General features: G+C 39.2%; 3 protein-coding genes across 3 annotated transcripts; 1 reads left to right on the forward strand and 2 right to left on the reverse strand.

The window, feature by feature from the left end:
- Window positions 1–3,840: 3,840 nt before the first annotated feature.
- Window positions 3,841–202,463, forward strand: LOC126471337 (Down syndrome cell adhesion molecule-like protein Dscam2). Its single transcript, XM_050099458.1, has 13 exons — window positions 3,841–3,933; window positions 12,763–13,000; window positions 29,284–29,430; window positions 46,312–46,467; window positions 77,534–77,673; window positions 78,795–79,063; window positions 86,334–86,485; window positions 117,010–117,108; window positions 135,505–135,690; window positions 168,459–168,752; window positions 179,964–180,140; window positions 191,115–191,395; window positions 202,311–202,463. Exons 1-13 carry the CDS (start codon window positions 3,841–3,843, stop codon window positions 202,422–202,424), a joined length of 2,346 nt encoding a protein of 781 aa, XP_049955415.1. The 3' UTR covers window positions 202,425–202,463.
- A 69,136-nt stretch (window positions 202,464–271,599) lies between these two features.
- LOC126471338 (uncharacterized) lies at window positions 271,600–272,664 on the reverse strand. Its single transcript, XM_050099459.1, has 4 exons — window positions 272,534–272,664; window positions 272,246–272,443; window positions 271,946–272,168; window positions 271,600–271,824 (listed from the first exon to the last, which is right to left on the reverse strand). Exons 1-4 carry the CDS (start codon window positions 272,662–272,664, stop codon window positions 271,600–271,602), a joined length of 777 nt encoding a protein of 258 aa, XP_049955416.1.
- A 75-nt stretch (window positions 272,665–272,739) lies between these two features.
- Window positions 272,740–273,810, reverse strand: LOC126469628 (uncharacterized). Its single transcript, XM_050096754.1, has 2 exons — window positions 273,031–273,810; window positions 272,740–272,945 (listed from the first exon to the last, which is right to left on the reverse strand). Exons 1-2 carry the CDS (start codon window positions 273,204–273,206, stop codon window positions 272,816–272,818), a joined length of 306 nt encoding a protein of 101 aa, XP_049952711.1. The 5' UTR covers window positions 273,207–273,810; the 3' UTR covers window positions 272,740–272,815.
- Between the last annotated feature and the right edge of the window lie 14,548 nt (window positions 273,811–288,358).

Here is a 288,358-nt window from a genome sequence, read left to right on the forward strand (position 1 = left end):
CAACAAAACGAGATCAGTACACTATATTCCTTATGATCTGTAGAACAATATCAGATAAAATTAGATGAATCTTAAACAGAAATGGGAATAAAATGATATTTCAGCTGCCTAAGAAAATCAGAGAACACATGTCTCCTGTGAAAGATACCCATGGCCTCAGTACAAGGTGTTTACAATGTCCCATGCAAATGTGGCAATAGCTATGTGAGACTGTCCATTTGAACTGTTTCTCAACCCCATATTGTCCATCAGAAATACATACAGTACAGAAATCTAGAAACATTTGCTATATCTGAACGCAGCATCATGAATAAGCACAAGATCTTATTTAAGGACAGACAGTTTCTAGCCTGCAGTTCAAGCTACCCTGCTCAAAGAGGCTTTGGAAATTGTGTGTGTCAAAAACTGGTTATGCACCCAGCACAGGGTGGAAGTGAGAACTTCCTTCCAACACACTGCATAGGAATGCATCCCTGCTGAAATGGAAAATTTTTCTCCCATTCATACCAAAATAGTCACAGATTACATCAGCAGGATGCTAAGAAGAGACAGCATTGATACAGTGTATAAACAAATAAGAAAGTTGTGTGAATATTTGAACACCACAAATTACCTGCACCAGCTACTTGCCACAGCAGGAGTATAGAAAAGTCCTTGCACATGTGATTACGTGTGCATAGGAGCTACTAAAAGAAGCTATAACACTCAGCTTAAAGAATTGTTGTCTGGGCAATACTGATAAATTGTCAATAGCAGATCATGCACTGGTAGGAGGCAACCACCAATGTTATTTCTCTGATAGTGTAGTTTTGTCAAGATCCAATCCTTATTATGCTAAGCTAACTATGCTAGGATGTACAGAAGCAAGGCCATAGAAACAACTTAAAACAACTTAAACAAGTGCCTTAGCGCTAAATAAAATAAATGCACCAACTTTTCTGCACTACAAGCTCCATAATACATGTCAGTGCAACTCTGCAATCTTAAGCAGCAGTCTAAAGATGTTATCACATGACTTTTATGTGGATACGTGTAATCATTTTGGCTTGGTGTGCTTATTTATGTTTGATACTACTATCTGAATCTTTATAGCTTCTGATGATGTCTTCAACATTAGGAGAGTAAACATTTGGCATAGAAAAATGCCCTAGATGATGGCATAGTGCCCATAAACAAAAATCATCAAGGATGTATGAGAGCTGATTGAAAAGTAATGCCTCCAATAACTCTTCAACAGTTGGCAGCATTAGCATGTGGCAGGTACTGACTTGTTCTGTAGCCTCTTCTATACAGCTCCAGTTGGCGGGAGGCCTTAGCATTGAACGGTTCTGATGTTACAGCGTAAAGTAGGGAACCCTGCACAGACGGTCAGTCAGTGCGATCTAAGCAACGTGCAGTCATTGAATTCTTGACAGCAGAAGTTGTTACCCCAAAGGATATTCATCAGAGAATGAAAGCAGTTTCTGGTGATTGTGTTGATGTGAGTACTGTGCATCATTGGGTGAGTAAGTTTCAAGATGCTGAGGTGGGAATATCTGACCTGCGTGACAAACAAAGAGTTGGACGTCCTGTGACAGCAACCACCAATAAAAGTTTCACAAGGAAAATGTTGACAGATTGACTCAGGATGATTGTTGTATCACTCAAAGAGAAATAGCAACCACAATCAGCATTTCACAAGAATGTGTGGGTCACATTATTGCTTTACTTGGCTATCAGAAGGTCTGTGCACGATAGGTACCCCAGATGGTAACTCCTGAAATAAAAGTGCACAGACTTGAAATTTGTGAGGAACTCCTCTCGCATTACGAGAATGAAGGTGATGCCTTTCTCCATTCAATTGTGAAAAGAGACAAAAAAAAGGTACACCATTATAACCAGGAGAGGAGACATCAGTCAATGGAATATCGACGCAAAGACTCACCCCAGAAAAATAAATTCAAGACGCAGCCCTCAGCTGGAAAAATCATGTCCGCAGTGTTCTGGGACACAGATGGTGTTATCCATGTTGATCTCCTTGATCATGGAACAACAATAAATTCAGAGCATTACATCACAATGCTGTAAACTCTGAAATGATGGCTAACAAGGGTCCAAAAGGAAAAGGGAAATGTTTTCCTGCAGCATGACAATGCCAAACCACACACTTCATGTGCCACCACAGCACAACTTCATAGATTGAATCTCACTAAGCTCCATACAGTCCAGATTTAGCACCATCTGACATCCATCTGTTCCTGATAATGAAAGATGATCTGCGGGGCCATCATTATGCTTCTGATGAAGACGTTGAGAGAACTGTGAGACTGTGGTTGTGGAAACAGTGTGTTGACTTCTTCTTTGATGGCTTCAGAAAACTTGTTCATCATTGGTAGGAATGTATCCAATTGGCTGGTGATTATGTGGAAAAGTGAATACTGGTAATTAAAGATCACATTCTAAGGATTATTTCCACATCTGATTTATTAAAATATTCCCATCCAAACCCAATTAATGAAGGTGGAGACATTACTTTTCATTCAACCCTTACAAATACTAACATTGATAGCCTGTATTGTAGTGTCAATTGCATTCCTGATGCACACAATGATTAATATTTTTGAAAGCACAGATATTATTAGGTAATTAATGTAACAAGTGCACTGAGAACATTTGGTAGCACATGTACACAAGTTCCTCACACACATCTAGAAACAGTCCTAATTAAATACTGTAAGAATAGTATTAATTTTTATTTTGTATTTGATAGTAAGAGCCATCATTTATAATTATTTATACATACTTTTTATATGGTGTCTCCATAAAATTTCCACCAAGAGGGTATGGTTGGAGGAGATAATAGCCGACAATCTGTTTCTTGATTCTACATACTACCATGAAGTAAAAACAAAATGTACACTGTGACAAATTTTCTGTCTGGTGGTGCTAATCAACCAAAAAAGTATGTAGAGTAGGTCTGCACAACGAGCAGTAGGAAACAGTTTATCATACACATATGGTGGATTAGAAATATCAGTCACTTTTAAATTCACTTTCTCAACACTCAAGTTGTCCTTCCTCAGAGATGCATCACAACAGATTAACCATGAATAAAATAAAATACTGACTGTATTTTGAAATTACACAAGGTTTACCTGGAAAGTAATGTCACTAATTGTATTCTGAAGCTCCTGCTGACTGGAACATGTTCTTGTCCTTTGGAGCTGTTAGGTTCCCTTAGTTACCAATATAGTTTCTTCTGAGCTCCTGGAGAGTCAGGAAGTGTCATTACATGAACCTCTGTTTGGTGACGGTGCTCGAGCTGCTTTGCAGCATCCACTTGAACAACAGAATGCAATCAAATTATGCATCAAACTTGGTAAGTACGCTATCAGAATATTTCAAATGATTCAGCAACATTTTGGAATGAATGTTTGTTAAAATGGCAGATATTTTGGTGGAATAAGATATTTTTCAATAAAGACTGGGATGATGATGAGGTCAAATCTCACTGTGGATAACCTTCAGCATTGAAAGACAAAGACAGTGTGGCTCGTGCATATAAACTTTTGAATACTGACAATAGAATGGCTGATAGCTCAGTCTCTTCATGTATCCAAAACCATTGTCCATGAGACAGTAATTGAACAATTGCAGATGAAGGAAACATGTTCAAAACAGGTCCCAAAAATTTTGAGTGCATTGGCTTCTTGATGAGGAATTATCTGGTCAAATATGATGTGGCAGTCCTGTCCCAGCCTCCTCCATTCCCCCTCTCCCTGTACAGACTCTATCTCACTTCAGCAGATTTTATTTTGTTTCCCCAGTTCAAGACACAGGAAAGTACTCTGTTTTGAGACCATGGACAATGCGAGAGCTGCTGTTACACATGCACTAAAAGACATTCCATCCCAGGCCTGCCAGGAATGCCTTCAATGGTTGGGTACCTTGCTGGTAAAAACATGATGCAGGATGGGTTCTATATTGAAGAAATTTTATGAATTCTACTAATCCGATCAATAAATTAGTTTTTATTGACTTAGGAAATTACCTTCCAGACAAACCTTCTAGTATCATGCACTAAAAAGAAAGAAATCTATGTACATCAGAGAATAAGTCAAAATCAAGCTTTCGAGTTGTGGTTAAGTGATATGTTAGATTGTAAACTGTGTGATTAGAAAGGGCAAAGGCAGGGATTGTGCACAGAAAATTGGCAGATGACACAGAGTAATGAGAACCATTTTTCTTCTTCTGTTAGTAGAAAAGACCAGAGATAAAAGTAACATTATGGTAACATTTATGAAGTGTATTTGTGTAAGTTTCTACTGTGCCTACTTAACAAACTCAGCTGGTATACAACACAGCTTCAGTGTGATGTAGTTATCAGCAGTAACCTGAAGAAGTGTCCACTATGTAGAATCTGGCCGGTGAATCTGGAATTATTCCACTTTTTCATATTAATTTTGCATGTAATATTTGTAAATCAGCAACCATAAAAATGTGGATCTCCCACAGTATTCACATATTTAGTTAAGCAGTTTTCATTGTACGAGGCCATCAGAAAGCAATAACTATCATCATCAAAGAGGATACAGTCTTAGTAAACAACTTTGATAAAGATTTTAGACATGAAGAGTGAGACTCAAAAGTTGAGTAAATATCATCTTTGACAGTGGAGTTGCAACATATTGCAAATATTTAAGCTAAACAGTAAACAAATGTTAATAGAACATATCTAAAACATTAAGACTAAATACTAGAGGGGAAAAATAATAGTGTGTGCATAAGACTAAACACTAGAGGGGAAAAAAGAAAATAATAGTATGTGCACAAGGATAGGGTGCAAAGGAAGATGTCAGTATGATTAAAAAGGAAATAATGCTACACCTGCATTGAAATTTATAACAGTTATAAGGACTATATTTATGTTAATATGAAGAATTGCACTCAACATAAGAATAGATGTACATGTGTTAAAACTACAGAATATATAGCAGTTTAAATGAAATTGACAGTTGTGATAAAATAATACAAAATATGTGCTCTAGAGTATGGGATAATAACTTGAAAATTGTGCAGAAACAGAGTAAAAGACATATTTGATAATTGTAACTTAGTTGGAAGTACACAAACTAACCTGTAGTCAGTAAGTATGAAATACCACACCTAGACTGAACTACTAGTCAGTAACTTTGAAGAAACAGATAATATCCAAAGATTTAATTTCCTATATTTCTGGACTACCTTTATTCACTGTGTGTCAGAGATGGATTCAATATTCCTTTATACACAAACATAAGTATTTTCTCCCATGACCTAACCTCCACAGTTAAAGCCACTGAAGTACATTTGTGCAGTGTCACTCATCTCTAAGATATCCAGTTTAAATCCTGGTAGTGGAAGAAATTTTATCTGCCAGTATTCAGCCACGAAGGTGACTGGGAAGGGGAGGGGGGGGGGGGGGGGTGAGATGGTAGCACAAAGTTTCTGATCACCATGCATTTTGCCAATGCTGTGCATTAAATTCCAAATCTGTATGCACTGCCTCAGTGATTCTGACCATGTGACAGTATTGATGATGATCTGTCTATTTGATGAGAATGTTCAACTTGATTGTCACCTTGGTGCTAGAGTAGACTATGCCCCAACACTTGGTATCATCTTCTCCTTTCTATTTTCTAAGCACAGTCAACCACATAAACATGGCACTACACTCCACACATATTTATCACAGTCACTTACATAAGCATGAATAGCATTGAGCAGTTTAGCAATACATTTTTGTTAATAGAGTGCGCAGATTAAGTTCTTACGATTTGCTTATGTTTTGTTGTTGTTTTTGTTAAAGTATACGTTGACTCATTTCATGTCCTGGAAAGTTCTCTGATTTGATGTGGTCTGTGGAATTAATTAATTAATTAATACACTTATGACACAACAGTCACACTTTACAAAAGAAATGTACCCCAGGGGTGTGAATAAAGAAACCCTTTATGATTTACTATTCTGCAGTTCTAGGGGATATCTCAACGAACGACACTATATGTCATTTACATTTTTCCTAACTGGCACACTAAGAGAGAATTTCATTTATGTATTTATTTTACAAGGGTTGGAGTTTTAACAGTGGCAACTATTTATTTACAGCTCGTACAAAATAGATATGTGTTTCAAGGTTTTACTGACCTTCAGAGAAGTCACCAGTATTGTGTATAACTCATTTCCAGCGATGTGGAAGTCATAGGATACTCTTAGCACTATCAGTTGTGTTAACAGTTCGAGCAGTGTGGCCTATTGCCTGACGAATTTGTAGCAGTTCTGAAGAAAATGCTGTGAAGTGTTTCCTTCACTTTAGAAATCAAGTTGAACTTAAAAATGCTTAAATCAGGGCAGTGCAGTTGGTGGTATAGCACTTAGCAGCACCATCAGTCAGACAAATCAGTAAGAGCTTGCACTGTATGTGCTTGAGCATTGTCCTGCAAGATGATGGTCAGGTCCTGCAGAAAGTGTCATCACTTCTGTCTCTATGCTGTTCATTTTTGGAACACAACCTATGACCAGCTTAGGGACAGAAGTGATGACACTTTCTGCAGAACCTGACCATCATTTTGCAGGTCAGTGCTCAAGCACATACATTGCAAGCTGTTACTGATTTGTTTGACTGATGGGGCTGCTAATTGCTATACCACCTACTGCACTACCCTGACTTAAGCCCTTAAAGTTCATGTGATTTCTAAACTGAAGGAAACACTTCATGGCATTCGCTTCAGAACTGCTAAAAAATCTTTGGGCAATAGACCATGATGCTCGAACTGTCAACGCAAGGTGGTGGTGGTTAGTGTTTAACGTCCCGTCAACAACGAGATCATTAGAGATGGAGCTCATGCTCGGGTTAGGGAAGGATTGGGCAGGAAATTGGCCGTGCCCTTTCAAAGGAACCATCCCGGCATTTGCCTGAAGTGATTTAGGGAAATCACGGAAAATCTAAATCAGGATGGCTGGACACGGGATTGAACCGTCGTCCTCTCGAATGCGAGTCCAGTGTGCTAACCACTGCGCCACCTCGCTCAGTGTCAACACAACTGACACTGCTAAGAGTATCCTACAACTTCCACATCACTAGCAACGGGTTATACACAGTGCTGGTGACTACTTTGAAGGTCAGTAAAACTATGAAACATGTATCCATTTTGTATGAGCTGTAAATAAATAGTTGTCACTATTAAAGTTCCAACCCTCATATTTATTTACATGTCAAGTTCCATAGGACCAAATTGAGGATCAAATCTCCAAGGTCATGGAATGTGTCAGTACATTAAATTACAACATAAAAGTAATAACAGATAAAAATAAAATGTTTGAGACTGAAAAACGTCAATCCATAAGTTTAAGTAAACGCAATCAACAAGACAACAAGAATCAGCTTAATATTTCAAGGAACTCCTCGACGGAATAGAGGGAGCGACACAGGAGGAAACTATTCAGTTTTGATGTAAAAGCACATGGATTACTGATAATATTTTTGAATTTGAGTGATAGCTCATTGAAAATGGATGCAGCAGTATATTGCACACCTTTCTGCACAAGAGTTAAGAGAGTCCGATCCAAATGCAGGTTTGATTTCTGACGAGTATTAACTGAGTGAAAAGCTGCTTATTCTTGGGAATCAGCTAATACTGTTAACAAGAAATTACAGTAAGGAATATATATATTGAGAGGCCAATGTCAAAATACCCAGACTCGTGAACAGGGGTTGACAAGAGGTTCGTGAACTTACACCACTTATCGCCCGAGCCACCCGTTTATGAGCCAAAAATGTCCTTTTAGAGTGGGAAGAGTTACCCCAAAATATAATACCCTACAACATAAGCAAATGAAAATAAACAAAGTAGACTAATTTTCGTGTCAAATGATCACTCACTTCAGATACCATTCAAATAGTAAAAATGGCAGCATTAAGTCTTTGAATAAGATCCTGAACATGGACTTTCCACGACAGTTAGAAATCTGAACTGTTCAGTTTCGCTAATCATATGCCCATTTTGTGAAATTAAAACATCGGGTTTTGTTCAATTGTGTGTTAGAAACTGTAAAAACTGAGTCTTACTGTGATTTAGCATTAGTTTATTTTCTACAAGCCATAAACTTAGATCATCAACTACACTATTTGAAATTGAGCCAATGTTGTGTACAACATCCTTTACTACCAAGCTAGTGTCATCAGCAAACAGAAATATTTTAGTGTTACCCATAATACTAGAGGGCAACACTGATCCCCCCCACCACTTGACTTTACCCCACTCACATCCCACATTACAGCCATTCTCAACACTGTGAATAATGACCTTTTGCTGTCTGTTACTAAAGTAAGAGGTGAACCAATACTTCAGACAATTGTGCACTATACAGCATAATGTACGAAGAATATGTGGTCACATATAGATGACAGCATGTTGCTGAAAAGAATCTTGCTAAACAATTTAGTTTAATAAAAGTGACTGAATCAAAAGGCATATGTGATTTTGAAGATGTCAGATTTTCTTGAGGGGAAGTTTATTTTATTATGACACTGTTGCTATTTATTAGGTCCAGTTCTATCACTTTCACATTTTTCGACTGGTTCATCTTTCTTGACCATCTCCTCTATTTTTCTGTTTCATATGTTCCCTGTTTTCACTCACTTCTGGGAGCTATAATTTTGGTATTTTACCCTCTGCCCACTACCTCCCCCCCCCCTTCCTCATCCTTGTTTTCCCTCTTGCCTTACTCCCTCCCTCACATCCTGCATTCTCAGTTTCCACAGGCTGGGCCACAACTCCCACCTGCATGTTGGAGAATCAAAGGTTTATGTCTCTGTAAAGCTTTCTCACCATCCTGATGATCTATATCTACATCTACATGACTACTCTGCAATTCACATTTAAGTGCTTGGCAGAGGGTTCATCAAACCACAATCATACTATCTCTCTACCATTCTACTCCCAAATAGCACGCGGGAAAAACGAACACTTAAACCTTTCTGTTCGAGCTCTGATTTCTCTTATTTTATTTTGATGATCATTCCTACCTATGTAGGTTGGGCTCAACAAAATATTTTCGCATTTGGAAGAGAAACTTGGTGACTGAAATTTCGTAAATAGATCTCGCCGTGACGAAAAACGTCTTTGCTTTAATGACTTCCATCCCAACTCACATATCAAAATGGTTCAAATTGCTCTGAGCACTATGGGACTTAACAGCTGTGGTTATCAGTCCCCTAGAACTTAGAACTACTTAAACCTAACTAACCTAAGGACATCACACACATCCATGCCCGAGGCAGGATTCGAACCTGCGACCGTAGCAGTCGTCGCATATCATATCTGCCACACTCTCTCCCCTATTACATGATAATACAAAATGAGCTGCCCTTTTTTGCACCCTTTCGATGTCCTCCGTCAATGCCACCTGGTAAGTATTCCACACTGCGCAGCAATATTCTAACAGAGGACGAACGAGTGTAGTGTAAGCTGCCTCTTTAGTGGACTTGTTGCATCTTCTAAGTGTCCTGCCAATGGACTTGCCTTCCCCACAATATTATCTATGTGGTCTTTCCAACTGAAGTTGTTCGTAATTTTAACACCCAGGTACTTAGTTGAATTGACAGCCTTAAGAATTGTCTATTTATCAAGTAATTGAATTCCAGCGGATTTCTTTTGTAACTCATGTGGATCACCTCACACTTTTCGTTATTTAGCGTCAACTGCCACCTGCCACACCATACAGCAATCTTTCCTAAATCGCTTTGCAACTGATACTGGTCTTCGGATGACCTTACTAGACGGTAAATTACAGCATCATCTGTGAACAACCTAAGAGAACTGCTCAGATTGTCACCCAGGTCATTTATATAGATCAGGAACAGCAGAGGTCCCAGGACGCTTCCCTGGGGAACACCTGATATCACTTCAGTTTTCATCGATGATTTGCTGTCTATTACTATGAAATGCGACCTTCCTGACAGGAAATCACAAATCCAGTCACACAACTGAGATGATACCCCATAGGCCCGCAGCTTGATTAGAAGTCGCTTGTGAGGAACGGTGTCAAAAGCTTTCCGGAAATCTAGAAATATGGAATCAACTTGAGATCCCCTGTCGATAGCAGCCATTACTTCATGCGAATAAAGAGCTAGCTGCGTTGCACAAGAATGATGTTTTCTGAAACCATGCTGATTACGTATCAATAGATCGTTCCCTTCAATGTGATTCATAATGTTTGAATACAGTATATGCTCCAAAACCCTACTGCAAACCAACGTCAATGATATAGGTCTATAGTTCGATGGATTACTCCTACTACCCTTCTTAAACACTGGTACTAACTGTGCAATTTTCCAATCTGTAGGTACAGATCTATCGGTGAGCGAGCAGTTGTATATAATTGCCAAGTAGGGAGCCATTGTATCAGCGTAATCCGAAAGGAACCTAATCGGTATACAGTCTGGACCTGAAGACTTGCCCTTATCAAGTGATTTTAGTTGCTCCACAACCCCTAAGGTATCTACTTCTAAGAAACTCATGCTAGCAGCTGTTTGTGTTTCAAATTCTGGAATATTCCATTCGTCTTCCCTGGTGAAGGAATTTGGGAAAACTGCGTTCGATAACTCCGCTTTAGCAGCACAGTCATCGGTAACAATACCATCAGCACTGCACAGCGAAGGTATTGACTGTGTCTTGCTGCTTGTGTACTTTACATATGACCAGAATTTCTTCAGATTTTCTACAAAATTTTGAGACAATGTTTGTTGTGGAACCTATTAAGGGCATCTTGCATTGAAGGGCATGCCAAATTTTGCGCATCTGTAAATTTTAGCCAATCTTCGGGATTTCGCGTTCTTCTGAATTTCGCATGCTTTTTCCATTGCCTCTGCAACAGCGTTCAGACCTATTTTGTGTACCATCGAGGATCAGTTCCATCTCTTACCAATTTATGAGGTATGAATCTCTCAATTGCTGTTGCTACTATGTCTTTGAATTTGAGCCACATCTCGTCTACATTGGCATAGTCAGTTTGTAAAGAATGGAGATTGTCTCTTAGGAAGGCTTCTAGTGACACTTTATCTGCTTTTTTAAATAAAATTATTTTCCGTTTGTTTCTGTTGGATTTGGAAGAAACGGCATTGAGCCTAGCTACAACGACCTCGTGATCATTAATCCCTGTATCAGTCATGATGCTCTCTATTAGGTCTGGATTGTTTGTGGCTAAGAGGTCAAGTGTGTTTTCGCAACCATTTACAATTTGCGTGGGTTCGTGGACTAACTGCTCAAAATAATTTTCGGGGAAAGCATTTAGGACAATCTCGGAAGATGTTTCCTGCCTACCATTGGTTTTGAACAAGTTATTTTTGCCAACATATCGAGGGAAGGCTGAAGTCCCCACCAACTATAACCAACTATAACCGTATGAGTGGGGTATTTGTTTGTTACGAGACTCAAATTTTCTCTGAACTCTTTCAGCAACTATATCATCAGAGTCTGGGGGTCTGTAGAAGGAGCCAATTATTAACTTAGTTCAGCTGTTAAGTATAACCTCCACCTATACCAATTCGCATGGAGTATCTACTTCGACTTCACTACAAGATAAACCACTACTGACAGACACAAGCACTCCACCACCAATTCTTCCTAATCTATCTTTCCTGAACACCGTCTGAGACTTCATAAAAATTTCTGCAGAACTTATTTCAGGCATTAGCCAGCTTTCTGTACCTATAACGATTCAGCTTCTGTGCTTTCTATTAGCACTTGAAGCTCAGGGACTTTCCCAGCACAACTACTACAATTTACAACTACAATTCCGACTGTTCCTTGATCCAAGAATGTCCTGTATTTGCCATGCACCCTTTGAGACTGCAGCCCACCCCATACTTTCCCGAGGCCTTCTAACCTAAAAAACTGCCCAGTCCATGCCACACAGCCTCCGCTACCCGTGTAGCCGCCAGCTGAGTGTAGTGAAGTCCTGACCTATTCAGCGGAACCCGAAACCCCACCACCCTATGGCCCAAGTCAAGGAATCAGCAGCCAACACGGTCGCAAAACCATCTGAGCCCCTGATTCAGTTGTATTGTAATGCATTCTATATTTTTTGTGTGTCCCCTATTTCACATTTTAATCAAAATGGGTTGCTGATGTATTAGCACATTAATTTCTCCTGTGAGATTATTATGAAACTGTTAAGTTGCATTTATTTTGTGGTTTGTAAAGTGTTTACATCAGTCTGGTATATGTACAAATATTTTTGAAATTTTTGAATTATACCAAACATTGTTTTCTGTAATGTTATTTTATACATGAATATGTTCACAGTCTGATAAATTACATTTATCATTTTAAATAAACAAACAAACCAACAAATCACCTAGTTTATTACATGATTTTAAAGGATGATTATTTAATTTTTCCATGATCCATTACTATTCACAATAAGACAACATATCACATTCAATAGACATAGAACAGAGATAAAAAACATGCCATAGCAGCATTGTCTAGAAGCTATTCAATCAACAGTTCTTAAAACAGACTGTCATAGATGATGATCTCAATTATATCAGTATTTTTTGTTTAAGTTCTGTTCACTGAATGTAACACTGCAAAAAATATAGTTTGTTTGCACTTGAATTTTTTGTTTACAAATGTAATACCATACATGAATTTATGCATTACTTATATTTGAAACATATATAAAGATGCTGTGTGAAAATGTATAGAGAAACTGAATAACTGTTTTTTTTAATTACAGCCACCTGATGAAAGCCTACAAAATGGAGAAATATTGGGATATTATATTGGGTATAAGATCAGCAATTCATCAGAGCCATTCCATTACAAAACTTTTGAAGTAACCCCTGGAATGGAACTGCAAAATACATTGAATGAATTGCAGAAATTTACAGAGTACAGTGTCTTAGTTCAAGCATACAACAGAGCTGGTGCTGGCCCACACAGTAAAGAAGTCACTGCTACAACAGAGGAAGATGGTAATATAATGCTAGGTGTTATTTTCATACATTAAGTGACCATACTTAGAGGTTTTGATAACAGAATGAAGAACTTGCCATGTATCTTTAAAAAAGTGAAATGCGTTTGTTCTTTTGAAAAAGAAATAAGCTATTCAGATCATTAACTAAACCACACAAACTACTTGTTTTTTTAAAGAATAGAACTTTTACTTCGTCTTTTTTTCATTTCTTTCATCTCTCTAGACATTTATGCATTATTAACAAAAAGTATTTGTAAGATATTTCATTCTAATCAGTACAACACAAAGCATAACCCTTGTGAGTGGCTAAGCTGAGTCTGTGGTTGTAACTTTCCAAAGTTTTGTATATGGAGAAGACATTATAACCAGTCACACTTGGTTAAATATAACATATGTAAGATAACAATAACTGTCTTCAAGAATTGCTTAATCAGTATTGTTCTTGTCAGATTAAAGTGCATCTACTGCTTGGTTTCATAGTAACAGCACCATCAGCTGAAAAACAATGCATGACAACACCACTGTGTGTGTGTTTGTGTGTGTTTCAAATACTGAGAATGTCAACACAAAACCAAACTGCAGACCTTATGTCACCCACACATGACAATGTCATCAGATTTCTGTTGTGTTAGCAGGTTCTTTGCATCTACATTGCCAGTGATCCATTGCTTTCCAGCCTTTTATAACAACGTAAACAGTTTTCTGCTTTGTTAGCAGATCCTTTGCATCTACATTTCTCACGGTCCATCATTTCCTTAACATTGCTGTATTTTCTATTGTCTAGCACACTAAGGCTGCTTTTATGAGCCACTCCTTCATTCTTAGCATATGTCTATCCAGTTTCTTTTCCTTATTATTGTTACATTCAGTAACTATCTGTGCTCTCCCACTCTTCTCAGTACCACCTCATTTGTTATGCTGTCCATCTAACTTATTCTCTCTATCCTCTGCCACATCCACATCTCAAAAGCCCCCAACTTTGCTCTGTCTTTCTTTTCAGCACCATACAGAGGATGCTCTGTACAAAATGCTTTATCAGTCATTTCCTCAAATGTTCATTAGTGGTACTGCAAAAAAGTCTCTTATTACAGAAAACCTATTTTGCCATTACTTTATGTTTTTAATTTCCATGCTACACTTCCAGTCACTTTCCATTCTGTTTGCTAGGTATTTAAAACTTTGCAAAAGTGCTAATAATTCTTCTTTCAGCTCTACATATATTCTTTTCTTCCTCCTAGTGCCATCACTTTCATTTTCTTCATATTGATTTTCATTTTGTAGGTATTTACTTTAGCTTCAATGACATCCACTGTTTCTTGCAGCTATTTCTCAGTTGTTTGGTAAAAGGCCCATGTCACCTGTGTACCACAGGCACCCATATTTTTCTTCCTGTAGTTGGTATCCCTGTGTCATCTGGTGGGCAGTGTTCAGTCATACACTCTAAATACAGACTGAAAAAAGTAGGAGACAGATAGTGGCCTTGTTAGTCCTTTTCCTAGTTCAGTGCAGTTTGCACTTCCTTCTGTCACTTTGATGTTTACAGTTTGTATATAATGAATTTATGTATTGTCTCATTCTCCAGTTCTCATTATAGTTGCAAGCTTATTCCAAGCCACATTGTCAAATGACTTTTCCAGCTCTATAAAATACATATGTAAATCTCTTTCATTCCTGATAAACCTTTTAGCCAAAGAGTCCTATTGCATACCTTGTGTCTGTATTCCTTCTCAAACCACACTACTTCTCAGCCCAATTTTCCTCCTTTTATCTTCTCCAATGTTTTATTTGTGATTATTAACATAAATTTGAGTATGTTTGAAGTCAGACTATTTGTCCAGTGTTCACATTACTTTTCTTCATTCCTTTTTTATTTGATACTGGAATCATTACCACTGTCAAAAATCCTCCTGTAATATATTTGTTACATAATCTGAGTATTTTTCATATTCCTTCTTGTTGCTTATACTTCAGCGAAACTTATTTTTCATTGCAGCTGTTCCACATGTGTCTTTTAGTATGGTTTGTCCTTTTTTCCTCATTAATTTGATCTATTTATTTATTATTTATTTAACTTGATCTCATTAGAGCCATCAGACAATCTCCTATATCAGACCAGGGTTTATCACATACAGTATGTCATATTTACCTAATATATAACAATTTTAATATGACAAATACTGCTGAAATGATTTGAATGTCTGTAGTGACAATGTGAATAAATAATACTGACTTTTAACTAATAAAGTTAAAACTGGCAGTGCTTCTTCTAGTGCTGCTGCTGCCATGAATGATGGTGATGGTGATGGTGATGATGATGATGATAGATGATAGATGATGATAATAATAATAATAATAATAATAATAATAATAGTGATGATGATGACTATAACAACAATAATGATAGTGGCATATATGAAAAGAATTTATTGGGGTGTAAAATAGATGTTTTCTGATATAGCAGGTTTTGAGGGAAGGAAATTTAATCCTTTCCAGTCCAGTTTTTCTGATCACTGCATTCTCCTCAACTGTTACTTATTTTATGCAGGTAAGGATGTAAGGCATTATAGGTTATAATGCTGCAGTTTAAAAAATAAAGTGCAATACAAGGTCACTTGACAACTTTATTTTCTCTTAGACTAGTTTAGAAACTATGTTGGTGTTTGTTTATAATTTTTTGTGTATGGTGCTTCTTAAAGCATTCTTCAGGTTGTAGTCAAGGCTTCCTCTTGCATGTTTCACAGTAGAAAATTGTTTCTCTGTTACCTCATTTCTCCTTGCATTTGCTGCAAAACATGCAAACCTCTGCTGATTTGGTTTTCATTTTGCATTATAACATGAATCTTCTCATTTAGTCTTTCCTTGGTGTCAGATGATGTTGGTCTTCTTCTTTCCTTTGAATTTGTATCTCTCACCTGACTGACTAGCTATCTGGTTAGATTTCTTCCATGGGAAAGGTGAGTCTGCAGTTGTTCTGCACATTCATTGTTGTCTATTGACTAAAGAATACAGCAGTTCACTCAGCAACTTCAGTCAGCCAGAAGGAGAATTTTTACCATCCCTTATATAATGACCTTTGTATTCCAAAATGACAGTTGGTTTTAGGAACTGCACAGACTCTTTCTTCCTGTAACCAGTTGGGTAGTAAGGACCAAAGAATGCACTCAACATGGTCACTAACCTCTTGTCATGGAATGGAAGGCACAATTTCCATCTCACTTTTATAGGCATGTAACTCATGTTAAGCAAGTTTCATCTTCTTCAAACAGAATCCTTCTGACAGATGAAATTTCATTTGTGCAGTTCCTGAGCAAGTTGAGGGCTTGTGCAAATACTGTCAGTAAAGATGTGATATGAATGACTACTTGGGTTGCTAAATGTAAATGAGAACAAATTAGACTTTTTGTAGTTGTCTTTACACACTATTGAATGTGAGAGAAGCATAACCATTTTCTGGATCACACAGACAGAAAATTCATAAATCACACTTCATAGGCTTCTTTGGATTGTAGCACTTGAATTGAATTCTTCCTTTGAATCCTACTTTGCTCTCATCTATTGCTTCCTTTCTTTTTGGTATGTAAAGTTCTTTGGGTTTACCATCAGTGTACTCATTAACATTCTTCACTGTGCTCTCTCTTATACATTAACACAATTGAGCTGTGACAGGAGGAACTAAATGCAGCATTCAAAATATTTAGGGGAAAAGAAGACAAGAAATGGAGACAAGAAGAAAACATCATTAAAATTGTGTTCTTTCTATTCAGTATTCTATAAAATATTCAACTAATTCTGTCTTTACATTCAAGGCCATGTTGAATATTACACCAAGATAAGCCTTCATTTCTTCTAATGAAATATCTCTCCATGAATACCACAATGAGTGTTTCGTAAGTGGAGTGATTCCTTGTATCTTTTCTGTAATATAAATATTTGTGGCACTCACAATTTCACTAATATCATCAGTGAAGAAGAGTTGGAAATATTCAAGTTCAGATTTTGGTTGAAAACCATGAGGAATGGTGAAACCTCACTGCATGAGAGAAAAGGAAACTTCATGAGATCACTCACCACTGCCATCATGATAAAACTTCCAAGCTACTTGCCAAACTGACAATAGCATTATCACTTACATGTTTTCTACCACCCATTATCATTCTAGAAATGTGTGAATACAATATTCTTTGGGTAGTCAGATCATACCAAGTGCTGCCATGTGCCTACTGAATTCCAACAATGGAAGTATAGAAATCACAATAATGGAAAGGCATCACACATCAGTCAACATCAGAGCCATAGCAGAAAATCGTAGTGTCAGACATAGTCTGATAGTGGATCAGAAAGGGCTAAGGAGACTGCACCAGCTAAGAATACTGGGAAATAAGGAAGGTCAGTGTGGAAATCCAGATGTACAGGGATAATGACTGCATAAATGGTAATCATCATTGTTGCTTTAGTAGATATTCCATTCACTGTCTTCTGAAGCTGAAGATGACATTCAGTCCTCTAAGATAATGTGGGAGGTCATTCCAGAGATGGATACTTACTGAGAAGGACTTTGAGAAAGCAGCTGAATGATGGAGTGCAACAGAAAGGATTTTGCTCTGAAGGAGAGATATGAGGGGCAGTGTACATTTATAAGACAGTAGAGAAGACAGATGGTATGGAAATCTCTGCTCTTGACTGCATACAGCCATGGTATCTGTGCATATGGCAGTAAAATGTGATCAAAGAGTCAAACATCACAAATGTAATGAAAAGAGGCAACCATCATCCACATAATTCAAAGATTCAAGTTCCAGAGTTCTCAGTTTGTGACCTTTGTCATATAGCACTTTCCAATAGTCTTCTCATCCTTGAAGATTTTTCTTTTGATCTTTGTATACTATGTTTTCCGTTTTACTGAGAATTTCCTTACTAGAACTTCTTGGTCTATTTTGATAGTGTTGGAAGGTGTCATTTATAATCAATCACCCTACTAGAAAATTCATCTTTGGTGTTGCTGCAATGGGCACTTTGTATGTATGTTTGTTTGCTTAATTTGGGTTTGTCATTGATCATGTACATTCATTCTAAGTAAAAAGAAAGTTTATTCTTCAGTTCCAAACCATAACTGCATTTTAATTTAGTGCTCAAATAAGAACAGGTTGTAGGTCCAGCTACCCATTCTGCCAGTATAACATAAAAACAGCAGCTTATTTGAAACAAACAAAAATGTGTGTGTCTCCATAATAACAAGAAAGTTCATTTCAACACATAAACATAGAATGCTGACATAATGAATTGTGGAACTGCTAACATGTTTCCATTAATCAAAAAACAAAAAAGAAGATAAAACTACAACAAATGGCAATTTGCAATGAAAACTTATTTGCAACAGGAACAATTGTGGCAGTGTGTAGTGGGAGAGATCAAAGATGAGATAAGATATGTACCGCAAGGGCTAAAATGAAATTATCAGTTCACTCCACTGTTTATGTGCATCTACAAAACACCCCCAACTACAAAAGAAGTATGGGAAAGACTAAAACAAATTTATGAGGACTCAGGACTTTACTGAAGAATGGGACTGTTGAGAAAATTTTTAACAACAAGGCTGGAGAACTGTTTGTCTGTGGAAGAATAAATGTCAATAATAATTTCACTATCAAACAAATTAAATGATCTTAACTTCTAAGTGCAAGATGAGTGGGTAGTATGTATTTAGTAAAATCCAGTGATAATGATTTTAGAGAACTCCAAAATGTTGATAATGGAAATTCCAATAAAAACAGATTTGTACTGGAAGTAAAGGATGATGAAACTGGCAGTTCATGTTTTAATGATGCAGCCCTTCAAGAAAATAAAAAGGGCAGCTGCAATAAACATTAGCATCAGCTAAAGCTATATGCAAAGAATGGTGATATGTGGATTCTGGTGCTTCTGGTGATTTCAGTTTCACAGTGTCAGTGCCCAATTCACAAATGGTTGTGACTAATAATGAGAACTTATCAATTAAAGGGACAAGCTGAACACACACATTGAAGCACTAGCAGGCAGAGAGACAACAGATGTTAGAGTGATAGATGAGCTCTATGTGCCTCAGTTTAGTACAAATTTACTTTCTGTAAGCACAACAGGGCTACCCTATCGTTTTTTATTATAGGATCTGTTGCATTCATGATGCAGAGAAGAAATTAATAGCCACAGCATCATCAATCAATGAAATGTATAGACTGGAGCAACCAAGTGATCACAGTTTTGAAATAAAGTGTGTATCCTTGTCTAATGATGCAAAATTATAGTATAACATATTAGGACACCTGCACTCACATGCAACAGAATAATTACAAAAAGGTTTGGCTAATGGCATTAGATACAAAGGAGGCATTGACATCCTCTGAACTGCATGCCTAGAAGGTAAGCAAACCAGATTTTCCTTCCCACATTACACTTCCAGAGATAAAGGATTCTACAGTTGGTTCATTCAGATTTGGGTGGTCCAATGCAATCCACATCAACTTGTAGAGCTAAATATTTCCTAACTGTAATTGATAATGTTTTGAGAATTTTTTGGTATAAGTACCAAGTATTGAGATTATTCACAATTAAAAAAACTTTAGAGAATAATACAGGTGAAAGACTTTGTGTCTTGTGAACTGATAATGCAGATGAATATGTAAGTGAAAGGGTGACAAAATTCTTAAGGGATGAAGGAGTTAGACATCCAACCATGGTTCCTTACACTCCAGAACAAAATAGTGTAGCAGAGAGATATAATGGAGTGATCATGGAGGAGGAAAGATGTGTGCTGTTCGATGTAAAATTATCTATGAAATTTGGGGAAGTTGCAACCTCCACCACAGTTTGTCTTATTAACAGATTCCTGATAAATGCTTTTAACAACATAATTCCAGAGAAAGCTTTCTTGGGGAAGAAACCTGACCTTCAACATCTGAGATTATTTGTCAGTAAGGCGTATGTTCATTTACCAAGAGTCAATAGGCACAAATGGTACAAGAAATGTGTTCAGTGTGTACTTGTCAGATACTGCAAAGACAGCAAGGCATACTGATTGTTCCATCCTGTTCATCGAAGAATTATAAAAGCAAGATGTGTAATCTTAAAAGAAAAAACAATTCATAAGATTAATGACAAGCCACGAACATCTGATCTTTTCTGGAACCAAACCAGGTATTCATTCCATCGACACAGGTAAGGTGGGAAAGCACTGAGGTGCAAGACGATTCGAGGGATGCCGCACTGGATAACAGAATTTCAGAAGAATCAGCCTCAGTCAAAATAAAAGAACATTCTGAAACATCTCAACAAGTGTTCAGAAGATATTCTAAATACCAGGGTCAAAGAAAATGGATGATAGCATGTCCTATCATACAAAGATTCAGAAGAGTCAGAACCATCAACACTGGAAGAAGGACTGCAATCTATTGAGTTGCAGAAATGGCTTCAAGCAAATCAGGAGGAATTAAAGTCTCACCCAGAAAATCAAACTTGGGAATCAGCAGTCTTGACTCCAGGCAAAAAACAATTGACACCAAGTGTTTCTTTAAGTTAAAAAGAGGCTTAAGAGGGCTAATAATTCACCATAAAGCTCATCTGTTGACTAACAGCTATGCACAAGTCAGAGGTTTCGACTACAAAGAAACATACACACCAATAATATGAGACAATTAACTCAGATATTTATTTAGTCTAGTTCCTAAATATCCCTTGCACATTGATCATTGCGATATAGTGAAAGCTTCTTTAGAAGGCAAGTTGAAAGAAGAAATTTATGTGAAAATTCCCATCGTTGGCTACATGACAAAAACATTCAAAAGTGAAATCATTAAAAGACTTAAGAAAACAAGTGTGGACTTTTATCACTGGACCACACTCGTTATATAAATAAGATTTTACAAAAATATAACCTGGAGGACTGCCAACTGGTTTCCACACTGTTAGATAGTAACCAAGTACTAGCTCATGAAATGAGTGCAAAGAAAGAATAAGAAAAAAATTCCATGAAGAATATCCTACACAGAGAAGCCATAGGTATCCTAATGTATGCACAACTAGGTGCTAGATCAGATCTAGCATATACAACTGGAGTGGTAAGTCTGCTTAATAATAAACTAGGATTACCCCCACTAGAAAGCTGTAAAAAGAATTCTGTGAAATCTAAAGGGAACTAAAGATTTTAAACCACAATTTTCAATAGATGAGGACCATGAAATAACAGGATACACTGATGCAGACAGGCCTGGGGCACTGGGAATAGAAAACTGAGCTTCAGTTTTTTTATTTATGTCACAGGGCGCAGCAAATTCATAAAACAGCAAAGAACAACCGACAGTAGCCCTCTCAATGACAAAAGCAGAGCACATCTGACAGTCAGGAAGTACATTGGCCGCAACAGCTACAATGAGAAATATCCCCTCCCCTCTCCTAGAAGAGGGTCTGATAAATTTTTTGCAGCAACATTGGTGATCTGTTGAAGACAAGTGGAAACAAAGATCACATTAAACACACTGTCAGCAGGCATCATTTGATCAGGGAAGTAACTGACTCAGGAGAAATCACAGTGGGACAAATTTCAATAAATGGAATTCTTTCAGACATGATGACAAAGTCACTATCAAGAACCAGATGTCATCAATTAACCCAAGAATTTGTACTATGAAGATGAAGTTCTGAGAGATCACTTCTAGTGTGTGTTTTGGAAGTTGTCACTTAGAATTAATGCCTCTTCTAGAAAACATCTTCAGTGTTGTTGGTATGGATGCATTTTTTATATATGTTCTTTTGCTTAATTCATGTTTTGTCACTGATTGTGTTACATTCATCCTGTGTAAGAGCAAAATTTATTATTCAGTATAAACCAAAGCACATTTTCATTTAGAGCTCAAATAACAACAAATGCCATGTTGTCAGTTTTCTCTGTTGTTGGTACAGAAAATCATATCTTCCCTTCCTCTCCAAGTCTTCAGTTGTGTCAGACTCTTCTTTTAGCCATTTTTCATAGCTTCTTCTGTTTTTGATACAATTCATTGTTCAACCTCTTGTACATCTTTCATTCAGTTTCATTGTTCTTGTTTTTGAATTCTCTTTTCTCTTCCATCTGCCAAATCATTTCCCCTTTTTTCCATATCACATATCCCATACTTTCCTGCCCAGATTTAGTGATTCCATCTTTAATATACTCCAGCCTCATGGACATTATTACACAATGTGTTGACAAGCTCAATTGATAGCATTTATCTGTACACATTATCTCATTTTCTTTAGATCCTACTTCTTCACTATTGCAGCCTTCTCCAATTTTTACATTTTTATTTATATTCCTTCCATAAGGAAATTGCACTTGCTATTAATATCTGCATCTAGTAGTGTGTGACACTTCTTGAGTCCATTCTTATATGTTTCTTCCATCAGTATAACATCAATTTGGTTTCTATATTTATCCCCTGGTGACTTCAAACTGTTGATCCGCATCTTGTGTTTGTAACTATTAGCTGTCTTTCCATGCAGAAATCAATAGGCTGCCAGTTAATGCCATTCCTCCTTCCAAGACTCTGACTGCCTACTGTTGTTCCCTCCTATCATTCCCCCACAACAGCATTCCAATAGCCCATTACTATTTTGCAGCATGTTTCATTGTTATTCATGATTTTCTCTATTGTGTTTTATGTCTCCTCGACAAGCTGGTCTTCATGTTCTGAAGTTAGCATATACAACTCGATAATCAATATAGATTTTTGTAGTCCTTCCAGTCTTACACCAATAACACTCACTTGCATAGTGTACATTTACCATGCACTTAACCATTTACTTCATCATGAACACTCTTGTTCCCTTCCTTAAAATTGTCTGATTTTACAGCAACAAAGGTGATCTGCCGAAGACAAGTGAATACAAAGATCATGTTAAACACATTGACAGCAGGCAACATTTCATCAGGGAAGTAACTGACTCAGGAGAAATCACAGTGGAGGAAATTTCAACAAATTGAATTATTTCAGACATGATAACAAAGTCACTATCAAGCACCAGATGTCATCAATTAACCCAATTAAATATTACATTACATATTCATTTGTCTGGGTTGATAGGGGGCCACTGAAACTCCTTTCTCTTTTGGAGGCTAGGATCAGTGTCCAGTGATACAACATTGAAAGGATACAAGCACAACGAGAAGCTCAGACAGACAGGTACTAAGGATGTTAAAATATCACAAGATTCTTAGAAAAGTACAGTAAAAAGTAATGTTAGTATACTGCATCAGAATATCAGGTGATTAAAAAACAAAGTAGATGAACTACTTGTTTGTTTGGAAGATTTAGAAACAGAGAATGTAATAGATGTACTATGCTTGTCTGAACATCATATACTCACAGATATGGAAGAGGTAAATGTAAGTGTATATAAGCTGAGACAATGTGGAAAAAGAAGTAGTTGCCAACTGTGTTAAAAGCTACCACAGTGTGAAACATGTAGGAACTAAAAAATTTTGAGTAGAGCAACATATAGAAGAATGGGCATGTGAGCTGAAACTATATAAATACAATTTTATAATTGTAACTGTATACAAGGGGGGGGGGGGGGGGGGAGAGTCAATTGATCGTGACTGGGCCAAATATCTCATGAAATAAGCATCAAACAAAAAAACTACAAAGAACGAAACTAGTCTAGCTTGAAGGGGGAAACCAGATGGTGCTATGGTTGGCCCACTAGATGGCACTGCCATAGGTCAAATGGATATCAACTGTGTTTTTATAAAATAGGAACCCCCATTTTTTATTACATATTTGTGTAGTATGTAAAGAAATATGAATGTTATAGTTGGATCACTTTTTTTGTTTTGTGACAGATGGTGCTGTGATAGTCACAAACATATGGCTCACAATTTTAGATGAACAGTTGGTAACAGGTAGGTTTTTTAAATTAAAATACAGAATGTAGGTACATTTGAACATTTTATTTTGGTTGTTCCAATGTGATACATATACCTTTGTGAACTTACCATTTCTGAGAACACATGCTGTTACAGCGTGATTACTTGTAAATACCACATTAATGCAATAAATGCTCAAAACGATGTCCGTCAACCTCAATGCATTTGGCAATACGTGTAACGACATTCCTCTCAACAGCGAGTAGTTCACCTACTGTAATGTTCACACATGCATTGACAGTGTGCTGACACATATTGTCAGCCATTGTTGGTGGATCACGATAGCAAATATACTTCAACTTTACCCACAGAAAGAAATCCGGGGACGTGAGATCCGGTGAACGTGCGGGCCATGGTATGGTGCTTCGATGACCAATCCACCTGTCATGAAATATGCTATTGAATACCACTTCAACTGCACATGAGCTATGTGCTGGACATCCATCATGTTGGAAGTACTTCGTCATTCTGTCACGCAGAGAAACATCTTGTAGTAACATTAGTAGAACATTACATAGGAAATCAGTATACATTGCACCATTTAGATTGCCATCAGTAAAACGGGGGCCAATTATCCTTCCTCCCATAATGCCGCACCATACATTAACCCACCAAGGTCACTGATGTTCCACTTGTCACAGCCATTGTGGATTTTCCGTTACCTAATACTGCATATTATGCTGGTTTACATTACCGCTGTTGGTGAGTGACACTTTGTCACTAAATAGAGAGAATGCAAAACATCTGTCATCGTCCTGTAATTTCTCTTATGCCCAGTGGCAGAACTGTACACGATGTTCAAAGTCGCTGCCATATAATTCCTGGTCCATAGAAATATGGTACGGGTGCAATCAATGTTGATGTAGCAACCTCAACACCGACATTTTTGAGATTCCCAATTCTCGCGCAATTTGTCTGCTATTGATGTGCAGATTAGCCACAACAGCAGCTAAAACACCTACTTGGCATCAACATTTGTTGCAGGTCATGGTCGATGTTTCACATGTTACTGAACACTTCCTTAAATAGCGTAACTATCTGGCGAAGGGTCCAGACACTTGGATGATGTCATCGAGGATACCGAGAAGCATACATAGCACACGCCCGTTGGGCATTTTGATCCCAATAGCCATACATCAACACAATATTGACCTTTTCTGTAATTGGTAAATGGTCCATTTTAACACAGGTAATGTATCACGAAGCAAATACCATCCGCACACGCGGAATGCTATGTGATACCATGTACTTATACGTTTATGACTTCCATAATTGGTAAATGGTCCATTTTAACACAGGTAATGTATCACGAAGCAAATACCGTCCACACGTGGAATGCTATGTGATACCACGTACTTATACGTTTGTGACTATTACAGCGCCATCTATCACAAAGCGTAAAAAGTGGTCCAAGTAAAACATTCATATTTATTTACATACTACATGAATATGTAATAAAAAATGGGGGTTCCTATTTAAAAAAATGCAGTTGATATCCATTTGATCTATGGCAGCCCATCTAGCGGGCCAACCATAACACCATCTGGTTTCCCCCTTTGAGCTAGACGAGTTTCGTTTTTTGTAGTTTTTTCATTTGATGCTTATTTCGTGAGATATTTGGCCCAGTCACTATCAATGGACCACCCTGTATAGCTCCCCACTGGGAAATTTTCAACACTTTCTGAAAAACTTGATTTTATTGTTGTGCTATCTCTCAGACAGAGAGAAGCAAATTAATATTTATGGGGCTTTCAATGTCGATTTTCTGAAAGAGTGTGATAGGAAGAATGGTCTTGAAGTACTACTTAGTTCTTTCAATTTGACATCAGTTATTGAATTTCCTACTTGGGTTGTACAGGAAAGCAGCACACTAATAGATAATATTTTCATAGACTAAGATAAATTTAATCAAATAAACATTTATCCTGTTAATCCTTTCTAATCAGGATGCACAGCTAGTTACATTATATGACAAAGCTCCATACAGTAATGCAAAACAGTCCTCCAAAATGATATGTCCAATTAACAATTTAATGACTACAAATTTTAGGAAAAGCTGGCAGCAGTTAGACAGGGATGAGGTGCACCAGGAAACTGATGCCAATTAAAAATATAACATGTTCCATGATATGTTTGTGAGTATTTTTGAAAACAGGTTATCCTAAGAAAAATTGAGATATACCCATAAGAAATCATGTAAAATACCATGTGTTACTAAAGGAATAAAAATATCTTGGAACTAGAAAAGGGAAATGTATCTAATAGCAAGAAAGAGTAATGACCCAAAATAAAAACTGTTGTACTACATTAAGCAAAGTTATTGCAAAGTCCTGAAGTAAGTGTATCATGTCTGAGGTTAGCAACTCTGATAACAAAATTAAAACAATTTGAATATTGTTGAAAGGGAAACAGGGCAACTAACAGCACAGGAAGACTAGATTACCATCAAACTGAATGAAAAGTTTATTAACAATAAGTCAGAGGTTGAAAATATTTTTAATAATCATTTTTTAAATGTTGTGGAGAAAATAGGATCCAGATGTTCATTAGAAAAGGCAAAGCTATGTATGGAAGAGGCAATACCTAGGCAGTTTGATAAAACTGAAATTCTACCCACCTCTCTTTCTGATGTTTGGAAAATAATAAACTCACTGAAAAGTAGTTGCTAACATGGAATTGATGGCATCTCCTGCAAAGTACTGAAAGCTTGTTCCCAACAGGTAACTAAGATTCTCAGCCACATATGTAATAGCCCACTGAAACTGGACATTTTTCTGATACACTGAAATATGCTATTGTTAAACCATTGCATAAAAAGGGGATAGGTCTGATGTCAACAACTACTGCCCAATCTCACCTTTGACAGCTTTGTCCAAAATTCTTTAAAGAGGAATGTATTCAAGAGTAGCTTTACATATTTGTAAAAGTAAAGTACTAACAAAATGCAAGTTTAGTTTTCAGAAAAGCTTTTCAATAGAAAATACTATATATGATTTCTCTAATCAAATATTATATGCACTGAATAACTGAACATCACCAACTGAGATTTTCTGTCATCTCTCAAAGGCTTTTGATTGTGTAAAGATGGAGTTCTTCTAGATGAGCTTAAGTATTGTGGTATGAGTAGGACACTGTGCAAATAGTTTAATTCATATTTAACTGGAAGAGGACAGAAGGTTGAAATGAACAGTTCACATAACATGCAAAAAACAGCAGATTCCTCAAACTGAGGAAATGCAAAGAATAGAGTCTCTTAATGTTCAGTTTTGGGTCTTTTATTGGTTTTAATATATATTAATGACTTACCAGTCTATATTCACAAAGATGCAAAGCTAGTTCTTTTTCCTGATGATACAAGCATGGGACTCACACCCAACAAACAAGCTGGGGAAATTGTAAATAATACCTTTCAGAAAATTATTAAGTGGTTCTCTGCAAATGGACTCTCTTTAATATCAGATAATTGGAATGCCATGTAAGAATATCAGCAATGTAGGAAAAGACAGAGTGCTACTTACCATTAAGAAGACACATTAAGTTGGAAACAGGCACCATTAAAAGACACTTACACAAAGCTTTTAGCCTCAGTCAGAGAGATACATGCACTGTTTGTACACATAAGCAAGCACACCTCACACACACATGACCACCAACTCCGGCAGCTCAAGCCAGAAAGCAATCCATCTTTTCCTACATTGTGGGACTCTCATTAAATTTTGATTAAACACTGCATATACAGTTTTGTACAATAAATGGCACAAGACCATTGATAAATATAGCGTTTGAATGGACATCTGCAGCTAAGGAAAAATATTTCAAATATTTGGACTTGTGCATTGATGAGAGATTGAATTGGAAGAAAGACATAATTTTTGAGTTCAGCTACTTATGCTATTAGGGTTATTGCAAATTTTGGCAATGTAGTAAATTAGCTTACTATGACTATTTTCATTCCCGACTTTTGTATGGAATCATATTTTGGGGTAATTCATCATTAAGGGTAAAATTATTCACTGCCCAAAAGCATGTAATCAGAATAATAGCTGGAGCCCAGCGAATGAGGCTTATCTTCACCACTTTGAGTTAAATCTAACTTTGGCACAGAAGGGGTTGAATTATACTGCCACGAAAATCTTTGATCACCTACAAAATAGCATCAAAAGTCTAAAAGCCAGCCAGCTAAAACTTAAAAACAAATCATAATCATGTCTGAATGACAACTCCTTGTACTTGGTAGATGAATGTTTAGCTATAAAATAGTAATCTTAAAAAAAACCTCTTAAATTACAGCATGTAAAGAAACCTTTTGTTAAATTGACATGTTACACATCATTATGAAAAGTCATATTCATGAACTATGGAAAAATTATTAATCTAATCTGCCTGCAACTCTCCACAGCCATACTATCTTATTTCAAAAACTCCTGCAAAGTTAGTGTTACTCCTCTCCATCTCCATTTTAAGGTTTCCTACACTTCCTGAATTTTAGCTGTGTTGTCACATTCGAGGTTCCGATATTCTGATATTTTGACCATGCCTGCAGTGAAGGTAACAACACTTCGACATATTTTATGATGTCCTCTGCTAGCATGTACTGGGGTGTCATTGAATAATTTAAATTCTTGCATTGTCAGTGATCTGCAGTGATGGATTCGCCACTATCCAAGATGTATCCGGTTTGGGCAGAGCATTTCCTTTCTCTGGAGTGAGTATGATAAACTGCTTCATTTGGTGGTTTTATACTGATTGTTTCACATGCAGGTTTGTCTATGTGTTGGTCCAAGTACATTGCCAATAACTCGGATGCCAGCCATAGATATTTCCCTATTCGAGTGCTGTTGAAAAAATCTATTGTACCACATAGGTGCTGGATTCTTTCCCTAAGTAGTAGATGTATTGCAAGTTTATAGAAGTTATTTGCTTTTATTGTTCTAAAGTGTGATGGCAGCAAAAGAAATTTTAGTATGATGTCATCTCATCAGAAAGATGAGATCCTCAAACAGTTTCTCCTTTGTCTTCCTCTGCTACTTCTACGTACACATATGAATATAAACTTCCTGCCCCTACAGATCACTAATATATGAGTAGGTGCATAGGTTTTGACATTCAGTGTACATTCAAATAAAATCCTGTTGGGTATTAAACCGAATCATAATGTTAAAAACAACAATGAGGCAAAATTGAAATTTTGACTATCTTTACAGTATTCCTCTTTAGGATGACAAAACTGCTGAATTTATTGATACTGATACTGGAGTACGCACTTTTAAGTGCATGAGACTATGTTTTGTACAGCTAATTTATTTTTTATTTTTTTTTTAATCTGAATTTTGTCTGGGCTTCTGTTTCAGTGCCAGGAGCACCACCTAGTGATGTTCAGTGCACAGCATTGTCCTCACAGAGAATTTTAGTGCTGTGGTCTAGTCCTCCAGAATCTGCTATCAATGGAATACTGAAGGGTTACAAAGTACTCTACCGCTCACTGGCAGACTTTGAAGGTAAAAAAAAAAGTTGTTTTATAAACTAGAGCTATTCTTTCTACACTCCTGGAAATTGAAATAAGAACACCGTGAATTCATTGTCCCAGGAAGGGGAAACTTTATTGACACATTCCTGGGGTCAGATACATCACATGATCACACTGACAGACCCACAGGCACATAGACACAGGCAACAGAGCATGCACAATGTCGGCACTAGTACAGTGTATATCCACCTTTCGCAGCAATGCAGGTTGCTATTCTCCCATGGAGACGATCGTAGAGATGCTGGATGTAGTCCTGTGGAACAGCTTGCCATGCCATTTCCACCTGGCGCCTCAGTTGGACCAGCGTTCGTGCTGGACGTGCAGACCGCATGAGACGACGCTTCATCCAGTCCCAAACATGCTCAATGGGGGACAGATCCGGAGATCTTGCTGGCCAGGGTAGTTGACTTACACCTTCAGAGCACGTTGGGTGGCACGGGATACATGCGGACGTGCATTGTCCTGTTGGAACAGCAAGTTCCCTTGCCGGTCTAGGAATGGTAGAACGATGGGTTCGATGATGGTTTGGATGTACCGTGCACTGTTCAGTGTCCCCTCGACAATCACCAGTGGTGTACGGCCAGTGTAGGAGATCGCTCCCCACACCATGATGCCGGGTGTTGGCCCTGTGTGCCTCGGTCGTATGCAGTCCTGATTGTGGCGCTCACCTGCACGGCGCCAAACACGCATACGACCATCATTGGCACCAAGGCAGAAGCGACTCTCATCGCTGAAGACGACACGTCTCCATTCGTCCCTCCATTCACGCCTGTCGCGACACCACTGAAGGCGGGCTGCACGATGTTGGGGCGTGAGCGGAAGACGGCCTAACGGTGTGCGGGACCGTAGCCCAGCTTCATGGAGACGGTTGCGAATGGTCCTCGCCGATACCCCAGGAGCAACAGTGTCCCTAATTTGCTGGGAAGTGGCGGTGCGGTCCCCTACGGCACTGCGTAGGATCCTACGGTCTTGGCGTGCATCCGTGCGTCGCTGCGGTCCGGTCCCAGGTCGACGGGCACGTGCACCTTCCGCCGACCACTGGCGACAACATCGATGTACTGTGGAGACCTCACGCCCCACGTGTTGAGCAATTCGGCGGTACGTCCACCCGACCTTCCGCATGCCCACTATACGCCCTCGCTCAAAGTCCGTCAACTGCACATACGGTTCACGTCCACGCTGTCGCGGCATGCTACCAGTGTTAAAGACTGCGATGGAGCTCCGTATGCCACGGCAAACTGGCTGACACTGACGGCGGCGGTGCACAAATGCTGCGCAGCTAGCGCCATTCAACGGCCAACACCGCGGTTCCTGGTGTGTCCGCTGTGCCGTGCGTGTGATCATTGCTTGTACAGCCCTCTCGCAGTGTCCGGAGCAAGTATGGTGGGTCTGACACACCGGTGTCAATGTGTTCTTTTTTCCATTTCCAGGAGTGTATAATTTTAACCCTCCTTTTAATGTGTATGCTAATTCCAACAGTATTGTGTAGTAATTAAACAACATAAAATATAATGCTTCTAAAGAACAAGATTCTTGGATTTCGTTCTGCTCATGTATATGAGTACTATTCTGAGGATCTTCTTTTTCTCTTATTTCTTCATTTTCCAATTTAGGTTGATAAAGAAATTTCCCCATGTGCTCTTTTACCCCCAATTACCCTATCCATCTGCAAATCTGTAACCATCTCTAGTTTGTACCTGTTCTGTAGACCTGTCCATTTGTGACATAGTAAACTGTGGAATTCTTGTAATTGTGTTTTTCGATGTGTTCCAAGTCACAACAAGTGCAAATGAGCAAATGCAGGAATATTTTCTTCTAGGAACTGTAGATAATGATGACCAAAGTTAAAGGAAAAGAATGATGGCAGACATGAGCAACTGTAACAGAGGTTAGGATATGATGGCAGTGTGTACGGTAAAAGCAGACTCCCTCATGCATGATTGATAACTGAATATTTTTGTTACTTGTCTTCTCAAAAATTTTCAGAAAGGCAGTGAATGATAAAGTGGTTGCTTATTTCTTGTAGCACAGGTTCTCGACTGATTCACAGTTTAGTTTTAGAAGTTTGTCTTCAGTCATTCTAGAATGAGGTAATGGATTGTGGCTTTGTCACATCTCTCTGTTGTTCTCTGTTTTGCCAGAGGGAGGAAATAAAGTTTTGTAGAGCTACTGATTGTGTTGCTTTCTTTTGATATTTTTCCATGTATCAAGCCAAGTAGTAAGTAAATGTGTTGTGACAGTGCCACGACATTCAAAAGTGCCGCTACGTTAGTACGCGAACACGGCGATATAGGCGCTCCGCAGCTCGGCCGAGCGCGGGAGCGCCACCTGGTTATGAACGGCGCCGGCCGCATGTCACGGCAGGGCAGTCGAATGACAGATACGGAGTTAGTAACATGTAACCCGCTAGTGTTTCTACTTTTGTATATCCACGCACTTTATTAGTGATTAAAGGTTATAACACTTTTTGGCGACGAGGATGGGATATTTTTTTTCCTGCGTTGTGGACTTGTGTGTTCGTGTCGGGGCAGACATGGAACAGCTTATGCAAGCGCTTATTGAACAACAAACACAGCTGACGGCTGCTATTCAGGCGTTGTCGACGTCGCTTACTCATCGTCTGTCTTCCTCTTCTCCGCCTCCGTTCCCTCCTTATGACGAGGCCGCTGAAGACTGGGAGGATTATGAGAAGCATTTGCGGCAACACTTCTTGGCTTTCGGCGTTGTCGACGCTCCTATGTGTAAGTCGTTATTTCTATCTTGGATTTCCCCACGGATCTATCAGCTGCTATCTCAGTTAGCCCCTCTGCGGGAACCTGCCTCTCTGTCCTTCCAAGAAATGTGTGACTTATTGTCTAACTATTACCGAAAAAACACCCATGTCGTTGCTGCCCGCGTGGCGTTCTACCGGTGTCGTAAACAGCCCCATCAATCTTACCGGGCTTGGGCGGCCGAACTACACGGTCTGAGTCGGAAATGTCAGTTTGTCACGGACACTCATCATGAGTCTTACGCTGATTCAATGGTTAGGGACGCTATTTTACGGCTTGCTCCTGATAAAGAAGTTCGGCAACGTGCCTTACAATTGCCAAACCCGTCGTTGTCGGAAGTTCTCAGCATCGCTCAATCGTTTGAAGTGTCTCACGCTGCTGGTGCGCAAATCGACGCGTGGTGTGATGTAGGCGCTGTACAAACCACTTTCGACGCAGACAATGTGCCTGTTTTGCAGGGAAACGACGATGTGGCGGCGGTGCACTCGCGTCAACAACGTCGCGTTGGGCCGCCACGCTCGCAGCGAAAACAGCAACCACAGAAGCAGGTTCGTTCCGCCCTTCCTTCTTGTCCACGCTGTTTCGTACAGCATGACAGAGCCGCGTGTCCAAAACGTTGGGCCACGTGTAATTCATGTAGGAAAAAAGACCACATTGCTTCTGTGTGTCAGTCCCCTAAAGTTCCTGTCGACGAGGACAAGGCATCGGACATGGATGTTAACTGTGTGCTTCCTCAAACAAATAAGTTGTTTGTTACTGTTCGTGTTCTGGATAAAGACGTTCGCATGCAAGTGGACACTGGCTCTGCAGTAACTCTCATTAATTCTCGCACGTATTTGGAGTTGGGCTCCCCTCCCTTGTCTCCAGTTACGCGAAATCTGCGAACTTATAATAAGCAGAAAATTCCTATAGTTGGCCAGTTTGATGTTTCCACTGCCTACAAGTCTGTTGTTCGGCCCCTCACATTTTATGTGGTGGATCATGCGGGCACGGAAAACCTGTTCGGTTATGACGCTTTCCAGTTGTTCGGGTTTTCCATTGATGATGATGTGCACCTCATATCTGAGGACATTCCTTATCAACAGCTGGATGGCTTGTGTTCTGAATTCTCGTCCGTGTTCTCTGCTGGTCTGGGTCGGGCCAAGGATTTTGAAGCCCACATTACTCTTAAACCTACGGCTCGCCCTAAGTTTTTCCGGGCACGCCCTATTCCGATGGCATTGCGTGCGCCTGTCAAAGCTGAGATAGACAGGTTAACAGCTTCGCGGATTCTCCTTCCTGTTACCTCCAGCGAGTGGGCATCGCCCATCGTGGTGGTTTCTAAACCTAACGGGAGTCTGCGATTGTGTGGTGATTTTAAAGCCACTGTCAACGCTCAAAGCCTCATTGACACTTATCCTCTTCCCCGTCCTGAGGAGTTATTTACCAAGCTCGCTGGGGGCCAGTTCTTTTCCAAACTTGACTTATCGGAGGCGTACCATCAGTTGCCGTTGGATGCATCTTCCAAGGAATTTCTCGTCATCAACACTCCTTGTGGGTTGTATCAGTACCAGCGGTTACCATTTGGCGTCGCTAGCGCGCCGGCCATTTTTCAGCGGTTTTTGGAACAGCTTACGGCTTCCGTTCCCGGCTGCATCAACTACCTGGATGACATTGTTGTCACGGGGGCCTCCACTGAGGAGCACCTTCGCAATTTGCGTTCACTGTTTCGGGTTCTGCATTCAGCAGGGTTGAAGTGCAATTGGCCAAGTCTCAGTTCTTCCAACCCTCCATTGTGTATCTTGGTTTCCACTTGTCCCGTGAGGGTATACGTCCTCTACGACAGCACGTTGCGGCCATTACCGCTCTACCCCAGCTGTCTACGGTCAAAGAACTTCAGGCGTTTCTAGGCAAGGTTGCTTATTATCACAAATTCATTCCCTCCGTGGCGGCGGTGGCTCATCCTCTGCATCAGCTGTTACGCAAAAACGTTCCTTTCTGTTGGTCCGCCGAGTGTGAGTGGGCTTTTGTCCGCCTGAAGGCTCATTTGCAGTCAGCACCTTGTCTTGCCACATTCCGTCCGGGTCAGCACTTGGTTCTGGCGACTGACGCGTCACAGTATGGCCTAGGGGCTGTTCTCGCCCATCGGTATGAGGATGGGTCGGAACGACCCATCGCCTACGCTTCCAAGACCCTCAACGATGCCCAACGGCGTTACTCTCAAATAGAAAAGGAGGCGCTCGCTATCATTTATGCTCTGAAAAAGTTCAGCGTTTTTTTGTATGGTTCTAAGTTTCACCTAATCACCAACCACAAGCCGCTGGTCTCTCTGTTCAGCCCCTCAGCGTCGCTTCCGGATAAGGCAGCTCACCGCCTGCAACGTTGGGCCTTATACTTGTCTCGTTTTTACTGTGAGATTCACTATCGCCCCACAGCCCAGCACGCCAACGCTGACGCGTTGTCGCGTTTGCCGATGGGCCCCGACCCGGTTTTCGATCGAGATGAACTCCTCTGTTTCCACATTGATGAGGAAGAACGTCGTTCGGTCAAGGGTTTCCCACTTACAGGTTCGCAGGTCGCGTCAGCTACTGCGCGGGACCCGGTCCTGCGTCAGGTGATCGGTTTTGTTCAGCGGGGTTGGCCGGACAGGACCAAGGGCTGGGCGTCGGATCCCCTTCACAACTACCATGCCTTGCGCCTTCGTCTGTCTGTTCGTGAGGGTGTTGTTCTTCTGGCCACGGATGGCGCATCTCCACGGGTTGTGGTGCCCGCCTCTCTTCGCAAAGATGTTCTCAAACTATTGCATGAGGGCCATTGGGGGATTTCTCGGACTAAGTCCCTGGCCCGCAGGCACGTTTATTGGCCCGGTATTGATTCGGACATCGCCCACATGGTCGCTGCGTGTGATCAGTGTGTTCAACAACTGGCTGCGCCTCGTACTCTGCCCTCTCCGTGGCCTGATCCGGCGCAGCCGTGGGAACGGATGCACGCTGACTTTGCCGGCCCCTTCCTCGGCACTTATTGGCTACTTTTGATTGACGCCTTCTCGAAGTTTCCGTTTGTTGTTCGATGTCCGTCGCCCACCACTGCGGCAACGACGCTGGCTTTGTCAAAAATCTTTGCGCTAGAAGGTCTTCCTTCCACTATTGTCACGGACAATGGCCCTCAGTTCTCTTCGCAGGCCTTCCGTGATTTTTGTACTGGACAAGAGATTCATCATGTTACAGCACCGCCCTTCCATCCGCAATCGAATGGGGAGGTCGAGCGCCTTGTCCGCACTTTCAAAAGCCAAATGAAAAAATTCCTTAGTGATTTTTCCACAGATGACGCTCTGTTGCAATTTCTGAGTTCTTATCACTTCACGCCTCTGGGTGATCGCAGCCCTGCGGAACTCTTGCATGGCCGCCAACCGTGCACCCTATTGCATCTGCTTCACCCTGTCAGGCCTTGTACTGTGTCCCCTAGTGCGGGAAAATACCCGGTGGGCGCCGACGTGTGGGCACGGGGGTATGGATCTCGCCCTAAATGGATTCCAGGGGTGGTCCAGGCTCTTCGCGGCCGCCGGCTTTGTGAAATACGTACGGACGACGGCATGGTTGTTCGCCATTACGACCAGATGCGCCCACGAGTGGTGGCCACGCCGGTACCACCGCCCCTTCTTTCGTCTCCACCAGCCCGAGAAGCCAGTCCTGTCGCTGCTGCTGATCTTCCGGGCGTGTTGCTGCCGCCGCCGTCGCTACCGCTTCCGAGTACGCCGGAACCGGCCCCAGTCGTGACGCCGCCTTCTCCGGGACCCATCTCGCTGGAGCACACCCCCAGGTCCACGACACCTATGGATGCTGCTCCGGAGTTTTAACCCATCATCTCGTCCAGGAGGCACGTTCCACGCGCAAGCTTCCGTCCTGGACATTTTCGACCATACTCTCGTGTTTCTCCGCGGGATCTTCTCGGGACCTCCCAAGAGGCCATGGATGTCTCCGCAATGTCCGTGTCCCCACGGAAGTGAGAGTTTTTTTTTTCAAGGGGGGAAAAGTGTTGTGACAGTGCCACGACATTCAAAAGTGCCGCTACGTTAGTACGCGAACACGGCGATAGAGGCGCTCCGCAGCTCGGCCGAGCGCGGGAGCGCCACCTGGTTATGAACGGCGCCGGCCGCATGTCACGGCAGGGCAGTCGAATGACAGATACGGAGTTAGTAACATGTAACCCGCTAGTGTTTCTACTTTTGTATATCCACGCACTTTATTAGTGATTAAAGGTTATAACAAAATGTTTCACTCTAAAGAGGATCTCAGCCATTGCTTCAGTTGATATTGCTAAAACATGGAAATTTCATCAGTGGTGGAAGGCTCAGTCAGACATTGTCCCAGAAAAACATGATTACATATTTTTTAACTAGTGGTCATTTTCTTCAATATCCTAATAATGATGTAATGTGGGGGGGAAAAAAAGAATAGAGTGCAGATCTAAGACTTACAGTGTTGGATCATCATTTCATGTAGTCCTGACATAACTTCTTCCAATTAGTCTCTTCTTAGTCTACTGAATAATAGTACAGAGTTATTAGCTCTTTGTGGACCAAAAGTTAAAAGGGAATAATGCATTCATAAATTTGGAATGAATTGATCAAACTTTTATTTGTTACTACAAATTTATTTTTGTTTCATATTGACCAACTGTGGCCATGTTCAAGCTTCAATTAATTTTCTTTTTTTGTTGTTACATGTTACAAGTTCTTCCAGTATTCCCCCCCCCCCCCCCCCCCCCCCCCCCTGCATATAACTTTCTTTCTTCTATCCATAACGATCTTGTGTTCTCTGCCTTAGAATATGGCTGTTTCATATCTTTTCCTAGTGAAATTTATTAATTTTATTTACGATTCTTGTATATTATTTCCTTTGAGAATTTTCTTGGCCAATTTAATCCAGATGATACATGTAGTGAAGCAGTAACTGGAGTAAGTTATCTTGTGGTCAAATGTATACTTTATCACTAAGTAACCAAATTTGCATTAGGCAACCTTTTAGCAGTGGCCATTCATATGTACTGAAAATAGCTGGTTGATCATCAGGCCCACATAAAAGCCATAAAATAATTGAAAACATATTGATATTTGACTAAAATCATTTTTGGTATCAAGCCACATCATTATGAAACACTACAAAAAATGGCAATTTATGAAAAGGATAGGTAGGGGAAATGAGTAGCAATTTATCTTTTTCACAATGTTGTCATTATTCCATCTTGGATTTTCCATTGTTTAAAATACTGATGTTTTGATCATACTTGCAATGGTCCTCTTCAGGATGAAATATTGATATTTCAGCTGTTTTTAGTGTTTCATAATGGTTTGGCCTTCCTCTTCTCTTCTGCGTCACTTCAAAGATGTTCAAAATGTTGGTATTTTCTTTGTTTTTAGTTTTTCATAACAAGGTGGCCTAATACACAAAATGATTTTTTTTTTTTTCAAATTGAAACTGACCATGGAAGTCTGTTGACTTATATAGTTGATAATAGTAATTGATTAGGCACCTTTCCATTGTAGCACTGCATTTAATAAGATGAAATATACTAGAGCAGGACATGTTGGGTGTATGCATGTGACAAGTATTTCATATCAAAGGGCTCAAAGAAGGAGCTGAACATGAATTGTCCAGAGTATTTCATAGGTTGAGTGGGCAGGAGGCTGCTACTTTGGGAGAGGTAGGAAGGGTTTTGGGAGGATATTGTTCATTTTAACACATGTTGAGAGACATAAAGCCTTAGTGGATGGACGATTTGGTGTAGAAGGTATGGTAGTTGTTGTTAGCACTAACTAATTTAATGTTCTGCCTTGTTTTCATTTTATTTTAATAGACTTTACAACTTGCATCAGACTATGGAAAAAAAGTGGTCAAGACAGAACATTATTTTAATTAGTGATACTGTGATTGTGGATTTGTGTAATGATTTTATGTTGTTTATTGAAAAAGCTATAGCCAGATATACTTTTGGTTATTATTTCTTGAGTCATAGTATGGAATAAGATGTTAATTCTAAGTAAGTTCTATTGGTGTTTTTCTGGAGGGCCCATTATCAGAACATAGCCCAAGTTCATAAGTATACAGTATCCCTTTTCCTGTGTCATTCTTTCTTTCATTGAGCTCTTTTATGATGAATTTGGTTTGAAGGTATTTAAAAGAAAAGAGGTCAATAAATTTGTCATTTGCTATGCTTTTGTGGTGAACTTCTCCCCATTGTCCCTTTTGTGGACTGCCCCTTTTTTATGTGCCTGATCTTTCTAACTGGTTTGTGACCAGCTAGTAACTTCCGTTCGCTAGTTTTGAATTCATCATTTGCATATTTTTGTAAGGCTGGAAAACTAGTATTGCCAAGAGTGTTATTTAATCTGAGCTCTGTATCTGTGTGTGTTCTGTATCTGTTTTCTGTAGTGCTTTAATGATTCTAAGAAAATACGTATTTTCTTTTTCTGTATTGCTGCCCAAAGAATTTATTGTATAAATTTTTATATAATTATGTACTCAAATTTCTGTATATGCTATAAGATTATCAGATTGTATTTGGAAAAAACTGACACGTTCTACGTCCTTGTGAATCCAACACAGTTGGACCTATGGAACACGAAATAAATCAAAGCAAATCAATCTCATATTGCTTACTTAGCTACCTTACGTGGAACCTAGAAAGAAACTGTCAAAGACTGTTTCATTGGAATCATCAGCATTTTCTTAAAGTGTCACTGTAAGAAGTAAGTTAAAGTCAAACATTAATGACACCAGTTCTTTGTGGATGTTGTTTTATGATAGAAAATTGATGCTGAAATCTCCATGAATAGTGGTACTGCTGTTCTTCGTAGAGAATTTTATTGGGCAGATTCTTCTTTTGCAGAGATATTTAAAAAGTATGATATCAGATCCAGGATGCATGGTATGTCTGTGGTGCTACACATCCTCCATTTAAATTTGCCATATAATGTTCCTTGCAGAAGTGTCCATTGTGTTGCATTGATTCTTGAAGACAAAGAGAGAGATGTTTTTTATTTTGATTACCATTAAATCCCCCCCAATGAACCATGGACCTTGCCGTTGGTGGGGATGCTTTCATGCCTCAGTGATACAGATAGCCGTACCGTAGGTGCAACCACAACGGAGGGGTATCTGTTGAGAGGCCAGACAAATGTGTGGTTCCTGAAGAGGGGCAGCAGCCTTTTCAGTAGTTGCAGGGGCAACAGTCTGGATGATTGACTGATCTGGCCTTGTAACACTAACCAAAACAGCCTTGCTGTGCTGGTACTGCGAATGGTTGAAAGCAAGGGGAAACTACAGCCGTAATTTTTCCCAAGGGCATGCAGCTTTACTGTATGGTTAATGATGATGGCGTCCGCTTGGGTAAAATATTCTGGAGGTAAAATAGTCCCCCATTCAGATCTCTGGGGAGGGACTACTCAGGAGGACGTCGTTATCAGGAGAAAGAAAACTGGCGTTCTATGGATCGGAGCGTGGAATGTCAGATCCCTTAATTGGGCAGGTAGGTTAGAAAATTTAAAAAGGGAAATGGACAGGTTAAAGTTAGATATAGTGGGAATTAGTGACGCTACTACAAACAGCATAGTGAATGCATTATTGTGGCCAAGATAGACCCAAAGCCCATGCCTACTACAGTAGCACAAGTTTGTATGCTAACTAGCTCTGCAGATGACGAAGAAATTGAAGAAATCTATGACAAAATAAAAGAAATTATTCAGATAGTGAAGGGAGATGAAAATTTAATAGTCATGGCTGACTGGAATTCGGTAGTAGGAAATGGGAGAGAATGAAACGTAGTAGGTGAATACTGATTTGGGGTAAGAAATGAAAGAGGAAGCCGCCTGGTAGAATTTTGCACAGAGCACAACTTAATCATAGCTAACACTTGGATCAAGAATCATAAAAGAAGGTTGTATACATGGAAGAATCCTGGAGATACTGACAGATTTCAGATAGATTATATAATGGTAAGACATCATTTAGGAACCAGGTTTTAAATTGTAAGACATTTCCAGGAGCAGATGTGGAGTCTGACCACAATCTATTGGCTATGAACTGTAGATTAAAACTGAAGAAACTGCAAAAAGGTGGGATTTAAGGAGATGGGATCTGGATAAACTGACTAAACCAGGGGTTGTACAGAGTTTCAGGGAGAGCATAAGGGAACAAATGGCAGGAATGGGGGAAAGAAATACAGTAGAAGAAGAATGGGTGGCTTTGAGGGATGAAGTAGTGGAGGCAGCAAAGGATCAAGTAGTTAAAAAGATGAGGGCTAGTAGATATCCTTGGGTAACAGAAGAAATAATGAATTTAATTTATGGATGGAGAAAATATAAAAATGCAGTAAATGAAGCAGGCAAAAAGGAATACAAACGTCTCAAAAATGAGATCAACAGGAAGTGCAAAATGGCTAAGCAGGGATGGCTAGAGGATAAATGTAAGGATGTAGAGGCTTATCTCACTAGGGGTAAGATAGATACCGCCTACAGGAAAATTAAAGAGAACTTTGGAGAAAAGAGAACCACTTGTATGAATATTAAGAACTCAGATGGAAACCCAGTTCTAAGCATAGAAGGGAAAGCAGAAAGGTGGAAGGAATATATAGAGGGTCTATACAAGGGCGATGTACTTGAGGACAATATTATGGAAATGGAAGAGGATGTAGATGAAGATGAAATGGGAGATATGATACTGCGTGAAGAGTTTGACAGAGCACTGAAAGACCTGAGTCGAAACAAGGCCCCTGGAGTAGACAACATTCCATTAGAACTACTGACGGCCTTGGGATAGCCAGTCCTGTCAAAACTCTACAATCTGGTGAGCAAGATGTATGAGACAGGCGAAATACCCTCAGACTTCAAGAAGAATATAATAATTCCAATCCCAAAGAAAGCAGGTGTTGACAGATGTGAAAATTACCGAACTATCAGTTTAATAAGTCACGGCTGCAAAATACTAATGCGAATTCTTTACAGACAAATGGGAAAACTAGTAGAAGCCGACCTAGGGGAAGATAAGTTTGGATTCCGTAGAAATATTGGAACACGTGAGGCAATACTGACCCTACGACTTATCTTAGAAGCTAGATTAAGGAAAGGCAAACCTACGTTTCTAGCATTTGTAGACTTACAGAAAGCTTTTGACAATGTTGACTGGAATACTCTCTTTCAAATTCTGAAGGTGGCAGGGTAAAATATAGGGAGCGAAAGGCTACTTACAATTTGTATAGAAACCAAATGGCAGTTATAAGAGTTGAGGGGCGTGAAAGGGAAGCAGTGGTTGGGAAGGGAGTGAGACAGGGTTGTAGCCTCTCCCTGATGTTATTCAATATGTATATTGAGCAAGCAGTGAAGGAAACAAAAGACAAATTTGGAGTAGGTATTAAAATCCATGGAGAAGAAATAAAAACTTTGAGGTTCGCCGATGACATTGTAATTCTGTCAGAGATAGCAAAGGACTTAGAAGAGCAGTTGAATGGAATGGATAGTGTCTTGAAAGGAGGATATAAGATGAACATCAACAAAAGCAAAACGAGGATAATGGAATGTAGTCGAATTAAGTCGAGTGATGCTGAGGCTATTAGAGTAGGAAATGAAACACTTAAAGTAGTAAAAGAGTTTTGCTATTTGGTGAACAAGATAACTGATGATGGTCGAAGTAGAGAGGATATAAAATGTAGATTGGCAATTGGAAGGAAAGCATTTCTGAAAAAGAGAAATTTGTTAACATCGAGTATAGATTTAAGTGTCAGGAAGTCGCTTCTGAAAGTATTTGTATGCACTGTAGCCATGTATGGAAGTGAAACGTGGATGATAAATAGTTTAGACAAGAAGAGAATAAAAGCTTTGAAAATGTGGTGCTACAGAAGAATGCTGAAGATTGGCTGGGTATATCACATAACTAATGAGGAGGTGTTGAAGAGGATTGGGGAGAAGAGAAGTTTGTGGCACAACTTGACTAGAAGAAGGAATTGGTTGGTAGGACATGTTCTGAGGCATCAAGGGATCACCGATTTAGTATTGGAGGGCAGCATGGAGGGTAAAAATCGTAGAGGGAGACCAAGAGATGAATACACCAAGCGGATTCAGATGGATGTAGGTTGCAGTAGGTACTGGGATATGAAGAAGCTCGCACAGGATAGAGTAGCATGGAGAGCTGCATCAAACCAGTCTCAGGACTGAAGACCACAACAACAACAACAACAACAACATACCATTAAATTATGGTGATATAATAATTACAGGCCATAGTCTCAATATTTGATGTCATGTAAAAGATACATTGGGAATTTTGTGAACTGTATGAAATATTTGATGGCTCAGTTGGTTGTAATAATTATTTTGGGTGGATCTGTGCAAATTGTTTGTCCCTGCAACACTGGAATGCATTTGTCAATCTTCTCTAGAAAAATGGCAGGGTTTACACTCAAATGCACAACACATCACAAATGAAACAGCACATTTATTTTAACATACATGCAGAACACCTTTTACAATACATCATTACAAGAAGACAACAATGGGGTCTCAACAATCTACACACTGATACCACTGCTAGTCCTTGACCCCATGAACCTCTAATGAGTTTTCCTTATCAGGTTGTCAATTGGCGTTGTCAGACAGTCAGCATATTCTTCTCACTTGCAGTATATTCCAAACCTACATTGTTGGATTCCATCTCCTCTTGTATGAAGAAAATGTTTGAATTGATTTGCTTGGTTCTTTCTGAAGCATCACAATTTTTGGCAAGTTTCTTTGCATCTTTATTATCAATGAAAATCTTTCTACGATGGGACATAAAACAATCTTGACCAATCTCACTGAGAAAATTGTTCATACGCTTTGTGTCTCTTACGGATTCACCCAGTGCAAAGAAACTCTTCTTCAGTGATGCAACACTTTGTTGTTTTCTGCTACTCCAGCTTATAGGCACACTTCCAAAATCTTTCAAGTAACCACTAAAGGATTTTTAGTGATATGGATCAACTCTCCAGTCTGCATTGGTATACAATCTTGTGGTAAGCAAGTGCATCATTTTCTGTACCTTGTAAATAATGTAGTGGGCATTTGATGTCAAGCCAGTGCTCCTCACTTGGATTGCTGCTGAACTTGCTCAAATAAGTCACTGGATATGTTACAAATAAGCCACAGGATATGCTACATCTGGTCTTGCACTAGTTGCCAAGTATAGAAGGCTTCCAGTTGTGATTCTGTATATTGATCCATCCTGTTCCTCAGGCTTATCTTCATCTGTCACATTTAGTAGCTTTACATTCATGATGAGAGGTGTTTTCACAGGTTTGCAGTTTTCCATTTGGAATTCTTTTAAGCTTTCTTTTGTATACTCTGTTTGGTCTAAAATCAATGTTCCACCTTCTCTCATGTCTCAAACTTACTGGACATCATGGTACCTTAAGAGCTCTTACCTCAGATTCAGTGCTTTCCTTTATTAGACTTTTCTTGCTATACAGCATTTCATCATCCACATACGTAGTTACTATGAGTACATACTCAAGGTCATAGTAAATACGTGAGTCAGTTACGTACTGCAGCATCCCTTGTTCACACAGGAACTTGTTGAGTATATCATTCCATCTGCTGAAAGACTGATGCAATCCATAGATTTACTTTTCAGACATGCAGATCCATTTTTCATTGTTCAGTTTCTTGTGATCTGATATTCCACTGAATTTTCTTCATAGTTTGCCAGTGACATCAGTGAAACCTATAGGTAATCTCACATAAACTTCATGTGTGGTGAAAATGTCCAGGTTTGGTTTTGCATTAGGTTTTCCAGTTCTTCTGACACTAATTTGTTTTTATCATCAACTGACATGGCTTCCTCTACACTTCATGGATCTTTTTCCTCTTGTTGTCTCCTTTTCAACTGCTCACACCTTCTTCTTTTCATTATGACTTGTGTATCAGCTGTTTCATTGGTTTGACTTGTCTCTCAGAATGTGTTCTGTAGATTTCATTTATTGTAGGTGCACTTAGTTTACTATTATTATCATGTGTTATAGAGTAATCATTCTCAGCTCTCTCATCCTCCCATTCAGTCACCTTTTCTACATCAATATGTTTGGAGCTCACACATGTTCCTAAATCTTCATTTTGTTTAATGTCAGATGCTTTTCCTGTTTCCACAACATCTACATTATGTGATGCTCCTTCATCATTTGCAGTGGTTATGGTCCTTGGATCAATTACTTTTGCAACACCTTTATTCAATTTTATGGGAAAGACATTTTCATGAAATACAACATCTCTGGTAATTGTTATATTTCCCGTTTCTGGATTTTCCACAGCCTGTAGGCTTTCATGAGTTCTGAATATCCAGCTATTACAAGAATTTGCCCTTTTGGTTCAAATTGGCCGTAGTAGGTTGTTCATTTTTGCCCATGCACAACATCTGAATAATTTCAGATGATTGATATTTGGTGCTGCTTGTCCATATCATTCTTTGAAGGGACATCCTTTGACATTTTCTGTTGTCAGGCATCTATTTTATAAGAATTGGTCATTGCTATTGCTTTTCTCCAGCAATTTTGTGAAATTTCACTCTCAAAAAGCGTGCATCACACAGTATATGAAAAGGTCTGATTAAACAATGCTGCTTCACCATAGTGTTGACATGTGCCAAGAATGGTCAGCTGCCTCTGAATTCATTCATTTTGCAGATATGCTTCTAATTCTTGACTCATACCTTTGCCTCTGTTGTCCATTGTATGAATGTAGAATTCCTGTTTTTTTTTTCTGTTGGAAATTTTCTGCATACACTTTGTATTCTTTGAATGACTGAAATACTTCCCTTTTGACTTTTAGCAAACATGTTACTGCATATCATGAACAATCATCAACTAATATGAAAACATATTTCACTCTACTGTGAGATTGTGGGCCAGAGACACTCATTATGTTGCTGTGTATCAAACATAGAGGTTCCTGTTGCTGAGGATCAGTGATCATGGGCCCATAACCTGTAACCTGCACATAAAAGCAGCAAACCATTGTGAAGTTTATGGCAGAGCATATCCCCCACTGTACCATTTATTAAGGCTTTTTCATGTTCCATTCACATACTCAGTGTTGGAACAATGATTGTTTACATGCCTCGGTGTTTGCTGTAATTAATCTAATCTTATCCTCATGATCCCAATGTGAGCAATACATAGGGGGCTGTACTACATTCCTAGAGTAATCAATGAAACCCAGTTTTTGAAACTTTGTAAGTTGGCTTTCCCAGTATAGATTATGTCTACCCTGAAGAGTCTGCCAGTTCTGTTTCTTCAGCATCTCTGTGACACTATCCCATTGATCACACAAACCTGTCAGCTTTTGTGCTCCCCTTCTCTGTGTATGTTCAGTGTCACCTGTTAGTACTATGTGGTATGGGTCCCACACACTTGAACAATATTTTAGAATGGGTCACATGAGTGATTTGTAAGTAAGCTCCTTTTTACACTTATTGAATTTCCGGAGTATTCTATGAATAAACCAAAGTCTGTCACCTACTTTACGCACGACTGAGCCTATGGTATCATTCCATTTCATGTCCCTACAAATAGTTACACCAGGTATTTGTATGAGGTGCCTGATTCTAATTGTAGTTCATTGCTGTTATGGGAATAAGATACTATTTATTTTTATTTTGTGAAGTGCATAATTTTTTGTGCTAAACATCAGCTTTCATAGGCAAAGCATGTACCTTCAGCTCATATTGACCTATGCAGAGTCATTAATCGATGTGCATCATTGTAAGCAGGAACCACAAGCTTCATTCTGTTTTGTGTGCTTATGAAAACTGATGTATCAGGCTTGTGCATAACCTCATTTGTCAGTGTATACTTTTGGAAATTTAAAGACCAGTAACATAAGTTTCACATTGAAGGACTGTCAGCTATCAATTCTTAAATCTTAATAAGTAACAGCATATGAAAATACCCATTCTTCTTTTAAAGTATGGCCTGATAGAGCATAATATCTGTAACTAGTTTTTTTACAAATCTGGACTTATTAACCTTAACTGTGAAATATTCCAGTAATTTTTAACATTTTGTTGAAATTTTATTTCCAGACTTCTCACATCCTGTGGAACAAATAACAAGAGACAATAAATTGGAATTAGCTAATCTTGATCGATTCTGTAACTACAGTATAGAAGTTTGTGCGTTTACCAACAAAGGTGATGGTGTTAAAAGCCGGCCAATATTTTGTAGGACGTTGGAGGATGGTATGGCATATGTTAGTTTTCACAACAGTTATACATTCACCAAGATATTTCTTTTTAAATTTTATAAACAATTCCTGATGCAAGTAAAACAATTTCCTGCATCAGTCATTTTTTATAAGACTAAGCATTTAGTTGGTTCACACCATCATCATCATCATCATCATCATCATCAGTGTAATATTACGCAGTTATATTCCTGATAGTACTCACTGATGAAACCTCATGCTCAGTGAAGAATGCATTCAGCACCTAGCAATGTGCAACATCTGTTTTAAATTTTCATTTAGCTAAAAAGAAGAAACATAACCTGTTGTCCACTTCATCTGCTGCTGCAAAAACATGTCTATGCTTCTCACTAATACTAGGGATATAACTGCGTAATCTTATAGTTATGGTGTTGACCATTCAGTGCTTAATGATATAATAAATAAATGATTGACATAAAAACTGTTTTATTTGTGTTTAAATATTAGCTACGGACCTCATGATGCTATGCTATTATTAGACAGCAATTCTTGCCGTAAATGGTAGATAACAAAGTGAAGCTTTCAAACCTGGTAGAGACTGAGCAAATGTCTGTCTGTTGTATGACAAGTGATCAGAATATTGTCAAGTTCACTTACATAATATAGAATTTCAGTAATATTTTGTTCAACAAGCTACTGTAATATGATGGGGGCACTAGCCACATCAGAAGGCAACCTATTATTTTTGATGAAGATAGAATGGTGTTTGCAAGACTAATACCTTCAGCAAATCTTCATCAAGAGCCAACTGTAAATATGTCTCTGCAACATTGATTTTGGAGAACAGTTTACCTCTTTAATGTTTGGAAAAGATTTAATCTGTAACAAGGCAAAGGTTATGAATCAATGTCCACTTGAGCACTAATGGTTTCCTTAAAGTCTCCACACAACTCTTGAGAGCTCCCAGGTTTCCTGACCACTACTAACAGTGAAGCCCACTGACTGTTGAAGTGGGTGGCAAGAACTTGTTGGTGTTCTAGTTCATTTAGTTCCATCTTAATCCCATCCTTAACAGTCAACAGACTTGAATGGGTATTATAAAGTCTAGGACTTGCTTCCCACTTTAAGACAATGTATATCTGATAGTTAACTACTTTGTCCAATCCAGGCCCAGGCAGTGGTGAAACTGAAGTGTATCAATGGCAGCACAGGGTAATGACAAGCTGAAGGAAAGCACTGCATGGAGTAATGAAAATTCAAAAGTGGGGTATGCATTGAGGCCAAATATGTTCTCACCTGAAGGATCTGCCACAACCAATGATGTCATTGTCTGCGATACATGATCATATGACACACACACACACACACACACACAAGTATTAAGACTGGTTTATAACTGAGACCAGAAAGAAAGATCACTAGACTGTCTTACACTGTTGCCAGTAATTATGAAATTTTAGGCGTTGGCTGGGGTGGTCTAGTGCCTGCTGTCCTGCAGCATACTTTTGCATTGTGGCCTCTACATAAACATTTATAGCACTTGTCCTCAAAATGCAGACATTCCAGAGAAAACCAGTTTGAGGAAATTGGAAACAAAGAGAATTGCTGCAAACAATACCTGGTATGAGCCTGGAATTGCGGAGAAAATGAAGAGATGGCTACTGGTGAAGAGAACTTGTTTACCACTTCAGAATCTGTGACTGAAATCTGCTGCACTGTATCACATAGCTCTTGGCCACCTGTGAAATATCAAGACTACCTGAAGATGGTGACAAGTCTGTTTGCTGAAATATCATGTAGTAATTAAAACATGAGGAAACCAGTCATCCAAGAATTCCACAAGTTATAAATATGCTGGGAAACCAGATCACATATCTGCCAAAATGTTTGTTGTAACACTTGTATTATTTTAAATGCATGCTCAACTCGCAACACTTCAGCCAGGGAGAAGACAGTCCTCCTTATCTAGGGCTAAACAAATCACTATATCATGATGTAAGCTTATTCCTGTATGGTTCACCACACTCACATGTGAATTTACATTTCTGACACAACATCTGCACATCCACAGTCCAAGATGCATAACTTACAGCAGCTGACTTGTGATGATGTAAGAATCCTAGCTTTTCTGCTACCACCTGTAATTTATTGTAAAGTGCTCAGATAATAAAGTGAATATATCAGATAACAGTAACACCAAAGAATCAGACAGTGAAACTAACTTTGGAACCAGTTAATGTAGCTGACGGTTCCTAGAAGGCAAAAAGTTCCCTCAGCAATCTGATATAGAGCAGTACCTCAGAGAGAACCACCATGATGGATCCTCAACAAAGAAAACTACATGCTGTACTCCCAACTGGCTGTTTTGAACACAAAGACATTGTCCTGAAGTGGGTAGATCACATTACATGTATGATCAGCAATGCTGTTGATGCATCTGTCACAAAGTCCTGAGGCTAGGTTTAGAGGCAGCATGTATTATGATGAAACAATGAGTGTCACTCCACAATTAGGCTCAGGTATGTGGCTTTGAAACAGTTCAATTGCAAACCATCTGCTGATAAGAGAATAATCAGACAAGCAATGTCAAATGCTGTTTTAATTTATTTCTCATTGTCAGTCAGCTTTTAAAAAAAATTTAAAATATTTATTCTAACAGTCTCAGTTGCAATTTGTCACACATGATAACTAGTTTCAATCACCTAAACATCATCTTCAGATCTGATTAATCACCAGTTGTGAAAAGTTAGATTTTTTAAAATAAATGAACAGTCAACAAACAACTGGGAGAATATCAGGGTGGCTTTTGGAAAGGAAAGATACTGTGCAGAACAGATTTTTAGCTTAAAGTCAATAATTCACCATAGAATGTTAACCAGCAAACCAATAATAGTGTCATTTATTGATTTCAAGAATGCATTTGATTGTATAGACAGAGAAACACTAGATAAGGTCATTAGAGAATTTGGCGTTAAATCAAAATTAGAAAACATAATTTGTGAAACACTAACAGGTACAACATCTGAAGTCAAATTTATGGGAAAAGTATCTCAGCCATTTGAAATAAAAACTGGTGTTAGACTAGGTGATGGTTTATCACCTTAACTGTTTAATTGTGTTCTAGAAAAAATTGTAAGGATCTGAAATTTGAAGCCAAAAAATCAGAAAATTGAAGCAATCACTCTGGGAAGGAAAACAAATGCTTGACTTTTGCAGATGATTTTGCAATACTTTCAGAAAACCTGACAGAAGCAATTATTCAAATAAACCTTCTGGAAAAAATAGCGAACAGAACTGGTCTCAAAATTTCAGCTGAAAACACAAAATTCATGACAAATATAAAATAATGCACCAAAATTCATGGAAACACAAATAGGTAAAATAGAGTGAGTAAATGAATTTAAATATCTTCGAGAAACTATACAACAGAATGGACTAGAAAAATCTGCAATAGATGTAAGAATTAACAAAATGGAAAGAGCATATGGTCTTGACCAAAAATATTTACAACAAGAAATGTATATCTAGAAAAACAAAACTAAAACACTACACCACAGTGGTACAACGAGAATGTTTATATTGATCTGAATGCCTAATAATGAACTATAAGATGGACAAACTCAAGGCACTGGAAAGATGGATTATTAGAAAAACAATGGGCACAATAAAAAATGCAGGTGGTTGGAAAATAAGAAGTAATGAGGAGATCTATAAAAATATAGAGAAAATATCTAAAGTAGTGGCCAAATGAAGATTAACCTTTTATGTGCACTTCTACTGAATGGATGGAAATAGACTAACAAAACAAATACTCCTATTATCTGGAAAAAGAAATCGACAGTAGTATGGATTACAGAAGTAAGGAAAGATGTAGAAAGAAACGACATCAAAGAATCAGAAATAGCAGAAAGAAACCATTTTAAAAATAAAATACTAAATTTGGAAGGCTTTAAAAGCAGAAGAAATAAAAAATTTGGAACAAAATGGACAGAAGAAAGGAAGAGACTTCATGGGGAGAAAATGAGGGAATACTGGGAAAATAGGAAACAATAACAAAGGAAGAAGAGGAACTGAAGTTGTCGACATGATCCTAGTTGGTCAATACGATTGTTGTTAAAAAAAATAGCAGATTTGTAACATGAGTCAGTGGGTCCATCATTTTATTTTACAGCTAATGACTGTGTTGTTTTATAAAAAAAATTGGCTTTTGACAACTCATTATTAATCACATCTAAAGATGATCATTATGTTATTAAAACTAGATATCTTGCATGACAGACTGCAACAGAGACTGTTCGAATAAATATTTTAAAAACTGTAGAGTGGTAACATCTGTCGTAACACATTACCAGAACTTTTAAAAATTCCTTATACTAAATTTTAGTTGCTAACATGAACTGAATTTTACCCAAAAAAATTTGAATTTTCACATTTTTTGCACTATTTCAGTGCTTGAAACTGTCTGGAGTACAGCCTTGATTTCTTGCATTTTATGAGCAGCGCTCTGTCACTGCTTCCATACATTTTTGAGACAAGGACTGAATCACAGATCATAAGTGAGTGAAACATGACTTAACCCTTTAACTGCTGTGGACATGTTAATGCACATGCCTTTGTACCTGTCCCTGTGTGCTCTGAACGTGTTTACACTCACCACCAGTCCTTCTACCTGGTACTCTGAATGTGTCTACACGTAGACACGTTCAGAGTACCAGGTAGAAGGACTAGTGGCACAGGTAAACACATCCAGAGCACACAGGGACAGGTACAAAGGCATGTGCTGCACACATTAACATGTCTAGAGCATTTAAAGGGTTAATATTTGAAGACTAATACAACTTACATTTTATTCATAACATTTTTTCCAAATACATAAAGACTAAATGCAAATAAATACAAGATTTTCAAGATACAAGTAACCATTGTGATACTGCTAAATACTGATAAATTGCCCCAAACATAAATTATCTGTGCACCATGAACATAAATTAAGGATGACATTTAGAGTGCTGTGAGTCACAGCAGACTTTTATCTTTCTTTTTTTGTCTTTTTTTAAGTGAAACTGAGCTGAAAATAGGAATGAGTGTGACCTAATATTGGTATATTTTGATGAGTGCCATATTTAATTAGTTTTTGAAATGGAGGAGAGGAAAACTGATAGTGAACTGGCAGTTGCAATTGTGACTTTAGAATGTTCTCGTACTGGTAGACTGAAAACTGCACTAACAAAAAATTTTTGGTCTAATGGTTGAAGTGGAATCTTTATTGCTTTGTCAGTGTGATTTCTAAATACAACCAACAGTGGTTCAGAATTCTCATGTAGAAAGAGAAGGGATATAACTATGCAGAATGGAAGATAAGAGTGACACATAATAACTGCAACATTTTGCTTTCCCTCATTTTTATTCTTCAGTGAGACTAATGCAAGATTTTCCTTGAGTAGTATTCATCTTTCCACAAGTGGTGTATTCTTGAAGAGAACCATATAGCAGAGATAACACTGAACAATACAGACTGATCATTGGAATTGTTGTGTTTAACCCTCCTTCAGGCATGCCAAAAAAGAGAAGAGATTAGGTACATGGACTATGGGAGTAGTCTAATTTCAGAAATAAATTTAAATTTTTGTTTTAGTTTTTTTTTCCTACCTCCCCGACAGGAATCTAGTATGTCTGAGACATACCTTATCCTGTCTGGAGTGGGATGAAATGTTATCTCCTGGACATGTTTATATTGATACTAGGTCAGTGGTCACAATGTTCTGGCTTTTGAGTGTCTGCAACATAGCTCTCCACTGCAGGTGTATAAGCATCAACATGTAGGCAAGGGATTAGTGTGGCACTCATGTCTTTCCATCATGTGTGTGTGGTAAATATGAAAATGTAAACTATGATGACATTGTTACCAAATGCGTCTGAACAGGTCTGCAGTGCTGTTATTCTTTTCTCGGCTGCTGAAGGAGAAACACTGTTAGACATTCATTGAGGAATGAAGAATGTGTATATGACAGCATAGCCGGCCAAAGTGGCTGTGCAGTTAAAGGCGCTGCAGTCTGGAACCGCAAGACCGCTACGGTCGCAGGTTTGAATCCTGCCTCGGGCATGGATGTTTGTGATGTCCTTAGGATAGTTAGGTTTAACTAGTTCTAACTTCTAGGGGACTAGTGACCTCAGCAGTTGAGTCCCATAGTGCCCAGAGCTATATTTTGACAGCATACCTGTCAGAAACCACCATTGTGAAATGATGTGCAAAGTTCCATGCTGGTCACAGTTTGACACAAGATGCTGGTCGATCTGGGAGGCCACCCTCATCCATTACGCACAACAACAATGAGTATATTGTTGTTGATGCAATTAGGGTAGCTGGCACACTTACCTCTACATCACTGTACATACTTTGCAAGCCACTCTATGGTGTGTGGTGGAAGTTACCCTATACCACTACTAGTCATTTCCTTTTATATTCCACTCACAAAAAGAATATGGGAAAAACAGCTGTCTGTATACCTCCATATGAGCCCTAATATCTCTAATTTTATCTTCATCATCCTTATGTGAAATGTACATTGGCATCAATAGAATTGTAATCATACATGCTGTAGCAAAAGGTCTCAACATCAGTCTCAATAATGTGCAACACACTTACCAGCAGGAGATAGGCTGCTGTAAGGTCTGCACCCAGTGGATACCTCAGGCATTGAATGCCTAACAAAAAGCAAACCAGATGGCTGTTTGCCTGACACGCCTGATGCATTTCAATGTTGAAGGCAACACATTCCTTTAGCATGTTGTTGCAGGTAATGAAAATTGGTCCCACCACTGGTAACTGGAATCTAAAGGCTTGACAGTGCAGTGGTTTCATCCATCATCCCCTTGTCCCAAGAAGTTCAAGAGCCAGCCATCTGCAGGAAAGGTGGTGCTCACCCTGGTCATTGATTGCCAGGTCGCACTGCTTATTGATTTCAAGGAACCTGGTTTCTCCATCACTGGAGAATGGTACTGCACAATGCTGGAGAAATTATGGTGTGCAAGTAACTTGAAATGTCCAGGAAAACTGTGTCAGTGTGTGGTGCTGCTTTATGATGATGCTTGTCCCAAACCACAGCCAACTCAAATGTGAGAGCACCCACTCTATAGTCTTGAACTCTCACCATGTGATTATTGTGCATTTCATACCTTAAAAAGGCCTTGAGCTGTTGACAATTCATGCTGGACAAGAATGTGCAGCAGGCAGTTACAGTCTTCTCCACATAGTAGGACATGGTGTTTTACAACCTGGTGCTTTGGTGGGAAGATTGCCTCAGTGATCATGGCAATTTTGCCTGATTTGCATGCTGACTCTGAACTGTACAGCTGTTGAATGGAAACTTTTTGATCACCTCGTATACTGACTGATTTTTGGGCCATGAATTTTACTCATAATGATGTGTTTCTAAACATTTACCAGGCTGACATGGCAGCTAGTTGCAGCATTAGAGCTGCGCTGAATGGGGCAAGCAGAGAAAGGGAAAAGACTGTGCAGGTGAGTTGGGGAGACAGAAGGTGTTCATGACACTGGAATGGGAGGAGGGAAGAGGATGGGGGCATGTGGGTGAGCAAGGGGCTAGCAAAGGTTGAGGTCAGGAGGTTTACTCGAATGAATGATATTTTGCAGGAAAAGTTCCAAACAGTGCAATTCTGAAAAGCTAAATGGTGATTATAAGACTTCAGGTGATACAGGCTGTGAGTCACTGAAGTCAAGTGCTCCACATCAATTGGCATGCTCAGTACCTGTGTGGTTCAGACAGGTGTTGGTCAGTTTTTCCATGGCTGTTCAAGCAGGTAGAGAGCTTGTTAGTGGGCAAGCCCCAAAGAAGTGTGATAGGACCACTATTATTTGCCATATACCTAAATGATTTGGTGGGTGGGTGGGTGGTTTGGAAGGTAGGAGACGAACTACTGGCAGAATTAAAGCTGTGAGGACAGGACGTGAGTCGTGATTGGGTAGCTCAGTTGGTAGAGCACTTGCCCGTGAAAGGCAAATTTCCCAAGTTCAAGTCTCGGTCTGGCACACAATTTTAATCTGCCAGGAAGTTTCAATCTGTGGTTGTTTGCTGAGAATGCTGAAGTGTACGGGAAGGTGTCAAAGGTGAGCAACTGTAGGATGATACAAGATGACTTTGACAAAATTTCTAGTTTGTGCAGTGAATAGCAGCTAGCTTTAAATGTAGAAAAATCCAAGTTATTGTGGCTGCTTAACAAAGTCACATCACTAAAATATTTTAGCATACTGTTGCATTGTGATATGAAATGTAATGAACATGTGAGAATTGTTGTAGGGAAGGCGAATGGTCGACTTCGGTTTATTGAGATAATTTTAGGAAAATGTTACTCATCTGTAAAAGAGACCACATATAGGATGCTAGTGTGACCTATCTATTCTTGAGTACTGTTTGGGTGTTTAGAATCCACACTAGGTCAGATTAAAGGAAGAGATTGCGGGCTGCTAGATTTGTTACTGCTAGGTTTAAGCAACACACAAGTGTTATGGAACTCAAATGGAAACCGCTGGAGGGAAGGCAATGTTCTTTCAGAGGAACACTATTGAGAAAATTTAGACAAGTGGCATTTGAAGCTGTCTGCAGAACAATACTACTGCTGCCAACATACATTTCATGTAAGGTCCATGAAGATAAGATATGAGAATTTAGGACTCATATGGGGGCACATAGACAGTTGTTTTTCCCTTGCTCTATCTGCAATTGGAACAGAAAAAGAAATGACTAGTAATGGTACTGGGTAACCTCTGCCACATGCCATAAGGTGGCTCTTGGAATATGTATGTAGATGTAGATGTAGACATGGAATACCATACAGTGTTTGCAGCTAAGTTGGCAGAATACATGACTGCTTTCACAGGTGGTCCTATCCTGCTATCCTTTTCCATCCCTGTGCCATGTCCCTTCCTTAACCTCACTACCCACCCCAATTGAAAGTGCTATTCACTGTATTCAGGCCTCAGTGCCAGGAGACAATGGTAACTATGAATGTGTTTGTGTTTTCTTGAACCGAAGAAGGACTTTGTCCAGTAGCTTAGTCTACTTTTAAATATGCCTGATGTTGCCATCCAGGTGAACAGCTGTTTGAAACATGCACGGCATTGAGCATGTATGCTTGTGTGGGCTGTATTATGCTATGGGGGAAATCACCTGGCCTTACATGGGACTTCTGGTAGTAATCAAAGACAACATGACAGGCATGGACTATGTGAATGTTATTCTGGATCACCTACATTCTTTTGTGCTTAACAGAGGAGGCCTATTATAGAAGGATAATTCTCCATGTTACAACACGAGAATCAACAATGGTCTGTGGATCATGATAATGAACTGGCATTGATGTCTAGGCCACCAAATTTGCCCAATATGATCCCAATTGAACACACCTGGGACACAGCTAGGTACCATCTCCATACACAAACTACACAGGAATTGCTGCTGCTGTCATTGTCATCTTTGTTTCTCTTTCATCCAATATCTACATTCATACTCTGCAAACCACCATGAAGTGCACAGCAGAGGGTTCATCACATTATACCAGTTACTAGAGTTTCTTCCCATTCCATTTAAGTATTTAGTGCAGGAAGAATGATTGCCTGAATGCCTCTGTGCTCATTCTCATGATCCCTCTATGTGGTGAGCAACAATCTATCATAATTAATATTACAGTTTCGTATTAAATACTTTTGGGTCAGAGGAGACCCTGTACCAAAAATAGAAACGTTGACTTGTAGACAGGTACACACAAAACAAAGAAACTTGCTGGCTTTTGGAGTTATCCTTTGATGAGCTAGACTAAAATGCACATGCATGCGCACACGCACGCACACACATGCACACACACACACACACACACACACACACACAAATATATTCCTATACCCCTATTTTGCTCTGTTTCATCAACAGATAACTCTGGCAGGTAAGTTTTCTTTCTTTTGTGTGTGCCTATCGATGACTCAGCACTCCTGCTTTTCGGTGAGTGATCTCCTTTAATACAAAAGTATTTTCATTCTATGTGAACTTTTCCACAACAAGTTTCATATTAAATATGTTTTAGTGTATGCAGCAAATAGGTGATAGTATTCTGTGCTAAGTTACATAAATCTTTTATATGAAGTATTAGATAAAAACAGTAACTGAGTAATGTGAGAGGAAGAGCAGTGTCTTTTGCAGAGTAGCTGTAGTTTTGCTGGTGTATATTTAAACAAAATAACCCAGAATTGGTTTTCTACTTCTTCTGTCATTGATTAGACCTTGCTTGACCTGTTGCAGCTACATTTGGCTTTTCCATCTCGTTGCTGGTCATCCAGTGCTTCTTTTTCTTTGCAGAATGTATTGCAAAAATGTTGCAGTAATCTTGACTTCTGCACTCACAACAGATGGGATATCCATTTTTGTCTGTTTCCTAAAACCCTTTCTACATACCTCATTAGCCTGATAATAAGACACGACTGCATATAAGCTGCACACATAAATTTTTAAGAAAAATAAAAAAGCATTTTGTACAAAAATAAGCAGCACACTGAGAAGAGGAACATTACTAGAAATTTACATAGATACGCACTGTAAATTTTTCACTGTATGAGGATCAAAGGAATTTAACTCCATTTTAGCTCCTTTACAGGAGAGATGAAAAAAAGTATTTTAAGATGTAAATTTCATGTTTCAGTGACGTAATACAAACATCATTGAAAAATTTCTACACTACTCAAAAATACGGTTAAAAACCTACTAGATGGTAATATACCTACAAAAATAATCCTTACTGATTTACTGTTAGTAATTGCTTAATATAGTGCTAAGGAGATACGTCATTATGATTCTAAGTGAATCAATCTACATAGAGATTTCACACTTTGGAGATATCCACTCAGTTTGCCAAAATATAATATAAAAAGTTAATTTACTCATTAAAAATGGATCAGTTGCAGTTCAAATAACAGCATATTAGTGGATTTTTGTACTAGCATCACCAGTAAATGTTCACTTTCTAGCTAACTTCATCACATCTGTTGCCACCACAGTCTGAATATCCAACTTTCTCTTTTTGTAGACTCTTGTAAAATGTGTGATACTGTTCCTTGATAATGCCAGTGCAGCACAGATCCAGAAGGTCTTTTACCTTCTATTCCTGAAGTTTTAGTGCTCCACAGTATTTTGGTCCCAACTGGATGATTGTATATTAATTTCAGGATTTTCTGGAAACTGTTAAACTTTTCAATTGTTGGTGATGGAAATGTGTGAAAAAGATATTAAAGTTGTGTCACTTTAAGCCATTGTACTTGATTTTCTTCACTGTCAATTTTAGTATTTTTCAACATTTCCTTCTGCATAGCACTAGAATCCAGGAGGTACTCCTGCTCCATTTGAGTGTCTTCATATAGTCTTCATTTTGCAGCAGTCTGAAAACGGTATACTGCCCTGAAGGGTTGTAGATATTAACATTTCTTGCAGCTCTTTCTATACATTCATGGACTGAATCATACTCCATTAAAGAATGGCCAAGCTCAAAGAAGCATTGCTGTATCATAGCAATGTTCAGTGTTTGTACAGCATGAAGGATCATGGTGCTCATGTTGACATTTCAATTCTGTCCTCTGCAGGTGTTGGAGAACAAAACAATTGGACAACCACCTTGCACTCTCCTTGAAATATATATGATACTTCTTCAATTAATCCTCATTTAGTCATACCTTCATACCCCATGTCATTTTTAGCTTTTCTGGTAACAGTATTGTACACTATGTGTTTGTATACAGCCAGTCTTCTTTCATAAAGAGAACAGTGAAAAATGCCAACAGAGATCTGCCTCTGAACCACACAAAATATGAAAGGCAAAATGAAACAATGGAAAATCCAGGATGGCATAAAGACAATATTATGAAAAGAATAGATTGCTAATCACCATATAATGGAGATGTTGACTCACAGATAGGCATGACAAAAAGAGTGTCAAACAAGTAAGCTTTCAGCCAAAAATGCCTTCTTCCAAATTAGATCTCTCTCTCTCTCTCTCTCTCTCTCTCACACACACACACACACACACACACACACACACACACAAACACACACACACACACACACAAACAAACAAACAAACATAACTTACACACACACAAACGTAACTTCCACACACACTCATGACCACTGTCTCTGGTTGGCATCTCCACACGATGGAGGTATACTTCCTCCTGATTGGCTGCATGTTACATTGGTGGATGCAGCAAAAGGTTCATGGCAGGAGTGACTTCTCTTGGTGATTTACACACTCACTTTACTTTGGTCTGGTGTACACAAAGCCCCTCTGCATGTCATGCTGTGGATGGTTGATCCAGAAAATTGTGTATTCACAGTGACTCAGCTGGCAACCAACCTGATGGCAGTGTGTTGCCATGTGGGGTTGATGCTTCACAGCTTTTGTCACATGCCAGTGAACAACAGAACAGGAGTGTTTTGAGTACAAAGGTTAATATAGTTATTAAACATAAATCTCAAAAACACTTCACTGATACAAAAGATGTCTAATACAGGGGATATTTACAGTCAGATGGTGGTGCTTGATTCTGAAATCTTGGCATTAAAAAGAAATAAATCATAAATTAAACAATGGAAAGCCCAAGACAGAATAACAACAATATGGAAAGGATAGATTGCTGTTTACCACAAATAGCTGGTGTCGAGTCTCAGATATGTGGGCACAATGAAAAATAATGTTAGAAATATTTTCAGCTTTCAGAGAAGGTCTTTCTTCAGAGCTAGAACACCCACACATTCACACAACAACAGCCTTCAAACACACATGACCATTGTCCCAAGGCACTAGGAGGACCACAAGTTGCTCATTTTCAGTCATCCACTATCCAGTGATGCTGCTTTTTACACTGACTCGAGTGAGACTCACCACTGGCTACAGAGATGCGTGGCTCCTGAGTAACTTACTAGTATCTCAATATTCATTGCTCAACCTTTGCAACCCATTCCTTTAAACTACCTATGTACAGTCATCGGTAGACTGATTCCTCCTTCTGATTTCATGCAATTTTTTATAACAACACTCCGCTATGCTCGATGACTCATGTCCATCAGCAGCTGTGATTATTCCTTCGCATTTTCAAGTCACAATCACATCACCAACAGCCAACTTGCAGAGCTTTAGAAGACTTGAAACATCCCTGATGGTTTTGTTAGGTGACATACAATGACTAGTCCTTGTCTGAACTCACTGAGCTGACTTGATCAACCCATTCTGCTATAACTGCTTCTCTACTGACAACAGAATATTCCCCACCTCCTTTCATACTGGCAGGTCTGCATCTTGTGACTTATAGTGGGCAGTTCTGCATTATATAAGGTGTCCACATACTTTTGATAGGTAGTGAACACTGAGAATTTTTTTTCTGCATCTCTGCAGACTACTGTCTGGTGCATGGCAGAGGTTATTCAGCTTTGTACCACATATTAGGGTTTCTTTCCATTATAGTTGGGTATGGAGTATGTGAGCAGTTAGTGCTTAAATGCCTCTGTAAGTTCTGTAATTAGTCTACTCTTATATCTGCAATGCCTACATGAGTGATATGTAAGGGTCTGATGCACATTTCTCACCTATTAGTGATACTTGAAACTCTGTGAGTAGGTCTTTGAGGGATAGTTGGCATCTATATTCAAGCATCTGACAGTTCAGGTCTTTCATCATTTCTGTGATGCTCTCCTAAGAGACAGCTAAACTTGTGACCATTAGTGCTGCTTGTCTTTAAATACATTAAAAATCCTGAGGTAATACTGTTTGATATTAGCCTTACACACCTGAGCACTATTCTAAAGTGAGATGCGCATGTGTAATATAAGCAATCTCCACTGTAGAGTGACTGTATTTTCTCGGTATCTACCAATGAACCAATGACAATGAAATTAAATTGTACTTTGCAACAAAAACTGCACACATGTAGTTTATTGTAAGCAGTCAAAGAAGATATAAAAGAATCTATAGGGAGTGGTATAATATGTGCTGGAAAACAGAACCTAAAATTATGAAGCAAATATAAACCACTGTAAAAAATCAAAAAAACAGTTACTTTATAAACTATATTACGAAAAGGATAGAGTGCTAATCACCATAAAGATTATATGTTGTGTTGCAGACAGCCAGAACTAAAATACTGTTATCCATTGAGCTTTTGCCAAAGCCTTCTTCAGAAAGTAAACACACACACTTTCACAAAAGCAAGTGCTCCTCAAGCACACATGGCCACTGTCTCTGGCTACTCTGACCAGAATGCAACTGCATTGAATGGAAGCAGCATTCTGGAGTGGGGTGGGAAATGAGGTGGATACACTAGGGTATTGGTGGAGGGTGGGGGGAAAGAAATCAGCACTGCATGGTGGAGTGAGCAGGGACTAGATGTTGGAAAGACAAGGCTGCTGTGTGTGACATGAAGAGGCAGTGAGGGATGGAGAGGGTGGGGAAATAGAGAGCAGAAAATAGGAGGAGCAGAGAAGGGGAAAAGACTGGTGGGTGCTTTGACAGAGAGTGACACACAATGAGAGTGAGGGGACATGACTTGGAAGGAGGTAATAGGACATTGTGGGCAGAAATTATTGGGTGGATTGTGTGGGGAGAGCAGGCTACCTTATGTTGAGGCCCAGATTATTTCAGGAGCAGGAAATATGATGTAAGGATAACTCTCATCTGTACAGTTCAGAAAAGGTTCTGGTGGAGGGGAGGATCTAGATAGCCTGGGCTGTGATTCAGCCATCATAATCAAGCATGCTGTGTTCAGCTGATGTTGTACAACAGGGTGGTCCACTTTGCTCTTGAGAACAGTTTGGCAGTGACTATTCATCCTGATGGACAGCTGGTTGGTATTCATATCAACATAAAAAATATGCATTGACTGCAGCAGAGACTGTATGTGATATGACTGCTTTCACCAGAGTCCTGGCCTCTGATGGGGTCAGAATTCATGGGGCTTGGAGAGACAGAGTCACAGAGGACCCATGCCAGTTTGAGCCTGTGCAAGGAGGCCACCGTTGTTTTCCCATTGAGCAAGATGTCGAAGGTATGAGCCTGCACTTCCTCTATCCACAGTGTGTGATGGCACATGAGCATAGTGTTCAAAGTGTGATGCCACTGCACTACAAGCCCATTACTCTGTGGGTGGTATGCCATTGTACAATTGCAGGAAATTCCACAGAGGTGGCAGAGTGCATTAAATAGAGAGGATTCGAATTGTCTCCCTTGGTCTATGGTAATTGTTTCCAGGCAACCAAAGTGAGATATCCATGCACTGATGAAAGCTCAAGCAGTGGGTTCCACTGTGATGTCTTTCAGAGGCATAGTTTCAAACCAGCATGAGATACAATCAGTTATTGACAGTAGGTATTTGTAGCCTACCGAATTTGGCAGGGGGCCAATGAGATTGAGTTGCACAAGCAGAAATCGTGCACATGGTATGTCAAAGCAACTGAGGGGAAGCTGTGTTGGTGACAGACCTTGCTAAGTTGGCACACCAAACAAGCCCATGACCATTCACATTTGATGTTCAGTCAAGCAAATCATTCAGTTACAAGCCGTACCATTGGTTGATCCCCCATTTGTCAAACACTAGGTTGTAAAGATGGCTGAAGATTGGGTGACACATGTGGACATGGGGATGAGAGGTCAGATTCTGTTTTGTAAGACTTCACAGAGGATGCAGGCATGAGTGTCAGGAATCACTTGCCAGTTTATTCAAACATTAGAGGCATCACTATGGAATAAGGCAGGTTTAGGCTGTATTTTTCAATGAAAATAAACATGAAGGGGCCAAAACATGTGTTACTAGCAGTCTTAGAAACATTGTTCCAATGCGTAGGTATTTGAAGGTAGGCCTTTCTACAGTCAAAAACACTAAAGCCAGTTGCACCTACAAGGGAATTTGTAAGGTCTTGAATGTTAGGGAGAGTTAACTGTCATGTATTGTTTGAGCATTGAGAGCTTGTGATTACCGCCAAGTCTAAAAGAGCAGTCCTTTTTTGGTTCTAGTTTGATAGGGGAGACCAAGGAGTTGTCAGAGGGGCAAACTATACTTGATTGCAGCAGTTCCCTGACTGCCACTTTCACTGCCCATAGAAGAGCCAGGGCAACATGGCATACTTTGTGGCAGATGGGTGAGCAAGAGGTCATGAGAATGCAGTGCATTATACTGTTGTGGATGTCTCATTACTGAGCATTTACTTGCAAGGTAGAGAGGGTGGGACACTCAGGCAATGCACTGGTTACCATGCAGAAAGTGTCATACTAATCTGAGTGTGATTGTGGTGTGGCCAAAAGCACCAGTAGTATAATTGCCTGAGATTGAGGCAATGTTGCAGGGCCATGGTTGGAGTCATAGACATAGAGGTCATGTCAGCTATAAATGAGAGCCTCTCATACAGCTCGTGCAAGTGCAGCAGATACGCCATGAATATGTTGGAACAGGCTTGCATTTTCAGTATGGAGCATGAACATCTCAGAAGCCTTATGTGCTTCCAGGTAAAGCTGGTATGTTGATATGATAGCATACACAGTCACCATGCACTCTTAACATGACTGAGTATGTGTCGTTATTGTGGCTAGGAAATAAGGAGGAATATCAGTGGTGTGTGCACTATGAGGTGGCATCAGACCAGAAAGCCACAAGATGAGACAATGGGTTTTGTGATGAAAAGTGCAGTGTGCTCCAATGTCAGTGAATGATGAAAATATTGGAGGAAGTGAATCCCCACCACAGGTTTGCTGATGTCCATAGCCACTGAAAATCCATGCTGCACTGTAAAACACGATGTGCTGTTCTGTACATGGAGATCTGAAAATTGTTGGTGCCATGGAGCTGTGACTCTGTTGTGTCAGGGAGCACTGGAAAGATGTCCTTCAGTACTGTGCTGACATTGCATCCTGTATCAACATGACTTGACATACAGCACGAGCAGAATGGCAGTTATACGTGGCAGCACCAAACTGAGCAGGATACCAGCAAAACTTAAGGTGACGGTGGCAGGCAGTGTGGTGTTATCAACTGAGAGAGTAGTGCTGCATGCAGGTCATAGGATGGCACGTGGGTTGGAGATGGCAACATCACCATCGTGGCTCAGGTTGGGGCTGTTCGGTAAGAGAGAGCTAACATTGTGCAGGGATATTGTGTCCTTGCAATTAATGTGCTGCCTATGTTGCAGTACAGTGAACATCCTATCGATGATGCACAGCTTCTTGGCAGGCAGTTCTGCTTCACATACAATCATAGCAAATTGCAGCTGAGGTAGAAGTTTAACAGTCCAAAGTGTCCATAATGCAGTGTCAGGGAACTGCAGCAATCAAGTATAGTTTGCCCAGTAATGTTCACAGCTGGCACTACAGCTGAGACAGTGTTTTATTGGTGAGTTGTTCATCATAGACTGCTTGTTGAAATTGTTATTCAGGGATGCAAGATAAGTGCTGAAGCAAGGCAGATTTGACCATTGCATATTTGATGTCAGTATGCTTAGCGTGTGGCTAATCAACACCACAAACTTAGAGTTGTTGCCCAAAATTCCTAGTGATCAAAATACACATTCAACTTTTGTAGACCAAAGGGCCAATTGTTCTGGTTGAAACAGTGATAGCTTGGGATGAGGAACAGTCTCTCAAAGTGACATACAGGTCAAATGTGGGCAAAACAAGCTGCAAAGCAATACAACAGAGGAGGTGTTATGAAGTACTCACAGCATGGTTACAGGCCCCATAATGGCACCTGAGTAGTGCACAGACTGGTGCTTTACATTATTCATGGTGGTTGCATTGTCAAATAGCAGTTACAGTACAGATGGCATGGATGTCGCAGTGGTCATGGGATTAGTCGTAATGAGTGCGAACCAAGCACCAGAATCTGAAACTAAACTGCATGGATCTGAATCTTGCACGAATTCCAGTAATAGCTCAATCAGTGGTGGCCATTGTTGTAGCATGCCAGGGTAAGTTACATTGTGTAAGTATGATACATGGTTTAGATTTCAGCACTGTTTGTCAGTTAAGGCATTGGAAACACTTGAGATACACATCACTTGATGGAATCCTTGAGGCACAGTCATGTGAGACAGTTGGTATAATAAATAGGCACAGTGCAAGATGTCTGCACTTTTAGTGCATAGCAACTTGGAACAGAATGAAAAGTATTCTTGCTGAGGTTGTCATGCTAATTGTGGGTCACAATGTGGTGGATTTCCCTAACTGGTATACTGGGATGTACCATTAATGTAGCTGACATGACGTAGTGTGACACACGTCTACACCTACATCCACATTGATACTCTGCAAATCACATTTAAGTACCTGGGTTTATCAAACCACACTCACAATAGTTCACTATTATTCCAGTCTCGAACAGCATGCAGAAAAAAAAAACGTCTACCATGCAAGCTCTGATTTCCCTTATTTTACTGCGATAATCATTTCTGCCTTTGTAGGTCAGTGTCTACAAAATATTGCACACACAACCACATTATACAAGGATTATACCAGATTATAAACCAAACTATCTTGCTAACACTGCTCAAAAATACTTCACACCACCATGGAAACCGTCTGGTGAGTGGTGTTGCTAATGTTAATGACCCTACACATGCAGGCAGATGTGTAATTTGATTTTCAAGACAATCAGTATAATTTGCTGTCAGAGTAATAATACACACTAAAGCTAGAGACTTCCAGTTCTCAGAAAATAGCTTCTTAGCTAAAGTAGTGTGATAGCACACAATAAAGGAAAAATGTGGATTTATGATTCATAGTAGGGTTTTGTGGATATTGTCACATATAATAACATTGAGAAAGAAAACTGGCGTTCTACGGATCGGAGCGTGGAATGTCAGATCCCTTAATCGGGCAGGTAGGTTAGAAAATTTAAAAAGGGAAATGGATAGGTTGAAGTTAGATATAGTGGGAATTAGTGAAGTTCGGTGGCAGGAGGAACAAGACTTCTGGTCAGGTGACTACAGGGTTATAAACACAAAATCAAATAGGGGGAATGCAGGAGTAGGTTTAATAATGAATAGGAAAATAGGAATGCGGGTAAGCTACTACAAACAGCATAGTGAACGCATTATTGTGGCCAAGATAGATACAAAGCCCACACCTACTACAGTAGTACAAGTTTATATGCCAACTAGCTCTGCAGATGACGAAGAAATTGAAGAAATGTATGATGAAATAAAAGAAATTATTCAGATTGTGAAGGGAGACGAAAATTTAATAGTCATGGGTGACTGGAATTCGAGTGTAGGAAAAGGGAGAGAAGGAAACATAGTAGGTGAATATGGATTGGGGGACAGAAATGAAAGAGGAAGCCGCCTGGTAGAATTTTGCACAGAGCACAACATAATCATAACTAACACTTGGTTTAAGAATCATGAAAGAAGGTTGTATACATGGAAGAACCCTGGAGATACTAAAAGGTATCAGATAGATTATATAATGGTAAGACAGAGATTTAGGAACCAGGTTTTAAATTGTAAGACATTTCCAGGGGCAGATGTGGACTCTGACCACAATCTATTGGTTATGACCTGTAGATTAAAACTGAAGAAACTGCAAAAAGGTGGGAATTTAAGGAGATGGGACCTGGATAAACTAAAAGAACCAGAGGTTGTACAGAGATTCAGGGAGAGCATAAGGGAGCAATTGACAGGAATGGGGGAAAGAAATACAGTAGAAGAAGAATGGGTAGCTTTGAGGGATGAAGTAGTGAAGGCAGCAGAGGATCAAGTAGGTAAAAAGACGAGGGCTAGTAGAAATCCTTGGGTAACAGAAGAGATACTGAATTTAATTGATGAAAGGAGAAAATATAAAAATGCAGTAAGTGAAACAGGCAAAAAGGAATACAAACGACTCAAAAATGAGATCGACAGGAAGTGCAAAATGGCTAAGCAGGGATGGCTAGGGGACAAATGTAAGGATGTAGAGGCCTATCTCACTAGGGGTAAGATAGATACCACCTACAGGAAAATTAAAGAGACCTTTGGAGATAAGAGAACGACTTGTATGAATATCAAGAGCTCAGATGGAAACCCAGTTCTAAGCAAAGAAGGGAAAGCAGAAAGGTGGAAGGAGTATATAGATGGTCTATACAAGGGCGATGTACTTGAGGACAATATTATGGAAATGGAAGAGGATGTAGATGAAGATGAAATGGGAGATATGATACTGCGTGAAGAGTTTGACAGAGCACTGAAAGACCTGAGTCGAAACAAGGCCCCCGGAGTAGACAATATTCCATTGGAACTACTGACGGCCGTGGGAGAGCCAGTCCTGACAAAACTCTACCATCTGGTGAGCAAGATGTATGAAACAGGCGAAATACCCTCAGACTTCAAGAAGAATATAATAATTCCAATCCCAAAGAAAGCAGGTGTTGACAGATGTGAAAATTACCGAACTATCAGCTTAATAAGTCACAGCTGCAAAATACTAACACGAATTCTTTACAGACGAATGGAAAAACTAGTAGAAGCCAACCTCGGGGAAGATCAGTTTGGATTCCGTAGAAACACTGGAACACGTGAGGCAATACTGACCTTACGACTTATCTTAGAAGAAAGATTAAGGAAAGGCAAACCTACGTTTCTAGCATTTGTAGACTGAGAGAAAGCTTTTGACAATGTTGACTGGAATACTCTCTTTCAAATTCTAAAGGTGGCAGGGGTAAAATACAGGGAGCGAAAGGCTATTTACAATTTGTACAGAAACCAGATGGCAGTTATAAGAGTCGAGGGACATGAAAGGGAGGCAGTGGCTGGGAAGGGAGTAAGACAGGGTTGTAGCCTCTCCCCGATGTTGTTCAATCTGTATATTGAGCAAGCAGTAAAGGAAACAAAAGAAAAATTTGGAGTAGGTATTAAAATTCATGGAGAAGAAATAAAAACTTTGAGGTTCGCCGATGACATTGTAATTCTGTCAGAGACAGCAAAGGACTTGGAAGAGCAGTTGAATGGAATGGACAGTGTCTTGAAAGGAGGATATAAGATGAACATCAACAAAAGCAAAACAAGGATAATGGAATGTAGTCTAATTAAGTCAGGTGATGCTGAGGGAATTAGATTAGGAAATGAGGCACTTAAAGCAGTAAAGGAGTTTTGCTATTTGGGGAGCAAAATAACTGATGATGGTCGAAGTAGAGGGGATATAAAATGTAGGCTGGCAATGGCAAGGAAAGCGTTTCTGAAGAAGAGAAATTTGTTAACATCCAGTATTGATTTAAGTGTCAGGAAGTCATTTCTGAAAGTATTCGTATGGAGTGTAGCCATGTATGGAAGTGAAACATGGACGATAAATAGTTTGGACAAGAAGAGAATAGAAGCTTTCGAAATGTGGTGCTACAGAAGAATGCTGAATATTAGATGGGTAGATCACATAACTAATGAGGAAGTATTGAATAGGACTGGGGAGAAGAGAAGTTTGTGGCACAACTTGACCAGAAGAAGGGATCGGTTGGTAGGACATGTTCTGAGGCATCAAGGGATCACCAATTTAGTATTGGAGGGCAGCGTGGAGGGTAAAAATCGTAGAGGGAGACCAAGAGATGAATACACTAAGCAGATTCAGAAGGATGTAGGTTGCAGTAGGTACTGGGAGATGAAGAAGCTTGCACAGGATAGAGTAGCATGGAGAGCTGCATCAAACCAGTCTCAGGACTGAAGACCACAACAACAACATAATAACATTAATAGCTTTCAGGAGCTGTTCCAGGATTGCAAATATTTATAAACTGAAGGTTCTATCATTAGATAATAATTGCAAAATTGAAGAAAACTTCAGATGATTAGCTGTTGGTGCAGACTAGCAGCTGACCAGCCATGTGGATTTAATTGTACTGAATAGGTGAGCAGACCCAACATTGTTTATTAAAGTTTCACTGGACCAACACAATTAAATCAGCTGCAAGCTTCAAATATCTATTTCTCATACTATGGAATATTAACAATGAGGAAAAGATAGATTGCTTATTACTGTAAAGATGACACATTAAGTTGCTGACAGGCAGAATCAAAAGACACTTACACATAATCTTTTGGCCACAGCCCTTATCAAAAAAAGAAAGAGAAACACATACCAGTTGGTGGTCATGTGTCCATGAGGTGTACTCGCTTGTGTGAATGAGTGGTGTGTGTTTCTCTTTCTTTTTTTGATGAGGGCTGTGGCCGAAAGCTTATGTGCAAGCATCTTTTAATTGTGCCTGTCTGCAACTTAATTTGGCATCTTTACTGTAAGTAGCAGTCTGTCTTTTCCTACATTGTAAGTACCTATGCATATTATTTCAGAATGAGTTAGGGTGAAACATGGGTATTGTTCATTAGTGTAGAAGCATCACCAGGAGGACTTACTAGAGGAGATAGGAATGGGTTGAAAAACTGCTATGCAGTTCATCAGAAGTTTATTTTCCTACAGTGATAGCACCACCAAAATGTTAAATAACATAATGTGGCAAACACTACAGGAAAAATGTTGTATTTGATATAAAAGTTTTTTTCTAACATTTTCCAAAATAAACCAAGAATCAAATAATTGATTGCCATACATATCTGGAAAAATTAGAACTTGTGCTGAGACATACCAATCATTTTTCCTTTTCACATACCACCTAAGGAGGGAACACTTCATAAATAGCTTGATACTGGTGCACTATCACCCCTCTGCAACACACTGTATGATAGCGTGTGGGTTTGCCTGTGGATCTAGATGTAGATTGACGGTCAGATGCTGAGACTAAATTCAGTGGGTAATAATAAGGATCAATGTTGTTGTGGTCTTCAGTCCTGAGACTGGTTTGGTGCAGCTCTCCATGCTACTCTATCCTGTGCAAGCTTTTTCATCTCCCAGTACCTACTGCAACCTACATCCTTCTGAATCTGCTTAGTGTATTCATCTCGTGGTCTCCCTCTACGATTTTTACCCTCCACGCTGCCCTCCAATACTAAATTGGTGATCCCTTGATGCCTCAGAACATGCCCTACCAACCGATCCCTTCTTCTGGTCAAGTTGTGCCACAAACTTCTCTTCTCCCCAATCCTATTCAATACTTCCTCATTAGTTACATGATCTACCCATCTAATCTTCAGCATTCTTCTGTAGCACCACATTTCGAAAGCTTCTATTCTCTTCTTGTCCAAACTAGTTATCGTCCATGTTTCACTTCCATACATGGCTACACTCCATACAAATACTTTCAGAAATGACTTCCTGACACTTAAATCAATACTGGATGTTAACAAATTCCTCTTCTTCAGAAACGCTTTCCTTGCCATTGCCAGCCTACATTTTATATCCTCTCTACTTCGACCATCATCAGTTATTTTGCTCCCCAAATAGCAAAACTCCTTTACTACTTTAAGTGCCTCATTTCCTAATCTAATTCCCTCAGCATCACCCGACTTAATTAGACTACATTCCATTATCCTTGTTTTGCTTTTGTTGATGTTCATCTTATATCCTCCTTTCAAGACACTGTCCATTCCATTCAACTGCTCTTCCAAGTCCTTTGCTGTCTCTGACAGAATTACAATGTCATCGGTGAACCTCAAAGTTTTTATTTCTTCTCCATGAATTTTAATACCTACTCCGAATTTTTCTTTTGTTTCCTTTACTGCTTGCTCAATATACAGATTGAACAACATCGGGGAGAGGCTACAACCCTGTCTTACTCCCTTCCCAACCACTGCTTCCCTTTCATGTCCCTCGACTCTTATAACTGCCATCTGATTTCTGTACAAATTGTAAATATCCTTTCGCTCCCTGTATTTTACCCCTGCCACCTTTAGAATTTGAAAGAGAGTATTCCAGTCAACATTGTCAAAAGCTTTCTCTAAGTCTACAAATGCTAGAAACGTAGGTTTGCCTTTCCTTAATCTTTCTTCTAAGATAAGTCGTAAGGTCAGTATTGCCTCACGTGTTCCAGTGTTTCTACGGAATCCAATCTGATCTTCCCCGAGGTTGGCTTCTACTAGTTTTTCCATTCGTCTGTAAAGAATTCGTGTTAGTATTTTGCAGCTGTGACTTATTAAGCTGATAGTTCGGTAATTTTCACATCTGTCAACACCTGCTTTCTTTGGGATTGGAATTATTATATTCTTCTTGAAGTCTGAGGGTATTTCGCCTGTTTCATACATCTTGCTCACCAGATGGTAGAGTTTTGTCAGGACTGGCTCTCCCACGGCCGTCAGTAGTTCTAATGGAATATTGTCTACTCCGGGGGCCTTGTTTCGACTCAGGTCTTTCAGTGCTCTGTCAAACTCTTCACGCAGTATCGTATCTCCCATTTCATCTTCATCTACATCCTCTTCCATTTCCATAATATTGTCCTCAAGTACATCGCCCTTGTATAGACCCTCTATATACTCCTTCCACCTTTCTGCTGTCGCTTCTTTGCTTACCACTGGGTTTCCATCTGAGCTCTTGATATTCATACAAGTCGTTCTCTTATCTCCAAAGGTCTCTTTAATTTTCCTGTAGGCGGTATCTATCTTACCCCTAGTGAGATAGGCCTCTACATCCTTACATTTGTTCTCTAGCCATCCCTGCTTAGCCATTTTGCACTTCCTGTCGATCTCATTTTTGAGACGTTTGTATTCCTTTTTGCCTGTTTCACTTACTGCATTTTTATATTTTCTCCTTTCATCAATTAAATTCAATATTTCTTCTGTTACCCAAGGATTTCTACTAGCCCTCGTCTTTTTACCTACTTGATCCTCTGCTGCCTTCACTACTTCATCCCTCAAAGCTACCCATTCTTCTTCTACTGTATTTCTTTCCCCCATTCCTGTCAATTGCTCCCTTATGCTCTCCCTGAATCTCTGTACAACCTCTGGTTCTTTTAGTTTATCCAGGTCCCATCTCCTTAAATTCCCACCTTTTTGCAGTTTCTTCAGTTTTAATCTACAGGTCATAACCAATAGATTGTGGTCAGAGTCCACATCTGCCCCTGGAAATGTCTTACAATTTAAAACCTGGTTCCTAAATCTCTGTCTTACCATTATATAATCTATCTGATACCTTTTAGTATCTCCAGGGTTCTTCCATGTATACAACCTTCTTTCATGATTCTTAAACCAAGTGTTAGTTATGATTATGTTGTGCTCTGTGCAAAATTCTACCAGGCGGCTTCCTCTTTCATTTCTGTCCCCCAATCCATATTCACCTACTATGTTTCCTTCTCTCCCTTTTCCTACACTCGAATTCCAGTCACCCATGACTATTAAATTTTCGTCTCCCTTCACAATCTGAATAATTTCTTTTATTTCATCATACATTTCTTCAATTTCTTCGTCATCTGCAGAGCTAGTTGGCATATAAACTTGTACTACTGTAGTAGGTGTGGGCTTTGTATCTATCTTGGCCACAATAATGCGTTCACTATGCTGTTTGTAGTAGCTTACCCGCATTCCTATTTTCCTATTCATTATTAAACCTACTCCTGCATTCCCCCTATTTGATTTTGTGTTTATAACCCTGTAGTCACCTGACCAGAAGTCTTGTTCCTCCTGCCACCGAACTTCACTAATTCCCACTATATCTAACTTCAACCTATCCATTTCCCTTTTTAAATTTTCTAACCTACCTGCCCGATTAAGGGATCTGACATTCCACGCTCCGATCCGTAGAACACCAGTTTTCTTTCTCCTGATAACGACATCCTCTTGAGTAGTCCCCGCCCGGAGATCCGAATGGGGGACTATTTTACCTCCGGAATATTTTACCCAAGAGGACGCCATCTTCATGTAATCATACAGTAAAGCTGCATGCCCTCGGGAAAAATTACGGCTGTAGTTTCCCCTTGCTTTCAGCCGTTCGCAGTACCAGCACAGCAAGGCCGTTTTGGTTATTGTTACAAGGCCAGATCAGTCAATCATCCAGACTGTTGCCCTTACAACTACTGAAAAGGCTGCTGCCCCTCTTCAGGAACCACACGTTTGTCTGGCCTCTCAACAGATACCCCACCGTTGTGGTTGCACCTACGGTACGGCTATCTGTATCGCTGAGGCACGCAAGCCTCCCCACCAACGGCAAGGTCCATGGTTCATGGGGGGGATAAGGATCAAATGGAGATGAAATAAAAGCAAATCTAGAAAGAAAGTAAGGAGAAAGAATAAGAGGCTGAGGTAAACAATATACACTATGTGATCAAAAGTATCCGGACCCCCCAAAAACATACGTTTTTGATATTAGGTGAATTGTGCTGCCACTTACCACCAGGTAATCCTCAGTAGTCATTTGCCATTGTGAGACAGCAGAATGGGGCGCTCCGCAGAACTCACGGACTTCGAATGTGGTCAGGTGATTGGGTGTCACTTGTGTCATACACCTGTACGCAAGATTTCCATGCTCCTGAACATCCCTAGGTCCACTGTTCCTCATGTGATAGTGATGTGGAAATGTGAAGGGACACATAAAACACAAAAGTGTACAGGCTGACCACATCTGTTGGCTGACAGAGACCGCCAACAGCTGAAGAGGGTTGTAAAGTGTAATAGGCAGACATCTATCCAGAACATCACACAGGAATTCCAAACTGCATCAGGAGCCACTGCAAGTCCTATGACAGTTAGGTGGGAGGTGAGAAAACTTGGATTTCATGGTCAAGCAGTTGCTCATAAGTCACACATTGTGCCAGTAAATGTCAAACAATGCCTTGCTGGTGTAAGCGGCATAAACATTGGATGATTGAACAATGGAAAAACATTGTGTGGAGTGACAGATCATGGTACACAATGTGGTGATCTGATGGCAGAGTGTGGTATGGCGAATGCCCAGTGAACATCATCTGCCAGTGTGTGTAGTGCCAACAGTAAAATTTGGAGGCAGTGGTGTTATGGTGTGGTTGTGTTTTTCATAGAGGGGGCTTGCACCCCTTGTTGTTTTGCATGGGACTATCACAACACAGGCCTGCAATGATGTTTTAAGCACCTTCTTGCTTCCCACTATTGAAGAGCAATTCGGGGATGGCGATTGCATCTTTCAACATAATCAAGCACCTGTTCATAATGCATGGCCTGTGGCAGAGGTATTAGATGACAATAACATCCCTGTAATGGACTGGCCTGCACAGAGTTCTGACCTGAATTCTATAGAACACCTTTGGGTTGTTTTGGAATGCCGACTTTGTACCAGACCTCACCAACAGAGATCAATACCTCTCCTTAGTGCAGTGGGCTGCCATTCCCCAAGAAACCTTCCAGCACATGATTGAATGTATGCCTGCAAGACTGGAAGAATGAAACTGTGTCATTATCAGCCATGTGTTCGGATACTTTTGATCACATAGTGTAAATAGGGAATAATGGAAATTGAGTTAGACTTTCTAGAAATACGGTTAGAGACACTGAAAACAATAATGGCAGAAATATGTAGTGAAATGAAAGACTCAGGAATGTGAAAGAGGCAGGAGAAACCTTGTTGGACCATTAAGACTAGGTGGATGCTCCATTGGAACACCTGTGTTTTCGACATCTTGAGATGGGAAATAAAATTATCAAAAATGCAAATAGCATTTGGAAAAAAGGTTTAAATGCTTTCCTCTCTCACTGAGTGTTATAAATAGTGATTTAGCTAAATATTATAAATGGATCACTGCTTCTTAGACATAGCAAGAAGTTGGAATTTACTATGGAAGTCATTGTCAGTGTCAGATGTAGAAGTAACTTCAGCAGTCTCCTTGGGGGACCCTTGCTGTTTATGTTGTGTATCAATGACCTTGCAAACAATATTAAAAGTAACCTCAAACTTTTTGTAGATGAGACAGTTATTTGTGATGAAGAAATGTCTGACAGAAGCTGCTTAAATATTCTGTCAGGTCTTGATAAGATTTGAAAGTGGTGGAAAGATTGGCATCTTGCTTTAAATTTTCAGAAATGTAAAATTGTGCACTTCACAAAATGAAAAAAAAAAACATAGTATCCTGTCACTGTTGGAATTGGCTAACTCATACAAATACCTGGGTGTAACACTTTGTACAGATAAGTTCAGTTGTAGTTAAAGCAGGTGGTAGACTTCGGTTTGTTGGTAGAACACCCTGGAAGTGCAGTTAGTCTACATAGGAGATTGTTTACAAATCACTCATGTGACCAGTTCTAGAATATTCCTCAAGTGTGTGGGACCCGTGCCAAATAGGACTAAAGGGATATTGAACATATACAGAGAAGGGCAGCACAGATGGTTACAGGTTTGTTTGATCTGTGGGAGAGTGTCACAGAGATACTGAAGGAACTGAACTGTAAGACTCTTGAAGATAGAACAAATTATCCTAAGAAAGTCTTTTAACAAGGTTTCAAGAACTAGCTTTAAACAATGACTGTAGGAATATACTGCAACCCCCTACATATCGCTGACATAGGAACCATGAGGATAAGATCTGAATAATTACTGCTCAGTCAGAGGCATTCAAACAATCATTCTTCCCATACTCTACATGCGAATGGAAAGGGAAGAAATCTAATAACTTGTACAATGGGATGTAAACACTGCCATGCACCTCACAGAGGTTTGCAGAGTATACATGTAGATGTAGATGTACAAGCATTCCTAAATTAAGTTGTGTGTGGTTGACAACAAGTTTGTGTGTGTGTGTGTGTGTGTGTGTGTGTGTGTGTGTGTGTGTGTTTCTGTTTCTGTGTGTAAGAGAAATCACACACATTGACCTCATCCTCTTTTTTTCCTTAGGGATACACCATAAATGTTTACGTTTACATGAATCTTTGAAAACCAGTAGATTTAGATGAGTTTGAAATGATGAAAATGCCAACAGTTGCTTCAAAAAGATTTATTAATCACAACTAGTATCATGAATTATAGTCACATCTTCAAGTAACAAACTGTTGACACAGAGGAATAACAAAAATTATAATTATCTTAGAACAGGAATTACCAAATTAATGTAATGTCAGTTAGGTCCACCCAGTTAGCCGTGCGGTCTAACGCACTGCTTTCCGGGCAGGAAGGAATGCCGGTCCCCGGCACGAATCTGCCTGGCAGATTAGTGTCAAAGTCCGGTGTGCCAGCCAGTCTGTGGATGGTTTTTAAGGTAGGCTTCCATCTGCCTCAGTGAATGTGTGCTGGTTCCCTATATTTCGCTTCAGTTACACTATGTTGACGATTGCTGTGCAAACAATTTCTCCATGTACATGTACACTATATGTACACTGTAATTACTCTACCACACAAACATTGGGGCTACACTCGACTGGTGTGAGACATTTTGGAGGGGGGGGGGGGGTGTCTACTGGGGGCGGAACCACACAATAACCCTGGGTTCAGTGTGGGGTGGCAGTGGGGTGAGTGGACTGCTGTAGCCTGTTGTGGGATTGTAAACCACTGAGGGCTACGGTGGGGATGAAGCCTCTCCCCCATTTCTACGTGCCCAGTTCCATACAATACAATGTCAGTTAGCAAGTGAGGTATATGGATCTTTCAATACGTAATGCCCTTAAAATCTCCATAAGGGTAAATGAGGGAAGTTCACTACCTTCCTTCACTACCAGGTGATTTGTAAGTTTGAAATCATTCTCCTTATACTTATTTTGTGTAAATAATTTGTCAGGATCCTTTCACTGTCATGTTGATGATCTCTGTAGATGTATTTGTATTGTTATGAAACAATACAAAAAATAAATAAACAAAAATAATCTGTCTTTGAAAATATAAAATAGAATGGATAATTTTAAAAATACACTTTCCATGTGGTGGTAGAAAACACACTTATAAAAGATATTGAAATGCACAAGTTTTCAGGGCTAGCGGCTCCTTCTGGCCAGAGGGTTGAAGGGAAAGGAAGAGGGATAAAAGAAGTAGTTAGCAACGTTTAGGAAATCGAGAGAGTTACAGTTGGGCTCACAATGTCAGGTCAAGGGAGACTTACTGGAAGGGATGAGAAGGAAATAGTGATTGTTGGTGCCTGCACCAGATAAGATTTGAAAACTTGGGAATTTAGAGGTGGAAGGTAGGATCATAAGCAAGACACAGATTACTGAAAAATCATTGGGCAAGAGTCAATAAGAGTGGAAAGCTAAGTACATTGTATATGGTAGACAGGTGAGGGAGATGAGGAAAATTAGATTGGTTGGAAAATAAGAGATATAGAAAAATAAAAAGGATTGAAGGAAAGGAATGCTGAGTCCATAGAAATTAATCTAAATTTATGCCAGGTCAGTGATGAAGAACAAATACATGTTGTAATGCCAGTTCTCACCTATGGAGTTCTGAGAAACTGCTGTCAGGAGAGAGAATCCAGATAGTATGTGAGGTAAAACAGGTATCAAGGTCATGACTGTTATGTTTTGTACCATTATACACCCTCTGTCCGTACCCATTCATCTTACCTGACAACTTCATGGTAGTCGTACCAGTATGTAAGGACAGTGTTTACATAATAGCTGGTACACAACATGTGTCAATTCACAGGTGACTCTCCCTTTGATAGTATTCATTTGCCAGTTATAGGGCTGCTACAGATGGTGGTAGGAGGCTGCATTTGGCAAGTCTTGTAGCAGGGATATCACATGGGTAGGGGCCAGTCAGCCTAGTTGAAAATCGAGTTTCCCAGGTCGTCACATCCAATACTGGTACCACTGATCCCTCTTAGAAAACAACATAGGATTTCACCTCTTGTCAGTCAGTACTATCCTGATCTTGAATGTGTTCATCAGCTGCTTTGACAAGGCTATGACTGCCTAAAACCATGCCCTGAAATGAGATCCATTCTGTTGACATTTTGCCCACCACACCTAGAATAGGTTACACAATGTTTTGCAGTAACCTGTGTCTTGCTTATTACCCTACATCCCACGATGAAGTACTCAAGTTTTCAAATCTTGTCTGGTGCAACCACCAACAATCAATCTTTCCTTCTGATCCTGTCCAGTAAGTCCTCCCAGCAGTTCTGAGCAACTTTTCTGTGACTCTCTCCATTTTCTAAACCTTGCCAGTCTTTCCCTTCATCTCTCCTCCTTTCCCTTCAACCTTTCAACCAATATGTAAAATAAATTTTACAAATGTGGCAGTACTGACCATCCTTGTCAAATATGTTACAGTACCCAGCGAACCTGCAGACATAAAGGCTCTTATAATGGATTCAAGAACAATTCTAGTCTCTTGGAGACCTCCAAACTACCCAAATGGTAGAATCCAGAAGTACAAAGTGTATGTGAGATCACTGGATGGAATAGGTTTGGTTAGTATGGTGCAATTTGATTTCACTAAAGTCTAAACATTTTTGCTGATGTAGCTTATACTATGAAGACAAGAAACTGACTATCAAACCTGCTCACATCAGTAACATAATGAAGTCAGTTTTGTGGCTTTCTGAGTGATGCTCAAAATTTTTCAGATTTAAATTCTGTATTTCTATTTGCTGCTACATTTGTAATTGCATTGTTATTTAATGCAAAGTTGAATTCTCTCTATGATTACTTACAGATTTCATTCTAGAACAACTTTTTTAACCAGTGGAAATTTTGCATCAGCATTTAACACTTGTAACACATTTTGTATTTGTTTTACAAGAGTCAATCAGAAGGTAAAGCCTTCTACTTTTCTGTTTTTATTTTACAAGAAAAGTATATACCATATACATAGGATGACAGCTACAACATTCGGATTTCATTTTTCACTTTTGAATATAATCACCATTTTTGCCAGTTTTTATCCAACTTGAAACAAGAGAATGTATATCTGAGTGGTCAAAATTGTGGCACTGGTTCCTGACCTAAAAGGTCATCATATTTCTCATAAAAATTTGCAATGTCCCCATTACTCTAAATAGCTCATGCTCAATTATTCCTTGTTGCATGAAAGGAATGTAGTAAATGGGCATGAAACTAAAATAACCTCAATTCATTAAATCTGTATCCATAATAACAAATATCACCCATTTATTCTTGAAATGTCAAGGCAAAAGCAACATCTTAATTACAAATATTTCCTTCTTATCATTTACATCCTTTGACTTTAAGGTCATTAACTGTACAGCAAGAATTGAAATAAATTGAAATATTATGAAAAAAAGAAAAGAGAGGCAAAAAGCTGCTGTAGGATTTAGAAAGAATCATTGTGATTTTAATTTGGAAATGTGGGAGCTGAAATGCTGCGGCAGGATTTGAACAGTATCCCCCTTATTACAAATTTATTGTTGTGTGCATCACTCATTACAAAGCACTTTAATTGTATTGCTATATTTATGGTATCAAGAGGAAACTTAGTTTCTCTCCTTTCTGTCTAGTTCTCTGAGTACCATTTGTCTTATGAATATGATATCTATCTGTTTATTGATTAATATGTAATCTTACACTCTAGGACAAGGACAGCTTTGACATCCCTGCTGAGCAGACCTTTTACACTATCACTCATTTAGAGTTGCATCATCGTTATGAATTCTGGGTGTCAGCATTTACAGCAGTTGGAGAAAGTGCTGGGTCCAGACATATCGTGCAGGCTCCAGCAAGTCATGTACCTGCACAAATAGCATCTTTCACACAACAGGTGATAGCTGTACTTCATGAAGACTTGCACCTCTCTTGTAACTATGTTGGAGAACCAGCACCACTTCGCCACTGGAGAAAGAAGTAAGTATTTGTTTTTGTGAGTAACATATGTTTCAGAATGTATTGAATCATTTGACAAACAAAAGAAATGAGAATACTTGTAATAATGGATGTCTGCAGACACTTATCCAAGAGAGGGCACGATTCTAAAACTATCAGTTTAGATATAACTCATTTGGTAAGTTTCATACATTTTGTGCTTCACAAACTAAATATAAATGGAAGTACACAATACTCACAGTATCTCAAATATTTGACAGTTACCCATTCAGTACTTGTTCAAAGATAGATTACTCTGATACTAAAAAAATAAGCATCTCTCATTGGTCTGTGCAAAGTACACGTTGTTATATTATTGGTGGGAATATAAAAGTCTAATTTAACCATCTGAAATTGAATTCTCATGTAATTAAATCAAGGGCATCCAACGAGTTTACTGAGAAAAGTGGTGCAGTGGTAATCCATTTCATGGTTGCTCAAACCCCATCCACCTATCCAGAGTTGGCTTTTCTGTAGGTTCTTTAAATCGACTGATGTGAATGATGGGACATTTCCTTTGAAAAGACATGGCCAATTTAACTCCCCATGCTTCCGCAACTGGAATTCGTACTCTATCTCTAATGAAACTGTCACTGACAAGATGATAAGCCCTGATGTTTCTCCCAGCAAATTAGGAAATAAAGCTAGAAAATATCCATGAATATTATTCATATACCAATATGTTTGACTGATACTTAAAATTAAACATCTGAAATAGACATAAAAATCAGATTCATTCAGAAAAACCTTTTGGAAATAAAAAAAAAAAAATTAGTAACAAATGCCACAGATTAATAGTCATTAAAGTGAAGAAAGAGAATAAATGTTTAAAAAAAAATGTTTGTTTAACTATGATGTCAAGAAAAACACTTTTATTGGTTATGAAATTTAATATCTGATGTTGATTAATTAAATGAATCATTTTAATGGCTTTTAATTTTTAATGCTGGAGCATATCACAAAAATTTGAACAAAATATGTTTTGGCAGCTATTTGCAAGGGTAACCCAAGGTTTAAATTTGACAACATGCACGTGCAACTCCTTCCAAATCAGCCATGAAATTATCCTTTAGAGCAGTCTCTTAACAGCTGTGACTGAACCAGTACTGTCAAATCTTACCAGGTTGGCAAAGTATTGTGCATCCTTGGAAACTGGACTGCAGAAATCATAGCTCAGTAGCTGCATGTTGCTTTGTGTTGATAGATGAAGCATAAATGAATGTACCAAAAATAAATAAACTGGCCATTTTCTTCAGAATCTTATACAAAGTAATCTGGGCAAGCTTTGGTTGTTGTCTTTGTCCTCAGACAAAAGTTAAGATACTTGATGACAGTGTTGTACACCATATGAAGGGGCTGCCCTTGTGGGAATTTGGGAAAGATGTCAGGCAGGTATACTGTAACCATATTTTACTTTGTGCTGGCTGACTCAATGATAATGGCTTTGTAAGGAAGGGACAGAGGACAGGTGGGGACTTAACCTTTAATTAACATGGTGCAGTCTATTTGACCTTGTGCTTTTGTCAATAATTGCAATTTAGCCAGTTCCCTAACCATTATTACGTCCATCAGCTTGTTAGCTTTTAGTTTAGTTGTGAGTGGTGTTATTCCAGAGCTTCTATAATGTGAGTGACATCCTTTTGAAAAATCGCTCACCATCATTTTGACTGTACTACGTTGTTTGTGTAATTTTTTCTGCAATTTCTTTCCTTACATATTCTCGATATTTTCCATTTCACAGCTTTTGAAATATGGCAGAACCTAGTATTTCTACAGGTAAAGGATCTGATGCAAGTAGCAGACAATGTGTGAACACTTCAGACTGAAACATTGAGGAAGCTGGGAGCAGATGGTTGGACAAATCAGACAATAGTGACTGTGACGATAATCCTGAAGAACCTGAACCCATTGTGAGTGAGCATGACACTCTGTCAGAACAAAGTACAACAGAAAATTACTCTGATGAAAGTAGTGATCGATGTTCTGAGCAACAGAGAAGCAATTACTTCTATGGCAAGAATCAGTACAAATGGGCCAAAGTGCCTCTGATCCGAGCTGTTAGAACCCCTCGCCATAACATCATCATGAAATTTCCATCCACCATGTTGACTACAGGAGATCCAAAAGACCCATTTTCATTATGACATCTCTATTTTGATGACAAAGTTCTCGATCACATCCTACTATGGACAAATGCTAAAATAGATTGCATCAGGCGGAAGTAATATGACAAAAGCGAAGCTGAACTTCAGTACCTGGATTTGGATGAACTCTTGACTTTGTTAGGACTTCTGATATGTTCTGTCTTTAAATACAATGACGAAAATGTAAATTATATATTTTCAACTGATGGTTCATGTCGGGAAATTTTCAGATGTGTCATGTCTAGGAACCATTTCCTAATGCTGCTGAACTGCTTATGGTTTGATGAATTTTGAACTAGAAAAGAGTGTCTCAAAGTTGACAAAATGGCAGCAGCCTCTTTTCTCTGTAGAAATATTGTAAAAAATTCCGAAAAATATTTCAATATAGGCACATGTGCTACTGTAAATGAGCAACTAGTTTCCTTCCATGGTAAATGCTCATTTGTGGACTACATGCCAAAAAAGTCTAGTAAATATCGTTTAAAAATAATGTTCTTGTGCGATGAAAGAACCAGTTACTTTTATAATGGGTATATGTACACTGAAAAAGGCTCTGATGGTGATACTTTGCCAGACAATGATAAGAAACTGATGGTACCAATGCAGTCTCTGTTGTGATTTTGTAAACCAGTCTATGGCAGTAATCCCAACATTACTGCTGACAATGTTTTCAGCTCAATACAGGCTATAGTCAGTTAAGGAAAAGACAATTGACTTTTTTTATAACTCTGAAAAAAAATAAGAGAGAGATTCCACAAGCCTTACAACCAAATAAGCATAGACTAGTTGGTTTGTCTTTGTACGGTTTTACGCAAGGTACCACTCTGTTGTCGCATGTGCCAAAGACAAACAAAGCAGTTCTTCTTGTCTCTTCCATGCATCATAGCCCCACTGAGGATTTGACTTCTCAGAAACCAGAAATGATACCATACTAAAATGCCACTAAAGGAGGTGTCGATGAACTGGACAAAAAGTGCCCCATAAACTCCTGCTCCTGCTGTCGAAGAACTCATCGTTGACCGATGTATTTATTCTACTGTTTATTGGACATCAGCACAGTAATTGCATTTGTTCTTCAGAAGAGTGGATCAGATGAAGCTCCTGTCAACAGAGGTATCTTCTTGAAATAGCTGGCATGTAGTCTTGTGCTGAAATACATGCAAAAACAAGCTCAGAACCCACAACTTCTGCAGGAGTTACAACTAATGACCCACCGGATTTTAGGCCCAATGCTCCAACAGAAGAAGTAGTGGAAGCAGAATTATGTTCTAGGAATAGGAACATGTACAGAATCTGCCCAACAGTAAGAAAAGGAAGATTTTGATGTTTGCTACATCTGCAAGAGACCAATATGCATGCAGTACTGTTCCCACGTCTGAAAGCACTGTTGTGAAAAATTGTGATTTGGAGGGCTCTGATTTTTCATGAGGTATTTTTTCAGGTTAAAAATGTTACATTTTTTGTTCCCTTAGTTCTTCAAGAAGAAATACAAAATCTATCGAAGCATTAATTTCGTTATTAGCTAATGAAAAACATATAAATGTATCATTTACAAGATGTGCAGTAAACATATCTGAATGCCAGTTTACCAATAATTATTTAATGTTAATGTTTTGTATTTTCATGTTTATTTGCATTGTATTAAAGGATCTGTCATATGCAATACAGAGAATTTCAAAGGGATTCAAATTGTTAACATTACATCCACCTATAATTAAGAGGTCAGATTGACTGCACCATGTTTGCCACTACATTAGTTAAAGGTTAATCTTGACAATGTTACCAACTGTGATGACTGCAAAACAGTGCCAAAATCTCTGCCACATGTAGGGTATGGCATGATCTCCCATGGAAAGACTGGCAATCAAGCAAAGTCCATTTTCTTAATATTTACTAAACTCACAATGTTTTCTGTTGCATTCACCAATGATGAATTTGCATATTTGACAGCTATTTTTGGAAAGGAATAAGAATTTTTTAATGAATAAAAGGTTGAGTTGAGTTGATTTGGGGGAGGAGACCAAACTGCGAGGTCATCGGTCTCATCAGATTAGGGATGGATTGGGAAGGAAGTCGGCCGTGCCCTTTCAAAGGAACCATCCCACCATTTGCCTGAAGCGATTTAGGGAAATCATGGAAAACCTAAATCAGGATGGTTGGATGCAGGATTGAACCATCGTCCTCCCGAGAATAAAAGGTCTGTATCCCAGAAACCGGAGGGAAAAGTACACCCTCTTTTTCCCTGCAGATGCTCATGGTTGTATTATAGTTTATTAACTGACTTTTAGAATAAAACTTTTGTTCTCAAGAATGCCCTGATATATTTCTGGACTTTCTGAATGAATATACTAATTATATTCTGCTAGTATGAAGAAATTCTTCACTGAGTGTGAATGTTATTAGTTTTAAATTCTTTGCAATTGTCCATAGTCAACACCACATATTGATTTCTTTAGTAGAAGAATTAATAAATGAATGCATAAAAGATCCAAGTGGTAGAGTGTGAGAGCAAAACTTGACTACCTAATTTGTCAGTTCTTTCAATGTTTGACTGTTTAACATAAGATTTATTATTTTGGTGGAGTACTGAAATCCCTTTATTTTACAGATCACATTTCTAGTTTTAAGTTATCATGTATACTTGTTTCTCAAGTACCTTTTTGCGGTTTTCACTGTTAATAGGTATGTGTAGAGTTCTCCTTCCATGTTTTTGTTCACATTTATACCTGTAGGGATCCAGATCATGTCAAATCCATCTATTCTTTGGAAAGAGCTACGTCAACTACAGAAATAAATGTGAACTCTTGTAGAAACAAAGAGTGATTAATTTATAAAACAATGGAAAATCCAGGATGGAATGTAACAATATTCCCATTCCAGCAATATACACTCCTGGAAATGGAAGAAAGAACACATTGACACCGGTGTGTCAGACCCACCATACTTGCTCCGGACACTGCGAGAGGGCTGTACAAGCAATGATCACACGCACGGCACAGCGGACACACCAGGAACCGCGGTGTTGGCCGTCGAATGGCGCTAGCTGCGCAGCATTTGTGCACCGCCGCCGTCAGTGTCAGCCAGTTTGCCGTGGCATACGAAGCTCCATCGCAGTCTTTAACACTGGTAGCATGCCGCGACAGCGTGGACGTGAACCGTATGTGCAGTTGACGGACTTTGAGCGAGGGCGTATAGTGGGCATGCGGGAGGCCGGGTGGACGTACCGCCGAATTGCTCAACACGTGGGGCGTGAGGTCTCCACAGTACATTGATGTTGTCGCCAGTGGTCGGTGGAAGGTGCACGTGCCCGTCGACCTGGGACCGGACCACAGCGACGCACGGATGCACACCAAGACCGTAGGATCCTACGCAATGCCGTAGGGGACCGCATCGCCACTTCCCAGCAAATTAGGGACACTGTTGCTCCTGGGGTATAGGCGAGGACAATTCGCAACCGTCTCCATGAAGCTGGGCTACGGTCCCGCACACCGTTACGCCGTCTTCCGCTCACGCCCCAACATCGTGCAGCCCGCCTCCAGTGGTGTCGCGACAGGCGTGAATGGAGGGACGAATGGAGACGTGTCGTCTTCAGCGATGAGAGTCGCTTCTGCCTTGGTGCCAATGATGGTCGTATGTGTGTTTGGTGCCGTGCAGGTGAGCGCCACAATCAGGACTGTATACGACCGAGGCACACAGGGCCAACATCCGGCATCATGGTGTGGGGAGCGATGTCCTACACTGGCCGTACACCACTGGTGATCGTCGAGGGGACACTGAATAGTGCACGGTACATCCAAACCGTCATCGAACTCATCGTTCTACCATTCCTAGACCGGCAAGGGAACTTGCTGTTCCAACAGGACAATGCACGTCCGCATGTATCCCATGCCACCCAACGTGCTCAAGAAGGTGTAAGTCAACTACCCTGGCCAGCAAGATCTCCGGATCTGTCCCCCATTGAGCATGTTTGGGACTGGATGAAGCGTCGTCTCACGCGGTCTGCACGTCCAGCATGAACGCTGGTCCAACTGAGGCGCCAGGTGGAAACGGCATGGCAAGCCGATCCACAGGACTACATCCAGCATCTCTACGATCGTCTCCATGGGAGAATAGCAGCCTGCATTGCTGCAAAAGGTGGATATACACTGTACTAGTGCCGACATTGTGCATTCTCTATTGCCTGTGTCTATGTGCCTGTGTTTCTGTCAGTGTGATCATGTGATGTATCTGACCCCAGGAATGTGTCAATAAAGTTTCCCCTTCCTGGGACAATGAATTCACGGTGTTCTTATTTCAATTTCCAGGAGTGTATATCCCTCTGTTCCAATAACACAGCCAGTCTTTTTACTTTTCTCCTTTCCCCCTACCCCCTCCCCCATCCTACCACTTCCCCACATACCGTCTAACCTCTCGACTGCACCTAACTGTCCTACCCTCTCTCCACCTTGTCCCTGCATGCTCCTCAGCAGCACTTCATCATCTCCCACTTCTACCCTGCTATCCCTCCCCCTCCCTGCCCCAGCCTCCTCCTAACCCCCACCCAGTTGCCTCTCCCATCATGCATTGCTGTTGCTGCTTATAGTGTGACTTCTACTGCCAGAGGCTATGGTCATGTGTGGGTGAGTTGCATTTGTGTGAGAGTGTGTGTATGTGTGTCTATTGTCTATTTGTGACAAAGGCTTTGTTGTCTGAAATCGTATTTTGTGACAGTCTTTTTGTTGTGCCTATCTGTGACTTTCATAATGATTAATTTATAATAGTCAACTATGTATTGGACCTCTCTTGCATGTGTTTTACCTGTTTCACTGCAATTTTTGTTAGTTTCTGTTGCTGTAAGTTGTCCTTATGTCTCAATAAGTTTTTGACAAAATGAGCTTATAATGAGGTGCTTCACAGACCATAAACTTCAAACGGAAAGAAGAACTTCAGGAACATGATTTGGCTATAGAATTACCATTCCAAACCTATTACAATCACCCAGTGTTATATTTTTTTAATTGCAAATTTGACACAATAGTTTATATTACCATGTAAGACAAAGTATATGACTTTGCATCAGTTGTAAGAACATTACCACTAACAATAAAATGTAACTCTCTGCCAATCAGTGAAAAACCAGTGCAAGACAGCAATGTGAAAATTAATGATGAATGGCAGCTTTACATCAGCCCAGTAAGAGCTTCACATGCTGGAAACTACACATGCTCTGTGGAAAACAAATTTGGGAAAGATGAGATAACATATTATGTGAAAGTTCAAGGTAAATTAAAAAACCATATTTTTATGTGTGTAGAAACTTAACACATTATTTTAAAATATCTTGGAGAATAGTAATTTCTTTTCTGTGTGCTTGAATAATGGTGCATCTTGGTCTCTTTTTTCACGCACATCAGAGAACAGAAATAAAGGAAGTAAGTATTTTTCTTTTCCCATGAACCTGCAGTTTTTTATTACTGCTGCTATTGACTATCAATTGTACAGCTTATCTGGCATCATTACTTATAAGTAATATCTCGTCTAAAATCTTCAGGGCTCACCGGTACTGTTAACTTAAGTGTAAAATGATCATTTGTTAGGCATTTGCACTGGCAACACAGTGGTTCTTAAGTTTCTCTTGGCATATTAGTTGGTTGCACAGTCCACAGGAGTACTGTTAGTTTATAGTGTCAATTGAACCTCAGTTTCTGGTTTTCAAATGACTAGGGCACACCAGATTCTGTGCCATTGGGGCAAGACATATGTTGAACAAACAGTGTGCATCATTGTTGCTGGTCTTCTTGACAGTGATTTTCACACTTGGCTGATGTATCTTGACAAGTCTGTAGTCACAAAACACTGTTTGTCTGGGACTCACATAACTACAGCACCAGAATTTTAGCACAAATGTTGAAATACTAATACAGCATCGTTACAGACACACACCAGGGGAGTTTCGCCAACTGGAACTGCAGCTGTAGTCCCACCAAGGCTCGATATCCAGCAGTGGGTCTAATTAAGAAGTCATCCAGCAAACATAACTAGCTGGTAGCCAGGGAAGATGAAGTGCCTACATCAATGTTTCTATAGCCACACTGGGTGTCACCAACAACAGCTGCCAACACAGTCACCTCGTTGGCCTCCAATGTGAGCCTTTGGATGTTGATTGCGTAGGGAGTGGCCAGTGAGGACTGAGTATGTAATGTAAGATGGCCATGCACACCCAAGTCAGTCTGTCAGCTTACCTAATTATATCAGCATGTCTTTTCATCAAAATAGTGTGCAGCACAATGGATCAGCAGTAAATCTGTGGACTTTTCGTTCAGATAGCAATGTTAGTTTCAACACATGATGTTCGCCTTTTTTGGGCACTCTAGATGAAATTTACGGACATTGCACAGCAGATGAGAACTAATGCAACTGGATAAAGTTATTTGTGAGGTTGTCAGGGTGATGTGAATGTCCAAAAACTCACTAGTGACCTTTTCTCCCAAGAAGATGAACTCCTAAACAGTTATGTATACTGTTTTCTGGATAATGAACATTCAGTAATCTTTTTTTTTTTTTTTTTTTTAATGATCTTCATAAGACACTGAATATAGTAAAGAACATTTACAGTCACACAGTTTTGACTGCAAGAATGATGTAGAAAAAGGTATTATGTAGCACAGCTTTATCATAGAGAAAGACAAGGCACACATTTAGGAGGAAAGAACTCCACAGTTGGTTAAATTTTGTTACTGGAAAGTGAAGTTACCCTAGGAAGAAGTGATTTACAAATCCACATCTACAGATTAAGGTTTAGGTTTCTTAGATTCCTTAAATTGAAGGCTGAAATTCCTATTGAGAAAAGACTAAGAGAAAATTCATGTCCTGAGTTTGTGTCCCACCCCTAATAACATCTTTATCGGTTGATCATTGTACCCTAATCTTTCTTCCTATCACCATTTTGAAACAGAAATAGTTATTGGATATTATAGATAAAAGCAATTGCTCACTACAACTATAATATACCACAAATAGTTCAACTTTTTACCTATTCCTTAAACCTATGGTATTTGACTGTGACAATGTCCATACAAAAACTTGAACGTAAACTGTTAATGTTTTAGGATGTTTGCTTGCTAGAAGATGGTCATTTGGCTGAAATCAGTCTGAGAATAGAAAGATTACCCTAACTGGTTTTTGGGGCAAAATGTCATTCATTGTGTGTATCAAGACTTCATAAAGACTGAAGATGGTCATTTGGCTGACATCAGTCTGAGAATAGAAAGATTACCCTAATTGGTTTTTGGGGCAAAATGTCATTCATTATGTGTATCAAGACTTTATAAGGACTGAAGGACTATTGGCCTAATAAGCCAGCTACTGCTGACCTTTTATGTTGGCAGACTGCTTCACAGTTTCAATCACCTCTCATGTTTTGCTCTTGATAGGAAATGGCTTTGTAGTTAGTATGCAAATTTCTCAGAAATGTATATTTTTCCTGCACTCATTATGATGTTTTTTCACTATTAACTTGCTGTTTTATCTGCCCACACTTGAAGCTGTCTTTGTAGACTCCAGGTGTGTGCAGCGTGCCAATAGCATCCTTTGTGTAGCTTGTCACATTTCTGATTTTGTTGCTGTTTCTGTTGGTTATATAACCCTTTGAACACACATTCCAGGTGCTAAATGGCAACCTGAAAAAATATGTCATTCTTAGCAGACACCCTTGATATGGAATTATTTGTATATTCAGCTTCATGAACAGAGAAATGATTGTTATCTAATATGAGAATACAGGATTTCTGATTGAATTTTAACTGCTGTCATTTTTCTGGTTTATCAACTGAATACAAAACATAAAGGTACAAGAAGCATAAGATATGCAGTGATAGCCCTGGGACTTGAAGGTCGACTATTACCATTTCTGCTGTCACAGTCTACATCTATGTATATACGCTACAAACCACAGTGAAATGCATGCCAGAGGGTACTTAACATTGTACCACGTGTTAGAATAGCATCCCAATCCAACTGTATATGGATCATGGAAAGAATCACTGCTTAAATGCTACTGTGTGCTAAATAATTGCTCTAATTTCATCTTTGTAGTCCTTAAGAGAATTATATGTAGGGAACTATAAAATTCTCTCAGTTCTTCATTAATAACAGCTATAATTTGCATAATTGCACTGCGAAATGGTGTGACCATTGATTGCACTAAAACAATATTATGTGTCTCAGCCACAGTATTTTTTGCTTTCACATTGTGGCTTTCACCATTTTCAAAAGGTACAAAAATACATAAATGGCTATCAGTGAAGGAACATTATGATAAAACCAAAGGATGAACATTACACAGTGAAATAAAGCTGTCATCAGAAATACATAATATCATTCATGTGTAATAAACCAAATAGATCTGTCCAGTTTGAATACAACCTTAAGCAAGCAAGTTCAAAGTGATTTTTATACTACAATGATAGTGTGAAGTGAAGAAAGCTGCTAGGTTGCATTGCAGTCACAGCAATTTTGAAACACCATAATTTTTTATGTAGAAAAATAATGTACAATTAATGAAAATACTAACCTTTAACAGACAATAATTTTCTTTGGTTCAGCTGTTACATAATAGAGCTAATTTTACGTTACATAAAACAATGTAGGAATTCAGTGCATATGATCAGAACTATGTGATGCTATTTTATAATTACATGTGACATAATGGACAATTATTACAAAACTATGAACTGTGAATGATATACAAACCAGTATCTAAAAGGAAGGTATCTGAGACTAAAAACATTGCTGAGAATATATAAGTAAATGTAAAACAAATTATGGTGTTATATGCAAGTCAGAAAGCATACATTTATTTGAAAAATGTGTAAAAATATAATAGGAACACGTGCAGTAAAACCTAATCAGCAACGTAAGGTAAAACAATGACGAAACAACAGAAAGTTCAAGTACAGAGACACAAAACTCTAGTAAATGTAAATATGTATTTCTGCTCACAATTTCTAATGAAACTAAGCTTGTATACCAAAATACTGAATTTTATAAAATTTCATTTCTTACATAATTAAAAAAATCCTTGAACATTTATTCATGATTAAAGACCAGAAAGATTATGTTTATTAAAAATTAAAAATATATTCAATAAAAATAAGCAATAAAAAACCAAGGAATGGTGGCCAGAATTGGCATGGATTTCTTGCGACAGACATTTCCCGGTAGAGTAATTTCCCATTTTGGTGACATTGCCTAGCCACCTTGCTCACCTGAACTTTCATGTGCAGACTTTTTCCTTTGGGGCTACCTGAAGCAAGAAGTGTTCCAAAAACATTGTGCCACCATTCTTGAGTTGAAGGATCACATCAGAACTACCATTGGCAATGTCCCAAGGAATACGTTATGCTGAGTTATGGAAAGCTTCCAACACTGATGAATGTGTTGTGCAGAGGGGGCATCATTTGACAGGAGTCATATTCAGAAAGTAACCCACACAATGGACAATGACTTACACATTAGTAAATGGCATACCTTTAACTATTAATGGACATAAGAAGTAATAAATTAATTACAGTTACTGCCTATTGGTATGTTTTTAATATCCTACTATGAACACCACCACACCCTGTATATTGAGAACAATAAGGGACCAAAGACTGAACCCTGTGGGACATTGTTCTTGCTACCTCCCCAGTTAGAGGACTCCGCTGGTTTTTGGAGACAACCTGTACTGTTAATTTCAACCTTCTGCATTCTTCCAGTTAAGTATGAATTAAACCATTTGTGCACTGTCACGCTCATACCCCAATACAGGTACTTAAGCTTATCTAGAAGAATTTCATGATTCACACAGTCAAAAGCCTATGAGAGATCACAAAATATCCCAATGGTTGATGTTTGGTTATTCAGTGCATTTAATATTTGATCAGTGAAAGCATATATAGCATTTTCTGTTGAAAAGCCTTTCTGAAAACAAAATTGACATTTTGTTAGTACTTCATTTTTACAAATATGTGTTGCTACTCTTGAATACATTACTTTTTCAAGAATTTTGAATAAAGCTGTCAGAAGTGAGATTGGGCAGTAGTTGTTAGTATCAGATCTATCCCCTTTTAACAAAAACATATTTCAGTATCTCTGGAAAATTGCCCTTTCAGTGAGCTACTGAATATATGGCTGAGAATCCTACTTATTTGTTGGGAACAAGCTTTTAGTACTCTGTTGGAAATGCCATCAATTCCATGTTTGCTTTTACTTTTGAGTGAATTTATTATTTTCCTAATTTCAGTAGGAGAGGTGGGTTGAATTTCGATTTTATCAAATTGCATAGGTACTGCCTCTTTCATATACTGCCTTGTATTATCTAATGAATAGCTGGATCCTATTTTCTCTACAACACTTAAAAATGATTATTAAAAATGTTTTCTACTTCTGACTTCTTGTTAACAGACTTTTCATTGTGTTTGATAGAAATGCAGTCTTCCTGTGCTCTCCGTTGCCCTGTTTCCCTTTTAACAATATTCCAAATTGTTTTAATTGTACTATCAGATGTGCTAATCTCAGACATAATGCACATACTTCTGGACTTTTTAATAACTTTTCTTAATACAGTGCAGTAGTTTTTATAATGTTTCACTGTTTCAGGATCATTATTCCTCCTAGCTATAAGATACATTTCCATTTTCTGTTTACAAGATATTTTTATCCCTTTAGTAAGCCATGGCTTTTTACAATTATATTTCACTGTTTTCTTGGGGAAACTGTTTTCAAATATATCATGAAATAGGTTAAGTCTTAAATTAGCATCATGTTCCCTACACACCTCATCCCAGTCTACCTGTTGCAAGTCTACCTGTTGCAAGCTTTCCCTAAAATTTTGAATTATTAAATCATTGATTGAATGCACTATTTTGGAGAATTGTTTTGCATTACTGTATGGAGCTATATCATATACCATAACTAGCTTTGCATCATGATCAGATAGACCATTCTTAACAGGAAAAGTTTTTGTCTGGTTAAATTTATCTTGGTCTATGAAAACATTATCTATCAGTGTGCTGCTTTCCTGTACCACCCGAGTAGGAAAATCAGTAACTGATGTCAAATTGAAAGAACAAGGTAATACTTCAAGGTCAAGCTTCCTATCGGACACTTTCAGAAAATCTTCATTGAAATCCCCACAAACAATAATTTACCTTCCTCTGTCTGACAGATAGCACAACAAAAACTCCAAGTTTTTCAAAAATAGTTGAAAATTTCCCAGTGGGGGTCTGTACTTGGCTACAGTTATAAAAGCGTCATTATTTAGTTTAAGCTCACATGCACATACTTCTGTATGTTGCTCAATGCAAAATTTTTTAATTTCCAAATTTTTCACACTATGACAGATTTTAACATACATGGCAACTCCTCCTCTCTCCATTGTGTCTCTTGTTACATGTGCTGAAAGCTTATATCCACCTACATTTACCATTTTCATACCTCTTACTATATGATGTTCATACAGGAATAGTATATCGATTCCTCCCTCACTTTCTAAATCTTCTACACAAACAAGAAGCTCATCTACTTTGTTTTTCAATCACCTGATATTCTGATGCAATATCCTAACATTATTTTTCACTGTGCTTTTATGTGAATCTTGTGACATACTAACATTATTTTTCACTGTACTGTTATGAGAATTTTGTGATATTTTCACATCTCTAGTCCCTGCTGTCTGAATTTCTCATTAAGCTTAATTTCAATCAATGTATGATGGTTGGACACTGATCTTAGCCTAAAAAAGTACTCCCTGAGTTTAAGTGGCCGACCCCCCCCCCCTCCCCCCACCCCCCCACCCCCTTAAAGATTTTGCTATCATCCCAGCCAGTTTACACTTCCCTTTCCTATTGAGATGCAGGCCATGTCTTGTGAAGTCCCACCTACCAATACCATCAACAGCAACCAAACCTATGCCTGACAAAGTAGCTGCCCAAATTGGCTGATCTATACAATGAAGGCTTTCACGACCGGATGGTACTGTTGTTGATAATTCTTCTGGGTTATAAGGCCATGGTCCATGGAATTCTTCTATTCCTTACGTGAAACTTCCAGAAGTCTAACTGATTTCAATACATTCTCCCCGTAGAGTCTTCTAATCTAAGAATGAAGGCTTTCACGACCAGATGGTACTGTTGTTGATAATTCTTCTGGGTTAGACTTCTGGAAGTTTCACGTAAGGAATAGAAGAATTCCATGGACTACGGCCATACAACCTGGAAGAATTATCAACAACAGTACCATCCGGTCGTGAAAGCCTTCATTGTATGATTAGAAGACTCTACGGGGATAATGTCTCAAAATCAGTTAGACTTCTGGAAGTTTAATGTAAGGAATAGGAGAATTCCATGGACCACGGCCATATAACCCGGAAGAATTATCAACATCAGCTGATCTAGCTCCACATTGATCCTCCTGATAGTGCTCTTCAATTGGGGCCGATCATACTGCATGAAAGCAGGGAACCAAGCCAACATTTGTATGGTTTGTTGCAGATGCCATTTTTACCAGGTCACAATATTGTAGCACTGATCCCTATCAATACTGTTTCCCACCCCACCCACAACCACAACATGATTCTGCTTTGTAAAACCCTTGCACAATGATCCTACATCCTCTATCACTTGGCTAAGACATGCATTGGACTTGAAAATACTTATGACCTGGTACCTGTCATGTAATTTTTCCTGCAAGATGTGGCCCACATCTCTTCCATGGCTACTAACTAACAAACGAACTTTCCTCCCACTTTCTACTTTTTTGCAACAGTTAGTTTCCTAGTGAAAGTCTGTTGAGTGCTAACTACACTTACATCTACTTGAGCCTCTTCCTTAGTTGACTGAGGTATCAAGGTAAATCTATTGTTTGTGCCAATGATGAAACTGTCAAATACTGTTCTCTTTCTGTGGCCCCTGTTCCTTGCTACCACTTCCCCCCTTAACCTCATCAGTTCCTCCCTAGCACTATGCAGTTCAGCCTGAAGAGCTCTAATCTTCTGCTATTTTCCTTTCCCTTGAACATAATCTGCAATACCATGGAAGAGACCCCTTTACTTCCCCCAATTCCCATGCCACTACATTCACCCCAACGTAACCATCTGCCACAACAACTGCACAGAACCCCAGAACTGACTTTCCTACAGTAGCTCAAACACTTCTTGCTCATGGTTGTTTACAATATTTTTACAAAATTTATCTGGGCAATAACAGTAATATTCTATTAACTACAGATCACAAGAGTCACTAAAGTTATGTGGAAGACTAATATATGTGTATATTATTAATATAGTAATGTAATGCAGTTAAACTAACGTCAAAAATCAAAATTTGTATACCCGAAAAATTAGGCCTAAGTTCGTGTATGCGTGATATATACTTTATGCATTTTGAAGGGAAATAAAAGATAGAACTTAAAACCTTCAATTCCTTGAGTAGCTACAGCACTACTAAATATATGTGTAATGGAAACAACCTAAATTCTTCATTTAATACTTAAAGAAATGTCTTAAATTTGTATGTAAACCAACGTCTAAAGTACGTGGGTAATGGCTCTTAGGTTATGTTTATGTTTTTTTCGAGAAATACTTTGAAACAAGTGATACCTTCAATAGATAATATAAAACAGACTCTAATTAACTTCTTTGTGGTGTAATGTTAATGTAATTGACAGATGAACAAATGGAAAATGTCTGTTAATGCTTAGTATTTCATTAATTATGCATTACTTTTCTGTTTCAAAAATTATGTTGTATCACAATTGCCATGACTGCAATGCAACCTAGCAGCTTTCTTCCCTTTACACCATCACTGTACTGTAAAATCAATTTGCAAGTGCTTGTTGTTTCTTAAGGTTGACTAGATACTTCATATTCACATTGGAGAAATCCATTCGAGTTACTATGCCTGAGTGATATTATATGTTTCTGGTGAGTGCTTTATTTTACTCTGTAATTTACATCTTATGGTACTACCACGATATTCCTTCACTAATACCAGTTTATGTATTTTTGTAGCCTTTGAAAATGGCAAAAGCCAAAATGTATAAGGTATAGTGAACAAATAAATACTGTGGCCAAGACTTACAAAAGTGTTCGAGTCGTCTCTTAATGCTGGTTCTTGAAACTTTGTAAGTAGGCTTTATGGGGTAATTGTCATATTTATATTCAGGCAACTGCCAGTTATGTTTCTCAACACTTCCAAGATGCTCTCCCTTAGGTCAGACAAACCTATGAGTTTTTGCAGCACCTCTATTTATATACATTCAATATAACCAGGTGGTTTCATTTATGTAACTTTTTTTTGGCCCCTCACACTTCCCAGTTTTCTGTGGGGGGATGCAAAGATGATTTTTATCTAGTCTCCTTTGTAGAATAATTGTATTTTCCAAGTCTCTTGCTAATGAAAAGAAAGTGTCCCACCTACCTTACCTCTGGTTGAGCCTATGTGATCATGCCTTTCCATATCCCTACAAAGTATTAAACCAAGGTATTTGTATGATTTCAGTTGTGACTCACTGATACAATACTCATAGGATACAACTACTTTTCTGCATACTGTGAAGTTGTTGTGACCTGAGCATGTTTTTTGCTTGGGACTGAGCAACAGGGATTGTTGCTACAGGGAATTCATTCAGTTTACCAAACTGAGAGGGAGGCTTGATTGTCTAACATAATTTCCTTGATGTGGGCATAGGAGATGGTAGGATGATGAGAAGAATAAGCACTCAAAACAAATAATTAATATTGAATCTTTGTACAAACTGACTTTCCTAGCTGAGGTGCTTCCCTGAAAAGTCCTGTCACTTTTCCATCTAGTAACTGAAACCCTTGTCTCTATATAGGATCAACAGAGCCTTGCAGCTATCTAATTCCAGCCCAGAAACATCAGCCTAACACTCTGGCTGCCTCTGTCCCCACCTGTCTTCACTGAAGCTGTTTGTTTCTCTCTGTTACTGCCTGCTATGAATCTCCACTGGACCCTCAGTCCTAGAATTTTGTTCACATTTCCCTATAGACCCCACCAGTCCCTGACATGACTTAGCATCTGAGGCTTCATTGGCTAAATCACTTTTTGTGGGGGAGTTAGGAAGCTTTTTGCTATAAGTCCACCAAGTTCATCCTAGGCCTTCCATTGAGTTCATATGGTGTATTGTTGCCTCCACCACAAAATTCGCTCTTTTTCTCTCACGGCTTAGTTCACACTCTTGCAATTATTGCCTTTGCTTCATTAATTCTACCATCTAATTTACTTTAACTGTCTAAGATTGTTGCCTCATTAATTCTGCCCTTATCTCTAAATGCCTCCTGTGTCACTATCCTGACCTCTATAGCCAGCCCAGGTGCATGTCTTTTTCACAGTAGGCTGCACAAGCCAGCTCCAGTTGCCCAACACATGCAGTCCTTGTGGCTTTTCATGCCGCACTCAAAGTTCCATCCATATTCTTACTAATTCTTAAGATTGTTCACAAGACATGTCTTTTTGGCTATGGACGTGACAATGAGCACAGTTATGCATTTTTCAACATTTAAAATTGGTTTCCAATCTTTACATACTTTCAAATCTTAACAAGATCTGATTGGATAACTCTGCAAATTTTTCCACACTGCACTCTATTATAGATAACTGCAGCAATTTCAAACTGTTAGGGTTACTATTAAAACTGTTTGCCAGATCATTACTATACAACATGAACAACAAGGGTACAATATAGTAAGAAATGCTTGAAATTACTACTGTTTATTATGATGACACGTTGTATCTCCTACCAAGAAATCATCAGTCCATTCACAAATTTTTTTTAGTAGCTCATATAATCTCACTTTTCTAAGTCATTAAATACCACATCCACATGAGTGTCTTGACCCATGCCTTTCAGGATGTCATGTGAGAAAAGTGAGACTTGAGTATCACTTGTAATTCATGCTGGCTGGCATGGATGTCATTCTGTTCAAGACACTTCATTTGTCTGATGTCACAATATATTCTGGGATTTATCAACACATGGGATTAGAAGGCAGTCTTGTGGATCACTTCTGCTATTCTTGTTGTTGACTGATGTGACCTATGTTTGCTTTCTATCACTGGGCACAGATTTTTGTTCAAAGAAAATATTGTATATTATAGTTAAAATGAATGCTAACTGACCTGAAAATTCTGTACAGGATTGGTTTCAGTCATTAACTGGGGCTTGTTTAATTTCAGAATTTTTTTAGCTAATTTGAAGCCACTAATATTAATATCTACATCATTCATATTTTCAATGGCATGAGTAGTAAACTGGGGCAGTAATACATAACTTACTTAATAAAGGAACACTGGAAAATGGAGTTCAGCATTTATACTTTTGCTTTGCTACTCTCAACTGTAGTTCCCATGTCAATCTGTGAGTGTCTGGACACCAACTGTGGCGCGACAGACAAGCTGGAGAGATGACCAGAGTTTCTTTAGATTTCATGAGATGTCTTTTGATAAGATTCTGCTAGTATAGTTATAAAAGCTTCACATATTTCCTTTTGAAGAACCAAAAGTGTTTCATCTAGCACTTCTCTTCCTGTAACTCTATTCTTTGTTTTATGCTTACTGTGCTGTAATCCCTGTTTCTTTACAGTGACTGTGTACCACAGTATGTCTCCCATGTCATGAACTGTTCTGCTACATCCATATCGGTCCAGTGCATCATCAGCTACTCTTATAAATTTGAGATTAATTCCTCTACATGCCCCTACCCTGAGGAAAATATTTTGACTTCTTCTTTAAGTTATGACTTGTATCTGGCCTACGAACAAGTAATTCTTCCTACTTTTTTTGCTGCCCTTTGTACTTTATAAATCATTGTTGCTACAGCTGCCTCTTGGTCACTGATGCCAGTTTCAGTATAGACATTTTGGAGAGATCAGATTTATTTTTGTTGCCTTTAGGCGTAAAATATTTCGGACATGAATGGGTTTCTGCCCGTCAATCTAGATAGCTTTTGCAGAATGCATTTAGTGGCATTCTGGAGGATATCTAGCCACAACCACCACTTACAGTACTGAAATTACACCAATCAATTATTGGATGATTAAAATTATCAATGATGACAGTATCATTGGGGAACACAAATACTAGCAAACTGAATTTTATTTCTAAAATTTACAGTAACATCTTGGGTGAGTCTGCTGGTTTATAGAAAGATCCGGTTACAAATGTTTACTCACCCTTGATACTAAGTCTTGCCCATACAATATCACGTGCAGCATCTGTTTCTACCCTTGTGAATCTCAGGTTTTTCTCTAATGCAACAAATACACCACCTCCATTTCCCATTAGAATGCTCTTTCCATATACACTTAGATTTACCCCAAATATCTAACTGCTGTCATTTTAGCCAGCTTTCTGTATCTCCTATTATAAGCCCTGCTGCTTTCTAGAGCACTTCAAACCTGTGCACTTCATTGAGAATTCTTCAGCAGTTAAATACTAAGATTTTCGTACTATTGCCTGTTGTGAGCATTACATTGGATCTTACACAGAAATCTCTGGGCCTTTTACAGCTATCTTTACCCGGAGTGATCAAAGAGTCAACTAACCTAAAAAGCCCTTGTGTGCACCCCACACACAATCAGCTACATGGGTAGCAACCACTCATGTGTAGCTCACCCCTGACCATTCACTGACACTACAGTTTTCAACCCTACAGTTTTCAGAGCTGCATCACAAGTCTATGAAGTGGCAGAGTAGTTTGTCATAGAACTTCTGAAGTCTCTGCTTCAAACTTTCCACTCTGCTCAGATCCAGGGACCCCTAATAAATTGTGGGGAAAATGCTGTGGATAATGAGTTGCTTTGAAATTCTCTGAGCGAGGCTTGTCTTCTCAATCTTCTCTGTCAGTTGCAGGAATGTTTAAAGTATTACTTCAAACAGTGGAAAATCTAGCTTGGAATATAAACAATATAAGGAAAAGGTAGATTACTGCTCACTATGAAGATGACATATTGAGTTGCAGACAGGAATAACAAAAAGACACTTACACATTAGCTTTTGGCGGAAGCCTTCTTCAGAAAAGGTAAAACACACACACACACACACACACACACACACACACACACACACACATTCATTCATTCACAAGAGGAAGCACAACTCATGCACTCCTGATCACCATCTTCGTCAGCTCAGAACAAAATGCAGCTGTCATGTAGAATGGAAGCAGCAGTCTGGAGAGGGCGGGGAAGGGGAAGGAATAGCAAGGTTTGGGGGGGGGGGGGGGGGGAGGGGGGAGAAGAGCACTACGTGCTGGAGTGTGCAGGGACTAGACCACCAACAAGAGCAGCATCTTGAGGCTGCGGGACAGGGACTGGGGGAGGGGAAAACAGGGATCAAAAAAGGAGAGGAGCAGGGAAGGGGAAAGACAGATGGGTGCACTGGCAGAGGGTAGCACACATAGAAGGTGAGAGGCAAGAATAGGGAGGAGGTGATGAGACCGGATGTGAAAACTGTTGGGTGGTAGGTGTGGGGACAGTAGGTTACTGTAGGTTGAGGCCGGGATAATTTTGGGAGCAGAGAATTTGCTGTAAGGATAACTCCCATCTGTGTTGTTCCGAAAAGCTGATGGTGGAGCCGAAGATCCAGATGGCTCAGGTAGCGAAGTAGCCACTGAAATCAAACATGTTGTGTTCACACCTTCTTTGTGTGCTACCCTCGTGAAACTGTTGGGCAGAGGAAATGGGGACAGCAGGTTACCATAGGTTGACGCTTGGATAATTTCAGGAGTGGAGAATGTGTTGTAAGGATGACTCCCACCTGTGCAGTTCAGAAAATCTGATGATGGAGGAGAGGGTCTAGATGGCTCAGGCAGTGAAGCAGCAATTGAAATTAAACATTTATGTTCACATCCTCTTTATGTGTCACCCTTGCCAATGAACCCCCCCCCCCCCTCCCCCCCCCCCCCCCCCCCCCCCCAAAAATCACCCCTCTGCCCTCTTTCATATTCCCTCGTGCTCTTCAGTTTTGCTATCCATTCCCCCTCCCCCCTCCCCATGGCCTCCTGACACTGTGCCTGTTGGCAGTCTAGTCCCTTCACACTTCACCAGACAGTGCTCTTCTTTCCCCCCACCTGTACCCTGTTATCACTTCCCCTTCCACATTGTTGCTTCCATTCTACATGTCAGTTGAATTCCTGTCCAAGCTGCTAGAGATGGTGGTCATGTCTGTGTGAGGTGTCCCTGCTTATGTGAATGAATGTGTGTGTCTTTCATTTCTAAAATAGGCTTTGGCTGAAAGCTAATGCATAAGTGTCTTCTCGTTGCGCCTCTCTGCAACTCAGTATGTCATCTTTATGGTGATTAGCAATCTAACTTTTCCTTATAGTGTTGAAGCATTACTTCAGAATCCAGATGATGGTCATCATTTATTCCAATGGAGAGTACAGACTGCAGTTGGTTGCATCCTGGTCCCTCAATGATGCTGGAACAGTCACTCCAACATATTCAATTTGGCTTCCATTCATACACAGCTAGTGCAAAAGGTGATCCTTCTGATCCCTTGCTTCAGTTTCCATAGGGCATATCATTAGTCACTATAAATTCTGATAGTTAACAGTCCTGTACACTTTTGTGCTTTCCTTTCTGTAGTACATGACACAGCAGGCTTCCCAATAGGTGAAGTGTGTTTCATTGGCTCATTTTAAGTTTCTGTGGCAGACAGTACCTTGAACTTGTTGGTTAGAGAGATGAATGTAACATCCTGGTCCCTGCCTCCTCTGTACAGTGCCCCTAGACCTGTCACCAAAGCATCACTCACAGTCAAATGGAAAAGCACTGATAGATGTTCCACATGCTGCAGAGGAAACAGCATCCATTGAAGAGGGAAGTATTTGAAGTACCTTTGGTATCTCTGTTGCATGATCCTGAGCAACTCGCCCAACACCTCTATTTGAAGCAGCAGCCACTTCATCGAGAGTAGTTGGAGGAATTTCCAGTTGCTTATGAAAAGGAACCAGCTCATCCGATGCCCAACAACAGCACTCAGAGTGTGGCTGGATTTTTACTAGTGCAGTTTGTATCTGAACACTAAATAAATAACTTTAAATTAGCCTCACTGGCATTATTTCAATTTCAGGATCTGTTGCACTAAAAGGATAGCAAATTCCTTTCAAGACCTGAGGCAAAGAACACCCAATGATATGGTTTGTGTAAATAACAAGAGAAAAATGAGGCATCAAATTTACACATATCTTAAAGATAACTGTATGCTGTACTTTTGTTGAGGTTACATTCAGTAACAGAGTTGTGTAACAATTGGTAACAATGTCGATAACAGTGAAAATGTATGACAAATGTTTTCAGTATGCACTACTGTTGAAGGGGAAACTAAATGTGACATTTCATGGCTACAATAAGCACAAAACACTGCAGCAGCTGAATTCGTACTGTAATCATAAAACTTCAAGCACTGACTGAGAGGAATCAGGAAATGAGCAGAAAAAGTGGAAATATTGTAGTAATCATGTAATTAAATAGACTGGTATAAGGTGAACTGATGTTTTGAAAATGCATTACTGACAAATTTTCTGAGTGCAAAACTATAGTTTTCAATATGCTATGAAATATGTTACACACAACACTCATAAGTGTCTGAAAATTCTCAAAAATGTATCTTTTTGCAACAAGGATACTGTTGCCAAATGTTTATAAGAATAGTTTACAATTGACAATGTAATATGGATATATAGACACACACAACACACATGCCTTGACACAGTCCATGAAAGACACAAACAATAACAATAACAATTGTTTCCAGATTTGAGAAATTCCAGAATCCATCTGGCACATGTGATCTCACATAAAGGAAAATCTAGAAACTGCCAAACATTGGTTCATATACATAAAAGAAATGTGTGGAGTCCACAGATTTTTACAAAAATGAATTTGCGACACCTTCTACACTAGCATGCCAAAGATGAAAACCATGGTGTCTTTTTACAACCCTCAAAATAGTGAAAATCTTGGAGCGCCAACAAAGCACAACCCCTACTTGGAGTGGCTAATAATGAAATTCCACTGCTTGAGACGAAGGTACACAATTTACTTGCCAGATGCTCTGATGCTCTGTTAGGAGGGAAGGGCACAGTCCAGAAATTTTAAAATATGGCTTCCTGCAGGATCTCGACTCTTTGCGAGAAAAAGTTTCTTACTAAACTTCTGAAATGTAACTTCAATGTGATACTACCATGCCCATGACAACAAAAGATGATTTTACCAGTCCATTTCACCTTGGATGTCCCTGCAGAATGTTAGCACTCATGACTTGAGGGCCATCATGTACTTTACACAGAAATCCCATTTCAGTCATACAGTGATAGCCACCTATGGCGTGATGCTGCTATGCTGAACACAACATGACAGCCTGATTTATTGGGTGACAAAATCTGGCAAATGCCTGTTGTAGTGATTTGTGGAAACATTATATGCAACATTTGTTTCAACCCTTATTTTCTGACAAACAATATGATTAGGAACCATTACATCTAGGAGGCTACATAACACAAGATATTGCAGCCACTGTGGCCAAGTGGTTCTAGGCATTTCATCTAGAACTGTGCTGCTGTTACGGTCGCAGGTTCGAACCCTGCCTTGGGCATGGATGTGTGTGATGTCCTTAGGTTAGTTAGGTTTAAGTAGTTCTAAGTCTAGGGGACTGATGACCTCAGATGTTAAGTCCTATAGTGCTTGGAGCCCTTTCAATCAGTTTTGAACATAACCCCAGATACTGCCACTCCTTCAAGCAAACCCACCTATCTCATGTCGAAACAGCAATTCCTGGACAAATGTGGGGAGAAATGTGTAAGTAAAATTGTAGAAAGGACCCACCTGCGTGTGTAAGTCCATTTTTTTCCTACATACAGTGGAGATGTTGCTCCTTAGATATGTGGGATATGATCGATCATCAACCTGTTTCCTTACAGTCCTCAAGCAAACATTGTTGATGATTTGTGGACTTCTATACAAATCATGTAGAGTGTTTGTCCCAGGTTTTTCTATTTTAACATCACTACATTGACAGGCTCTGATTGCAGTGCCTAAACTTGCAGTCAGATATCATGTAAGTGCTGTGTGCTATTCTGTATGTTATGTGGTACGAAGTTCAGTTCAGTCGTAGGAATCTTTCTCAGTTTTCCAATTAGTTTCTTTTCCAGACATAATGTAAGCTTAGTTTTTCAAACTCTGTTTGGTTTATCAAATGTTAGTGGTATATTAATTTCTTTTGCTGACCATCCCATCATGGTTTCCAATTACCCTAAGTACAAAAAACAAAAAAATCAACTCTTTCTATAATTTCATTGTTAATCTTGAAAAGGCACTCGGAAATCTCAACTGAAGTCAGCAAGAGCTCTCATGCTGTGTGTGAGGTCAGCACAACAGACTTCAAATTTGAGGGAAGAACCAAGTTTTATGGCTGCTCGGGCATGACAACCATAATTTGGATATGGAGTAGGACGTGACCAAGTTGTGACTAAAATCTGGTGGCAGGAAAACTTTTAGTGACAAATAAATGTCAGCTAGTATAAAACAGTTACTTAGCTTTATTGACAGTGAAGAGTGTACTATAGATACAGTTCCAGTTAGTGTCCAAAGAATATTCCTCATTTGTGGCCTAAGTCATTATACAATGCTGAATCACACAGCGAGCTAGCTAACCAGACAACTAACGACAGCACTGACGACTGCAACGAGCTGTCTGCAAGACTGCTGACTCGGGGCCAGTGCTTCTGTGTATCGTGTAGCCAGAGGCTGCTGTAGGCCCCAGCTCAGCAGTGGCGCGATGTCTTCAGTCGGCGGCAACGCCATGCGCCGCTGGATGTTGCGACGGGAAACTGTGGCAAGCAATGCGATGGCAGGGCACGCACACTATTCAGTTGGGTCCACGGATACAACATTCCTCCCCCCTTGAAAGGCTACCAAGACGTCAGGTGCTGCCAGGACCTGATGACAGAGGGGGGAATGTGGCTACTGTGAGGCGACGGGGAGCCAACGGAGCAAGGCTGGGTGGCGTCGACTCCCACGTCCCGGCATTCGCCCTGCACTGAAGCCGGAACCAGCTGAAATGACCCCAAGGACGCAACGCACAGCAGCCACGATGGACCCAACACTTAACGGGCCCAGACACTTGAGGATGATGACGAAGCCTCGGGCGGTGGCGAAGATGACCCAGGAGAAGAGGCAGAGATAGAGTCCCGGCTAGGAGGAGCCAGAGGGCAGGCTGGACCAGCCTGGACAACCGCATTGACTTCCATCGGGGAAGGCTCCTGCAGCGGCGATGGCTGCGAGGTGGGGTCGATGAGGGATGCCCATCATTCAGGAAACGGGGCGAGTCCACCTGTGGGTCTGCAACTGGGAAGCCTGTGGCAGTGTCACTAGCATGGCAAAGCCGCAGCTGATGGTGGTGGCAGTGCTGCAAGCCAACGGGATGGTAACAAGAAACATGTGGGAAACCAGCCGCCGGATGATGGTACCCTGCCCCCACCGGCGGCAGCCGGCAAACAACCTGCAATGCACAGGAGTGTTAGGCGCAAAGCAATTACGTGGCCACAGTGGTGCTGGCGCATGCAGTGGCAGGTGCAGCAGGGCGTGCAAAGTTCTGTGGCAACGGCCATGAAACAACTCTGCCGGCGACGGGCCGTCGCGAGGCTGTGAACGATAAGGTGAAAGGAATGCGAGCAAAGCTTGGTCTCTCGTGTGGGTGGCGTGAAGTTTGCTTACCTGTTGTTTAAAAGTACGGACAAACCACTCAGCCTCGCCATTGGACTGAGGGTGGAAAGGATCACTTGTGAGATGAGCAATCCCACTGGCTATGCAAAACTGTTCAAAGTCGAATGAAACAAAATTGGTACCATTGTCTGTTACAATCAGTTCAGGTAAACCTTCAAGGCAAAAGATGGACAAAAGGGCGTGGGTGGTGCTCGGAGTAGTGATATTGTTCATTGCAATGACAAAAGAAAACTTGCTAAAGGCATCCACAACTAAAAGCCAGAGAGTACCCCAGAATGGACCCGCAAAGTTGAGGTGTACAAGCTGCCAAGGTGCAGAAGGTGTGGGCCATGGAGCAAACGTCTGGGGCGGGGCCGACTGGTGTTCGATGCACGAACTGCACTGAGCGGTTAAATGTTCAATATCCTTGTCTATGCATGCAAGTTGCTTAGTGCGTACCATTCCCCAGGGGCCATAATGTAGCACCGTCAAAACTTCGTGCTGCAAAGACTGTGGAGTAACTACTCGAGTCTGTCCAGACTGAGAACGAAGCAGCAAACACCATGTTGCACTGAGAGGTCGTGGCGTTGAGCAAAATAATGGCGCATGATGGGATTTGCAATGTCCTTTGGCAAATGAGGCCAGGCGGTGCGCACCAAATGCAAATGTTCTCCCAAGTCCAAGTCCAAAGCTGCGGCCTGTGCAATCGTGCGGAAATCCAGAGGAAAACAAGTGACCATGTCACTGTCATGGGAATCGATGTGACAACATGCAATATTTGACTCATCAAAAGCATTGTCATGGGCTATTGGCAAACGAGACAACAGATCCGCATTGTAATGGCGAAAAGTGGGGCGATAGACAATTTGATACTGATAATTTGGCAATAACAAAGCCGTTGGAGCTTCTGAGTCGTTCTGGTATGGGGGGGACTGGCTTGGCAGGATGGAACAATGACTGTAGACTCTATGGTCCGTCACCAGAAAAATTTTTCGGCCATACAAAAAGTTGTGGAACTTTGTGACCCCATATATGATTGCGAAGGCTTTTACAATTTGCAAATAGTTTTGTTGTGCAATAGTAAGCAATTTAGAAGCAAAAGCTATCGGTCGATCAGCAGATCCAACACGATGCAACAACACAGCACCTATACCTTAGGATGAAGTGTCCACAGCAAGCACAACTGGTTTAGTGGGATCAAAATGGACTAGGCAACGAGCACTCAAGAGGGCGTTTTTCAGTTTCTGAAATGCCGCTTGGCATTCGCCCGACTACACAAACGGAACATTGTGCCGGTGTAATTGGTGCAACGGCACAGCTATTTGTGTAGCATTGGGGATGAACCGATGATAATAGGTAATCTTGCCCAACACAGATTGCAATTCGGACAAGTTTCTAGGTGAAGGAAGGTTGGCAATGGCACAAAGGTGCGACTGCAATAGATGGACACCTTGTGCGTTGATTACATGTCCCAAATATTCTATTTCTGTACGAAAAAACACACATTTGTCTTTGTTCACTTTGAGGCCTGCCTCTGACAACACTGAAAATAGGCGACACAAATTCTGCAAGTGTTCATCTTTAGTACGACCGGCAACTATGATGTCGTCCAGATAATTGGAGCAAAGAGGGACCTTGGCAATCAGTTGCGACAAGTAATGCTGAAAAATAGCAGGAGCTGATGAGCTGCCAAAGGGGAGGTGTAAATACTTAAAAAGACCCAAGTGCGTGTTGATCACAAAAATGTCTTGGGATGGTTCATCTAAAGGAATTTGCAAATACGCGTCCCGCAAGACAATCTTGAAATGCCTAATTTGTCCATCAAGTCCTCCGGGCGAGGGAGAGGATAGCTACCCACAATTGTTTGTTGATTCACTGTACTCTTGAAGTCCACACACAGATGCAAGGAACCATTGGGTTTCATCAGCACAACTAATGGGGAGGCCCACTGACTAGTACTAACGGGCGCAATCACCCCCTCATTTTGCAAGGAACAGAGTTTGGCTGCAACTTGATCAAGCAATGTGTGAGGCACTAATCGTGCTTTGCAAAAATGTGGCTGGGTGCTTGCCTTGAGCATGACATGTGCAACATAGTCACGGATGCAGCCCAAGCCACTGCTAAACAATTCTTGGAACTCGTCACAGAGGGGGACAACAGCATCAGTAGTAGGACAATCACTAATTGCTAACACATTGTTTTGGATGCTGAGTCCGAACAAATCGAAGCAGTCCAGTCCAAAAATGTTTTTGCATGAGTGTGCGGCTGCAACACGCAACTGAATTGTCCTGGTCACATTATGGTATTGTGCTGGAAAACTACATGTGCCAAGAACTGAAATACGCTCACCGCCGTATGCTGTAAGCGGAGAAGAGGGCTTTCCTGGCAGTTCATACACACGGCTATTAATCAGTGAAATTTCACATGATGCAAGTCAAAGTCCAATTTGTGAGCCCGTCGGTGCACAGAGGGCGGCAATGCACTACCACTATTAACGACATTGACACTACGGAACAAGTCACTAGCTAAAACACTGTTTTCAACACTGTCGACGATAGACCCAATAACATGGACTGAATGTGCATGTCCAGAAGCACAAGGAGCAAATGTATTCAGTTTATGCTGTTGGCACATGTCCAATCTTCCCACACACGTAGCAAGAATAGTTACGCAATGGACAATTTTCGCGTTTGTGACGCATATTACACTGCGGGCATGATTTCAAAGGCACCCGCGAGGAAGCAAATTGTTTGTTTTGATGCAAAGGCTGTTGGTGGGAATGCAAGCTACTGCCACCATGCCATTTGTGTACCCACAGTGTGCACGGCAACTTTTCCCTACGACGGTCGGAATGTTGTACACTAGTGTTGTTCGACACACGACAAATGGATGGCAAGTCAAAACTGTTTTGAGCATTTTCACACGCATCTCTACTTTTCAAGATAGTGACAACTTGGTTGAGGGAGGGATCAGGGATCCGCTATATCTACTCCCTAACATGTACGTCCTGCACATTCTGAGTGATGGTGTCGTGAATCATAGTGTCTGCAAAAAGTTTACCACAGTCACACGTAAATCGACAATCACAAGTTAATCCTTTAAGGTCAGTAATACACTCTTTGTAGGTTTTACCCGGCTGTCTAGGATAGCGAAAGAAAGTATTGTGACAAAGCCTGTATGCACTGTCCGTATTGCAAAAGTTCTGGGCGGGAGGCCGGAAACAACTTTTCTAGGAGTCGGTATACTTTAACACCCGTGTAGGCCAATAGAAAAGAAAGTTTTAGCTGCCCGGGGTGCTGGTGAGCCGTCATGTGTGCCTCAAATAGAGCTAGATATTCATTCCCTGTTTCTTCATCCTGATTGAGGGCTCTGATTGGTGGCGTGCAGGTTGATCAGTCTGTGGAGCCGACTGCTGCAGGCGTCGTTGATTGCTGCTGCACTGTTATTAGTTGCTGCACGCCAGACAAAAGTTGAGTCATCTACTGCATCTGCAAAAGCAAAATCTGTTCAAGAGTGTGGAGGTAGTAGATGCTTGCGCCGGATTGGGAGGAGCCTGGTGTGGATACGTGGGAGTAGCCATGTTAGTACAATGCAACTGTTCAGAGCAAGATACCAATAAACAAAACAAAGGTGCGAAGTGCTCCACACTGAAATCCGAAAATGTGCATAAGAAATTCAGTTAGTTTTGGTTAGGCGCAAGCAAGAAGCAATTAGCAAACGCTTCACAAACGATAGCAAACATTGAGGCAAGCAGGATTGACAACAGCGGCGGGAGGCAGAGTCCACCCGCTGCTCAGCAAAACCAAAATCCTCGTCGCCACTTTTATGACTGCCCGGGCATGGCAACCATAATTTGGATATGGAATAGGATGTGACCAGGTTGTGACTAAAATCTGGTTGCGGGAAAACGATTAGTGACAAATAAGCGCCAGTTAGTATAAAACAGTTACTTAGCTTTATTGACAGTGAAGAGTGTACCGTAGATACAGTTCCAATTAATGTCCAGAGACTATTCCTGATTCATGGCCTAAGTCATTATACAATACTGGATCACACAGTGAGCTAGCTAACCAGACAACGAATGACGGCACTGACGACTGCAACGATCTGTCTGTAAAACTGCTGACTTGAGGCCAGCACTCCTGTTATATTGTGTAGCCAGAGGGCGCTGTAGGCCCCAGATCAGCAATGATGCAACGTCTTCGGTTGGCGGCAACACCATGCACTGCCAGCGGTCGCAATGGCAAACTGTGGCAAGCGATGCGACGGCAGGGCACGCATGCTATTCGGTAGGGTTCGCAGATACAACACCAAGTGATTGCAAAACAATTTACATATCTTGAGTAACAGCACTCTCGTAGGTGTTGAAACTGTGTAGTTCATTGCTCCAGGATCATATTCTGTTTTGTGCAGTTGTATTGTATCAGGTTCATATGATGTTACACATAAAAATGATTACACGTAAAAACGATGGCAATATTTAATGATTAATATTTGATTTCACAAACATACTCAGTTTGACTCAATGTATCGATGCCTTTCACAACAGACACCCCAACTGCATAATTCCTTGACATAGACAAGTTCTGCAAAACTACATCTGTCTCTGCTAACATTAAGAAACCAACTCCCACTTAATGTCAAAGTATCCAATATGGAGGACTTACTCCCAAGATCAAATGAGTGACTACATTTTACTCTACTTATTCAGATAATAAATAGAAAACAGTATTTATGATAAAAGCAGAACATGTGTTGATGATTTTCATGTACTATTGTATATATTTATGTAATGATCATTAATTAGAAGTGGTGATCAAAAAGTTTGCCTTTTAGGGCTTTGCTGTAGTGTATACGTAACATAGCATGACTCCGGTGTGAGTATATCAGTACTAACATGTAGGCAAAGGATTAGTGTGCCTTTCTGACATGTGTGCTGTAGATGCAGAAATGTTAACTATGGCAACATTATTACCAAATATGTCCAAACAGAACCTATGTGCTGTTATTATTTCCTTGACTTAAAAAAAAAAAAAAAAAATTGTAGACGTCAATCAGAGAATGAAGGATGCATATGGGACAGCAAGTCTGTCAAATACTACCATTGTGGAATAGTGTGCCAAATTCCACAATGGTCGTGGTTCAATGCAAGACACAGGTCGATCTCAAAGGCCAGCCTCTCTATTGATCAAGTAGGGGATGCTTGAGCAACCACCTTATAGACCTGATCCCTCCCCATGTGATTTCACCCCTTCAGTTCCTTAAGAACAGCCTCAAAGGGTTGATTCCTGCCTGACAAGGATGTGCAGCAGGCAGGTATGGAATTCTTCATGTGGCATTCCACTTTGTTTTACCAAGCAGGTAGATTCAACCAGGTGTATCTGTGTGACGATTTTCGTAGTGCTGATGGAAATTTTGCCTGATTGGCATATCAATTATGGACTGTACAGACTTCAGACAGACACCTTTTGATCACCCCTTACATGTCAAATTTATGCTGTAAGTTTGTTTTTGTCTGAAAAGTGTTGCAGTTATAATAACAGCGTAAAAAATCCAACCAGAATTCTGATATCAACAATTTTATAAATTCTGAATTATGACACAATTTAAATATTTCATATTTCAGAAACAAAATAATCCAGCAAGTTTAATAAGATATAAAATGCATTCAGCATACTCCATCACCTAAACTTTCTGATGAGCTATAAATTCAAAGAAGGTAGTTGCTTTTTGTAAATAAGCGAATTTTTAAGTTATTTATTTCATTAAATTACATTTCATTAATATACTGGAACTGCTAATGTGGCTTTTTAGATTTCATTTTGAAGTTCTGGTCATTATCAAAGTGTATTGAATACTGTTCATATTTAAATTGCTTTGCAGTACACTGTATTAGTTTTGAACATTTGGATATGGCAAATGTGGTCGTAATCATGGTTTGCTAAAACCACTTCTTTTCTTTGCTAACAATAAAAATATAAACAAATATTATAATATTGTGCAAGTATAGATATCAATGAGGATATTCAAATTAAAAATTATATGTGCTGTCATCTGAGTATAAAAAACGATAGTAAACAACCCAATCCACAGTAACAGGCAGTGCATAGTGTGATACCTGACCAGTTTCCTCATTGAAACGATCAGTGCCCAGCCTAAAGTATTATAATCCATAAAATTTTGTTTTGATATGTTGGTATTTATTTATTTGTGTCAAAATCATCCAACTTCAGCATGTAAGGTACATAAAAATACATATACAACACTTGGTAAAGATAAATGATCATATTGGTTTATTGGCACAATGCTAGGTAAATGCAAACAGTCTACTAAGGAAATGACTTACAAATCACTCATGGGAATGGTAGAAAATAGGACTAAAGGGGGTACAGGACATATATAGAGAACAGAAACACAAATGGTCACAGGTTTCATAAACCAATGGGAGAGTGCCACAGAGATTCTGAAAAAACTAAACTTGCTGACACTTGAAGATAGATGAAATACTATCGAGAGAAAGCCTACTTCCAAAGTTTCAAGAAAGCCTACTTCCAAAGTTTGAAGAAGAAGCTTAAATGATTACTCTATGGATATGATATAATTCCCTATGTATCACTCCGGTAGGGGTCATGTGGACAAGATTAGATTCATTAAAGTTCTCAAAGGGGCATTTAAACAGTCATTGAGTCATTGGTCCCATGCTCCATGCATGAATGGAACAAGAAGACCTTATAACTAGTGCAATGGGACATACCCTCTGCTATGCTCCTCACAGTGTTTTGCAGAATATGGGTGTAGATGTAGAAATAGCACCTATAGAGTAAGTGCTAATTTAAAATTTGAAGACAGTAATTCGTTTTGCAGGATGTAGTCTTCACTGGTATAGTTTGTTGAACTCCAGTCACAGTCACTTATAAAGTAATACTACTATGGACTGTGAAGAATACATTAAATGAATGTTGACACAAAAGATGAAGGTGTTTGTGTAAGGAACTTTAGCTCATTGTTTGGCAATCACTATGTCTTAAAAGCTTGCAGACATCAAGTCAACAATGGAAATTCTTGCAGGACATAGTCTACATTGGCATAAGTGCTCCATAGTTTATTGAACTCCACAGTCACAAAGTGTGATTATGTGGAATAACCTCATTTCTGTAAATTTTTTTTGACCTTGCAACCCCTGTTCTTAGCTTGTTCAGTTTTCCACAAGGGCCATTATTCATAAAAACCAGCAGATAAATTTTCCAAAGGTGTAATCCAATGTTGTTCAGACTTCATATTCCTCATAGATAATTGATAACACATCTTTTGGCAAGGATTGTCTGTTGGCCTTATGAAACTTTCCCTGGATGTCAGTTTTGAAGGAGTACGATGGTGACTGTATAATGGGTTTTTATCAGAGGTGGATATTGTATACCTTTGTCTGCCTGCAGCTACTTCACATTAATGTCTGCAGTGAGTTCTAACTAAATGGCAGAGTTTATCTGATGGTGTAGGTTCAGACATCTGATAACGAGCCTAAATGACTCTTTAAGAATGATATCCTCTTGTTTAGCATGTTCAGGATTGTACCTTTAGTACCCCACCAGTGGACATCACAATGGAGTCAAATGAGTTGGTCTGAGTGGTGCTGTGGAATAGTGCAGAAGCCTGCCATGGGGTTGCACATAGTGCCTAGTATGGGCAGACCCACTGGTAGAGGTAGGTGACAGTAAGCCAAGCTGGCTAGAGCTGACACCGAGTTCAGCTACTGCAGATCCTACCTTGTGCATCATGTTGAGTGTTGTTACTGAGAGCTCAGTCAACAGCTGCCCACACTTGGTGTTTGCTGAGCTATTCCTGTGCCCATCTCTATGAGGGTTAAGACTTTCTGCTTCCGATAGACTGACTCACATGGTGAGTTGTTGTTTCCTGTCATGAGGTTTTGTTCCAAGCTGTCATTGGCCCGTGAAGTACCCATGATGAAAGTGTAGTGCAGCAGTGTTGCCACACCAGTACAGACCCTACAATACCCAATAGGACTAACATATTTACCTGCTGTGGGACGAAACGTAAAGCTTTAATCTTAACTGCTTTTGCTGCTGCACCCCAGGAGGTTCCCATAATTTTGTGCAGTTTATTGTTTCTTGCAGATACTTTTTGTTTTACATTCAAACACTGCTGCCTGAAAGTCAATGTACAGTCAATAGCGATGCCACTATATGTGTGTGAGAAACTGTGTTCCAGCTGCAGTGCTCTCTAAGCACTCAGAGATTTCGGAGGACATGTCTGTTACTCAGATGGAATGTTCACACTTATGCCTTGGTTGGATTTGTCTTTCACAGGTTCTTACATTGGCATTTATCTAACTTCTCCAACACAGTGTTTAGATTTGTTTCCACCTGTTTAAAGGTGTCACAGTGAGAAGGGAGGATGAGATTATCAACATAGATGAAAGTTCATTTGTTCTTATGCTGGGATTGATCATTGATATAAATATTAAAATAACAGATAAGCCAAAACATTGCCTTATGGTAATCCATTGACTGTGCAGACCTTTAAACTGTATGGTAAACCTTCTATTTTGAAACAGATCTTGAATCATTCATGTAAGGTGGTAATCTTTAGCTATTTCATGCACATTTTGCAGGAGCATTTGATGGTTGTTTGTGTTATAAGGTACTGTCAGATCAATAAATGCTACCCCAGTGACCTTTCTTGTCTCAAAGTCATTTTCAATATGCTGAATTAGATTTGATACCTGTGGTTTACAGTCATTACCCAGACTAAATCCAGCATGCTGTGGGATTAAGAAGGGTTCAGTTGCATCTAAGAGTCCATTATGGGTCATTATTTCAAAAATCTTGCAGATATGATGTAGAAGAGACATTAATCTGTAACTACTTGTTTCTTCAACATGATTGCCAAGTTTCAGAATGGCAACTACACAAAACTTTCGTAACTGAGACAAATGTTGAAGACACATAGGAGCTATAATATGTTTTTTAACCAACATGTTTTATTTGAAACTTCCTGGCAGATTAAAACTGTGTGCCCGACCGAGAGTCGAACTCGGGACCTTTGCCTTTCGCGGGCAAGTGCTCTACCAACTGAGCTACCGAAGCACGACTCACGCCCGGTACTCACAGCTTTACTTCTGCCAGTACCTCGTCTCCTACCTTCCAAACTTTACAGAAGCTCTCCTGCAGGTTCGCAGGAGAGCTTCTGTAAAGTTTGGAAGGTAGGAGACGAGGTACTGGCAGAAGTAAAGCTGTGAGTACCGGGCGTGAGTCGTGCTTCAGTAGCTCAGTTGGTAGAGCACTTGCCCACGAAAGGCAAAGGTCCCGAGTTCGAGTCTCGGTCGGGCACACAGTTTTAATCTGCCAGGAAGTTTCATATCAGCGCACAATCCGCTGCAGAGTGAAAATCTCATTCTGGAAACATCCCCCAGGCTGTAGCTAAGCCATGTCTCCGCAATATCCTTTCTTTCAGGAGTGCTAGTTCTGCAAGGTTCGCAGGAGAGCTTCTGTAAAGTTTGGAAGGTAGGAGACGAGGTACTGGCAGAAGTAAAGCTGTGAGTACCGGGCGTGAGTCGTGCTTCGGTAGCTCAGTTGATAGAGCACTTGCCCGCGAAAGGCAAAGGTCCCGAGTTCGAGTCTCGGTCGGGCACACAGTTTTAATCTGCCAGGAAGTTTCATATCAGCGCACACTCCGCTGCAGAGTGAAAATCTCATTCTGGAAACATGTTTTATTTGTTTGACTCTTGTGTCATCTAAGCCAGCAGCTTTACCACTTTTAGCACCTGATATTGCCCGCTTCAGTTCTTCTTGGGCAAATGATTGAGAAAGATCACTCAGTTCCTCTTCCAGAGATCTACATATATTAGTTGAAGACTTATGCATATGACTGTCTCATTTACCATTTTAAGCAAAGTAATAGCTATCTGATCCGCAGAAATGTTAGTGTGTACAGATTTCTTAGCTGGACCATTATTTAATCTCTTCACCAGTCCCTATGTTTTTTTACTGCTTCTGGGTATCTCCAGTTCTTCCATTAGTTCTATTCACTTCTCTAACTTGACCTTAGTGATTAAGTTTGTTAAGGTGTTAGTCACCTATAATTGTTTCCTTGAAAGGTTTAAGATACTCCAAGCACAAGGCAACAGCTTAAGAAATCCCTATATATAACAGATTTTGCAAACTCAAGAATACTCATGTGTGAGTATCTCTGTATTATTTCAACAAGTTAATCATGGGACTCAGGTGTAGGGTCTAGTTCAATTATCTTCTGATGCAATATGACTTTCAGTTTCTCCTAATTAGTCATTCTGAAGTTAAACCTTAGGTGGAATGGTGCTACCTGTGGTCTGTTTCCAATATACATGGACATATTATTGCCTGATGTTGGGTATTTGGGATGGGAGTGCATATGAACTTATCATATTATTCAGCAATGTTATCATCAACAAATTAAAGGTCAGGATTGTAGTCGCACCTCTGTCTGCTGCAAATTTAACAATGCAGGCCGTTTGTTGCCACGAATTAATGTTAATTAATAGGTGTCTGCCCAATGGCGAACATGTTCATAGTTTTCATTGTCATCATTATAATCCCATACAGTACTATGACTGTTGAAATTTTCATTTAAGGACCTATCTTTTCCTGTATGAAAGTGCTCGGGCTCATCAAAACCAAATATGTTACCTGGAGATTTTTATAAAGAGGAAATATCACAAAGTTCAACAGTGGTGATCTGTAAGTTGTTTCCTTCTCTGACATCAGTGAGTATAATCTTAATATCCAGTTGTGCAGATACTGAACTCCTGTATTGTCAATGGGAGCTCTCAGCAATCAGAGACAAACCAATGATCCCGGGGCATAGTTAACAGTTTCCTCTGTGTGTTTCTTGGATACACATGACATCACATTTCTGATCAAGGCATAGCTGCTTCAACAAACCTGCTTTGCTTGGAGGTGAGCCTTCTGTTGTGATTTTGACCCTGACAAAGACTGAAGTTTAACTGGAAGATTATCTTTCATTACAGTGGATGTTTTTGTATTGAAAGAGTCAGTTGGTAATTTTACAGAATTTTGACCATTGCACAGAGAATGCCCAGTTGCAAGTAAATATTGCAACCTTCTGGGAAATTCTATTTGTGCCCTCATCTATGGTGGTTATAAAGTGTTGTAGTATTGTTGTAATTGATTTTCAGGCCTACATTCAATCTTGATCTGTCAAACCCTTACATTCAGTTTTCACATTTATCTGCAATAGGAGCAGTCTTCAGCAAGATGAAGGTTCAGGAATATTCCATAACAACAGTTTGTCTTTTCAATTCCTCACTTCAGGGATCCAAAAACTACTTCTGGGGTTGCTGAGAATTTTTTTGGTGACATAGACTCTCTCTGACCAATTCCTTTTTCAATTCTGAATTTTGTACTATTTTATCCACATCCTCAACTGAGGATGACACGGCACTCGGATAGTCCTGATGGGCCACTTGTGGCCCGAAGGCGGTGTGCTCTTGATAAAGTGTGTTGGAAGTGGCAGTGATCAAATCTGCATTTTTTAGCATGCTAATGTAGGTTGAATCAGTATCCTTTTCCTTGAAAGGTGTTAGTACAGATTTTGTTGAACTTGAGTTTAAGGCTTTCTCATACTCTCTGCATCTCCAGAAAAACTGTTAATACTTGGTCTTTGTGCTAAATCTGACAAAAAAAGGGACCGTAATATACAGGAAAGCCCAGGAAAGGACCACTCTCTGAAAGGCTGTGAATGCAATCAAGATGTCAAGAGGTGGATTGCACACTGTGTGCAATAATGGAAATAATCAATTACCCGCTATCAAGCTATTAGCTTACAGGAAATGCATGTGTAATATGAAAAAATCTCAATTGTGAGACATTCACAAGCTACATGAATAATGAATAAACTATTTTTAATGAAATTAAAGATACAGTTGCCATAATACACTCATGCTTCATAATTACAATCTCTAATTTTTGTTGTAAGGATCTTTACATGCGAAGCTGTCAGTAAGCATGACATGTTTTTCTCAGTTCCGCCCACACCAAGTGATGTACGAGTTACTTCCAGAAGCATTTCAAGCATTCTGCTTCATTGGAACATTTCTTTGGAAATTAATAACATTATTCAAGGTAAGTAAAATCACACAGTTTTATTAAAATGTATCTAAACTAGAAGTACTTATAACTAGTTTTTGCAGTGAAGATTTCTCTCTGACACACAACTAAGAAACTTAAATCAGACTAAAAAAATGTTACATATTGCATTAGTTATGATAAGCATTATGATGCTCTTAACTTATGAAAACTAAGACTATTAATTATTTATAGTATTTATTAATCTTGTTCACTGGGGTTGTGGTATATTGATAGCATACATTAGAAGATGTGTTGTAACTACTTGCAGAATAAACAACACTTATTACAGTGCTGAGGACCTATAGCAAAAAATGTCTAAACAAAGTGGTAAATGAATACAAAGGGAGAGTGGTGGTGTGAGGTGTCAGAAGTTGCACCAAACTAGACCATACTTACAAATGTCGCTGCAGTTAAATTCAAATATCTGATGAAAGAAGTATTTATTCCTATAATTTACAAATAATGAGACAGGTTTTTACATGGTGGCCTACAGGAAGCAGACTTTTTTTGACTAGTACACTATTGTCAGTGATGGGATAGAGATGGCATGTATGTCATTCATGTTGAGACTGTACACCATTCCATTAGCAATAGAACAGTGAACTGTAGAATGTTGCATGTTCACATACAATTCCTTTGTCATAAATGCTTGTGCTCTTGAGCCAACATGGCAGATATTTCATCTTCACTTTAATCACACAGCTCACAACCACAATATGATACCATGATGGGCCACAGCTTTCAGACCAATAGGCAACATTCTTAAACAGAAGCTGGAATGTCCTGGTAAAGAAGTAGGGACTTAAAAGCATTGCCATTGTGACAGAGGCAATCATCAGATGTCTTAGGTGATCCACCATCAACATGCACACTGTGTACAGATGAACCACGAGTCTGTGAGAAACATGTCACATTAGGATATATACACTGAGATGACAGAAGTTGTGGGATACCTCCTAATGTTGTGTCAGACTCCTTTTGCCCAGTGTAGTGCAGTAACTCAATGTGCCATGGACTCAGTAAGTTGTTGGAAGTCTCCTGCAGAAATATTGAGCCATACCGCCTCTATAGCTGACCACTATTGTAAAAGTGTTGCCCGTGCAGGATTTTGTACACAAACTGACCTCTTTATTATGTTTCCAAAATGATGGAGCACAGCAATCAGTCATCCTTTTCTTTCAGCCCCCCCCCCCCCCCCCCCCCCTTGCAAGTTCAGAGATAAGAATAGGCCCGCAGTATTCCTACCTGTTGTAAGGTGTCACCTTGACACACATTTTGGCTTTTATGTGATGGTCCCCTCTCGAGTTTGACCTGCACCTTTCAAAATTCTTCCAAAGAGTGAGCCCACTGGGGAAGGGTGCCTTACGTGGTGCATTGTGTTCATCATGCATTGAGACCTTTAGCCAGCTTTCTCATCATCGCATTGCAGTCCTGCTCGTTCTCCATCCCCTGGGTGAGGATACATTCCTGTGTGTGATATCCACCATGCACTGTGCAGTGTTGCTTTCTGCGGAGACGACGACCATGGACTTCCTTGCACCTAATATCCAGCACGGTAGCCAGTCCATTGTGGTGGGGCCACCATGTACACTGGTGGCTGTAGCCCCCTGACAACACAGGGATCACCATGCTGATGCCTGTGCCATTAACTCCCCACATATGCCAAAAAGTAGATGCCTATCACCCTGGGGCATCAGGACTCCTGGCAGTGGCCATCCTGCCAGGTGGCTCTTGCTGAGGCTGGGTGGCACCTGTGGGGAGGGCACTTGGTTGGAGTGGGTGGCATCAGGGCGGATGACCTACAATGAAGTGTGGTACATCATTTCTTGCTGGTGGCCAGCCACCAGCAGTCTCTAAACATTCTCAAGCTCAATTCAACGCTCAGAAATATGATCCCAAATCATTCCCCTTTCTGGCCACACCGTGGGAGGAGTGAAAGGCTCAGGATGGCATCGACACTTATTCACCCTGTTTCCTAGTTTGTATGAGAGCTGATGGGGAGTCTTGCATGTCAACAAAGCCTCAGTTCTTTGTAGAGCATTTAGAGGACAATTTTGGGGAGGTGGAGGGCTTGTCCAAAATGCGCTCTAGGTCAGTATTGATAAAAATGACGTCCTCTGCCCAGTCACGAAGGTTACTTGCTTGTGACAATTTGGAGATGTTTCAGTCACCATCACACCCCATAAGAGTTTAAATATGGTCCAGGGTATTATTTTCCATAAGGACCTTCTTTTGCAGTCTGATGACGAGCTGCGCGCCAATTTAGAGTGTTGAGGTGTTCATTTTGTCTGGCACGTTAATCGGGGTCCGAAGGATACTCACATTGCTACCAGTGCCTTCATCTTGGACTTCAAGGGTGATACATATGGGAGAAGGTCAAGGTGATGGTCTGTCACTGTGATGTCAAGCCCTATATCCCTCCCCAGACGTGTGCTAGGATAATCACATTGCTACCAGTGCCTTCATCTTGGACTTCAAGGGTGATACATATGGGAGAAGGTCAAGGTGATGGTCTGTCACTGTGATGTCAAGCCCTATATCCCTCCCCAGACGTGGTGCTAGGATAATCACATTGCTACCAGTGCCTTCATCTTGGACTTCGAGGGTGATACATACCGGAGAAGGTCAAGGTAATGGTCTGCCGCTGTGATGTCAAGCCCTATATCCCTCCCCCGACATGGTGCTTTAAGTGTAAGTTTGGCCATATGTCTTCCCACTGTACTTCCAGCCTCACATGTTGAGATTGCAGACACCCATCACATCCCAATACTCCACGTGCCCCGCCTGCCATCTGTGTCAGTTGCTGAGAGCATCATTCACCTCGCTCGCCAGACTGCAGGATCTTACAGAAAGAGCGGAAAATCATGGAATATAAGACCCTGGACTGACTGACCTATACTGAGGCTATGAGGAAATACAAATGACTCAATACTGTGTGAATGACTTCCTCATATGCCGCCGCTACGACAACCATGGTAGCCCCATCAGTTCAGCGAATTCCAGTCAGCTCCCTGAGCTGTGTGACTCCACATGCCCCCTCAACCAGGGGGACACTACCCACCCTGTTACTCCTGCACCACCTACCTTGGGAGCAAACCCCCCCCCCCCCCCCTCCACCCACGTCCCATCGGGGATGTCTGTCCCCGCTTCTAAGCTGGAGAAGCATCCAACTTCTTCGGCTACTCTTGCTCACAAGGGGTCCTTTGGGCCCCTCCCCTCCCAGGATTCCACAAGTGGGAAGAATGACACCCAACAGTGGCATAAGTGCCCACAAGCAGTTGGTCGTAGGGCTTCGCAATCCTCCTCCTTCCTGGAGACTGAATCAGTGAAGCCCTCCTGGCCAGTGAAACCCGAGAAGCAGTGAGAAAAGTCCAAGGAGAAGACCTCTAAGACCAAGGATCTTGTGATGGCACCCACCCCACCACAACCTACAAGCTCTGCATCTGAGGACAAGGTAGCGATTCTGGCGTCCGTTGAGGACCTAGATTGTGGCAGACCCTCAGACACGATGGATGTCACTCGCACAGGTACTCAATCAGTGGCAGCAGGTGACCCAGCAGCGTAATCTGCGTCCTTGGTCCCTTCACACCTTTCTTGGCCATGAACAATGTCATCCTCCAGTGGAGCTGCAGCGGTTTTTTCCACCATCTTGCTGATCTCCGACTACTTCACTCTTTCCTCTGCATTGCTCTTCAGGAAACTTTGTTTCCGGCGATGCAAACCCCTGCCCTCCATGGCTATCGGGGTTACTATAAAAACTGGGCAGCATATGATAGAGTGTCTGGTGGCGTCTGCATCTATGTCCTTCACTCTCTTTACAGTGAGTGTGTCCCTCTACAAACACCCTTAGAGGCTGTCGCTGTTTGGGTGTGGATGCCTCAGGCTGTTACTGTCTGCAGTCTTTATCTTCCACTGGATGGTGATGCCCCACAGCATGTCTTGGCTGCACTGATAGCCCAACTGCCGCCACCTTTTCTGTTACTGGACGACTTCAACACCCATAACCCTCTGTGGGGTAGATCAGTGGCAACAGGCCGAGGCAGCATCATTGAACAAGTGTTGGCACAGCTCAATTCTCTTTTAAATAATGGTGCCTTCACATATTTCAGTGTGGCGCATGACACAAACTCAGCTATCGACCTTTCGATTTGCAGCCCTAGCCTATTACCATCTGTCCAATGGAGTATGCATGACAACTTGTGCGGTAGTGACCACTTTCTGATCTTTCTGTCACTGCCACAGCATCGCACTTCTGGGCGCCCCTGTCAATGGGCCATGAATAAGGCTGACTGGGACTTGTTCACCTCCATTGCCACTATTGGACCTCTTTCCACTGACACCATTGATGTGGTGGTTCACTCGGTCACCACAGGCATCGTTACTGCCGCAGAATCTTCCATTCCCTGTTCTTCTGTGTCCCCTCAGTGGCAGACTGTGCCTTGGTGGTCACCTGAGATTGCTGAGGCGATTTAAGATCGCAGGCGGGACCTCCAGCGTCACAAGCAGCATCCCTCATTGGAACACCTCACTGCCTTTAAACAGCTCCGTGTGCGAGCCCACTGCTTCATTCGCCAATGCAAGCAGGAGTGCTGGAAATGGTACGTCTCCACCATTGGCCTCTGTACCTCTCCATTGCAGGTTTGGGCAAAGATTAAGCGTCTCTATTGCTTTTGGACCCCATCAGCGTACCTGCGCTTTCACTGAATGGAGTGATCTGTACTGACTCTGACACAACTGCAAACCACTTAACAGAGCATTTTGCTCAGAGTTCTGCTTCTGCAAATTACCCACTGGCCTTCCGCTCCCTGAAAGAGCGGTTGAAATGTCAGAGCTTTTCATTTCACACGCGCCACCCTGAATCATACAATGCTCCATTCAGTGAGTGGGAATTCCAAAGTGCCCTAGCTGCTTGCCCTGATATGGATCCCTGGCCAGATCACATCCACTGTCAGATGCTCAAACACCTTTCGGTGGACTGCCAGTGATGCCTCCTAGACCTTTTCAACCATATCTGGGTTGAGGGTGAGTTCCCGTCACAGTGGTGGGAAAGCATCATAATCCCTGTGTTGAAACATGGCAAGAACCTCCTGGAGGTAGACAGCTACCATCCCATTAGCCTCAACAACGTTCTTTGCAAGTTGCTCAAACACATGGTGAGCTTGAGGTTGAGTTGGATACTTGAGTCTCAGGGCCTTCTGGCTCCCTCTCAGGGTGGGTTCTGTAAGGGCCACTGTGCTGTTGATAATCTGGTGTGCCTGAAGTCTGCCATCCATATGGCCTTTGTCCACCGTCAGCATCTGGTCGCCGTCTTTTTGACATGCGGAAGGCGTACGATATGACATGGCGACATCACATCCTCTCCACGCTTCATGGTTGGGGCTGGAGTCTGCCATCCATATGGCCTTTGCCCACCGTCAGCATCTAGTCACTGTCTTTCTGACATGTGGAATGTGTACGATATGACATGGCGACATCACATCCTCTCCACGCTTCATGGTTGGGAGTCTTCACGGTCCACTCCTGATTTTCATACAAAATTTTCTGTCACTTCGTCCCTTCTGCATGCAAGTTGTGACCTCCCATTGTTCCTCCCAAGTCCAGTAGAATGTTGTCCCACTAGGCTCTGTCTTGAGTGTCTGCCTCTTTTTAGTTGCTATCAATGGGCTCGCTGCAGCTGTGGGAACGTCTGTATCAGCTTCTTTGTATGCTGATGACTTTTGCCTGTACGATGGCTCCACTGGCATTGCAGTTGCTGAACAGTAGCTACAGGGCACTATCCGCAAGGCCCAGTCTTGGGCCGTATCATGTGCTTCCAGTTTATGGCCGCCAAGACTTGCGTCATGCATTTTTGCCAGCGTTGCACTGTTCTCCCTGAGCCATGGCTTTATCTTGATGGCATACCTCTTGCTGTGGAGGAGATGCTTCGGTTTTTGGGTTTGCATTTTGATGCCTGGTTGATTTGGCTCCTTCATATTTGGAAGCTTAAACAAACACGCTGGCGGCATCTTAACGCTCTATGTTGCTTGAGTCACACCAGCCTTGGGTGCCACTTGGTCTACCCTTCTATGGCAGTACCAGGTGTTAATTCAGTCCTGTCTTGATTGTGGTAGCCTGGCTTACAGTTTGGCATCACCTTCTATGTTGCAGTTGCTTTTTCACAGCAGGATTCGATTCTCCACTCGAGCTTTCCGGACAAGCCCTGTCAGCAGCATCCTTGAGGAGGCTGGTGTCCCTCCATTGCGGATGCGGCACCATCAAATGCTTGCCACTCATGCTGCACAAGTTTGCAGCTTGCCTGGACATTCCAATTAGTGTCTGCTGTTCCCCAACTCGGTCGTCCATCTTCTGGAATGGCGGTCCCGGCCAGGGTGTATGATCACGGTTTGCATCAGGGCACTTCTCTCTGGGCTTGAGGTTTCCCCTCTTCCACCTCTTTTCTGGGCTCCACTACATCTACCCCTGTGGTGTGTGCCCCACCCATGCCTTCGGCTCGATCTGGCACAGGGCCCGAAGGACTCAGCCCCTCCTGAGGCCCTCTGCCATCACCTTCTTTCAATAATTGTCGCGTTTCAAGGATCTGACGTGGTCTATACCAACGGTTCAATCGTTGCTGGTCGCATCGGTTATGCTCTTACTCTGGGGGATCACTATGAACAATGCTCATTGCCAGCTGACTGCAGTGTTTTCACTACAGAGCTGGTCGCTATCTCTCCCGCCAGAGAGCATATCTGCTCCTCCTCAGGTGAGTCCTGAGCAGTTTATGAGCTATCGACCAGTCTTTTCCTCACTCTCATCTGGTGATGGCTATCCAGGAGTCCATCCATACTCCTGCGGCCACTTTGTGGTCTTTGTGTGGACCCTAGGTCACGTCAGCATCCCGGGAAATGAACATGTTGACATGCTGTCCAAACAGGCTGTCGGTGCACCAGCCTTGGAGATTGTCCTTTTGGAGATTGACCTCAGGTCAGTTTTGTGGCAGAAGGTACTTGGCACCTGGGGTGAAGAATGGCGCACCCTGCCTTCACCCAAAAAACTTTGGGCCACCAAGGAGGCTACCTGTGCGTGGCACTCCTCCTTGCGGGTCTCTCGCAAGGACTCTGTTATCATCTGCCGGCTGCTTATTGGCCACACCTGGATGAGGCACCATTATTTATTGTGCCGTGAGGATCCACCTTTTTGTTGCTGTGGGTCAGCTTTGGCGGTCTTCCACATCTTGTTGGACTGCCTGCTTTTAACTCCACTCAGGCAGACATTTGCGCTCCCTGATACGCTTCCTGCACTTTTATCAGATGACGTTGCAATGGTAGACTTAGTTTTGAGTTTTATTCATGCAGGGGGTTTTTATCACTCGATTTAAGTGTTTGTCCTTTTTTGTGTTGAGTCTGACCTTTGACCTACGATTTTCAACTGGGCCTTGTAGCGCATTTCTTGGTAGTTGCCTTTACCTTTTTTGTTTCTGTGGTCAGCCAACCGCTGTCACACTCTGTGTGATTTTAATTCCTTGTGTCTGGTTTCTGTCTGTGTCTTTCTTGTCCTGTGTCATCTCTTCTCATCTCCATTGTTTGTTCTCATTCTTTGTGAGTGTTTAAAGTTCATGAAGAAAGGGGGAGTGGCCCTAGTAGTCTGGTCCCTTCAATCCCACAAACCAACCAATCAACCAACCTGCCAGGCCTTATTAAAGAAAATCTAGATTCTGGCTAGTGCCTAGGCATTGGCATTGCACTATTTCATATTTTCAACACATGTTCTAGGACATCAGTCCCCTGTTTTCAGGCTTCTGTCACAGTTCATTCAGTCTTGAATGAACTGTGACAGAAGGCCAAACAACAGGGGACTGATGTACTAGGAGACATATTGGAATTATGAAATAGAGCATTGATAATGGCTAGCCACTAGCCAAAATCTAGATTTCCTTTAATAAAGCCTGAAAGGAAAGGACAACTGATTGCTGTGCTCCATCATTTTGAAAGTCAAATCACATTCATCGAGTGCATTACACAGTCCTAATGGAAAGTAACTTAAACTTGATTATATCCCATAAATGTTCAGTGGGATTCATGTTGGGCAGTCTAGGTGGCCAAAAATTGTGCATGAACTATCCAAAATGTTTTTCAAACCAAACATGAACAATCATGACCCAGTGACATAGCACATTGTCACCCAAAAAGTTTTGTTATTGTTTGTGAACATGAAGTCCATGAATGGCTGAAGATGGTCTCCAAGTAACTGAACATAACCACTTCCAGTCAATGATCAGTTCAGTTGGACCAGAGGATCCAGTCCATTCCATGTAAATACAGCCCACACCATTATGAAGACACCACCAGCTTGCACCGTGCCTTGTTGACAGCTTGGGTCCATGGCTTCACCCCACTTGAACCCTACCATTAGCTCTTACCAATTGAAATTGCTGAAATTGGGACGCATCTGACCAGGCCACAGTTTTCCAATCATCTAGGGTACAACCAATATGGAGACGATCTCAATATAGGCACTGCAGGGGATGTCATGCTGTTAGCAAAAGTATTGTCATAGCCTCTTAACTACTGTCATAGCCTCTTAACACCAAATTTCACTGTGCTGTCCTAGAAGACACATTCATCATACTTCCCTCATCAATTTCTGTGCTTATTTCATGCAGGTTTGCTTGTCTGTTAGCACTTGCATCTTTACATAAACACATTGGCCCCTACGTTGTCCGTGGTGAGAGGTAAAGCCTGAAATTTGGTGTCCACAGCACACTCTTGACACTGTGGATCATGGAAAACTGAATTTCATAATGATTTTGAAGATAGAATGTCCCATGTATCTAACACCAACTACCACTTCACGTTCAAAGTCTGTTAATTTCTGTCATGCAGCCATAATCATGTCAGATACCTGTTCACATAAATCACCTGAGTACGAATGACAGCTTTTTCAATGCAATGGCCTTTTACACTTCATGTGTGCGATACTAGTCAAAGAGGATTTTACAACTTTGGAATGAAATAGAAATTTTTTGAGATAGCTTACAGAATTGGTAGATCTGCCATTCTGCAGCAAACAACTTCAAGTTTGATTCACATGGTGCATCAGTATCCCATTTTGCAACCAGGAGTGCCAGCTTAGTGCACAGTTATAAGGTTGCTTTCACTGGAGCAGAGCATGCTTGCTCTGTGTTTTGATTTCATAAAATGAACTTTTCAACAACTGTTGTAAATTTTGCACTGAATATGCTAAATAATCTCCAGGTAGGTGTATAATTTTTTCTTGGCACAAGAACTTTATTGACATGGGTTGTTCACTGTGACATGTAGGGTCAGAGCTGTGAAGGGCCAATTGTGTGGCCAACTCAGTCACAGCCACTTCACATCACTGGATTTCTTTCTAGGGGGTTTCATTGAAGACTGTGTGTATGTACCTCCAAAACCAAATAATTTAGCTAACCTAAAAAATCGAATCTACAGTGCTGTTGCACAAGTTACACCCAGTTTGCTGCAATGGGTATGGGAAGAAATTGACTACTGGTGGGATGTTTGGTGCATCACAAGTGGTGTAGTCACATCAGACCAAAATGACATTTGACATTTTTATGTGAAATTTGAGATTTTTTGCTCCAAAGTGACACATCTACCAATTCTGTAAGTTATCTCAATGACACATGTAGGTGTTGGAAACATGCAGCAGTCCTCAGGAGTTAGGCCTAAGTCATTTCAAAGTGTAACAGAAAGAAAAAGGTTCTGCTGCTAGGTAGTTCACATGGTAGAGGTGTGGACCAGCAGTTGCAGGAAGTGTTGGGGAGTGAATACCAGGTCGCCAGCATTGTGAAGCCTAGTGCAGGGTTGGCTCAGGTGACTGACAGCATAGCAGCATAGGAGAGTTACGTAGGAATTTTATGGAGGAGGATCAGGTAGTTATAGTGGGTGAATCAGGGAATAGTCTTAATATGGATGGGGAATATGATGTAGGTAGTGACCTGGTAAGGATAGTTACCCAAGCTGGTGACACTAATGTGCATTTCATGCAACTATTTCAGCATCATGATCTGTCTCATCTTAATGTGACTGTTAGGCATGTTAACATGGGGCTGGAGAAGGCACTGATGGTAGAGGACACGGGTCACATTGCAGTGGTGCCAGTTGAGTCTATCAGTAGATCAGATTTCACTTGGAATGGCCTGCACCTCAGTAGGTATGGGAAGGAGAGGATGGCAAAGCTTATAGGTGAAAATGTTGTGCGTGGTGGTGGGATCACTCACGGAAAAATTCCTGTAGTAGTTGGTGTTAGAGCTGCACCGTTTTTTAGATTGGAGTCAGTTGATAGGTTTACCTGCTTAAAGGCAGTCCCTCTAACTAAGGAATCACCTTCAGATGATTAGAAATAAAGTTAGTGAACTGCTTATAGATGTTGACTGAAATTATTGGTATATTGGAGCACCACTTAAATAATTTGACAATTCAGAGGCTTTCTTTACCAGAATACTGATTAGTTGTCTATTTTTCAAGGAGGTCCTTGTGGAGTGGGGGAGTGGTCATGTATGTAAAGAACAGTATTCTGTTTGAGTCCATCATGGCACTGCACTGAACAGATATTTGAATGTTGGCAGTTGAATTTAGTGAACCTAAACTTCTAATTGTTGTTGTTTATAGGTCCCCTAACTCTGACTTCAGAGCATTTCTGCTCAGGCTAGAGAGGGTTCTTGATTCACTTTATAGGAAGTACCAGAAATTAGTTACATTTTGTATATGATTGTGCAAGAAAAAGGATGATGGTAGATCTCGTAAATTCATATGATCTGATGCAGACTATGTCCTTTCCAACTAGAGTGCAGTGGGGAACAGTAGCACAGCCATAGACAATATTTTTATTCATTCTTCATTAGTAGATTGGCATTCTATTAGTAAAAGGGTGACAGTATTTTTATTCATTCTTCATTAGTAGATTGGCATTCTGTTAGTAAAAGGGTGAATGGCCTTTCAGACCATGATGCACAAATTTTAACACTAAAAGGCATTTGTACTCAAACAAATGCCACATATAATTACAAACTATGTAGGAAAGCTAATCCATTGGCAATAGAGAGTTTTTAAAACTCGTCAAGGAACAAGAGTGGCAGGATGTTTATAGTGCTGATAACATAGGTGTCAAATATAATGATTTCCTTAACACATTTATCACGTTCTTTGAGAGATGCTTTCCATTAGAAAGTTCTAAATAGGATACTAGCAGTAAAATGCAGCATGGGTGGCTGACTAGAGGGTAAGGATATCATGTAGAACAAAGAAGGAATTACATCAGAATGTTAAAAGTAGTCACAATCAAGCTATAGTAGCACATTACAAACAGTATTATGAGGTGCTTAAAATGTTATTAGGAAGGCAAAGAGTATGTGGTACACAAATATAATAGTTAATTCACAGGATAAAATTAAAACCATATGGTCAGTGGTGAAGGAAGTGTCTTGTCAGCAGCACAACCCCGACAATATAAAGTCAGTGCGTAGCAAAAATATTTCTGTTACTGATAAATCAGATATATGTACAGTATTTAACAATCATTTTCTGAGCATAGCTGGTGAATTAAACAAAAATTTAGTTTCCACAGGGAATCATATAACTCTCTTGGCAAATGCCTTTCCGAGATTGATGTCTCAAATCCTCCTCTGTGATACGGATAACGGGGGATTGAGCCAATAATTAAGTCACTGATGACTAAGGACTCTCATGGATATGATGGAGTGCCGAGCAGAATGTTAAAGTACTGTGCTGCACATGTTAGCCCTGTATTTAGCCATATTTGTAATTTTTCTTTTAGGGATTGTCAGTTTCCTGAAAGATTAAAGTACTCAGCAGTAAAACTGCTTTACAAAAAGGGAGAAAGCGATAATGTAGACAATTTTAGAACTATTTCTATGCCATCAGTGTTTGCTCAAGTTATAGAAAAGGCTGTGTATGTCGGGTTAATTGATCATTTTATATCACATGATTTGCTATCAAATGTGCAGTTTGGCTTTAGAAGTCATTTAACAACTGGAAACGCTATATTTTCTTTTCTCTGTGAGGTACTGGATGAGTTAAAGAAAACGTTTTGAATGCTAGGCATATTTTTTGATTGTGTCAATCACAAAATATTGCTCCAGAAGTTGGATCGCTATGGAATGCGGGGAGTAGCTCACAATTGGTGCATTTTCTTACCTTAACAACAGACAGCAAATGGTCATTATTTATAGTGTTGAGAATGGCTGTGATGTGGGGTCTGAGTGGGGTATGGGTCAACCGGGGGGGGGGGGGGGGGGGGTGCCCCAGGGATCAGTGTTCCTGTTCCTTATTTATGTAAATTATATGCCATCTAGTATTACAGGTAACTCTAAAATATTTATGTTTGCTGATGAGACTAGCTTGGTAGTAAAGGATGTTGTGTGCAGCATTAGCTCAGTGTAAAATAGTGCAGTTAATGACATAAGTTCATGGCTTGTAGAAAATAAACTAATGCTAAATCAGAGTAAGACTCATCTTTTACAGTTTCTAACACACAATTCAACAAAACCCGATGTTTGAATTTCACAGAATGGGTTTATGATTAGTGAAACTGAAGAGTTCAGATTTCTAGGTGTTCAGATAGACAGTAAACTGTCTTGGAAAATCCATGTTTAGGATCTTGTTCAAAGACTTAATGTTGCCGTTTTTACTATTCGAATGGTATCTGAAGTAAGTGATTGTTCAACACAAAAATTAGTATACTTTGCTTATTTTCATTTGCTTATGTCATATCAAATTATAGTTTTGGGTAACTCTTCCCATTCTAAAAGGATACTTTTGGCTCATAAATGGGTGGTTCAGGCAATAAGTGGTGTAAATTCGTGAACTTCTTGTCGACCCCTATTCACTACTCTGGGTATTTTGACATTTGCCCCTCAATACATATATTCTTTATTGTTATTTCTTGTTAACAATATTAGCTTATTCCAAACAATAAGCAGCTTTCAGTCAGTTAATACTCGGCAGAAATCCAACCTGCATTTTGACCGGACTTCCTTAACTCTTGTGCAGAAAGGTGTGCAGTATACTGCTGTATCCATTTTCAATAAGCTACCACAAGAATTCAAAAATATTGGCAGTAATCCATGCACTTTCAAATCTAAACTGAAGAGTTTTCTCGTGGGTCACTCCTTCTATTCTGTCTAGGAGTTCCTGGAAAAATTAAGATGATGTTATATTGTTGATTGCGCGTATTTAAACTTATGGCTTGACTTTTTTTGGGTTAATATAAATTTTATTTTTGTCTGTTATTACTTTTATGTTGTAATTTGATGTTCTGACACATTTCATAATCTTGGAGATTTGCTCTTCAATTTGGTCCTACAGAACTTGATGTGTGAATAAATAAAGAAATTTGTAAAGTCCTTTTTGATTCACACTGTATGTGCATATCACTATCCCATGGCTTTTGTCACATCACTTTGATTCTATCCATATAAAATACTGGTGGTTCGGTAAATTAAAGATAGAGATGTTGTAAGCTGCATGTCATATATACTGATAGTCCAATGTAAGCATTGCATTTGGTTCTCTAGTGCATTAGTGGTGGCAGTTGCTGTGCAAAGGCAGAAGGTTAATTATGTGGTAAAAGACAATTCTTGCTAGTGTGTGAACTTGTGTGCTGTGTAATAGTGCAGACAACATATTCAGTGCAAACATTAAGCTGATTGGTCCATGTTATAAATTGGTATTTGTATACATCTGTTGTGACACATTCACTGAACTGAGAACATTCTGATTATGCACAAAAATGAGCATTCAGTAGACTAGTGTGGTTTGACTGTGAAAGTGATTAATATTTATCTATGAGAACAGCTTTGAACAGTGTTGCTCAGCAAAGAACAAATTCCAGAAAAGATTGATCTTTACCAGGACTGTGTTATGTTAATTGGTATAATAGCAACCATTCATTCCCTCCATGTCAAACTTTCTATTGTACTAAAACATTTCATTATATCTACAAATACTGTTATTCCACCTGGGCTGTTCACAGTGTGTATTTATTTATGTAGAGTAGCCTAGGGAAACAGAGTTCCGCATTACTGAACAGTAGATACACACATGAAGACTGCAAATGTGAAATGTTCCAAGGGCCAAATCCCACATTAGTCAAGATAGTGAGAAAACAATCCATCCCTTTTCCTAAATAACTTATTTATTTCCAAAAAATTGAGATGATATTCTGATACCACAGAATTATGCTGCTCACCTCATCACTGCAAAAAGTAAAGAGGCAAATTAGAAAACAAATAATATATTAAGAGCAATCTAGATGCCATACCATGGAACTGTCTGGTTCTAAGTGCCAATAAGAAACTTTTTATTCCAAGTGCCATTAACACTAAGGCACTAAATTTTATTTGTGGTAATACAAGTACAGGAATATAGCAGTTATGTCTTAACAAGTAGAACTGTAGTCAGTAAAAGCCATTATCATATCTGTTAATTCTTTTACAAGAGGAAAACAAAATTAAATTCAATAAGAAAAATTTTTCAGTATTGTCTTTTACTTCTTACACATCTCCAGTCTCAGGATCAAATGTTGCAAAGTTTTTATGTAGAACTGTCCATACTGCTGAGGAAGAAATTACTTTGTGTCTTTACTTCTCTACTTTTTTACTGTTTCTGAAAATCACATTCTCTCTTTCCACTACAAATATGTTTTATTGATATAAAAAAAAGATTACATGTACTCTGATTAGCACACAAACTGCACATCAACTAAATGGATAAGAACTTGATACATGATGCTTGGAAGTCCAAACATAAGCACCGTCTGGCAAAAAGACCATGCACCATCTAGTAACAAATGTTTTACGTTTTCTCTCCCTGAGTTGACACTTGGAATAAGTCTAGGAATATGCAACAGAGAACCAAGAACACAACAACACTGAAAATACATTTTATGAAAAAATAGCACTGGAACATGTGACACTTCCACTCTTCATATGGCAAAAGAGCAGACTGTTCAGAAATTTGAAATATATGAAAAATTGAAAATTGTAAGGAAGTGGATTAATACAATGGAGCAGCGAGAGAAGCTTGAAGAAATAAGGAAATTTTGTGCAATAATGATAACAGTATCAGCTATGTGTATTAGTTTTTATTTATTTGTGACGTGTTTTGGTGGTACACTCCACCATATTCAAGTCCTTACATACAGCAAATATATCATTTATCATTATTGCTCATAAATATAACATATATTGTCCCAATGTCCACCAGAAGATGGATATTTGGTAATAAGAAGATTAGATGAAATTTAGATGAGGAGAAGTACTAAGTGAAGTTCAATTGTTTAAAATAAAATGAATACTGTGTATCTAGTGTTTATTGATCTCAAGGGCTTTCAAAAGAACTTTTATCCTTTATTTGTTCAGTGGAGAATATAGAACTATATCTGGCAGCTACAGCCTTCACTCAATAGTTGCTCGTCAAATGTGGAGTCATATTTTTGGAATCTGCAGCCATACCCAAGTTCAATCAATATACCTATGCTTGATAAACTATAAAACAGCAAAGATCAGACATCATTACTAGATAACAGTGGGGTCTATGCAGTTTCTCATTTCTGCGGTGATAATTATTGTATTAGTTTCCCATGCATAGCTGTAACTGATGGTTTGGCTAAACTGGAGCATAGCTGAGATGACAAATTATACAATAAAGGTAATGAAAAAACTATCTGCTCTTTAAATCTGGTAATATACTGACATGCAGCGTCTAAATCTTATAAATATTCTGTATTTGTATCTAATGTTGAAGTGTTTTACATGTAAGAGGCAGTAAAATGAAACCGAGAAAGATGGAAACAAGTATGTAAACAGTCTATTATTTCAAAAGTAATCATCATAACTGTTAATGCATTTATGCCACTGTGAGACAAATTATCAGTGCCTTCATGGAAAAATGTTTGTGGTTGCTGACATAAACAAGATTGTACCCAGATGTGCACCTTTTTGTCTGAAGCAAATTGATAACCATGAATGTCTTTCTTCATGCCTCCAAAAATATGGAAATCACATGGGAAGCGATTGGGACAGTGTGGAGGATGTGTAACTGCTTCCTAGTGAAATTTCACAGCATAGTGAAAATAATCTTAGCAACAGATGGGCAGGCACTATCCCACAACAGAATGATTCTGTCCATCAATGTCCTGGGCATTTGAAATAGATGGTGTGCTTTAAGGTTTGCAAAGTGTCCATGTACTGCTGTGTATTAATTGTGGCGCTATGTTTCAGAAACTCAACAAGCAGTGGGCTCTTGCAGTCAAAGAAAAAGGTTATCATGACTTTCTTGAAACTGGCATTCTTGTTGTTTCAACTACACTGCGTCAGTTCCTCTAGGAAGCCCTTGCACATCCTTCATATTGTCCCAATCTCACCCATGTGATACCCATATTTTTCAGCCCTGAAGAAAGACATTTGTAGGCATCCATTTGCTTTGAGTGAAGAGGTGGATGCCTATGTACAGTCAAGGTTCCTTGGCAACTGCAAAAATTTTTCCATGAAGGCATTTACCATCTTTTATTTATTTATTATCTGCTGGTAACACATAATTTTAAATGCATTATATTGTTAAAAATGTATAAACTTCTTACAATTGCAAATTACAAATATTTTACAATATTCTACAGTTACTAAACTTGTTTCTAATACAGTATCGTTTCTTATATTATTATTCATGTTAAATCCAAATCATACGGGCAATTTTTGTTAAGCCACTGCTATAGTCACTTTATGAAAGCATCCCTGTCAACATATTAGCTTCATTTGGTAATGAATTATGAAAGACAACTCCTTCATCATAGGGGCTTTTTGCTGTGAAAGTTAATCTTCTTTTAACCATATGAAAGTCTTTCTTGTGCCTTGTATCATGGTAGTGAATTTCATAATCATGGTAGTGAATTTCATTTTCCTCTTGGTGAACATAGTATCATCTTTCACTAGTGTAACGGTGTCTAGCATATACATGGCATTGTTGTTGTTGTGGTCTTTAATCCAAAGACTGGTTTGATGCAGCTCTTCATGCTACTTACTCTATCCTGTGCTAGCTTCATCATCTCCGAATAACTACTGCAACTTAAAGTCTTCTAAATCTGTTTATTGTATTCATCTATTGGTCTCCCTCTATAATTTGAAGCCTCTCCCCCTCGCCCCCTTCTTTCCATGTACATTTCCCTCCAGTACTAAATCAGTGATTCTTAATGTCTCAGAATGTATCCTATCAACTGATTCCTTCTTGTAGTCAAGTTGTGACACCAATTTCTTTTCTCCCCATTCAGTGTCTCCTCATCAGTTACATGGCATAAGCTGTTCAAATATTGAATCTACTGAATAAAACCAGGAAAAATCATGCATAAACCTACTTTTGCTATGATCTTCAAGGCCCTCTTCTGCAATATGAAAATCCTTTTTTTTGGTGTGGCAAGTGCCACCCCACTGTACTATTCCATAAGACAAGAAAGGGTATACTATTCTGAAATATTCAGTGCTTAGGTTTTCAGAGTTAAGGTATGGTAATAGTCTCTTAAACACCTATAGATTGGATTTTTTTTCAGACTGGTCAACCTGCTACTTTTGTGAAAATTGGTCCTCTATGTATAAACCCAAAAATTTGCATTCCAAACAGATTTTTGACCGATCTTCATCAATCAACATATTTTACCTATTGGGACCACTCGTTTTAAAGTAAATAATGTTTATTTTTTTCTGTGTCTACTTTTAAGTAGTCTCTTTCAAAGTGGGCTCCGGCTCTTTCAGCGAAGTTTTGGACCTCTTCTATTGGGCTCAGCTCACTGGTTGCACAACAGCCACCAGGTGTGTCATCAGCATACATACTGATCAAGTGCTTGTTATCTATAGAACTTGGAGAAATCTTTTGCATAACACATAAGTAGCAATGGACCTAAAGTAGAGCCCTGAGGAACACCAAAATGTATATCTCATATTCTTGACCATCTCCTTTCCAATATTTAACCATTATCCTATATAATTTCTGTACACTATTGTCTACCTTTTAAAAATGTTTCCGGTAATTGTGTGAGTTCTCCAGTGACACCACCATCGCTATTTTTGATAAGAGCATGTCTTGATTTACTCTATCAAAAGCTTTTGAGAGCTACAAGACCATGTCCCACAGTGGATTAAATATATTAATTACTTATGGCAATTACTTTTGAACTAATAAACAGTTTAATTACTTTTTTCCATTTGATTCATTTCATCTGATTGCTCCTTCTTTTATGAATGCTCTTAACATTTTGAAATGCTATATATTCATTTAAACATGTGTAGACAGTCTTAAAAATGTATTTACCTACATGCCTAAAAGTACCATTACCAAATGTATGTGAATTTTTCCTCTGTAGGGTTTTCTTTACATTTCAAAAGGGAATTTGGAGAATGGGAAAAAATAGTATTAACAGCAGATGATCTGAGTTATTTATTGAGTAATCTCCAATGTGGAACCAGATATTATTTGTATCTGCAGACCTTCAACCAACTGGGGCAAAGTTCACCTACACCCACAATCATGACACGCACTCAAGGCTCAGGTAAACTGTCATGCTGTGCTATTTATGTTTATTCTTGTAAAGTCATCATTTGAAACATTTCTCATTTTCTAAGGAGTGGAATATATGAATACATTGACAATACTTCCCTTGTGTTTATATCCTTGAGTATGATACTAAAAGCAGTGGCTGCTGCTGAGGCATTCCGCTGACAGTGCAAATAATAATAATAATAATAATAATAGTATGGTAGCGTTGAAAATATTAAAGAATTTTGGTAGTGATTCATATATTTCATAAGATATTGTATCAAACAAAATGTATAGGGAAACAGAAATACACACTTATTACAATAGCATCCTTCTTACGCACGGTAAGAGTTTGATATGTTCCTGGAGAACATGATAGCAAAGCTTTGTATAACAGAGATAGATAGATAGATAGAGAGAGAGAGAGAGAGAGAGAGAGGGGGGGGGGGGGGGCTGCTTTAGCCATCTTTTTTGCATGAGATATAAAACATAACACTAATGCTGAAAATCTCTCTAGCACACACAAATGGATGCGTGTGCACAGCACACTTTTTTACTGCTCACAGAGTATGTGCGGTGTCTTTTATGTGGCAGTCGTAAGTGGGAGGTGTTTTGATGTATGGTTGCTTATGGATACCACTGGAGATTGGGCCTGAACCACCACATTAATGACACTGCCAACCTCAGCTAATTATTGTGCTTTAGCCATTACCGAATGATTTATATGCTCCACTTTGCTCTGAGTTGTGCTTGCTGGTTGTTCCCATTTCTTATTTTGAAATGAGTGCAGAGGGCAATCTTGCTCTGTCAGAGAGTTTGAATACGACTCTCACAACACAAGACAGAATCAATGATCAATATGTCCATTATTACATTGGTTCTGCCTTCCCAGGAGCACAGAACATGGATGTAGGCTGCCATCTCTGTGAGAGGGAGACGAGGCTTGTGACCCCACTTTGCTCATCTCCCCTTTACATCCATCACTCCTTGTTCGTTTTGTGTTCACAGCCAACTGCCAGAAAAGTGTCTGCTACAACTTATAGTCTGAATTTTGGATATGAAATTTAATAAAATTACGAACATTTTAAACTAAAAGCATTGTCCTCACCAAAAGCAGCAACTCCATGACTTTGGGAAGATGGCTTCAAAATAATTAGCAAGAATGGTATTGGAAATCCATTCATCACTTCTTCATGTTAGCAAATAAATCTGTCACTCTAAAATTGAAATCTTCAATTTTACGCATGAATGACTTTTCACAGGATACCATCCCTAATGCACTCAGTTGTTCTTCTTTCATGGTGTTTCATAGGAATGTTTTAATTGTCTTGAGCATTGAAAAGCACCGCTCAGCTTCTGATATCAAGATAGGCATTGTGATTAGCAGTTTCAAAACTAGTCTCATCAAATGTGGCACAAAGTTTGTTCTCTAGAATCAGTGTAAGAAATGGAACTGCACCAGAAACTGCTCACAACTCAGGCCTAGCATAAAAGACTTGAAGCTCACCCTTCAACTTTCTTTTTTCCAGGTATGTATGTGTGTCTGTAATTTCAGGGTATTTGCCTGCAAAATTTGTGTTATATTTTTCAAACTGATTTACATGAAATAAGTTGGCTGCATTGAGGTATCCAGTGAACTTAAAATGAAAATGTAATTTTATTTCAGAAAGGATGGCATCAAACACTTCCAAACTATCTCTTTTTTTACGCCCATCAAGAATCTGTGGCTTCTTGGCAGGCATCGTTTTGTCATTTTCAAAACTAATGTCGTTAAGGATGGAGTAAATGTCATCTCTGATGTTTTGCATTATCGCTTGAAAGTTCTGGATGTCTTGTTTTGCTTTGGTCAGTTCGGTTATCTTCTTCTGAAGCTCATTAAAAACTATGTCTGCATGAGGCATTATCTTATAGAAAAATGATAGCCAGAAAATGAATTCATTATCTTGCAGTCTTCATTTGTATGAACCAGCTTTTTCAGTAGCAGAAGATAGTTTTATGCTCTCACTTGCTTCAGTGTCTTCCATAACAGTAATAAGATTTTCCCTGTTTTACTACTTGCAAATGGTAATTCCATCTCGTGACACACACATGGGGCAAGCTTATTTGAATAATGTGTGCAACACTTTTAGATGCCTGTGGTGGGTTAGAAATGAAAGAAGAAATACCTGAAAGATGTGCAAAAAAGATGTGGGCTTTGCGATTAACAGAAGCTGACATAGACATAATAGGGTTGAACTGATGTGCATTTGGGTATTTGTCTTAAATTAATTTCTGAATTCCATTTGACTTTCCACTCATAATGTTTGCACTGTCATAACTCTGAGCTATTAGTTTTGATTGATCATCACCTATTAATGGTTCCCTTTCTTTCAGACTACTCTCAGTTATAGTATGAGCATTCTGACTTTCTGGATTAACAATGTTCAAAAACCTTTCAACGGCTTTTCCCTCAAAAACATAACGCAAAACAATAACCATTTCAAATTCACAAGACACGTCTGTGGTTTCATCCACAATTATTGCAAACTAATTGGCATGTTTTATTTCCTTACAAACTTCATCATGGTACTCTTGTAAAATGCACTGCAGTAGTTTATTCAGAACAGTCTTGGAAATGCCTTTGAACACTGATGCGTGACTGAGACAAACTGGAGGTCTTTATCCAATTCTGTGCTGAACTGAATTAGCTCATAAAAACCCCCATTATTTTAAGAGGCATCAGATTCGTCGTGGGCCCTAGAGAGCTAGTTCCAAAGCACCACAGAACCACCCTCCTTGTGGGTCCGGGGGCTACAATAGGTCTGAGGTATTCCTGCCTGTCATATGAGGTGATTAAAAGGAGTTTCACACATTTTGGCCTTTATGCGATAGTCCCCTATAGGGTTTGACCTCCATTCTTCAAAATTTTCCTGAAGAGTGAGCCAATTGGGGAAGGGCACTGCAGAAGGTGCATCATGTCCATCGTGCATTGAGATCTTTAGTCCACTTTCTCGTCGTTGCATTGCAGTCCTGCCCATTCTCCTTCTCTTGGGCAAGGACACCTTCCTAGGTGTGTTTTCCACCATGCACTATGCAGTGTTGATTTCTGCATCAAAGATGACCATGGACATCTTTGCACCTGATATCCAGCATTGTAGCCAGTCCGTTGTGGTGGGGCCACCATGAACCCTTTTGGTTGTAGCCCCCTGACCACACAGGGATCGCTCTGCTGATGCCTGTGCCATTAACTCCCCACATATGCCAAGGAGTAGGTGCCTATCCCCCAGGAGCATCAGGACTCCTTGCAATGGCCATCCTGCCAGGTGGCCTTTGCTGCGGCTGGGTGGCGCCCGTGGGGAGGAACCCTGGTCGGAGTGGGTGGCATCAGGGTGGATGACACACGATAAAGTGTAGTCCATCATCTCTTGCTGGTGGTAAAACACCAGCGGTCTCTAAGCAATCTTGAGCTCAATTCAATGCACAAAAGTATGACCCCAAATTGTTCCCCTTCCTGGCCACACCATGGGAGGAACATCAGGCTAAGGATGGCAGTGGATCTTATTTGCCCCGGTACCTTGTATGTTGCTGAGCACTTCGCTCGAGCCTCTGTGTCGGTGAATTACCCCCCAGCCTTTCACACACTCAAACAGCTGCTGGAAGGAAACGTCCTCTCCTTCACTACACGCTGCAGTGAATCCTATAATGCCTCATTTACAGTGTGGGAGCTCCTCAGTGCCCTTGCATCCACAGCCAGATGATTAAACATCTCTCATGTGACTAAAAGCAACAGCTTCTCGTCATCTTCAACTTGATCTGGTGCAATGGCATCTTTCCATCGCAATGGTGGGAGAGCACCATCATTCAGGTGCTCAAACCCGGTAAAAACCCGCTTGAAGTGGATAGCTATCGGCCCATCAGCCTCACCAATGTTCTTTGTAAGCTGCTGGAACGTATAGTATGTCGGCGGTTGGGTTGGGTCCTGGAGTCACGTGGCTTGCCGGTTCCATCTCAGGGCAGCTTCCGCCAGGGTCGCTGCACCACTGATAATCTTGTGTCCATCGAGTCTGCCATCCGAACAGCCTTCTCCAGACGGCAACATCTGATTGCCGTCTTTTTCGACTTACGTAAAGCATACGACATGACTTGGCAACACCATATGCTTGCCACATTGTATGAGTGGGGTCTCCGGGGACCACTCCCGATTTTTATCCAAAACTTCCTGGTGCTCCGTACTTTCGGTGTCCAAGTTGGTGACTCCCATAGTTCCATCCATATCCAGGAGAATGGAGTCCCGCAGAGCTCTGTATTTAGTGTATCTCTATTTTTAGTGGCCATTAACGATCTAGCAGCAGCTGTTGAGCCCTCCGCCTCAGCTTCTCTGTATGCAGATGACTCCTGCATTTCATACTGCTGCTCCAGTACTGTTGTTGCTGAGTGGCATCTCCAGCGAGCCATCCACAAGGCGCAGTCACGGGCTCTAGCCCACGGCTTCCAGTTTTCAGCCACAAAGTCTACATCTACATCTACATCTACATCCATACTCCGCAAGCCACCTGACGGTGTGTGGCGGAGGGTACCCTGAGTACCTCTATCGGTTCTCCCTTCTATTCCAGTCTCGTATTGTTCGTGGAAAGAAGGATTGTCGGTATGCCTCTGTGTACGCTCTAATCTTTCTGATTTTATCCTCATGGTCTCTTCGCGAGATATACGTAGGAGGGAGCAATATACTGCTTGACTCTCCGGTGAAGGTATGTTCTCGAAACTTTAACAAAAGCCCGTACCGAGCTACTGAGCGTCTCTCCTGCAGAGTCTTCCACTGGAGTTTATCTATCATCTCCGTAACGCTTTCGCAATTACTAAATGATCCTGTAACGAAGCGCGCTGCTCTCCGTTGGATCTTCTCTATCTCTTCTATCAACCCTATCTGGTACGGATCCCACACTGCTGAGCAGTATTCAAGCAGTGGGCGAACAAGCGTACTGTAACCTACTTCCTTTGTTTTCGGATTGCATTTCCTTAGGATTCTTCCAATGAATCTCAGTCTGGCATCTGCTTTACCGACGATCAACTTTATATGATCATTCCATTTTAAATCACCCCTAATGCGTACTCCCAGATAATTTATGGAATTAACTGCTTCCAGTTGCTGACCTGCTATATTGTAGCTAAATGAGAAGGGATCTTTCTTTCTATGTATTCGCAGCAAATTACACTTGTCTACACTGAGATTAAATTGCCATACGCATGCGGCCGTGCGGCAACTAGTTCATTCAGATCGTCCTGCAACCACAGTAGATGCTCTGTGGACGCGCCTACAAACCGCGAGGCAGAGTATTCCAAACCAGCATGTTCAGGAGCTCTTTGATTCCGTGCCGCGGCATCTAGTGGCTCTCACTGCAGCACGCTACTCCATACTGAATTCCTATTCTCACAGTGCATGTACAATTTTTTAATACTAATCATTTGTGTAAAGCCATGTCCCTAATTGGAAGAATAAAGTTCAGTGTGATGACATCTCTCGGTCTCGGTGTTCCTCTTATTCCAAACAGTATTGTGTGTATATATATTCAGGATCTCGTCCGAAACCACTGGACCGACTTCTACTAAACTTGGTACACATATCACTTACTGTCTTAAATTTATTGCTTCTTTACTGCTTACTCTTTTCGCACACATTTAGCAGACAGTATGCACATATGCTGTCGAATGTACCTACAGAGTTGTATTACTGCAAGACACACAGTTCCGGAGGTACGGGGGAAGGACGAGATTGACAGTCGTGTGTCATGCACTTCTGTCAGAATCATACCATTCATCCAGAACCCACATTTTACCTTAATGGCGATCCACTCACTGTAGTGGAGACATATCAATTCCTAGGACTGGTTTTCGACACTCAATTGACTTGTCTCCCTCATCTTTGTCAGCTTAAGCAGAATTGCTGGCAGCACCTCAATGCCCCCTGTTGCTTGAGCAACACCAATTGGGGTGCAGATCGCTGCACGCTGCTGCAGCTCTACAGAGCCCTTGTCCAACCTGAATTGACTGTGGGAGTGTGGTTTCTGGTTCAGCAGCGCCTTCAGCATTGCATTTACTCGACCATGTGCACCACTGTGAGGTTCGATTAGCGACAGGAGCTTTTAGGATGAGTCCATTGATGAGCGTACTGGTGGAGGCTGGTGGCCCTCCACTACAGATCAGACATACGCAACTTCTCACCAGTTATGCAGCACACATTCATAGTTCCCCTGAGCATCCGAATAATCATCTCCTTTTCCTGCCCACAGCAGTCTACCTTCCGCATCAGTGGCCTGGATAAGTGCTAACGATTGTGGTTCGCATGCAGTCCCTTCTCTCTGAACTGGAGTCATTCCCTTGACCACCTCTAGTTGCAGTCCGTTCACGTATGCCTCCATGGTGTACACCTCTGGCGCAGCTATATCTGGACCTTATGCATGGCCCTAAGGACTCCGTTAACCCCACCACTCTCCACTGTCACTTCCTCTCGATTCTTGACGTGTTCCGGGGGCTCTGAAGTGGTTTACACTGACGGCTCAATGGCTGATGATCACTTAGGATTCGCATATGTTCATGGAGGGTATATTATGCAGCACTCCTAGCCAAATGGCTGCAGTGTTTTCACTGCAGAGCTGGCAGCCATATCTCGTGCTCTTGAGTACAATTGCTCATGCTCTGGCGAGTCACTTCTCCTCTGTACTGACTCATTGAGAAACCTACAAGCTATCGACCAGTGTTACCCTTGCCACCCTGGTAGCATCCATTAAGGAGTCCATCTATGCCCTTGGTGTTTTTGTGGACCCCAGGACATGTCAGAATCCTTGGCAACGAACTTGCTGACATGCTGACCAAACAGGAGACACGGAAACCATGCAGGCCTCTCGCAGGGAATCAGTTGTCCTCTGCCGGTGCCGCATTGGCCATATGTGGCTAATGCATGGTTACCTACTCCGTCGTGAGGACCCACCTCAGTGTCGCTGTGGCTCCCAAATGACAGTCGTCTACCTCTTGCTGGACTGCCCACTTTTAGCCACTCTGTGGCAGACTTTTAACTTTCCCAGCACCCTGCCTTCAGTGTTGGGTGAAAATGCCTCCACAGCAGCTTTAGTTGTCCGTTTTATCTGTGAGAGTGGGTTTTATACTTCTATGTAGGTTTTAGTGCACGTCCTTTGCCCCTCTGTTTCCTCCATCCTAGTGCTCTTAGGGTGGAGGTTTTAATGTGTTGCAGAGTGGCTGTCTTTCCCTTTTTGTTCTCATGGTTGGCCAGTCACTGTAATCTGCTTTCATTTTTATTCTCTTCTGTTTTCAGTGTCTCTCTGTTGTTTTCTTGTCCTATTTTGTTCCTTTTAGTGTTTGTTGCCTTCCCTTCATTCTTGTGGCTTTTCCTTTCTTTCCGTTTTGTGTTATGTGTTTCATCCATTTTATTCTCACACTTGTGGCATTGTTTTATTAGGAACAAGGGACCAATGACCTCGTAGTTTGGTCCCTTCTCCCACCTTTAAACCAACCAACCACTGCAGAACCATATACCATTTACAATTAAATTCAATGTATATATATTCTTTTCTACTCATTTGTCACAGCTGTCAATTGTTTGTCGATATTGCAAATCTAATTTCTGCTGAATGTTGGTTTTGCCTAGAAATGAAAGACTAAGCACAATATTCATGTAAGGCCTTGACATTTCATATACTTTCATTTTAGACCATATATGCCCAATATCAGTTATACTGGTCCTATGCCAATGAACATCTCCCCCAAATAACACACAAGGAAAACAAAGTGTTGCTTTCTTCACAGCCACAAATCCATTTGTTCTTTTGTAAAATTTCTGGATTGAACTTATGGCATTGATTTTTTTGTTTGCTGCTGCAGATTCAGATACGAGAGTGGCCTACATAGTGTTTTTTATCTGAATTTTTTCATTGTGAGTCCTGTCACTAAATGGCATTTTTAATAATTCATTTTTTTCGTCCATGTTTGTTAATTTCACAGTCAGCTGAATTTTCTCTTACAGATAACACCATGCACACAGCTATATATGGTCAATTACCTGACCTCACAATAACTACAATGTATTTGTACAGAACTGCATTACACAAACGAGTATAAACATAAATACAACAGTGTTGTTTGGAAAACAGATTCTCAACAGGTGGTGAATACGTTAGTTTTTTTGTTCTGTAGCAATACAACCACTATTGTGAAATATATCAATACTGAAATAATGCCTGTTAGTTTCAAAATCTAAGGGCATAATTATATTCAAATTATATGTAGCTATTTATGTGATATTTAAGTGTATTATTTCTGTATTCAATTTAATTAAGCATTAATTTGTGTTTAGGAATGCATTAGCATTAACTTGCAGAAAGATTGTGTACTGGCTTACAAGAAATTTGTGCCCTGATGTATTCTAATGTGACTGCTAGATGACAGATTGTGCTTCTATAGATTCTGCGCTTAACTGATTTCTGACAGAAGGAACATAAAGCTTTGAGTCAGACCAGCTGTGGTTCCATCTCCACCGTAAGAAGTGTGTAGAAACCGATGGCCAAGCCTTTCACACAGTGTTTATGAGGGCAGATGGTGCCAATCTGCTGTATGGTCCAAGCTTCAGAAGACTACCACGAGAGCACACGTGGCAAAACACACCTATTCAAATCAGAAAATAAAAACTCCGAAACAATGTTTTATGCACAGTTCATATAGATTTCTCTGTTTTTCATGCAAATGGTGCCACAGCACAGTGGCACCACCTCAAAAGCTGGCCCAACTAAAAGTTACAGAAGCAGTGTAATAAAGTGGAAGGGCTGAGTTATAATATAATCAGTGTGCTGTAATGGCTACACTGTGTTACATTGAAAGCAGTTGTATCACATCCACATCACTGTGAGCATTACTGATTGTAAGTTTTGGCATTTGCAATTTATTCAAGGCCATCCTAAAGTCATTTCTATTTGCTCTAAAAATGATTTTTAAAGTGAAAATTTATGTAATATAGACAAAGAAAATCTGCTCACCAAGCTTGACTAAAATTTGATGAATTGGTACAACAGAAAATTTATGCTGGCAAAATGCATTACTCTAATGCAAAGCATCTAGTGCAAGACACTAGTCATACCTTGGTGCTTATTTTGCCACAATGGTTGCCATGATTCTCCCTCTTAATATAACTTCCTCAAAATCTTGGCAATGAGAAATCATTCCATGGCATGCACTTGGTTCCCACTGTGCTCATAGCCTTGATGTATGCCAATTTTTTCGGTGTTCATATTCATTCTTTTATCATCTATTTCCATTTTTCTTTCTATTTATTTGGTTATTTTGTCTTCCTTCCTCATCTGTATTTTACCATATGCTTACTCCTCTCTTTCAGGCTTGTGTATGACATGTTTCTATTGATCTCTGACTGGTATTCTACCCTCTGAGCCACTTTCAAGTTCTTTGGTTTTTTAAATCGTATCTAATATGAGTAATGAATTTACTATTTTTCCTATCCAATTCTTACATGGATAGAAGTATTTTACACATGATTACTGTAATTATCATGAGAAATTGGTGATGATATGTGTGAGCCTTACTTCAGTCTCTAACTTTATATCAAAATTAGGCACAAAGTTCACTTCGCTTTTATCAGTACCTGTGTAAACTGTGTGTCAGTTTTCAGCACCTTTCACATTTTGGTGTTTAAACTTTTACCTCATGAATAAGACATACCTGGGATCAGTTAATTTAATAACAGAATGCATGCCGTGAGTGTGATACAGACTGATATGACTGCCTGCAGCAAGAATGCCTACATGAAGATTCTGCCCCATGATGTGAATGAGAGCTTACTGTAGCATATAACTTTTGAGGTACATGTTTATTTAAATAAAGGAGGCAAAAATTTACTTGAGAGATGAAGTTATAATGGGAGAAGCAAATCCAGATTAAAGACTGTGCACTATTTTTGATTCCTTTGTTTGTAAAATGGGAATAAGAGCATAAAATTACACAGGGTTAACATATTGGTGAAAATGTCTCTGTGACACTATATGAGGAAGAATCAAGACTGATGCTGTGACTGGTTATTACAAAAACTTTTACTCTGCATGTGATCAGTCACAGACTTCAGATTTCTTACACTTTAAAGCAAGCATACACAAAAACATAAGCTTGGACTATATTAATTGTTACATCATTGCAGTCCAAATTTATTGAACTCAATAAATGCACAGTGACAATAGCATAGGACTAGTCTCTGCTAGGAGAATAAACAAAATTAGACCATCCACTTGGGAGCACACAATAACTAGCAAACAAGTCAGCTGCTTGAAAACTAAGTCCAAATCGCAATCCAAAGCAGAAGTCCAAAATAACAGCATGTAAAAGTCCAAGATCGATGACTAAAGGCAGGCAAGATTGAAGGCATATAAGCATGACTGGGGCAGCCTGTTGTAGATTGCAGCATCATTAAGACTGGTAGTGACTCAATTGTGTCTGCACTTGCATTTTTCACAGAAGAGATATAGCAGACAACAGATCTAGTGGTATCGACACAGCAGACAGAATTGGGCAATTTTTTTCTGAATAACAAATACAGATAAAAATTAATATTCATTTTTCATAAATAACAAATAAAAATATTTATTCAGGTGAGTGTTAATTTGCTTGACTGAAAGTATTTGTTTGTTATTTGTGAATAAAAGGTAATTTTCAAATCCATGAATATTAATTGCTCTAGTTCTCTGTCATTTATAACACAGATGAACTTGATGCTTCTTTTATGTTACTTTTCAGAACAATTTGTTTTTCAAATATTTCATCAGGCAGTTTATTTGGCTTTGGATGATTTCCCATTGTGCCACATCAAGAAACATATTATACAGATGTTGAAGAAGGCAATGGCATGTTATATTTTCTAAAAAATCTCCTTCATTTCAGGATAACAATCTAAGACATTAAGATCACTATCTTCTCTTGAAAACTCATCAACACTGCTCTAGTTTTTGTAAAGAACTTTGTTATGGTTTCTTGTCAGTTTCACCTACAAAATCTAATTCAGAATAAAAAATGTACATTTTGTTTTCCTGTCACAACTTCGTTTTCAGACTCGACACACAATTTCTGTGACATTTTTGTGACTACTGTATACCTGTGATTTGTTGTTAAGTCTCCCTTGATCATAGAAAGCAATGCAGATGGACCATGCACATGCTGGTAAGGCAGTACTGCATTAGCTGCATGTTCTTCCCTTAGCGCATAAAGGCAAAACAATCTTCAAATTGTCTCTCAACACTTTCTCAGTAGGAAGTTGCCAATGTGCTGCAATATTTAAGGGACTATCTTCCAATTTTTGCATCATTTTTAGTACAGCTGTCAAGCATGTAACTAAAAGTCCATAATACTTTTTTCTCACCTTTTTGTATATCCAGTACTTCAGCAATAGCTGTCAAACAAGTTACAAACTCTTTCATGTATTTGAACTCAGTGTCTCTTATGAAATTTTTCAAACCTATGTAACTGGATCACTTATTCTATATCAAATAATTTTGTTTCACTGCATTCTAAAAAGTATTCTGCCATTCAACACCAGGCCTAATCAGAGTTAGTCCTACTTTCAGTTATTTTAAATAACTTTGGAGATCCAGCAGCATTCTATAAAGCATTATATTTGTGTATAGTTTTGTGACACACTCCAGATAATGCTATGTATTCTCCATTTTCATCAGGGTTCTGATAAAAGTGATTAGCTTTCGCTTGAGGTGCACAACTTTAGTGTATGTTCAGTGCTTCAAAAGTGTGCTGGGTATTGGATACTGTGACCTGTGATAATTACAGTGTCACTGTAGGGACATTTCTCTAACACTTACAATGAACATCAGTTAAGTATTTCTGAAACAGAAAGCTCACTGTTCCTCAGGAACAAACACTGGTTGTATATGAATCAGTGTTGATTGAGAAATAAACATAGAAAATATGTTTGCAATCTCTTGTTGTTCATTATTAAGCAATTATTAATGAATAACAAGTAATTACTCATATGCAAAGAGATCACAATGCCCCTTTATCTGTAAATAATTTATTTACAAATAAAAGTTTTTTTAATTATTTATGTATTCAAATAATGTCTGTATACAGGCAGTGTGATGTCAACCTTCACAAGTGCCCAAGAGTGATGATGCTTCTGGTGAGACGTGAGACAGCAGTGGCTGTGTAGAGGCTGTGAGTGGTCTTGGCCAGGACTTGTAACAGGCTAGCAGAGGTGGCTGCAGGACTGCTGATGATAAAGGTGACAGCTGCTGAAGCCCAAGAGTCAGCAGTGGATTCAGCATGCAAGTCCTGGTCATTTGGGGCCTGAGCTGATTTTGATCGTGTCTCCAAGTCCTATTCTGACTCAGCAGTGAAGAGGTGCTCCTCATGAATTTGTGAGATAATCTTTTCCTGCTAACCTGGGTCTTTTTAACCAAAGGTTTGGGTCAAGACTGGAGCTTCTCTACATATCCACCTGCTGTGTTGCTCAGCAGGCAGGTGGGATGCTGTTCTGAAGACATGCAGCAAGGTGTGTGGCTGTCAACCCTGAGTGCAGGCATGTTGGCAGGCTAATGGCATCATTCTGGCAACTCCCTAACGGCTTTGGTGAAGAAACTGAAGAATGTGGGGGTAGAGCAGTGGCAGCATGACCATTCCCTGACCTTTTTCTGCAAGTGGTGGCAGACAGTGAAGAATGCCAGCAACGTTGGATCAGTCATAATGCGCAGTTGTTCTGACCCCCGTTTAACATACAGCATTGTGGGGACTGAAGTGGATAATTCACTGTAAAAGTGGGGACCTATGATGCTATGACCAAGAAATCTTGCACCAATTGAATGAATTTTTTGTCAAATTGAAAGCAAGTGACTCCTTGATAGTCAAAATTGGGATTAACTCCAATGGCACCCTAGATAACATTTTAGCATTAACATGTTGGCTGGTACATTATTTGGTAATGGTACTGATTTAACAGTAATGTACATCACTGCAGTCTTTGAACTGTTATCTCAGGGAGCATGGCTTTTGGGCCAAAAGTGGAATTCAAGGTTAATGGTTGTGTAAGTAAGATGAATTTTGCGCCATAAAGATAAACATGGAACTTTTCATTGCTAAAAAGGTTGCTAGGGCTTCTATTTCAATGTAAGATTACATTTTAAACCTGTCTGCTGAACAATGGTGAAAAAAGTTCACAGGTTCGGAATGTGTTATTGAATGTTTGCTCCTAAAGCTCTGTCACCAGTGTAGATGGTGCAAAAAAGGATCCAGAAGAACTACCTGTTCAAGAAATGATGAAATATTGCCTGAACACAGGTAATTCCTAATGGCAATTGACTGTATTTGTATAAATGAAAAGGCACGTTAATCACAAATAAATTTGTGACTCATCATCAAGGGCAATTGCTGATAAGCATCTGATAAGTCTAAGTGAGAAAAGCTGGTATAAGCTTTCAGTCTGGCAAACAAGTCCTCTGGCTGTTGCAGTGGATAGGAGTCCACAACTAACTGTAAGTTCACTGTGGTCTTGAAATCATCTAAGAGGCCTAGTCTGCCATTACTTTTGTGAATTATGACTAGTGGTATGGCCCGTGGACTAGCAGCTACTTGTTCAATAACATCTAACTCCTTCAGTCGGTCTAGTTCACCCTTTGCTTCCTCCTTAAACAAGTGTGGCACTGGGCAAACTACCATAAAATAAATAAAGCATGGCCAAGCTGAGGGGAACAATTGTATATGCGCTTCAAATGAATGTACACTATGTGATCAAAAGTATCCAAACAACCGTCGGAAACATACGTTTGTCATATTAAGTCCATTGTGCTGCCACCTACTGCTATATATTCCATATCAGCGACCTCAGTAGTCATTAGACATTGTGAGACAGCAGAATGGGACACTCTGCGGAACTCACGGACTTTGAACATGGTCAGGTGATTGGGTGTCACTTGTGTCATATGTCTGTATGCGAGATTTCCACACTCCTAAAGATCCCTAGGTCCATTGTTTTTGAAGTGGTAGTGAAGTGGAAACGTGAAGGGACACATACAACACAAAAGCCTACAGGGAGACCTCGTCTGTTGACTGATAGAGACCGCCAACAGTTGAAGAAGTTCGTAATGTGTAATAGGCAGACATCTATCCAGACTATCACACAGGAATTCCAAACTGCATCAGGATCCACTGCAAGTGCTATGACAGTTAGGCGGGAGGTGAAAAAACTTGGATTTCATGGTCGAGCAGCTGCTCATAAGCTACACATCATGCCGGTAAATGCCTAATGATGCCTTGTTTGGTGTAAGGAGCGTAAACATGGGACAATTGAACAGTGGAAAAACATTGTGGGGAGTGACAAATCATGGTACATAATGTGGTGTTCCAATGGCAGAATGTGGGTATGGCGAAAGCCCGGTGAACATCATCTGTCAACGCGTTGAGTGCCAACAGTAAAATTCGGAGGTGGTGGTGTTATGGTGTGGTTGTGTTTCTCATGGAGGGGGCTTGCACCCCTTATTGTTTTGCATGGAACAATCACAGCACAGACCTACATTGATGTTTCAAGCACCTTCTTGCTTCCCACCATTGAAGAGCAATTTGGGGATAGAGATTGCATTTTTCAACACGATCGAGAACCTGTTCATAATGCATGGCCTTTACTGGCATGGTTACATCGATACCTCTCCTCAGTGCAACATTCCGTGAAGAATGGGCTACCATTCCCCAAGCAACCTTCCAGCACCAGATTGAACATACGCCTGTGAGAGTGGAAGCTGTCATCAAGGCTAAGGGTGGGCCAACACCGTATCGAATTCCAGCATTACCGATGGAGGGCACCATGAACTTGTAAGTCATTTTCAGCCAGATGTCCAGATCCTTTTGATCACATAGTGTACCTTCCCTAAGCCAGATGCAAATAACCCAAAAAATTCTCTGATTAAGTCATCCAGAGCTTTGAAAGTGTCTGATATCAGACTAACATTATCCAGCATTGAAAAACCAACTATGGTAAAGATATCCAGGCCATAAATATTTTGCGCACTGGGAGATGCTATTACCAGCAATGTTTTGTGCTACATAACTTTCCTGTGCTGACTGCACATGGAGAATAAATCTTTGAGGAAGACCTGGTTCATTGGTATGTTCAGTGAGTTGGGTCACATTTGTGCCTACCTGGATCGTCACAGGCATTGAACCTACCAAGAGTTCAGCCAAAAATGCATAAAAAGTTCTCAGTTTACTTGGCACATCAAATTTGGATAAAATCCTGAGCTTTCGATGACTACCTCCATCATTTTCGTCAGGGGTAAAACTGACTTTCGTGGACCAGTGAGGCTTCAGCTTTTATAAGCAGTGGACGACTTCTCATTGGCTGTTGATCATTTGAATGGTACACACCAGAACATAAGGTTTACAGTGGAGGTGGAGAAAGATTGGAAGCTACCCTTCTTAGATGTGCTAGTCGAGTGAAAATCAGATGGACGTCTCAGACATTATGTGTACAGAAAACCGATGCATACAGAGTTATATCTAAATGCATGTAGTTTTCACCACCCAGCTCAGAAGAGAGCTATGCTAAATATGCTGTTCAAATAGATCAAGAGGACCAACACATCGCGTGGCTACCACTCTATGGGGAGGATGTAGCGTGCAGCTTTCGTCGGCTGGAGAAGCTGCGCTTGAAGCAGTCACAGCTGCTGAGTAATTTGGCTTTTCTACAACATTGTCGTGACAAGGAGGTTGTACCAAATTTTGCAGTTGTCAAACATCACATCTGAGCTGCTGCAGTGAATAGAATTTTGTAGACAACAAATCATACGATCATCAGGGAGAGGATACACCATACGAGGTATGAACTGGATGCCTACGCTTGCTTCTTATATAGTAGCCATCTGTTTTTGTCTGCAGTTTTGTCACCTTGTGACTGAGAATGGATAGACATGACCTTGGCAGCACATCATCGAGCTAATTTAAGCAAGACTACAGCAAAACAGGCTGATAAATTTGTGTGCCTTAACCGGGGAAAAGGAATTTCTGGGTCCAGCGACACACATTGCACTGTTATCAACTTCTCTGACAAAGAAATTGGTGACGCCACCATGTCAGTTCTCAGTAAGGGACTGAACTTTTCTCCAGCTCCACAAAAGCTACCAGTGGCCAAGATTACCAGTGGAGTAGAACAAGCGGTTCGGCACCTTTCTGAAGAGGCAGCAGATGAGGCAAGGCTTGCCACTAGTCCGATTGTAGAAACAGCCAAGCCTCCTAAGTCCAATGTAAGCAGAGTGGAGAAACTGGCATTGAAATTGTTGAGGAAGGATGAAGAGTTAGTTGTGCTACCACTCGACAAAGGGAATGCCACAATTATCCTCAATGCTACCAATTATCATAAGAAAGTGGCCCTATTATTGGAAGATACTACGTACCAGATTCTTAAACGGGATCCCACAACAGCACTTAGCATGAAGACAGGGGAGGTACTGAAGAACTCTGACCTCCCAGAAGAACTAGTCAAGAATCTATGACCAAGAGCACCAAGGTCACCCAGGTTATACAGTCTACCCAAGGTCCATAAAGATGGTGTCCCATTGAGACCTATTGTTAGTGCTATTGGGTCTCCTACATATCCGTTGGCAAAATACTTAACCAAATTATTAGCACTTATATTCGGCCACTGTAGCCATCATAACTCAAAAATGTTTGTTGACATCATAAAGCAGATGAGAATAGGTCCGAATGACATCATGATCAGCCTAGATGTGGTCTCTTTGTTTACAGAGGTACCAGTGGAAGATACATTAAAACTGTTGGCTGCTCATTTCTATCCTGAAATACTGAAGTTATTTCGACACACTTTGACGACCACCTATTTTTTGTACAGTGGAAAATATTATGAAATGACTGATGGAACAGCCATGGGTTCGCCACTGTCACCAGCCATAGTTAACATTTTCATGGAGGATTTCAAAGAACGAGGATTGAACAGTGCTCCCTTACGTCCATCCTTCTTCTTCAGGTATGCTAAAGATACATTTTTAATCTGGCCATATGGCAATGAGGCACTGCAGAAGTTTGTTGATCATTTGAATGGTATACACCAGAACATAATATTTACAGTGGAGCTGGAGAAGGATGGGAAGTTACCCTTCTTAGATGTGCTGGTGGAGAAAAAATCAGATGGACGTCTCGGACATTCTGTGTACAGAAAACCAACACATACAGATTTATATCTAAATGCACATAGTTTTCACCACCTAGCTTAGAAGAGAGCTATGCTGAATACCTTGGTACACAGAGCAAGGACTATTTCAGACAAGGATCATCTTGGCTCTGAGATTAACCATCTGACGATGGTATTAAGAAAAAAATGGATATTCTGAACGTGATATCAGATCTACTTTGGTGAAGAAACCTAGGACGGATGCTGTTCAAACAGATCAAGAGGGCCAACACATTGCACAGCTACCATTTTGCGGTGCAATGACCAGCAAGTTCGGTAGAGTCTTGAGCCGGCAGTTAATCAGACCAGTCGTCTGGCCATCCAGGAAGATTAAGGAAATGTTGTCAACTGTGAAAGATAATCTCGGCCTGAGAGTGCCAGGAATTTACAACATTCCTTGCAAGTGAGGCAAAAATTACGTGGGCCAGTCTATAAGAACTGTTGCCGATCACTGTGTGGAACATCAGCGTCAGCTGAAATACAGGTATCTACAAAAATCAGTGGTGGATGAGCATAGTTTGTTAATGAAACAAGAATACTTACTCACGTTTCAAACTATTGGGACTCTGTCATCAGGGAAGCAGTTGAAATTATACTATGTGAAAATAATTTCAACAGATGCACTCAGCAATGCGTACAAGCGCACAGTTGATACAGAAAGAGTGCAGAGGTAGACTTCTTACATTCCTTGCAGTTCTTCACCTGTTGCAATGGATGGTACTGCAATCAACACTGGATAAAGGGCGCAAACAAAATCTATGGACATAGAGATTGCCACCTCCGTACGCGCTGTTTTCACCATGACGTCATCCAGCCAATGAGAAGCCGTCCACTGCTTATAAAAGTGGAAGCCTCACCGGTCCACAACAGTCAGTTTTACCCCTGATGAAGATGATGGAGGTAGTCATTGAAAGCTCGAGATTTTATCCAAATTTGACACAGCAAGTAAACCGAGAACTTTTTATGAAAGGACTCCGTCGTGAAAGTCTTCATAGCCATATCAGCCACAAATGTTTGTGATGCCCTTGTTAGTTTCAATGAATGAACTTTATCCATTGACCTCTTTCTAGCTCCACATTTTCACATGGTGTGCAGATATAATTTGCTATGGCTTCTCTGCCCTTTCAGAGGGTGCACGCGACTGTCATTTGGAGCACTGTTTGGAACACATGGCACCGCACGTAGCAGGTGTGTGCTGGGTGCAGAGATCACTGAACGAGAATCATCACACGCAATGAATGTTTTTCAACTAACCTGATGAGTGTCCACGCTGGTGTCTCCTGATGAAGGTAGATCAGATGAAGGAACTGTGGATTGCAGTGGCAGCAGCGAGGTACGAGCCACAATGAGCTCGTCGAAAGTGTGATCAATGCATTGTTTCAACTCATTGTTTTGCCAATGGAGTTGCACCGCTGTGTCATACTCTGACAGTAGATTATTGACACAGGTCACAATTTTGTCTGCGAGGGTGAAGCACTCGCAAGCCAAATCACATGTTGCGATAAACACGGAACAACGAGCACAAGTGCCTGAGCATGGTATCTGAGTGTCAGAAGGGTGGAGTAGCACTGAACCTTGGACTATGTTCAGGGAGAGTTTGTAATCCATACCAAGAATTGGTTCATCAACGTTGGTGATGTAAAAAGTCCATGGGAAACATAGTGAAAGAGATAGATGCACCATAACTGACAGTTTGTAATGTTGATTCGTTGACAGCACGTAGAAGTGGCTTTGTTGGTGAAAAAATGGGAGGAGCCAATGATGTAGGTATGATGGACATGTCAGTACCTGTGTCGACTAGGAAAACAACCTGCAACGAAATATTGGCCTCGTATAAATGACCACCAGAGGACAAGTGGACAGAGTGCAATGTGTGAGGACGCCTGTGAAGTTCCCCACAGTACTCGGCGTCTTTTAGATCCTGCAGTCGGCATTTGGGTGCTGGCAGTGTAATCTGCAGTTCTTGGCCTCATCCCCAAAAATCTTGTGGTACCTACATTATGGATGAGCTGGATGTGGCGGTGGTGGTGGTTGTGACAGCGGAGGAGGTTTGTCCTCGTTGATCTGTTCCAGAATGTAAACTGGGGCATATGGTGCGGAAAGAGGAGAAATTGAATGAGTACTGCTTGGTGGTTTAGATGGAATGGAGGCAGAATGAGCCCTACCTCTGCCCGCAGATGGCCAGTAAACAGGTAGCGTAGTGCCAACCAGCGATGAGAGGTGTGCTGGTTCTTTTTGTTGCAGTAGTGCATACAGCTGATCTGCGATGTGAAGGCGAGAGCTGATAGACTCGAAGGAGTGCAGTAGCAGGTGTATCTGCAGGTTGGTAGGTAACTTGGCAGACCATACCACCCACAGGGTAATGTCTGTCATCGTCTGTTCACTCACAAGTAGACGAAGGTGGTGCCAGAGGTGTGATGGAGTGCGGTCCTCCAGGTGTTCCTCGTGCAGGATCTTGATTATTAATTCCTGTGGCGAGCAGGTGATTCAGTCCAATATTGTCTTCTTGGTGAACCCGTATTTTGGCAGCTTCAGTGGTGAAAGGAGGAGGTCACAAATTAAATCTTGAGTGGTCGTGGAGGTGCGTGACGTGACATAGAAATTTAGAGTTGTCGTCGGTCACCTGATGTGACTCAAAAAGGTGCTTCACAGGCATGAACCATGAAATGGGGTTGTCCTTGTATAAAGGAGGTTGCTTCGGCAGATGACCATGGGGTGGGGACAAGGGTGGCTTTGGTGTATCTTGGAAGGCCTGCTGTCCAATGGTAGGATAGGCTGTCCTGTAACGCGGCACTACTGGTGTGGGCATGTTACTAGCAAACATGTCCTGAACAACAGCTGGTTGCCATGTCCCTGATGAGTCATGGAAGCACGATGCAGCAGGGTCTAAGGCGCTGCTGTCATGGACTGTGCGGCTGGTCCCGGCGGAGGTTCGAGTCCTCCCTCGGGCATGGGTGTGTGTGTTTGTCCTTAGGATAATTTAGGTTAAGTAGTGTGTAAGCTTAGGGACTGATGACCTTAGCAGTTAAGTCCCATAAGATATCACGCACATTTTTTTGATGCAGCATACATGGTCCGTACCGTGGCAATGAATGGGTGAACGGCGCATGAGGTAGGGCTGTATACTGGAACAGAGGTGAAAGGCATAATACTAAAATTGTCTACTTCGGGAATGAAAAGGAAGGCTGGCATGGCAGGTGCAGACAGTACTGTGGAAGGAGCGAGCAGCTGTATTATGGTGGGAATCGGGGCCCCCCGTGAATGAGGGGCGGTTAGGAGGGGCAGGGGGGTAGTTTGGTACTTGGTGTAGCAACAGCAAGAGTTTTCTGTGCACATCAGAGACGCACCCCATGTGGTAGGACAATAAATCACTGGTGAAACCTGCTGGTGGTCACATTATCGTGGTAGAACGTTCCTGGATGGCGAAGTGCCGTCGGGTGTGCTTGAACCCACGTTGTCAAGAAACTGGGCAACAGATCTGGTGGTTGAGCCTGGCAAATTTGATGTATAAAAATGTCTGTTATTAAATTGTGAGGAAGGCAAAACTGGCATAGCTTGATAGCAGTTGACCATGTGTGCATTTTGCAAGAATGGCGGCATTGCACATGGAACTATTATAACCGAAATTGCGGCGCATAGAGTGCAAATTTGGGTCCCTTTGAACACTACACAATCAATCATTACACAATTCTGGAAATCGTCCACTTTACCTTTCACATATTGGCGTGCAGAGTCCGGCGATGCAAAACCTGAGACAATTGTTTGAGGTAACCGCATAACACTCGGCCATTGTAGAGCTGCAAAGTTTGAGGTTAACTTCACTGGAGATCACGAATCACTGTCCGTTAATGGTGAAACAATCATTGGCAGCAGATTGGAGTCTCCTTGTAGTAGTAGCTGAGCCTTCAAATCTTCGTATAAAACATTGAGTAAGGCAACCATGGTGTCGAACATAAAACCTGTTGATTCCACACAGCTGGCACGGAAGTCACGGAAGACATAGAAAATTCGGGGCCACCAGTATGGGAAACGGCAATATGAATAACTGTATATGCAACAAACTGTTCCCATAAATGTCTATACATACATATATTTCAGCACAAAGAAAGATACACGTGTACACTGTACAAGGTACAAAGGCTGACTGGAACATTAATATGGTGGCTTGTCAGAGCAGTTAGAGTTCAAAGATCATGCTTTACGTGGTCGATGTGACCTATTGACACCACAAGTGTATCTACCAACTCAGCACCTGTTGCTGAATCTACATATACATCTACATACGTACTCCGCAATCTTCCATATGGTGTGTGGCGGAGGGTACCTCATACCACAACTAGCATCTTCTCTCCCTGTTCCACTCCCAAAGAGAACGAGGGAAAAATGACTGCCTATATGCCTCTGTATGAACCCTAATCTCTCTTATCTTATCTTTGTGGTCTTTCCACGAAATGTAAGTTGGCAGCAGTAAAATTGTACTGCAGTCAGCCTCAAATGCTGGTTCTCTAAATTTCCTCAGTAGCGATTCACGAAAAGAACGCCTCCTTTCGTCTAGAGACTCCCACCCGAGTTCCTGAAACATTTCCGTAACACTCACATGATGATCAAACCCACCAGTAACAAATCTAGCAGCCTGCCTCTGAATTGCTTCTATGTCCTCTCTCAATCTGACCTGATAGAGATCCCAAACACTCGAACAGTACTCAAGAATAGGTCGTATTAGTGTTTTATAAGCAGTCTCCTTTACAGATGAACCACATCTTCCCAAAATTCTACCAATGAACTGAAGACGACTATCCGCCTTCCCCACAACTGTCATTACATGCTTGTCCCACTTCATATCGCTCTGCAATGTTACTCCCAAATATTTAATCAACATGACTGTGTCAAGCGCTGCACTACTAATGGAGTATTCAAACATTACAGGATTCATCTGCATTAATTTACATTTATCTATGTTTAGAGTTAGCTGCCATTCTTTACACCAATCACAAATCCTGTCCAAGTCATCTTGTATCCTCCTACAGTCACTCAACGACAACACCTTCCCGAATACCACAGCATCATCAGCAAACAGCCGCACATTGCTATCCACCCTATCCAAAAGATCATTTATGTAGATAGAAAACAACAACAGACCTACCACACTTCCCTGGGGCACTCCAGATGATACCCTCACCTCCGATGAACATTCACCATCAAGGACAACATACTGGATTCTATTACTTAAGAAGTAATCTGCTGCAACTGAGGTTGCAAGCTATGGAATATTTTTGCAACCATGAGCTCACTGCATGTCCAGAAGTTCTCTTCACCAATATTATATTGGTACAAGCATAAATTATTGAACTCAATAAATGCACAAATACAGAGCACTCGAATATTCCCACTTGGAGAGTGAATGAAATTACATTTTTTGCTCAAGCACACACAATAATAAGCAAGAGCATCAACACCTGCCAAAAGTAGTCTAAATCACAGTATAAAGCAAAGTCTAAAATCACAAGGTGTGGTGACATCTGGGATTGATGGCTGAAGGTAGATGGAGTTGGTGGCTTATAGGCTGACTGGAACTACCTGTCAAAGGCTGCCAAAGCACAAATATTGGTGGCAGATTGTTGATATCTGGTTTGCAATGGGAGGCATGGAACCACTTGCAGCACCACACTCTTGGCATTGATAGTGCATGCAGCACCACTGTGCTGAGTTGACTATGGGCATTCCAGAGTAATCAGTGGATGTGCTGGATACAGCATTAATAACAAGTAAAAAGTCATACAATTATAAAGACAACAAAAATGTGATAATGGGGAGACAGTCTCAGGTCCATTAGAGCCAGAGAGGTTTAATGCTTGCAACTGGCTGCTTTTCAAAATCTGGGACTATTCAGTTATTAAAAATAGATGAGAAGTTAAAAACATATATATAAGTAGTCTGATATATGTACATCCTAGATTGATTTTTCCAACCATCTTTCATGCCATGAAAGAAGATTTCTGAAACCATCCTCATAAAATTCTTCTGCTTCTCCCATTTTTGCCCAAAAGGCTCAAAATGTTTAAATGTGATTGTGTTGGTTGTGATGGTAGCAGTGCACAGACAGCAGACCAAGACAGAAAATATCTGCTTCAGTGCTCTACATTCATTATTATTTTTTCTTTTCTTTTCTTTCTCCTTTCTTTCTATTTTAAAATGATGTCTCTTTGTCTCAAAGACAAAAATCATGATAGTTACAGGTAAAATTTTTATATAAATGCTGTTAACCACTGTATTGACTGTCTTAATGTGAGAGAAGACCAGTAGTTACATCTTCAGCACCTGTCTGACATAGTTTATTACTCTCCTTCACCTCAGTTACTACCTCGAACAATTTTATGTCCCTATCTTTCAAAGTTTTTAATATTCCACAAAAAGATGAATCATGGTAGAGTAAAATTTGTCTCCTACTTTTGCATTCACATGCTTAGGATCTTGGACGCAATACATATTTAAACTGAAGTTTTGCAGCATTACGTACTCTACAAATTTTGGCATTGACATGACCATACAACTAAATATTTTTTTATATCATCAAAACCTATCAATTTTTGAAAAAATATATGTAACTTGATAGATAAAAAAATCTACTCACCAAGTGACGATTGGAGTACATGCATGTAAAAGATATTAGAGTTTGTTATCTTTTGGAGCCAGTGGCTCCTTCTTCTGCCAGAAGGATTGAAGTAGAAGGAAGAATGGGAAGGAAATGGACTGGTGAGGTTTAGGACAAGGGGTAGAGTTCAGAAATGTCGTCCAGAACCCTGGGTCTGGGGAGACTTACTGGATAGGATGGAAGGAAAGACTGATAGTTGGGCACTGAATTGGATGTGATTTTAACACCTGAGAGTTGAAAGGTGGAATATGTGGCATATATTTATATTTTGTTAGTTTATTGAAGTCCTGATGTTACTAGAGGACAGATAGAGGGCATCTTGTGCTCCATTCACTGTATACATAGGAGGATAATGGAACCTTGCCTATCCATGGGGTGTTTATGTCTCATGTAATTTCTGTTTGAAAATCTTAGAACTGTCTCAGTGTTTCTCTACTTACACAATTTCCTTATGAAGAAAATTAGTAAAACACATCTATTTAAAATGGCAGTTAAAGCATACTTTATAAGTGATGCATACTACAAAATTAAAGATTTATTTTTGTTTGGCCATATGAGTAGCACTGACACCTTCCTGCAGTGCAGGCTCCATTACCCATGTTTTATGCTTATATGAAAGGAGACATGAAACATGCAAGCATACTGGCAGCATTCAGAGACAAATGAATATCTTCCTACTAGCGACAATTATTTTTTGAGCACAAAAACAACTTTGGTTGTACATGCCCATCTCAGAACCATAGAAGACAAAAAAGGAGTTAAGAGTGACTACAGGTTAAGCCCAATTGATGGATGGAAGACAGCTAAAAACAATTTTTTTTTCTCTTGGAGAAAGTGCCATAAATAATGCCATAAAGACAAATGAAGTCCTGAACAAAAGATTAAATGTCCTTCACCATATTTCTATGATGGATATAAAGTAAAAGGCTGTTGACAGCCTGGGTGATGTTAGCTAAAATGGCTGATAACTTAGATGGCACACATAAATTAGAACAAAAGTGTTTAAAAAAAGGGGCATTCAGTCAGGAAATGGTGAACCATCAAAGGTTGAGGACAGTGAGCACAAAGTGGTGGGGAATCACCACTTAACAGGTGGCGAGGGCTGAAAAGACAGTGCCCAATACACAACCTAGCTGAAATGATCTCCTTGTGGCAAGGGCCGAAGGAGGTCGGCCAAGCTGCTGGGAAAGGTTTAATTCCTTGGAGCTTGTTCCCATCAAGGAAAGACCAGTGGTTGTGTTAAAAGTGACACCACCTGCTGACAGGCAGCGAAACAGAGATCATCAGAGGGAATGGAAGAACTAGTGGGTTGAGGTAGGAGGATTGCAGCCTTGGCAGCAGAGCCAGTGACATCGTTTCCTGTCAGGCCAATGTGACCAGGGACCCACATAAACATCACAGTGGCTCTATCAAGAATGAGCAAGTGAAAGATTTTCTGGATCTGTTGCACTAAGGGATGGTTGGTATATAGCACACACAGGCTCTGAAAGGCACTGAGAGAGCCAGTACAAATGACACAGCTCAAAAGTCTGTGTCGCCAGATGTACTGCATGGCCTGATAGGGGGGAAAGCTCAACTGTAAATGTCCCGGAAGCCAGTACTGAAAATCATCGATGCCATTGATGAAGGCACACCTGACACCAAGGTCAGTCCAAGAGCCATCAGCATACACAATTGTACTATCGTGAAGTTCCATGGAAAGGTCAAGAAACTTACATCAATATAGCAAGTCAGGAGTAGTGTGCTTAGGAAGCGAATGAAGTCCAAGGTGAAAACAGGCCACTGCATGACGCCAAGGTGGTGAAGGATTCACACCCATTGGGAAAATGGCAGGTAGCATGAAGTTAAGCTGCCAGAGTAGTAGCTGAAAGTGAACTCGAGGAAGTAACAGAGAAGAGGGATGTGCCCCATCCTGGCAGTCAAAGGAGTCATCGAAGAAGGAGACATAGGATGAGTGACCAGGCACAGGAGGCAAATGGAATGTGCATCTGCTGAGGAGAACATCATGTTGGTATGACAGCGGTAGTTCAGCAGCTCCTGCATACAGACTCTCAACCAGGCTAGTGTAAAAGGCACCAGTGCTCAACAGATACCACAATAATGGATTGTAGTGTGAATGCATAAGATGGATGGATGTGGAGGTGCATAAATGAAACAGCCGTACTCTAGTTTTGAATGGACAAGGGACTGGTACAGACAGAGGAGGATGATCTGATCAACTCCCCAGGATGTACCACTGAGGATGTGTATGACACACGTACGGTGAGTGACCAGGGAAGACAAGTGGGAGGACCAAGAAAGTTTCCTATTGAGCATGAGCCCCAGGAATTTCATAGTTTCAATGAACAGAAGAGCAACAGTGGAAATGTGAAAGCCATTGTCGATGCTCCATGAATAAAGATGATTGAGACATCACTGAAGATGCCCTTCAGGGCGACAAGCCTATGGAGAACTGTAATAGATCACAAAATCATCAACAAAAAGGGAGCCAGTGATGCCCGATGGGAGACAGGACGGAATAAGGTTAATGGTGATAGCAAAGAAGATGACCCTCGGGATGGAGCCCTGAGGCACACCGTTTTCCTGGATAAAGGTGTCTGATAAGACAAAACCCACATGTACCTTGAAAACTCTGTCTTTTAAAAATTCTTGAAGGAAATGGAGCATGCAGCCTCGTAAGTACTACATGTAAAGAGTATGGAGGATACCAGTCCTCCAGCAGGTGTCGTAGACTTTCTCCAAATAGAAAACCACAACCACAGTCTGGAATTTCTGCAGAAAACTATAAACAAGTTGTTTGTTCTTACCGGGCTTAGGTATGGGTATGACCATGGCTTCACACCAACATCTGGGAAATATGCCATTTGTTGGGATGCCTTTGTACATATGAAGGAAAAAGTGCTTGCCCACAAGAGAAAGGTTCTGCAACATCTGAATTTGTACATCGTTCAGCCCTGGGGCAGAGGATCAGGATGAAGTAAGAACATTATCTTGTTCCCTCACTGTAAGAACGGCATTGTAGCACTAACAATTCTGAGATGAGAAGAGTATCACTCGAGTATCCTTCACTCATTTTCCATGGACGAAGACGGGGAGACAGTGGGTGGAGCTCGACATCTCCACAAAATAGCAGCCCAAGGTGCTGGAGATAGCAATAAGGTCCACTACGACATCATCTGCTACAGTCAGGCCGAAAATGGGAGAATGGACATTGGCCCCAGAGAATTGTCGATGGTTGGTCCACACAATGGAAGAGGGAGTAGAACTGTTAAAAGAACTAGTAAATGAAATCCAGCTAGCTTTTTGCTATCCTGAAGAATGTGACTATGCTAGGTACACAACTGTTTATAACAAATGCAGTTTGCCATCTTAGGATGACAGTTAAAAATGCAGGGAGCACTTTTCCATGCATGAACCGCATTGCAGCATGCCTCAGTCCACCAAGGGACTGGAACATGGCGCGGTATCATGAAGTGCAAGGAATGGAATGTCCTGTGATGGTAAGGATAATGTTGGTAAGGTATTCCATCTGGTCATCACAATTGGGGAAAGGTCATTCATTAAAGGTCGCAATGGAGAAGTAAAGGCACTAGTTGACCTTAGAAAGCAGCCATTTGAGTTTGCACATAGGTGGAGTTGGAGTCAGCAAATGGATAGCTCACAGGAAATGGTCACTCAAGTACGTGACAGAGAGAATGGACCACTCAAGGTGATGGGCAATCTGGTCAGTGCAGAATGAGTGGTCCAAATGTGAATCAGTGTGCATGGAGTCTGAAAGGAACGTAGGTGCTCCAGAGTTAAGGTAGATGAGGTTGAATTGATTGCGAAGGTCAGCCAAGAAGGCACCTCTCGGACAAATTCTGGAAGAGCCCCAAAAGGGATGGTGTGCATTAAAGTCACCGAGCAATGATAAAGGGGCGAGGGAGCTGCCCTTAAGCTGGAGGAAGTCTGCTCTGGTCACACTGAATGACGGAGAGATATAAATGGTACAAAGAGAACTGGTGTTGCCGCCAGGTGTTCAGGGAGATGGTGTGAGTATGAACATCATTCTGGATGAGCAGCAGGACTCCATCATTAGATGCAATGCCGTCCTCTGGGGATGGGGCAGGAGGGGGGTGGGAGATCAAAATGGACCAGATAGAAATGTAAGAGGTCAAAACAGTCATGAGGGTGGAATTTTGTTTCCTAGAGCAGAGAACAAGTGGGCGCAATGATTCCAAGAGCAGCCATAATTCCTCCTTGTTGAATCTAAGGCTGCAAATGTTCCATTGGAGGAGAGTCATGATGAGGAAAGTGGAGGCGGGAATAACTGAAGGGGTGTCACCTTGATGTGTGCTGAGTGCCAGTCTTCAAAGACTCTCTGCTACAGGATGCAGAGGCTGGAGGATCTTGCTCCTCGAGATGTACAGAGGCATCAGCATTATCCTTTGGTTGGTCTTCAGAGTACAGGGCATAAAAATGGTTGACAGTGCACACTGGCAACACGGAGGTCAGCCAGGTGAGGGTATGATGCAGTGATACTGTTGAAGAGGATCTCCAAGTCGGTGAATAAGTGCCTTTGTTTGATTTCTTGGAGCCTTTGTGGTTGTCAGATGATGATTCAGATGTTTGTTGGCTGGAGGGACGCAAAAAGTCTTCATGGGGGTATTCCTTCTGCCCTTTCTGGCCTGCTGATTGTGTAGCAGGTTGTTTCACCATGTGGGGTGAAAATTTAGTTGCTTTTTGTGCAGCCGGAGGAGGAGGAGATGGACATGCTACAATGACAATGAGCAATTTTACAACTGCAGTGCTGAATTTGAGACCACATTTCTGTGTGGCCATGTCCTTCACAGAGCAAGGCCTAGCAAGTATGGCACTGAAAGCGGCAGATGCTAAAAAGCAGGCTTTCTGATTGCCCAACAACTTGCAAGCAACAGGGTAAGGAACTTTCTCCTTCATCTGAGTCTCCTGGATGGCCAGCTCATCAAAATATATGGGACAATCTTGGGAGGAGGCTGCACGGCTGCTACTACAGCAGGGAGGAGGAGGTGGACAATCGCCCTAGTGAGCATTCCTACCACAAGCTACACATTTGATAGGGTGTTGACAGGACATTCAAGTATGATTGTAACAATGACACTGGTAGCAGCACATCAAGTTTGAATGGTATGGTTGGACTGTGATAACTTCATAGACTGCTTTCATCTTGGATGGAAGCACTACTCTATCAAATGTGAAAAAAAGAGTATGTGTGGACACAATGATATACTACCTTTCTCATCACCTTATGGATTGCAGTGAGAGAAGTAAGTTTGGATTTCTGACTCAATCAGACCATCAAGTAGCCTAGTGTAAATAATGCCATGCAAGGAATACAGTGTTCGATGGGCCTCGGCAAGAACATGATAGCCATGGAGGAGCAAAGTAGCAAGCAGTTGTTGTGCTTGAGAATCACAAATAGTCTCCAAAGGCAAAGTGCCATTGTGTAAACAAGAATGGGATTTCACAGGGCCGGCAATGACTTCAACACCTTTCTACATAATAAATGGATTAACCATAGCAAAGATCTGACCATCTTCAGTACACGAAACTACGAGGAACCAAGGTGCAGCTGGGAGGGTCTTTAATTTGTTAGCCTCATTCCGCTTATATTTACTAGACCTAGAATGAGAAGATGATGTTTTGCTCATTGTGAGAGAATCCACCATGATTGCCAGCATCTCTGATGGCATGTTCCATCCAAGAGGGGGTCCACTCAGAGTGGGTCTCACCTGTCTTAGATGACTGTTCATACCTCAGGTCTCACCTCCCAAACACCTGACAGAGGGACCAATTGGCAATTTGGGAAGGCAATCGCTCCTCCCTGGGCCTGGCCTGTACCAGGGGAACGTGCGAACCTAACCTGTTGACCTGGGGCTGGTAATCACTCATTACCCAGTCACCTGTTACATGTAAGACACTTGGTCCAGCCTTCAGGAGTTCATGGGGAGGAAGGAGAAAAGAAGAAACCTCAAACACCAGATCAGAGGAAGAGAGACAAAGAAAGAAAGAAAGAACAAAAAAACAGTCAAGGGACTGTTCTGATGTCATTCTACTGAAAATGCAGAATGCATTCCCAAAAACATCCCAGCTATGTTCCCAAAGGGAGGAGGAAAGCAGTAGCAAGAGGATAGACATGCAGCGTAGAAAGGAGAAGATTCTGCAAAGGCTAGGGCCTTGTGTCAGGCATGCATGAACTCACCAAAGATGGTGAGCCCCTCAGTGTGGTGTCAATTTTATCCACTACAGGCAGCACCAGTAAAAAGGCTCTTCCTATTGTGACCCAGTAGTAGATAACACTTAGAGTATGGGTTAACTGTGGAAGGGGCAGATACAACGCCCTGTCACATTAAAATTCTTGATCATATTGTAATTATTTTTACAAGAAAATCATGAATTCAAGATCCTTAGTGCATAGTATTAATGCCTTTTCATTCTCCTGATCTCAGCATCTGTATAGTAGCAAATTTATGGTCTTGGAGTCAGTTTTCTGGGCATACAGAAGAGAGTGCAAGAGGCATAACAGTATGTTTATGTTCCTGGAGTCATCAGTGTGCAGTGGTAGTGTAGAGAGATGTGAAGAAACAGTGCAAAACTTATATTGTAAGTTACTTTGTGCAAACCATATAGGAACAAAAGAACATTGTACAATATGGATCGACCACATGAGTCAGTGCAGTTGCTAAGACACTGACTTCATACTTGGGAGGACTGAAATTGCTCTGTCTGGCCACCCTGATTATGTTTTTATAAATCATTTCAAGCAAATGCTGGTATAGATCATAGTTCTCACAGGAAGGCCACAGCAGACTGCCCATCCTAGCCTCATAAAAGTAGCCTTATACAGGGTGAGTCACTAAATATTGCCACCAAAAATAACTCTGAAAGTATGATAGGAGCTGAAGAAAAGTTTGTGGCACAAAAGTTGCATGGCACAACAGGGTCCATAATATGACGTCGGTTTTTTGTTGCTAGGTGGGGTTGCTTCAGAGACATGAAGGTCAACTTTGCTTTTTAAAAATGCCCTGCTATGGTTGGGTATTTATTTTCTGATAGTGGCTATCAAAATGTATCCAGTGATGTGTAACAGTAAGGTCTTTGAAGGTCTATGAAGGTCACAAAGGTGGCACAAACGTCCATTTACAGAAGTTGTTCAAAGTGTTGACCATTGGTATCAATGCAGTGCTGCAATCTTCTTATCATGGATTGAGTGGTATTCCTTATCACATCAGCACTTATTGAAGCATGTGCTCTGACAATTCTCTCTCGCATATCTTCAGGTGTAGTTGGAACGTCTTTATAAACAATGTCTTTTACAAATCCCAACAAGAAAAAATCCAGAGGTGGCCATGACACATCTCCTCTGTGTCCAATCCAATGTTTTCAGAATTGTCTCTGCAACTCATTTCTATCCATCAATGAAAAATGTGCCAGACACCCATTGTGTTGATACCACATTCTGTCCCTTGTTCCTGAAGGTATTTCTTCCAATAACAGACCTAATGTTTCTTGCAGGATGTGGTGTACTTCCTACTATTAAGATTTCCTTCGATGAAATAGGGGCCTATAATTCTGTCCTCCAGAATCCCACACCATACATTCACCAACCACGGTTTCTGGTGTGCAACTTGCTGCAGCCAACATTGATTTTCAGTTGCCCGATAGTGCATGTTATGCAAATTAACCAGTTCCACAGTTCGTGAATGTAGCCTCATCAGTAAATAAAATCAAATTAATAAATGTGTCATCCCTCTGAAACTGAAGTTGAGCCCATTGGCAGAATTCAGTGTGACGCATACAATCCATACCTGTTAATTCTTGGTGGAGACTGATATGGTAAGGATGATATTTATGGTGATGCAGAACACGAACAACACTACTCTGGCTCATGCCAGATTCCCTTGCAATTTGACGTGAACTAACACAAGGATCTCGAACCACAGTGGTAAGAGTACCAATTTCCATTTCTTCGTTAGTAACTTTCCTTTGCCAGATATGTTTCTGATGCATTAAACATCGAGTTGTCCTCAATTTATCATACACACATTTAAATGTACGACATGTAGGGTGAGTATGTTGAGGATATCTTTCAATGTATATGTCTCTAGCTCTCACTGAATTTCGTTGGCATTCTCCATAAATGAGAAGCATATCAACTTATTCTTTGAAGAAATACATCATTCACATTCACTTGATTCAACAATACTAGTCTTACCGTTCCAATTAGTGTTGTATTGTGAAACTGTCGAATGATGATTACGTGTCAATGGCACATTAGATGGATACGCTGTATTTGGCAAATATTTACTATTTACATGTAATATGAGAGAGAATTGTCAGAGTATGTGCTTTGATAAGTGCCAAAGTGATAAGAAATGTCTCTCAATCCATGATAAGAAGATTGCAGCACTGCATTAATACCAATGGTCATCACTTCGAACGCCTTCTGTAAATGGATGTTCATGGCACCTTCTTGACCTTTGTGACCTTCAAAGACTTTACTGTTACACATCATTGGATTCGTTTCAATAGCCGCTAATAGAAAATAAGTACCAATCTATAGCATGGCATTTAAAAAAACAAAGTTGACCTTCATATCTCTGACACGACTCCACACAGCAACAAAAACCCAATGTCATAATATTTCCCCCCCCCCCCCCCCCCCCACCCCCACCCCCCACCGTTGTCTCATCTAACATTTGTCCCACAAACTTTTCAGATACTATCATACTTTCAGAGTTATTCTAGGTGGCAATAGGTAGTGACTCAGCCTGTATATTCAATGTGTTTGTGTGTTTCAACTATCTATTTTCATTGTTTTGTGTTGATAAATCCTGTATCATTATCAGATGATCTCTGGATTAGTAAATGAATAAATAAATTTCAGCTCCAGTGGCTCCAAGCAGTGCAGACTTGATAAAAGTGAACTCTACTTCGATATCTCTGAACTTGACTTCTTGGAATGATGGAGGATGTCCAATAACATCACTTGTTGTAGAGTATAAACAAAAGAAAGCAATAGCATGGACACTTGTTTCGAATAATATCAAAGTAGAAAAAGCGGAATTCTTAGTACTGGATCTGGATCCAGAAACCTGGTATACATTACGCATTACAGCTCATAATAGTGCTGGATCAACTGCAGAGGAATACAACTTCGTAACACTTACATATGGAGGAGGTATGTAGACATTAAGCTCTTGCGTACATGTTAGCTATATAGTAAGTGATCACATGAATTATAAATGGATGTGGCAGCAGTGTGTATTTAGATGTAATCAGCAGCATTAAAACATGCACTATTTGTTGAAAAACAAAGACTAAATTTACATTATGCTACTGCTACATTCACTTGTCACAAATTTTGCGTGAGAGTCATAAAATTTAGCAGTCAAGACCAAAGCTGCAGGAGGAAACACACACACATGTTATATGTGAACATAGCGTGAAAATATAGATATTGAATGCAAAGTTTTCCAACATAGAAATTCCATCTTTAATAGCCAAAATAAATTTTACTAAATTTGAAGTTCTTTCCCACTGGACTGTTCACGCTGAACATAAAGAAATTGACCAATTTACTTCAGATTTTTATGTGGTACTTTAATAAATGTTCAGATATAAAAGGCAATGTCCTGACTGACTGACTCACTCATCATCGCCCAGCCCAAACCACTAAGGAAACAAACCTGAAATTTGGAGAGGGTGTTAATCTTATACTGTAGGTATAATTTAAGAAGAGATTTTCAAAATTCCTTCCCTAAGTAGGTGAGTAGGAGATGAATATATGTTACTATTAAGGCAATTTTGAAGCAAGACCTACAAAAACTGGTATTTGGTTTCTTGGTCAGAAATAAGGAAATGCATGTTCATTCTGGGAGCTTTTACCTGTATGGGGGTGAAACAGTTGGTGAAAGTTTTATTTTATTTTTTAAAATAAATCATTATTAAAGAACAACTAAAGTATTTTAAAGCTACATTTATGAAAACTGGTGTTATAAATAAAAAAATACATATTTCAGGGTTTTTGAAAATTAATCCCTAAGGGGGTGAAATAGGGCCGGACTGATCCACTGACTCATCATCATCCAATTCAAAACACTAAGAACAGAAACTTGAAATTTGGAGAAGTTGATCTTATACTGTAAGCATTGTTTACAAAGGGTCTCTCTCTAGACCTGCCGTGTGACAGTGCTCGGTCTGCAATGACTGATAGTGGCGACACGCGGGTTCAATGTATACTAACAGACTGTGGCCGATTTAAAGGCTACCACTTAGCAAGTGTGGTGTCTGGCGGTCATACCACAGAATTTTTTTGAAAATAAATCATTATTAAATAACTACTAAAACATTTTATAGCTACATCTATGAAAATAGGTATTTGACTTCTTGGTTAGGAAAAAAAATCGTGTTTCAGTGTTTTTGGAAATTGAGCCCCATAGGGGAGTGAAATAGGCAATGAAAAGTTGTATGAAATTATTTCATTATGGAAGAATTTTCAGAGCTAAATAAATAAAAATTTGGTTAGAAATAAAAAAAAAATGTGTTTCAATGTTTCTGGAAAGTTAACCCCTATGGAAGTGGGATAGGGGATTAAAGTTTTTAAGAAAATATTTCTTTACATTAAAAAAAAATTTAAAGCTAAATCTATAAAAATTGGTATTTCAATTCTCAGTTGGATACAAAGAAATATGTGTCACCTCTAGTAGAGTTTCTATGGAAGTATCACCACAAGAATGCAAAAGGCATGCTTAACAAAAACCTTGGACTCCAGCCACGAGAATCACTTTTTGGTCAGAAATATATTCAGGATAGATCATGCTTCTATGGCCTTAATTACTGAGAAAAGCTTAGAAAGAGCTGCGATTTGCGAACAACATAGAAATATGAATGAAGAAAAACAAAACACTCTGTGCAGACCATACAATCTACACAAGTGAAGCAGTGGGCACTAAGCTAGTAATATACAATGGGAAAACTTTGTTAGCAAAAATTTCAGCAAGCTTGTGACTAATTTACTTCAAATTTTTAAATAATATTCTAATAAACATCCAGACAGACAGAGACTGTATATTTTTTAAATGAAAATGTACAGGTTTTCTGTTAAAACTGGCTGTAGTTTCAATGATAGTATTTCGCACAGTTTCACTCTGGATAGATGATTCATATACCATAGCAGTATACTAATCACGAGCTGATAATCCATAAATACAACTTTTGTGCTTTCTATTAAAGCTGACTGCAAGGATGAAAACAAAACAGCACATTCTTGTGTATACAATTTTTGCATAGAATGATATGTAAGGAGAAAATAATTGCAGAAACAGTTGGTCTAATAATTTAAATGCCCTGCAGTCATAAGTAAAACTGACTGAGAGAAAGAAAATGAACCCACATGTTTTCACAGCACAGCACAGCACAATATTTTTTCTTTAATAGTGTGGCTCAAAAGAACTAAGTTCCTACCAGGGCCTACAGTCTTTCTTTCTGGCAGGAGAAGGAAGAACAGTATAAAAAAGCAAACAAAATTACAAGAACTGAAAGGTGAGAGGCAAGCCATCACCATATCAATGGCAGACAAGTCATAGTCTGTGCATCCATTTCCTACAGCTTGGTGACTATAATGCTTGGCAGCACTACTCTGCACTACTATAGTGAGCATCCAAAATATCAAATAGAAGCCACCAAAATAACCTATTTTAAATGTAACATATTTCAAAAGTCAACAAGCAATATAAGAATGAATTAATAACATCATGCAGAATTAACTGGAAAGCCATAGTTTTCAGAAATATTGATATTGACTTTCTGTCAGTATTGATCAAGTATACCTAATGTTGCTTATTTCCTATACTTAAGTCTGTAGCTGTGGCAATGGTCATGAGCATATTTTTTTGCCTTCAGCAATGTATATATAAAGGTGATGTGATAATGAGTGGTCAAACATTTGTATCAATTGTTTTTGGAATACAGAAAACTATATTGTCTTATTGGCTTTTCCACAAACTTTTCAAGATTTTGATTTTTGTGGAGACAATTCTGCTAGGGAAACTAAAATATTATGTCATTAAGTCAACTACTTGTGTGTATGCAGCCTCCCCTAAAAACAGGATGCAATGGTCTCATAAAAAATCTGCACTATAGATCTGAAAAGGAACTCAGGTGTCTTAATACAAATGCTAACTCATGTTACATTATTTAATTTCCTGAAAAATCACAATGTGTGGTAAATATAGCTAAAGGTGGCATAGAATTTGTTATAGAAAAATGTAGAACATTGTATAAAAAGTAGACAACTGAATATCAGAGGTTCCTTAAAGACCTCTTTGTATCATTATTTGTGCCTCACAATAAAAATCTAGTACAATGAATAGCTAATTACAGTAAAAAATGACAATATATTCCATGTGCATATTGCTTTCTTAAATATCAAAGAATGTAAAGTTCAAGGTGGAATAACAACAATATGGAAAGCATAGATTGTTACTCACCATGCAGAGGAGATGTTGAGTCACAGATAAGGAACTCTGAAAATAATAGTAGAAACATTTAAGCTTTCAGATGAATTCGTTCCTCAGAAGTTGAATTCTCACACATTTACACAACAATATCTCACATACATGGCCCCAGGTACCAAGGACTGACTGTAGTACCTAGAGCCATGAGGTGTGTGTGTGTGTGTGTGTGTGTGTGTGTGTGTGTGTGTGTGTGTGTATGTGTGTGTGTCTGCACGCTTCTGAGGATAACTTAAATATTTCTAGTAGTATTTTCACTGTATAATCATAACAATTCAGAAAGGACAGATTGCTATTCACTAATATAAGAGACGTTGATTTGCAGACAGGTACAAAGATCCATATTTAAGAATAAGGAATCCCTTTCAGCAGTTTGATAAGTAACTCTGATGTCCCGTATGGATGCATGAAACTCTGAGGGTTCTTCTTGCTTGGATGTTAGCACTACTTTTACTGATCTGCTTGTTACTGTTCTTGCCAGTGAGTGTGCACGTGCTGTCTGTTACTGTGTAATGTGTTTGAGTGTACATAAACCTACTTCATTGGTGCAATCCTGTTTGTTTGCCAAGAATTTACCCTCCCTTCTCCTCTATGTTTGGGTTGTGCAACAAATTATGAGGCACAAATAATACTAAAGCCCTTTGTGGTAATAAAAAGTCGATGTGCATTTAAGAAGGCCTTGAAATCGAAGGCAGTCTGTCTTGAAGAATGAGACACTGGACTAGTCTCATCAACCAATGGGTCATCCCACTTGTTGTCATCAAAGAAACCAATGAGGAATTTATGCCTCTGTGGCAATTTCGAAGTCACACAGCTTATTTGGTCTCCCCCCTAGTGTGTCATGTATGCCACTAGGTCTATAGCATAGGAATATCTGGTTAATCTCCATACACTGTTCCACAAACTGCAGGAATGCAACCTTCAGTCTAAACTTTTCCAATTCAAGGTGTTGGAAATCTGGGGCTTATTCTAAGCAAGAAGTTACGCATATGACCCATCAGTATTTAGTATGCTTTGACAAATTGAGTGTGCCTAACACACTGAAATAACTTCAGTTGTTTTTCAGGAAATAATAATTCTCAGTTACGAATGATGTGGAAATTTTTCATCCCTCTCGCCCTCCTTCAAACAACTACAGAAGTAAAGCACCCTGTCTAAATTGGACTGTATATATAAAATTAAAGCAGCAGCTTTTGCAACATCATAGTTAGTGGAGAATATGTCTGACAGGCCACTGATATGGTAGTCCATTCGTCCTAGCATGGAGTCTTTCCAACATGTTGCTGTCCCAATGACATAGTCAGTTATGTTTGAAGTGGGCACAAGATCATTGTGACTGGCTGCTGAATCAATGGAAAGGTATTGCCTGGTTTGATGAATCAGGTTTTGTCTTGTACAGTATGCCATCATTAAGATGAACAGTTACTTGAAGCATGCATGATACAGCAGATGCAAGCTGATTATTACAGTATTATATCTTGGGAGAAATTCAACTGGTCTTAAATGGGGCCTGTCATTGTAATCAAAGGCACCATGGCAATTGTGAACCACATGAACATTACTGTAGACCACCTGTGTCCCTTCATATTTGATGTCCTCCATGATGACAGTTGCTTCTTCCAGCAGAATAGCTGTCCATGTCACAAGGTGAAATTGTGCTACAGTGGTTTGAGGAGCATCATAGTGAACTCACAGTGATGTCTTGGCCAGAAAATTCACCTGATCGAAACCCAATGGCACACATCTTAGATGCTATTGGGTGCCAGCCTCAAGCCTACAAACAAATGGCCCATAATTTACAGGGATTACATGTCCCATGTGCAGACATCTTGTGACACATAGTTCTGGAAACATACCAAGGTCTTTTTGAATCCATGCCACACGGAATTGCAGCTCTATTACATTCCAAAGGTGGACAAATGTGGTATTAAACAGGAGTCATAATGTTTTGGCATATCAGTGTAGATAGGGACATCAAAAGTGCGGCCCTTGGCTGAGGATGATATGCAAAAAATCAAGTAGTAACTCTTAATAATATTTTGGAAACCTGGCCTACACCATGAAACCATGGTACAGGTTCCACAGTGAATTTACAGATCTATTCCACATAATCATTGGTGGTGGATGTGATGTCCATCTGTCCCTTATGTTGTAAAAATGCATTTACTGCACCAGAGAACACTATCCAGGCACTGACAAAAATTTTAGACATTGAAGGTCTACCTCAAACTATTTTTGCAGACATTGGTGCTCAGTTCTCATCACCACTGTTCAAACAGTTCTATAAACATAGTGATATTCAGTATTTTTACACAGTCACCATTTCATCCTTAGTCAAATGGAGAGTTGTACAGGTGTTTTAGACCTATAAACATCGAGGGTGGGACAAAAAGTAGTACTTGTTATGTCTGTACAACAGAAATGGGCATACTGTTTTATAATGAAGCAGAAAGAAATTGCCAGTGTGGCTGATGATAGGAGGTGATAGTGCAGCACAGTAGCTGCCATCACAAATTATAATGTCTAAACCTGTAGACTTGTAAATACTTAATGTATTTGAAATCTTTAAATACATTAAGCTCAAAATAGCTCTTACATTCAATGTGCTGTTCTCCAAATTGATTGATCAGTTACTCTACTGCATATTACATGCATTCGTATTTGCAACAATCAATTTAATAAATCCATTTGTAATACATGATGTTAACTACCATGAAAATTTCCAGTTATTGACTTACATTATTTTAATTTTTTATGTCCAGAGATGAAAATTTTTCAAGCCAAAATAGGAACTGTGGCCAATGCTTCTTCACTTCTCTTCCTTAATTCATCAACTGGAACAGTTACAACAAATCCATATCCAGATATTCACCACAATCACATCTGTCATCATGTTCATTTGTTAGGCCCCACTTGCTCAGGTTTGCCTTCACTGGTGCTACACCCGTCCTGACATGATTGAGGCTCCTCTTAATCTTCCATCTCAAGTTCTCACCAGTAGGTATCCTCTGTAGTGGAGGATAGTCATTTGGGGGCTCAGTGAGTTCTCTGCTCAAGAATCTCTTGTGGAATTTCAGCCTTCCAGGCCCACAGGAAGCTCCAGACAAGGCATGGTGTAGTATTCATTGAAGATATGCTTAGACATTGGAGCAGGAGGGTCCTAATTTGGAATAATATGAGGGTTGGAACTTTAATAGCTTGTACAAAATAGATATATGTTTCAAAGTTTTACTGACCTTCAAAGAAGTCACCAGCATTGTGTATAACCCATTGCTAGCGATGTGGAAGTTGTGGGATACTCGTAGCAGTGCTAGTTGTGTTGACAGTTTGAGTGGCGTGATCCATTGCCCAACGAACCTGTAGCCGTTCTGAATCAAATGCCGTGAAGTGTTTCCTTCAGTTTAGTAACTGAGCTGAACTTACTAGGGCTTAAGTCAGGGGAGAGCAGTAGATGGTATAGCATTTAGCAGCCCCATCAGTCAAACAAATCGGTAACAGCTTGCACTGTATGTGCTTGAGCATTGTCCTGCAAACTGATGGTCAGGTCCTGCAGAAAGTGTCATCACTTCTGTCTCTAAGCTAGTCGTCGGTTGTGTTCAAAAAATGAAACTCACAAATAAAGTTATTACACTAACTTTTTATCGCCCTGTTATCTCCTAATGGTGAACATTTTACAGCTGTTTTTTTTCCCTAACAATTTGGTCAATTAACATAGGGTCGTATCCATTATTAATACCTATGGATTTTACTATAGATATTTCTTTTCCTAAACAGTCCTGTTCTAAAGGTCTGTTTACAGCATGATGGACTGCAGATTGAAATAAGACAATTTTCGTAAAAATACTTTTTCTGATAGTATTATCCGAGCAGATTCTTGTCATCCACAAACTCACAAAATTGCCTTTGTTCACTCTGCAGTCCATCGTGCCATGAACACACCTTTAGAACAGGATTGTTTAGAAAAAGAAATATATTTAGTAAAATCCATAGCTATTAACAATGGATAAGACCCTATATTGATTGACCACATTGTTAGGAAAAAAAAAAAAGCTGTAAAATGTTCACCCTTAGGAGATAACAGGGCAATAAAGAGTGAGGGTAATAACTTTATTTCTATTCCATTTTTGGGGAACGTATCATACAAGATAAGGAGACTTCTACAGAAGCAATATGGTTACAGAGTTGCCTTTCCATAAACAATAGCTTAAAACAAATAGTGCTTCATACTATTGGGGCACGGGAAGAACTTGGCAGTAAATCCAGGGTTTACAAAATTACTTGTAATGACTGCCCCAACTATTATGTTGAACAGACAGGTGGAAACATTAAAGTAAGATATAAAGAACACATGCTAGGTAAAAATGGGGAAAACATGTACAATTTCACTTTTGCTGGACATCTAATGCTCGTACAGCATACACCACATAAACTGGATGATGTAGAATTGCTTCATGAAGTGAGTAAGGTTTAAACCTGGACTTGTTCAAGGAATTAGAAATTTTCAAACATCTATCTCAAAAAGATGGATTTATTCTTAACAAACAGGTGCAGCTTGGAAACAAAAATTTTCTGGATTGTTTCAAACCCCTTCTTGCGCTAAAGAAATATATTCTGGCTGACTAGAAGCTAGTTTTCTTGTCTGCTGATGCTGGTGAAGTGCTCCTTTCCTGTCTTGTTGGGATTTGATGTATTTTTGATGATTGTTGTTCACAGTTTTCCACGTGTATGTGTGGTTTAAATGATCTGTTAGGTTTTTATTCATGACAACCAATGGTTTCAATTTACTACAATATTATATTTGCTTCTGCTAATATGTATCCTAGTCTTTAATTTACATGAGATTCTCGCACATAACACTAGTGCCCTCTCTTGTTGGATATGTTCCTTAGTGCAAGCTTCACCTGCTTGACATTAGGACATAGCAAATTGGTGTTCATATTTTTTATTGTACATAGGTGTTTTAATTGGTTATGATATGTTTTATTTATTGAAACAGAGGCTTTGAATTAGCACAACTTTTCAAATTTTTATGTGCATGTGTATGTATCCCGGGTTTTAATGTACGTGAATATCTCACACATACCACAAGTGCCCTCTTTTGGTGAACCTGTCTGCCCTAGTGCTTCCACACCCTCTTCACAGGCTAAGTACTGATAGTATGCCATGTTCGCATTGAGCATCTCTTCATAATTATGCTGCACAAATGAAGGTGATATTTTAATTTTAACTACTGATGATACCTTTTGCATGATTGTTTTATGCATCTCCATTGCAGGATGTGATTTTAGTAAGTGACTAAAAGTTTTTGTGCTCGTAATACTTTGGTAATTTTCATGGACACTTAAAGCTATAAGTGCTTGTTTTTGTTCTATCTCAGTTATGTTGCTAAGTTTTTTGCTAATGAAAGTGTCTTCCTGTTCAGGTGTATTTTTGATTCTGATGAAGGTATACTTAGATATACCGAAACTGTGGTCAAGGATTTCAACAAATCTTTATTCTGCAACTGTTTGGCTGTTATCATTTACCATGAAACTAAGTATATTTTAATTTATTATTTAAGTTTTCCATCTTGTATGCCAAGTGAAGTGATTTTGCCAAGGTGGGCTCTCACTAATTTTGAGGGTATGTTATCTAGTCCAGGGGCCCTGTTTTGACTTTAGTCTTTCATAGCTCTACCAGATTCTTCCTGCAGCATTGCTGTGTCCCCCTTCTCATCAAGTCAAATTCCTCTTCCCTTCCAATATTGTGTTACAGTTCATTTTCCCTTTGAATATTCTTTCCACCCCTAGATTCCTCATCCTTACTCAGTACTAACTTGCCACCAGAGCTGATGATATTCTTACAGACACTTCTGTTTTCTACATAGGACTATGTTATTTTACTATAAGGGGCATTCAAATTAAACCCGGTCACTAGTGTAAAGAAACATTAACAATTTTATTAACTTAAAAATGTAGTTATACACAGTACACATACTCAAAAAGAGTCACCAAATCTGTTGGCACATTTATCCCATTGTGACTCTAACCAGTCAATTCCATCCTTGAATAAGCTAGTAGGCTGTTGTCAGATCCAGGCCTGGGCCCAGTCACACACTTCATCGTCCATTGTGAATCAATATCTGTGAATAGCTTGTTTTAGAGGTCCATGGTGATTCTGCAGTTGTCCAAGACTAAATCATTCACTTCTGCAACCATTTCCGGTGTGGTGACATGATGAACCCATCCAGGATGAGCATCATCTTCCAGTGACTCACACCCCTCAAGGAATCGTTTGTGTGATTCCACTACAGTTGAAAGACTCAGACTGTACTCACCATACACAGCCTTCATCCGTCAATACATTTGATGGCCTCCAACTCCCTCCGCCACCAAAAATTGAATCACTCCTCATTGTTCCTGCTTATTTGCCTGCATGTTCGGTAGCGGACTATAACTTGTGTGACCACCTTCTCGTCAGTGTGAAACCACACTGGCGCCATGCAAAATCAAATGGTGGGCACACATCAGTCTCTGTACCAATAGATGGCACCACCATACCCGCAGTTATATGGTGCCACATTACGTGTAAGGCAAAGGTAGATACACTGACCAGATTTCATTTGAATGAACCTCATATATATGGCATATATCTTTTCCACAGTTATTCATGGCTCTGCAGCCTTGCATTTTTCCTCTAGCCATTCCTGCTTTGCCATTTTGCATTTCCTGTCAGTCTCATTTTCTACATGTCCTTATTGCCTCTTGACTGCTTAGCTTGTTACGTTTTTGTATTTTCTCTTTTTGTCAATTGCATTCAATGATGAGATAAAGAAATTATTCACATAGTTAAGGAAGAGACATACGTTGGTTTTAGTACAGTATACCTATTAGAAATAGCCTGCAGTGATTGTTTCTGGCTATTTATGTATAATATGGATTGTTCCACATTTCTGAAGGCTCTCTTTCAGGATGGGTTTTGCTGAACACAATGTGTGACAAAATAAATGAATGTATGAATGGAGAAGACAATTTTATTGTGATGGGGACTGTAATTTGATAGTAAGAAAAGGGAGAGAAAGAAAAAAATTGTAGGAATGCAAGAACTAGGGGAAAGGAATGAAGAAAAAGCAATATGGTTGAATTTTTTACATAGAATAATTTAATCATTGCTATCACTTGGATTAAGAATTATGAGTGAATATCATATATGCAGAAGAGTAATGGAGACATCAAAAGTTTTCAGAGAGATTATGTAATGGTAAGAGAGAGAGAGAGAGAGAGAGAGAGAGAGAGAGAGAGAGAGAGAGAGAGATTTCAAAACCAAATTTTAAACTGCAGAATATATCCAGGGGCAGATGTGGACTCTGACTTTACTTATGATTTGCTGGTTAAAACTGAAAAATTGTAGTCCAGCCGCTGTGGCTGAGTGGTTCTAGGTGCTTCAGTCCGGAACCACATTGCTGTTATGGTTGTAGGTTCAAATCCTGCCTCGGGCATGGTTGTGTGTGATGTCCTTAGATTGGTTAGGTTTAAGTAGTTCTAAGTCTAGGGGTCTGATGACCTCAGATGTTAAGTCCCATAGTGCTTAGAGCCATTTGAACCATTTTGTGAAAAACTGTAGAAAGGCAAGAAATTAAGGAGATGAATAAACTGAAAGAAACAGGGATTGTTAAGAGTTTCAAATGGTGTATTAGGAAATCATTGACTGAAATAGTGGAAATGAACCATTATGATGGCAGGTTAACATTAATGGTTACTTCTGTATTAGAGCTAATATTTCTGTTTACACAGTTTTAGTTTAGCCATGTTTCTAACTTGTGCAGAGTCTCCAGAAATAAGGTATTTTTACAGATCCAGTTTATATATTTTCTTAATTGTTGTCAAATTTACTTTCAGCCACAATTTCACCCGATACAGCAGAGCATTCAGTATCTGAGGACAAAACGTTTTATAGTGATCTTTTGATAATAGGACCAACAGCATCAGCAGTTATTGTTCTTATAGCAGCTGCCACTGGTCTTTTCATGTATCTCAGGAAAAATCAAGAGATGTTCTCATCAAACCCATTTGGAGGTACTGTTACCAAACAGCTACATATAAGTGTCAATTAATAATACCTGAGATGAAACTAACCATGCCAACAGCACTTCAGAATGTTTGGTATTTTGACTCCACGCCTGTGTACATTTATGAAATTATATTCCTTCTACTATGGAACAAAGACAGCTCTTTAACATTAAACAGTCTTTTCTTAATTATAAAATCAAGCATCATGTGGACCTACAAATCATTGATTGCAGAATAACCTTTTACAAGAAAAATGTTCTAAATGTTGGAATATGGGTGTAAAATAATTCATCAAATTAAATTTAAAAAAGCAAAAATGTCAAGTATTGTATGTGTAAATTGAAAATACTTCTATTGATGCAAAATTTTTACATAGCGAATAACATTCTTGGATTCTTATATTCTTATCTTATAAATAAAAAGAAACTTACATATTTATAGTTATATCTTGTCTTTCATGTGTTTAAATAGATGAAATCTGAAATGCTGTTGTCTTTATTCATGTTTCTGCACAAAATAAAATCCTATTGTGTTCATCATATCAGACATTATTTTCATCTTAATGATATGGAAGGAAAAATTCTTTGATAAATCTAATAAATTATAAGACAGACTTGCTGGCTGTTGGTTACCTTCATGCACTAAAAGGTTATGTACTGATGATGGAAACCTAAACATCTAAAAGTGATGACATTATCATAGCTTTCGGAACTATTAATACCTCCATCGAGGAGGAGAGAGGCATAGGTACAGGGTACCCTCTGCCACACACCATACAGTGGCTTGCAGATTATCTATGAAAATGTAGATTTGGAAGGCTAAAAAGTAAACACAAGTCACTGAGATCCTAGGTTGTGAAGGGCCCACCCATCAAAGGTAGGTATTTCTCATTCTTCAACAGTGTTGTCACTTTGACTGTTACATGTGTTTGTCACTAACACTAAGCATTTTGCCTTATGAAGATAATAACTGGCTAGCATTTCTCTCTTGTAATCATTATTTCCTTCTAATTTTTATTTTTAAAGTAATTTTGTATTCTTAATTTCATTTAACGATCTAATGCTTGCTACATTATTTGTGTTGTTGCTGGGATTTCCATGTAAGTGCTTGTCAGGAGTAAATACAGAAACAACAATATTGCCTAAGTAATTTGTACAAACTAGTATCTGGGCTGTTAACTGTTAAAAGTATCATTGAAAGATAGCAGGTGTGGAAGCACTGCAAAATGGCGAATGCAAAAATTTGAATAACCCTTGATGGTTCCTGATAGCAAGAATGCACTGGGACTGTTCATCAAGAGGTAACTGCACAAGTAAGCATCTTGCAGATCAGTCTTTGAATAAAAGTGACCATCACCCATTTTGTCCATTAATTCTTCAGGACATGGCAAAGGAAAGGAGTCACTCACAGTTTGTGGGTTCACTGTTGACTTAAAGTCCGTAGTTTTCCTGATGGCTTCTTTATGATGACCAATGGCGATGCTCATTGGCTGGCTGCAATGGATGCAACCGCTCCACTTTCATGCCAAGCTGATAGTTCTTGAGCAACTTGGTTCCAAATGGTGTGGAGAACATGGTGAGTGGGAACAAAGCAAGGCTGAGCATTGTCTTTCATATGGATATGGGCCTCAGAATTGTTAGCCCTGCCTAAAGCATCTTGAAATAAGCCATTAAATTTCTTGCAAAGTTCAGTTACTGGAGTGGCAGTCACAAAAAAGTTAACAAATGAAACATGTCTTGTACTTTAAAGCCAAACAAGTCAAAAGAATCCATTCCAAAAGTACATTCACAGTCACATGGACACAAAACTATAAATGAAACTGTTTTTGTGACATTGTGAAAAGTAGTGGGGAGGCTGCACACACCTAATACAAGAATGTCATTTTCATTGTTGGCAAACAACATAGACTGAGACTGACATAATTGTGGCTTGCCTAGCAGTTCATATGCCTTTTTATTGAGGAAAGTAACTGTAGCACCAGTGTACAATTGCAAGCAAATTTTGTGTTTGGCAATTTGCAATGTGACAAAAAGTTTGTGGTGATTTTGAATGGAAGAAGCATTTGAATTTTTCTGTGGTTCACTAGAATCTGACTGGGCTACTGGAGAATCACAACAAGGCTTTGAAGAAACTGTATTGACTGAATACAGTGAGTGTTTTTGCACTTCATTTCTTTGCAAGAAAACTACCTGTATGAGTACATGTTTTCCACAGTGGAAGCACTTAGTGTCATGGAATTGGCATGTATGTGCTTGTTGCACTGACTGAGACTTAGTGTGCTGTGGCTGGCTGTTAATGGGCACACACTGTTTACAAGTGTTCTGCACACCAAAAATTGGTGTGGAATCAAAACTAGCCACTGCAATGTAACATGAGTCCTGATGTTCAATCAAATCAAGCAGTTGTTTGGGGGTGGGGGTGGGGTAGTTTAAAATCTGATCATAAATGCGAGAGTCAGACACATTTTGTGTGACAGCATCTCTAATCATTTCATTTCTAAAGTACTGACCACACTCACACTTAAACTTACAGTGGGAGGTTAAGCCTTGCAGTTCTGCTACCCACTGCTTATAGGTCTGATATGGTTGTCAACAGAGGTGCAAAAGTTTATACCTCACCACAGCCACATCAACCCGAGAATTATCGTAGTTGTGTAGCACAGTTATTAGATCTTTATAGGCTACACTTTAAATGTGCATGGTGGGGAATAGTAAGACCATAAGTCAACACACCAACCATAGCCAGAAAGTAAGAAGGTTTCAATGTACCTTGCACCTGATGCGCTGCAAAATGCACATTGAGCTCAGTGTGACACTCAGTCCAGTCCTCCATGTTTCTGTAAAATGCTCAAGCACAAATTTTAGCTCTTGGAGTTGTTGTGGATGAGCTGTAGTTGGGGAGGTTGGTGCTGCTGCTGCTTGATTTGACAGGATCAGGGTCATTATTTATATTAATTGTTGCCTTTTCTGGGCCTGAAACTGGAAAACTTGAGTTAAAGGGGGTTCTTGGATTGTGTTTTGTAAATTGCTAGCCATCATTGCACAATAAAAAGAACAAAGAATGTGAAAGAAATTAGCTAAAAGAACAAGGTTAGCAGTGCGAGTGTGTGCAACCTGTAGAACAAGATAGTTGCAATAAGTGCAGCAGCAAAAGCAAGCACAAATACACACAAAAACAAATAGTAAATCAATGTAAGCAGTGAGAGCAAGCAAAAAGCAAAAGTGACACCTAAACGAGCAGAAATTTTGAATCCTGTTGTGTTGACACCAAGAAAGCAGCTAACCTTCAAAGATCCGTCATCACTTGATGTGTTGTGTCATCTCAGGAGTAAGTGACGAGCATGAGGTGGTACTTGAACACAAAAGGGTAGTGAGACAAACACCACTTAGTAAGCAACAGTATGATATTTCTTAACTTCATTAGATGCAGTGGCCATATACACAGCAGGCCACAATACAAGCAAAGTGTTCAGTAAAGCAACTCAAATCCAATCCACTCAGTTGGAGGTCACAGAAGTTCAAGTAATGACAACTGATTAGCAGGCCTCATTAACTGAAAGTAGGTGACCCCAAGACTGAACCAAGACTGCCTGCTATCTGGCCTGTCTACATCTTTTCAACTCTTCTGATGGGGTACTGCAGTCTCTACCTGCAAAGGCCCTCCATGCCATAGGATGTAGATTGGCAGCAGATCACATGGTTTAAGCTGGCAACCTCTGCAAGTGACCTGGCCAGTGGTGGAGTTGATAGTGAAGTACTTCACAGTGTTTGTAGACCAATAATAATTCAGACATTTTTGTTCTTTCATTTGCTGAACTCAGTGATTTAAGGATAACATTGCAATTGCAATTGATTTTTGGCAATGAAGTACGACTGTGTACACCACCTAATATGTTCAGTTGTCAACTATTTTCCTATAACATCCCAAACTTCACTGACTGCCATGAGTGGCACTAAATTAGAATAATGCAGCTATAATGAATGACATAATTATTCTGCAAAACTGGATTGCAGAAGTCTCATGCAATGTCAGTAAATCTGCGTTGTGCAAAGGCCTCTACAAATAATCTTACATTCTTACATCCCCTTCCCATTTATATTATCACAATAATGTTTTCTGTTAATTATACAGTACTAGAGACTAAAGTGAGACTTACTCCACATCCTTGATGATTCTTTCCCAAAGAAAAAGTGAATGGAAAAAAGATAGAAAATGAGTGGGAGCTAAATGTCTACATCCATTCTATCTGTCTATTTTGTAAACTCTCCATGCTCATGAGACGAGTGACATAATGACAAGTCACTATGCTAATCTGTAATATTTGTTTGTGTGGGTACCTAAGTTATTAGTAATACATTAATGATTTTTATGTTATATTGGTCTCTGCGCTACTGATAAATGTAATTTTGTGCTACCAGGCTCATTTTGCCTTACTTTAGCAAGGTGTCTTCAGTCATGTGAGATAATTTATATGTGTTCACTTAAATACAGTACTTCAACTTTATGTATTGTGCTATTTTGTTTATAAGCTACAAACACTATATAAATCAATATGTATGCTTATTACTTACAGTATGAGTTGTTGTCTTTCACATGTGTCTTCTGGTGAAGCTATTCTTACACTTTCAACGTTAAGAAATCTTATCAGCACAGACAAATCAGTAAAATGCCAGGACCAAGACTGTGTGTACAGCTTATCCACAATAACTGGATGATTTTTCTGGTGCTGCCAGAAACAGAGGACATTTGCACTAGTTGAAAGATATCCATTTGTCTCTGAGTGCTGCCAAATTTAAGCTGTCCCTAGACACGAAGAATTACTATACACACTGAAAGGCAATAAACACATGTAATAATGTCAGCACTGCTGCAAACAGCTGACACTGGCTTCTTCTCACTGTTCCTCTGCCCACGGCACTTGTAGTCTGGGAGCAAGGTACACTTCCTGCCATTCCTGACAGCCACCACATGAACTGTCAACTTAACATGGACAAGTTGTGGCTTATAAACACAATAGCATGATATGTAAATCGAAAGTGATGGATTTAAGTGAGAATCTATATCTGTTTCCACCCTGCGGGTTTGGGGGTAAGAATAGGCCCAAGGTATTCCTGCCTGTCGTAAGAGGTGACTAAAAGAAGTCTCACACGTTTCGGCCTTTCTGTGTTGACCACTGTAGGGTTTGACCTCCATTCTTCTAAATTTTTCTGAAGAGCAAGCCAATTGGGGAAGGGCGCCTTACATGGTGCACCATGTCCATAGTGCGTTAAGATCTTTAGCCCCCTTTCTCATTGTGACATTGCAGTCCCGTTCATTCTCCATCTCTTGTGTGAGGATACCTTCCTGGGTGTGGCTTCCTCCCATGCACTATGCCATCTTGCTTTCTGCACTGACGACGACCATGGACTTCTCTGCACCTGATATCCAGCATGGTAGCCAGCCCATTTTGGTGGGGCCGCCATGTACCCTGTTGGTTGTAGCCCCCTAACACAGGGATCGCTCTGCTGATGCCTGCGCTGTTAACTCCCCACATATGCCAAGGAGTAGATGCCTGTCTACCTGGGGCATCGAGACTCCCAGCAATGGCCATCCTGCCAAGTGGCTCTTGCTGTGGCTGGGTGGCGCCCATAGGGAGGGGCCCTTGTTTGGAGTTGGTGGCATCTGGGCGGATGACACACAGTGCTGCATGACACGTCTTCTCTTGCTGGTGGCCAGCTGCCAGCAGTCTCTAAGCAATCGAGATCTAACCTCAATGCAAGAAAATATGACATAAGATCATTCCCCTCTCTGGCCACACCATGGGAGGAACACAGGGCTAAGGATGACAGTGAAGCTTATTCCCCCCAGTACCTCATCTGCACACGAGTTGATGGGGAATCATTCATGTCCACGAAGCCTCAGTTTTTTGTGGAGCATTTAGAGGACAAGTTTGGGTGATGGAGGGCTTGTCCAAAATGCACTTTGGGTCAGTCTTCATCAAAACAGCATCCTCTGCCCAGTAATGGGTGCTCATCACCTGTGACAAGCTGGGGGATGTTTCTGTTTCCATCACACCCCATAAGAGCTTGAATACAGTTCAGGGTCTTATATTCCACAAGGACCTTCTTTTGGAGTCTGACGTTGAACTGTGCACCAACCTAGAATGACGAGGTATTCACTTCATCTGGCGCGTCAGTCGGGGTTCGAGGGATAATCAGGTTGCCATCAGTGCCTTCATCTTCGCCTTCGATGGTGACGCATTACTGGAAAAGGTTAAGGTGATGGTTTACTGCTGTGATATGAAGCCATGAATCCCCCCCGATGCAGTGTTTTAAATACTGGAAGTTTGGCCATACGCCCTCCCGGTGTACTTCCAACATCACGTGTGGAGATTATGGACATCCTTTGCATCCCAATACTCCATGTGCCCCGCTTCTCATCTGTGTTAACTGCGGAGAGTACCATTCCCCTTGCTCACTAGACTGTAGGATTCTACAGGAAGAACGGAAAATAACGGAATATAAGACCCTGGACTGCCTGACCTACACTGAGACTAAGCAAAAATATGAGAGGCTCCATCCTGTGCATATGACATCTACCTATGCCACTGCTGTGGCAACGGTTCTACCATCTCCCATTTCGTTGTGTGCAGTTGGCTCTCTGAGCCGTCAGACTCCACCTGCCGCCTTGATGGAGGGGGGCACTTCCCTCCCTGTTGCTTGTGCACTACTTACTTCAGGAGCAACACCTCCCTCCCATCCCCCCCCCCCCCCCAACCATCAGGGACACCAGTCCCCAATTCTCAGCCAGAGAAGCGTACGTCTTCTTCGGCTCCTGTCACCAGCCTTGGATCACTCCCTTCCCAGGTTCCGACTAGTGGAAAAGTGGACGCCTGCCGGTGGCTGAAGCAACAACAGGTAGCTGGTCGTAGGGCTTCACGGTCCTCCTCAGTCACTGAGACTGACCCAGTGAAGCCCTCCCAGTCGGAACCACTGAAAGAACAGTGGGAGAAACCAAAAATGAAGAAAGCACCGAAGAATCCCGACCTTGTGGTGGCGCCCATACCACCACTCCCTACAAGCTCTGCATCTGAGGATAAGGTGGAGATTCTGGCGTCCGCTGAGGACCTAGATCTCACCAGACCCTTAGACACAATGGATGTCACTCACACAGTTCCTCAATTGGTGGCAGCAGGTGACCCTGAGGTGTAACCTGCCTCATTGAGCACTTCATGGCTTTAGAGCCTAATAATAGTATCATCCTCCAGTGGAATTGCGGCAGTTTTTTCCATCACCTTGCTGAGCTCTGCCAACTTATCAGCCTTCACCATTTCTTCTGCATTGCTCTCTAGAAAACTTGGTTTCGGCAATGTGATCCCCCACCCTCTGTGGCTATCGGTGTTATTATAAGAATGAGGCAGCTTATGAGAGGGTATCTGGTGGAGTCTGCGTCTACGTCCTTAACTCTCGTTACAGCCTGTGTGTCCCTCTTCAAACACCTTTAGAGGCTGTCACTGTTTGGGAGTGGACGCCTCAGGCTGTTACTGTCTGCAGCCTCTATCTCCCACTGGATGGTGTTGTCCCACAGCACGTATTGGTTGCACTGATAGCCCAACTGCCACCATCTTTTCTGTTACTGGGCGACTTCAACGCCCATAACCCTTTTTGGGGTGGATTGGTGGCAACTGGCCGAGGCACTGCCATTGAGCAAGTGTTGGCACAGCTTGACCTTTCTCTCTTAAATAATGGCGCCTCCACACGTTACAGTGTGGCACATGGCATATACTCAGCCATCAACCTTTTGGTCTGCAGCCCTGGACTTCTATCATTCGTCCACTGGCATGTGCATGACGACTTGTGCGGTAGTGACCACTTTATGATCTTTCTGTCACTGCCGCAACATCACTCTTCTAGGTGCCTCCCCAGAAGGGCTTTGAATGAGCCTGATAGGGAGTCGTTCACCTCCATTGCCACTGTTGAGCCTCTTTGTCATAATGCCACTGATGTGGTGGTTCACACAGTCACCACCGGCATTGTTTTTGCAGCAGAATCTGCAATTACCTGTTCTTATGGGTTCCCATGGCAGAGGATTGTGCCTTGGTGGTCACGAGAGATCACTGAGGTGATTCGCGATCGCAGGCAAGCCCTCCAACGTCACAAGCGGCACCCGTCAGTGGAACACATCATTGCCTTTAAGCAGCTCCGTGCCTGAGCTCAGTGCCTTATTCGCCGGCAGAAGCAGGAGTCCTGGGAAAGGTATGTCTCCACCATTGGCATCCATACCTCTCCATTGCAGGTTTGGGCCAAGATTAGGTGTCTGTATGGCTATAGGACCCCCGTCAGTGTACCTGGTCTTTCCCTGAATCGAGCAGTCTGTACTGACTCTGACACGATTGCCGAACTCTTAGCAGAGAATTATGCTCAGAGTTCTGCTTTCAGAAATTACCCACTGGCGTCTCGCTCCCCGCAAGGGCAGTTGGAACATTGGAGCCTTTTATTCCATATGAGCCACCCCAAATCATACAATGCTTCATTCAGTGAATGGGAATTCCAAAGTGCCCTAGCCGCTTGTCCTGATACGGCTCCCGGGCCAGATTGCATCCACTATCAGATGCTGAAACACCTCTCGGTGAACTGCCAGCGACCCCTCCTCGACCTTTTCAACCGTAGCTGGGTTTGAGGGTGAGTTCCTATCGCAATGGCGGGAGAGCATCATCATCCCCATGTTGAAATCTGGCAAGAACCCACTGGAGGTGGACAGCTACCACCCCATTAGCCTCACCAACATTCTGTGCAAGTTGCTTGAATGCATGGTGAGCCAGAGGTTGAGTTGGCTACTTGAGTCTCGGGGCCATCTGGCTCTGTCCAACGGTGGGTTCCGTAAGGGCCGCTCTGCCACCGATAATCTGGACTGCCTGGAGTCCGCCATCTGTATGGCATTTTCCTTCCATCGGCATCTGGTTGCCATCTTTTTTGACATGCAGAATGCATATGATACAACATGGGGACATCATATCCTCACCACGCTTCATGGGTGGGGTCTTAGGGGCCTGCTCCCGGTTGACTTGGCTCCTTCATATTCAGCAGCTTAAACAAACATGCTGGTGGCATCTTAACGCTCTATGTTGCTTGAGTCACACCAGCTGGGGTGCCGATCGGTCTACCCTTTTATGACTCTCCCACCTCTTTCATAGGCCCATCTACATCTACCCCCATGGTGTGTGCCCCGTCCATGGCCCGAAAGACTCAGTCCTTCCTGAGGGCCTCTGCTGACGCTCTCTTTCCATCCTTGCCACGTTTCCTGGCTCTCCAGTAGTCTATACCGACGGTTCAATGGTTCCTGGTCGAGTTAAGTGTGCTTTTTTAGGGAACAATCTGAACAATGCACATTGCTGGATGACTGCAGTGTTTTCAGTGCAGTGCTCATCGCCATCTCTCACGCCCTAGAGTATATCCGCTCCTGCTCAGGTGATTCCTTTGTTATCTGTAGTGACTCCCTGAGCGGTTTATGAGCTATCAACCAGTGTTTTCCTCACTCTCATCTGGTGATGGCTATCCAGGAGTCCCTCAATACTCTTGCCCATTGTGGCCGCTCCATGGTCTTTGTGTGGACCCTGGGTCATGATGGTATCCCGGGTAATGAATGGGTTGACACGCTGGCCAAACAGGCTGTCGATGCACTGGCCCTGGCGATTGGTCTTTGGGAGTGTGATCTCCAGTCAGTTTTGTGGCAGAAGGTCATTGGTACCTGGAGTGATGAATGGTGCACCCTGCCTTCACACAACAAACTTTGGGACATCAATGAGACTACCAGTGTGCTGTGCTCCCCCTTGCAGGCCTCTCACAAGAACTCTGTTGTACTCTGCCAGCTAAGTATTGGCCACACGTGGCTGACCCAAAGCTATTTTTTGCACCGCAAGGACCCACCTATCTGTTGTTGTGGTTCAATGTTGACAGTGGTCCACATTTTGTTGGACTGTCCGCTTTTAACTGCGCTCAGGCAGACATTTGCACTGACTGATATGCTCGCTGCACTTGTAAAGGATGACACTGCAATGGCAGGCTGAGTTTTGAGTTTTATTCGAGCAGGGGCCTTTTTTCAACAATCTGAGGGCTTGTCTCTTTTGTGCATTGTGTATTGCCTTTGGCCTGCTGTTTTACATTGGGATTTTTAGTGTGTCTCTTGGTGGTTGGCTTTTCCATTTTTTGTTTCCTTGGTTGGCCAACCACTGTAACACACTGTGTGCTTTTAATTCCTTTTTTCTGGTCTTTTTCTGTGTATTTCATGTTCTGTGTCATCCCTTGTCATCTCTGTTGCTTGTTTTCCTTCCTTGTGGGTGTTTCATGATCATGGAAAAACGGACTGATGGCCTTTGTAGTCTGGTCACTTCAACCCCCCACAAACTAACCAACCTTCAGTTTCAGGCCACTGGAGATGCCTCAATAAAGCAAACTGGATCACATGTATCTAATTGAAAACTACATTTATCAACTGTGCACAGACAAACATAACCTAAAAATTATTAATATAATATAATAAACAACAGAAAATCTGGAGGTGAATAGCAACAATACGAATCTGATAGATTGCTACTCACCCTCATAGAGGCGCTGAATGGCAGACAGACACATTTTAAATGTACCTCTCAGCCCCTCGATGCCTCCTATATGTGCTGGGAAGCAGTCTATCCTAATTCATTTTGTTGTATATAAATATGGTGATATTTTCTCATTGGCAGTCTATAAATGTACAGTCCAACCTGTCATAAGGTCTTGTATGAAATTTTGTGATGGTTAACCGTAAAACATAAATCATAGCAATATGTCAAAATTAAAGAAAAATGGAAAACAAACATATTAACAACAATTAATATTATTTTTATTGTAATCATCATAATCAGAGTATAACTGGGCAATCCTTTACATATCAGTGAGAAAAATATGTCTACGATGTGTTGTTTTTAGGAACAGATTAATGACAATTATATTTCACGTCTTCCAGATAAACCACTGAAGAAGGATTTAATGTCAGAAGCAGATAAGAGGACTGTTGCACCCATTTATGACAGTGATGATGGACTGGTCGCACTAAGTACAACACCACAGGAGTCTGTGTACCTGCCTACACCACTGCAAGTTTCACATTCTCATAGAAAAGGCATAAGCCCCTATGCAACATTTCGAGTTCCTTTAGAAGGATCAATGAAAAATGCTGAAAATATTGAGTCACGTGTGTCATCTGGATCTGTTCAGTACACTGGAAATGTTAAGATCTCAGAAAAGGTAAGTATATTTTTGGACAATAGGAAATGAATGCGTTCTTTGTGAGTTTTTGTTGTTTGTTAAGGCATTATTTATTGAAGTAGCTATAATGTTTCTGTCTGAAAATTACTTAATGGTGCTGTAATGACAAGACCTCTTGTCCCCTCAATTGGTAGATCCCTCACATCCCAGGGTCAGAGAAACTTGCTCCTGTTACTGCCAAATGAATGGCTATCTCAACATTAGAATATGGAACAGTGAAATGCTAAGGATGGTACCTGTGTGGGAGTCTAATTGGAAAAGGAGGGGGGGGGGGGGTATATCAGTTCACTTGACCAATGTATATTACAATGTACAAGACATTTTTATAAAAATAGTGATTAGTTCAACATTAAAAACATATATTCTTAATAGTTTCAAATGTAATGCATTAACCATTTCTGTGACACCGAAACAGTATATCTTCCCATAGAAATCCCTTGTATTTGGTCTCGCTGAATGCACATATGCACATCAGTCACTGAAATCACACACACACATGTGTGTGTGTGTGTGTGTGTGTGTGTGTGTGTGTGTGTGTGTGTGTGTGTGTGCCCAGAACACTATAAATGCAGAAGGCAGATACCAGACTTGGATTTATTGGAAGAGTCCAAAGAAAGTGTAATTCATGCTAAAAGAGGTCTCTTACACAATACTTTTTTGATGATTTCCTGAGTAATGTGAGACCTGAGTTTCTTATGGTGTATACAGTGTTCAAATAACTTACAGGAATGCAGCCAGGTGACATTGTCAAAATATCAGTGGTTGTTGATGTCACCAAGCTTCTCGAGTATTGTTTGTCAGTCTGGGACCCTTACTAAGCTGGATTAACAGAGGCAATAGAAAGATTCAAAGCAGAGCCTTGCAGTTCATCATGGATTCATTTAGTCATCATGAGAGTATCACAAAAATGGTCAACAAACTGCTGTGGGTGACATTTCAAGAAATGTGCTGTTTGTCATAATGAGCGTTACTGACATGATTCCAAGAGCCCATATTCAGAAACAGTGCATGAAACATATTACTTCTCCAAGATCCTCTAATTATCATAATGACAAAATTACAGAGTTTGGGCTCATGCGAAGGAATTCCAGCAGTCTTTCTTCCTGTGTAATAGTAAGGGGAAATAAATAAATATAGCACAACAAATATTCTCTGGTACAAACACTATCACTGCTTTTTGAGTACAGATGTAGATGTAGATGGTTTTTGGGTCGGCAGTTCAGGTCCTGGTGATGAAGATTTTTTCACTGACTGTATCTGTACTCCATAAGTCACTTTATGGTGTATGGTGGAGGTAGCACTATTATTTCCTACTTTCTTCTTCCATTTGAGAATGGTGCATAGGAGGAATGATCATTGGTAAACCCCCATACAAGTTCTAATTTCACTGATTATCTCATTGTGGTCATTTTGTGGGACATATGTGGAAAGAAGTAATATGTTGGCTGACTCCTATTGAAACATCAGCTCTCAGACTCTCAACAGCAGACCTCTTCATGATTCACAATATCTCTCTTACAGCATTTTCCTCTGCAGTTTTCTGAGCATAATGCTCTTGTACTAAATGATGCCATAATGGAACATACTTCCCTTGTTTGAATCTTCCCTGTCTTTTTGTTAGTCCACCATGGTAAGGATCGCAGACTGATGTGCAGTACTAAAGAACTGGTCAAATGAATGTTTTGTAAGCAACTTCTTTCATAGATGAATTACTTTTGGTTGATATTCTCCCAGTGAATCTCTATATGGTATCTGATTTCCTGTAATTAGTTTTATGTGGTCATAACAGGTTGTTATGGATAGGTATTTTACAGATGGTAATGTTTCCATCTATTTATATGCAATACATTACTTTTGTTTATATACAAGGTCAACTGCCTGTCTCTGCACCAGTCATTGATCCTGTACAGGTCTTCCTGCATTTCACTACAGACTTCTGGTATTAAAGCCAGTGGTTCCTGACATTGCTGAGACCATTACCCCTTAACATTATCAGATGTCATGCAATATCCTAAACAAAGCCTGTACAGTATCCAGGAAATTGTACTTTGGCTCAAATTTCATTACCTGAAAATATTCCTTTATCCTCTGAAACTGATCTTAGAAGCCCAATACAGTTTTACAAATCTGAAAAAATAGTTGGTATTAAAATCTATTACTGATGGAAAGTGATTGCTGCTACTGGATGACTACCACAAGCTGTAAATACAAGAGTAAAACTGACCTTGGTAAAGTAAATAAATTTTGAAAATGAGACTTTTAATGTGAATGGAACTGAACATTAACAAACAGTTTGCGTAAGCAATTTTTTCTCGTGACAGTGAGATGCGACCATTCAACATATGGAGAGATACATGTAAAAAATTACTGGGAGAGACAGGATGGCAAATCAATGGATCAGGGAACAAATTAGCATGCGGAACATAATTATGACAGTGATAAAAGAAAAATAGAGGTTAGCTGGACAATTCTCATGAAGGTGGAAAGCAGAATTCCAAAGAAAACTATTTTCAGGATTCCAAGAAATAAGAAATGGCTGAGAAGATACACTCATGGAAGGTAGGTAGATGACATGAGAAGATATGCAGGTGCAACACTGATTCATATTGCTGAAGCTGATAGTGCATGCAAACATCTAGAGGAAGCTCTTGTCCAGCAGTGGATATCAGATGGCTGATGATGATGGTTATGATGATGACAATGATGATGATGGTGATGAAATGTTATGTGTTAGAGTGTAGTGAAGTTTTGATGATAGAGACTACTTTTAACAAATTAATTTAGAATGGTCACTAAATCTTCCCCACTTGGGGTATAGTTACGTTCAGGTTGGGAACTTCAAAACTTTTGTGCCATTAGATGAGTTATTATTCCAAATTGGGATCTCCCTGCCCCGAGTGCCAAATAGAATGGAATTGCTCATTACACAAAGTTCTACAAAGGCCTGCCCTCTCCTTTCTGGGAGGAAATGAAAGATGAGCGAAACAAGACTTTATAAGAATGAACAGTGAGAGGCGAGTCATCAGAACAATGGTGGCCCCCATGCAGGCTGTGGTCTGTGCTTCCCTGCTGTAGGCAGTAGTATGTTCCATGAAGAGTCTTACAGAGCTTCCAACACTCCCTCACAACTGTCCATTTAGCCCTGTTAAAAATTACATGTTGACTTCCATCTGCTGCAAAGTCCTAACACAAGTCATAAATCTGGAGCAATCCATGATAAGGTTGTATTTTGTTCACTAAATGACAATGGAGAATTGTGTCGAGTGTCTTGTGGAAATCAAGATGCATGCTGCTGTCTATGGCATTCTCAGGCCAGCTACTAATAGAGCAAAATGAATTTCACATTATCCCTGTTTGCTCAATCAGTGTTGATTTTTGTAGAAGAGACATAAAATAGCATAATGCATGAACATAATTCTACAACATATTGGTGTCAGTGGTACAGGCCTATAGTTTTGAGCATCTGTCTGATGACCCTTCTTAAAAATGTGAGTGACCTGTGATCTGTCCCATCACCTGGCATCATCCATTGCTATAGCTGTATACAATAAACGGCTACTATGAGAACAATTTCTTTCGCATAATGCAGAATCTTGCAGGTAGCTCATATGGTCCAGGTCATCTCCCACTGTTCAGTAATTTTAGTCAGTTTAGTTTTCTATGATCACTTATCTCAATATCCGCTATCTTGACATTTTTGTGATGGTTCATAGAAAAAAAAAAACAATATGACAGTCTTCCTTCGTGAGCCAATTTTGGAACAATGATTTCAGTATTTATGTCCTCTTTCTGTCATCTTCCATTTTCATGCCATTATAGTCACTGAGAGGCTCAATAGTTGATTTTGACCTGCTTAGTAATTTTAAATAAGATTGTAAATCCTTAGGAATTTTACACTGATTTTTCAGCAATATTTTACTTTAGAATTCATCACACACTACTCACTTTGCTCTTCTCACTCTCTTTTTGGCTTTCTTCAGGTTTCATTCATAAGCAAGTCTATGAATTCATGTAAATTGGTGATGAAGCTCTCTTTGCTTTTGCACCACCTTTCCGACAGGAGTTTTAAACCACTGCATGTGTTTGCCATCTATCACAAACTTGCCCAGCATATACAGGTCGAAGGTTTAATGTACAATACTTATTAATTTTAGCCATTTGTGACATGACTGTTGTAGTGCATTCCGATGGACTTGATAATTCCAGGAAAAGTGCCCAATGGGTGGAAATAAAGTCATTCTGATTTCAGTAGGCATTGGGATGTCCAAGCCATCAATTACATTTGACACAATTACTTTGCAACTGCAAGACCAGTACAGTAAATTCTGAAAGATGGTTCTTCACATCTGGAAAGGAAGTGATGGGTCAGTGAACTGTGTCCTATTCAAAGTCATGTTAAATGGATTTCATCAATTCTAACTGCCCAGAAGGAGATGGGCCATGGCTCACAGTCTCTTTTATTGATTGCAACTTCTTATCCGTCACGTCCAGCCACTCTTCCTCCCAAAGATGCATGATAGACCTACGCAGTAATGACAGTGCTGCACGCTGAGGGATAGGACAGTCTGTTATGTTGGGAAGGGTACATACCTCCTTGGTTGTGGTACTGGCTAAGTCATTCCAATGCATACCCATGTTTCCTGGTACCCAGCAGAATGATACCTCCTTTCTTTGTCCCTGTAAGTGCAGGATGGCATCATGGATGTTCTGAACAGTTCTATCTGCTAGGAACATATACTGGGTGGTCTGCAGGGCACTAAGTGAATCAGAGCAGATGAGAAATTTAGATCCATGATCACGTTTCATCTGGTCCACAGCTTGAAGAATCGCATAGAGCTCAGCATCAAAGGTAATAAAATCACTAGGCAGACAGAACCTGAAGACAGGCACGAAAAATGACAGAACAACTGATAGCATCCTACTGTTTAAACCATCTGCATATACACTGAAGAGCCAAAGAAACTGGTACACTTGCCTAATATCATGTAGGGACCCGCGAGCACACTGAAGTGCCACAACACAACCTGGCATGGGCATGACTAATGTCTGAAGTAGTGCTGGAGGGTATTGACACTATGAATCATTCAGGGCTGTCCATAAATCCATAAGAGTATGAGAGGGTGGATATCTCTTCCGGACAGAATGTCACAAGGCACCCCAGATATGCTCAATGATGTTCATGTCTGGGGAGTTTGGTTGTCAGCAAAAATGTTTAAACTTAGGAGAAGAGTGTTCCTGGAGCCACTCTATAGCAATTCTGGACATGCGGGGTGTCACATTGTCCTGCTGGAATTATCAAGTCCATCGGAATGCACAATGGACATGAATGTATTCAGGTGATCAGACAGGATGCTTATGTGCGTACCACCTGCCAGTGTCATATCTAGACGTATCAGGGGTTCCATATTACTCCAATTGCACATGCCCCACACCATTACAGAGCTTCCACCATCTTGAACAGTCCCCTGCTGACATCCAGGGTCCAGGGATTCATGAGGTTGTCTCCATATCAGTACATGTCCATCTGCCCAATACAATTTGAAACAAGACTCATCTGACTAGTCATCAACAGTCCAATGTCAGTGTTGATGGGCCCAATTGAGGTGTAAAGGTTTGTCTCATGCAGTCATCAAGGGTGCACAAGTGGACCTTCAGCCCCAAAGGCCCACACCAATGATTTTTCAGTGAATGGTTTGCACACTGATGGCCCAGCATTGAAATTTGCAGGAGGGTTGCACTTTTATCATATTGAACAATTCTCTTCAGTCATCATTGGTCCTGTTCTTGCAGGATCTTTTTCTGGCCTCAGAGATGATGGAGATTTGATGTTTTACCAGATTCTTGATATTCACAGTACACTTATGAAATGGTCGTATGGGAAAATCCCCACTTCATTGCTACCTCAGAGATGCTGTGTTCCATCGCTCGTGCATCGATTACAACACCACATTCAAACTCACTTAAATCTTGATAACATGCCATTTTAGCAACAGTAACTTATCTAACAGCTGTGCCAGATACTTGTTGTCTTATAAAGGTGTTGCCAACCACAGCATCGTATTCTGCTTGTTTACATATCTCTGTATTTGAATATGCATCCCTATACCAGTTTCTCTGTTGCTTCAGTGTATATTATGCTAGAGTCCTGGTACTCAGTTAAAATGTTAATAAATCTATTCTTAATAACATAGTCAGAAGTGAACAATTTGTTGTTTGTCAAATCTAAAATTGTTCTAGGCTTCAGTAACAACCAGGGCAGTACTTTGCACCAAACCTCCCTCTGTATGTCTGTCAGAAACATTCCTAGATCCAATAAATGCTGTTTTATCTACATACCCAAAGATTTCATCCCTCTTGGACAAGTGCTACAGAGTTGTCCTAGGTTTTGTGGATATTAATAGTTGCAAGGAAAGCAGTGATGTTGGAAACAATCACAGAGTTTGAGCACCTGTTTAGCCACCAGAAACAGCCACCAAGCAGCTAATGGCAGCTCACCTGCCTCTGCAGACAAGCTCAGTATGGGCTTATCCTATCGGCTCCTGTGACCAATCTGATGCCCTCATGGTGTATGGAGTCCAGCATCTTTAAATATGTTGGTCATGCTGAGCCATAGGCTGTTCAACCATACTGAAGAAGAGATCACATGAAACTGCAGGAAGCAGGATCTATCTGCACTCCAGTTCTTCCCATTCAAGCACTTTATGATATCCATCACTTTAAGGGCTCTTATTTTAAGCTTCTTCAGAAGTGACAGCCAAGTAAATTTGCTATCAAATAAGATACCTAAACACCACACCATCTCCTTAAAATGTAAAACAGTGTCCCACAACCTTAGTTCTGGGAGTGTAGAAAGGGAATGATCATGATTAAAATCAATACATGCTGCTTTTTATGGAGATAAATTAAAACCTGTTCAAGCAGACCATTCTTCTAGTCTCCTAACTGTAAACTGTAACTGACAAGAGGAAGATGTGGGATTAGAAATGGAACAGAATATGGAAAAATCCCCCAAAAACAATGAGCACTACACAGGACTTCTCACTGCAGACAATATGCCACTGATTGCAGTTGCAAACAGTTATGCTTAAAACACTCCCCTGTGGTATACCATGAACTTGAGAAAAATCTGTCAGAAAGTGTATTCCATATTCTATACTGAAAATAGTGTTCAACAATAAAAGACCACAGAAAATGGGGAGGTGGCCATGAAACCCCATTGAAGCAGCTGACAAAGTATATTGCATCTCCATGTAGTGTTGTATGACTTTTCAATGTCAGAAAAGATGGATATTACATGCTGCTTTCCTAGGAATGCTTCATGCATAGCTGCTTCCTGTAGGGTGAGGATGTCAAAAGTGGGAACAATAACTTTCAAATCCACACTGTAAATGACTGAGGAGATTTCTAGATTCCAGAGTCCAGACTAGTCAGGAGTTGATCATCTGCTCTAATGTCTTTCGTACACAGCTGGCTAGAGTGACACTCTGATAGCTGCTTGGGAGTCTGTGGTCATTCCTTGGATTAAGAATGGGGATTATTATTGACTCCCTCCAGGGGACAAGATATTCCCTATCTCTCCATATCTTATTAAAGAAAGTAAGAAAGATTTCTTTGGATTTAGGATTAAGGTGCCGCAGCATTACATAAGTAATTAACTGTGGCCCTGGGCTGGTCTTGCGAGCTGTGGTTAATGCTGTGTCCAATTCCCACATGGAGAACGGAAGGTTATATGCGTCTGCATTGTTTGAGGCAAAAGGAAGACATCTCCTCTCTTGAATTTCATGATAGGTGTGCAGACCTGCAACCAGACTCATGGGTGATGTGTCACTGGAAAAGTTCCATGCCATTGTCTGAGCAATATCTGCAAGTGCGACTTTCAGGACTCCTTTGTCCTATATGGGAGCTAATGGACATGACATCCTTTTCCCAGATATCTTCCTTGTAGATTCCCATACTGCAGTGGTGGAAGCTGACCGATTAATGAACTTCAGAAACTTGTGGCATGATTACTTCTTGCTCTCCTTCTCTGTTCATCTGGCTTTTGCTCTTGCTAACCAAAAGGCTTGAAGGTCCTCTGCTGTTGGATTATACTTGAATCTGCACAGTGCTGTCCACCTGTCCTGTATAGCACAATAACAGTGCTCTTTCCACCAAGGAACAGGTTGCCTTTTGTGATGGCCTGATGATTTAGATATACATGCATCAGCGGCAGAGTGGAATACATTGGTAACGTGACCTGCCGAGTCGTGGACACTGTCTCTGTGCTCAAGCAGAGCAAACTGGCTATAGAGCATCCAGTTTTCCTCGTATAGTATCAACTTGGGTGGTTTTCCCTCAGGCTTCATTCTTTGTTAAAGGTAGACATTAATAGGAATGTGGTCACTGGAGTGGAGGTTGTCTGCCGCCTCCCATTTGACATAGTCTGCGAGAGCAGGACAGCAAGCTGTTGAATCAATCTTCAACTTTTGTAGTCCTGTCTTTCTCAGTTATGTGTAATATTATGATATACTGTTAAGTTTTACTTGTTGACCATCTAACTACAACCGAATGAAACACAATTTTTGTGCCATATGCATTTCACTTTTATTCTCTGCAAGGCATCTTCAGTGGCCTGGATTATGTACATATTTTTACGATTTGGTTTACATTTTGGGACAATGTGTGTGTGTGTGTGTGTGTGTGTGTGTGTGTGTGTGTGTGTGTGTGTGTGTGTGTGTGTGTGTGTGTGTGTGTATGGGAGGCAGGGAGGCAGGGAGGGAGGGAGGGAGGGAGGGAGGCAACCAGAAAGCAGGAGGGAGAGAGAGAGAGAGGGGGGGGGGGGGGGGGGGGGGGAATGTAGTACTTGTTTTAATGTGGCTGGAGGTGCAAGAGGGATGATTTTCATCTTGTCACTTCTGTTATTAAATGTAGTAGGAAGTCTGTACTGATGTTTGTTTGCTAATTTATCACATGTTTGTTTTCAGCAATGGATTTCTGAATGTGGAAGTTTTCTTGCATTTGTATAAGGTATTTGTCATGGTTGTTTATTCTCATTTTATCTTTTTCCTTGTTTCTACATACAAATAGCAAGGAACAGAAGGTATGACATACATGCAGTACACAGACACAGCCAAAAAACAAAAACACAGATAAAAAACAAACACAATGTTTCCCGAATACAAGATAACTCACAAGCTGCAAACTCACAAACACACTTGACACACACACACACACACACACACACACACACACACACACACACACACACACACACACACACACAAAATGACATCACACAGAAAAGAAGCAGATGATACACTATTACTTACACACATAAATAAACACACAGAATGGCAAACATACTAAAGAAACAGGGCTTCCAAATAGCATATAAAACTGTGCATACCCTCCAGTCAAACTTAAGCCATCCAAGAACCAAGAGGGTAAATTCCAGGGATCAGAAATATATAAACTTGAATGTCAAAGTTGTGATACAATATCCATAAGCACGACATACAGGAATTTTAAAACAAGATACAGAGAACACATCAGCAGTGGCAGCTGCTGTGTAAGAGCACGAGAGTATGTGAACACCCTAACTTTTGTCGCCTTGCAGATTTATTGGCTATGTTTCTTTGAATGCAGTTAAACATAATGTAGATGTGGTAATCTGAAATACATGGCACTAAATCTACTACACTGTGCTACATGTTGCTCCTTGGTACCGAGGTTACAAGCACATCTTCAGTTGTGTACATTTTAGGGAGCTTCTGCGCATGTGCAACTGGTGTGACGTAATTGCCAAATACATACGGATTTGATAAATAATGTGCATGGTTCACTGTGTGCACTGCTAGCCCTTACCACTCAACTACAAGTTTACATCAATGCCAACAGGTGGTAGTACACTGCAGCATACTTTTATCAATGTTTTTCTTGAATAAATCCTGCTAGGCAGTAGCACACTCCACAGTTATGTGAATGCATTCTCTATATAGTGAAATTAGATCAGATGTCAGTGTATATTGTAGTTACACCGATGAAAAAACCTATTTTTTTGGGATTGTGAGTGAGATATAATACATTAAGTTTTGGATTTTATCCTAAAGTAAGTCATCTGAGGCACTGAAAACCATAAAGCACATCATTATTGATTCTGAGACATGCTTCTGACATCTGTTGATCTTATGGTGGGTCAGGTTTATCTGTACTGTAGGCCCACATTGCAGATATATCTGAACATTCACGAAAAGGTGTCTCACTGGTTTCTTTGATATTCACTTAAATATAGGGGGTTTAAGATGGTGTGGATTTGGCCCTTATGGCCCTCGGTGCCTCATTTGCATTCTAATGAAGTGAACTCATTGGTAGATAGTACTAGTTGAATTTAATCATTTCTGCAAACAGCAGTTTGTGTTTGGCGTTGGTTGTCTACTATGCAGGAATTAACTTTCCTGCAGAGTGTCAACATGAGCTCTACCAAACCTGTATTAAGTGCTAACATAAAAGAAAATTACCAGGAAAAGTTAGCCACAAAAAAATAGGGCATTCGAAACCAGATCCCTTGTCTGAGGAAGAGACGAAATCAAATAAGTGTGACTACAAGTGTGACAGTGAGTTGTCCTAAACAGCAAGACAAGTATGACAAAACAATCACACCAGCAAATATGAAAAACCTTGATGTGATGGAATTATTCCTGCCCTGAGGAGTGAGTAGTGGGAGCATGTAAAATCAGGTTGATTAAATATGTACAATAATTAAATATGTACCTTATCAGTTGTGTACCTGCAGTTACAGTGTTTCCAAGAGATTTGTGTTGCTTTTCTGAAGAGCAATAATTTAACCTGAATTTTCATTTTACAGGAAGATAATATGGCAGCCAAATTAACTCATCATTTATTTTATTTTTTTCAGCCTGACTGTTGTACAGAATTGACATATTCAAAAATCCAAGAGAATTCACAGTGTAGTAATGAAGGACCTGAGTGGATACCACTTCATAATTTGTACCAGGCTCATAGATACTAGTGGCCAACCTTCTCAGTATCATGGGGTGTTATGCATTATTGCCACTAAAGGAAATTTGTTATAAAATTTATTAAGTGCCTTTTCATGAATAATATTTTTAATGAGTTGTGTATTGTAATTAAGACATTGTATAATAGTGTTTTCCCATCTCAGGTACAATGAATATCTATGTAAACTGTGTTGTATATAATGTATTTGTATTTGACAATAATGTTTGTAACAAATCATGACTAAAACCTCTTGAGAGAATTGTCTTCTTTTTTGATTGATGTGTGTTTACTGTTCTTTTATATTTATTTTTTCTGTATGGTTCTGAATCCAAAACTTTGCCTTGTACCAAAATAGTAAGGAAGAGAGAATGGTTTCAGAACGACTTTGACACAGAGTATTTGGGAGAAAGGAAGAACTTTCAAGCACACATTTTTATACTTCTACATGACATATGATACAGTGTCAGTAACATTCAAAGCAGCACAGAAAGCTAATATTTCAGAAATTATACATAGACTGTTTGATAAATCTGATAAAAAAGCAAGGAAAAAAATGTTTGTTTTTTAAACAACTTGCCTTACTCCTTGACATAGTCTCCTCTGAGAGAAACACACTTGGTCCAGTGATCCTCCAGCTTTTTCATTGCATTCGAGAAATAGTTTCTGTTATACTCTGCAAAATACTTCTTGACTGCAACTAGCACTTCCTTATTTAATGAAAATTTCTTCCCAGAAAGCCAACGTTTCAAGTTAGGGAACAGGAAGAAGTCGTGTGGGGCTAAGCCTGGTGAACAGGGTTGGTGTGGAACCAGTTCAAAGCAGATCCATCCTGGTGAAAGAGTACCTTTTTTCAATCCAACCTTGGTCTTTTTTTCAGCCAACCAAGTTTCAGATGAGCAAACAATGAAGCATAATAGAGTCCAGTTGTGGTTCTGGTTTTTTTCCAAGTTATCTATTGGAGTTATTCCCTGGGGATCCCAAAACACAGTGGCGATCACATAACTAGCTGACAAAATAATCTTTGCTTCTTCAGTGCTCTTTTGCCACATTTGTCTGCTGTTTTGACTGCCATTTTCACTCTGACATGTAATAATGGATTGAGGTTTCATCAACTGCCACAAATCAGCACTGTCTCATGGATTGTGATTGAACATCATCAGACATTGTGTTGAAATGTTGTGCTGGATGTGCTTTTGGTTGACTGTGAGCAATTGTGGCACCCAGTTTGTACACGGCTTCTTCTCAGCCAATTCTCCTTGCAGGATATTATTATGCAGTCACCGATTGGAGATGCCTACAGTCTCAAAAATCTCATAAATTTTTATTCTGTTCTTGCATTAATGTATCATGGATTTTAATAGTGATTTCCTTTGTGGTGACTGGACCTAGATGACCTGAGCATATTTCGATTTCAGTGCTTGTTAACCACATTTAAATTCATTAATCCAAAAGCAAATGGTCTTCAATGATGGTGCAGAGTCTGTGTGAACTTTGTCTAGTTCTGTTTGGATTTGTGCAGCAGTCCAACTCTTCAATTGAAAATATTTAACAGAAACACAAAACTTGTTTTTCCTCCATTTTCAGTTGCATTCAACAAACTGACCTATTGAGACAGCTGTCAACAATAACTGTACACTGTACATTGTTGAAATTCTTTGTATGATCCTTGCAATACTCAAGCTTACCAAGCATGAAGGAGCAACAAAAATTTCAATTCTTTCATGGAAATTTACAAGACTTCTCAGACCAACCCCATAATGGCAAAAGGTCCACCCATAGATTTCATGGGCCCCTAGTCAAATTTTTGTGAGGGCCCCCAAGCCTTCTCAGCCAATAGGAGTCAACAATCACAAATACTGATTCTTTAGTATGTTGTTTCACACATCCCTGCTCAGTGCACTGTCAGTAATTTATTTATTGATTGAATGTACAATATTTGAAGAGATACAAATATTAGTACAAATAATAACAATAATAATAATTAGCTGCTAAAAGAACCAAACCTAACATTTAGTGCAAAACCTTTGCAGCATATATCTTTATCTTGATTTTAAAAATCTGCTTGAAACTGTCAGTATGTCAGCTGAACAGTTTTGGACAATGATAGTGCAGCTTATGAAGTTATCCACTACATTGTTGAAGCTCATTTTAGAAACAAGTTTATTTTCTATGATAACAGTGTAACAATGTTACATTCTTCTGTGGACTAAAGTTGACCTTAAATGACTTTCATAAATACTAATTTACTGAATCCTCTTTCACCTGAAGCAATAGTTATTTTTAGGATAATGAAAATCCTGAGTGCAATGCAAAGTACAGGAAACATACATTGTAACTTTAAATTATAAATTTACAACTTCAATTTATAAATTTATAACTTCAACTTATAAATTTTACAAGAAGAAATGGAAGTCCTTTGCTTTTTGCTGGCTTTGTCATATCTGGAAAAGTAACTGCACTCACTTCAGTCTTAGACAGATCTAGAGTAGAATTGCAAATAAATGGGAAAAAACCGATTTTTCCTTTCTTCTAAGTTTTTTTTAATGTATTGACCCCACAAAAAGATTCATTCTATGCTGTCCAAAATAAATAGTGCGCTATCTTTTCATGTTTCTCTTGACAGCTTCCAACATAAATTGTATGCAGTCTTAAAAATGGATCACATTTAGTCACTAACTCAATTAACCCCAAGAGGTTAACAGTATCTAGCTCTCTTAACTGGTGGCTACTTCCCCTAACTGGGGATAATTCATGGGACTACTAAGGTAATAACACCTAAAATTATGTTTAACAACTTACATAAAAATTTCTTTCCTCCTGTGATAGTTTCTGGAATGTGGAGTGCACACTGTGACATTCAGGATTTGTTCATAACATCTCCATGTTAAATAACAATTTTTATGCAACAAACTATTCTTGTGGTCAAGTAGAATAGAGTTAGCTCTTTCGAAGTTACTTTCATGTTGTCAAATCCATCATCTAGTTTCAATAACATAGGTCTAATAGGCTATATGGGATCACTCTGAAATAAAAGCATGGTCAAGAGCAGAGTTTTTTGTAGCTGTCAGTTCAGACTAACCAATCTCTTTTTACTTAAGATTTGTTGTTAGGGCATTTGGAGTAGAAATGATGCTTGACAAAATTTCTCCTTTGTTTGTCTACAGACCATTGAAGTGTTTGAAGGTCAACATTTGAAGCACCCTTTCTAACAGTTATGTCTCTGTCACTGTTCTTAAATGAATATGACAATTGCCCAGGGTCATGTGGACTACAGTGATAGTCACTACATCCATCAGACTCCAACTTTTGTTTGCTTATCTCTCCTTCATCAGATGGCAAAATACACTTGACACTGCATTATCTTTCAGCAAAAAGTAGCTACCTATCATTTTTTCTGTAGCTCTTTCACAAATTTTTCATTCCATTTACGTTTTTCTGATCACTTCTGAGCACCAGACTTATGTGCATAACCTGACACTATTCTGAAAATAAATAATTAAAATACCTACAAAAATATTTTTACACAAACAAGAAAAGCTTTAAACAACAGTGAAAAAGTAGTAGTATTAAGTTTTGTAACGTACCTCAGATTAAAAACAATATAAAGGAAATAGCTAGGCAGATACATAGATACTGCTAATACCTGCCCAAGCAAAGAAGCATAATTTTCATGGAAATGACAACTTCCACACTACCAACACTCCTAACGGTAATTTAATAAATGAAAATAAGAACAGTACTTTAATTTGAAACATACCACATGCAAAACACCAGTACACTGACAATGAGTCAAGTGTGATGACAGAGTGTTGCTGTCAATGCCATTTTTATGAAAATAGCAAAGTCATAAGGCTAGAGTCTCTAAATGCCTGTAGGCCTATTATCAATGGAATAAATGCTATTGTTGATGCCATATGGGCTTTAGAAAGTCACTCAATCCATATTTAAATATATTTAATCTCTCATATAGATATGACCATTAGTCACTGGCAAATGTGCCAATGCTGGATGTGAGAACTCGTCATTTTATTTTGGCAATATTGATGTTCAGTCACCCATGCAATTGGTTATCAATATGTGTTGTAAAATTGATTTTGATCAGTAGAAGGCTTTAGCTTGTCCAGCTTCTGATGAGTCATGTCTGTGGGCAGTATGGGGCACAAAGGGGAAATCTTTATGGTGGCTTCACTGTGAGGAATGTTGCACAAGAAATATCTCCAGGAGTGCTGACAACATTTGAAGCTCACACTACATTCTGATCACTTGTTGAAAGGAAATGATGGATGGAAGTAATGAGGTTTCATGAAAGTAAATTAAAGTGACATTAATGTGCACATGTGGTATTTATTTGTAGCTATGAAAGTGATATGAAGGTAAATTAAGGCCACAGCTCAAGTTCAAACAATAAGCGAAGTACTGCAGTGCCACTAAGGTTTAGCTTGATCAGCAGTGACAAGTGCAGGAGCAAGTATCACAAAAACTGAATTCTGTCAATGAAAGCAGTATTAGGTGTCATTGCCCCAAGAAAAGCCTGACAACCCATAAAAATCTCTTTGTTGTGTCAGTATATTAACTGTTATTTTAAATTTATAATCTAACAAAAGCATTGCTATTAACATTGGCCATTCATGCTTGTACGATAGTCCAATACAAATAGTTCAGCAAAATTTCAATCTTCAAGGAATCACAATGGAATAAAGAACAAACATACATATAGAGATATAACTTTTTGCACAGGTCACCCAAAAGCGCGGGCCCCCTGACATCTGACAAGGTTTACTAACCCTATAGATGGCCTTGATGGCCCTCACAAGTATTACACAAATGTTTGATATTAAGCACTTGTGTTTTAAAGTCATTCTCATTTAATTTTCAGTCTCAGTCACAAATTTTTAATTACATTATGTGTTTCAATCACTCTAGATCATCTTCAGATTTAAAATAAAGTAAAACTAGGTATGTACTGACTAATATTTTACAAGGAAGCAAGGAGGGGAAGTGGTAGAGTGGTCTTGCTAGAAATTATAGAAGTTAGATTGCCTACAAATTCTCATTAAAATGTTAAAGTGTAAACAGTGGATGTGTAAACTGCAAATGGAACGAAACAGTAAAATTATAAAATGGAGCAAGGGGGATTGAGAGCAGGGAGTGGAGGCGGGGTGGAGGGGTGAGAGGAGAGTGGGCACCAATGCAGGGGTGTATAGGTTTAATGTGGGAGAGAGTATTTTACTAAAACTGCAAAAAATAAATTACTGGTATGTAAAAATTTTCCATAAAAAGTGTAGTGCAATGGATGTAAAAAGGATACTGTGAAAAGGATAAAACAGTACATATAAGGTGAAAGTAAATTAACTAAAATTGAATTAGTGTCTTTAAATATCAAGTGTGAAACACTGAAAGTATAAAACCATAAAGTCTTGCTCTGAAAGTATAAAGAGTAAAATTGTATAAAACTGCTCATTAAAAAATTAAATTTATGGTACAATGGATGTATAAATAATAAAAGACATAAAAGGCATAATAATATAGAAGTGGAATTACATAGAGTACCAAGAACTGAATTAAGCGCCATTAAATAATGATTTTTTAACACAGTGATAGCATAACAACATGAAAAATATACAACAATAAATTATAAAAGTGAAACTACATGCAGCATAAAGTTATGGGGAACAGTATGTGACAGTTATAGTTAACTGCATTTGCTTCTGCTTGGTGGTGTCAAGCAATGTGCAGTTTTACAGTGTTTACAGAAGCCAGTCTGCATGCCAGCCTGCTGCAAGGAGAGTGTGTGAGCCAATGTGCTGCCACTGTCTCTTGTCAGAGTGATGCTGCTGGTCATATGTGCGCTGTGTAGAGGTGGACAATTGGAAGAGGCCTTCAATGTTTCTACAAAAATTCATGGTTAAGAATATCATTATGTTGATTCAATGTACTGCCAGGCTCTGAAAGAGTGTGTAAAAATCTCAATTTCTAAAAATCTCCATTTCTGACAACACTGAGGAGGTGTCCCATAGCTTCATTGTGCAACACTTCAAATTGCATATCAGTGGTATCAACAGCACACTTTTATGTGAGAAAATGTTCACTAAATATTGTTTTATTATTGTGAACTAAAGTGTGCTCTTTGAAGTGTATCTCTAACCTACTGTCTGTCTGACCTACATAAACTTTTGCACATTTTCCACACTTTTATACACAGTTCCTCCCATGAATTTCGAGGCTTTTTTTATACACACAGTTCCTCAGGCTGAAGCAAATATTGCTATTAGTCTTACATACTACATGCAAATTGGTAGTGTGAAACTGTCTAGCAATAATTTATGGAAACTTGTCCTTTATAACCACTAGGTATGTACATGATTTTCCTGTTTAGCTGTGACCATACTGCCACTGATTTTACTCTATTGTTTTTCAATTATCTGTAGTAACTTAGTTACTGTTGAGACTGGACAACTGTTGCTTACTGCAACTTGTTTTATAATAGCAATTTCTTTGTTCCTCTCATGCTAGTTTCATGCAGTTTTAGTAACTGTACACAATTACACTTTTTATAATTTTTAACAAGACCCATCTACCATTGCCTCTCCTTCCTTCCTTTTCCCTCTCCCATGCTATTCTCCCCTGCCACCAACAGATAATTATCGAAAACACTGACCACAGCTGCAAAACACAGTAATGTGATATGAGGTTTCTAGCAAACAAGATGAGTTGCTGACACAGCTACTTAGATAAATTCTGCTCGTATGTACAATATATTTTTTTTACTTATTGCAAGATATTAGTTAGTAAATATTTAGTTTTTCTTTGTGTTATATCTGAAGATGATCCAGAGTGATTGAAAAATATTCTGTAATTAGAAAATTGAAACTGAAAATAAAAAATAATGATAGTTATTTCAAATAGCAATATAATTGCTGATTCCCTTAGAATGAATATGTCAGCTGTACTGACTTATGTTCTAGATGAAAATTAATTGCAGAACGAGAAGAATATTTTGTGATAATCATGTAGGTTTAGTAGGAATGTAAAATTCATTCAGTTATGGGATATATTAAGAAATATTATTTGAAATAGACAACCAGTTACATTGTAAGTCAACCTGCCTGTTCCTGTTGTGACATCTACACTTATGTGCCACATGGCTACTCTACAAATCCCACTTAAGTACCTGCAGAGTGTTCATCAAACCACCTTCACAATTATTCTCTTATTCCAATCTCTCTCCTATTTCTCAATAATAAAAAACATGCTGCCCTTCTTTGTAATTTCTTGATGTACTCCATTAATCCTATCTCGTAAGGATCCCACACTGCACAGCAGTACTCCCAAAGAGGACAGACAAGTATAATGTAGGCAGTCTCTTTAGTAGGTCTGTTGCATCTTCTAAGTGTTCTGCCAATAAAACATAGTCTTTCATTCTCCTTCCCCACAACATTTTTAATGTGTTCTTTCCAGTTTTAAGTTGTTCATAATTGTAATTCCTAGGTATTTAGTCGAATTTAAAGCCTTTAGGTTTGATTGAGTTCTTGCGTAACCAAATTTTAATGGATTCCTTTTAGCACTCACTCGAATGACCTCAAACTTTTCATTATTTTGGGTCAGTTGCCAATTTTCACACCATACAAATTGTTGTTGTTGTTGTTGTTGTGGTCTTCAGTCCTGAGACTGGTTTGATGCAGCTCTCCATGCTACTCTATCCTGTGCAAGCTTCTTCATCTCCCAGTACCTACTGCAACCTACATCCTTCTGAATCTGTTTAGTGTATTCATCTCTTGGTCTCCCTCTACGATTTTTACCCTCCACGCTGCCCTCCAATGCTAAATTGGTTATCCCTTGATGCCTCAGAACATGTCCTACCAACCGATCACTTCTTCTGGTCAAGTTGTGCCACAAACTTCTCTTCTCCCCAATCCTATTCAATACTTCCTCATTACTTATTTGATCTACCCATCTAATCTTCAGCATTCTTCTGTAGCACCACATTTCGAAAGCTTCTATTCTCTTCTTGTCCAAACTATTTATCGTCCATGTTTCACTTCCATACATGGCTACACTCCATACAAATACTTTCAGAAATGACTTCCTGACACTTAAATCTATACTCGATGTGAACAAATTTCTCTTCTTCAGAAACTCTTTCCTTGCCATTGCCAGTCCAGTTTATATCCTCTCTACTTCGACCATCATCAGTTATTTTGCTCCCCAAAAAGCAAAACTCCTTTACTACTTTAAGTGTCTCATTTCCTAATCTAATTCCCTCAGCATCACCCGACTTAATTTGACTACATTCCATTATCCTCGTTTTGCTTTTGTTGATGTTCATCTTATATCCTCCTTTCAAGACACTGTCCATTCCATTCAACTGCTCTTCGAAGTCCTTTGCTGTCTCTGTCAGAATTACAATGTCATCGGCGAAATGTAGGTTTGCCTTTCCAAACCATACAAATATCTTATCTAAATCATTTTGCAACTGATTTTGATCTCCTGATGACTTAACTAGATGATAAATGACAGAATCAGCTGCAAACAGCCTAAGATGGCTGCTGACATTGTCTCCTAAATCATTTACATAGGTAGGGAACAAGAGATGTCCTATAACAAAATCCTGGGAAATGCCAGAAATCACTTTTGTTTTACTGTGTGACTTTACATCAGTTGCTACTAACTGTGACCTCTCTGACAGGAAATCATGAATCCAGTTACATAACTGAGACAAAATCCCATTTTATTTATTTACAAGTAAAGTTCCGTAGGACCAAATTGAGGAGCAAATCTCCAAGGCCATGGAATGTGTCAGTACATGAAATTACAACATAAAAGTAAAAACAGATAAAAATAAAATATTTATGAACACAGAAAAAGTCAAGTCATAAGTTTAAGTACACGCAACCAACTATGTAACATAAAAATCAGTACGCAATTTGATTACAAGCCACTTGTGAGGCACGATGTCAAAAGCCTTCTGGAAATCTAGAAATATGGAATCCATTTGGCATCCTTTGTTGATATCACTCAACACTTCATGTGAGTTAAGAGCTAGTTGTGTTTCACAAGAATTATGATTTCTAAATCCATGTTGACTATGTGTCATTAGACCATTCCCTTCGAGATAATTCACGATGTTCAAACACAATATATATTCCAGAATCATGCTACATGTTGATATTAACGATATGGACCTGTAATTTAGTGGATTACTCCCATTGCCTATCTTGAATATTGGTATATCCTGTGCAACTTTCCAGTCTTTGGGTACAGATCTTTCATTGAGCTAGTGGTTGTATATGATTGTTAAGTATGGAGAACTGCATCAGCATACTCTGAAAAAAACCTGACTGATATACAATCTGGAGCAGAAGACTTGCTTTTATTAAGTGAGTTAAGTTACTTCACTATTCTGAGGATATCTACAAGATCTGTTGAAAAAATCCTGGAACATCCGTAATTTCACACCAATAGTGTGTTGGAGCAAAATGCAGTTAGCATCCCTGTGCACGCCTGTGTTTCACGTGTAACAGCTGGAAGATTCATGTGTGTCAGTTAGTTATTGTTCAGTGTTGTATTGAGTAGAATGTTGTGTCACACAGTTTGTGGATTTCAAGATGGCAGCATTACAGGAGCAATGCATCTGCATCAAATTTTGCATGAAACTCAAGAAAACCTTCACAGAGGCACACAAAATGATGCAGGGAGCCTACAGTGATGAGTGCTTAAGCTGTACTTGGTGTTATAAATGGCTCACACAGTTTAAAAGTGGCTGGATGAAAGTTAAAGATGACCCTCATTAAGGACACCCTTCAATGTCTACCGATCACGCTCATGTCAGGAATATCAGTGAGATTGTGTGTGCCAATTAAGTACTAACTGTCCAAGAGATTGCAGAAGAATGTAACATTTCAGTTGAATCATGTCATGAAATCCTGACTCAGCATATTGTAATGCATCATGTTGCTGCCAAGTTCACCGCATGATTCATGAGTCAAGATCAGAAATTCCTCCATCTCACAATCTGTGTAGATCTTTTCAATTGCACAAATGAGAACAAGATGTTCTTTAAGAGAATCATAACTGGTGATAAGAGGTGGATCTATGGTTATGATGTTGAGACCAAGATTCAGTCTTCAGAATTGATCAGGAGAGGTTCTCCAAGATCAAAACAGCTTGTCAGATCAGGTCACATATGAAAGCCATGCCAATAGTTTTAATTTACTTTCAAGTATTAGTTCATCATGAATTCATGCCACAGGGATGAACTGTTAATCAATGGTACTATCAGGATGTGTTGTGGTGCCTGCAAGAAAATGTGAGAAGGGAACAGCCTGAAATGTGGCAAGATAATTCGTGGCTCTTGCATCACGATAATGCTCCCCCACATTCATCCATGTTGGTGCATGGCTTTTGCACAAGAAACAAAATCATTGTGCTGCCGCATCCTCTGTACTCTCCAGGCATGGCACCTGCTGACTTTTTTTTATTTCCAAAGTTAAAAACTCCATTGAAAGGACAAAGATTTGCAATGATAGACGAGATAAAAGAAAATTCGCAGACCCAATTTTGGAATATTTACTTCATCTTCTTTGACAAAGGAATTTTGGAAGGATGTCTTTTTAACTCTGCTTTAGCAGAACTATCATTAATGGTATTTCTGTTGCTATTGCACAGAGAATGTGTTGATTTTGTCTTGCCACTAGCATATTTTACATACAACCAGAATCTCTTTGAATTTTCTGCCAGGTTTTGAGACAAAGTTCCATTGTGAAAACTGTTGCAATCACTTGAATTGAAGTCTGTGCTAAATTTTTAGTTTCAGTAAAAGATCACCAAAGTTGGTGATTTTGCAGTGCAGTGCAGTGGATTGTCTCTCAGAAAGGCATCAAGTAAATTATTATCTCCTTCTTTCAACTGATATATTTTTCGTTGATTTTTGGCAGATTTAGGAGCTACAGTATTCAGTTTTCCTATGACAACCTTGTGTTCACTTTGGCCTGTACCCGTTTTGAAGCTCAACATTAGTTTAGGATCAAATTGTTTACTATTTCAGTGGGCTCGCAAACTAATTGCTTGAAATAATTTTCCAAGGAGGCATTTAGCCTCCACCACAATTTTGGATGCTTATTTATGCATATCTCCCAATTTAAACATGTATTTTTGCCATCATATTGAGGGTAAACTGAAGTCACCACCGACTATAATTGTATGAGTCGGGTATGTGTTTGAAATCAGATACAAGTTTTTTTTAACCTTTCAGCAATTGTTTCATCTGAGTTGGGAGACTGGTAAAAGGATCCAATTATTATTTTATTCTAGTTGCCAAGAATGACCTCTGCCCATACAAAGTCACAAAAAGTACCTACTTCAGTTTCACTACAAGATAAACTACAAACACGCCACTGCCAACTGTATTTACCCTATCATTTCTGAACACTGTTAGGTCATTCACAAAAATTTCTGCTGAACTTATCTCTGGCTTTAGCCAGCTTTCAGTGCCTAGAATAATTTGAGCATCAGTGCTTTCTTTTAGCCCTTGTAGCTCTAGTACTTTTCCAACATAGCCACGACAATTTACAACTGTTATACCAATGGTACTTAGACCTATTTTCTTCCTGTGTTTGACCTGCACCCTTTGAGAATGAAGCCATTTTTGTGTTGCCCCAAGGTCCTCCAACATAAAAAGCCATCCAATCCATGCAGCACAGCCCCCAAAAGAAACTGGTATAGGCATGCATGTTCAAATACAGAGACATGTAAACAGCCAGAATATGGTACTGCTGTCAACAACACCTATATAAGACAACAAGTGTCTGGAACAGTTGTTAGATCAGTTACTGCTGCTACAATGGCAGGTTATCAAGCATTAAGTGAGTCTGAATGAGGTGTTATAGTCAAGGTAAGGATGGTAATTATAGTTTGTGAAGGCCTCAGTGAGAAACTTGGTGTATTTTGATAGGCACTGCTCATCAGTACAGATGTGACCACCATGAATGACTACACTGTATGGAATGAACTTCTTGGTATGGAATGGGTGGCAGCTGTCAAAGTGAAGATGTTGCAGGTGGTTGGTAGGTTTGACATAGACTGACGTATTGATGTAGATATCTTTGAGGTGGAGATTAACATTGATTAAGGTGGCATGTTGGGTTGAGGACAACTGGCTGAAGCAAATGGGGGAGAAGATATTGACGTTCTAGAGGAATGTGGATAGGGTATCCTCTCCCTCTGCCCAGATTACAAAGATGTCATCAATGAATGTGAACCAGGTGAGGGGTTTGGAATTCTGGGTGGTTAGGAAGGATTCCTCTAGATGGCACATGAATAGATTGGCATGGTGTGGTGACATGTTGGTGCCAATTGCTGTGCCCTGGATTTGTTTGAAGGTGATGCCTTCAAAGGAGAAGTAATTGTGGGTGAAGATGTGGTTTCTCATGGTGCCCAGGAATGAGGTTGTAGTTTTGGAATTTGTAGGGAATTGGGGAAGGTAGTGTTCAATAGCAGCTAGGCCATGGCCATTAGGAATGTTAGTGTAAAGGAGGTGGCATAAGTATGATGAGGAGAGCACTGTGTGATAAAGGAACAGGAACTGTGGAGAGTCGGTGGAGGAAATGGTTGGTATCTTTTATATATGTTATAAAATTGGAGGAAATGGTTGGTGTCTCTTATGTGGAAGAGTGAGAAGTGGATGATAGGCTTAATGTGTTGGTTTATGACAGCAGAGGTTCTGAAATTTCCTGGAAGATTAAAGCTGTGTCTTGGACTGAGACTCAAACTCTGGACCCTTGCATTTTGCGAGCAAGTGCTCTACTGACTGAGCTACCCGAGCATGAATCACGATCCATCCTCACAGCTCTTCTTCAAAAAGTACCTCGTGTCCTACCTTCCAAACCTTAGTTGTGCTTGGATAGCTCAGTCAGTAGAGCACTTGCCTGTGAAAGACAAAATTCCCGTGTTGGAGTCTCAGTCTGGCACCCAGTTTTAATCTGCAATGAAGTTTCATATTATCACATACTCCACTGCAGAGTGAATAGTTTGTTATGGAATCAGAGATTCTCTCAGTGGGGGCATAGTAAATGGCCACAATGTAACATCCTGGGTTTAGGCTTATGTATTTTAGGAAGCATGTAGAAGTTGGGAGTGCAGGGAGTTGTAGGTTTGAGGAGACAGCTAGACTCTGGGAACAGGTTCAGGGGTAGGGATACGGATTTGAGGAGAGACTGGAGATCATGCTGGATTTCTGAAATGGGGACACTGTGGCAGGATTTGTAGGTGGATGGATTTGACAGATAATGGAGTCCTGCCACATAATCCTTGTGGTTCAAAACAACAGTGGTGGAGCCTTCGTCAACAGGTAGGGCAATAAGTTTGGAATGAGATTTTAGGTGGTAGATTGTACACTACTGGCCATTAAAATTGCTACACTAAGAAGAAATGCAGATGATAAATGGTATTCATTGGACAACTATATTATACTAGAACTGACATGTGATTACATTTTCATGCAATTTGGGTGCATAGATCCTGAGAAATCAGTACCCAAAACAACCACCTCTGGCCGTAATAACGGTCTTGATACCCCTGGGCATTGAGTCAAACAGAGCTTGGCTAGCATGTACAGGTACAGCTGCCCACGCAGCTTCAACACGATACCACAGTTCGTCAAGAGTAGTGACTGGTGTATTGTGATGAGCCAGTTGCTCGCCAACCAGTGACCAGACGTTTTCAATTGGTGAGAGATCTGGAGAATGTGCTGGCCAGGGCAGCAGTCAAACATTTTCTATATCCAGAAAGGCCTGTACAGGACCTGCAACATGCGGCTGTACATTATCCTGCTGAAATGTAGGGTTTCGCATGGATCGAATGAAGGGTAGAGCAAAGGGCCGTAACGCATCTGAAATGTAACGTCCACTGTTCAAAGTGCCGGCAATGAGAACAAGAGGTACCAAGACGTGTAACCAATGGCACCCCATACCATCACACTGGGTGATACACCAGTATGGCGATGACAAATACATGCTTCCAATGTGTGTTCACCGCAATGTCGCCAAACACGGATGCAACCATCCTGATGTTGTAAACAGAACCTAGATTCATCCAAAAAAATGACGTTTTGCCATTCGTGCATCCAGGTTTGTCGTTGAGTACACCATCGCAGGTGATGCAGCTTCAAGGGTAACCACAGCCATGGTCTCCAAGCTGATAGGCCATGCTGCTGCAAACGTCATCGAACTGTTCATGCAGATGGTTGTTTTCTGGCAAACGTCCCCATTTGTTGACTCAGGGATTGAGACATGGCTGCACAGTCTGTTACAGCCATGCGGATAAGATGCCTGTCATCTCAACTGCTAGTGATACGACCACGGTGTTCCGTATTACCCTCCTGAACCCACCAATTCCATATCCTGCAAACAGTCATTGGATCCCGCCCAACGTGAGCAGCAGTGTCACAATACGATAAACTGCAATCGCGATAGGCTACAATCCGACCTTTATCAAAGTCAGAAACATGATGGCACGCATTTCTCCTCCTTAGACGAAGCATCACAACAACGTTTCACCAGGCAACACCAGTTAACTGCTGTTTGTGTATGAGAAATCAGTTGAAAACGTTCCTCATGTCAGCACGCTGTAGCTGTTGCTACCGGCGCCAACGTTGTGTGAATGCTCTGAAAAGCTAATCATTTGCATATCACAGCATCTTCTTCCTGTCAGCTAAATTTCGCGACTGTAGCATATCATCTTCATGGTATAGCAATTTTAATGGCCAGTAGTTTATTTATTTATTTATTTATTTATTTATTGTTCCGTGGGACCACATTTAGGAGAAGTCTCCATGGTCATGGAACGAGTCAATACATGAAATTATAACACGATTGTAGAAACAGATAAAATGAAACAAGTCGTTAGTTTAAATAAAGAAAATCAAGAATGTAACACTGGAATTTGCTTAATTTTTTATCTCTTCCAGGAGCTCCTCGACAGAATAGAAGGAGTGAGCCATGAGGAAACTCTTCAGTTTAGACTTAAAAGTGTTTGGACTACTGCTAAGATTTTTGAGTTCTTGTGGTAGCTTATTGAAAATGGATGCAGCAGAATACTGCACTCCTTTCTGCACAAGAGTCAAGGAAGTGCATTCCACATGCAGATTTGATTTCTGCCTAGTATTAACTGAGTGAAAGCTGCTAACTCTTGGGAATAAGCTAATATTGCTAACAACAAACGACATTAAAGAAAATACATACCGTGAAGGCAATGTCAAAATTCCCAGACTATTGAATAGGGGTCGACAAGAGGTTTTCGAACTTACACCATACATAGCTAGAACAGCCCGTTTTTGAGCCAAAAATACCCTTTTTGAATCAGAAGAATTACCCCAAAAAATAATACCATATGACATAAGCGTATGAAAATATGCGAAGTATACTACTTTTCGTGTTGAAATGTCACTTATTTCAGATACTGTTCTAATGGTAAATAAAGCGGCATTTAGTTTCTGAACAAGATCCTGAACATGGGCTTTCCACAACAGCTTACTATCTATCCGTACGCCTAGGAACTTGAACTGTTCCGTCTCGCTTATAACATGCCCATTCTGTCTGATTAAAATGTCAGTTCTTGTTGAATTGTGGGTTAGAAACTGTAAAAACTGAGTCTTACTGTGATTTAGCATCAAATTATTTTCCACAAGCCACAAACTTATATCATGAACTACATTATTTGATAATGTTTCAATATTACACACAAGATCCTTCACTACCAAGGTGGTGTCATCAGCAAACAGAAATATTTTTGAATCACCTGTAATACTAGAAGGCATGTCATTTACGTAAATAAGGAACAGCAGTGGCCCCAGAACCGACCCTTGGGGAATACCCCATTTAACAGTGCCCCATTGGGACTGAACATCATTACCACTCTCAATATTGCGGAGGATTACCTTCTGCTTTCTGTTCTTAAAGTAGGAGGCGAACCAATTGTAAGCTACTCCCCTTACTCCATAATGTTCCAACTTCTGCAGTAATATTTTGTGGTCAACACAGTCAAAAGCCTTCGTTAAATCAAAGAAAACACCTAACGTTCGCAACCTTTTATTTAATCCGTCCAAAACCTCACAGAGAAAAGAGACTATAGCATTTTCAGTTGTTAAGCCATTTCTAAAACCAAACTGTACATTTGACAGCAAATTATGTGAATGTAAATGCTGCAGTAACCTTGTATATACAACCCTCTCGATAACTTTAGCAAACACCGATGGCATAGAATAGGTCTATAATTGTCAACATTATCCCTGTCTCCCTTTTTATAAAGTGGCTTCACTACCGAGTACTTTAATCGGTCAGGAAACCGACCACTCCTAAAGGAAAAGTTACAGATATGGCTAAGTACTGAGCTAACATACGTTGAACAATACTTCAGTATTCTGCTAGATACCCCGTCATATCCATGAGAGTTCTTGGTCTTTAGTGATTTAATTATTAACTCAATCTCCCTCTTGTCAGTATCATGGAGGAGCATTTCAGGTAACAGTCTCGGAACACTTTTTTCTTAGAGCGCTATATGATTCCCTGTTGGGACTAGGTTTCTATTTAGTTCACCTGCTATATTCATAAAGTGATTATTAAGTACTGTACATATATGCGACTTATCAGTAACACGGACATCCCCACTACGCACTGATTCTATATTCTTGACCTGTCTCTGCAGACCAGCCACTTCCTTTACGACTGACCATATGGTTTTAATTTTATCCTGAGACTTAGCTATTCTATCTGCATACCACATACTTTTTGCCTTCCTAATAACTTTTTTAAGCACCTTACAATACTGTTTGTAATGGGCTGCTGCATTTAGATTTTGACTGTTTCTAACGTTTTGATATAATTGCCACTTTGTTCTACAAGATATTCTTATTCCTTTAGTCAGCCACCCAGGCTGCCTGTTTGTGCTAGTACCCTGTTTTGAACGTTCTAACGGAAAGCAACTTTCAAAGAGCACGAGAAAAGTCTTGAGGAAAGCATTATATTTATCGTCTACTGTATCAGCACTATAAACATCTTGCCACTCTTGTTCCTTGATAAGGTTTACAAAAGTCTGTACAGCAACTGGATCAGCTTTCCTAAAAAGTTGGTAACTATATTTAACATGTGTTGCAGCACAAAAATCTTTTAGACTTAAAATTTGTGCATCATGATCTGAAAGGCCATTCACCTTTTTGCTAACAGAATGCCCTTCTAATAATGACAAATGAACAAAAATATTGTCTATGGTTGTTCTACTGTTCCCTTGCACTCTCGTTGGAAAGAATACGGTTTGCATAAGATTATATGAATTATGGAGGTCTACCAGCATCCTTTTCCTTGCACAATCACTTATACAATTAATATTGAATTCACCACATATAACTAACTTTTTGTATTTCCTATAAAGTGAACCAAGAACCTCCTCTAGCTTTAGCAAAAATGTTGTGAAATCGGAGTCTGGGGATCTATAAATAACAACAGTAAGAAGTTTAGCTCCACTAAATTTAACCACACCTGCACAACATTCAAACACCTTTTCAGTGCAATACTTTGAAACATCAATTGACTCAAATGGGATACCGTTTTTCACATACATGGCCACTCCCCCACACCGCAAAGAGCTCCTAGAAAAGCTGCCAGCCAACCTGTATCCTGGTAAAGGAAGCCTCTGAATTATCTCCTTATTTAAGAAGTGTTCAGATATACCAATAATTTCAGAGTCAACATCTATAAGCAGTTCACTAACTTTACCTCTAATACCTTGTATATTTTGATGAAATATACTAATGCCCTCATTAATCGGATACCCAAGCTTTGTAGAAAGTGGTTTCTTTGTTAGAGAGACTTCCCTTAAGCAGGAATACCTATCAGCTGACTTCAATCTAAAAAAGGTACAGCTCTAACACCCACAACTACCGGAATTTTCCCATGAGTGATCCCACCACCCCCACCTATGCTGTCACCTATAAGTTTTGCCAACCTCCCCTTCCCATACCTGTTGAGGTGCAGGCCATGTCTAGTGAAACCCGTCCTACTGATAGACTCCACCGACACCACTGAAATGTGACTCATGCCTTCTGTCATCAGCGCACCGCCAAGTCTCATGTTATTACGCCTGACGGCTATATTAAGATGAGGCCGATCGTGACGCTGAAACAGTTCCACAAAATGCACATTCGTGTTGCCAGTCTGAGTGGCTATCTTTTCCAGGTCACCATCTATGTCATACTCCCCATCCCTATCAATACTATTACCAGCCCCACCCACAATCACTACCTGATCCTCTTTAGTAAAATCCCTACATAAACCCCCTATGTTAAAAGTCACCTGAGCCAATCCTGCATTAGGCTTCACAATGCTGGTGACCTGGTACTCACTCCCCAAAACTTCCTGCAACTGCTGGCCTACACCTCTACTATGAGAACTACCTAACAGCAGAACCTTCTTCTTTCTCTTAGACTTTGTAACTGTCCTAGCCACCGTAACTGCTGAGGTCTGCTGCATACTTCCTACATCTACAGCTACTAGAGATTCCTCTCCACTAGACTCTGACAGTTGGTCATATCTATTACAAACACCAATAGTAAAACTATCTGAAAATCTCCTTCTCCTAGCAGATCTCTTGCCAACAGCCAGCTCCCATTCCCCAACCCCCTTCTCCCTCCTCATCCTATCTAGCTCCTCCTGTGCGTTTTTCAACTGCACCTGAAGGGCACAGATCTTACGATCCTGCTCCTCTATCAACTTACTCTTGCTACATAACCTGCAGTTCCAGGAGAGGATCTCACCAGAATGCCCACTGGCTTCCCCACTGCATTCCCCCCAGTGAAAATACTTCGAACAAGTCTCACACCGCAATCCAATACTCACGAACCTACGGCAAAGCCCACACTTCTCACTCATGGTAAAATTTTACAATTATTGAAACAAGAAAACAACTTTATCTAAGTTCCGCTACTACAATAAGAAGATGTTAAAAACTGACTACAATTATCACAAACTTGCTCTACAAGGGAAGTAACTACTATTATTGACAGTATTAATCAACAACAAATGAGAATATAACAAAATACTAACACAGAAAGAAAATCAAACGTCTAATGACAGTAACGAAACTGAAAGCAGTTCCCAAAAATTTCTTCTGAAGTTATTTCACCGGAAAACACCAAGAACACCGGTTGAAGACTACTAAAGTTTCTAAATAAACTACTATACACAAACAATTAATTAGTACTTAGCTTTCGATGCGCCGCTACAGCTGCAACTGGTCAGCGCGGAATGTAAACACGGGTAAGAGGTTAAGTTGCTCGATACGAAACACTCACAAATATCAGGCCACAACACACGAAATGCAGAGGTGAATGAAGAAACCACTAATAAGTCACTTATATAGTAAATATTATCACAAAAACATTTAAAATATATATCTGAAACCTAAAAATAGATGAAAACTTAGAGAGCGATCTCACACGCAGTCACGTGCTTATGACGTCACACATGTAAGGTTAGCTTGCATATTGAGGTATTTGAGGCTTGTTTTGAGCTTAAGAAATTCTGGAAAGTTAACAGGGGTGATTTGGGGGCAGTGGGGATGGGTCACAGTTGGAAGGAGGAGTGAACTGAGTCAGGCAGGGTTCAACATTGGTCTTAGGTTGAATGTGATTGGTAGGGTTTTTGGCAAAAAAGTTTTTCCACAGTAGGAGCTGGGAGAAAGAGAGAAGATCTTTAGCAAGTCCATCATGATTGACTTTCAGAGTGAGGCAAAAGGTAAGGCCATTGGAAAAGAGTGATACTTCTGTCAATGAAAGGTTTATAGCTGTGCTTCAGGTCTGTTTAGGTTCTGGATTCAATATGGTTGTGGGAAGAAGTTTTTGAGTGTGGGGTAAATGTAGTTGGTCTGCGAGGCAGGGTTTGTCAGCTATGAGGGATTACCTAGCAGAAGGTCTCCACCAGTTGTCAGATTCATCCACCAACAAACCCCACCACAGGATCTCTAGTCTCTCCTCAAAGCCTTAGGCTCATCCCAGAACCTCTACTGCAGAGTCTCTCTCTCCTCAACCTTATCACTCCCAAACTCCTAAATTCTACATGCTTCCTGAAGTACATTAATTTAACCACCCAGGATGCCCCATTGTGGCCAGTTACTGTGCCCCCACAGAGAGAATCTCTGATCTCACAGACCAACACCTTCAGCCTATCACTCACAGCCTACCATCCTACACAAGGAACACCAACCATTTCCTTCACTGACCCTCCATAGTTCCTCTACCACATGGTGCCTTGATCTTCACTATTTATATCACCTAACTTTAACTAACATCCCTAATGCCAGCTGCTATTGAACACTAATTTTTACAATGCCCTACAACCTCCTTTCTGGTCACCATGAGCAATTACACCCTCACCCACAATTACTTCTCCTTTAAAGGCATCACTACAAACAAATCGGGGAACAGAAATTGGCACCCAGATGGTACCACCCTATGCTGATCTATTCATGTGCCATCTAGAGCAATCCTTCCTAACCATCCAGAAAGCCGATCCCCTCACCTCGTTCACATTCACTGATGACATCTTCGTAATCTGGAATGAGTGAAAGGATAAGCTACCCACATTCCTACAGAACCTCAACACCTCCCCCATTTGGTTCACCCAGTCCTCCTCATGATGGAGGTTGATATCCACCTCAAAGATAACTACATTAATACCTCCATCCATATCAAACCTACCAACTACCAGCAATACCTCCACTTTGACTGCTGCCTCCCATTCCATACCAGGAAGTCCCTTCCAGACAGCCAAGCTACCCATGGCCATTGCATCTGTCATGATGAGCAGTCTGTCTCAAAATATGCCAAGGTTCTCACTAAGGCCTTCACAGGCCCTTCTTACCTTGTATGATCTGTGCCTTATCTCTCCAGTCCCCCACCACCTCTCAAAGTTCCACAATCCAGCCACAGAGGAGCATACCCCTCATGACTCATTAGCTCCCAGGACTGGGGCAACTGAATTACATTTTTCACAAGGGTTTCAACTATCTCTCGTTGTGCCCTGAAATGAGGAATGTCCTGTCCACCATCCTCCCCACCTTTCCCACAGTGGTATTCTGCCTTCCACTAAACCTACAGAATATCCTTGTACATCCATATGCAACCATGCTCCCAAACCCTTGTCTCATGGCTCATACTCATGTAATAGACCCAGATGCAAAACCTGCCCCATACATCCTCTCACCACCTCCTACTCCAGTCCTGTCACAAGCATCACCTATCCGATCAAAAGCAGGGCTACCTCTGAAACCAGTCATATGATCTATAACCTAACCTGCAATCACTGTGCTTCATTCTACATGATAATGACAAGAAACAATCTGTCTGTCCACATGAGTGTCCACATGTGGCCAAGAAAGAGCTGGACTACTCAGTTGCTGAGCTTGCAGCCAACACAACAGTCTTCATTTTAATTACTGCTTCACAGCCTGCACCACTTGGATCCTTCCTGCCAACACCAGATTTTTTGAATTGCACAAGTGGGAACTGTCCCTGCAATATATCCTATATTCCCACAACTCTCCTGGCCTTAACCTTTGTTAGACCTCGTCCTTCACCCACCTATTTCCTTCCCTGTTCCTACTCCACAGCTTTGTATTCTACATGTGCATCCAGAGTCTGTTTTATTCCCTCCTTTTCTGCCCCCCCCCCCCCCCTTTCTGTCGTCTAATCTCCAAGCTTCACCTAACTGCCCTGCCATCTCTCCACCACATCCTTCTAGGCTCTCACAGATAGCACTTTACTGTCTTCCACCTGTACCCTGCTCTCCCTCCCCTTCCTGACCCAGTTACCTCCACCACTCAGATTGTTTCTCCATCATGCACAGTTGCTTGTAGTCTGGCACTGGCAGCCAGAGACAGTGTCAATGTTCGTGTGAATGTGTGTGTGTGTGTGTGTGTGTGTGTATGTAAGTATGTTTTCTATTTCAGAAGAAGGTCTCCTGGCTGAAAGCTTACTTGTTTAGTAATCTTTTTGTTCTGCCTTTCTGCAACTCAGTATCTCCACTATATGGTGAGTAGCAAATTATCCTTTTCGTAATATTGTGTACATATGTAAATAAAAAATTTACAAAATTGCACCTACAAATCTCTCCAAGGTATTACTCAACAGTCTAGAACCACGAGTTGATACAAAGATAGGTGAATACCAAGCACATTTCAGAAAAGGAAGATCCTGTATTGAACAAATTTGAAACCTGCAAACACTCCTGATGATCAGACAGATAAACAACACTGTAGTCACATTTGTGGACTTTAAGAAGGCCTACAACTCCATGGACAGGCAGACTCTGTTGGATACTCTAGAAGAATATGGAATAGACAGAAAAACTAGGGCACACATACAACAGACACTCACAGGTACAACATCCAAAATCCAAGTTTTGGGAGAAAATTCAGAACCATTCAAGATATATGCAAGTATCAGACAAGGAAATGGGCTCTCACTTCTTTTATTTAACATGATCTTGGACAAAATTATCAGCCGGCGGTGTGGCCGTGTGGTTCTAAGCGCGTCACTTTGGAACCACGTGACCGCTACAGTCGCAGGTTCAAATCCTGCCTCGGGCATGGATGTGTGTGATGTCCTTAGGTTAGTTAGGTTTAAGTAGTTCTGAGTTCTAGGGGACTGATGCCCTCAGTAGTTAAGTCCCATAGTGCTCAGAGCCATTTGAACAATTTGAACAAAATTATCAAACAGTGGGAAGAAAAAGTAAAATAGATTAAGTTAGGAAGAACACATGCAAATAGGACAATCATAAAATGTGTGGCAATAATCAGCAACAACAGATAAGAAGTGCAAGAAGCACTGGAATGCTTACATACAAGATTCAAGATGGCGGTGTGTGTAGATATCCGCGATTTTACTCCAAAAATAAGTTACAGTGAAGCCGTTAAAAATTCGTGTGTAAGTTGCAAAAGTGAATTATTAAAGTATAATGAGCGTCTTGCTAGTTTACAATGTGTAATCAGCAGTCTAAGAATAGAAATCGACAGCCTGAAGTCCGAAAATATGGAACTGAAGTCGAAGCGAAACATGGATCCATTGCTTCAAGACAGACAGAAGGACAAAAACTTTCGCGAGAACATGGCTACATTGGTGCAAAATGACGCTGATAAATCATCAGAATGGAAGGTAGTACACAACAAGCGTCAAACAATCGGCACTAAAAATTCGTGTACAGCAAATGTTTCGAGGTTCGAGAATGTAAACAATTTTGATGTACTTTGTTCTAGTAATAGTCTCACTGAAAGTGAAAACAATCGTAAGAAGAGTGTGCTGATAAACTATCGGAAAAAGGTTAGGTTTGATCTTCCAAAGCCACAACGTTCAGTTAACAGCAATGAAAGTGGCAGTGGTGTGATCCAGTCTGCTGTGAGTGAAACATCAACAAATCGTTTTCACATTTTCGCTGATAGTCATGGTAGAGGCATGGCTGATATAGTGAAAAGCAGTTTTAATGCTGCCGATGTTTGTGGAATTGTGAAGCCAGGTGCTAAACTTCAAGAAGTTGTAGCGGGGTGTGATCCTGAAAAAGTAAAAAACGAGTGTGTGATCTTAATAGGTGGCTCAAACAACGTTGCCTGCAACGAAGGGAATGATGCCATACAGTCGCTCAGGAAGAAAATATCGGCGCTTCATCAGTCTAAGGTATTTGTTGTGAACATTCCAAAGAGACATGACTTAATTCCACAGTCCTGTGTAAATGAGGCTATCTCACAAACGAACTCTAAGTTAGCAAAGTTGTGTAAGCATTTTAAAAATACTTGTGTTGTAGATGTAAGCAGTTTTGGACGAGCATTATTTACAAGACACGGTATGCACCTGAACAGATCAGGAAAAAAAGCATTAGGTACCCTCTTAAAAACAAAAATATTGGAAGAAGTCCACAAATGTACCCCAAAGTTGGAACCAATCGCACTTGAATGGCTCCAACCATCAAGTCAGACTCGGTTTCAAACTCAAATGTTTCAGGAAATTGTTAGTAATGAACGTACTGTGTCTGTAGCTACCGATAATTTTTTAGGCAAAAGTTTAGATCTGTCTCTAATTCCAAAGAAATGACGATTTTTCACCAAAATGTGGGAGGACTTGGTAATAAAGTAAATGACATTACTGTTCTGTTAGAGGAACCACAAGGAATAAAAGATACTGATGTATTATGTTTTAGTGAACATCATGTGAAGGATATTGAAAGGTTACAGCTAAGTGGTTACTGTCAGGCAACGCATTACTCTAGAACCATCATGGAAAAAGGTGGAGTGGTAATTTATGTAAAAAACAACATATCTTACAATGCATTAGATTTAAAGAGCCATTGTATAGAGCAACAAATTGAAGTATGTGGTGTTGAGATTACTGTAAATGACTTCATGGCTGTAGTGTTAGCACTGTATAGATCTCCCTCAGGGAATTTGAATGTATTTCTTAAGCACTTAGATTCTTTATTATCCATACTGTACTCAAAGTCCAAGAACTTGATAATTACTGGTGACTTTAATGTTGATTTCCTAAATGAGAGCAATAGTAAAGATGATTTAGTACATTTAAAGGAGTCTTATAATCTGATGGCAATAGTAGATTTCCCAACTAGGATTACTGTTAACAGTAAAAGTCTGATAGATAATATATTTATAGATAAGTCTAAATGCAATGAGATCACTGTACATCCAATCCTTGGCCTTTCTGATCATGGTGGTCAATTGCTTAGGCTCAATTGCATCAGTGTGTGCAACAGTTCCGAGCATTCTTGGAAATCTTTTAGGATAATAAATGAACAGGGCCTTAAAAAATTCAATGATAGCCTAAAAGAGATAGACTGGAGCCGAGTTTATAGGGAAACAGATGTAAACAAAAAGTACAATTCATTTTTAAATGAATTCATGTCTGTATTTGAGTCCATCTTTCCCAAAAAAGTAGTTAGAAATAGTCATATAGGCAATGCCAAGAAGTCTTGGATCACTACAGGGATAATAACATCTTGTAGAACAAAGAGGATGTTATACAGTTCTCTCAGGACTTGTAATGATCCAAAGAAACGACAACACTACAAACTTTACTGTAGCATTCTCAAGAAGGTTATAAATAAATCTAAAAGTATGTGCATAAAATCAGAAATTGAAAGCTCAGAAAATAAAATTAAAACTATATGGAATGTAATAAAGAGGGAAACTGGCAGGACAACAGGGAACATGTCTCAGGTAGAGATTAATACAGGGGACAGTATCATAAAGAAACCTGAGTTGGTTGCAGAAATATTTAATAACCACTTTTTGAGAGCAGCAGAGAAGACAGGCTGTAATGGTTCTATGGAAGAATCATTGTCCCTCCTACAGAAAGCTATTAGCAACAGAATCCCACAGTTATCCTTACCTCCAGTTATTGTAAGCGAAGTCATAAGAGTAATTAGATCATTAAAAAATAAAAATTCTGCTGGCATGGACAATATTTCTAGTAAAATACTGAAACACTGTTATAAATTTGTTAGTCCCATCTTATGCAACATATACAATGCATCCCTACAAGATGGGATTGTCCCTGACAGACTTAAGTTGGCTGTAGTGATTCCTCTCTTTAAAAAAGGGGATAAAAGCATTGTTACAAACTATCGCCCAATATCCCTATTAACTACCTTCTCGAAAATTCTAGAAAAACTCATGCACAGGAGGATTGAGACCATCTCAACTTCCACAGTATCTTAAGCAAAAATCAGTTTGGGTTTCGTGCTGGTCTTTGTACTGAACAGGCAATATTCTCTTTCAGCAACCAAGTTTTGGAAGCCATTAACAAAAAAATGTCTCCAGTGGGTATTTTTTGTGATCTTACGAAAGCCTTTGACTGTGTAAACCACCAAATTCTTTGGAAAAAGGCAGAATACTATGGTTTAGGTGGTACTGTTGGCTTGTGGCTACAGTCATATCTACAGGATCGGAAGCAGACTGTAATGCTAAATGGCTCTTCTGGAGAACCTGCGTCGTCTGAATGGGGCATGATAACGTGTGGTGTGCCTCAAGGCTCCGTTTTGGGCCCACTGCTTTTCCTCATCTTTATTAATGATCTTCCTCTTTGTTCTGAGACAAACAGCAAATTTACCATGTTTGCCGATGATACCACAATTCTAATTGACGATTAGATTGATCATGATCTTGAAAAAACTACAAATACTGTTTTTAATGACATCTCAAATTGGTTCTCCTCAAATGGTCTCTCGCTCAATGCAGATAAAACTCATTATATGAGGTTCCATATATCACAAAGTAATCCCGATGAAATTAACATTAAATGTAGAGATCAACCAATACAGAAAGTTGAAGACACAAAATTCCTGGGTGCTTACATAGACAGTAAATGTAATTGGTCAGTTCACATTCTTCATCTATGTAAAAAACTTAGCTCGGCAACATTTGCATTAAGGGTAATTTCTTCAGTGGCTGAAGTTGACACTATTAAGGTTGCCTACTTTGGCTACTTCCACTCATTGATGTCATATGCTATCATATCCTGGGGGAACCAACCACTTGCAAAAAAAGTTTTCACCATCCAAAAAAAAGCAATCAGAATAATGTGTGGGGTCCATCAAAGACACACTTGCAGGCACTTGTTTCAGAAGATAGGTATCCTAACAACTGCCTCACATTATATTTTTTCCTTGCTGACCTTTGTGTGCAAAAATTATTCCATCTACCAAGACAACAGTAAATTCCATGGTTATAACACCAGAAACAAAAACAATCTACATTTAGAAATGAAATGTCTCACTCTGGTACAAAAAGGAGTTTACTACTCCAGCATTAAGCTGTTCAATGCTCTACCACTACATATCAAATGTGTTCATACAGAACTGCCAAAATTTAAACAAGTTCTCAAAGATTACCTGACAGAGAAATCTTATTATACTGTGGATGAATACCTGAAAGAAAATGTATACCATCACTAAACTTATTGTGTCTAGAAGTAGTTCAATTGATTTTATTGTGCATTTGGGCATTAGCGCACTTTTTGTAACAACAGATTGGCTGTACATGTATTTACTCTTGTAGGCCTAATATCTGATTTAACTTTGTGCTCTTATCTTTAACCTTTATTTGAAACTCCTTCATCTGTCAAATGGTGGTTATGTTATCTAGCTGACATTGTATCTGTTACTGTATTTATAGTATGTCTTACTTAAACTATGTACAATTTGCCATTGAATTGCCCTTGTATTTATTGTAAGTTTAAATTGAAACCTGTACAATTTGACATGTTCCATATCCTTGTGATTGACTCACTAACTGGATCTATGGAACAAGAAAGAAAGAAATAAATAAATAACTACATGAAGTCTCTGTCAAAACAGGTCCACAGATGTCATATGAGAAAACACAATATATGGATAAAAAGGAACTGCAACACAAAAGCCATGCACACAAAATCACAAAATATGGAAGGTAAACAGATTTTAAAAATTCAGGTATGGAGGGAAACCTATACAAATAGGTGGAGCAAACAAGGCACCCAACATAGAACAAACAGAAAAACTTCAAAAAAGCATCCAAACCTCCACAGACGCACTACACTAACAGAAACACATAAAGACAGGCCAAACTCAGTCACTGCAATACAGTTATACTACCAGAAAAGCTCTAAGGAAGGAAACAGGAAGACAGTCAAAGAATGTAGAGATTTTGGGAAGAGCAAAAGAAGAAGAAAATACCAAAAAATTTAATAATCATGTAACATTTAAGTTCAAACACTTTCTTAAGGTGAAAAATGTTTAATAATAAATGGAAAGCACAATGTTGTCTATGTTCTGCAGGATTAATTTTTTTGTTAATGAATTTTTGGTTTTCAAGACTGTGAACTGGCTACAGCCAACTTATTTATTTATTAAAACAAAATTCAAATCAAAACCTGGTATTTAAAACTCAGTGGACCTTGTAAATAAGATAAAAGATCTGTTCATTTCACACAGTGCTAAATTAGTATTATTTGATACATGCCCCCACCCCCCCTTTTTTTTTTTGAAGCACAGCTGCAGGACGGTTTCAAAATGGCGTCTGTTGGGGATATACATTACAAGCAACATGCAATCATTGAATTTCTCACTGCAGAGAAAGAAACTGTGTGGGATATTCACAAATGCTTGTGTAAAGTCTATGGAACATCTGCTGTCAACAGAAGTACAGTTGGTCAATGGGCATGGAGGGTGAAGTCATCAGAAGGTGTTTCGGCAGAGCTCCACAATTTTCAGTGGTTGGAGAGACCATCCGCAACTATCACACCTGGCTTACCTGATCTAGCTCCCTCAGACTTCCACTTGTTTGGGCCATTAAAGGATGCCATTCATGGAAGACATTTTGAGGACAATGAGGAGGTGATTTACACAGTGAAGCACTGGCTCCACTACCAGGACAAGAATTGGTACCAATAGGCCATACACAGCCTTGTTTTACGCTGGAGGAAGGCCATAGAATGGGATGGATAAGTGAAAAAAATAGGGTGTGTAGATAAAACACCATTTTCTGAGTGTGTAGTTCTCATTATGTTCAATAAAGCGCTGTTGAAGAAGAAAATGTGGTGCATTACTTTCTGGGCAACACTCATATCAGTGTCGATATGCTGTCATAGTTAAAGTACAAGTCTAATGTTAATACTGTGGAATTGAATAATTTGTGACTGGCCACTTAGATATGCTTAGTACAAAACTATTTACAACCCCAAGAGATGCTGTATAAACAATTAGGTGTTTCAGCTGTGAGGCCCCATTTTCTCCTCATTTCACTGAAATACCCATGAACAATATGGACAACATTTTATGAATAAAGAACCTTTGAGTGCAAACATTAAATACTGCTTCAGATACATAGATGTACTGTGTATAGGGCAGGCACTACAAAACAACTAAACACATTTTTTCATAACATACGTTGTTGTTGTTGTTGTTGTGGTCTTCAGTCCTGAGACTGGTTTGATGCAGCTCTCCATGCTACTCTATCCTGTGCAAGCTTCTTCATCTCCCAGTACCTACTGCAACCTACATCCTTCTGAATCTGCTTAGTGTATTCATCTCTTGGTCTCCCTCTATGATTTTTACCCTCCACACTGCCCTTCAATACTAAATTGGTGATCCCTTGATGCCTCAGAACATGTCCTACCAACTGATCAGTTCTTCTGGTCAAGTTGTGCCACAAACTTCTCTTCTCCCCAATCCTATTCAATACTTCCTCATTAGTTATTTGATATACCCATCTAATCTTCAGCATTCTTCTGTAGCACCACATTTCGAAAGCTTCTATTCTCTTCTTGTCCAAACTATTTATCGTCCATGTTTCACTTCCATACATGGCTACACTCCATACAAATACTTTCAGAAATGACTTCCTGACACTTAAATCTATACTCGATGTGAACAAATTTCTCTTCTTCAGAAACGCTTTCCTTGCCATTGCCAGTTTACATTTTATATCCTCTCTACTTCGACCATCATCAGTTATTTTGCTCCCCAAATAGCAAAGCTCCTTTACTACTATAAGTGTCTCATTTCCTAATCTAATTCCCTCAGCATCACCCGACTTAATTCGACTACATTCCATTATCCTCGTTTTGCTATTGTTGATGTTCATCTTATATCCTCCTTTCAAGACACTGTCCATTCCATTCAACTGCTCTTCGAAGTCCTTTGCTGTCTCTGACAGAATTACAATGTCATCAGCGAACCTCAAAGTTTTTATTTCTTCTCCATGAATTTTAATACCTACTCCAAATTTTTCTTTTGTTTCCTTTACTGCTTGCTCAATATACAGATTGAATAACATTGGGGAGAGGCTACAACCCTGTCTTACTCCCTTCCCAACAACTGCTTCCCTTTCATGTCCCTCGACTCTTATAACTGCCATCTGGTTTCTGTACAAATTGTAAATAGCCTTTCGCTCCCTGTATTTTACCCCTGCCACCTTCAGAATCTGAAAGAGAGTATTCCAGTCAACATTGTCAAAAGCTTTCTTCTAAGATAAGTCGTAAGGTCAGTATTGCCTCACGTGTTCCAGTATTTCTACGGAATCCAAACTGATCTTCCCCGAGGTCGGCTTCTACTAGTTTTTCCATTCGTCTGTAAAGAATCCGCGTTAGTATTTTGCAGGCGTCACTTATTAAACTGACTGTTCAGTAATTTTCACATCTGTCAACACCTGCTTTCTTTGGGATTGGAATTATTATATTCGTCTTGAAGTCTGAGGGTATTTCGCCTGTTTTATACATCTTGCTCACCAGATGGTAGAGTTTTGTCAGGACTTGCTCTCCCAAGGCTGTCAGTAGTTCCAATGGAATGTTGTCTACTCCGCGGCCCTTATGTGGACTCAGGTCTTTCAGTGCTCTGTCAAACTCTTCATGCAGTATCGTATCTCCCATTTCATCTTCATCTACATCCTCTTCCATTTCCATAATATTGTCCTCAAGTACATCGCCCTTGTATAGTCCCTCTATATACTCCTTCCACCTTTCTACTTTCCCTTCTTTGCTTAGAACTAGGCTTCCATCTGAGCTCTTGATGTTCATACAAGTGGTTCTCTTATCCCCAAAGGTCTCTTTAATTTTCCTGTAGGCAGTATCTGTCTTACCCCTAGTGAGATAAGCCTCTACATCCTTACATTTGTCCTCTAGCCATCCTTGCTTAGCCATTTTGCACTGCCTGTCGATCTCATTTTTGAGATGTTTGTATTCCTTTTTGCCTGCTTCATTTACTGCATTTTTATATTTTCTCCTTTCATCAATTAAATTCAATATTTCTTCTGTTACCCAAGGATTTCTACTAGCCCTCGTCTTTTTACCTACTTGATCCTCTGCTGCCTTCACTACTTCATCCCTCAAAGCTACCCATTCTTCTTCTATTGTATTTCTTTCCCCCATTCCTGTCAATTGTTCCCTTATGCTCTCCCTGAAACTCTGTACAACCTCTGGTTCTTTCAGTTTATCCAGGTCCCATCTCCTTAAGTTCCCACCTTTTTGCAGTTTCTTCAGTTTTAATCTACAGGTCATAACCAATAGATTGTGGTCAGAGTCCACATCTGCCCCTGGAAATGTCTTACAATTTAAAACCTGGTTCCTAAATGTCTGTATTACCATTTTATAATCTATCTGATACCTTTTAGTATCTCCAGGGTTCTTCCATGTATACAACCTTCTTTCATGATTCTTAAGCCAAGTGTTAGCTGTGATTAAGTTATGCTCTGTGCAAAATTCTACCAGACGGCTTCCTCTTTCATTTCTCTCCCCCAATCCATATTCATCCACTACGTTTCCTTCTCTCCCCTTTCCTACTCTCGAATTCCAGTCACCCATGAGTATTAAATTTTCGTCACCCTTCACTATCTGAATAATTTCTTTTATCTCATCATACATTTCTTCAATTTCTTCGTCATCTGCAGAGCTAGTTGGCATATAAACTTGTACTTCTGTTCTTGATCTATGTAAATGATATTAAATACTGTACTATACATTCCAAAATTGTTCTGTATGCCGATGACACGTCCATTGTATGTAAAAAGGAATCATGTAATGAACTAGAGGCCGAGTGTAATAATGTGACAAAAGAAATTGTTCAATTTTTTAATAAAAACCACTTAAATGTAAACACCAGTAAAACATGTTTGATGGAGTTTAACAAAAGTAGTTTGAATAATGAAATTAAATTATATATGGGCAACGAATTGGTAAAGAAAGAGTCTAGTGTAAAATTCCTTGGCGTAACAATCCAAAGCAATGTAAAATGGGACACACATATTGACTCTCTAGCAACTAAGTTGTCAAAAAATATATTTGCAATCAGTACTATTAGCAAGTTCTGTAGAGACACTGTAGTCCTAAAGACTGCATACCATGCTCTTTTCTCCTCTCACTTGAACTATTATATTGAAATTTGGGGGGCAACAACCAAAGCTAATCTAGATAAGCTACTCATTCTTCAAAAATGGGGTGTGAGAATAATCTGTGGAGCAAAATATAGGGAATCTTGTCGCAACTTGTTTCCAAAAACAGAGGTGTTAACTGTTATAAACACAACATTCTAAAAGCCATATTGCTTATGAAAAGACTGCACCCAAACACTTATTCAGATTTCCACCAGTACAATACTAGAAATAAAGAAAGATTTTACATTGGCAACCACAGAACAGCACTTTACGAAAAGGGGCCTCAGTATGCAGGTATAAAATTAGCTAATGCACTGCCTAGAGCAGTCATGGCTCTTCCTACAATTAAACTGAAACATCAGCTTAAGAAATTTTTAGTAAAACACCCTTTCTACACATTATAAGAGTACCATACTTATATGAGGAACAACAAATGCTTTGTGAAACTATGTGAACAGAAATAAGTAAACACCTTATTGTAATTTTGTTGTAAATTAATGACGTATTCAGAAGAATGTGTCTTGTGTATTGTACAAATAACTTTAATCATTACTGTTTCTTTGTACATGTGCAGTGTACCATTCGATGTTGAATAAAGCTATTATTATTATTATTATTATTATTATTATTATTACTACTGTAGAAGGTGTGGGCTTCGTATCTATCTTGGCCACAATAATGCGTTCACTATGCTGTTTGTAGTAGCTTACCCGCATTCCTATTTTCCAATTCATTATTAAACCTACCCCTGCATTACCCCTATTTGATTTTGTGTTTATAACCCTGTAGTCATCTGACCAGAAGTCTTGTTCCTCCTGCCACAGAACTTCACTAATTCCCACTATATCTAACTTTAACCTATCCATTTCCCTTTTTACATTTTCTAACCTACCTGCCCGATTAAGTGATCTGACATTCCACGCATACATAGCCAACATAAAAGTATTCTGTTCATAATGGAGATTGGCAACAAATCTGTAAACTTCCTAGATCTAAAAATTAACATTAATACACAAGCATATTGTTTCAAAATTTATAGAACAGCTTCAGCTACAGACAGTAATACCTTCTTGCTCATAACACCCGGTAAAACACAAATGTGTAGCTTTACACTCAGTAGTGCACCATCACATGGCTGCTCCCACGTCCAAAGAATATTTCAAAGCAGACTCAAACATAATAAAATTTATTGCCTCAAACACCAGCTACAGATAGTTCCAGACTGACCACATCTTGCATAGGAAACAAAAACTGAAAATTATACTCCTCCTCTGTGCTTCCTTCACAGTTCCTTCCAGTGTCTACAGGAAGTGGTGTACAATTCCATACCCAAGATAGTGTAGTGTCACGGAATAGTAAAGAGTTGGAAACGTGAAATATTGTCAAAGTTTCGTTGCCTGTGCCGAGAGCCAGAGGCAGTAGGTTAGGCAAGAGCTAAGAGGATTGCATATGTATGGAATGTGTCGTCGCGCAGGGGCAATGGCCTGGTTACGCACAACAGGCGAGAGAGAATTGCCTAGCACGCGGGTTTGTGTTAGACGGAGACTCTCGTAGAGTGCAAGACAGAAGTATAGCGTCAGCTGTACTGCATTGCACAACTTCGCGTAAGTCTGCCGCAACAACACGTAACTCCGTCGCAAGAACACCTAAGGGGCGAGTACGACAGATGAATCAGCGGTATAAGTGGAACGAATGCGGTCATTACAAACGAGCATGACGTCAGGACGTCGCTCGTGCTTCCTTTAAACACGCCAGCTTTGATAGCAACAAGGCACTCGCACTCGCACTCGCAGTTAGACTTGCAGTTAGATGTGTATTGGGTCGCTGCGTAGCGCTCAGCTCAGTGATGGACATGTTAATCTTTATTAAGGAGATGTTGCAGTAAGGGCGGCCCGTCCAGCAGCAGACGTGATCCTCTCAGCTGCCACTGTCAATCATCAACCCAGGATTACCAGACATCACGGCAGACTCACTCGCCGCCAATGCTGACATCAGTGAGCGGTCGTCGAGATCGTGCGGGGTCTAGGCCCTGTGCATCCGCCGTCACAACCGGGTGAGCCGACGACGCTGGGGGACTGCAGCCCGTTCCGCCCATCCACCACGGACGAGCCACCAGGAGGAGCAGGGAAGAAGACGGGGTGGGATAGAGTACACTCCGCACTACGAGAACACTTCTGGTGCCGACAGCGCCGGGGACTCCAACCCAGAGTCATCCACGCGCAACAGTTTGCTGTCCGCAGCCGAGCCGCCGCCTAGCCGTGCGCCGCCAGCCACGCGCGGCTGAAGTAAGGACATTCCTCCGCTACGTCACAGCACACGGCGCTGCGCTAGCAAGACTGCGCGGCGCGGATCTGGTGTCATCGCTACGAGTCAGCGAGGACTCAGGAAAGGTCGTTGATATCGCCAAGCCACATTGTACTTGGCAGGAATAAAGTTGTTATGAATGAATAATGTTTCTTTGGCGTTTCTGACGCTTCTACAGCCATTTCCTAACATCCTGACAACTGGAGAGGTCACCGCTGGGCCATCCAGTCAACCGTAGGCGACCGGGACCACCGGGGTGCCTACAGATTTGGTGTCAGGAGTGGTCGCGCCCACTGGCTACAATAGGTATCACAGAGTGTAGCAAACACACTGAAATTCTGCAACTATAGGATTTCCTATTATGTCAGGAACACAGTAGATCAGTATATTTTCAGTAGCAAACATAAGACCCAATTACTAGCCAACAGTAGGGTAAACAAATTACTTACCCATGTTGTGGTAAGTTTTACACTGGCAGTCAGGCAAAGGCATAGCAGGTAGGTTGGCTAAACACGAACGCACCTGGAGGATGCAGAATTGTTTCACATTTGCTCAGTATGTACTGAGTCGGGGTCACAGCTATCAGCCACAGTCCAATACCCTCAACTTCGCAAGCAAAGGCCAAAAACTCAACCTTTTGGAAGCACTGGAAATCAACAAACATCTAGGCCCTAGTCCTGATTTCATATTAGATGACAAAACATAGCTCAAAACCTCCCCTGCTCTAAAATTCACTTAATACTCACAGTTTTCCCATGCTTCTCACATTGTCTGTTCCTTGCTATTCCTTCACTTTCCTGTATTTATTAATTTTATTATGGCTGCCTATGTACTCCTATATCCTATTGTTACAATTGACAGTTTTATCCTTTACTGTGTTTCTGTATCATTTTATGTGTATAATACCTTTTCAGACTGGTCATTAATACTTTAGCAAAGAAGTCATTTTATTTTATTTGAAGTTAATTTAATTTAAATTATTATATAGGTACTGTTTTTCAACTGCAGTGTTTTTCATGTTTGCTCTCCTTGTATTTATTTAAAGTTCAACTATTAACTTTTTAATTGCATTACCATTGCACTGTCAAAGATGACATTTACTTTGCGTTCATACCTCACTCTAGATGATTAAAATCTTTTCCGATGTTGTTCACAAATCTTGTAGCTTTTTTGATGAAACCAAATGAGGAGGCAGAGTGGTTAGTACACTGGACTTTATTCAGCAGGACAATGGTTCAAATCTCTGTCCAGCCATCCAATTCAGGTTTTTCATTGTTTCCCTAAACTACTCTAGGCAAATGGCAGGATGGTTCCCTTGAAAGGCTATGGCCAATTTCCTTGAAACTACCTGAGCTTGTGCACTGTCTCTAACAACTTCGTTATTGATAGTTTGTTAAACACTAATCTTCCTTCTTTCCTCCCTCCCTTCCTTCCTTGCTTTCCTTCTGTGATGATGATAGTCAGTTACAATCTGATGATGGCCTTGTAAGCTGAAAAACAGTTAACTAGATAAATTAATCCTGTAGAACAGACATAGTACTGTACTTTTCACTTATGATTGTACTGTTCTACAAAAAAGTGATGGACGAGTCAGCATATAAAAATTCTCCCTCATTTATCAGCACTGATGAGTTACCCAACAGAAAGGAAAAAGGAAGACAGAAGGATAAGCATTATTTGATACACAGGTTAGGATTAGTTTCAATTGTGCTACAACGTATATGCACCCTGTCAACACTAGGCAGAGAAGAAAATAACAGTGGCCTATGGTTATAGGATAGGGTGCAAGTGTTAGAGTAGACTGGCAGTGGTGCAACAGAAAAGAGCTACTTGACTCGCAGGAGAAGTTCCATACGATTACCGCAACTACTTTAGTCGCTTGGAGAGAAATCGGTATGGAGCCTGTACTATTCTAAAGCGACGCATCTTCTATGTTGCATCATCAATGTTAGGATATGTGCTTTACAGAAAACTGGCAGTGGTGCATCGGAAACAAGCTACTTGAATCCCAAGGAGAAGTTCCACATGGTTACTGCTGCTGTGTTAGTTGTTTGGAGAAAAGTCAGCTTGGAGCCTGTAGTATTACATCACGACGCCAGTTCTATGTTGCATCTTCAGTGTTAGCGTTCGAGCATTATAGTGAACTGGCAATGGTGCATCGGGAACAAGCTACTTGACTCCAAGGAGAAGTTCCATACAGTTACCAGATCCACGTTAGTCGCTTGGGGAGAAGTGGGCATCCCCTGTAGTATTTAGTCACTATACAATGTCTATGTTGCATCATCAATATTAGGCTGCGAGCGTTACAGTAACCTGGCAGTGGTGCATCGGAAACTAGATACTTGGCTCAAAGGAGAAGTTCCATATGGTTCCTGCAGCCAGGTTAGCCACTTGGAATGTAGTCGGCATGGAGCCTGTAGTATTCAATCGCGACACAGTTTCTATGTTGCATCGACAATATTAGGGATCGAGAATTACAGTAAACTGGCAGTGGTGCACGGGAAACACGCTATTCGACTTCCAGGAGAAGTTCCATACGGTTACCGCAGCAGTGTTAGTCGCTTGGAGAACAGTCGTCATAGAGACTTTAGTGTTCAATCGCGACGCAGTTTCCATTTTGCATCGTCAATGTTAGAGATGGAGCGTTACAGTAAATTGGCAGTGGTGCAACAGAAAGAAGCTAGTTGACTCCCAGGAGAGGTTATATATGGTTATCCCAGCCCCGTTACTCGAATGTAGAGAAGTCGGCATTTTGCGTGTAGTATCCATTCTCGACGAAATTCCAATGCTGCATCGTCAATGTTAGGGTGCGAGCGTTACAGTAAATTTGCAGTGGTGCATCAGAAACAGGATACTTGACTCCCAGGAGAAGTTCCATACGGTTACCGCAGACGCGTTAGTCGCTTTTAAGAGAAGTTGACATGGAACCTGTAGTAATCAATCACGACACAATTTCTATGTTGCATCATCATTGTGGAGGTGCGAGCGTTACAGTAAACTGGCAGCGGTGCATATGAAAAAAGCTACTTGACTACCATTAGTAGTTCCATACAGTTGCCGAAGAACTTTTGTCGCTTGGGGGAGAAGTCGGCATGGAGCCTATAGTATTCAATCACGATGCTATTCCTAAGTTGTATCGTCAATGTTAGGGTGCGAAATGGCAGTGGTGCAGCACAGGCAACCTACTTGCCTATCAGGAGAAGTTCCATACGGTTACCTCACCCACGTTCGTCATTTGCAAATAAGTCAACATGGAGCCTGTAGTACTCGATCACGACGCCATTTCTATGTTGCATCGTCAGTGTTAGGGTTCGAGCGTTACAGTAAACTGCCAGTGGTGCATCGCAAACAAACTACTTGGTCCCAGGAAATGTACCATTGGGTGACCACAGCCTCGTTTGTCACTTGGAGAGAAGTGGGCATGGAGCCTGTAGTATTCAGTTTACAGTAAATTGGCAGTGGTGTATCGGAAACAAGCTACTTGTCTCCCAGGAGAAGTTCCATATGGTTACCACAGCCGCGTTTCTTGCTTGGAGGGAAGTTGGCATGGAGCCTCTAGTATTCAATCGCGACGTAATTTCTATGTCTTATCGTCAATGATAGGCTGCGAGCGTTACAGTAAACTGCCAGTGGTGCATCAGAAACAAGCTACACAAATACCAGGAGAAGTTCCATACGGTTACCACAGCCAAGTTAGTCGCCTGGAGAATACTTGACTTGAAGCTTCTAGTATTCAAGTGCGACGCAATTTCTATGTTTCATCGTCAATGTTAGGGTGCAAGCATTACAGTAAATCGGCAGTGGAGCATCGGAAGCAAGCTACTTGTCTCCCATGAGAAGTTTCATGCAGTTACTGCAGACGCGTAGGTTTCATGGAGAGAAGTCGGTATGGAGCCTGCAGTAATCAGTCGCGAAACAATTTCTATGTTGCATCGTCAATGTTAGGGTGCGAGCGTTACAGTAAACTGACAGTGGTGCATCGGAAGAAACCTACTTGACACCCAGGACAAGTTCCATATGCTTACCGCAGCCGCATTATTCGCTTAGAGAAAAGTCGGCATGGAGCTGACGCAATATCAATGTTGCATCTTCAATGGTAGGATGCGAGCGTTGCAGTAAACAGGCTGTGGTGCAACGGAAACAAGCAACTAGACTGACAGGAGAAGTGCCACACGGATACCGCAGCTGAGTTAGTCACGTGGATAGAAGTCAGCATGGAGCCTGTATTATTCAATCATAAAAATTATCATAATGAAAAAGTAGGAATAATGCAAATGTTGAAAAATAAATTTAGTGATTTTGTCGTCAACAATCCAAAAGGAATTCCATACTTAATTGCAATTTTGAATAATCTTCTTCATGCATTTTGGAAGAGCGAAAAACATGATAAAGGATTAGTCAATTGGGGTTTAAATAATGTTCCAATGCCTGAGATGCATCTACCAGGATTTAATTATTGTGGACCATTTACTAAACTTGAAGAGTGACTAGCAAGGGGAGATAAAGGTATAAATCCATTAGATGATGCTTGTAAACAACATGACATTGCTTATCATGATCATAAAGATTTAGAAAAAAGTCATGAAGCAACTAACTTAAGTTCTTTATCAGCATGCAAGTGATTCTTCTTTAGGTGAAAAAGTTGCAGCAGCAGCAGTTAGAGGAATAGTGCATGGAAAACAGAAATTAGGAATGGGTTTAGGTGTGGATGACAATGGATGGGGAGTATAAAAATATTAATTTTTATTAAATTTTTTAATCTGTATAAATTAACAAGAATAATTAAATGCAGTTGAACCATTTTAACAGATGTTCAAAAAAGAAAAAAAGAAAAGGAAGTTGGTGGAAATTTACTTGTTACATTAGCTATTCCTGTTCTAAAAAAGTTATTGAATATCTAACAAAAAACAAAGATGGTGAAGGACTAACACAACATGAAGGTGCATTTCTTCCAGTTTTATTAGCTTCATTACCATATTTAGCAACAATCGGTTCACTAGCTGGAGGGTCTGCAGCAATCGCAAATGCAGTAATAAACAAGAAAATAGTGGATAAGGAATTAGAAGAACAGAAAAGACAGTTTGGAAATGGAAAAGAAAGCTGCTGGCGCTGGACTAAAGAAAGCAAAAAAATTTCCAAAAGGTAATTGATAAATATCCTAATGCATTAAGTAATTGCGATATAGAAAACTTGCTAAACAATTGAAAATTATACATGATTGTATACATGATTGATGAATTACCAAATCGTTCAAGAGACTATGAATGTGAAATAATTAATTTAGATACATCTGATCATGTTGGAACTCATTGGCGAAATATACAGCGAAAAATTTAAAAGTTGTTTTTCATTCATTTGGTGGTAAGATACCAAAACAGCTAGTTAACTATTTAGGAGAATATGAACTATACTACAAAACAGAAAGAATTCAAAATTTTTATGAAGTAATTTGTGGTCATTTGTGCCTATTTGTTTTAAAATTGTTATGTGAGAATTATAAGTTTAATGAAATTTTGGATTTAATAAATGGACATATTTGGAAATAAAATAGGTCAAACTGTAAGGCTTAGCAGAACTGCATTCAGTCTAGAAAATATGATTAAGCAATTTCTATCATTAATAAATCCAAAGATATCCACTGCAATGAAACAATTTCGGAAAGAATTTAATTCTATTTTTAAAATAAGTAAAGGTTATATTAATTTTAAAAATAGAAGACTTGTTAATGATAATGGTCCAATTGATGCGAAAGACGTACATTAACAAACATTATTTTGATAATGGACTATTAAATTTTGTTACAAAACCAGAATATACAAGCATTTTAACACAATTTAATAACTATGTTACCAATACGTAATTTAATGAAAAAATGAATAAGATTAATCAAAATAACGACTTAACTATTAAGAATTTCATGAAAGCAGAAGAAGCTTTTTCAGATTACTTCTCAAAAAAAAAAAAGAAAAAGAAAAAGCTTTTTCAGATTATTTCTCAAAAACATATTTAACTCCATACTGAGAACAGTTCAGTAACCTTAAAGATAAAGTATATGTTAAACAAATAATTGAATTTACTTTTACAACAGGAGGCGAGCAAAAAATGAAAAATTTTGAATATGATTTTATACTTAAAAGGATTATTATTGTTGGTAAAAATATAAATAGAGATTTAAACTTTGATGATTTTGATATAACAGTAAGTGTAGCTGATAACCTGTGCTGTCACCACCAGAAACCACACTTGCTAGGAGGTAGCCTTTAAATTGGTCACGGTCCATTAGTATATGTCAGGCCCGCATCTCACTCCTATCAGTGATTGCAGACCGACTGCCGCCACACGGCAGGTCTAGTCTGGAGAGAATCCCTAGCACTCGCCCCAGTTGTACAGCCGACTTTGCTAGCGATGGTTCACTGTCTACATATGCTCTCATTTGCAGAGATGACAGTTTAGCATAGCCTTCAGCTACATCATTTGCTATAACCTAGCAAGGGGCCATATTCAGTTACTATATGTCTTCTGAACAGATAATATTGTGAATCATGTACTGTTAAGAGCGACGTTCCTCATTAATAGATTAAAGTTAAGTATCAAACTAATGATGTCCGCTTTCTGAACTCTCATTCCTTGTGGTGTTCCAGACCTCACGTCAGTATAGTTCATCCCTCCCCACGCAAGCCTGTGTGAGCTAAAACACATGCATTTCGGCCTCCAGTTGTAGCACAGTCTTGGCTCTTCTGCCAACACAACATAAGCTATACCAAATAAATAATAATAATCAATCCATAAAGGTACACAAATCAAATTTTCTAACTGTAAGATTGAAAGATTCTGTAAAAATAGTTCCAGCTGATGTGAATATAATTGTATTTGGTGAAATAATTTAAAAGATTATTAAAATTTTGTTCTATATAAATGAACAACCTCACTTCACATGATTATTACATTTATTGCTTGAAGTGTAAAAAATTTACTGATACACATAATCCACACAGAGTAACAACAAAAAATGGAAGACAAAGAACTGAAGGTCTCTGTACAATTTGTAAAAAGAAGAAAAGTAAATTTATCAAAAAAAATTGTAGGATATGTCAACCTTTTTATTTGTGAAGAAATCATTAATGAGCTGCTTAAGCCAATGGGAAAATTTTTTTAAAAAAGACATGTAGTCTCTCTTGGTATAGATGATTTATGGCAAGCTGATTTAGTTGAAATGGATTTGGGCAAGTTAAAAGGAATTTCAAAAATTAACAATGGACATAAATATTTATTAACAATAATTGATGTTTTTTTTCAAAATATACATTTGCTGTTCCTATTAAAGATAAAACAGCTAAAAATATAGTTGATGCTTTTCAAAAAATTTTCGTACTTAGACGCCGAAATAATTTACAGACAGATAATGGTAAAGAATTCTATAACAAAGATTTTCGAGAATTGATGAACAAATCCAGCATTCATCATTATTCAACTTTTTCAGAATTAAAAGCATCTTTTGTTGAAGGATTTAACAGAACATGTAAAGAAAAATGTGGAAGAAATTTGCTCTTCAAGGAAGTTACAAATGGATCGATCTAGTTTCGAAATTAATGGCGAATACAATAACACAGTTCATCGAACTATAAAAATGAAACCAATAGAAGTTAATGAAAAGAACTATAAGATAGATGTCATTGAGGCTAACATTAAGGCTAAATTTACAAAAGGAGATTAGTATTAGTAAACTTAAAAATCTTTTTGAAAAATGTTATACAGCTAATTGGTCAACAGAAATATTCGAAATTGAAGTTGTTAATCATTCTAATCCAATAATGTATAAATTGAAAGGTATTGAAGGTAATTTTTATGAACAAGAGCTACTGGAAACGAAATATCCAGCTGTATACTTAGTTGAAAAAGTTTTGAGAAAGAAAGGAGATAAAGTTTATGTTAAAAGGTTAGGTTTCGATAATTCACACAACAGTTGGGCAAATAAAGATAAAGTAATAGTCAGTTGACCACAAATCTATTAAAAAAATTTTCTATATAAATGTACCAAATAGTTCCAATGCAGAAGGTGACACTTTCATTCTTTCTATCTGCATGTAATTGTGATGATGATGATGAAGATATAATTTCTACATTCCTAAATCAATTAACTGATGAAAGTGTGAATTATTTATATGATCTCAATGTACAGGGCTATTACAAATGATTGAAACGATTTCATAAATTCACTGTAGCTCCATTCATTGACATATGGTCACAACACACTACAGATACGTAGAAAAACTCATAAAGTTTTGTTCGGCTGAAGCCGCACTTCAGGTTTCTGCCGCCAGAGCGCTCGAGAGCGCAGTGAGACAAAATGGCGACAGGAGCCGAGAAAGCTTATGTTGTGCTTGAAATGCACTCACATCAGTCAGTCATAACCGTGCAACGACACTTCAGGACGAAGTTCAACAAAGATCCACCAACTGCTAACTCCATTCGGCGATGGTATGCGCAGTTTAAAGCTTCTGGATGCCTCTGTAGGGGGAAATCAACGGGTCGGCCTGCAGTGAGCGAAGAAACGGTTGAACGCGTGCGGGCAAGTTTCATGCGTAGCCCGCGGAAGTCGACGAATAAAGCAAGCAGGGAGCTAAACGCACCACAGCCGACGGTTTGGAAAATCTTATTGAAAAGGCTAAAGCAGAAGCCTTACCGTTTACAATTGCTACAAGCCCTGAGACCCGACGACAAAGTCAAACGCTTTGAATTTTCGGCGCGGTTGCAACAGCTCATGGAAGAGGATGCGTTCAGTGCGAAACTTGTTTTCAGTGATGAAGCAACATTTTTTCTTAATGGTGAAGTGAACAGACACGATGTGCGAATCTGGGCGGTAGAGAATCCTCACGCATTCGTGCAGCAAATTCGCAATTCACCAAAAGTTAACGTGTTTTGTGCAATCTCACGGTTTAAAGTTTACGGTCCCTTTTTCTTCTGCGAAAAAAACGTTACAGGACACGTGTATCTGGACATGCTGGAAAATTGGCTCATGCAACAACTGGAGACCGACAGCGCCGACTTCATCTTTCAACAGGATGGTACTCCACCGCACTTCCATCATGATGTTCGGCATTTCTTAAACAGGAGTTTGGAAAACCGATGGATCGGTCGTGGTGGAGATCATGATCACCAATTCATGTCATGGCCTCCACGCTCTCCCGACTTAGCCCCATGCGATTTCCTTCTTTGGGGTTATGTGAAAGATTCAGTGTTTAAACCTCCTCTACCAAGAAACGTACCAGAACTGCGAGCTCACATCAACGATGCTTTCGAACTCATTGTTGGGGACATGCTGCGCCGAGTGTGGGAGGACCTTGATTATCAGCTTGATGTCTGGCAAATCACTAAAGGGGCACATATCGAACATTTGTGAATGCCTAAAAAAAAGTTTTTGTATGTGTGTGCAAAGCAATGTGAAAATATCTCAAATAAAAAAGTTATTGTAGACCTGTGAAATCGCTTCAATCATTTGTAATAACCCTGTAGATGGAATTCGTATTGCTTATGAATACTTTTAAAAACAGCACCGACTTACATTAATTTACTTTGATGAAGAAGATTCAGTACAACATTAATCAATTCTTCTTGTGTATAGTTATCCCAAGTGTTAAAATAATTTCGATAGCAAACCATTCTCAAATTTTCTTTCATTCGTTGATATAAATTTATTGAATTTGGCACATAATCAATTTTTAAAATTTGTGCACTGGTTTGGTGCATATTGCCGTTTATATCCATTTGTCTTTTTACTTTTTTAATTGTGCTCAGATGACATAGTATTCATAATTAAAATTATATAATCTTAAAACAACAAAACCTGGTCTTATATATTCATTGTTTGTTTGAGGAACAGCATGTGGTAATAGAGTATCTACTTATCTGTTTGTTTTGTTTATTACACCAAACGCCATATTAACTGTTTCCCTCAAATTTTCGATTTGTTTTTCATCCAATTCATCTATTTCATGTAAATATTTTATTTGGTATTTATAAGCATCAATCATCTTATATTCACCATGTTCGTGAATTGCTGGTAAAACTTCTTGTGTAACCCATTTTCTGAATTCTTTTGCTTCTTCTTTTTTTGATTTTAATATTAGGCAATATAATCCTGATTCATTTATAAATGTAGTTTTTATATCAATATTTCGAATGCCTTGTTTTATGGCATCAGTAAAATCTTTAAATCTTTGTTCATCTACATCATCCACATGTTTTTTAATAGCATCCCCAGATTTTATATACTCTAATATTTCAGCAACATCTTCAGGTTTAAACTATGGTTTATTCTTTTCATCAATAATTACTAAAATATTATGGTTGTTATAAGCGAGCTTCTTCCAAAGGTGAGCTAAGTCTTTGCTCACAAAGACGATCAATAAGTGCCTCCATTTATATAGAATTAAAATGCATTAGTAAATTAAAACTCTATGTATGCACAGTTAAAATTTCATTATAAATATTTTTCCTATCATCATATACTTCATCAACAGTATTCTTGGACTCTTGGATTGTCACATAATTTCTCAACGAAGTAAGATAGAACGTTGAAGTGTATATTACATATTTCTCTTCTTTCATCTGCTCAGTGTACACCAAATATTAAGCATTTACTCTATTAATTTGTAATCAGTACATTTATATTTTCTAGCATAAAATAAATATCGTCTTTAGGTCTTCCGCTATTATAGCTAGATAATCTTTTTGAAAGATGATTTTCAGATAATACACCACCAACTTTAAAACAATTTTTCTTGGCATACTGCTCAGATGTGGCTATGCATATAATTTATTCTTTCGGCATCTCCACGACATCAGATATTACTTCTTTTAATTGTAGACATTCTTTTTCCTTTTCTTTTAATTCTGTTGCTTGCTGTTCAATACTTTTTTGAGACTGGATGGCTTTATATCCTTTTACATAGTCAGCATAATCACGAAATATTCCTTCAAGAGTAATATAGTAATCTTTAATTTCATTAGCTACTTTAGTTCTCTAACTCATTACAAGTTTTTAAAGTTTCTAACTGACAGTAAAATCCATGTTTTTTGCACTAAATTATGAAGAGCAAATATTTTTGATTCATTTTGAATGTGTTTATAGTCCAGCTTTATAGGATCATCATTTTTATTTCTTTGTGTTTGAGATTATAATTTTTCAAAGATTTAAGAAAATCTCCTTTTATCTGTTTAGTATTTTCAGGGTAGATGCTCGGCAACCCTGCAATACCATAATGAACAAAGTATATGTGGTGTCACCGCCAGACACCACACTTGCTAGGTGGTAGCGTAAATCGGCCGCGGTCCATTTAGTACATGTCGGACCCGCGTGTCGCCACTGTGTGATCGCAGACCGAGCGCCACCACAAGGCAGGTCTCGAGATACGGACTAGCACTCGCCCCAGTTGTACGATGACTTTGCTAGCGACTACACTGACGAAGCCTTTCCCTGATTTGCCAAGAGACAGTTAGAATAGCCTTCAGCTAAGTCCATGGCTACGACCTAGCAAGGCGCCCTTAGCCTTACATAGTTGATAGTTATCGTATGAAATGTCTCATCAAGAACATTGTAAACCAACAAGGATAGATAAAAGTTAAGTATTCGAGGAGCTGCATACTTTTCTTATTAGAATTCACTACTTATCCTGTCCCAGAATTCACGCCCGTCTGCGTTAAATAGCGTGCATTTCGGCCTCCTCTATCTACAAGGTGTTGGCACATTTGCCAACACATCAGTATAAAATGTCGTTTGTTATCAAAACATCTTGTTTACTAAGCAAAGGAATCCAAATGTTGTTGGACCAACTTCCTAAATTTAATTCATACTTCCTTTCTTGAAGAAATTTCAAACTATTAGCATAGATGATTCTGAACTAGCGACAACTGCCATTTATATAGAATGAAAATACGTTAGTAAATTAAAATTTATCTTTACCACTTAAGGTGAACAAATCATTCGCCTTTAAATTTTACTATCAGCAGGCATCATACTATGTTAATTATTCAGACATCTGCAATTCCTTTAAAAGCATGTCATTGAAGATAATAATTTCCTTTTCGTGAAATGTGTATTGTACTAAAAACTCATAAATGAAATAAAAAACACGCAGTAGAAATACTAGTTATAGAAGGAAAATTAGGAGTGTAAATACTTTATCTATACAGTTATCAAACCCACAACAACATGAAAGAGGATTTATTTATTAAGGAATAATTTTAATTATTAATTAAATTTTATTTGAATAAATGGAAGCACACACGAAGTGTAAAAAATGCGAGGCAGAGAAGAAATTGATAAATTTTATTCACACAAATACTCAAAGGATAAGCTTTCATATATGTGTAAAGAATGTCATAAAATGTTTAAATACGTGCATATAATAACAAAAAAGAATGTTTTGAACAGTTTTTATCTATTTACAAGAGTCCGTTGGCAATATTTAAGGACATGAAAGATTTTCTTTCTTTTTACAAACAACAACAACAGCAGTTAAATTTTTTTAAAAATTGTATTGGCTGTCAAGAAATAAAAGATCTTGGCTGTTTTTACTCAAGTCTTACATCTAGGGATAAACTTGCAAATAGATGTAAGATTTGTCAACAAGAATGTAAACAAAAAAGAAAAATAGTGTGTGAGTGTGGAAAGGAAATAGTTAAAAGCGATCTCGAAAAACATTTACAGACAAATAGACACATTAAAAATGAAAATTCTCATTTTTTAAATGCTAATGTTTTTTATTCCTTAATAAATGGAAACCTCTCTGAGAGATTTTCCCATCCCTCAATTTCGTGATTATTGCAGAAGGAATAATAATTTATGAGGATATAATGCACTTAGAAAGGATGAGCTTATCAACATAATTATTTCAAATAATTTCCCTCTTCCCAGAAGAACACTTGTAAAATTGAAAGTAAGTGAACTTAAAGCTAGAGCTAAAAATTGTGCTAATAAAGGACACAGTACATTAACAAAATCATCATTAATTAATGCCATTGTGTTACAAGAGTTGAAAATTTCATCCAGATGTATTTGAAAAAACTAGATTAAGACCAAAGAGTGTACCGATTATAAAAGTACAATGATTTTGTAGGTTCTGGCTCACTAGCTCAATTTTATAAAAAAACTTAACATAGGTTTTTTATATTAACATATGTTAACATACCTTTTTATATTTATTTTATGTTTATGTTAACTAATGTTAATATACGTTTTAATCTTTATTTTTATGTTTATGTTATAGTTTAGCTTAACACCCAAAATTAGTTTAAAGTTTGTTTAACATTTCTTTGTTTTACTATCATTTCGAATTTAATTGATCTTTGTTCTGAGATTAATTACTTTATATTAGTGTAAAGTTTAATTAATTTATTTTTGTTCCAAGCTTAATTAATTTATTCAGAAGATAAAGCAAATTTTGTTTTAGGACTACCTAAACTATAGTAAAATATCCATCATTTTGTGCTTTTACAACTTCTTTATATGGAAAATCGTCTTTATAATATTTATCGCTATCTTCTTCTTCACTTTCTTCGTTAGAATCCAAATCGTTTTCTTCCAAATAACATTTGTTAATTGCTTGTTTACATATTTTTTCATACTTCGTTTATTTAAATCTTTTAATTCTACAAAAGCATTTTTTTGTTTGTCATAAACTGTATTTTTTACACAACCATTTTTAAGTAACACTAAATATAAACTTTCTATTTGGTATTCTTCATCTAACAAACTTTTTTATTTTTCTCTTGTATTTTGGTAATGCATTTTATTCTTAAAAAATAAATGTATAATTATAGAATTTCTGTCTTCTTCCATTTACTATTATATATTTTAAATAAGATGGAGAATGATTGATTTTAAAATTAAAAAGTATAAACCAGATTCATTAATAACTATTGTGATTTTGCATTGCAATTTAAAACATCCAAATTGGATTGTTTTAAACTTTCTAATTATTTTTTATCATCTGTAACTACATTCTTTCTAATTTTATATGTTTATATAACTAAGGAAAATAATTATTGCTAAAGATGTATTGGTTTACATAACTAAGAAAACACATGTAATTGTTTACAAATATAGTACTTTTTTCATTATAAGTTAGAACTGGCAATTTACCAGGTTTAGATAAATATAGATTAAGCAACAAACCCAAGTATTTCTTTATTCTTTGTTGGTGTTGTTTTAATTTTATCTAGTTTAACTTTAATCTTGTAATTTAGGTTGATATTTTCATTTTCATTTTTAATTTTTTCTTCCAACCAATAACAATTTGGTATATTTCTGTATTTAATTTATTCTTGTTGTACACAATTATCTTTGTGTTTTACATAACTAAGGAAACAGATGTATTAGTTTATATAACTAAGTAAATTAATTACTTATTTATATAATTAAGAAAACAGATGTATTTGTTTACATAATTAAGGAAACAGATGTATTTATTTACAAATATAGTGCTTTTTTAATTGCATTTTAAAAATATTTAAATTCAACAGGTTTAAGTATTCTAATAATTTTTTATCATCTTCATCAATATGTTTAAAAGCTTTATGTGTTTGATTATAATCTAAAATCTCAACAACAAATTTCTTAAAATTTTCATTTTAATATCTTCACAATCGATTTGTTCATTTTCTGTTAGACAACTGGGATTTATACCACAACAAAAACCTAGATTTGGGTAATCTATTTTAGTTTTTTTATTTTCTGACCTTAATTTTCTACAATCTCTACAAATTGATTGTATCTTTCTACGATTTCTTGCAAAACAATCTAAATTTTTTTTAATATTACATAAATTGCATATTTTTAAACTGTTGTTGTCCATACAATCTTGTACATTTTGTTCTTTGTTGTCCATACAATTTTGTACATTTTGTTCTTTGTTGTCCATACTATTTTGTTCATTTTGTTGTTTTCTGTCCTGCATTTCTTCCATGCTGCATATTAGACATATTAATAGATTATCTCCTAATACGATAATTATTTAAACATTTTTACCAATTGATCGAGGTTTACCTAATTCTTTTCCATGTTCTGTTACACTTTTTACTGTTTCACATTTAGTATGTTTTTTTACATCATTTGTACTGTTCAATGTGTTATCGTTCTTAATTTTTTTGTTTGAATAATATCTATTGAGTTGATCATTATTTATCAAATCGATCTTGGTTTATCTAACTTTGTTCCATATTCTGTAATGCCTTAACTAAACAGCATTTAGCACATTTCTTTTGCTCTATGTTCCCCATTTAATGCATATAAAAATAATAGCACTGTCCACTTTTTGTTGTCCATTCAATTTTTAATATAATTTACTTTTTTTTACTAATACTTTAAAATTAATCTACTTACATCAACAATGTAAGCTTTTTAATATAATTTACCTTTGTTGACTAATTCATTTTCCTTATTTTCTAATTGTTGTTCATTTTTGTTGTCCATTTATATTTTACTAAAATTTACTTTTGTTAATTAATACATTTTTCTTACATTAGCAGTACAATTTATCTTTGTTAATTAATTCATTTTATTTATTTTAACATTGCTGTCCATTCTTTGTTGTCTATTTATATTTGACTAAAATTTACTTTCATTAGCTAATACATGTTATTGTTCTACAAATCATATTGTATTTTAGAAAAATCGATTGATTATTATAATTTGTTGTCCATTTTTTCTTGTCCATTTATGTTTTAATAAAATTTACTTTTGTTAACTAATACGTTTTAATTAATTGTTACTTTTAAATGTGGTAAAACTATAAACAAATCTTCCTTCAAAAAACATTTACAAACAACAACTCACATTAATCTTATGGGTGCCTAAAGCAGTTTTTCACAAAATTCAAAAATATGACAATTTTTAGGGCTACGAAATAGTGATTTTATGAACTTATTCTTTCATATAATATATTCTTTAATATATTTTTAAAAAACACGTTTTTTACAGAAGTCAAAAATACTACAATTTTTGAGGCTAAGAAATAGTTATCAAAATGATTTTCTAAAAAACTGTTTTGGAAATAATTTTAATAAACATGTTTTTCACAGAAGTAAAAAATAGGAGAATTTTTGGTACTAAGAAAACTATGTAAAAAATGCATTTTTAATAGTTTTTTTAAAAATAATAGTTAATTACCTAATTTATTTAATTACATTACATTCACCTATGTGAATTGTATGTAAAATAAATGATTTTTTGTTATAATTTTTACTATATTACATTACATTATTATTAGGTAAAAAGGAAAAGTAGAATCATTTTGTAGGTTCTGAGGGAATAGGACAATTTTATGAAAAATAGGAAAATCGTGAGTGATGCAGTCATGAGAGATTTTTTATTTTTTTATAAAATTGTCCTAGTGTCCCAGAACCTACAAAATGATTCTACTTATGAATTACGTTTACTAATTTGATGATGATATAATTGAAAAGACTCATCCACCAAGAGTGGAAAAAATAGTAAGGTTAGATGAAATTTACTCATTTAGAAGTAAAATATTGCATAAAGAAATGGAAGCTGGGCCATCTGAAAAGCTTTTATTTGAGATTAAAGAAATTAGATCTAGATTTAATGAAAAATTTAAAGGTTGGTCTCTTGACTATAAAGTTGTCTTTAATGATGCTAACATTGATAAACTCGATACTGTTAATGAGAAAACAGATTACATATATATATATATATATATATATATATATATATATATATATATATATATAACAACAAGGATGTGCACAGATATAAGATAGATAGAAAAGTGTACATATTATGCCAAAGTCCAGAACATGAAAGTGAAGAAAATAATGAAGAATATTTCAACAATCACCAACAAGTTTGTGATACAGTTTACAAGTGTGCAGGATGTAAAAAGATTTGTTTAAGATCTAAAGACCATAAATGTTTCTTTGAACTTTGTAGAAATTGTAAACAATTAGTGGAAATTGGAAATCATAAATGTTATATGCAACCTGTACTGGAAAAGGTGGTATCTGTGAAAGAAAATTTGGTGTTGAATTTATAGTGAAAGGTTGCCAAAATTGTAATACAGAAGGTTGTTATGTTAATGGAGAACACAAAGATGTTTATATTTACCAGTGCTTTGGGTGTAATAAAATAGTTGATGGTAAAGAAATTAAATGTTGTAAGAAAGGCTTTCCAAAGAAAGTGAATTGTACCTATACTGAAAGATTCATGTGCTTTGATTATGAAGCAACTCAAGAAAATTGAACAGACATTCCAAATCTTATGGTTATCCACAATTTTGAAGGTGATACTGTTTATAAATTTAAGACAAATGATGAATTCTGTAAGTGGATGATATCTGAAAAGAGCAGTTATCACACATTCATAGTTCACTATGCAAAAGGTTACAATTCCCAATTCATTTTGAAGTACTGTGTTGAAAATACAATAAGGCCATATACCATCTATATAGGAACTAAACTGATTTTGTTGGAGATCAAACAGTTGAGCATAAAAATTATAGATAGCATTAATTTTGTACAAGGTCCAATTAGTAGTTTACCAAAAACTATTGATTTGAAAGAACAGAAGAAAGGTTACTTCCCACATTTATTCAATACGCCAGAAAATGAAAATTATGTAGGACATACTCCTGATACTGAATATTACTATGTTAACAATATGAAGCCAAAAGATAGAGAAACATTTCTTAAATGGCACAGCTCCAGAGTACTGTAATTCTGATATAGATATATTAAGAAGAGGTTGGTTGGAATTAAGAAAACAATTTCTGGAAATTGCTAACATTGATCCATTCTGTTGTTTAACTACTGCTGGCGTTTGTATGGTAATTTACAGATCTAAATAGTGACTTAAAAATATAATTGCAGTATTGTATAATGAACAGAAAGAGAATTATAGTAAACAATCGATAGCTTGGTTGGATAGTTTATATAACACCAACATTCAACATGCTCTTAATGGTGGAGAAGTATGAGTTGCACGAGCAAAAGTAGATGGATTTGATAAAGAAACTAATACTGTTTATCAATACCAAGGTTGTTATAGGCATGGATGTAAAAATATTTCAAAAGTGAAACTATTAACAACAAAAATAGGAAAATGATGAATGATCTTTATGAAATGTTGGATACAATTTAGTGGAAATGTGGGAATGTGATTGCCTCAACTCAGCAGAGTATAAAACACTTAAGAAATTAAAGAAGTTACCAGTAGTTATTGAACCATTGAATCCAAAAGATGCTTTTTATGGTGGCCGAACAAATGCAAAAAATTAATAGCTAAGGCAGATGGTATTAGCTCAAAAATAAAATATATTGATGCATGTAGTCTTTATTCTACTGTGCAATATTATGTTTGCTATCCTGAGCAACATGAAAGATAAAAAATATAGACCAAGATATTATGCTAAAAATTGGAGTGGTTTAATAAAATTTAAAGTATTGGCTCCTAGAGGATTGTATCATCCTGTTTCAGTATGATAGAAGAGTTGTTCTAGAAAATTATGATACGGTACCTTATAGATATTAAAAATTATATAATTTATCTATGACTTCTAATGTAAATAAAAAATTCACACCACATTCCTAACACAAATAGAATAAATTAGATACTTGCATTTTGTTGTATTCTATCTTGTCTAACTTTTTTGTTTATAGAGTGATAAATTTAAAAATAATGAATAGGCTTTAATGGACTTTTGTAATTTTGTAGGTAAGTTATTAATTGGCAAATTAGAATTCACTATTTGCTTTACAGTTATAGAGAAGAGAGAACCCAAATTTTCTATTTCCTCCCACATTTCTATATCAGTTTCCTCATAGTTATCAGAGTACTTTTCATATTCTTCTCCATAAATTCTCTTTAATGCTCTAACGTGTGTAGTATGATCCTGACTTCTTAAGTGTTCTATAATTAATGATGTTTAAAATATGCTTTGCAAGTATTAAACTCAACTTCTTTCTCTCTTGGATTATTATTTCTTTCGACAAAGATGTCAAATTGAAATTCATCACTCACATTAGTCATATTTATAAAGATTAAAGATTATCAAAATTTTGTTCTATATAAATGGACACTCTATTGAAGAGGCTCTATAATGCAAGCAATTCTAATCTGTTTAAACAGATTAGTGAGCTTGATGTAAATGAGTGTTATTACATTACTGATTGTGAACATTTAAAAACTACATAGATATAGTGATAAAATTTCTCTTTACCTCAATAAAAAATTTAAAATTATTTAGCCAAATAGATTCAATAAAATAATACATAACTGAGACTTTCATTTTTTTAAAGATGTTTAAATTAAACTAAAATGTAAAGGAATGAAAAGAACTGAGAGTAATGATAACGAATCTCATGATTTGAAGTTTTTGTGTAGCTGTGGAATTTTAGTTGAAAATTTTTAGTTTTTATGGCTTGCATCCATTTATTAAAAAAAGTTAGTAAGTAAGTGACTTTTCTATGCAGCCTAGCTGTTTATAAGAAAATAACTAATTATAAGAAAAGGAAGAATATCATTAAATCATCTGCAACTGCACTCAACGTACCCACTCACTACTTGCATCGCCAATGTTAGTGAACCGGCGGTGGTGCATCAGAAACAAACTACTTGACTCCCAGGATATGTACCACTTGGTTACCACAGCGGCGTTAGTGGCTTGGAGTGTAGTCGGCATGGAGCCTGTAGTATTCAATCGCGACGCAATTTCTATGTTGCATCTTCAATGTTAAGGTACGAGCGTTACTGTAAACTGACAGTGGTGCATCGGAATCAACCTACTTGACTGCCAGGAGAAGTACCATATGGTTACCGCAGCCGAGTTAGTTGCTTGGAGAAAAGTCGGCATGGAGCCTGTAGTATTCAATGGCGACACAATTTTAATGATGCATCGTCAATCCTAGGGTGCGAGCGTTGCAGTAAACTGACAGTGGTGCATCGGAAACAAGCAACTAGACCAACAGGAGAAGTCGGCATGGAGACTGTAGTATTCAATCGCGACGTAATTTCTATGTTGCATCGTCAATGTTCGGGTGAGAGCGTTGCAGTTGACTGGCAGTAGTGCATCGGAAAAAAGCTACGCGGCTCCCACAGGAAGTTCCATACGGTTACCGTAACGATTTTAGTGGCTTGGAGAGAAGTATTAATGGAGCATGTAGTATTGAATCGCGAAGAAATTTCCATTTTTTCTCGTCAATGAGAGGGTGCAAGGGTTACAGTAAACTGGCAGTGGTGCATTGGAAACAAACTTCATGACACTCAGGAGAAGTCCCTTACAGTTACCGCAGCTGCGTGAGTCGCTTGGAGAGAAGTCAGCATGTAGCCTGTATTATTCAATCGAGACGCAAATTCTATGTTACATCGTCAATGTCAGAGAGCTGGAGCCACAGTAAACTGGCAGTGGTTTAAAGGACAACTTGACTCCCAGAAGTAGTTATATACGGTTACCGCAGCCGACTTAGTCCCATGGAGAGAAACAGGCATTTAGAATGTAGTATTCAAATGCGAAGAAATTTCTATGTTGCGTCCTCAATGTGAGGGTGTGAGGGTTGCAGTAAATGTGCAATGATGCATCGGAAACATCCTACTTGACTCCCAGCAGTATTTCCACACAGTTACCGCTGCTGCGTTAGTCGCTTGGAGAGAAATCAGCACAGAGCCTGTAGTATTCAGTCGCGGCGCATTTTCTATGATCCACCATCAATGTTAGGGCATTGGCAATACAGAATACTGTCAGTGGTACATGAGAAACAAGCTGCTTGACTCCCAGGAGAAGCTCCATATGGTCACCGCAGCCGCGTTAGTCGCTTGGAGAGAAGTCATTATGGAGCCTGTAGTATACAATCGCGAAGAAGTTTCTATGTTGCATAGTCAATGCTAGGGTGCGAACGTTACAGTAAACTGGCAGTGGTGCAACGAACAAAACCTGCTGGACTGCAAGAAGTAGTTATATACACTTACTGCACCCGAGTTGGTCCCTAGGGAAGAAACAGGCATTTAGAATGTAGTATTCAAACGCGAAGAAAATTCTATGTTGCGTCCTCAATGTGAGGGTGCGAGGGTTGCAGTAAACTAGCAGTGGTGCATTGGAAGCAAGCTACTTCAATCCCAGGAGTATTTCCATATCGTAACCGAAGCCGTGTAGGTCGCTTTAAGAGAGGTCGGCATGGAACCTGTAGTTTCCAATTGCGAAGAAATTGCTATGTTTAATCGTCAATGTTTGTGTTCAGAAGTTACAGTAAACTGGCAGTGGTGCATTGGAAACAAGCTACTAGTCTCCCAGGAGATGTTCCATACGGTAACAACAGACGGGTTGATCACATAGAGAGAAGTTGACATGGAACCTGAAGTATTCAGCAGTCACGCAATTTGTATGTTCCATCGTCAATGAGAGGGAGCGAGGGTTACACAAAAACTGGAAATGGTGCGTCGGAAAAAGCCACAGGACTCCAATGATAAGTTCCGTATGGTTACCGCAGCCATGTTAGTCACTTGGAGAGAATTCGGCATGGAATGTGTAGTATTCAATCGTGACGAAATTGCTATGTTTTATCGTCAATGAGAGAGTGCATGTGTTACAGTAAACTGGAAGTGGTGCATCAGAAACAAACTTCTTGAATCCCAGGAAAAGTTCCATACGGCTTCCGCATCCGCGTTACTCACTTTGAGAGAAGTCACCATGGAGCCTGTAGTATTCATGTGACAATATTTCTATGTTGCATCGTCAATGTTAGGGTGCGAGAGTTACAGTAAAATGGCAGTGGTTCATCGGAAACAAGCTACTTGACGCCCAGGAGAAGATCCATAAGGTTACCGCAGCCATGTTAGTTGCTTGTAGAGAAGTCAGCATGGAGCCTGTAGTATTCAGTCGCGACCCAAATTCTATGTTGTATCATGAATGTTATGGTGCGAGAGATACAGTAAACTGGCAGTTGTGTAACGGAAACAAGCTTCATAGTTGCTTATGGTTACTGGAGCCGAGCTAGTCACTTAGATAGAAGTCGGCATGGAGCCTGTAGTATTAAATTCCGATAAAATTTCTATGTTGCATCGTCAATGTTAAGGTGTGATAGTTACAGTAAACCGGCACTGTTGCAACGGAAAGTATTTAAATGACACCCAGGTGAAGTTACATACGGTTACCACAGCAGAGTGAGTCCCTTGGAGAAAAGTCGGCATTTAGCATGTAGTATTCAATCGTGAAGAAATGTCAATGTTGCATCGTGAATATGAGGGGGCAAGAGTTCCAGCAAACTATCAGTGGTGAATAGGAAACAAGTTACTTGACTCCAAGGAGAAGTTCAGTACAGTTACCACAGTGGCGTTATTCGCTTGGAGAGTAGTCGTCCATGAGTGTGTAATATTGAATCGTGACGCAATTTCTATGTTATATTTTCAATCTTAGGGTGTGAGCATTACAGTAAACTGGCAGTGGTGCATCGGAAACAAGTTACTTAACTCCCAGGAGAAGTTCCATGCAGTTACTGCAGCCGCATTAGTCGCTTGGAGAGAAGTCGTCATGGAGGCCGTTTTAATCAATTTCGGCGCAATGTTGCATCGTCAATGTTTGGATGCGTGTGTTACAGTAAACTGGCGGTGTTTCATCGGAAACCAGCTACTTGACGCCCAGGCGGAGTTCCATAAGGTTACTGCACCCGAGTTAATAGCTTGGAGAGAAGTCAGCATGGAGCCTGTAGCATTCAATCGTGACGAAATAGCTATGTTGCAACGTCAATGTTTGGGGGCGAGCTTTGCTGTAAACTGGCAGTGGTTCATTGCAATGTAGCTACTTGATGTCCAGGAGAAGTTCCAGAAGGTAACCGCAGCTGCATTAGTCGCCTGGAGCGAAGTCGGCATGGAGCCGCTAGTACTCCATTGCGACCCAATTTGTATGTTACATCGTCGGTGTTAGGGCGCGACAGTTACGGTAAACTGACTGTGGTGCATCAGAATCAAACTTCTTGTCTCCCAGGAGAAGTTCCATATGGCTACCGCATCCGCGTTAGTCACTTCCAGAGAAGTCGGCATGGAGCCTGTAGTATTAAATTCCGACAAAATTTTTATGTTGCATCGTCAATGTTAGGGGGTTATGGTTACAGTAAACTGGCACTGCTGCAACGGAAATAATTTAATTGACTTCCAGGTGAAGTTACATACGGTTACCGCAGCAGAGGGAGTCCCCTGGAGAAAAGTCGGCATTTAGCATGTAGTATTCAATCGTGAAGAAATGTCAATGTTATTTCGTGAATAGGAGAGGGCAAGGGTCGCAGCAAACCAGCAGTGGTGAATAGGAAACAAGCTACTTGACACCTAGGAGAAGTTCAGTACAGTTACCGAAGCAGCGTTATTCGCTTGGATAGTAGTCGGTATGGAACGTGTAATATTGAATCGTGACGCAATTTCTATGTTATATTGTAAATCTGAGGGTGCGAGAATTGCGGTAAAGTGGCAGTGGTGCATCGGAAAAAAGCTACATGACTGTCAGGAGAAGTTCCATATGGTTATCGCATCTGTGTTAGTTCCTTGGACAGAATTCGGCATTGATGTATAGTATTCAATGGCGACAAAATTTCTGTTTTATCGTCAATGAGAAGGTGCGAGGTTTACAGTAAACTCGCAGTGGTGCATCGGAAACAAGCTACTTGACTCCCAGGAGAAGTTCCATACAGTTATCGCAGCGGTGTTATTCGCTTGGAGGCTATTGGGCATGGAGCCTGTAGTTGTGAATCGCGATGCAACTTCTATGTTGGATCGTCAATGTTTGTTTGCGACCGCTACAGTAAACTGGCAGTGGTTCATCGGAAACAAGCTACTTGACGCCCAGGAGAAGTTCTATAAGGTTACAGCACCCAAGTTAGTCGCTTGGAGAGAAGTCGCCATGGAACCTGTAGTATTCAATCGCGACCAAATTCTATTATGCATCGAGAATGTTAGGATGCCAGAGTTACAGTAACCTGGCAGTGGTATAACGGAAATAAGGTTGTTCTTTGACTCAATTTATGTCTTGCATCGTCAGTGTGAGGGCGTGACGGTTACAGTATACTGGCTGTGGTGCATCAGAAACAAGCTACTTGACTCTCAGCATAAGTTCCATACGATTACCGCAGCCACATAAGATGCTCGAAGAGAAATCGGAATGCAGTCTGTAGTATTCACTCGCAACGCAACTCCTATCTTGTATCGTCAATGTTAGGATGCGTTCGTTACAGTAAACTGACAATGGTGCATCAGAAAAAACCTAAGTGACTGCAAGGAGAAGTTCCATATGGTTACCACGTCTGTGTTAGTCACCTGGAGAGAATTCGTCATTGAGCGTGTAGTATTCAATGGCAACGAAATTTCTATGTTTTATCGCCAATGCGACGGTGCGTGGGATACAGTAAACTTTCTGTGGTGCATTGGAAACTTACTTTCTGACTCCCAGGAGAAGTTCCATATGGATACCACAGCCGCCAAATTTGCTTGGAGAGTAGTTGGCATGGAGCCTGTAGTATTCAATCGCGACGCAATTTCTATGTTGCATCGACAATGACAGGATGCGAGGGATACAGTAAACAGATACAACAGAAACAAGCTGCTTGGCGCCCAGGAGAAGTTCCATAAGGTTACCGCAGCTACGTTAGTCACTTCGAGAGAAGTCGGCATGGAGCCTGTAGTACTCAATCGCGACATAATTTATTCGTTGCATCGTCAGTGTGAATGTGTGAGGGTTACAGTAATCTGGCAGTGGTGCATTGGAAACGATCTTCTTGACTCCCAGGCTAAGTTCCAAGCAGTGACTGCATCCGTGTGACTTGTTTGGAAAGAAATCGTCATGGAGCCTGCAGTATTCTATCGAGACGCAATTCTATAAACAATCGTCAATGTTTGACCTCGAGGGTTACAGCAAACTCGCAGTGGTGCAATGGAAACAAGCTACTTGACTCCCATGAGAAGTTCCATACAATTACTGCATCTGAATTAAACGCTTGAAGAGAAGTCGGCATGCAGCCCGTAGTATTGAATCGCAATGCAATTTCTATGTTGCATCGTCAGTGTGAGGGTGCAAGGGTTACAGTTAACTGGCAGTGGTGCATCGGAAACAAACTACTTAAATCCTAGGAGCAGTTTCATACGGTTACTGCAGCAGCATTAGTCGCTTGGAGAGAAGTCGCCATGGAGCCTGTAGTATTCAATTGCGGCCCAATTGCTAAGTTACATCGTCAATGTAAGGGTTCGTGCGTTACAGCAAACTAGCAGTGGTGAATCGGAAACAAGTTACTTGACTCCCAGGAGAAGCTCCATGCAGTTATCACAGCCGCTTAAATTCCTTGGAGAGAAGTCGGCATTGACCCTGTAATATTCAATCGCAATGTAATTTCTATGTTGCATCATCAATGCTAGTGTGTGAGCGTTACAGTTAACTGGGAGTGATGCATCTGGAACAAGCTGCATGACTCCCAGGAGAAGTTCCAAAAGGTTACCGCTGCCACATTAGTCCCTTGGAGACTGGTCAGCATGTAATCTGTAATATCCAATCGCAACATAATTCCTCTGTTCCATCGTCATTGTTAGCGTTTGAGCGATACAGTAAACTAGCAATGGTGCATTGCAAACAAGCTACTTGGCTCCCAGAAGAAGCTGCATACGGCTACCACAGCTGCATTAGTCACTTTGAGAGAAGTCAGCATGGAGCCTGTAGTGTTCAATCAAAAAGCAATTTTTATGTTGCATCATCAATAGTGGTGTGTGAGTGTTACAGTAACCTGGCAATGGTGCATGTAAACAAGCTACTTGACTAGCAGGAGATATTCCATACATTCCATCCATTTGTCACTAGGAGAGAAGTCGGCTTGGAGCCTGAAGTATTCAGTCATGACGAAATTTCTATGTTGCAATGTCAATGTTAGGGTTCGATCATTGCAGTAAACTTCCATTGGTGCATCAGAAAGAAGCTACTTGACTCCTAGGAGAGTAGATACATTTCGCCAGCTCTAGCACACTATCTCAATTTTAAAATAAAATCTGTATTTTATACATATACAACAGATTTTTAAAAATTGAGTATATTTCTGCTAATTAAACTGATTTTATAACACTAACGAAATTCCTATTTATTAAAAGAAAACAACTAATTACAATAACCAACTGATATTTAAACTCATTATTTTTTAAAACACAATTTTTAAAATAATAATATGTATTAGTTAACAACAGTAATTTATTTTTAAAAATTTGAAACTGTGAATGTAAGTAAATTGATTAAGATGTTTTAGTTAACAAACTACATCATTTTAAAAATCGAATTGTGAGCATAAGTAAATTACTTAAAATATATTCGATAACAAAATACATTATTTAAAAAATCTCATTGTGAAGGTATTTAAATTATTAAAATGTATCACTTAAAAAAAGTAAATTATTGTAAAATATCACATTGTGATCATAAGTAAATAAATAAATTAAATTAATTAACAAAGTACATTATTTTAAAAAATCACATTGTGAACATAAGTAAATTAAGTAAAATGTATTAGTAACAATAGTAAAATATAGTAAAAATTTAACATTGTGAATGTGAGTGAATTAATTGAAATGCATTAGTTAACAAAAGTAAATTAGATAAAAAAATGACAATGTGAATGTAATGAGACAAATTAAAAAGATTTTAGTTAACATAGTACATTATTTTAAACATTTTACATTGTGAACTCTATATCATAGATTTCATTATTTCTATTTTTAAATTTCCTCATTCCTTTATATTTCAGTTTCATTTCTTTAGTTATTTAAAAAACAAAATCATCACTTAATTTAGAAAAACAATTTGATAAAATAACTTTAAAATTATTTTTGAGCTCTAGACAAAGTTGTTCTCAATATCTAGTATTTAAATAATCACAGTTCGTAATATTATATAAAACATTTATCTCTAGCTCGTTTACATTTTTAATTTCTTTACAGAGATCTATATTATTGAGCTTCTTCATTAAAGAAGTTTCCATTTATATAGAAAAAAATTCTATTAGTTTCACAAAACTAAATTTGTAGTTTGTATTCAACATATTTTTAAAAAATTGTAATTTTGAACTTATAGCAAAACAATTCATTGACAATTTTTTTTAATTTAGTAAAAAACTTTTTTATAAATGGAGAAGCTCAACGAAATGCAACTAAACTACAAGAAACTTATGAAATGATTGCATAATCTGAAAAAGATATTGATTGTCCTATTTGTTTAAATAATGAAAATAATAATCAGGTTTTTAAAACTAGCTGCAGATATATTTTTCATAAAGAATATATTGATAAATGGTTAAAGGAAAAAGATAATTGTCAATTTTGTACATCTTTTGTTAAAAATAAAGTACCAGAAATATTTGCAATAGTTGATATTTATGCTATATTTGATGCTCAAGATGATGCAGCATTTTATGGTGAACGAGCATGTTATTACGATTCTGATTAATTAAAATTGCCAAAAATACAAAAATTATAAAAATTTACTTTTTCACAATGTAATAAATTTTTTTATATATAAATGGAGGAAGTTCAACGAGAATCTTTTGTGAAATCTAAATTTTTTAAATATTGTAATACAGAGAAATCAATAGTAAATTATACTTTACAGGAATATACAACAAATGGTTATAGAAATATATGTAGGCCATGTATAAATAAACATCATATAAAACATTACAATTATGATCGAATTCCTTGTGTGTACTGAAAAACTGTTCCTAAATATTATTTCAAGGAACATTTACGACGAAATCCAAATGAAGAACACGAAAAAATATTATTATCAATGAATATTGAAGAAACATTTACATCCAGAATGAATAACGAAGAAGTTGTAACTGAAGAAACATCTTTATCTACAAGGAAATGTAAAACTTATCAATAAATTAAAGATTTAAATTGTTTATACATTAACCCTTGACATAAAGATAGAGATAATAATAAATTTAAGAAGTGTACTTTAGAATATATTAAGAACAAGAAAGCCTTAAATATATGATTTATTAATTATCAAAAAATAATCCCATGGTATTAATTAAATAAATTATTACTACTAATTGATTGTTAAACAAAATAACTAACTAATTCTTTTAAAAAACCAACTGTTTAAAAAGTAATTGATTGTTGAACTAAATAGTAAACTAATTCTTTTTAAAACAAATTCTTTAAAAACTAATTGATTGTTAAACTAGTTGAATGTTTAACTAAATAATAAACTAATTAACTTTTCGATTAATTATCTATTACATCATTAAATTATTAAATAATTATCATATTCTTAAAAAAATTATTAAACTGTAATGAATTTCTTTTAATAGATAAAAGAGCTAAATGAAATCAACCATTGCTTATCAACTACAACAATTTACTGTTGCTAGTCCTAGTGACTTTTGTAAAGTAATTAATTTGGGATGGTTTTCAAAATTATGTATAGCTGATTTACTTACAATTATTAGTAGAAATATTTCAATTATTGTTTGAAATTATAGACATGAAGTATATAATAACAATATAAATTTACTTAGAAATTGTACATCTGTAGTAAGTGATAATTTTTGGAAACAGTTACCAAATATTGTTAGAAATTATACAGTGGAAGTAGGCGAAAATAATACAATAATACAGAATTGTACATCTGTAGTAAGTGATAATTTTGGAAACAGTTACCAAATATTGTTTGAAATTATACTCTTGAAGTAATTGAAAATCATACAAATATTGTTAATAATTATACATACGAAGTATGTGATAATTTTTGGGAATAGTTACCAAATAGCGTTAGAAGTTATACACCTGAAGTAAGTAAAAATCATACAAATATTGTTTGAAGTTATACACCTGAAGTAAGTGTAAATCTTTTTAAAAAGTTACCATATTTTATTATTGATGTTGTTTCCCTAACTAAAGAAGATAAACCATTAAAAATAGTTCTATTTTCTACAAATGTATTTGTAAAACCGAAACCAAGAGACAGAATAAAATTAAAGATTACTTAGTTGAAAAAGCATTTGAAAACAGATTTGAAACTTTAAATTTTGAAAATAGTTTAGATATACTTGATCCTAATCAGTTCTTAATGGCATTAAAACAAAAATTATTTAAATTGTTAATGACTATTTTAAAGTACATCATAGTATAAAGATAAATTTGGATTTATATTGTGAATATAAACTAAAAAAATGAAATTAATGACAAAGTTCAAGAATTTGCTCAACAAACACGAAACTATACTATTTCGACAAAAAAGGCTATAGCAAAAAATTTAAACAAGATAAAAGAGATATTTTAGAAAAAATATCTCAATTTCAAGCACAAGGATCAGAGTGGTCATTAAATAGAATTGTTGGTTTGCAACTAGAAATTAATAAATATATTCCCCTAAAAGAATAATCTGAATTTGATTTACCTCAAATAATAAAAATCAAAAAGCTTGTATACAGGTAAAAAATAATGATGAAAAATGTTTTCTATGGTCTTGAAAAGCAGTTTTGTTTCCTGTAGATAAGATGATGAAAGAATGACAAAATATAAAAATGTTGGGCTTGATATTGATAAAAACTTGAAAATATTGTATTTCCTGTATATTATAGAAAATATAATAAATGTTAATTCATTTGACGATGAAAAATATTAAGTGTATCCTTTAAAAGTTACAAAATGTAAACAGGACAAACATGTAATTTTACTTTATTTCAAGAAGGACAATAATTCACACCATTGTTACATAAAAAAATTATCTTCACATGTATCAAGTCAAATCAATATATATGAAAAAGTGAAATTTATTTTTGATTTATGTTTACTACATTTCAATGGTAAAGAAAAATTAAATAATCATACACCAAACTGTATAACGAAAAAAAATAGTTGAAATGCCAATTGAAGGAGAATGTGAATATTTAAAAAAATGATCAATACACACAAAGAGTTCCCTTTGTTATTTATGCTTATTTTGAAAGTTTACTTTTAAATTTGGACAATTGTGAACAAAATCCAGAAAAACCATGTACAATGAAATATCAAAAACTTGAACCTAGTGAATTTTGTTTCTACATAAAATACATATATGAAAATAATAATGATCCTGTTGCTTATAGATGACCAAATTGTCATAAAAAATTTATTGAATGTATAAAAAACGAAGCTGCAAAAATTTAAAATTTTTTTTCTGAAATTGAAGAAGTGCAAACAGGTACATTTGAAAAAAAATTCTAAATGTGGTACATTGTGTAAATATAATTATACAAAAAGGTAATAAAAAAGTTCCTCATCACGATCAGCTAACTGGAAAGCATATTGTTCCATTGTGCAATAATAGTAATTTAAAACTACAACAACCAGATCTTGTAAATATTTTTTACATAATTTATCTGATTATGATTCACATCTTTTTGTAAAAGGACTTGGATATGATAATAAAGAAATAGAACTAATTCCAAACACTGATAATAAATACATTAGTTATGGTGAATGTACCAAAAATTTAAAAATCAGATTTGTAAATACTTTTAGATTTATGGCTTCTTCACTTGATAAACTTTCAACAAATTTAAAGAAAATCAATTGAAAAATATTAAGAAGTATTTTTCTCCACAATTATTTAATTTAGTAATTAGAAAAGGTGTTTATCCAAATGATTATACGGATTCTTGTGAAAAATTTGAAGAAACGCAATTACCACAAAAGAAAAATTTTACAATAAATTAAGCGATTGTCATATAACTGATGAAGATTATAAACATGCAAAATGAGTTTGGGAAAAATTCAATATGAAAAATCTTGGTGAATATCATGATTTGTATCTTAAAACTGATTTACTATTGATAACTGATAAAACAAACATATAATCTAGGTCCTTCTTGGTATTTTACATCACCAGGTTCATCTTGTGATTTTAAGGAACCATTTGCACTCGAGCACAGACGATAATTAATTTACTTAACTTAGCTTATATGTATCGATTTTTAAGACAAGAGAAAGCAATACAAAGTAATTAACTCCACTCTCTTGTCGCAGCGAGTAGGCATCTACGCTCTTATGTCATTTGTTGTCCGAGAAAGACAATATTTTGTGCAGCTCCACAGGTAGCCATATTGAAGAGCAGAATTAATAAGTCGCTCTCATTTGTGAATTATCTGCAATTATTTACCTATAATTTTACATGTCATTCATATAGTAATGTATTTGTTGTAATGAATATATGTTTTATTTAATCGTATGCTTTTCTCTGTTTTAGTAGTTTTAGTCACCCCATTGTCATGATTGAAGCTCAGGTCTACAAAAAATATATAATGAGCCCGGGCTATGTTCCGTACATCTTCGGACATGCGAAGTTCGATAAATCCACGGCGTAAATTTTAATCTCTCAATCAGTTATCCAACCAAACAAATAACAATTATTATTATTATTACATGTTATTATTATTATTTCATTTTACTTTTTTATTTGTTAAACTGGTGACTATGTGCCAGGATTCATTATTGTATCTGTACTACAACTAAATGTTCTTTCTCATCTACATCCTGACCGGCAACAACCTATGTGACGAGAATATTGAAGAAAACCAATAAAATCTGGAGACAATTTGGACTGGAAATGCAATCTTCACATCATGACATCATGTACGGTAAGACGCAGCACTCACGCATCCACAATTGATTCCAAGCACATTTTCATTAAAAATTATTTTTATCAGCATTAAATTCAATATTCAGTTTCCATTCAGTAATTTTTTCCAAGTTCCGCACAATCTCATTATTCAGACGATTACATTCAGATCCAACAATACGCAAGTTACATTGCACAATATGGCCGACATTGTACAAGATTCAAGAGACATGGCTAGTCACCATTAACACTTATGCTACTTTCTATCTTTTAAGTCATATCTCAATCATTCTCAATCATTTAAACATACATATAGGCAGTACATTTTCACACTACGCATTTAAACAATTTTTTTCTTGCACACGATATGGTAAAAACTCGACACCAGTACACTATGGAACAACAATCAAGTAACGCAAACATGGATACACAGACACATCCAGACACAGAAATTGATACAGACACACAAACACATCAAAATAACCTGCTACACACACACACACAAACGCCGAAAGGAGCAATTCAGATCTAAACCTGAGAGACCACATCACGTCTAATGGTGCGGCGGGGGCAAGCTCATTTTGCAATCAAAATTTTGCCCCTATACTGAATTCAATTTTGGAAGCCATATCCAATATTAAGCAAGATAATGACGAAAAGTTCACACAATTAATGACAGACAATCCAGCTTTCAGAAATGAGATAAAATCAGACTTCGTCACACTGAGTCAAAAGGTAGATGAAATTAATACACGTCTTTCCAAACAGGTCGAAGATCTTACGCAAAAATTAGAAAATTTAGAGTTATGACAAAGCGACAATGCCAATCACATCCATGATTTGACAAAAACCTGTGAAACTATTAATTGCAAATTAGAATCAAACATGCATGCATGTGACGAAATTAATTTAAAGGTGAATACAATGGAAACAAACGTAGCTGACATTCACAAACAGATTCACACAACAATACAGAGAGAGGCTGAACCCCATTTCTCTCGCATTAATTCACAATTTAAAGAATGGACAGCACACAAAGTCCAAATTTTTGAAGATTGTATACAAAACAAATTGCCACGTATTGTGCACGATTCTGTAGTGGAATAGATGAACAGCAATAGACAAGTAATCGATGAAGATATGCAAGCAGAGACAACTCAATGCTAAGCACAACAGAATAGTACACCCACTACACATTTTAATGCACACAGAAGAAAATCTAGATTCGGAAATGAACACGTACACACACGAATTTCAACACTCAAATACACAATACACTGACACGCATAGCAACAGATACCCATCACCTGAAATACAATACAATTATCATTTTGATGAAGAACCATGTACATACAGGGACGAATTCAATGATTACACGGAAAGAAACAGACAAACACGTAACAAGGAAGAAGAAAGTCTATTCAAGCACCATAAATTCCAATCCTTTATACCAGGTAAAAACGCTGTACACCCTGTCATCTTCTTAAAAGCTTTTAGGAACGCATTCTCACGTTAGTCGAGTGACCACAAACGCATTGCACATGTTGTGGATTACATTCAAGGGGACGCTACTGTCTGGGCTTACCACGAAAGCGACAGATGTGTAACATACGAGCAGTTTGAACGCGCCTTCTTCAATAAGTTTAGGTCACCCACTGTGCAGGAACGAATCCGCAAACAAGTCACTCAACCCGAACACTTCAATCCTAAAAACGGCAATTTGCGCCGATATTTCGAGAAGTACCTAAACATGATACACTTCCTTAATGAACCAGTGAAACCAAAAGATGTGATCCGATCACTTAAAGCATGACTTCCTTTTAATATTAAAGAGAAAATATTGTACTTACCGTACGACGATCCTGAATATAAGTTAGATGCTGTTGATTTACTGTATGAAGAACAAGAACCAACACACAACTCACGCAGTAGGAATCAACATGTCTACATTGCCACATTACCAAACACACAGCAAAATTCACAACAACACACAGTAAACATGCAAAACAATCACCAAAACTCACAGCTGCACACAAACAACAACTGTAACTATACACAGGGGGATAACCCATACAAAAAACGAAGAAACGACAATTTTAATTCAAGAAGGAATAACGGAAACAACAACGGACGCAAAGACAAACAGAAACACTGGCAAAGAAACAACAACACAGATTACACAAGAAATGGAACACCTACACAGCACACACTGATACCCTGAACACTTTACTATGCAGATTCACACAAGCTGGTATCACTGCCAATCTGTGTAAATCTAAATTTGCTTGTTCTGAGATCAAATACCTAGGACACATCATCAACACACAAGGCATTAAACCTGACCCTTCAAAATTAGATGCTATCAGACATTTCATCAGTCCCACTACAAAGAAACAGTTAAAATCATTTCTCAGTCTATGCTCATTTTTCAGACGATTCATACCTAAACAGTTACTCCATAGCAGATACTTATTACACTTATTAAAGAAGAATCAGATATGGATTTGGAACCAAGACTGTGAAAATGACTTCACTATGTAAGTAGGCTGTTTGGGTTTTTTTATTGGTAACGCCACCTCTGTATGAAAATCACTGGCTGTGCTGTGTGCAGTCTGTGGCTGCTTTGCATTGTTGTAATACTCGCCATTGTAGTGTTAGGCAGCTGGCTGTGAACAGCGTGTAACGTTGCGCAGTTGGAGGTGTGCCGCCAGCGGTGATGGATGTGGGGAGAGAGATGGCGGAGTTTTGTAATTTGTGATGAACTGCTATGTATCCTCCTGAGACCTGGCGACAATCGTCATGACTTTTTTGGGAAACAGATATTCTGTACCTGTTAAACAGAAGATCCACAAAAGATTTTCTTTTTTTCTTTTACATTCATGGTTTTCTGAAGTGTTCATTACAATGGACACTGGGTCTTGGAGACATATAAGTAAATATTAGAAAGGAAGTTGAAAATGTAAAAAAAAGTACTTTATTAGTAGTTTATTGAACAAAATACAGTCTTATTAGGCAGATGTTACTTGAATCATTCACTGATTATTAATTTAAAATAATAAATAAAAATTTAAAAAGTAAAATAAATGACAAATTTTGACAGTTTTATTTCTGATGATACTCAGAGAAACAGTTTTTCTGTGATGATAGACAGACGAAAACTGAACAACCTTTGCACTTTATTTTGGTTTTCTTCGTGCAGCCACTGTTCTTACACCTCGTGCTATTTTTCAACCCAGTCATTCCTGGCAAATGAGTTACAGCAGGTGAAGGTGATTGTGGTGGCAATAATCTTCGCCTTTTAGGAGTTTACTCCTCATCATCTTCATCAGAATGTTGTTCCTCTTGGCCCCTTAACAAATGCTCAGCAATTCCAATTTTGAAATCAAGGTACTGCAGGATATTCTTCTTTGGCTCGTCATTCTTAAGAAATTCTAATTTTGAAACCAAGGTACTGCAGAATATTCTTCTTTGGCTCATCGTTCTTAATTCGGTCACTTCTGTACTGAATCCAGCTATTTGCAATTCCCAGATCTATGAAATGAAAAATAGTTTTTACAGTCCACTTTCTGGTTCTGGTGCAGATCCTGTAAAAACTCATCATTCTGTCAATCAGGTCTATGCCACCCGTATTTTTATTGTAACAGCTGATTACTGCTGGACAGGGAACCTGAATGTATCTCCGATCTTTTTTTGACCACCTTTTACATTGATCCATAGGGTTCTTCCCAACCTTCGTCGATGCAGTTATGACTAGCTTTTGGACATACCATTTTACAATAGAAATGTGTTTGTCTTTTCTCACTGTCTGGTCAACAGATCCACATCCTTGATTTGCAAGAGTCTTGTCTGCTGTCAGATGGACTGCTCTGAGTATTCTTGACTTCACGACTGTTCCAGTGGCAGGCAAGTTTTTTCAGCCAATGATTTCAGTAAAGGAACAGAGGTAAAATACCTATCAAAGAACACCTGTGTTCCTTCTGGAAGACTCTGGCAAAGCCTGAGGACTGCCGAGGCTCCTATTCCTTGTTTTAATTGTTGACCAATAGCATCTGGGAATGTTCCTTTACCATGATAAATCTCAAAGTCAAGGACTAGTCCTGAAGGAGCAGCCAACACAAAATTTTTAAGCCCTTCAGGATTTGGCTTTCCCCTGACAAATTTTTTTATTGCACATGCTCCAGTAAATGGGATCATTTGTTCATCCACTGCCACTTCAGGAGTTCAAGGTAAACTGAGGCACGCTCTCTTTACACATTCTAAAAGTGGCCTTATTTTCCACAACTTATCTTTCCTTCTAGTTTCCTCTGTTACAGCATTATCGTCTGTCACCTTCAAATTACTTCTAATGGTGAGGTATTGGTCTCGAGTCATGATTTCAGTAATGTTAATAACTCTTGTTGTTTTACCCCAGTAATCCTAACTCTAGGGTATCTCAAACAAGGCATTAGTATTGTTGCTCCAATAAATACCTGCAATTCCTTGGCAGACAGCTTTAAAGACCTTCCAGTCTGCTGTAAATATCTCATATTGTCAAGTTCAGACGTATCCTAAAAAAGGCCAAGTCAAAGTATTGCTGAAAGTAGTCCATGATCTGCTTCTCATTATGTTCTGCAACTTCCGTGGGTGAGAAGGTAGCCTGGAGTCCCTCAAACCTGAAATTTAGAAACAAAGCATGAAGGAAAGATTGAAAATATCAGGAATAATAGAAAATTATTTACAAGAAGGTACCACACTTACCTTTCGCATTTCTCCCAAAACATCCTGCAATTCTGTGAAGAACTCTCGGCATCATCAGAATTATCAGTACTGCTGCTACTATGTTCATTTGGGGAAGGAACATTGCGTTGCTGCACAGCATCACCTGCCAGATCAAAATCACCATCCTCCTCCTCACTAATCTCAAGATCTGACATGTCTCCATTCAAGAGAAGTTCTAAAATTTCTTCTGAACTTAGCTTTGATCTGTATCCTTTAAGAAAATAATTGTTTTAACATAGTGTCTACTTTCCTTACAGAAAATAATTATAGTGGTGTATCAGATAATGTCACTGAGCAGCAGTCACAACACGAAATGTATTGGAAATTAGCGAAGGTAATCACCACTAATGCCTACGAAATAGTGCTCAGAAATGTGACTTCAAGTCCCAGCGTCCACTACAGTGGACATTACTGTTTTGCAAAGATAATTTATGGAAATACACAGTACTACCAAACCTTATTGCACAGAAAGGTTGTATAAGCACCACTTATAGATACTGTCTACAATAGGTCCTTTTTTTCATAAAATAAATTTCGAAAAATACACAATAATGATGGAGAACTCACCTGCTATTGTAACACATCAAAAACAAAGCTGCTACTTGGTGCCAAGTAATCGTAGTGACTGTTTCTCCCACCAGATGGCTACAGCATCCAGTCCATTCAAATGTGCCACAGGTATTACAACAGAAAATGCAGAATCTTTGACAGCAGGACAGGAAACTCGATGTCCATTATAATGGACATCAGGTCTCAGGAGGATATATTATGACTTTTGATGATATTAAGGTAAACACATTGTTTGTTCTCTATTAATATCTTTCATTTGCTAACTATCCCTATCAGTAGTTAGTGCCTTCAGTAGTTTGAATCTTTTATTTAGCTGGCAGTAGTGGCGCTCGCTGTATTGCAGTAGCTTGAGTAGCGAAGATTTTTGTGAGGTAAGTGATTTGTGAAAGGTATAGTTTAATGTTACTCAGGGCCATTCTTTTGCAGGGATTTTTGAAAGTCAGATTGCGTTGCGCTAAAAATATTGTATGTCAGTTTAAGGACAGTCATGTATAATTGTTCAAAGGGGACGTTTCATATGTCGACCCTGCCAGGATACCTCACTGGAATCTTCTCATTTTTTTCTTGTAGTTTGTGTAATTAGTGTAGCTATTGTTTATTGATAGCGCGTAATCATAGAGAGAATTTCCTTTGTAGTTGTAGTTTTTCATTGTTGTACAGTAAAACAGTTGTGGCATGCATGTAGATTTGCACCAAGTATTTCGCAGCTGCGCTGGCAATTAAGTAGACATTAATTCCATTGCTATGTTATTTTATTTTGCTATTCAAATTGCGCTTTTCTGTGTTATTGTGTGAAATATTGTGACAATTATGGCGTGTGAAAAACATAATACTAGGCTCCAAAGTAAACTGAGAAATGACAGTGAAGACGAAAGCAGTGTGTTAGCGCCGCAGAGTATTGAATTAACTAATGTTAAAAGTAGTAATTTGGTAATTGCGCATAGGGAAATGGAGCGGGCGGCAAACAGTGATGTAGACAGTGAAACAGGTAGTGAACAGGGAAGCGTTATCGATCGATTGGTCGGCAACAGCTCGCCTCAGGAATCGGGAATGACAGAACACAATATTACAAATACTGCAGACTCAGGTTTTGGGTTCTCACCGTTTTCTCAAATGAGTCAAGACACATTTTCCGCTTGTCAAAATGTGAATGTTGCAGGTGCAACTTCACTGCCGAAAAGCCCTGAGGAACATGTTTCAGACACCAGTGCATTGTTATTACAATTAATGCAACAAATGGGACAAAAGCTTGAAAAGTTAGACACAATGGAACAACACCAGAGACAAACACAGCAACAGTTAGACACAGTGGAACAATTATACATGACTGTGCTTAAACTGACACACAATATTTTGTTAGCGCAACGCAATCTGACTTTCAAAATTCCCTACAAAAGAATGGCCCTGACTAACATTAAACTATACCTTTCACAAATCACTTACCTCACAAAAATCTTCGCTGCTCAAGCTACTGCAATACAGCGAGCGCCACTACTGCCAGCTAAATAAAAGATTCAAACTATGGAAGACACTAACTACTGATAGGGATAGTTAGCAAATGAAAGATATTAATAGAGAACAAACAATGTATTTACCTTGATATCATCATATATAAATATAGCAGTTCATGACAAATTTCAAAACTCCGCCATCTCTCTCCCCATATCCACCACTGCTGAACACAACAACAGCTTCAAAAGTTAGACTCATTGGGACAAACTCTTGAACAAACGCGTGAAGATTTAACTACTGAGTTACATAACATTGAATCGAAATGTCAAAAAGTCTGTAATGACGTAAAAACTCAAATTTGTGATCATTTTCAACCTATTTTTTCGCGGCATGAAAATGCATTACAGAATCACGAAGCAGCCATAAAAGAACTGCAAATTATTGTTCATGAAAATCATGAGACCTTGCAAGCTAAATTTGACTCAGTTGCATCTACCGATTCGGTTACACAACTTGCAAAAACTCAGGAAAACTTAAAGGACACAGTAGATACTCTGAAACTTGGTTCAGAAAAACACACTGAGGAAATGAGTACACTATCGGAGAAAGTAGCCGAACTTTTGGATCAGTTCACTAATTTATCTACGAAGGTAGATAATAATCTGATTGACGCAAGACCGATAGTCTTTAATGACACAGAAGAGTACGAACAAATTAGGAAATTCAAACAAAATCAGAATCAAATTAATACACAACACCAAAGAGAAATCCGGGAAGTACAAGATCAGCTGACACAGGTAATACAAGAATTACATATTTCAGAGGACACTCGCGCTCCAACACGGGAAGAGGGACTTAGAAATACGGAAAAGCCGCAAAATAATAACACAGGGCATTTCGGAAGTTATGAAAGAAATTGGCAATGTGCACCGAATTTTGAGATGGAACGGCCGACACGACCTAACAATGACCGATATGCGACTCGCCGACATTATGATTTTGACTATAAGCTGTTCATTACTACACGTAAATTCAAAACATTTAAGAATTCTGGCAACGACATTCATCCACAAGCATGGCTCCATCAATTCTCTGATTGTTTTCCTCCCAACTGGTCGTTGGAACACAGATTAGAATTTATGTGTGGCTACTTAGAGAATGAACCAGCTGTAAGAATGCGATCGGTCATTCACGATTGCCACAGTGAAGGAGAATTTTACCATGCCTTCCTCTCAGCAAATTGGTCTCAAGCCACACAAGACCGAATAAAACATGGTATCATAATGATGAAACATTTCGAACAATCTGAATTCTCCAGTCTTGTGAAATATTTTGAAGACATGTTGCACAAGAATCAGTACCTGTAAAACCCATACAGCCCCTCAGAACTCATCCGCATTTGCTTAATCAAATTACCTGAACATTTACGACATATTATTTTGGCAGGACGTTGCAAAGACGACATTGAACCTTTTCAGGGACTGTTACAAGAACTGGAAAGTGACACTGACAATCGCGGAACGCAGGAGCCCAACAATTACAGATCACATCAGTCGCAATTCCGCGATGAAAGAAATAATAACTGGACGCGACAAGGCTATTCTCACAACACAAATCGTGACCGAAACAGACACCACCCGTATTACAACCGTTGGCAGAGTAGTAATAATTACAGGGAAAGATCACCTCTCCGCGGTAGTGACTATCACAGAGACAATCAGAGAAACAGACAATTTGGGAACCAAAATAATTATTATCAAGGGAGACAGAATAACTTTAGACGCAACGGTCCAGCGTGCAGTTACATTTCAGGGAGACATTCTCCACCACTTAACCGACAAGAAAGAAACTACAGGAACTACCTACATGACGACAGACGATGTGATCGTAACGACAGACCTGAATTGCATCAGAACTGGTGGGATTTAAACAGGGCAGGGCCCTCTCGTCCGGTGAATTTGTAGAAGTTAGGTCTCCAAATTCCAATAACGACGCTCGCCAACAAAGAGACAATAGGCAATGACTCACACCGCTGGCAGCCACAAAACGTTCTTATGACACTAACGACGCAGCTGCCGTAGCTAGTAATTACGTAAAAATGGAAGACATTATGGACATCTTACTCCAAGAACACGACGTAAAACATAACAACATTGCATATCCTGTGATTCACACTACAGTAAATGACATAAAATTTACGGCAGTACTTGACTCTGGCAGTCCCATTTCAGTAATCAGTGAAACAGCCTTTAGCAAATGCAACAAATCGAACGATTGCCCCACACTTCCGTTACGTAAGATTAAATTACAAGGTGCAATCTTTGGAAAAAGTGTAGATGTACGCCAACAAACCAATTTAGAATTCTTTTGTCAAAGCCACAGCTTCTCTATGAACTTTCTCATTGTTCCATTATTGTCGACGGAAATTATATTGGGAGTAGACTTTTTGAATGAATACAAAGCAATCTTAAACTTTCACGATGCTGAAATAAGTTTAGAGAAAGAAGGTAAGTCAATAGCTTTGAAATTTGAAGATTGGCTCTCAAACCATGACGAGGAAATTATTCGGCTTTACCTTCTGTTAGACAACATTTCGGACTTTTCTACGGAACTAGACACTAACAATCACTCTGCAAGTACTGACAGGGATGATATCGACGGCGCATTTGACACTAATAAGTTAATTCAGAATAAAATTCAAACAATTGAGAATTGTAATGACACTGATAGGCAGGACCTTTTTGAGATTTTACAAGCACATTCCACAGTTTTTACTCATAAAACAGGAACAATCAAGGGATTTCAATACCAATTTCGTGTTCGTGAGCATACTAAATTTTGTGTTAGACCATATGTAATTCCAGCACATTTTAGGGACCGTGTTAGAACAGAAATACAATCTATGCTCGACGAGGGCATTATTGAGCCTGCAGTAAGCTCATACAACAATCCATTACATGTTGTTGAGAAGGAAAATGGATCGATCAGGCTTGTCTTAGATTCGAGACAAATCAATATGATCATTATTCCTGACACAGACAGGCCGCAAACGTTAGAAGAACTTCTTCAAAATTTTAATGGTGTAAAAGTGTTGTCTTCCATTGATCTCAGATCCAGCTTTTATCAGATCGAACTTCATCCAGAATGTAGAAAATACACAGCTTTCCTTTGTTTCGGAGTTTGTTATCAGTTTCGGAAACTTCCCTTCGGTTTGAACATTTCTTCAGCAGCATTCATTCGCGGGCTAAATTCCATATTACCTGAGTTCTTAAAACGTCACATCACCTTATATGTGGACGATATTCTAATAGCAGAAGCTTCATGGGAACTACATAATCGCATCCTCAACAGTTTGTTACGTATTTTTGCAGAATCTGGAATTACAGTTAACTTGGAAAAGTCTGAATTCGGTAGGTCAAAGGTGAGGTTTTTGGGACATATTATTTCTTCTGAAGGCATTCAGCCGGATCCTGAAAAGTTAGAAGCAATCAGAGCCATTCCAGTTCCATCCACAAAAAGACAAGTCCGCAGTTTTCTAGGTCTTGTAAATTTTTACCGTCGTTTTCTGAATATGCAAATTCTTGTTACACCAAAACTTTGTTCTCTCACTGGAAAAAATACTATTTGGAACTGGGACGAACAAGCACAGTTGGAATTCAATTCTTTGAAAGAAGCGTTACTTCACGCGCCAATCTTAGCTCATCCAGATCTGTCACAAGATTTCTGCCTTAGCACGGATTCTTCTAAAGTCGGTCTTGGTGCCCATTTATTTCAAGAAGCCACAGAAAATGACACTACTGTTCAGAAAACCATTGCTTTTGCTAGCCGAGTGCTAACAAAATCTGAAAAAAATTATTCCGTTACTGAATTAGAAGCTTTAGCTATCGTTTGGGCATTTAACAAATTCCGTTTCTTTCTTTCTGGTAAGCACGTAAAAGTATACAGTGATCATCGTGCATTACAATTTCTTATGTCTTCAAAATTAAATCATGACAGGTTAAAACGTTGGGCATTGTTTCTGCAAGAATTCCGCTTCACAATACTCTACATTCCCGGTAAGTAGAACATTGTTGCGGACGCACTGTCACCCGCACCGGCTGGGCTTGAGAAAAGTAACACAGAAGGCAACCTCGAGAAAAATTTCAGTATTCTTTACATTCAGAAAGTCGCCTTTGAAAACTTCATCACCACATCTTTAAAGGACATTGCTCATGAACAAGATAAAGATCCGATTTGGAAAGACATCAAGAGCAAATGGCATGAAACGACACACACTCAGATTCGGCATTATTATCTGGTTAGAAACAACATACTTTTCAAACGCTGCACTGTTGATGACAAGCTATGGGTACTTTGCATTCCAGACGATTTTGTTAATAAGCTCATTTGGTACATTCATTTCAGCTATGCACATTTTGGCCCACGAAAATATTATCATATCCTTCGAACGACTTGTTATTTTAACAATATGGAAAAGCGAATTCGAAGTGTCTTGTCTATTTGTAAACTTTGTCAAAAGGCGAAACCATCTACTGTCTCACATTGTGCTCCGTTGTTTCCTATCATTCCTTCTAAATTAAAAGAATTTGCTGCTGTTGATCTCTTGGGACCGCTTGTCAGAACATCTAATGGATTTTCGTACGTTCTAGTCACTGTTGAACTTACTTCAAAATTTGTTTCTTTCACTCCATTACGTAAAGCCACTGGACGGTCTGTATCCAACGCCTTTGTTAAAAATTTCTTATGTGAAGTTGGACATGTTAGTAAAGTCATTTCAGATAACGGACCGCAATTCAGATCTGCTGTTTGGTCACGCATGCTTCGCAACCATAAAATCAAACCCGTTTTTATTTCATTGTACTCACCACATTGTAACCCGTCTGAACGGATTATGAAAGAAATCAATAAGCTTTGCAGACTTTATTGTCACAGAAAGCATCAGCATGGGACAGATATTTACACTTATTTCAAAACGTGCTGAATGAAATGCCTCACGACTCCACTGCTTTACCACCTACTCTTGTACTGAAGAATGAAGAACCACCGAACAGAATCAGAGAGCTTGTACCTTTCCCGAATACACGTAAACTTCGACACAAAGACATAATTGATTTGGCTCTTAAAAATATAAAATCTGCAGCAGACAAAAGGAGAAAACTACACGGTAAAGCAAATGCAAAGAAGTTGTATATTGGTCAGAAAGTTCTCATTAAAGCTCATTCATTGTCACATAAGAAGAAACACTTGACTCACAAATTCTTTCTAGTTTACAATGGACCATACAGAATCCGACGTATACCACATGATAATTGCGTTGAAGTTGAAACTCTGCGTACTAGGAAGAATAAAGGTTTACACCACATTTCACATGTAAAACCATTTATTGAGAGATAATCTGCTTTTTAACTTAGTCTTTGGTATAAAACTTTTCACTTCACATTTCTAGTATGCTTTGTCAGACTTAGAATCTGTTAACATACAACAATGTTTGAAGTTAAATATCCAATCAAGTACCAAGAGAACTTATTTAAACAGAAATGACGAATGCATTGTTATAGTGAACAGACGTCACAGTGTTATTGTGTGTGTACATTCTTGCTTGTTAGTTGCACAATTATGGAACGACTATAAGGCTTACATACTTAGAACATTTACCAGTACTGCTAATGAGATTTTAATGCAACATTTTGGTTGACTTGAAAATATATTCTGGATTTAAAGTACTTTCTGTGAGATACCAGATGACACAGTGTTAGTTTATGTGACAGCTACACGATTTTTATCACGACACTACTAATGAGTGACAATTTACAATGTTGCTTTTGCGGTGTATCTGTTTTATATCTGCACAGTTTTCTGAATTCTTCTGGAAACAAAAACATGTTTTAGTAGTAACTTTTGTGGTATAGCAACAATGAGACAGCCTTTTTCGTGGCACAACAATACGTTACTGTACAGTACTTTCTTCATCACGCCAATAAGCATAATAACTACAATATCTATACGCAAAGCATCTCACTTTTGTTTATCATGAGGTAAGTACATTGACTTCTGCAGAACTTAGCTTTTGGAGGACGATAACTACGACACTTCCACAGAGATTATGGTGCAACAAGACGCACATTTAGCGCTACAGGACACGTATTTGAGTGATTAATTTTGTACTTAAAACATTTATTTTTAAAGATATTTGAAGTACAATGATACAAAGGTTTTCAGTGATACATTTCATTTCATTGCTGTAATCTGTAACACCTGAGGGTATAATTACATTAATCCTCAGGGGGGTACACGCTTACTTTGTGTACCATGTGTTTGGCAAGCACAAGGAGCCCTAGCTAATATGGTATTTGCTTATACAACTTGACACATCGGTACCATATTTCTCTAACACACAAATTACACACCTATCTGATCATTTAACAGAGAAATAAACTTTTTTACTACATCAGTGACACATGTTTACGCAATTACACAGTTGGATAACTTCACACTTATGAAATTGTATTTTGTCTGCACTGTGTGAACTGTTCATATTTTTTCGGAACCATTGTGATACTATGAGAGCGTTGAATGTCGTATTTCGTAAGTGAGCATGATTTTTAAAGTACGTTTGAGGTAGATGACACTGTCATATTGACAAGATTTTGTTTCTACACATTTGCAATGCAAATTCTCGACCCGTGAAATTTTGTGTATGAGACTGTCACTGTAGCGGAAACTGCTGTCGTAAATATTTCCGTAAGAAAGTTAAGTGACCACCTGCACGTAATGCGTCGTGGGCACCCAGCTGTGTCAGACGCCGAGAGAACAAGTCATTAGTGAGTGCCTCATCAGAAGCACAGGTAGAAAAAAAGAAAGGGGAGGCCATTGTCCTCGCTATTGACATTTCCTTGTTGAAAGCATACTGTGGAGCTCGTAATTTATGATATTTACTAAAATGCCTAATGAAATGATTAGAAACATTTTACATCTATTGTCTTTGTAGTTAAGAGATTGCTCATTTTGTTTAATATCTGGTTTCCAGCTGTGCTGCAGCATTGGTTTTATAAAATAAACTTAAATGCATCTGCTAATGTGAACACTTTATGTCAACAGATTTATTTAATAATTATTTTCTGATCCACATTCTTCGAAAAAGGAGCTCTTGGAATGGAGAGAACAATAAGAAGGGACTAATAACAGTAACTGCATCTATAATTTTCTTTTCAAGTACTTGGTAATTTCTTTTGTAGAATAATTTGTGGTGCACCACTTTAATTACATAGACATTAAGGTGTGAATATACATTTCCCTTATCTGCATTCTTGTTTTTACTGTAATATTTTTTCTGCTTGAGCTATGTCATGTTTAGCTATAAGTTACTGCTGTTTGCCAGGCATAGTGTTACTGAATTTGACTTTGTGTTACTCTGCTAAGCCAGTTTTACTACTCATTTATTTTTCTTGTTGCTGCACATTGGCTCATATTAGTTGTAATGTTGCATTGCTTGGTAATTTAGATTTACTGTAGCTTGCTTTGCAATTTTCCATATTTTTGATCATTGCTGTTTGTGTTAATTGTTTTGTGCTGCTGCATTGCCTCGTCCCTTAGTTTAGCATCTGAGCTCAGTAGATTTAAGTTAGCTTAAGAGGGGGTAGACTACATAATAAACTGACTATGGACAATAGAAAAAAGAATGCATTGAGAAGTTATATGAAAAATATTTGGGCCAAAATGAGTATTGTACACTGAGAAATAATTATATTGAAAGAAATATGAATAGAATACAGAAAGCAGGTATAGATAGGACTTTTTGGGAATAATGATGAATGAAGGGAGATCTCCAAGAAGTAAAGAAAGTTTTGTTTGCAAAATACTGCAGTACAACAAGCCCTGTCCTTTCCTTTTGTATTATCCCACTATATGTTTGTGTACCCTTGTGTATTTGTTTTCTTCCTGTCTCTGTGTAGTTTCATAGGATTTTTTCTTCTTCTAATACTAAGCTACGTTCACTAAGATGAGGAATACTGTTATCCTCAAATATAATTGGCATTAATAATATGTTATTTACCTTGTAAATATGCTTAGACATTATTTATTCTGTTTTGTTTTAATGCTCATGTGTAAAGTTGATGTTCCAAAAGTTATTCTGATCTTTTATGTATCTACTTATCTCATAATTCCTGTAACATTGACGTATATGTTCATTTCTATTCTTTTGTAAAGCCTGTTTTACTACAAATGTTATCTGTATTGTTATGTTCTTTAATGATGTATTTTGTACCTTTGTTATTGTATTCTTATGTTATAAAATTGTACTTGACACCAGTTCATCATATTATTAACATGTAAGTTCCATTTCACTGCACACGTTTCTGTTGGTCATAGTATATGGACAATATGTGAGAAGTAGGGACTGTTAGTGTTTGCACGTGTGTTAATAATTCAGCAAGGGACTGGATAACAGCATTGCTGGTTCTAAGGACAATTCCAAAAACTTTGTGAGTGCACAAGTGGTGGTTATGGACTTGCTATATTATCCGCAAGACTCTTCAATGGTGATTGTGCACCTGCACAGTCACAACAGATGGCTGTTGGCTATCTCTACAAGGACTACAGTGGGTCTACATCTTTGATGATCCATCAATACCATTATTTCTACAAGGACTGCAGTGGGTCTGCACCTCTGGTGGCCCACCAATACCGTAATCTCTACCAGGACTACAGTGGGTCTGCTCTGTGATGACCTACCTACCAATACTCTTCAAAATTTCGACTGACTCTGCTGTGGGTTTGCTCTGTTGTGGCCCATTACCTGTATGCATGTCAAGAGTCAGCACTGTCTTTCCGTTGGAAGGACAACACTACTTCTTCAAGACTGCTTGGAAATCCACTACTTCCGTGTGCATTTTCTTCTACTGCTCAGACTTTGAGAAAAACACTACTATTTTACCGTAATGAAAGATCAGGACTGTCTTTATGGACTGTGAGAAAATTTGAGCTTTTGACCAACATTGTATCAATAAGTGTGTGCATTTGATTTCTTTGTTATTGTAATTATGAAAATTTTTTTTCAAATCTGTATTGGCCACTGCCCAAACCAATTTGTAAAATTTTTTGTGGGGAGCATGGGGGCTATGTAAGTAGGCTGTTTAGGTTTTTTTATTGGTAATGTCACCTCTGTATAAAATCACTGGCTGTGCTGTGTGCAGTCTGTGGCTGCTTTGCATCGTTGTAATACTCGCCATTGTAGTGTTAGGCAGCTGGCTGTGAACAGCGCGTAGCGTTGCGCAGTTGGAGGTGTGCCGCCAGCAGTGGTGGATGTGGGGAGAGAAATGGCGGAGTTTTGTAATTTGTGATGAACTGCTATATATATTATGACTTTTGATGATATTAAGGTAAATACATTGTTTGTTCTCTATTAATATCTTTCATTTGCTAACTATCCCTATCAGTAGTTAGTGCCTTCAGTAGTTTGAATCTTTTATTTAGCTGGCAGTAGTGGCGCTCGCTGTATTGCAGTAGCTTGAGTAGCGAAGATTTTTGTGAGGTAAGTGATTTGTGAAAGGTATAGTTTAATGTTACTCAGGGCCATTCTTTTGCAGGGATTTTTGAAAGTCAGATTGCATTGCGCTAAAAATATTGTATGTCAGTTTAAGGACAGTCATGTATAATTGTTCAAAGGGGACGTTTCATAACTAAAATCAAAGAAGCACTAGTAAATTCTAAGATGCTGGAACATCCAGACTTCAATTTGAACTTTTGTATTGCTTGTGATGCATCAAACATTGATTTGGAATGTTGCTTATTTCAACTTGTTAAAACAGAAACTTCAGAACATATTAAGATCATTGGTTTTTCCAGTGGGACTTTAATGGAATGTGAAAGATCTTGATCCAGCACAGAATTGGAAACAATATCTTTTATATGGGCATTTAAAAAGTTTAATTATTATCTGTATGGAAGACACACCACTATATACATTGACCATCAAGCACTTACCTTCCTTTTGTCATGTAAACTCATTCATCCTAGACTTACACGATGGGCACTTGCATTACAGAATTACTCTTTTGAAATCAAGCACATCAAGGGAAAAGGCAACACAACAGCTGACACACTTTCAAGGCTACCACAAGGATTACGCCATAACAATACAGACTTTGAGAACACACACGATTACAGAATACTACTCATGCAAGACAAACAGTTTACACAATACTACAAAGACCTATGCAAGAACATGGCAACACTACAAGATTTAAATCCACACTGGTACAAAATGAAACAAATCATAGCACAACAACACAGCAACACTTTACAAGACAGATACATGTTACACAACAACATACTTTTCTACAAAAGACACACAAATGCTACTAACTGGTGCATTTGCATACCACAAGATTCTGTACACAAACTCATTTCACACACTCACACAGTTTGGGGACACTACAGAACAAAGAAGTGTCTTAACAAGTTACATACATATTGCTATTTTCCAAACATGAGAAGAAAAATACATGATGTTATCAGCAAATGTCTCGTATATCAAAAATCCAAGCCACAAAATCAATCCACCAAAACAGATTTGCACTCTTATCTTACCCACTGGACCTGGAGAGATACTTTGTACAGATGTTAGCGGACCTCATCGAACTAGCATTGGTGGTTGTAAATACATTCTAGCATTTTATGACATATTTTCTAAGCATATCAAACTTTTTACCATTGAGTCACCCACAGCAAACACCATCATCAGAAGATTCACAAATGATTACATGACATACTGTGGAAAACCTAAAGCCATTCTATCGGATAACGCCACGTATTATGCAGGATTCACCTTGAGAAAATTTCTGAAGGACAATAACATTAAGACCATCTTTATTTCAAAGTTTCATGGATCAGCCAACCATTGTGAGAGAATTTTTAGAGAATTAAATAGATTCATGAGAACTTATACCTCAACACAGCACATAAACTGGATACATTATCTACCACTTTTTGAGGAAATACACAACAATTTAAATATGTTCAACACACCCTATACTCCCAGAGAAATCATATTTGAGACAAAGGAAACTAATGATTGGAGCAACCCACTACCAAAATTTTCTGACACCAAACCTTCACACGAGGAGAAGGTAAGGGAAGTACTCATTGCAATTACTGAACAAGCTGACATTAGAAATAACAACTACAGTGCTAATCTTAAATGAAGGCAAAACTTTACAATAGGCGTGCAAGTTTTACTTTAGACCCACTACAAATCGTCATCACCTCTAAAACGTAATGTTAAGTGGCGTCCATTATATGAAGGTCCTTACACAATTATTGATATATCACACCCTGGAGCATATCTGTTACAAAACCCTAAGAATAAGAGAATTTTAGGTTTGTAGCCTCACAAAGATTTGAAAACTTTTAGCCCTTAGCAGAGTATGCTGATACAGCAACAAGGTAAGTCACATCTGTTACTTCAAGCTGGAAGAAGAAGAAGATATAAGCTATAATCTTAAGTATCTACATTTTACAGCACCAGCAGTAACAGCAGCAGCAAGAAGATAAGACACAGGAAGAACTAACAATTTTCATGCAAAGCACAGCTACTGATTATATTTATTAATACCCTGCAGCCAAGCTGACAGACTAAATGACCAGAGACAATTTCTGCCCTGAACCTGATATATTAATTAGCATGATACACATTTGATTTGCTATTCACACTCACACAACAGTCCACATAAACACAACGTGCACAAAAACACTCTATAGGAAATGACAAATGAGATTAATTGAGCAAGGCTATATACTTTATTTTATTTGTAGATGATACTTTGTGCATGTGCTAGTTTGGAATTGATTGTGGATGTGACGTGTCGTGTCTTATTGTAATCATGACTTTTCAGGACAGATCATTTCCAAGATGTTTTCTAACCTACTACGAAAGTTTATGTTGCAGGAAACATTTAATATCGAAGAACACTTCTTGTGTAGTACTGATGTAAAGGAAAATATACTTAAAACGAAAACTTTACAAAAAAAAACTAGACCTATAAGATAATGTTTTCTATGTCTGACCCATATGTATTTGTAAATATCTAGTTTAATGCAACTGAAAAATGTAAAATATGTATATGTATTACCAAACAATGTAATGTCAATCAATAGGTTCATGTTTCACAAAAAAAATTGTGAAGTGATATTTGTTATGTTTTGTGCTCTCTGTTGTGAATGAACATTTTGTTTTGCAACGAACAATGTATGAACAAGTTGTGTGCAAATTTTTAAAAAACGGTTCACTGTGCTCATGATGGGACACTATAGGTGACGTGAGTCGCAAAACCATGGCACACTTTTCGACGAAATGACAAAACAATATCCAGGAGACGACATACGCCTTTTGGAAGACGAAATATGGAGGTTATTGAGTAGATGTAACATGGACTGGTCAGTATGGAACCACTGATATCATGTATTCCCACCAAGACGAACCAAATTTTAACTATGTCTACCAAAGCACACTTCATTGCGGGATTATTGATCTACTACTTTTTTCTTCAACCACTTTCATCTCAATGTAAACAAAACGTGTGACACGTGATATTTATTTTAAAGTGCAAAGACTTTAGCACAGTATATACCATTTCTAACAAGTGACATTCTACACAGAATACGTTCACATATCTCTGAATATGCACATAAACATTAATTAATTTTATTTATTGAATGAATGTGTGTAAAAACATTTTGAAACGAAAGAGAACAATGGACTATATACCCAACAATTTTTTACAAAGTGACTAAGAACAAGTGAATATGAATTGTGAAATCAATGTTACAGTCTATGTATATATGTTATCATACAATGTTCAATTGCAGCAAGGATCTGTAGCCAAGTGGTAGTGCACTGGACACTGAAACTGAAGGTCCCATGTTCAATTTCGCATTAGATCAAGTATTTTTATTTTTCCCTTTCACTTGATTCTAAATATTATTTATTTATTAGTATAGATTTATGACATTTTATGTATGTTGAATCTGTGAAACATGATATGTAATAACTTATGATTCATGACATGACAAATAAAGAAAATACGTCAACAAATTGCACAGCTGCAGGTAGAACACCTTTGCCTTCGCAATTTGGGGGGCAGTTTAAGGAACCATTTGAGCTCGAGCACATACGATAATTAATTTACTTAACTTAGCTTATATGTATCGATTTTTTAAGACAAGAGAAAGCAAAACAAAGCAATTAACACCGCTCTCTTGTCGCAGCCAGTAGGCATCTACGCTC

The sequence above is a fragment of the Schistocerca serialis genome, chromosome 3 (assembly GCF_023864345.2).
Source record: "Schistocerca serialis cubense isolate TAMUIC-IGC-003099 chromosome 3, iqSchSeri2.2, whole genome shotgun sequence".
NCBI classification, from domain to species: Eukaryota; Metazoa; Arthropoda; class Insecta; order Orthoptera; family Acrididae; genus Schistocerca; species Schistocerca serialis.

Coding starts and splice junctions, on each gene's coding strand:
- LOC126469628 (XM_050096754.1), bottom strand. CDS start 273,206: ATGTCAGATCTTGAGATTAGTGAGGAGGAGGATGGTGATTTTGATCTG. Junction 272,946..273,030: donor TTTTGGGAGAAATGCGAAAG/GTAAGTGTGGTA, acceptor TCTAAATTTCAG/GTTTGAGGGACTCCAGGCTA.
- LOC126471338 (XM_050099459.1), bottom strand. CDS start 272,664: ATGACTCGAGACCAATACCTCACCATTAGAAGTAATTTGAAGGTGACA. Junction 272,444..272,533: donor TTAGAATGTGTAAAGAGAGC/GTGCCTCAGTTT, acceptor AAAATTTGTCAG/GGGAAAGCCAAATCCTGAAG. Junction 272,169..272,245: donor ACACAGGTGTTCTTTGATAG/GTATTTTACCTC, acceptor CGTGAAGTCAAG/AATACTCAGAGCAGTCCATC.
- LOC126471337 (XM_050099458.1), top strand. CDS start 3,841: ATGGACAATGCGAGAGCTGCTGTTACACATGCACTAAAAGACATTCCA. Junction 79,064..86,333: donor CTTCGCCACTGGAGAAAGAA/GTAAGTATTTGT, acceptor TCTGCCAATCAG/TGAAAAACCAGTGCAAGACA. Junction 135,691..168,458: donor GACACGCACTCAAGGCTCAG/GTAAACTGTCAT, acceptor AATAAATTTCAG/CTCCAGTGGCTCCAAGCAGT.